Below are 288,358 nucleotides of genomic sequence, written 5' to 3'. Positions count from 1 at the left end.
GATGACACTCAGCTGCTATTTCCCTTCCAGACTCTCACTCCGGCAATTAAAAACTCTTTTGCCGAGGGCATGAGAGCAGTGTCCAATTGGATGGCCTCTAATTGCCTACAGTGCAATGTGGGCAAGACTGAGGTCATGCTTTTTGGAAAACCTAATCTCCTCTGGTCACTAGATTGGTGGCCACTGGACCTTGGACCCGTCCCATGCCCCAAGCCATCAGTGAAGAATCTTGGAGTGCGATTGGATCAGGGACTACTATTAAAATAACATGCGAACTTGGTGGCCGGATCCTACTTTCGGACAATCGGACTTCTGAGACGAGTGTTTCCATTTCTATCAGACGTCTACAGAAAGACCCTTGTCCAGGCCCTTGTAATTAGCCGGCTAGATTACTGCAATGGCCTTTTTATATCAGCCAATGAAGGTGTGCTTAGCCGACTGCAAGTGGCACAAAACACCACGGCAAGACTGGTCCTCAATGTTCCGCCAAAAACCCCATCTCATCCACTACTGGAAGCACTTCATTGGCTGCCCATTCGACAACGAATTAAGTTTAAGATCTGCTGTATCATACATAAAAGTATCTTCGGCACAAGTCCCCAATACCTGACCGAAAAATTCACGACCTATATTCCTGAACGCCTTCTACGTTCTAGCAGCCAACTCCTGCTAAAAATTCCTTCAATTAGGAAGGCTAGGCAGGGTGGTCGAGCACTTTCATACATAGGGCCTACTCTCTGGAACAAACTCCCTTTTAATCTGAGACTTAACTCCAACTATCTCTCCTTCAGGAAAACACTGAAGACACACCTATTCTCGACAGCATAGTCTCTGGCACCTTCAAATGCTCGGTTTTTGTACCAATGGTGGACTAAGCGCGGAGATACCCCTCTGGGGGTCGAGTCCTGCGCTATATAAGCACCTAAATAAATAAATTAAAATAAAAGCAGGACAAAACGAAGCATTGGCCATATGACCGAACTACCACATCTAAAACAAACTGGTCTATTACCTTGAACAGCTGCACTTGTGTTTCCAAATATAGTATTACCTTTACATACTACCTCTTCAACTTTAGATTCTACTTTAGTTTCTGAGTTGCTCGTTTTCTCTTTCTCTCCTTTAAGTTCATCTACACACTTCATCATATGTTCTACTTGTTTAGCAATGACTAAGACTTCTTCTAGTGGAGGTTCATCCTTCAGCCATAGTTCCTTCCTTATGTTATCGTGCGCACCCTTTAAAACGAACTGATCTCTAATTCTCTCTTCCAACGCTTGTCCAAACTTGCACGAAGAAGCCAATTTCCTTAAGGCAGAAACAAATTCTTCAACTGATTCATCTTTCTTTTGTTTACGCAACCCAAATTGGTATCTTTCCATTATGGTACTTACCCTTGGAAGATAATGACGATCAAGCTGAAGAATACATACCTCATACTCATTTAAGTTTCTTTGTTCTGCAGCACTGAGTTCTGGTAGATGTTCTAACACATGCTGTCCCTCCCTTTCAAGACAATGAAGCAATAAAGAATGTTTCCGCTCTGCACTTAGATTAGTGCCACATACTCTTGCATAATTTGCAAAAATCTTCTTCCATTTTTGCCACTTACATTTGGTTCTCCAGGGCTTGTCAAAAAGAAGGGAGGTTGTGTTACATTTTGCATGGTGACCAATACGAAACTAAAATAATTTAGAAACTAAAATATTTTATAAATTAATATCTAACAACTACCACTTTATCTAACATAGAATAAAACACAATGTGTACTCTATTCCTAATCCCTGATTGTAAATAAAGTTAATAACATACAAATCAATGTTAACACTGAATAAAAACACCATTAAATATGGTGTAAGTTAAATCTTTCATTACACATTATCATTATATTTTTAAAATGTACCTTGACCTTTAAAATTTTCCTCACAAAGTACGTTTTTATCTAAAAAAAATGATTAATAAATAATATGCAGACAGTTACTGTGCTTCTTGTTTCCTTATACCACAGACTTCTCCTCTTCTCATTGCGCTGCTCAACTGGTACGCACACCTCGAATCACATCGTGCGCAGATCCAGACTCAAACGCGCATAAGGAAGCAAAGTTGCGTGTCACTGGAACGCAAACGGAATGACTTATCACCGGAACACCAGTGAAATAACGTTGCTCCGCAAACACGTAATGCGCCGACAGCAACACGTTACGTTACTAAACTTCGTGCCCAACAAACCGTCACGATTCCTCCAATTTAACCCACAGCACGGAAGGTCTTAGTGAGAGTTACTTAAAGCCTCCCTCCGTACTCCTCACCATGAAACCATGGCAATACAAATAAACTCTGTATTCCGATCTGCCGCTGTGAAGACCACACTTCCCTTCTCCAGTAAAAACAGCCGCTGGAGGAGACGTTACCGGCTTTTAGGCTTGTGTTGAGGTAATCCTCTTCTCGATCGTCGCCAAATAAATGTGGTGTTTTCCACATTTAAATAAATTAACAGGATGCTGTATGAAGTAGGCACGCTGGATTTATTAAACCTCATCCACAAACTGCCTGAAATCAACTGACACTTTGGAGCCTTACAATTACAATTCTAAAAGGAACTCTTAGAACTGGAACTCCATGTAAGTATGTTCTCAGTTCTCTTATTACTATTTGCATGAGACCAATGATTTTAAGAAATATCTTATCACACCTTCCACTGCTTATTTCAAGAAACAGGCACAATAGATTTTCCTGAATGATCATTAACTGCATAATCGTGTTCTCTTTTACATGTCCCGTTGTTGACAGACCTGACAGTTATCCCAACATAGCGTTCTCCATTTATTTTATGTTTGGGTGTTAAATGTTATTTTACCTGAGGGCCCTCACCCTACAGTTTTGTCAATTATTTTATTATGTTGTGTCAAGCTCACCTTTGCTTGTTTTACTGAACATTACAGGAAATATTTTACACCCCAGGAGAAATGGATCTAGTGGGGCTTACTACCAGGTCCCTGATCTTGATTGTGTGCTCCTTGTGGGGTCACTGTGCTGACCTCTATTGTACGGAGTTATGTCATGCATTTGCTCTGTGTACAGCGCTCTGATACCTCACAATCTGTATGTGGCAATCAGCCTGCATACAGAATGACAATAGGTGGGGTGGGGCTGCTCTTGTGCTCCAAGGATGAGTGCAGGCGGCCGCATCAGGGACCTGAGGCCTCTCGCAGGGGAACAGCTCTGCTTCCTGCAAGGCCAAAAAATACAGACAAAAGGCGTCCGTAAAAAGGATCCTCATGGACAACGGACGTGAGGTCCAAATTACGGACAGTCCATGAAATTTACAGAAGGTTGGTCACCCTAAAGCTGTGGGTCGAAGATACTATTTGCTGCTGCTCGAGTGTGCCGTGGAGGATGCTGCACTCGCCTGAGTGGGCCGTTGGAGCAGGCAAGCGGCCAGCAACCAGAGCGGACATGAATGGGCAGAATGGGCGGCCTCCATCAGTCTTGGGGTCTGCGAGCCGGGTCCTGAGCCCACAGCCTTGAACCCTTGAAGTTGAGGTGTCCAGAGGAGGCTGACTAATCAATTGGAGCTGACCGGAGCCAAACGGGGGCCAAAATCAGGTCAGTGTTACAGCATCAGGGGTAGATGTGGAGGGGAGAGTCTTCTTTATTAGGCCAAGTCCACCCCGATCTCCCCACCCCTAAAAAAAAAAACAGTGTGAAAGTGGCAAAGATTGGGAAACAAAAGCAGCCAAAAGTGACAGAAAAAGTGCATTTCCTCGAGCCTTCAACTTCAGGAGCCTAATCAAACTAAATTGAGCTTGTTTCTCTATTCACTGCACCTCACCCTTCCCAAAGGAGCAAAATGTGGGCATGGAGTTGGTGAGATGGTGGTGTGATGTGATGAAAGTCACTGAATCTATTGGCAGCAGATCCTAAAGAGGCTGGGGGGGGACACTAGGTGATTACAGTGCAGGAAGTCCTGTGTGCCGAGGTGGCCACTCTAGTGAGCTGGTGCGGCTTGTGCCCTGTGGCTCTGCCTGTCTTACCCTTTGACTCCCACAGTCTGCCCGTGCTCTCCTAGGGAGTATATTCAAGACCAATTAACCCTGGTTGCTGTGATGACACAATCACCTGGGACTACTGCCTCTGTGTTTTAATTGGGCTTACAAAAAAGAGACAGAGGAAAGCAAGAAAACAGAGAAGAGAAGAACGTGGTGCTTGCCATACAATATCATATAATTGTCATTAAAATCAACAAAATCTGTGGAAAAAAAGAAGGTTCACCAAGGCGGAGCTAGCACTGAGGTCTAAAGGGAAAGGAAACGGTAATGGGAGTACAAGCATGGCAGATGGTTCCAAGAGAAGGGGGGGAAAGCACAGCTAGAGAGAGGATGGGAACTGTGAGGAAAAACTCCAATCATCACAAGGGAACCTGGTGTCATAGAAGTTACTTCCTCTTCCCTTTCTGGCCAAGGAGGCATCTAGAAGTTGGACTTCCCTAAGGAAGTTGCGGGAGAGGTGAATGCTTCTAGTCTATGTCTTCAATCTGCCTCCCGTAATAGTGGTGGTATACTGGAATGCTCCATCACAATTGGTGATACCTGAACGGAGTGGTTGCTCATATCGTTGCGGCCCGGTTATCTCCTCAAGATGGTTTTTCTTCTTCGGAAACCCATCACCATCTGGACAGGTTATCTGTTCTGTAATGGATTCAGGGTTGAAAATTACTCAGGGTTCATCATCAAGTTCTCCATCGTCTGAACCTGAAACTACTACATTTACTACTATTTTTGATATCCACTCTTAGGAATCAAAGAAGACTTAGGTCTCAAGGAAAAGGCAGAACTCTGGCCTACCATCTTCATTATGAGACTTTGGGCCTCATTATGATGGCGGTTGGACTTTCGTCCGACCAGCATCCTGTCAGGAACGGGAACGCACAACTAGCGGTTGGCGGTCCCGCCATTGGAATTAGGATGGACAGACGTCTAGGAAGTTGCAATGTGTATCTATAGCATTGCGGCGTATACTGCGGGGTGCAGCACACGCCACAATACAATTTTTTCCCCAAAAACATCCCTGCACCATGTGGCAGGCACCATACAGTGCCTGCCACATGTGCAGGGATGTTTAGGGGGGCAAAGCAAACACAAGGAGAAGATGGACGGAGCTCTGAAACTTTTCAAACACACCCCCAGTCACAGATCTGGGTTGAACTATATTTGTTCTTTAGCTCACGTTGCCACCCCAGTTCAGACCACGTCATATGCAAATCAGTCTTGACCCTGGTCCTCAAGGGAAAAGTCCAGCCCGAACTGGCAACCCAGATCTTCCTTGGACCAGAAACAAGCATCCTGGAACTGGTTTCGGGGTATAACCCCTCATGAGCCAGGCTAGCTTGAATCCAGTGGCAAAGTGAGCAAAAGACCCACATCTGGGCATACCCTGCCAACTTAAGGCGAACAAAGCAAACACAAGGAGATTACGGAAGGAGCACTGAAACTTTTCAGACACTCGCCCCAGTTACAGATCTGGGTTGAGTCCATCATTGTTCTTCAGCTCACTTTGCCACCCCAGTTCAGACCAAGCCATAAGCAAATCAGTCTTGACAATGTTCCTCATGGGAAACGTCCAGCCTGAACTGCCAAGCCTGGTCTTCCTTGGACCACAAAAAGCATCCTGGAACCGGTTTCGGGGTAACACCCCTCATCTGCCAGGCTTGCTTGAATCCAGATGGCAAAGTAAGCAAGAGACCCACCTCTGGGCATACCCTGCCAACTTCGGGCAAACAAAGCAAACACAAGGAGATGATGGAGGGAGCATTGAAACTTTTCAGACACTCACCCCAGTCACAGATCTGGGTTGAATCCATCATTGTTCTTTAGCTCACTTTGCCACCCCAGTTCAGACCTAGCCATGTGCAAATCAGTCTTGACCCTGGTCCTCATGGGAACAGTCAATCTGATCCGCCAAGCCAGGTCTTCCATGGACTGGAAAGAAGCATCCTAGGACCGGTTTCGGGATAACACCCCTCATCAGCTAGGCTAGCTTAAATCTAGTGGTAAAGTGAACAAGAGACCCACGTCTGGGCATACCCTGCCAACTTAGGGCAAACAAAGCAAACAAAAGGAAATGCTGGACGGAGCACTGAAACTTTTCAGACACTCACCCCAGTCACTGATCTGGGTTGAATCCATCATCATTCTTTAGCTCACTTCGACACCCCAGTTCAGAATCAGCCATATGCAAATCAGTCTTTACCCTGTTCCTCATGGGAACAGTCCACTCTGAAATGCCAAGCCAGGTCTTCCATGGACCGGAAACAAGCATCCTGGCACCAGTTTTAGGGTAACACCCCTCATCAGCCATGCTAGCTTGTATCCAGTGGCAAAGTGAGCAAGGGGCCCCTGTCTGGGCCTGCCCTGACAACTAAGGGCGCACAAGGAGATAATAGATGGAGCACTAAAACGTTTAAGACACTCACCCCAGTCACAGACCTGGGTTGAATCTATCATCAGTCTTTAGCTCACTTCGCCACCCCAGTTCAGACCAAGCCATATGCAAATCCGTCTTGACACTGTTCGTCATGGGAAAAGTCCAGCCTGAACTGCCAAGCCTGGTCTTCCTTGGACCACAAAAAGCATCCTGGGACCGGTTTCGGGGTGCCACCCCTCATCCGCCAGGCTAGCTTGACTCCAGTGGCAAAGTGAGCAAAGGACTCACGTCTGGACATACATACCCTGCCAACTTAGGGCAAACAAAGCAAGCATAAGGAGATGGTGGACAGAGCACTGAAACTTTTCAGACACTCACCCCAGTCACAGACCTGGGTTGAATCCATCATCGTTCTTTAGCTCACTTTGGCACCCCAGTTCAGACCAAGCCATATGCAAATCAGTCTTGACCCTGTTCCTCATCTGAACAGTCCAGCCCGAACTGCCAAACCAGGGATTCCCTGGACTGGAAAGAAGCATCCTGGGACCGGTTTGGGGGCAACACGCCTCATCAGCCAGGCTAGCTTGAATCCAGCGGCAACGCGAGCAAGGGACCCACGTCTGGATTTACCCTGCCAACTTAGAGCGAACAAAGCAACCACAAGGAGATGATAGAAGGAGCACTGAAACTTTTAAGACACTCAGGCCATTCACAGATCTGGGTTGAATCCATCATGGTTCTTTAGCTCACTTTGCCACCCCAATTTAGACAAAGCCATATGCAGATCAGTCTTGACACTGTTCCTCATGGGAAAAGTCCAGCCTGAACTGTCAAGCCTGGTCTTCCCTGAACCACTAAAAGCATCCTGGGACCGGTTTTGGGGTGACACACCTCATGCACCAGGCTAGCTTGAATCCAGTGGCAAAGTGAGCAAAGGACCCACATCTTGGCATACCCTGCCAACTTAGTGCAAACAAAGCAAACACAAGGAAATGATGGACAGAGCACTGAAACATTTGAGACACTCACCTCAGTCACAGATCTGGATTGAATCCATCATCATTCTTTAGCTCTCTTCGCCACCCCAGTCCAGACCTAGCCACATGCAGATCAGTCTTGACCCTGTTCGTCATGGGAACAGTCCACTCTGAATTGCCAAACCAGGTCTTCCCTAGACTGGAAACAAGCGTCATGGCACCAGTTTTGGGGTAACACTCCTCATCATGCAGACTAGCTTGAATCCAGTGGCAAAGTGAGCAAGGGACCCACGTCTGAGCATACCCTGCCAACTAAAGGCTCACAAAGCAAGCACAAGGAGATGATGGACGGAGAGGTGGAACTTTTCAGACACTCACCCCCAGTCACAGATCTGGGTTGAATCCATCATCCTTCTTTAGCTCACTTCGCCACCTCAGTTCAGACCAAGCCATATGTAAATCAGTCTTGACACTGTTGGTCAAAGGAAAAGTCCAGCCTGAACTACGAAGCCTGGTCTTCCCTGCACCACAAAAAGCATCCTGGGACCGGTTTCGGGGTAACAACCCTCATCCGCCAGGCTAGCTTGAATCCAGTGGCAAAGTGAGCAAGGAACCCACATCTGGGCATACCCTGCCAACTTAGGGCAAACAAAGCAAACACAAGGAGATGATGGACGGAGCACTAAAACTTTTCAAATGCTCACCCCAGTCACAGATCTGGGTTGAATTAATCATCGTTTTTTACATCACTTCGCCACTCAAGTTCAGACAAAACCATATGCAAATCAGTCTTGACCCTGTTCCTCAAGGGAAAAGTCAAGCCCGAGCTGCCAAGCCAGTTCTTCCCTGGACCAGAAACAAACATCCTGCGACAGGTTTCGGGGTAACACCCCTCATCAGCTAGGCTAGCTTGAATCCAGTGGCAAAGTTAGCAAGAGACCCACGTCTGGGCATGCCCAGCCAACTTGGGGCAAACAAAGCAAACACAAGGATATGATGGACGGAGCGCGGAAACTTTTCAGACACTCACCCCAGTCACAGATCTGGGTTGAACCCATCATCATTCTTTAGCTCACTTCGCCACCCCAGTTCAGAATCAGCCATATGCAAATCAGTCTTTACCCTGTTCCTCATGGGAGCAGTCCAGCCCGTACTGCAAAACCAGGGCTTCCCTGGACTGGAAACAAGCATCCTGGGACTGGTTTGGGGGTAACACCCCTCATCAGCCAGGCTAGCTTGAATCAAGTGGCAAAGCGAGCAAGGGACCCACGTCTGGGCATACCCTGCCAATTAAGGGTGCACAAAGCAAGCACAAGGAGATGATGGACGGAGAGTTGGAACTTTTCAGACACTCACCCCAGTCACAGATCTGGGTTGAACCCATCATCATTCTTTAGCTCACTTCGCCACCCCAGTTCAGAATCAGCCATATGCAAATCAGTCTTTACCCTGTTCCTCATGGGAGCAGTCCAGCCCGTACTGCAAAACCAGGGCTTCCCTGGACTGGAAACAAGCATCCTGTGACTGGTTTGGGGGTAACAGCCCTCGTCAGCCAGGCTAGCTTCAAACCAGTGGCAAAGCGAGCAAGGGACCCACGTCTGGGCATACCCTGTCAACTTAGTGCAAACAAAGCAAGCACAAGGAGATAATGGACGGAGCACTGAAACTTTTCAGACACTCAGCCCAGTCACAGATCTGGGTTGAATCCATCATTGTTCTTTAGCTTACTTCGCCACCCCAGTTTAGACCAAGCCATATGCAAATTAGTCTTGACCCTGTTGGTCAAGGGAAAAGTCCAGCCTGAATTGCAAAGCCTGGTCTTCACTGGACCACAAAAAGCATCCTGTGACCAGATCCGGGGTGACACCCCTCATCCGCCAGGCTAGCTTGAATTCAGTGGCAAAGTGAGCTAGGGAGCCATGTCTGGGCATACCCTGCCAACGTACGGCAAACAAAGCAAACACAAGGAGATGATGGATGGAGCACTGAATCTTTTCAAATGCTCACCCCAGTCACAGATCTGGGTTGAATACATCATCGTTCTTTAGCTCACTTTGCCACCCCAGTTCAGACCCAGCCATGTGCAAATCAGTCTTATTATTAATTGAATTTATAACACGCACAGCTACCCTAGACAGAGTTTCTCGGCGCGGACATGTCTACTACTGCAGACTGAGTGGACAGCAAGCTTGTCACTGAGAGAAAAGCCAGGTCTTAAGATCTCGCCGAAAATTACGGTAGAGAGATTCTTGTTTCATGAAACTAGGAAGAGAATTCCATAATTTAGGGCCCAGAAATGAAAAGGAGCGACCTCCCATTCTGGTAAGTCTACAACTAGGTGTTACGAGATTGCCTTGGGTGGCTGAGCGTAAAGACCGGGAAGGGACATATGGATGGACAAGCTCCTGAAGATAAGCTGGAGCGGTCCCTTGCTTGATTTTAAAGACCAAACACAGGGTCATGAATTTAATACGACTGTCAATGCGGAGCCAATGTAAGTCCCGAAGGAAGGGAGAGATGGATACGTTCCTTGGGATATGACATAGGAGACGAGCTGCAGAGTTGTGGACCACCTGGAGTTTCCTCAGCACCTCCTGACTTCCACCTAAGTACAGAATGTTACCGTAGTCCAGGCGAGAGGTGACCAGTGCCTGGACTACCGTTCTTTTAGTGGAGTCTGGAAGCATCCAGATGATCTTCCGCAGCCATCTTAGAATGGTAAAACAAGTGGCGGCGACACTAACCGCCTGTTGCCGCATTGAAAGGTTGTTATCAATAATAAACCCAGGATTACGAACTTGGGTAACAGGTTGGGGAAGAATACCCATTTCCAGTGGCCAATGTTGGAGGCCCCAAAGATGCTTGTGTTTGCCTAGAATAACAACCTCGGTCTTGTCTCCGTTTAGTTTCAATAGGTTAGCACACATCCACTCCGACACCCGCCGTAGCCCCACCTGAAGGGAGGAAAAGGAACCTTCCTTCGTAGAGGACAAAGAGAAAATAATTTACGTGTCATCGGCGTACGAGTAAAGGGATAAACCCGCCTCCTCCACAATAGACGCCAGGGGTCTCACATAGATATTAAAGAGCATAGGGCTCAAAGTGGACCCCTGGAGAACTCCGTACGCAGATGACCGGACAGTAGATGAAAATTTAGAGGAGAAAACTTGGAATGTACGGTCACTAAGAAAGGAGGACAGACAGGTTAGGCTGGGCCCTTCGACTCCTGCCGACCGGAGAGACTTTAGAAGGATGGTATGAGACACAGTATCGAATGCGGCGCTCAAATCAAGTAGAATGAGCGCCATCGTCTCCCCCAATCTAGGCAGGAGTGCAATTTCTCAGTGACCCCCAGCAAAGTGGTTTCTGCAGAAAAATTAGTTCGGAATCCTGATTGGGACGGATGTAAGAGATCCGAGCTTTCCACGTGAGCTGAGAGCTGGCAGTTGACGTGTTTTTCCAGAATTTTGGAAAAGACCGGCAACAGCGAAATAGGGCAGAAATTATACATAATCGAAGGATCAGCTCTGGGCTTTTTTAGCAAAGGAATAAACATTGCATGCTTCCAATCTAGGGGAACGTAAGATTCACCTAAGGATGTGTTTAGAAGTGCTTTAAGAACTCCAAGAGCCTCTGGCGAAAGCTGTTGCAAGATGTTAACAGGGAGAGGGTCTAGAGGAGAGCCAGATTTTACCCTAGGTAGGCAATCTAAGAAAGATCTATCCTCGAAGGGAGACCATATGGAAATCTTGGCAGCTGAGGAATGGTAGCTCCCGCAAGGAATGTCAGGCCGGGGACTCACTAAATTCGCAGGACTGGGGTTTTTTAATGAGCTGTGTATTGTCTCAACCTTAGAGATGAAGTAGTTTGCAATGTTGTTACATTGAGTTTCGTCTAGGGCAGGCGGCATCGGAACAGTGTTCGATCCCGCCAGCTTTTTGACCATGGAGAATAAAGCCCGTGGATGGTTCGATGAATTGGCGATGGTATTCGAGACAAAGGAAATTTTTGCCGCTTTACAGGCCCGATGGTAAATATTTAAGGCAGTCTTATAATCAGACTTACCGCTGAGGGTGACGGTGCTCGGTCTCCAAGACGATGCACTCGCTTCATTGGCTCCCTGTAACTCAGAGGATTAAATTCAAGGTTCTCTGCCTGGCATTTAAAATCCTCAAAGGTATGTCTCCCCAAATTCTGGCGAATCTTCTAATTCCTTATGTCCCTTTGCGGACTCTGAGATCTTTGGGCCAGAACTTGGCAGTGGTTCCACGCTTCAGGCTGAGTAGAACTGGCGGCCGCTCCTTTCGAGTACTGGCAGCGAAGTGGTGGAACCTCCTCCCTTCTGAGACTCGGGCAATTGATGACCTTCTCCAGTTTAGACGCGCTATCAAAACCTTATTGTTTGTCTAAATTTAGGTTCTTCTCTGCGCCAGACTGATGTTGTGTTGTGTTTGCCTTCTCATAGCGCCAGGACGCCCCTTTGCTGAGCCAGCTGGTGCGCTGTACAAATAATAATAACATAACATAACATAACATAATAGGGTATAGGTCTTTCGCCATCTTCTTTCCAAGTGCTTGCACTTGGATTTCTTGGCCTTTAGCTCATTATTGAACCATAAGGCAGGAGGGTGGTAAGTAGAACTACTTTTTAATACCAAGGGCAGACAGGTATCAATAGACTTAGCTAACCAGTAAGACACGCAGGATTTAGAGAACAACAAGGTAAATTGATATCCGGAGGATTCGCTATTAAAAGGTTATTAAGAGAATCTAAGTCTAGCTTCTTCCAGGGCCTCGTTCTGACTGAGCCATCTCTGCGAACAGGCGCAGTGTCCTCCGAGGATACTAATCTGAATCGGACAGCATGGTGGTCTGACCAACATAAGGGAAGCGCAGGTAGACTGCAGTCCCACACAATGCTGGACAGAACAGGATCCAAGAGGTGACCCGCCTGATGAGTGGGACCCTGATTATATAACAGCAGATTGAGAGCTTCAAGATCAGCTAGAAAAGTTGAGCTCCCAATATCCAGGGGGTCCTCTAAGTGAAGATTAAGGTCCCCCAGAATGGTAAAATTGTCAGCCTTCATGACGAGCGGGGCCACTAGGTCAGGGAATGTAGACAACCAATTCTTAGGGTTTCCCGGGGGACGGTAGATAAGCATACCAGATAGGGTCATTTGGGGAGAGACCGCCAATTTGAACAGCGCGGCTTCACAATCTGGAAAGGGTTGGGGCTCAAATTTACAGGAATAGGTATCTTTAAAAATTACAGCAAATCCCACCTCCTTTCTTAATTCCTCTATCCCTTCTAGAATTACCGTAGCCAGGGGGAAGGGAGCTAGAGACATCTAGGCCTGAACTGGCATGCTGCCAGGTTTCAGTTAGGAACAAAGCATCAGGAGTCTCTGAGATCAGAAAATCAAATATGTGTCCTTTGTTCTTGGAAAGGGAGCGACAATTGAAGCTCCAGAAATGTAGGTGTTTGCCTGCCTTTTGATAGGAAATTCTTGATCCTGTTCCTCATGGGAACAGTCCAGCCCGAACTGCCAAGCCAGGTCTTCCCTGGACTGGAAACAAGCATCCTGGGACCGGTTTCGGAGTAACACCCCTCATCAGCCAGGCTAGCCTAAATCTAGTGGCAAAGTGAGCAAGGGACCCACGTCTGGGCACACACTGCCAACTTAGGGCAAACAAAGCACAAGGAGATGATGGACGGAGCGCAGAAACTTTTCAGACACTCACCCCAGTCACAGATCTGGGTTGAATCCATCATCATTCTTCTTTAGCTCACTTCGACACCCCAGTTCAGACCTAGCCATATGCATATCAGTCTTGACCCTGTTCTTCATGGGAACAGTCCACTCTGACCTGCCAAGCCAGGTCTTTATTGGACCGGCAAAAAGCGTCCTGGCACCAGTTTTGGGCTAACACCCCTCATCAGGCAGACTACCTTGAATCCCGTGGCAAAGTGAGCAAGGGACCCATGTCTGGGCCTACCCTGCCAACTAAGAGCGCACAAAGCAAGCACAAGTAGATGATGGACGAAGCACTGGGACTTTTCAGACACTCACCCCCAGTCACAGATCTGGGTTGAATCTATCATCGTTCTTTAGCTCACTTTGCCACCCCAGATCAGATCCAGTCATAGGTAAATAAGTCTTGACCCTGTTCCTCATGGGAAATGTCCAGCCCAACCTGCTAAGCCTGGTCTTCCCTGGACCACAAAAAGTTTCCTGGGACCGGTTTCGGGGTAACACACCTCATCCTCCAGGCTAGCTTGAATCTAGTGGCAAAGTGAGCAAGGGACCCATGTCTGGGCATACCCTGCCAACTTAGGGCAAACAAAGCAAACACAAGGAGATGATGGACAGAGCACTGAAACATTTGAGATACTCACCCCAGTCACAGATCTGGGTTGAATCCATCATCATTCTTTAGCTCTCTTTGCCACCCCAGTCCAGACCTAGCCACATGCAGATCAGTCTTGACCCTGTTCGTCATGGGAACAGTCCACTCTGAATTGCCAAACCAGGTCTTCCCTAGACTGGAAACAAGCGTCATGGCACCAGTTTTGGGGTAACACTCCTCATCATGCAGACTAGCTTGAATCCAGTGGCAAAGTGAGCAAGGGACCCACGTCTGAGCATACCCTGCCAACTAAAGGCTCACAAAGCAAGCACAAGGAGATGATGGACGGAGAGGTGGAACTCACCACAGTCACAGATCTGGGTTGAATCCATCATCGTTCTTTAGCTCACTTCGCCACCCAAATTCAGACCAAGCCATATGCAAATCAGTCTTGACCCCGTTCTTCATGGGAAAAGTCCAGCCTGAACTGTCAAGCCAGGTCTTTCCTGGACAAGAAACAAGCATCCTGGAACCGGTTTCGGGGTAAAACCCCTCATCAGCTAGGCTAGCTTGAATCCAGTGGCAAAGTTAGCAAGGGACCCACGTCTGGCCATGCCCAGCCAACTTGGAACAAACAAAGCGGACACAAGGAGATGATGTACGGTGCTCTGAAACTTTTTAAACACTCACCCCCAGTCACAGATCTGGGTTAAATCCATCATTATTCTTTAGCTCACTTCGCCACCCCAGTCCAGACCCAGCAATATGCAAATCAGTCTTAAGCCTGTTCCTACTGGGAGCAGTCCAGGACGAACTGCAAAATCAGGGCTTCCCTGGACCAGAGAAAAGCATCCTGGGATTGGTTTGGGGGTAACACTCCTCCTCAGCTAGGCTAGCTTGAATTCACTGCCAAAGTGAGCAAGGGACCCATGTCTGGACAAACACGGCCAACTTAGGGCAAACAAAGCAAACAAGATGACGGAAGGAGCACGGAAGCTTTTCATGCACTCACCCCCAGTCACAGATCTTGGTTGAATCAATCATCATTCTTTAGTTCACTTCGACATCCCAGTTCAGGCCCAGCCATATGCAAATCAGTCTTGACCCTGTTCTTCATGGGAACAGTCCCGCCTGAACTGCCAAGCCAGGTCTTCCCTGGACTGGAAACAAGCATCCTGGCACCAGTTTTGGGGTAACACTCCATATCAGCCAGGCTAGCCTAATTCTAGTGGCTAAGTGAGCAAGGGACCCACGTCTGGGCATACCCTGCGAACTACGGACATACAAAGCAAGCACAAGATGATGGACTAAGCGTTGGAACTTTTCAGACACTCACCCCCAGTCACAGGTCTGGGTAGAATCCATCATCGTCCTTTAGCTCACTTTGCCACCCCAGTTCAGACCCAGAAGTATAATCCGTCATCACCCTGTTCCTCATGGGAACAGTCCAGCCTGAACTGCCAAGCCAGGTCTTCCCTGGACTGGAAATAAGCATCCTGGGACTGGTTTCAGGGTAACGCCCCTTATCAGCCAGGCTAGCTTGAATCCAGTTGCAAAGTAAGCAAGGGACCCATGTCTGGGCATGCCCTGCCAGCTTAGGGTGAACAAAGCAAACACAAGGAGATGACGGAAGGAGCACTTAAACTTTTCAGACACTCGCCCCAGTCACAGATCTGGGTTGAATCCATCATTGTTCTTTAGCTCACTTTACCACCCCAGTTTAGACCAAGCCATAAGCAAATCAGTCTTGACAATGTTCCTCATGGGATACGTCCTTCCTGAACTGCCAAGCCTGGTCTTCCTTGGACCACAAAAAGCATCCTGGAACCGGTTTCGGGGTAACACCCCTAATCAGCCAGGCTTGCTTGAATCCAGATGGCAAAATAGGCAAGGGACCCACCTCTGGGCATACCCTGCCAACTTCGGGCAAACAAAGCAAACACAAGGAGCTGATGGACGGAGCACTGAAACTTTTAAGATATTCAGCCCAGTCACAGATCTGGGTTGAATCCATCATCGTTTTTTAGCTCACTTTGCCACCCCAGTTCAGACCAAGCCATTTGCAAATCAGTCTTGACCCTGTTCCTCATGGGGAAAGTCTAGCCTGAACTGCCAAGCCTGGTCTTCCCTGGACCACAAAAAGCATCCTGGGACCGGTTTTGGGGTAACACCCCTCATCAGCCAGGCTAGCTTGAATTCAGTGGCAAAGTGCGCAAGGGAGCCATATCTGGGCATACCCTTCCAACTTAGGGCAAACAAACCAAACCCAAGGAGATGATGGTCGGAGCACTGGAACTTTTCAGACACTCACTCCAGTCACAGAACTAGGCTGAATCCATCATTGTTCTTTAGTTTACTCAGCTACCGCAGTTAAGACCAAACCATGTGCAAATCAGTCTTGACCCTGTCCTTCATGGGAAAAGTTAGGCCGAACTGCCAAGCCAGGTCTTGCCTGGACTGGAAAGCAGCATCCTGGGACTGGTTTGGGATTACACCCCTCTTCAGACAGACTAGCTTGAATTCAGTGGCAAAGTGAGCAAGGGACCCATGTGTGGACATACACGGCGAACTTAGGGCAAACAAAAGGAGATGATGGACGGAGCGCGGAAACTTTTAAGTCACTCACCCCAGTCACAGATCTGGGTTGAATACATCATCATTCTTTAGCTCACTTCAGCACCCCAGTTCAGACCGAGCCATATGCAAATCAGTCTTGACCCTGTTCTTCATGGGAACAGTCCACTCTGAACTGCCAAGCCAGGTCTTCCCTGGACCGGAAACAAGCTTCCTGGCACCAGTTTTGGGGTAACACCCCTCATCAGCCAGACTAGCTTGAATCCAGTGGCAAAGTGAGCAAGGGACCCATGTCTGGGCATGCCCAGCCAACTTGGGACAAACAAAGCGAACAGAAGGAGATGATGTACGAAGCGCTGAAACTTTTCAGACACTCACCCCGACTCACAGATCTGGGTTGAATCCATCTTCATTCTTTAGCTCACTTCGTCAGCCCAGTTCAGACCCAGCCAAATGCAAGTCAGTCTTGACCCTGTTCCTCATGGGAGCAGTCCAGCCCGAACTGCAAAACCAGGGCTTCCCTGGACTGGAAACAAGCATCCTGGGACCGGTTTAGGGGTAACACCCCTCATCAGCCAGGCTAGCTTGAATTCAGTGAGCATGGGACCCATGTCTGGACAAACACGGCCAACTTAGGGTAAACAAAGCAAACAAAAGGAGATGATGGAAGGAGCACGTAAACTTTTCAGACACTCACCCCCAGTACCAGATCTTCGTTGAATCCATCATCATTCTTTAGCTCACTTCGACACCCCAGTTTAGACCCAGCCATATGCAAATCAGTCTTGAACCTGTTCTTCATGGGAACAGTCCACTCTGACCTGCCAAGCCTGGTCTTCCCTGGACTGGAAACAAGCATCCTGGCACCAGTTTTGGGGTAACACCCCTCAAGCCAGACTAGCTTGAATCCAGTGACAAAGAGAGCAAGGGACCCACCTCTGGGCATACACTGCCAACTACGGGTGTACCAAGCAAGCACAAGATGATGGACGGAGAGCTGGAACTTTTCAGACACTTACCCCCAGTAACAGGACTGGGTAGAATCCATCATCAACCTTTAGCTCACTTTGCCACCCCAGTTCAGTCCCAGAGATATACAAATCCGTCATCACCCTGTTCCTCATGGGAACAGTCCAGCCCGAACTGGCAAGCCAGGTCTTCCCTGGACTGGAAACAAGCATCCTGGGACCGGTTTCAGGGTAACACCCCTTATCAGCCAGGCTAGCTTGAATCCAGTTGCAAAGTGAGCATGGGACCCATGTCTGGGCATACCCTGTCAACTTAGTGTGAACAAAGCAAACAGAAGGAAATGATGGGCGGGGCAGTGAAACTTTTCAGACAATCACCCCCAGTCACAGAGCTTCGTAGAATGCATCATCATTCTTTAGCTCACTTCGCCACACCAGTTCAGACCCAGCCATATGCAAATCAGTCTTGACCCTGTTCCACATGGTAAAAGTCCCTCTCAAACTGCCAATCCTGGTCTTCCATGGACCACAAAAAGCATCTGAGACCTGTTACAGGGTAACACCCCTCATCAGCCAGGCTAGCTTAAATCCAGTGGCAAAATGAGCAAGGGGCCCATGTCTGGACATACACGGCCAACTTAGGGCAAAAAAAGCAAACCCAAGGAGATGATGGACGGAGCATTGAAACTTTACAGACACTCACCACAGTCACAGATCTGGGTTGAATCCGTCATCATTCTTTAGCTCACTTTAGCACCCCAGTTAAGAACAAGCCATATGCAAATCAGTTTTGACCCTTTCCTCATGGGAAAGTTCAGCCCGAACTGCCAAGCCAGGTCTTCCCTGAACCAGAATCAAGCAAGCTGGGACCGGTTTCAGAGTAACACCCCTCATCAGCCAGGCTAGCTTGAATCTCATGGCAAAGTGGGCAAGGGACCCAAGTCTGGGCATGCCCTGCCAACTTGGGTCAAACAAACCAAACACAAGGAGATGATGGACGGAGCGCTGTAACTTTTCAGACACTCATTCCCAGGCACAGATCTGGGTGGAATCCATCATCATTCTTTAGCTCACTTCGCCACCCCAGTTCAGACCCAGCCATATGCAAATCAGCCTTGAACCTGTTCCTCATGGGGAACAGTCCAGCCCGAACTGCCAAGCCAGGTCTTGCCTTAACTGGAAAGAAGCATCCTGGGACTTGTTTGGGGGTTACACCCCTCATCAGCCAGACTAGCTTGAATTCAGTGGCAAAGTGAGCAACAGACCCATGTGCGGACAAACACGGCCAACTACGGGCAAACAAAGCAAATAAAAGGAGCTCTTTAGCTCAATTCAGCACCCCAGTTCAGACCGAGCCATATGCAAATCAGTCTTGACCCTGTTCTTCATGGGAACAGACCACTTTGAACTGCCAAGCCAGGTCTTCCCTGGACCGGAAACAAGCATCCTGGCACCAGTTTTGGGGTAACACCCCTTATCAGCCAGACTAGCTTGAATCCAGTGGCAAAGTGAGCTGGGGACCCAAGTCTGGGCATACCCTGCCAAATACGGGCGCACAATGCAAGCACAAGGAGCAGATGGACGGAGCGCTGGAACTTTTCAGACACTCACCCCCAGTCCCAGATCTGGGTTGAATCCATCATCGTTCTTTAGCTCCCTTCGCCACCCCAGTTCAGACCAAGCCATATGCAAATCAGTCTTGACACTGTTCGTCATGGGAAACGTCCAGACAGAACTGCCAATCCTGGTCTTCCCTGGATCACAAAAAGCATCCTGGGACCGGTTTCGGGGTAACATGCGTCATCCGTCAGGCTAGCGTGAATCCAGTAGCAAAGTGAGTAAGGGACCCACGTCTGGGCATACCCTGCCAACTATGGGCGCACAATGCAAGCACAAGGAGCTGATGGACGGAGCGCTGGAACTCTTCAGACACTCATCCCCAGTCACAGATCTGGGTTGAATCCATCATCATTCTTTAGCTCACTTTGCCACCCCAGTTCAGACCAAGTCATATGCAAATCAGTCTTGACACTGTTCCTCATGGGAAAAGTCCAGCCTGAACTGCCAAGCCTGGTCTTCCCTGAACCGCAAAAAGCATCCTGGTACCGGTTGCGGGGTAACACCCCTCATCCGCCAAGCTAGCTTGAATACAGTGGCAAAGTGAGCAAAGGACCCACGTCTGGGCATACCCTGTCAACTTAGTGCAAACAAAGCAAACACAAGGAGATGATGGACGGAGCACTGAAACTTTTCAGACAGTCACCCCAGTCACAGATCTCTGTTGAATCCATCATCGTTCTTTAGCTCACTTTGCCACCCTAGTTCAGACCCAGCCACATGCAAATCATTCTTGACCCTGTTCCTCATGGGAACTGTCCAGCCCGAAAAGCCAAGCCAGGTCTTGCCTGGACTGGAAAGAAGCATCCTGGGACTGGTTTGGGGGTTACATGCCTCATCAGCTAGACTAGCTTGAATTCAGTGGCAAAGTGAGCAAGGGACCCATGTGTGGACATACACTGTGAACTTAGGGCAAACAAAGCAAACAAAAGGAGATGATGGACGGAGCGCGGAAACGTTTCAGTCACTCACCCCCAGTCACAGATCTTGGTTGAATCCATCATCATTCTTTAGCTCACTTCGACACCCCAGTTCAGACCCAGCCATATGCAAATCAGTCTCGACCCTGATCTTCATGGGAACAGTCCAGTCTGACCTGCCAAGCCAGGTCTTCCCTGGACTGGAAACACGCATCCTGGCACCAGTTTTGGGGTAACACCCCATATCAGCCAGACTAGCTTGAACCCACGCCTGGGCATACCCTGCCAACTACAGACGTAGAAAGCAAGCACAAGATGATGGACGGAGGGCTGGAACTATTCACACACTCAGCCCCAGTCACAGGTCTGGGTAGAATCCATCATCGTCCTTTAGCTCATTTTGCTATCCAAGTTCAGACCCAGAGATATACAAATCCGTCACCAACCGGTTCCTCGTGGGAACAGTCCAGCCCGAACTGGCAAGCCAGGTCTTCCCTGGACTGGAAACAAGCATCCTGGGACCGGTTTCAGGGTAACACCCCTTATCAGCCAAGCTCGCTTGAATCCAGTCGCAAAGTGAGCAAGGGACCCATGTCTGGGCATACCCTGCCAACTTAGGGTGACCAAAGCAAACACAAGGAGCTGATGGGCGGAGCACTGAAACTTTTCAGACACTCACTCCGGTCACAGATCTGGGTTGAATCCATCATCATTCTTTAGCTCACCTTGCCACTCCAGTACAGACCAAGCCATTTGTAAATCAGTCTTGACCCTGTTCATCATGGTAAAAGTCCAGCCCGAACTGCCAATCCTGGTCTTCCCTGGGCCACAAAAAGCATCATGGGACCGGTTTTGGGGTAACGCCCCTTATCAGCCAGGCTTGCTTGAATCTCGTGGCAAAGTGGGCAACGTCTGAGCATGCCCTGCCAACTTGGGACAAACAAACCAAACACAAGGAGATGATGGATGGAGCGCTGAAACTTTTCAGACACTCATCCCCAGGCAAAGATCTGGGTTGAATCCTTCATCATTCGTTAGCTCACGTTGCCACCCCAGTTCAGACCCAACCATATGCAAATCAGTCTTGAACCTGTTCCTCATGGGAACTGTCCAGCCCGAAAAGCCAAGCCAGGTCTTGCCTGGACTGGAAAGAAGCATCCTCGGACTGGTTTGGGGGTTACACGCCTCATCAGCTAGACTAGCTTGAATTCAGTGGCAAAGTGAGCAAGGGACCCATGTGTGGACATACACTGTGAACTTAGGGCAAACAAAGCAAACAAAAAGGAGATGATGGACGGAGCGCGGAAACGTTTCAGTCACTCACCCCCAGTCACAGATCTGGGTTGAATCCATCATCATTCTTTAGCTCTCTTCAACACCCCAGTTCAGACCAAGTCATATGCAAATCAGTCTTGACCCTGTTCTTCATGGGAACAGTCTACTCTGAACTGCGAAGCCAGGTCTTCCCTGAGCCGGAAACAAGCATCCTAGCACCAGTTTGGGGGTAACACCCCTCATCAGCCAGACTAGCTTGAATCCAGTGGCAAAGTGAGCAAGGGACCCACGTCCGGCATACCCTGCCAACTTAGGGCAAACAAAGCAAACACAAGGAGATGATGGACGGAGCACTAAAGCTTTTCAGACACTCACCGCAGTCACAGATCTGGGTTGAATCCAACATCGTTCTTTAGCTCACTTCGCCACCCCAGTTCAGACCAAGCCATATGCAAATCAGTCTTGACACTGTTCCTCATGGGAAAGTCCAGCCCGAACTGCCAAGCCAGGTCATCCCTGGACCAGAAAAAAGCATCCTGGGACCGGTTTCAGAGTAACACCCCTCATCAGCCAGGCTAGCTTGAATCCTGTGGCAAAGTGAGCATATAAGGAGCAACTATGGCTTGTATATAATATTGAAAAAACTTCCACTTTAAGCACTGGTGACACCACAACAATGGTGCTGCTCCTGAGTTTCAAAAAGAGAAGGGAAATCCAGAGAGACAGTAACTCTCTTTAAAGGATTTCCCTTCCACTACAACGCTCACCACGTGCACATCCATGTGCCTGTTGTCACTGCAGTCTGGGGGGGAAAAACGGACCGCCTGTGTCATGGCACAAAACAGTGCCTGATAGAGACCCGTTTCGAGGCCCCCTGAAAAAAACTGCTGGTGCTCTGACCCGGTGAGACCTGGTCCACTTAAAGCCCTGCCGATGTCTCTTTGCCTAGCGTAACAAAATGCAATTTGTTTATTCAAATATTTCAGAGTTGTAAATGGTGCTGCTGCGCAGAAATTTGTAACATAATGAGTGCTGGTGTCCCAAAGCACTGCTCAAAAGACAGCGGCCGGTGCTATTAAATGCCCCTGACGAATACGAAGGCTGCGTGATTCTGAATCGACCTCATGCCTCTTTAATCCACTGCCTGTTTCTTTACCTCACTTTTGCAGGCTCCTGCTTTCTCCCTTGTTTACTTTTTTCCGTCTTCTCTACCTTCTTCTTTCCCATTTGTGTGTCTTCCCCTTTCTTGCTCTCGGCAACCATGTATAAGAAGGAAAAATAAGTGCCGGTGGGACCCACTGGGCCCAAAAATGATTGACGGTGGGCCCCCACCGCCTCAAATTAAGCACTGCTGTGTTTTTTCGGTTACTTTATACAGCTAGAAGCTTTGAAAAAGTCAGGTTTCGTCACTTGTATTGGTGGTTAAGAGTCAGATGGCGCTGGCATCCACAATGACCTAAGGGTCATGAAATTAAATCTTGGCAAGGTTATCTCAGTCTTCTGTCCTTCCGAAGTCGGTGAATCGAGAGTAATAGTGACGTCTGTTTATCATAGTGCTTAGAAACTGGATATATGAGCAGTGAGCTGCTATAACAAAGAACAAACTAATATTTTCGGCAATATATCGTAACTGACAGATTGGTCTGCGCACTCGGCCCAAGGGCTTAAACGTCAGGCTAGCACCGTGTTTAAAGAAAAGTTGACAGGATTTAAGCTAGAAAACGTGTAATTCTAGGTTTGCCAAAGCTGGCAGTGCACAGCCCCTCTCAGAGACGGTTAAATTGCAGACATATGTATGGTGAGTTTCAAGTAATAGGAAGCAGATTCCTTAATTAGGGTAGGGGAACGACACAGTGAAAAAAACGCAGAAAAAGGAAAACTATCACCAGAGCAAAGACAACCTGGCACAGGGCAGGAAGGTTGGACAGTGTCAAAGTGCGGGCTTGCAGGGAGGCCCAAGCTGCCCCTCATCAGTGGTACAACTAAACCTAAGCATGGAGTGGGTCAGTGGAGTGGGTGGGGGGAGGTGAAGCTAACAAGTACACCAACGAAGGCAGGTCTAATACATGAAACAGTGGGGTGGAGCTATCCTAAGAGCCAATGAAAGAAAGTAGAGTGATAAATTGTGCATTTTAAATAGATTGGTCACACCAGATACAATTATAACAAACACGTTTAAGTGGATTTGACAATATTTCTAGGCTACTGACACAGATCTGTAAAAATGTGAATGCCAGTAGTTAATTTGTAAAATAATGGATGTCAGTGGCCAAAGCTGTGCTCAGAACACAACGGCCTGTGCTATTAAATGTCTACACGCCAAATGCCAAGGCTGCATAATCTTGAATGCACCTCAGGCAGGACCGGACTATCTGTACCGGGCATCAGGTGTTTCCTCAAGAGGCTGGAAGGGTGGGGGTTGGTTTTGCAGCGGTGGGGTCCAGTTTTGTTTCTGGGGAATGGTTTTGCAGTAATGCTGCAATATCGGTCCCCAGTAACAAGGGCAGCAAGCAAGAGTTTCCAGCCTCCCAGGGGCTAGTCGGAGAAAATTGCCTGGGATGCTTAGGGTTCTCAGCCCGGCCTTGACCTCAGGCCTCTTTAATCCACTGACATTCCCTGCTTCTTTATCTTACCCTTGCAGATCCCTGCTTTCTCCCTTCGTGAACTTTTTTTCTGTCTTTCTCTTCATCCTCCTTTCCCGTTTGTGTATTTTTCCCTCTGGCTCTTGGTGCATGTTTGATGAGATAATTTAAGCGTCGGTCCCAAAAAATGAGTGCTCATGGCCCCCACCTGCTGAAAGTAAGCCCTTGGGAATCAGTGGGATAATGCTAAAGCAGTTTCTACAGATTTTAATCCACAGCACTTTAGAACCAGTTTTCCAAAGTTACATCAAGACAATAACCCTTTTGACAATTCTCTGACAAATTCCTTCTGTGAAATAATGAGCAAATTAAATATTTTTATTCCATTTTCCGAAAGACGATCCTGTCTGACTTTTGGTCAAAGGTACGTTTGCAGTCTGCTCATCGGGACATTGTTACATATTCTGGTTTGAGGTCACACACAAGTATGGGTCTTGGAACATCGAGACTGGTGGTTGAATGTGCCTAAATTCAGGGTATGTGACTGGCACGTCATTGGTTTAATTCCTAATGCCTCTTCCATCTTCCTGAGATTAAATAAGTGATTGCCAAACAGTAGGCATTGTTATCACCTGTTAATTGCTCTGTAAGGAATCTGCACTATTCTAAATCAAAACAAAATAAGTTGTTGTAGCACCTCACATTGAGCAGTTCTCATATGAGATGATGGAGCTACATCCACAGAGGAAACCAGAAGGCCTAACAAACTGGTAAAAACTGTAGTTACCTTGAAATAACTTTGCAGCAAAAGATGTTCTAGCATTCAAAGGACACAATTATTCCTTCATGCTCCAGAGCACATAGAACGTGTAGCTGATGGCCAATGTCCTGCTGAGAGGTAACTTCAACAGCACAAAAATAATGCCACTTAATAGCATATGTTATCATAACAACACACGTGCTTTCAAATTTGTTCTGAAGTCCCATCTCATAAAGTGTGAAATCAACTAAAATATCAACATTGTTTTAAATCCTGCAGGGGCAATGTGCATTATAAAATGCAACATTGTGACCATTGTCTCTATAACGGTTGTCTCTAAATTGCTATACTAATTTTATCAATTAGCCTGGCCAGGTCAGACAAAATGGACAACTTTGAATAGGCCGTAAGAGAGATATAAGTAAGTGAGTAAGTAATACTTTATTGTACAGTTAATAAAAACCATTACAAAAACCATCGGCAATAAAAAAGAAACTATTATAAAAATTTATAGCAGCATAGGTGATGGTGTTATTCGGTTTAAACTATGTTACAAAATGCAGTTAAAAAGATGTTTAAAAAAAGAAGGGAGTGACCATCCGCCGTTAAGTGCTCATGTCTTTCTTCGCAGAGGGTGTCTTTTCTCTATCCTGGCCCTCATTCCTACACGGTATCTATTCCTTTTTTTTTGGAAGGCGGGCTGGCCTTTGCCCTAAGTGTTCATAACTTTTGGTGATAGTATGTCAGTGTTTTGATCCGATTTAAGTCTCTGAGCAGACTCGCAGTATTGAGGGTGTACTGTCCATGTCCGTTTGTTCTTTCATTATATTGATTCTGCTTTCTACGGCTCCGAGGTATTTTACCAATCGGCAAGCCATTTGAACTTTGTCACCTCTAAAGCAGGCCAGAGTTGCTTGTCTGCATGGCCTGATTCCTTTTTTTATGAATAGGGGTCTCAGTAGATTCCTGCGATCTTGCTGCAACCCTTTACAGGTGGTAATGAGATGTACGATGTTTTCCTCACGAGTTCCACACAGGCGGCAATTATCTGGTTTTGAGGGCCGCAGCCAAGGGATGATTCTTTTGTTTTTTTGGTGAAGCTGGACAAAAGGTATGCCTATGGTGTGAGTTTGTTGTAAGTTTGTACTGTCAGCCAGCCATGTGCTCGCTCCGTTAGTGAGGCTTTGTTTTGTAGGAGGGATTCTTTCCTAACGGTATTGTTTACAGCTTTTTTGAAACCTGCCAGGCTCCCTTGCAGATCCCATAGTTGACTCGCCCCCAGTTGTTTTATTGCTTCCTCCAGGAAGAGTCTTGCTGGGCAGTTGTCTTTGCTTTGTAGGTCTTTCCAGAGGAGCGCATTATGGGTAGTTGCTTCCCCTCTGCTTATTTTGTACCAGGTCTTAAGGTATGCTCCCTTGCAAGCAAGCTCTTCCTTAACCTGCCCAAATTCGAGTTGGATCTGCGCCGGAGAAGTGTATCTCGTGAGGCCAAACATCATCCGCATTGCTCTTGTAATTACTCCTTCTAAGGTTCTGGTGTCTCTGCCTCTCAGTGCTTCGCTACCATATGTGATGGATTGTATCAGTTTAGCTTGGATCAGTTTTAGGAGTGGGGTGAAGCTTGGGCCGATGATCTTGTTTTTCAAGTTCCTGAGGGATACAGCTGTCATTAAGCCTCTCTTTTTTATCTCCTCACATTGCGGTATGAAGCTCCCCTCTGGTCGATAGTCACTCCCAAGTAACAATATTTATTTGTAACTTCCAGTTTATTTTTATCCAAGTTCCAGCTGAATGTTGATTTCTTCTTGCGGTAGTTGAGGCGCATAACTTTTGTTTTACTGTAATTAATACTGAGTTTGTTTGTTTTGGAGTATTGGGCGGTGATGTCGAGGAGCCGCTGTAGGCCGATCGGAGTCCGACTGATTAGCACCAAGTTGTCGGCATAAAATAGGTTGGACAACTGACTGCCCCCTAGCTTTGGCGCCTGTGAATTATTTTCGTTGAGTGTTGTGGATAGTTCGGCCATAAAGAGATTGAATAAGGTTGGTGCTAGCACACATCCTTGCTTTACTCCTGTGCTAGTTGGAATTTTCTTAGTTAAATAGTCTCCGGTACCTAGTTTGACCTGGACCCATGTATCGCTGTGCAGGAGGATTAGTTGGTTTAGCAGTGTTGCTGGAATTTTCATTCTCTTCAGTTTTTGCCACAGCAGATTTCTGTTTACACGGTCAATGGCGGAGCTGTAGTCAATAAAACACAGGTACAAGGGTTGTTTTCCTTCTAGAGCTGCATCGATCAGGAGTGACAAGGCAAGGATGTTTGTGGTTGTCCCCATGTTTTTCCTAAAGCCTGTTTGATTAAGTGGGATTACTGATGATTCTTCCGCCTACGATGTTAATTCCTGAAGCAAGAGGCCTGCATAGTATTTTGCTTCGTTGTCTAATAGGGCAATTAACCGATAGCTTCTTGGATCTTTTCTGCCGCCTTTTTTGTATATCGGTGAGATTATTGCCCCCCTCCATGATCGTGGAATTGTCGCAGTCTGCCGTATTTTTTCAAACATTGTTTAAGAGAGATATAAGGTAGACAACATGGTTACCATTTTGTCATTGTAACACTGGAACACCTAGCGCACAAAGCAGCATTTTCATTGTGCAATGTTTTTGATTGGTGAACTATTATCAGGGTCAGACTGGCCTATAGAGCAAGCAGACAATGCCAGAGGTGCTGATCTGACAGGTTAGTATGTGGGGGTGTTTTTTTGTCTATTTGTGGTCCTGTTTTATGGTCTGATGGGCCAGTTAAAAATGTTGATTTCGCTGATATTACCACAAACATTGCAAGCAGAAAAACAGATGAATGCAGTTTGCCATACCCTGCAGTACACCTATACAGGGTTTCTTTACAAGCTGAAAACTGCCCTAATTTGCAAACGAGGGCCACTTTTTTAGCTATCTAATTCGCTAATAGGGGCCACTTTTATTTTGGTGCCCTTCCCTATTTTCTGTCCCAGACCAACCCTAACTATTATAAGCAACAAGAATTATGCTACTTTTGAAAGACTCAGACTTAGTTTGACAACAGAATAATGTTTCACCCGCATTTTGTTGTCACACTACACTAGTTTGATGCGGAAGGACACAGCGATGCCAAGGCTACATAAGGGGGTACTGGTCTACTACATCTGCATAGGCACCATCCTGGAGATAAACCAAGAGACCACGCAAGGCATGCATTAAAGCAAATTATACATCTGTCTTACAATGCACTTCGAGAAACTGATTATACAGGTGTTTGCTCTAGGTGGGAGAAGTGTGTCTCTGGTTAGACATACATTATATGTTTATGCTTCACATAGCTGAGCATTAACTACACCAGCTTTCAGTGGCACAGAAAAACAAAGGTTTTTCTTCAAGATCCTCTATATTACATTCTGATGTTGGAGTGTGATGACGTTCCCTTCTGTGTATTTGTAGATGTAGTGGAATGTAATAACTAGCACTTTCATCCTTATTGATCTGTTCCCAGGCACTTTAAATAGCCCACCATTGCCCCAATTACAAGTTGCTAAGTACTGGTGGGTGCAAACTCTGTGTCAGGAATTACCAGTACCATGCGGTAACAATCCACTCATACCGTGCAATTACAAGTTACGAGGAAGACTGCACAAACCTAGATTTACCTGGTGGAACTCAGCATTATTTTCCCTTTTCTGTGGAATTAAATGCTCTGAGCAAGTGGGAAACGTGTGCACAGGGTTGTGGTAAAAGTGTGCAGTGGCTGTTTTAAGGCAGGGTTGAGGAGAGTGATGGATGGTGTGGAGAATGATGGCTGCGAGGGGAAGCTTGTAATCTACTCCCCGTACCTTGTCTCAGATTTAGGCAGGAGTCATAGAAGGGGTCTGGGCTACAATGCAGCCTTTTCACATAGTGACTTTACCTGATGGATTTTCTGGTTGGTAAACTCAGGTTTGTACTCGCACCGAGTAGATATGGGTGCAGGAGCACTGGACCTTTTATAACTGTGCAAAATGGATTTCCACTTCGGAATTCCGCTCTGCACAGATCCCTTCAGGAGTCGTGTCTTTTATAGGAACCTTGCAGGTGGGATGATTAGGAAGAGAGTGCTACATCATGAGGTGTTAGAAGCAATGAAAAACAAACAAAGCCTTCTCTACCAGAAAATGGCTTTGTATGACCTCAGTGGTTAAAGTGGGAACAACATTTAATGTTTACAATTACAGGTTTTATACTTTCTTTTTCAAAAAAGAAAAACAGAAAAAAACAACCATTTCAGCAGGAATGTGACCTACGGATGCCTCTAGCTGAAAGAAAGGGAGGGAGAGTCTCATGTTTTGTAAAGTCAATCATGGTGACAGAGGTTTATTCTTTTTGAGAGACATTGTAAGAGTGTTTTCAGCTGTGTTCTGTGGTGCATCCTTCTAATGAAAACTTATTAAGAAATGTTTGCCCTAAGTACAATCTGATTGCATATTACTAAACATGTATCTATATTTAATATTTGTTTTTACCTTAAACATGTAGGGGCAGATTTACAAAAATGTTTGCACAGGACTTGTGTCACAAAAGTTACGCAAACAGTTGATTTGAGATTTACTTTCCAGCACAAATCGTTATTTGCGCTGGAAAATAGCCCTATAGTAATGCAAAGTAACACTGCTTTGCTTCAAGGGGGCATAGCATGGGTGGTACATGGCGATCCTATGCAACCACACATGGTTTTTTACACAAAGCCTTATCTACTAACATTTATAGACAGGTTTTGCACAGACAATAGCACCACTTTGAGACTGGCTTTAATCTGATGAAATGTTTTTATTTCTCTGCATTTTTACCCACTTTGCACGAGTGTTGCATTGCACAGCACACATACAAAGTGAGAAAAGTGTTAAACTATGTTTAGCATATCACTTTTTATTGGAAAGTTACCTTTCGGCACAAAACATATGCTTTCCAGCACACCCCTGCAGCTTGGTGGTGGCGCGTGCATGTTGACACATTAGCCAAGGGTGTGTGCGTCAACATGTGTACCTAAAGTGTGCCAGCACAAACAGAGAAGAAAAAAGGGCCATATCTTAGTAGATATGGTGCTGTTCTACGCTCTCCCTTTCAAGCAACGCTCCACAGCAACGTTGGTTGCTGAACTGTGGTGCATGAAAAGTTAGTAAATCAATCCCTCAATCTCTCTGTACATTTTGCAGCAGCCCTTCTTCCACTGTATCTAATGCAATGTTAAAACAATGAGTTGCATATTCACAGTGCTTTCAGTTGCAGGCTGAAACCTTGTGGCACTATAAATAAATGTCACTATTCTACCAGTGCCTCAAACAGGATTAAGTTGTGTGACTTTGACAGCATTAACCAATTGGGCTTTTATCACATAAAAGAATGCATTTTTCACCATGTTTAAAACTTTTCTTTTTAGATGTGTGAGTGTTATTATATTTTCCATGTATTTACCTGAAGGCCAACTAAACAGTTTCTGAATATTTTGTTCTTTTTTAGTCCGTTTCACTGTTTTTTATTAACATCAAATACTTTGGAACTTTTAGAAGGCTTTCATTGCGCTCCAGCTCCAACACAGACCAACACACATCAGCCAAAGAATTGTGCGTGTCCTGGAAGTTGCAGCAGCCCTGGGTCAGACACATGACGTGGGGGATGGGGCCTGACGTGGATGAGCCCTCCCGCAGTCAAAGGACATTTCAACGGTACCGAGTTGTGAGAGAACGTCCAACTGTGAGAAACATGCTGCACCGTATCACGATAGACACATTCAGGCATTATTATTTTTTTAGCGAATTGTTTTCGCCGACAACTCTTTACGATCCACTGTGAAACTTTTTACGACTAAAGGTATAAGGGAAAGAAACGTTAAGCCGCGGAACAACAGAAATATAAGGTAATGGCAGAATTCTGTTCTTGTGACAACTTCTCCCGGAAACACCTGCTCCGGGGGCGGTGCGATGCAGAACACACGCCGCCAATCTCTCAAAGATTGAGAGTGTGAGGGCTGCAGCGAGCTCGTCAGCCGGAGACACACACCCATGCAGTCCGAAGCGGAAGCACCATTAAGGTTCAGTGGAGATCCTTTTCCAGATGCCTTTGTGCTGCATTTGACACTGGCGTTGTCCCTATGCCACCCGTCTTGCCTCCGTACGTACATAGATAGATAAAGTCACTGTCGGGAAATGGAAGCAATGTCGGCCCTCCAGACCACACGAACACCTTCACAAGGGAGGGCGTTTCACACAGACTGCGGACTCTCCCCGAAACTCTTCTCCGCGAATTTATTGTGCCTGATTTCTGGCCAATGCGTTCGAAGTTTTAAATTGGATTTTGCACACACGGGATTCGTCACGTGTAGTCATTTCATGACAAGAAAACTGACCAGCTTACTTTTTTTCTGACCAGAACGCAACAAATTCCATCTTTTTTTTCAACTGAGGAAGGACGAGGTTCAAGGTGGAGTGGAGCCGTCCCCTGTCATGGAGCTGCCTGCCGAAGACCAACGAATGCTGGTCAGGTCCCAGGACCACAGAGCTTCAACTTGTCGAAGTGAAATAGTAAACAGTGAGAGGCACATCGCTCGGTGTATGGTGGTTTAAGATTCACTCTGATACCACCAACACAGTCCAAGAAGAAATGGACTACACAAACAAATGCACATATAAGTACAGGGTCAATACATAAAACACAGCTTTCTTTTTGTCTCTCATTTTATCTATCTATAATTTTGAATGTTTGCAAATAGATAGATGGTGACACAGTCGAGCTATAGCGGCACAATAAAATTACACGAGAGAAATGGCACAGGTGCGTGCACAGCGAACAGGCAGGTGAAGCGATATCGGACTCATATGCAGAAATATTAGGTTACACGTGAATGCAGATAAACGGACTGTCACACTGATTAATGTACGTTAGACAAGCAGTTACACGTGTAGCCAGTACAATTCACTGGAACGGCAGACACGTATACATGGGTTGACAAACATAACTGGGTAGAGGAACAGACAGACCGACGGACAGTTGGATGACGGGCAGGCAAACAATTAGACGGATAACATAGTAAACAGTCAGACAAGTAAACACCCATACAGATAAGCATGCAAACGGTGAGATACCGGCAGGTAAACAGACACTTGAGAGGAAAAAAAAAACAACAAACAAATAAACGACAGACAGGTACATGAAAAGACCGGTAGTTAAAAGATTGAACAAACTGAAAGGCAGGATAAACAACAGGGAGCTAAAGGGATAGACACAAAAGAAGCAGAAAAACAGAAAAACGCTATAGCAAGCGTCAGTCAGAAAACACACGTCAGAGAGACAGTAACAGATAAAACGGATAGACAGGAAGCAGAAGTGATGGACAGATCGACAGATACGTGTATAGAAATACCCTTCCGTTCTCTCCAGGGGCTGCTGAGGGTGCAGCGTCACGTGTCTTAGAACTTCAGACAGCTCAGGGCACAGTGCTGCCGCACACAAGGGCAAGTCTGGGTAACTGGTTATCTCCGCACTGAAGAGGTGGAGAAAACTGAAAACTGTCTCAAACACACTCGAGACAACAGGACACGGAAGGCTCTAAATGATAGCCCAGACGAGCGCAGGCGAAAGAAACAGTAATAAGCACAAGAATATATATAAATTAAAGGAGTAGGTAAGAATGTAAAAAGAGTGGAGGCATTGTGCAAAGAAAAAAGAAAGGAAACAAATTAAAAAGGTTGAGTTAAAATCATAAGAGGAAAAAACGTCAGGCTGCAAAAATATGAACAACATAATGAGAAGAAAACAAGAAATTAATTGCTGATGGGAGAATGGAAACAATCATGGGAAGATAGCATACTGGAAGAAATGGAAAGAAGGACGTGTTGAATGGAGGGGAAATAAAGGAAGGAAAGGCGGTAGAAAGAAACTCGAAAAAAGAATAACGGAAGGTGGTCGGGAAAGAGAAATTAACGGGAGGTGGGAAGGAGTGCGGAGAGAAAAGAATTGGGGAAGGCAAATGAGGAATGAAAGAAAGCAGAAAAGGAAGAAGGAAGGGAACTGACAAAAGAAAAAATAAAGGTTCAGAAAAGATGAGAGAAATAGCAAAAGGCATGTACCTAGAGATTATGAAAGTGGAATATAAAAGAGTCAAAGGAATGAAGGTAAACATAAGATGTAAGATGATGAAACGGAATAACAGAAATACCAAGAACGTCAATTGAAAGACGGACGCAAATCAATGAATGGAAACAATCTAAGAGAAAAAAAAACCAAGAAAGGAGAACTAAAGAAGAAAAGAAGAGTACAATTAAGGCAAATAAAAAGAAATAGCTAAATAAGTAAAGAGGGAGAGAATACAATGTAAAAGACGGGATAATAATGCAAGAAGAGAAAGGGGACATAATGCAATAGAGGGAAGTTTGAAAAATAAATGAAGAACGAAAAAAAAGTCGGGAGAGAAAAAAACAAAGTGCTTCCCTTCCAATTCCGGGGTGGGGAGAGAAAGGGCAGCACGCCCAAAGAAGGCTATTAAAGTAATTACCTTAACGCCGCGCGAGCCTTACATAAACATGAAGATCTTCAAAAGAGACAGGGCGGCAGAGGCGCGGGCCGCTCAATGGGAGGCGTTTTATGTGCTCAATAAACGAGTCCTAAACTGAGCGCCCCACAGACATGGCGGTCGCACAGGCTGTGGGCGCGTGGAGCTCCCTTCACCACAAACCTCAGCTCCGCAGCCCTCCTCCTGCGGACAGACGCTCGTGGCCACCGCAGTCTGTTTTATTTCTAATGCTGGGAATCTTGGAAAGTGTTTCAACCTAAATGGAAACACGTGTTTTTCTGCCTCTGCCGGGCTATGTGTTCACGTGGAAAGCCATTTTCTTGTTCTAGAAGCCTATGACCTCCTGACTGACAAGTCGCGGTATTGTGCGGAAACGTTTACAGATATAGTCCCATACATACACTCCCAAATCTAACTACAATACATGCTCTCGTCTAGCTGCCTATCTATCTAGCACACATCCCTGTCAACCTACCAACCGTCTACTTATTTCTTCAACCTACTGCCTATCTGGTACCATTCCAGCAAATCAATCTGTCTGCCTACCTACTAACTAGGACGGACGAATCCACTCAGCCTTATCTGTAGGCATGTAGATACCTCCGGCTCCGTGAACAGTGCGTTCGTCGCATAAACCAAAATGAACAAGCTTTCATATGCAATAATAGTGAAAGACTAAGGCAGGACCTAATAATGCCACGACATAAGCGCTGCTCTCATTCCCGCCGCTGCCTCTTATCATGTTGCGGTGCCTTTCCGTCCATGCCTCGCTAGTGCAGTGGGTGTATATACCTAGGTTCCCTGGTACCGATGGCTATAGGACCCGGATCCCCCAGCATGCTCCCCGCTCCCACCCGATACCTGAGACCCCCATTAAATCATCACAGAGATTTGCCTGGGTGTAAAACGGCCATGTTTATTCTTTGACACTTCATAAACATGACGATGCATTTCAAATTCATTATTCACAGTTATATCAACATAATTTTATTATTTATCAACATAATTTTATTCTTGACTTTTTCTCTCTTCTTCAGCAAGATTCTCATCCTCCAGCACTAAGGGGCCATCCAGCTCGCATCTTCCCTGCCGAGCATCCACGCAGGTGCATCCACGCACCTGCGCCCATGAGGATTGGGCCCCAAACCTCTGATCCTTGTCCGTTCTCACCAGGGGCCCGCCCTCCGACCACCAGGCTGCCCAGGGACCCAGGAGGCTCGTAACCTGTCGCCCTAGCCTCCCCAGCCGGGGTCATATTTTCCACCGGGGAGCTTACCGTCTCCCCCCCTCAGTGCTGACCTAGGGAGTACGCAAGGCGGACTTCCGTCCATTCCGTCGGTCAATTTTACTGTTACAAGGTCTTTCTACCGTAACACGCCCTCTAACTACTGAGCTGAAGGGACGGGTGGGTGGGAGTTAAATTAGAAAAGGCGGGAAGTGGGAGAGGACGCTTCCGCGACCAGCAACCGGTCCGGTGGAACAGAGGGCTAAGAGACAGAGGTCACTGCCCCCGGGCCCTAAATAGGTCCCCTGTCCCCGCCCTCTGTCCCACCGGAAACGCGTCACAGGATGCACCGGAAGGGCTTACGCGGCCGTCCACCCCATTGGGTGGACCAGCCGCCAGGAACTCTAGCCGAGGTAGGAGCGGGGGCCGGGGGGCCGGGTCCTAAGTGCGCGCTCGTTTAGGCTTGCGCTTGTCATAGGACCCGGATCCCCCAGCATGCTCCCCGCTCCCACCCGATACCTGAGACCCCCATTAAATCATCACAGAGATTTGCCTGGGTGTAAAACGGCCATGTTTATTCTTTGACACTTCATAAACATGACGATGCATTTCAAATTCATTATTCAAAGTTATATCAACATAATTTTATTATTTATCAACATAATTTTATTCTTGACTTTTTCTCTCTTCTTCAGCAAGATTCTCATCCTCCAGCACTAAGGGGCCATCCAGCTCGCATCTTCCCTGCCGAGCATCCACGCAGGTGCATCCACGCACCTGCGCCCATGAGGATTGGGCCCCAAACCTCTGATCCTTGTCCGTTCTCACCAGGGGCCCGCCCTCCGACCACCAGGCTGCCCAGGGACCCAGGAGGCTCGTAACCTGTCGCCCTAGCCTCCCCAGCCGGGGTCATATTTTCCACCGGGGAGCTTACCGTCTCCCCCCCTCAGTGCTGACCTAGGGAGTACGCAAGGCGGACTTCCGTCCATTCCGTCGGTCAATTTTACTGTTACAAGGTCTTTCTACCGCCACAAAGGTGACCAGGGCCCACAGGTCCGTCACCTTCCCCACCAGCGCTCCATGAAAGACCTACAGTCTCTAATCCCAGTATCCGTAGCAGTGTGTGCTAACTGTACTCCCTCTTTATGATACATCACCTCACCGTAAACCATTAGGTGTGGAATGTGCCGCGGGCGGCCCTTCACTGAGCACAACCCGGCCCATTCCCCCATTGAGCCGCCTCCCTCGAGACATTCCAGGCTCTTGGCCGCGCTCCGTGCCTTTCCTTGAGATCTCTCAACTCACCAAATTTCATCAATGTGACGCAAGTGGCCCTTCACTGAGCTCGACTTGGCCCATTGCAAGTGGGTCGGTTCACCGAAACCCTCCCGGCTCCTGGCTGCACCTGGGGCCCTCTGCCCTGCGTGGTGTCGCCCGACAGGCATACTCATTCAGCAGCGCCTCATTGGCCGCCAGGCTCTCCAGTGACTCTCCCCTCTCGACAGGGCACACTAATGCACAGGAGAAAAACAGCAAATTCAGACATAGTCATGACGAAATCGTAACCCTTGTGCACCCGTCACTCATGCTCGATATGTGGCAAAACAAACTGACCACCCGCATGGCCCTAAATAGGTCCCCTGTCCCCGCCCTCTGTCCCACCGGAAACGCGTCACAGGATGCACCGGAAGGGCTTACGCGGCCGTCCACCCCATTGGGTGGACCAGCCGCCAGGAACTCTAGCCGAGGTAGGAGCGGGGGCCGGGGGGCCGGGTCCTAAGTGCGCGCTCGTTTAGGCTTGCGCTTGTCATTTCCTGCAGTGCTGCCGCCAGTGCAGCCGGCCTGGAGTCTGATGCGAGACAGTGACCGGTTGCAGCAGCCTCGGTGCAAGGCTCTCGCCTAAGCTCCTTTTCCAGGCTCAGCGACATGGAGAAGCCTTTGCCATCCCTCGCCCACCCTCATGGTTGGAGGGGTGAGGCCGGGTGGTGCTGGTAGCTGAGGTCTCTAGGGGGTGCCTCGGAGTAAGCAGTGTACCCTTAGCTCCCCCTCGTTTTCTCGTAGACGGAGTGGCACGAACAGTGCCGAGCAGGTTGCCCTGAGATGTCCCCAATTTCACCCTTGTCCTCCTCTGTCGTTTCTCCGTGGCAAAGTAACGCAGCCAGAGACAGGCTCCGCGGTGTCCTCCCCCTATACCCCTTGCCACGCCCTGTCTGTGTTCCCTGCGTAAAGGGGAGAGGTGGGTGTTGTGGGCCAGGACAGGGCCTGCCACGTGTGACCTGGGCGGTGGAAATAAAGGCACACGGACACCGGGTTTGTGCTCTGCCAGAAAGACCCCGAGCGGTCTTCCGCTCTGTTTATTTATACCCCGGAGCGAGCCCGCCCCGGGGTTGTGGGGATGCGTGTAGGGACTGTTACAATGTATAGAGGAGCCCGGGAGGCTCTCTACATCCCTCCTTCAATTTAGTCCGCTTCTTCAGGCATTCATGCCATCAGGGTGATGTCCATGCAAAGTCTCTTAGTCTCTGACTTGGACCCGGATTGGGTCGCAGGTTGTACCGCTGACTCCGGACCACTGGGGATGCCACATCCCCTGCCGGAGTTGCCTCCGCACTCTCACCACTCAAAGCTGGGCTCGGACGGCTGGAGCTGACGCCGGTGTTGTGATTGGCCGCCCCGGGTGAGCTTCCTCCGTGCTGTCCTGACGGTGGTGATCTTGAGAACGACTCCCCAAAGTCCAGACCGTAGTCCTCCGTACTCTCCGGGTCCCTCACCACTGGTGGGGGTCTGTCCTGCCCGACCGTTTTCTTGAAGCATGACACGTTGCGGGTTACCACCTGGCTACCTCGCCTGACGGTGACCATGGTCCCGTGAATCTTGTCTACTGTCCATGTCTCCGACTCATAGGGTGTTCGAAATTTCCACCCTGGGTGTCGATCCCGAATCACCACAATGTCTCCTTCTCGTAGCGTCGGCTGTTGGGCGTGCCGTGCTTCACTCGCTTTTTGATTTGTGGCTCTCCTCCGAGCTTGAATAGCCTCTCCGTTCCTTGCCTCAGGGGCCCATGTGGGGTCAGTCGGGATGCTATCCCGAGGTGCTCTCTTGAACAACACATGCGCGGGCGCACATTTGGTGGTGCTATGTGGCGTCTGACGATAGGCGCCTAGGAACTGGTCAAGGGCTACTTCAGGGTCCTCCCCGCTGTCCACGGCAATCCACAGAGCTCTGTTGAGTGTCCTCATTAGTCTTTCTACTTCCCCATTTGCCTGGGGCCAAAGCGGAATGATCTTCCGGTGTGTGATCCGGAGGTTCTCAAGGTAGCTTTGAAACTCTCTTCCTTGGAAAGGTGGTCCATTGTCTGACTTGATCTCCTCTGGGAGCCCCATGGTGGCGAAGATGCGGTTCAGAGCCTTCTTGACTTGGGGGAACGCAATTGAGGGTATCACCTCCACCACTGGGAATTTGGAAAAATGAATCAACTAGAACGTGCGTGTGCCGGCCGTCCGGAAGCTCCAAAAGTCGATACTAAGATGTGTCCACGGTGTCTAGGGGGGCCTCCTATGTTATCACCGGTGCCGGCGCGGGGTCCCCGCCGGTTATGGTGCAGGCGTGACAGGAGAGTACCATCTCGTCCACCATGCTGTCCATGGCTGGGAACCAGACCTTGCTTCTCAGACGGGCCTTGGTTTTGGCCATCCCTTGATGGCCGACATGTGCTATTGCCAGCATCTGACGCTGAAGACTCTCCGGCACTACAATCAAGTGCCCTCTGAGGATGACCCCTTCATCACCCATACTCAGCTCGCTCCTGACTTGCCATAGTTGCTGCCGCGAATGGCTGACTTCCGATCGAAGGCTCTGGGCCCCATCCAGAAAATGAGCCCAGCGATTCCCTTCTAGAGCGTGTCTGACGCGAGATAATGTTTCGTCCTTCGCTGTCGCCTCTCCTATCTCCTTCAGCATCATTGTGTCAGGGCACGCGGCTTGCGAGATCATGTGAACAAACTCTTCTGCTCCCGGCCCGTCATCTAGGGGGTGGGCCGGCTTAGTGACATCCGGATGTCGGGACAGGTAGTCGGCGGGGTTGTGCGCCCCTGGTCTGAACAGAATCTTGAAGTTATACCCCTGAACTGGACGGCCCAGCGTTCTATCCGTGGGGGTGCTAGTCTGGATGATCCTGTAAACAGAGGTAGCAGAGGCTTGTGGTCCGTCACCACGCTGAACTCTTGACCACACAAATAGAGGTGGAAGTGTTGGCACGCCCACTTTATCGCCAGTGCCTCGCGCTCAATCTGGGCGTACCGGGTTTCTGTATCAGGTGTCTGGGTCCATGAGCTGCGCGGGACCTGGGGGCATTCGGCCTGTATCTTACTCCCCGGCATACTGCTGCAAAGTGGTTTAGTCGGCCACACTTCAGGCACGTTTTTCCTTTTGCCCCGCATGTCGCCGTCGCCGGGTGATCCTCTCCACAGTAGGCACACTGCGTTCCCCGGGTGGGCATGTGTTATTGGCGACTTGACGGGGGCCTCCTTTGGATCGCATCAACTCTTTCTTCCTTGATCGGTGTTGTCTTGGCTGCTGCGGGCGTGGCTATCGGTGAGCGCAAAGCAATCTCCATTTCCTCCGCATTTGCGCCAGACAATTCGTGTGAACGGGCTAGCACCAGGATTTCATCCAGCGATATTCCAGGTTGCCGGAGAATGAGTTTCCTCAGTAGTTTGGATCGACACCCCACTATGATCTGATCTCTAATCTCTTCTCTTGGGTTAGTGAAAGGGCAGGTGCTGGCCAGCCGGCGCAGTCGTGCATAGTACATGTCTACTGATTCTGACTCTGTTTGCCACGCCCTTTTTCAAATTTGAACTTCTCGAAGTCATTGTTGAGTTGGGGGTCGGAATGAGTGTTAAGCGCGGTGACCGCAGCGTCGTAGTTGTCATCCGGCCCAGTGTTTGGGAGTGTTTCGAAGAGGTCGTAGATCTCAGGTCCACCATACAGGATGAGGAGGGACCTCTTGACTGTTCCGTCGGTCTCCCGAGTGCCTTTGAAATAGAGGTTAAGCCTCCTGAGCCAGGCCTTCCACCTCGGCGCCGCCGTTGCGGGATCTGTTGCTTCACTGAACTAGGGAATGGGCGCCACGCCCGCGTGGCCATGTGGCTGTGGTGTGATCACCGCGGCTTGATTCTGGCCTTCTCCTGCTTGGCCGGGTGGCAGAGGTGCGGCCACCACAGCTTGATTTTGGGCTTCGCCTGCCTGGCCTGCCCCCGGCGCTGCGTTCGACATGCCTCAGCTCTTCTTGGTGCTGTCCCTCGACCCGCCTGACCAAAGGCCTTGCTGCGTCAGGCTTACCACCACCACGTGGTCGTTGATTTGCTCTGCTGTTCTTTTGAGTGCGCCTCCACGCTCTCCCCTCGAACGTCGCACGAGCCGTCAGTGTTCGCAGGGTGGGTGACGGGGCCACTGCCCTCCCTGCGCGTTTCTGTGCCCTGGGCCGGGAGTGGAGCGAAGCCGCAATGTGCCTGCGGGCAGAGGAGCTAGAATGCCTAAAAGCCTTTGCCAATGCTTGTTGGTGTTGGATTGTGGCCAGGGATGTCCGATGCATTCACTGGAGACGCTGCTGCTTGGTGCCGCGTGGGGTGAAGCAGTCACTCTCGCCTCCGGGGCCGAGCCGCCCAGCGCACTCCTCGAGCGTTCTCTACGCCCCTCCCCCTCGGGCCTAGTGCGCGCGGCCTGCCACCGCCGGCGGCCGCTGTTGCGGGGGGGGGGGTGGTGCACTTGCAGGGCCACACAGGCCGTGGGACAGTGCACGGGCAGTTGGGCCGTGAGAACTCACCCTCAACGAAGGACACGCCCGGCGAGGCTCGCCAGCTGAAAGCGCTCCCGACGGGGAGACGCGTGGGCGGGCCTCGAGCCTGGGTGCTGGCGGGGAGAAGACTGCAGATTTGCTCCGGAGCGACGCAGGTGGGCACTGAGGCTCCGACGCTGTGTACTCACTCCGTGAGTAGGGGGCGCGATCAGGCACGCGTGTGCTCAGACCGGCCTCGTCGCCAATGTTGTGGGCCAGGACAGGGCCTGCCACGTGTGACCTGGGTGGTGGAAATAAAGGCACACGGACACCGGGTTTGTGCTCTGCCGGAAAGACCCCAAGCGGTCTTCCGCTCTGTTTATTTATACCCCGGAGCGAGCCCGACCCGGAGGTGTGGAGATGCGTGTAGGGACTGTTACAATGTATAGAGGAGCCCGGGTGGCTCTCTACAGTGGGGCTCCGCAAGATCTCCCGTGTACCTTCTTGCCAAATCCTGTATGTTCTCCGTGGGTAAAAGAGAGGAGCAGGGATCCCGCGAGATCTCCTGCTCCCCTTGCCATGCCATTTCTGTACTCCGCGGGTAAAAGAGCGGAGAGGCCTCACCAGATCTCTCGCTCGCCCTTGCCATGCATAGAGCAGGTTACATCTTTTCTTGACACCTCCCTTCGACTACACCCTCTTGCTGAGAACCGCCCAACCACGCCACGGCATATTCCACAGATCCCCATTACCATCATGCCCTGTCTGGGCTGCCATATTTGGGTTGTCAGGACTGCCAGATACACCCTCTACCACCCTGCCCTCTCTGGGCTCCATAAGAGTTGCCGGCTGTTTCTCTCCTATAGACCTAATCTACCATCCTGCCCAATCTGAGTGCAGGCTATAGCTATCCCAGAGCTCCCTGCCTCTATAATCCGACCCTGTCTGGCCCTCATGGTAAAAAAAAAGGGCAGACTACTTCCCTCTTAAGGACCTCCTCTTCCACCCTACCCTGTCTGGACCCGATGGTGAAACAAAAGGGCAGACTACTTCCCTCTTAAGGACCTCCTCTTCCACCCTACCCTGTCTGGGCCCCGTGGTGAAAGAAAGGGGCAGACTACTTCCATCTTAAGGACCTCCTCTTCCACCCTACCTTGTCTGGACCCCATAGTAAGAGAGTGCAGACTCCTGCTCTGCTAGGGACCTCCTCTAACCTCCTGCCATATCTATCAAGTTATGCTAAGACTATTTGTGTAGCGCTTTATCATGCAGGAGGGTATCTGGCACTAAGCACATGAGAGTATAGCCAAGACTAGGGCTTAGTGAGGTTACTTGAAGTGCCAGGTAGTCAGTTTCTTGTGGAAATCAAGAAGTGATGAGAAGGCTGGGGTGTTTAATGGCAGGTCATTCCAAACTTTCCGTGCAATGAAATAGAAGGCTCGGCCACCTGCTCTGGATTTCCGAATGTGTGGGCTGTGTGCAAGTACGAGTCCAGCTGAGCAGAGGTGTCTGGGATATGTGAAACTGGATGCGCTTGTTACAGTATGTAGGTCCTAAGTTATGTAGTGCCTTGAAAGCTAGGGTCAGGAGTTTGAAATGTGTTTGCTTGTGTATTGGTAGCCATTGAAGGTCTTTGAGGTAAGTTATGAGTGTGATGTGTAACGTGGTAACTTGAGAGTGACTCGGGTCACCAAGTTATTAATGGTCTGCAGTCTCATGACGAGTTGCTTGTTGACCGTAGAGGGTGCTACGGTAGTACAGCAAGGCATGTGTGACAGTCTTCCGTAGGATCTTCAGGGTGTGTAATCACGATTCAATGGCGGCATTGACTTGGGTTGACACGTCAAGTTTGGAGTCAATAATGATTCTGAGGTTCTTAGGTAGCGCAGTGTGGGTGGGAGTGAGTCTTAGTTTTGTCGGCCATCAGGTGGAGACACACAGTCAGGGACTTTCCCCGAAGATCATGACTTCCATCTTGTCGCTACTCAGCCTCAGACAGTTGGATTTCATCCAGTCAGCGATTGTGGTCATGCTTGTCGTGAACTTGTTCCTGGTGCTAAGCTTCTTGTCTGTAAGGAACAGGATGAGTTAACAGAGGACATTAATGTTGTTAGAGCTTATGATGCTAGCCAGTGGGATCATGAAAGCATTGAAAAGGGCCAGGCTCAGGGAGAAGCCTTGCAAGACGTGGTAGATGACATCATGAGATGAAAGGAGCTAGGCTGACTGACTGGGTCCCACCCATCAGAAAAGAGCAGATCCAGCGGATCGCGGGCCATTGAATTCATATGTGGAGCAAGTGTTAAATCAGGATAGGGTGGGAGACTGTGTCAAACGCTGCGGATAGGTCAAAGAAGATGAGCGCAGCCGTGTCTCCTCTGTCGAGGAATATGAGGATGTCATCTTTGGCTTTGATGAGCATGGTTTTGGTGCTCTGGTTGGATATGAATTCCGATTGGCGATGGTGGTATTGAGGAGTTGGTGGTTGTTGATCTATTTGGTGAGGTCCCCGTTGCTGATTTTCTCTGTGGTCCATGGTAGTAGAGTGCAGACTACGTCTCTCCTACTAACCATCCTGCCCTATCTGGGCTCCATGGGTAAGAGAGTGCAGATACTGTTCTCTCAGAGAACTTCACTGTCATCCTCCCCTATCTGGGCTCCATGGGTAAAAGAGTGCAGATACTGTTCTCTCAGAGACCTTCACTGTCATCCTGCCCTATCTGGGATCCATGGGTAAGAGAATGCAGACTACTGATCTCTCAGGACCCCCCCTCCTCCCCTTAATCATCCTGCCCTGTCTGGGTTCCATGGTTTAGACTGGGCAGACTATTTGTCTCCTAGAGACCATATATGCGCTCAATGCACGGGTAAGAGAGAACACACTGCTGCTCTTTGAGAGACTTCCCTTACCATCCTGCCTTATGTGGGCTCTGTGATAAGAGATAGCAGACTACTTGATTCCAGAGACCACTCTATCATCCTGCCCTATCTGGACTCCATTGGGAAGAGGCTGCAGATTACTGCTATCCCAGAATACTCTACGACCCTGCCTCGTCCAGGCTCCGTGGATAAGACAGTGTACATGTCTGCTATCCCAGAATACTCTACGACCCTGCCTCGCCAGGGCTCCATGGAGTGTACATTTCTGCTTTCCCAGAATACTCTACGACCCTGCCTCGTCCAGGCTCCATGAAGTGTACATTACTGCTATCCCATAATACCCCGTCCACGCTCCATGGATAAGACAATGTACATTTCTGCTATCCAGAATACTCTACGACCATGCCTTGTCCAGGCTCCATGGATAAGACAGTGTACATTTCTACTCTCCCAGAATACTCTACAACCCTGCCACGTCCAGGCTCCGTTGAGTGTACATTGCTGCTTTCTCAGAATACTCTCGGACCCTGCCTCGCCTGGGCTCCATGGAGTGTACGTTTCTGCTATCCCAGAATACTCTACGACCATGCCCTGTCCAGGCTCCATGGATAAGACAGTGTACATTTCTACTCTCCCAGAATACTCTACGACCCTGCCTCATCCAGGCTCCCTTGAGTGTACATTGCTGCTTTCTCAGAATACTCTCTGACCCTGCCTTGCCTGGGCTCCATGGAGTGTACGTTTCTGCTATCCCAGAATACTCTCTGACCCTGCCTCGCCTGGGATCCATGGAGTGTACGTTTCTGCTATCCCAGAATACTCTCTGACCCTGCCTCACCTGGGCTCCATGGAGAGTATGTTTCTGCTATCCCAGAATACTCTATGACCATGCCTCGTCCAGGCTCCATGGATAAGAGAGTGTACATTTCTGCTTTCCCAGACCAGTTTACGACCCTGCCTCATCCAGGCTCCCAGGAGTGTTCATTTCTGCTTTCCCAGACTACTTTACGACCCTGCCTTACCTGGGCTCCATGGAGTGTACATTTCTGCTTTCTCAGGATACTTACTCTACGACCCTGTCTCGTCCAGGGTCCATGAAGTGTACATTTCTGCTTTCTCAAAATCAGAGACAAGTCCTAAAAAAAGAAGTGGGGGGACGCTGTCACAGGAAGTGACGTACATGACAGGAAGTGACGTCACGAAACGTGGCTCCGATCTCGTCCCAGAGAGGCTAAAAAGGTGAAGTCCAGCTGTTTGGCAGGGGGGACGGCGTCCACGATGTAAAATAAGTGGGGGGACGCCATCCACCAGCGTGGTACCCCGACTCAAGCCCTGCTCTGAATACTCTACGACCCTGCCTTGCCTGGGCTCCCTGGAGTGTACATTTCTGCTATCCCAGAATACTCTATGCCCCTGCCTGGTATAGGCTCCATGGAGTGTACATTTCTGCTACCCCAGAATACTCTATGACCCTGCCTTGTTCAGGCTCCATGGATAAGACAGTGTACATTTCTACTCTCCCAGAATACTCTATGATCCTGCCTCGTCTGGACTCCATGACGTGTACATTTCTACTCTCACAGAATACTCTACGACCCTGCCTCGCCTGGGCTCCATGGAGTATACATTTCTGCTTTCCCAGAATACTCCATGCCCCTGCCTCGTATAGGCTCCATGACGTGTACATTTCTACTCTCACAGAATACTCTACGACCCTGCCTCGCCTGGGCTCCATGGAGTATACATTTCTGCTTTCCCAGACTACTCTACGACCCTGCCTCGCCTGGGCTCTATGGAGTATAAATTTTCGCTATCCCAGAATACTCTATGACCCTGCCTCGTCCAGGCTCCATGAAGTGTACATTCCTACTCTCCCAGAATACTCCTATGACCCTGCCTCGCATGGACTCCATGGAGTGTACATTTCTGCTATCCCAGAATATTCTACGAACCTGCCTCGTCCAGGCTCCATGAAGTGTACATTTCTCCTTTCCCGGAATACTCTACGACCCTGCCTCGCCTGGGCTCCATGGAGTGTATGTTTCTGCTATCCCAGAATACTCTATGACCCTGCCTTGTCCAGGCTCCATGGATAAGACAGTGTACATTTCTGCTTTCTCAGAATACTCTATGACCCTGCCTCGTCTGGACTCCATTGAGTGTACATTTCTGCTATCCCAGAATATTCTACGACCCTGCCTCGTCCAGGCTCCATGAAGTGTACATTTCTACTCTCCCAGAATACTCCTATGACCCTGCCTCGCATGGACTCCATGGAGTGTACATTTCTGCTATCCCAGAATATTCTACGAACCTGCCTCGTCCAGGCTCCATGAAGTGTACATTTCTGCTTTCCCGGAATACTCTACGACCCTGCCTCGCCTGGGCTCCATGGAGTGTATGTTTCTGCTATCCCAGAATACTCTATGACCCTGCCTTGTCCAGGCTCCATGGATAAGACAGTGTACATTTCTGCTTTCTCAGAATACTCTATGACCCTGCCTCGCCTGGGCTCCATGACGTGTACATTTCTACTCTCACAGAATACTCTACGACCCTGCCTCGCCTGGGCCCCATGGAGTATACATTTCTGCTTTCCCAGACTACTCTACGACCCTGCCTCGCCTGGGCTCCATGGAGTATACATTTCCGCTATCCCAGAATACTCTATGACCCTGCCTCGTCCAGGCTCCATGAAGTGTACATTCCTACTCTCCCAGAATACTCTACGACCCTGCCTCGCCTGGGCTCCATGGAGTGTTCATTCTACGGCCCTGCCTTGTACAGGCTCCCTGGAGTGTACATTTCTGCTTTCTGAGAATACTCTAAGACCCTACCTCGCCTGGGCTCCATGGAGTGTACATTTCTGCTATCCCAGAATACTCTATGACCCTGCCTCGTCCAGGCTCCATGGATAAGAGAGTGTACATTTCTACTGTCCCAAAATACTCTACGACCCTGCCTCAAATGCTCTCCATGGGTAAAGAGAGTGTACATTTTTTCTCTCCCGGAATTCTCTGCGATCCTGACTCCCCTGAGCTCCATGGCTCAGAGAATGTACACTTCTGCTCTCCCAGAATACTCTACGATCCTGCTTCGGCAGATCGCTTCTCTCCTGTGTGTGTAGCGTGTTGCGGATGTGCAAAGGAGCTCTCGCTGAGAACGTTCTTTAAACGTATTCTTTCTGTGATTCAATGACAGGGTGAATGAAGCACGCTGAAGATCTGCTGAGAACTCCCCGAAGCCCGTCTATGATCCACATGCGTACAGGACGAGAGCAGCTGCAGCTCTGTCTGTGAACTGCCGTGGCTCAGCTCCAAGCGGCTGCAGATGTCTGGTGATATTCCCGTGCTAGACACTGTGCCACAGGCAAAAGAATGGTGCGAACACCTCTACACCACATCGCATACCGTATGGGGCGGGCGAAGGGGGCAGTCCACAACTCTCCTGAAATCTCACCTTAACCACCCTCTGGGCCCTGTAAGTGCTCCACGAGTAAAACAAGGGGCAGTTTACAATCTTCCGTGTTCTCACCCAGACCCTTTGCCACGCCCTCTGTGCTGCTTGGGCAAAAGATGGGAACAGTCAAATCTCCTGGGATGTCACCGTATAATCCTAGGCCCTATCTGCACTCCATGGACAAAGATGGAAGGGCAGGCTGCAGTCCCCACGAGTAGTCTTCCGAGCACCGTCTTCTGAGCGCGACTGCTGGGGTAGGCAGAAGGTAAGGTCAAGCTGGGGATCTCACGGTGCTCCCATACATTGTCATCACTTATAAAGACACTGGCCCAGCCCCTTTCTTTATAATATGTTCGTGGTCTGTATAAATTCACAGATTGTCACACATTTCACCGATCTCCTTACCGCTCGCGGTTCTAAAAAAAAAGTACCTTTCGATGCCTTTTTTTAGGTCCCCTCGCTCGCAAGTAGTGTAGTATTACACCCCGGACCATGCTGGCCTTACTTCTTGAAGAGAGTGGATTGAGCGTGTAGAGCACAAACTCGATTCCAGAAAATAACTGACCATCGCTGGCGTGTTCTCTTCTGCGAGGGGGCGTGCAGGCACTTTTACTAGCACTGGAGGGTGAGGAGAGGCGGTGAGAAGGAAATTAGGGCTTCCCAAAGAGAGGGAACCATGTTATTGCGACGTAACCCCCAACACATGCATGGTACAAAAGAGGGCTCTTCGGCCCGCACTGCCCGCATGTCAGGCAAATATAAGTGAAGCCAAACACACCGATCAGAGGCGGCTCGCTCTTTTCACTTTCGGGCAAACGTTTCGGGGTTTCCCAACTTATAAAATATCCCTTACTTAAGTGATGTGGAAAATAAAGATCCTAAGCCTTCTAGAGCGCTCTGTTCTCTAATGTTGACATTCTTTTCTAATGACGAACAACTTCACATCAACTCGTACCCCACGAGGAATATTGCTGACACTGAACGAGCGTAACATTCATGGATAACACAGGGATGCGCTCGTTCAGAGTTTAAAATGTCGAAATATTTATGCTAACATGTCGAGAAAATTAGGAGGATTCGTGACTACTCCGTCTAAAGGAAGGCTACATGTCCATATGCCTTAGGGTTAGGAACATTCGTTGGCATAAATGGTGGAAATTCATTGTAATACTTGAACAAACGTTTTCGGGTACCGCTGGGACCTTGAGAAAACGTCACTGTCATGTGACTTAGGCAGTCGGGAGGCACACCTCTAACAGCGGTCGTTTACTACAGCGACCTTTTAAGTGCACATAATACATCTTTAAAATGTAACGTTTTAACAATGGACGCTTTAAGTAAATAATGCAACTTTCTGAAGCTAAATTAAGCGTGTTTTCGTAATTAATAAAGAGTGCTTTGGCACACCTGTGCTTTTACTGGTATAAGCCCTTTTACCGGATGAGACAGAAAAGAATGAGGTAAATCGGAGGTACACGTGAAACATTCTGTACATAAAGGTAATTACCAATTGCACGCACACGGGTCCCCTTCAAACTTGACATGCAGCATCGGGGGGGGGGGGGGGGTTTAGGTTGAGTGCAGGTGCGAGGAGTAATATCGAGTGTTGGAAAAAATGTGCTGGTAAGAGATACTCTTTTGGGAACTATACGTAGATTTCACTTGTCGAGGCGGAGCTCCCGACGGGGCATGCCTTGGTGGCAATGACGGACATTGCAGAGTGCACTATGGAACATATAGGATATAGGGTCTTTTCGAGGGGCTTAGAGTGCATTATGAGATAGGGCATTTATAAGAGACGTTATACCGTGCATTAGTCATCATTAGGGAAAGTATGGAGGACATTCTGGATAGGTAAGACGTACGAGCCAGATAAAACACCGCAGGATATTTGATGTATAATGAAGGCAATTATGGTATAGTAGTAGTGTACCTGGTTAACACTTCATTTTGTTTTTTAAAGGGATATTATAGGGCAGTCGTCTACCAATGAGGGATGCCATGAATCACTCGACTTTAGTAGGTGGGGTGTTTACGAGAATTTTTGGTCAAAGTGTAGAATATGCCAGAAATAATACAGGGACATTTGGTGCATAAGTCATTATGGTGGAGAATGTAGTTGTATATGAGGGCTTACATGGTAGAATGGGGTGTACTTCTGTTGTGGTAAGTAAACTTATTATGAGACCTATGTATGTATGGTGGGGAATGTTGAAATATAAGTGTTGCATAAGATGGCTGTTTCAGACTGTTGTGATGTGCAAATGGGTTGCAAAGAAACCAATAGGTACATCCGGGGTATGCTGATACAGGCGGTGTGTATATGGGTCATGGACAAGTTTGGGTATATGTACAACACTGTGGGACAGGTGTAGGGGCGATTATAAAACACATGGGGTGCAGAGTGTTAATATGTTGGGACAGTTAGTGTGAGAAGACATGTTTGTTGGACAATAGACATATGTTTGAGGGGTGTTTGGTTAAGTAAATGTTTATGTGATTGAAATATTTGAATTGTAATATAATTGTGTCATTCTTATTGTGCAATTCAAATGTGTAAAATACCCACTTCGTGCACATGATCGTGACCGTCTGACAACCGCCCGTTAATATTCAGCGTTCCGTTCCTCTTTAGCTTGGTTACCCCTACACCAACACCGACGTATACAAACATAGGTGAAGAATATTACAGAGAAGTTGAGGAATATATGCGGGCTCCTACGGAATAGTTATGAATATGGCAGTATTACGGGCAGTTGGATCTTGAAGAGACAGCTGATTTATGAAAGTGTTATACTATTTGCAGCTGCGATAAATCGGGGCTAGCTGGGTGTATAATGGCTCAACTATGACACACTCGTGATGCATTATCGGACTCTTACGTTATGATTAAATTATTTTATAGGATGCTGGAATATATATGAGATGTTTTGTGGGACAGTATGAGTGCATGGTAGAGAAGATTGACTTGCATAACTTAAGTCTATATGAGGCATGTAGGGTATATAAAGTTGATGTATATTATACGGTTGTGATGTAAAAGATGAAGAGTATTTTGGAACAGCCAGGCTGGTTGAGGTGTATGTGGCGGCGGTGTGCTTTTTGAGGGGCATAATAGGCACGTTAGGGCATTAATGAGGCGTGAACCTCCTATTCATCGGTATTTGGCGGCAGTCTCTGAGCTACATAACGAACTTTGCAATTAAACATGACAACTGTTGATAGCTGAGGTGTAGGAAGCACGACTGGAAAGAAGCAACCAATGAATACATGACGTGTATAATGGGAATCAAAGTAACCATAGGTGTATTTAGCAAATTTGGGGTATGTAGGCGGCGATTAAAACATTAAGTGTGGTGTACTGAGCAGTCGGGGTATATCACATACATAGTGTAACTGGCAGATATTGTGGTTGCCTAACGTATACATTAGGTGTACAGTGAGCAGCTGATGTGCATGGACTGTATCTGGGTTATGGCCAGTCAAGACTGTGGTATTCCATATCTCTGACAAAGACCTTCACTGGATTGTTAATTGGTTAACTAAGAAGTGCACTGGCTGCACTGTAGGAGTATCCATTCAATGAGCTGACTCTATGTTTCAATCTGCAACAAATATTTTTACAGTGGTTCAAACATGAGAAAAAATAACTAGATGTAGTATGCGCTTGCTTAATGTGTGTGAACTTAGAATGCCTTAGATCTTATGGGCAACTAAGATATAGTGGATATGCACTGTACAGCAGTCGAGTATAACACAAATTAAGCTCGATTTTAGCCTCCAATTTACCCTCCCTGCAGGCTCGTTGACAGACGAGGATTTGCTGTTCAGTGAGCCCCTGGTAAGTCCTTCTTCTACTTCTCCTGTATGAGTCGTTCGGCTACGTCACTTCCGGCTTGAGGCCCGGTCCACGAAGTCCAACTACCACGCCCCCTCAGAGAAAGCTTATTGGTAGGCAGGTCACGTAGCAACACTCTGGGGCAGGGGAGGGGCGGTACTGGCGTTCCAGCCAATGGAGGTGCAGCGGAATATTCCACGGAGCTCAGCCCTTAGCAACGGCGCTGACAACGACAGTTACGTCACGAGAGTATTATGGGCTGCCTGGGCCACTGACGGGTGTAGGGAACGGGGCGGACATGGAGCTCTCGGCTGTAGGAGAGCGAGTGTTTGCTGCGGAGGCACTACTCAAGCGTCGGGTGCGGAAGGTGAGGGAAGGGTATATGGGTATTAGGAGAGGACCCGTAAGGTAAGGCCAGTGTATACTAGGTCTGTCAGTGGGCGTACAAGGTGGTCTTAATACCGAAGTGTCAGTAAGAGGTGGTTCTGGGGGAGGGACATGCTGCAAAACTGTCAGACGCGTATGCATGTATGAGCGATGGTGGTTGCACACACATGCGATGTATTGAGATATTGGGGTGCATGTGCGTGTACGGAGGGTATGGTCTTCACGGTCTGGAGACGGAACTTATTGGTTGCATGCGCTGGAGGTACGGACGGTGTAGGGCTGTGGTACGGAGGTATTTGGTACAAGGAAATAATGCTGTTCGCATTAAGTTCTTGAGGTTCACGATCTTTAAGTGTCGTGAGGATTATGGACCAAAGGTGTCGCTGAGATGAATGGAAAGGACTTGTGCTTGCACAGGGCAGGACTGGCCTTTTATCCCACAGAGCATTTCGCCGGTGGACCGGGGCGCTGTTTGTGCCTCTGCCACTTTCCCCCAATCCCCGATATAATTCTCAAGAGCCACATAGGGTTCAAGGGAGAGAGAATAAGAGACCAGAGAAAGAGGATGGATGGGCGAAATCGATAACTTGAGGAGAAGAATGGAGAGTTGATAGTTTGAGCATTTTTGTCAGGTTTATTTCTGGTTCCTTCGCATGCACTGGCGGTGTCATGGTGATGCATTCAGAGATGGGGCTTTGGGGGCTAGTGCATTGAGTCGAACATGCATGCAGTGGTAAGGGCTGGTCCGGTCAAACCACTGGACTGCGAATTGGGACTGTTTGGGTCATGTGGCTATTGAAGAGGGTTCTAGTATGCAGGTTGGGTAGCATGAACTGGGAAAGTTAAGATCAGTGAACTTAGATTAGCAAGAAGCGTAACGAAGAGGCGAAATTGGTTCTATTTACCGAGGGCCAACGTTGGGAGCTGAGAACAAGGCAGAGAGCAAACAGCGAGGTGACAGGGTTGGCACACGCTAAGGCAGCGCGAGACTGCGTGCATTCACTGAATTTCTCTGAGAGCGAAATTGATTTCGTGCACTGGCGATTGTGCAGTTGAGGTGTTATGGTGAACATGGATATGATATACAGCTATATAGTGTGGGAGAAGATTGATCCAGCCCTTGGATGTGTCGGGAGGATGCATTTACTGAATAGGAGATATTGGCGGTATGGCCTAGAAAACTTGAATGGGAGGCTATACTGTATACATTGTTACGTCGTATATACAAACACCAGAGAACCGAACTTTAATGCATGCCTTGAAGTTGGTTGTATGTGCTGGGGTTTTCTGGGTGGGTCATTGCATTAAGGAACCAGCTTGCGTGCATGCTCTAAGGGATTATGTGTTGCACGTTATGCATCCTGTACTCTTGTTATCCTTTTCTAGGGGCGAATGGAGTACCTGGTGAAGTGGAAGGGCTGGTCTCAGAAGTAAGTAACCAATATGACTCGTTTAACGCCACTTACTCACTCGCCACTCTGTGAAGGAAATCTCAGAACCATTTGAAAAGTTAGTGCCTTCGACCAAATATTAACACCCCCCCCCCCCCCACACACACACACAAATCGTCCTTTCTTCCGACAGTGTGTGGGACCGGTGGATGAATCATGTCTTCTCACGTTCCAGCTGAGAATGCCCCATTTGCTGGGCCTGTTTGCTGAGAGGCACACTGGTAGTGTGTTGTACCTTCCACCACCCAGACCTTTAAGCCAACAACATATTCAGTAATTTGAAGTGGGTATTGACAGCTGGGGAAAAGACAATTACATGATTGTTTGATAGACTGCAAAGGCACAGTGGGGATCCTGCGTAGGTTTTTTTTTTAACTTGGATTATACCCGCCTAGACGTTGTGCTCTAGATCTTATTATCTTGTACTCCACCTTGCTGTTCTTCCCCGTAGTTTTTTTCCCGCCTTTTATGCTTGTGAAACTGGTATACAAGACTATATATTTACTGTTTTCTTTTCGCTCTATTATTGCATTGCACCACACTGTCTATGTGATTATGATTTGTCACTGACTCAGTGTTGCACCATATAAACTTGCAATATATACTACGATGTCCACTGGTGACAGCAACCAGGCGTTTATCAAACAACATGTAATTTAGTAGATCTGTGTATCTGACTGGGAGTTGGGATACTTTGTGTTTTGTAATACTGCTCATTGGAATGATCATAATCTTTTTCCACATCCGGGTACACCCATAATCACGCAACCTGCTGCATATCTTTTGTACCTTTTCCCTTCTTTCACTAAAAAATTAAAAAAAACATCTTTAGAATGCAAACCGCTGAGCCTGCTTCAGGCGAGGTCGCCCCCACACACCGCTGCTCCTGCCCGCTGACTGCCGGTGCTCTGCTCTGCTGCCTTCGTTTTGCCTCATGTGCCCCTGTGCTAATCCCTCCTCCCCCATCTGCTGCCTTCGTTTTATCCCTCTGTGTATCCCTCTCCCCATCTGCTGCCTTCGTTTTTTTCCTTCTGGGTATTCCTTTCCCCCCATCTGCTGCCTTCGTTTTTTTCCTTCTGGGTATTCCTTTCCCCCCATCTGCTGCCTTCGTTTTTTTCTCTGTGCTTTCCTTTCCCCCTTCTGCTGCCCTCCCCCTACCTGTGTGCTGCTCTCCTCAGCCGGACGACCCACCCGCGGACCTCCTTCCCGCCACAGACCCCGGCGACTCCGCGCCCTCTTGCCCATTGGCCGCCCCGCTCCCGCCACCCAGCTGACCCGCCCTCCCGGTTCCTTACTTATGACGCCCCCTGAGCGACCGCGCAGCGGACGCGCGCAGCGGGAGCACCGAATGAGCGCCGAAGGTGCGCCAAAGGTAAGCCCGTCCGCGCCCGTCCGCACCTGTACCGCGCCCAGTGCCAGGACCCCTGGCCCCCGCAGACACCAGCCCACCCGCCGGACCTACGACGCCACCGAACTCAACGCACTCAACACTGGCCGATCCCCGGGATGCTACTGAGCCACCCCAAGACGCACCCACAGACCCTTCAGCTGCCACTCGTGCAAGTTCACCTGCAACCGGACCTGCACCACACCACCACCCAACAAGCCGAACACCAGCAGCAACCACCTAAAGTGCATCCTGCTCAACACCCGCTCCGTCCACAGACACACCATCGAACTCTGGAACCTCCTCGACACTACATCTCCAGACGGTGCCTTCCTCACGGAAACCTGGATGAACGCCTCCTCAGCACCCGACATCGCCATCCCGGACGGATACAAGATCATCAGGAGGGACCGCGCCAACCAGACGGGAGGAGGCATCGCCATCATCCACAAGAACACCATCCGCATCACAACCAACACCGACGACACCCTCACATCCGCCGAACACCTGCACTTCCAGATCCACAACGACCCCAAGACCACCCTCAAAGGCACCCTCATCTACAGACCCCCGGGACCTCTAACACAATTCAGCGAGGACATCGCCGACTTCATCAGCCCGCACGCCCTCCCCTCCGCTGACTACATCCTCCTCGGGGACCTCAACTTCCACTTGGAGAACAACAACGACCGCAACACCGCCATCCTGCTGGGCAACCTCGCCAACCTCGGGCTCAAGCAGCTGGTGACCACCCCCACCCACCACGCCGGACACACACTTGACGCCGTCTTCTCATCCAGCAAGGACATCGTCTTCAGCCACGCCACCGGACTCCACTGGACGGACCACAGTTGCGTCCACTTCAGCTTCAGAAGAACCACGATCCACCACCACCAGCAACAGGTTGCACGCAGAAGCTGGAACAAGATCACAGCCGACCAGCTCACCGCATCCCTGAGCCAGCACCCACCCACCAGCTCAGCGAACCCCAGCCAGGCCGCCAACAACCTCACGAAGTGGATCAGCAACTGCGCAGACGACCTCGCCCCACTGAGGACCCCTCCCAGCAGACCCAGCAGCAAGAAAGCATCCTGGTTCACCGACGAACTAAAGAGCTCCAAGAAGAACTGCCGTGCCCTCGAGAAAGCATGGCGCAAAGACCCGACACCAGTCAACATGACCACCCTCAAGCTCGCCACCCGAAAACACCACCATCTGATCCACGCCACCAAGAAAACTGCATTCAAGGCAAGACTGGACAACAACGCACACAACAGCAAGGAACTCTTCAACATCGTCAAAGAGCTCTCCAACCCCAACGCCGGAAACAACAACATCACCCCATCTCAAGACCTCTGCAACTCCCTCGCCTCCTTCTTCCACAACAAGATCGCAGACATACATAACAGCTTCAGCACTCAACCGACGCTCCCCACGACCGCACCAACACCCCCCACCACCACCGTCTGCGCCTGGACCCCGATCAGCACCGAAGACACCATCCGCATGATGAACTCCATCCACTCCGGATCTCCAACCGACCCCTGCCCTCACCACGTCTTCAACAAAGCTGACGCTGTCATTGCACCCCATCTACGGGACATCATCAACACCTCCTTTGACACCGCCACCTTCCCAGAGAGCTGGAAGCACGCCGAACTCAGCGCTCTACTGAAGAAACCATCAGCGGACCCCACCAAACTCAAAAACTACCGCCCCATCTCGCTCCTCCCGTTTCCGGCCAAAGTCATCGAGAAGACCGTCAACAAGCAGCTGGCCGCCTTTCTCGAGACGAACGGATCCCTCGACCTCTCGCAGTCTGGCTTCCGGGCCAACCACAGCACCGAGACCGCCCTCATCGCAGCCACGGACGACATCCGAGCCCTACTGGACAACGGGGAAACAGTGGCCCTCATCCTCCTGGACCTCTCCGCGGCATTCGACACCGTCTGCCACCGCACCCTAGTGCAGCGCCTCAGCAACGTCGGAATCCAGGAGAAGGCACTAGAATGGATCATCTCCTTCCTTGCCGGAAGGACACAGAGAGTCGCCTACCCCTGTTCAGATCAGAAGCCACCGAAATCATCTGCGGCGTTCCTCAAGGCTCATCGCTCAGCCCCACCCTCTTCAATGTCTACATGAGCCCCCTGGCGGCCATCGCACGACAACACAACCTCAACATCATCTCCTACGCCAACGACACCCAGCTGATCCTCTCCCTCACCAACGACCCCGCCACCGCCAGAACCAACCTACACGAAGGGATGAAAGACGTAGCCGAGTGGATGATGAACAGCCGCCTGAAACTGAACTCAGACAAGACGGAAGTTCTCATCCTGGGCTCCTCGCCCTCCGCCTGGGACGAATCCTGGTGGCCCCCCGCCCTGGGCTGCGCGCCCAAACCAACAGACCACGCACGCAACCTGGGATTCATCCTGGACTCCTCCCTCTCCATGACCAGACTAGTCAACGCCGTCTCCTCGTCTTGCTTCAACATCCTACGCATGCTACGTAAGATCTTCCGGTGGATCCCCACCGAGACCAGGAAGACGGTCACCCAAGCCCTCGTCACCAGCCGACTGGACTACGGCAACGCCCTCTACGCCGGAACCACCGCCAAGCTCCAGAAGAGACTCCAACGGATCCAGAACGCCTCAGCAAGACTCATCCTCGACATCCCCCGACAGTCACATCTCCGGACACCTGAGAGACCTGCACTGGCTCCCGGTCAACAAGAGAATCACCTTCCGTCTCCTCGCCCACGCACACAAAGCCCTGCACAACCAAGGCCCAAGATACCTCAACAGCCGCCTCAACTTCTACACTCCCACTCGCCAGCTTCGATCGACCAGCCTCGCCCTCGCCGCCGTCCCCCGCATCCGAAGAGCCACCACAGGACGAAGATCCTTCTCCTTCCTGGCCGCCAAGACCTGGAACTCCCTCCCGACCCACCTCCGCCTGACCCAAGACCACCTCGCCTTCAGGAAGCAGCTCAAGACCTGGCTGTTCGAGCAGTAGCAGACCCCCCTCCCCCAAGCGCCTTGAGACCCTCCGGGTGAGTAGTGCGCTATATAAATGTTGTTGATTGATTGATTGATTGAATCTAAATATATTTCTATTGGTAATAACAGTAAGCCTAATAATGATATGTTTTGCTGATGGAATCCTTGAATTCTTATGATTTTCAGCATTGACCAATTTATATATTTTTCCTTTTCTGTGTATATAACCAAAATACTTAATCTGAATTTGTATTTGCTGTTTTTTCTTTCCCTGCAAATAAAAAAAAAAAAAAAAAAAAATAACAGTAAGCCTAAATATATAGGAAACCTGGCAAAGTTGGGCATCTCGAAACGTTTAGGTATTTCCTTACTATTCTGGCTATACAATAAAGAATATATACCAATCTTATGCCCATCTTAAATTCAGACTTTAACATTTAGAATGTTATAGTTTTCTAAACGTGATTATTACAAAAAATCAACATGTCAGATACTCAAGACTTTATGTCGCTTCTGTGTAGCTATCATGTAGCCAATTGTATCTCCAGAATCTATTGTTTTCTTCTTCTTTTTTTTTTTTCCAGCAAATTTTATTACCTTTGATCACAAAAGGCAGGTTCAGTCATATCGATATTTCAGGTCCCAGCAACGCAGGCTGGGAAATAATGATTTGGTCAATCATGTGACGGACAGGTTACAACCGGATCCACTACACAGCACCAATCACACTCGCACCCCAAAACAATGCTGTTGCTCAACTATAGTTGCACATTCCAGCCATGAAGTCCAGCCCAAAATTCGGAAAGTGAAGGACAATTCCGTACCATATGATACATTTATGCACCCAGCTCGCCACATTTATTGCATGTTGCCCTGACAGTCCTGTAGTATCTATTTAACCTGCCGGGATGTAAAATAGCCTCTTTGGAGGAAAAAAGAGTTAATTAGCTTGAACATGGCAATTCTAGACACTTTTGGAACATGTTCTAGAATTTTCGACCAGTCAGCCTCTGGGATTGAAGCTCCCAAATCCTCCCCCCTACTTCTTCTGGAGGTCTGTCGGAGGAATGACAATATCTGCTCTAAGAGCCCAATAGAAGCATGTAACCACCCTTTGACGCCCTGTGGCGGAGCAAATAAGCTGACAGCTCTTATGAGTAAGGGGCTCAGTCGTCCTAGCTCCTCAATGTCTCTTAGCCGTTGTAACTACAACCCTATGCAATAAGAAATGCACCCCAGCGAGTCCTAACTCCTGGTATAGGTCCTCAAGCTGGAGTAACTCCCCGGTACCAAAAAGATTTCCTACCTGGGTGAGACGAACAGCTGCCCACTAGGGACCCCCTGCCATTCGCCACCCCGTACACCAGCCCCAGCCATTGCAACGGTATGTCAGTAGAGTACGGGCATTGTGTATGGCTCGGCCCCTGTGTCTCCAGAGCGGCGCGGCTCGGTCCCTGTGTAGGGTGACCAACCGTCCGTAAATTTCACGGACAGTCCGTAATTTTGGCTGTCTGTCCGTTGTCCGTGAAGGATTCTTTAACGGACGCCATTTGTCCGTAATTTTAACCCGGCACAGCTTCCACCCACCTCCCTTCTTGACTCTGATGCTGTTCCAAAGCTCAGACACCCGGCAGCATTGGAGCGTCACAGCGGGATGGCAACCCTCACACCTTCAGCCCGTGATGAGCTGTTAGGAGGTGCTTCGAAGGTGATTGAGAGGGAGGGGCTGCAACTTCAGGAGCAGTGACATCTATTCAGATCCAAACAGCCCTGAATGTGTCATGTCTCGGCAATTTAGAGGGGCTTCACACATTCCATTTCTACCCAGGGCCCCAAACATCCTAGAACCGCCCCGATTACACCAAGGCAGAGCTTAATTACTGTCACTAAATTGTAAGCAAACCTTGGTTCTTCAAACATGCAGTCTATAATGTAATAAAATAAAGAAATGGCACAATCGCACCCACACTGATTAACAAAATATGGAGGACAATCAGTTAAACCAGTTCTCTTAGAGTATCTCCTGTAAGTACTGTACATCACAGTGGGGGATGGCATTTTGGACAGAGAGCCTGTCTTCGTTGTCTTGTGCAGGAGGGGGCAAGGAGCCCAAGATGATACTAGAATACTGCATGCCCACCCCTGTGCCCACCCTGGTGGATCCTGTTCCCTCTCCTGTGATGGCTCCTGCAATCCCCTCAGTGATGGCTCCTGTCCCCCCATGTGGTGGCTCCAGTCCACCCCCCCTGCCTGTGATGGCTCCTGTCCCCTCATGTTGTGGCTCCAGTCCACCCCCGCCTGTGATGGCTCTTGTCCCCCCCTGTGGTGGATCCTGTCTCCGCCCTGGGTGGCTTCTGTCCCAGTCCTGGAACGGCCCCTGCAGCAAGGGTGGAGTTCTTGATGGGCCTCTTCTCAAAAGGGCTCAGCTCAAAATAATATGGAAAGGTGGGCAAGTAAGTAAGTGAATGGGATGGGTGGATGGCTTGATGAATTAGTGAAAGGGTTAATGGATGAATGAAAAATTGAATAAATGGATAATGAGAGAGGATGGATGGATTGATGAGTGAGGGGAAGGATGGATGAGAGAAAATGTAAATAGCTGGATGTATGGGTGAAAGGGTAGCTGGATGATGGATGAGGGGAAGGATGGATGGATGGATTATGAGTGGGTGGGTGAAAGGATGGATGAGTGGGTGGGTGGATGGTGGGTGGGTGAAAGGATGGATGAGTGGATTGGATGGTGGGTGGGTGAAAAGATGGATGGGTGGGTGGATGGTGGGTGGGTGGATGGTTGGGTGGATGGTGGGTGGGTGGGTGGATGAGTGAAATGATGGATGGATTGATGGATTGATAAGTGCAAGGGTGAATGAATGAACGTATGAGTGAAAGGGTGGATGTAAGGATGGATGTGTGAGTAAAAGGGAGGGTAGATGGACAAAAGGATGAATAGATGTGTGAAGGAGTGAAATGATAGATGGATGAGTGATTGGGTCAATGGATGGATTCATGAGTGAATGAGTAGATGGATGGGTGGGTGGGTGGATGGATGGATGGATGGAAGGAAGGATGGCTAAGTGAAAGGGTCGATGGAGCGAGAAAGGGAGGATGGATGATGACTAAAAAGAGTGGATGGGTGGAAGGATTAGTAAGTGAAAGGATGGCTGGGTTGGTGAAAGGGTAAATGGCTGGATGGATGAGTGAATGGATGGATGGGATGAAGAGTGGATGGATAAGTGTACAGATGGATTGGGTGAAAGGGTGGATGGATGGATAATGGATGGATGAGTGAAAGGATGGATGAAGGGATGGATGAGTGAAATGATAGATGGAAGGATACATGATGGATAGGTTTGCAAATGGTTGAATATGTTTGGAAATGGCTGGGCTTAATTTTATACTATTGCGCGACCTCTGATGTGTCTGTAAAACGTACCTATTGTCCTGAAGGTTTGTCCTGAATTTTGACCTCCTGTCCTGAATTTGTGTCCTGAATTTTGACCCTTTGTCCTGAATTGTTACCCTCACCGTCCTGAATTTGCACCAATGCCAGTTGCTCACCCTATCCCTGTGTCTCCAGAGCTGGGCAGCTCGGCCCCTGCGTCGCGGTCACGGCCTGCCCACGGAGCCTTCGAGACCCGAATTCGGGCCCCCGGGGCTGGGACAGCCGCTAGTTTGAGGTCCACAGCGAGGTCCACAGCGTCAGCGACGCACCCAGGCCAACTAGTAAGCACACCGCTCGCGCTGAGGGGGCAAACTCTCCCTGTGCCACCTCTGAGGCATTCGCGCGGGTTGGGAGTGATCACCCTGCTCCTCCCCGCGATGTGTTTGCCGGTCTGCTGGCTACGCGGCTGAATCCTTCACACCCGGGCGACACAACATGAACAACGGAGCCACCGTGCAGGAGCCTCGCAGATGGGAGACAACTTGGACTGACCCGGCACAAATGATCGTTGGGGGCGACCCGCCCCCCTGTGGAGAGACTCTTAATAACGCGGAAAACTCCTTTTGTGTGAGCCGGATGTCCCACCGCAAAGGAATAGTGAGAATAGGGAAAGCATGGTGAATCGGCATCCTCGATCCCACGAAAACAGTGCCCCGCACGCCTCAAGGGGTCCTGACGCTATAACTCAAACAAATGAGCCTGCTCCAGAAGCAGCCTCAGCCATTTCCTCAGGATCGAGGTATTTGTAAATACGTGCAATTGACTTTAATTATTTTGACTTTGAATATCTTGCTTTCATTTCTCTGTTTATATCTGCTCGTTTTTGACCCTCCCCTACATCTCCACCTCCAGACTACTTCTCCACTAGCAGACTAGTGTTTTTCTCACTTCCCCAAAATGGACGATGGCTTTTAATGCTGGGCCTGGTTGCTGAGAGGCACACTGGTAATGTCTTGTACCTTCCACTACCCAGACCTTTAAGCCAACAACATATTCAGTAATTTGAAGTGGGTATTGACAACTGGGGAAAAGACAACTACATGATTGTTTGATAGACTGCAAAGGCACAGTGGAGATCCTGCGTAGGTTTTTTTTTACTGAACACTCCTATAATATTCAGAAAAAGGACACTGCCGGCCTGAAACACACCAATCGCTGGGGAAAATAACTTTGCCATATGATTTAAATATGTTTCTCACAGAGTGTTGAATAATGAGTTTTGTAAAATAAGCTATGCATTTTAAGAATTTTATGCCAGCTAGCTTGTGAGCCTAATTTTTAGGTCTCGCGACCTATCGATGCGATGCGCGCATCGAGCGGAGCGAGAATTCAAGTGGCGAAAACATCATGAAACCACCAGCTTTTTGCTGGCGTTTTCATAGCGTTTTCTTGCCGTTCATGTGAACCACGTGAGCAACATGCACGCGCATTCACGGCCAGGGCTTCTCCTCCCCTAATTATTCATGGCCGGCCGCAGGCCGGCCGTACTTTCACTTTCCCGCTTCTCCTCCCCTAATCATTCATTCCCGGCCGCTCACAGCACATCAAAGGGCTTCGCCCAGCGTGCGCTCTGCATTCTCTCCCCAGCCAGCTTCCCCCATCCCTCGCACCCCCTCCTCCTTCAGGCCCCCACCATTTGCTTCCTGCCTCAGCAGTCGGTAAGCCAGCTGGCGCTTCATGTGCGCTCTGCATTCTCTCCCCAGCCAGCTTCCCCCATCCCTCGCACCCCCTCCTCCTTCAGGCCCCCACCATTTGCTTCCTGCCTCAGCAGTCGGTAAGCCAGCTGGCGCTTCATGCTTTTACTGTAATTTGCTACATTAGTATTTTAGAGATCAAGGTTTTTCTTTCCTTAGGGGCCCGCCACTACCAAGGCTACCCTTTCTTTATTCTACCTTTTGTCACTTTCTTTCAACATACTACACTTCTTGATTTAGCATACTTTTGCAGGTTATTTTTCAATCCCTGCTTTCACCTGCCATCATATTTCTCCCTTCATTTTCTCTTCCTACTTCTTTCTGCCTTTTCAGACTCTCTCCCTCTTACTCAAAGTCTGACTTTGAAAAATAATTTCAGGACCCAACAGATGAGTGCCTGTGTGCACCAACTTCAATCACCGGCATAAAGCAAAAACTAATGGCAATAGTCAATGCATAAAATGAGCAAATAATACAGAAGACTGTCCAGCGCATATACAATATGCTGTAAAACGAAGGAACAGAACCGAAGAATACATTCGTAAAATTAAAGGAAATCTCGGAAGACTCCCCTCAATCAAGTCTTTTGGTCTGCACCCCTGCTGACTGACAGTCTTGCTCTAGAGACCCTCTTGTAGTAATCTAATTCTGTCTCAGCTGATTGTTTCAGACCTCCATTCCCCCCAGCCAGGTTTGCACTTTATAAGTACATTCTTTTACCCACTTACGGAAAGCCAACTTTATCACATCGTTATCAAGCGACTCGCGATTTAATAAAAAAACAATAAATCCTTTGCACTGTTCTCTTGGTTCGCAGAGCATGCAGTTAAAGTAAATGTGTGTGAAATTAAAATAGAACGCAAAAGGCATGCGCCAGCCTGAAGAAAACAAGCATTGGCATAGCCAATAGGTCTCGCTTGTGGCACCTTATAAGTATTTTGTTTTGCAGCACAATATCCTTGTAACTAAATACTTATAAGGTCCCCAAGCGAGACCTATTGGCTATGCCAATGCTTGTTCTCCTGTGTGGTGTAACTCTGTAAACCAACAACAAAAACTGTTGGTTTGTTTCCAGGTTTCATGCATGTCACGGGGTAACTTCAAAAGGTCTGGCTGCAAACTGCCTTACCTCTGAGTCCATGTGTTCCCCCGCACACCATGTAGGAGCTCTGCCTTTGGGCTCCCCCACTCAACCCCCTACCCCAAGCTCCCTTCCAGGCTCCCTTCCAGGCTTGTTTATTTCCCATCTTGGAGTCTTCTCAGGGGGTTCTTACTCCCCTTTTCTCCACTAGCTCCAATTTTGATTAAACATTGTCTCAGTGATCAGAAAGCCATCCAAACCCTTCATAGTTTATTTTATTTAGCTGTATATTTTGATGGTTTCACAGCCCTTTGATAGTAGACCCTCGTCTTCATAGATCCTGGCAAGCAGTAAAAACAAGCATTTGCAATGCAATAGGTCTCGCATTAGGAAAAGTTTGAGCCATTGGTATTGTAAATGACAAATTTTTTATTTATGTGTTGGTTTTGAAAATAGCGAAATTAATAGCTTTGTCATTTACAATGCCAATAGTTTTAACTTTCGCAAATGTGACACCTATAGCATTTGTAATGCAATATGTGTTGTATTTACAGTGCTTGGGACCTCAAGCCAAACCTAAAAACAGAAGGGGCAAGTGAGTGAAAGGCATTGTGTAAAAAGTGAAAGGCATTAACCTTTAAACAGATAGGTAACGCAGATACATCAGAAAAGATATCTTCTCTTCCACCGTTATATTCTCTCTCGAGCAGAAAGGAAACCTTTACCTGCAAACACACGAGCCTTTTCAATCTACCAACTGAGTCAGAAATAGAAGCCATTAATACTGGACGTGGTACCTGCTGCTGAGGTCACAGGTCCCCTGGTGGCATATTTCACCACATTATTTCAGATCGGAAATGCTGCAGTAAAAGGTTATCCAGGGATGCAAGGAGCGACAGTGAAGACTGAGCAGGCCTCTAAGCAGGGGTCTGGCAGGAGGTTGTTTTGCACAGCTAGCAGCAGCCATCGTCCCCTGACCCCTAGAACTGAACATACAATGGCAGAGCCAGCTTATAGTCATCCACGCCCAGAGCTTCAACAAGAGGAGTTATCAGAGTAGTAGCACAAAAACACCAGAGTTCCATGCAACTGTTCTTTCTACTCATGAACTTTTTAAAGGGCACTTTAGGGCTTTTTGGAAAGTACTTCGGCTTTAGGAGGATTACCCTGGAAAGGAAGCAGGATAACGTTTTAAAAATGAGCTCATGCCAGTAGTGGAGAACGCATTGCAGCAAGCACTAAGGTTATGTGTGGCTACACTCCAGCCCCACAGCCGGCCCCTCAAAGGGGCCAACGACGACAAAACCCATATTTAAAGACATTTGCATATGTGCAAGAGCAAAGTGACCTCAATAACGGTGAAGAGAGCCAGTAGCTGAAGCTAGGCTATAGGCTGTGTGGCAAACGAAAGCAAAATGTGAGTGCCTCGAGAACAGACAAAAAAGGAAGAAGGTTGACAGACTATACGTGTACATAAATTATGTATTTTTATTATGTTTTTTAAAAGAACATATGAGGCTTGTGATAAAGTTAAACTGTGTTTAGGACAGACCCAATTACCTAATACTTAAAGCCTTTCTCTATATAGGACACATCTAAAACAGCAAGAGAAAAATCTAGAACTGCACGCCAATATTAATATTTCTATGCTCCTTGACTTTCACATGTCATGACAATTGTTTTTAACTTTTGCACTGCTTTTAGCGCTGTGCAAAAGTAAATAATAATAATACATCTTTTAAAAACAGATATAATTAAACTAATCACTTGGGTTTTGATAGTGCTCCATGCCATACCTCTGACGTTTCTTAACAGTGCGAATAACTGATGTTTTTATTACCCAATGCAATGTTATACAATGTACTGACCTCTGAAGGATGGAAGGCTGAGTCGGCCTTGGTGGGATTCGACTTTGTGACCTGCAGATCTCAGCATGACCTAGTGGCGAGCATTCAACTGAGCCCCTGACATGACTACGTTTGAATGCACTTCAATTATGAGGCAGAAGACCAGACACAAACTGTGCGCCAAGATTTTTAAGCAGCGAAGTAGCAAAAATGCATTGCTATCCTGCCTAATGTACTTTGCCAACACCAGGATGAAACCAAGGTTTGGGCATCCATAGGCCTTACAGGTGGGGTACATAATATACTACTGTCCCTGTGATTTCGAACGCGATGGGCCACTTACGAGTCCAAAAACCGCTTCCTGCAAATTTTTTTGAAAGGATATTATCAAGGCAACTTTTATCCTGTCCCTTGTGAAATGCAATATACCCCCACAGAGAACCGCATTCCACACAGCCTGGGGGTTTAGTGGTCGGCATCCACCAGGATCCCACGCTCGGCAATAATTATTTTTAGTCACCGAGTAGGGGCGGGAAACATCCTTTACTCACAGTGAAAATAGAAGTGTTTGGCTTTCACGTAAATATCACGAAACAAAGGTATTAAAGAACAAGATCCGCAGCCCGGCTTGAACAGGAAGCCAGGCAACCTGTGTTGGGACAGGGGCGGGCCGCAAAAAGACAGGAAGCAGACGGGAGCCTACCCCGCGCTCCTGTGCTGAAGCACTCCTGTGCCCGTCAGCCGGAAGATTTGCGTGTCAGCTAGCAGGGCTCCCGTGCTCGTGGAGAGCCCCGCCTGCTGCTGAGGATGACCCGCTGCCTGCCGAGGGAGAGAGGGACACAAGAAAAGAACTCGGTGAGTGGGGTGTGAGGGGGGATGTGTGCGCGCGCGCGTGTGTGCGAGTGTGTCTGTGTGTGTGTTTGTGCCTGTGTGTGCGCGTGTGTCTGTGTGCGTGTATGTATGCATGCATGCATGCGTGCGTGTGTAAAAAGAGCCGATGACTGGTGGGGGGATGGAAAGTGAAAGTAACCAGCGCGCATGTGTTTCAGTCTGTGTGGTGGCTGGCTGTGTGCGCACGCGTGGACGGAGCCGACGTGCGCGTTCACGCACCCAAATCCTGGAGAAAAGCTCGTAACACCCTCTTGTCCCTCATTCCCCCCAGACTGATCACTAAAGATGTCGAACCTGGACGCATCCTTCGGATGCTAACTCCAGCTCGACCTAAAAAGTGGATTCTTTAGCTATAAAACCACTACTTAACGCATGCAATAGGAAACACCAGCCTGTAGGAAATACAAATGTAACCGCTGGCAAATTATTTGATATACAAACATGTTAAAGTGAAAAGTGCATTCCAATCTGACACAAACCTACTTGTGTCTAAAGATAGTAACATGACTGAGGTGATGAAAACTTTCTATAAAAACTGCCTATCTAGAAGATCGTTTTGATGCTATTGAGAACAAAAGGTAATACATCTATCAATCAACTCGCCGTAGATTGATGATTAAGATTCTACATCTCCCTAAGGAAGCTGTAGACTCTTAGATGTGTCCATGCAATATGTTTCTAGGTCCAGATGGCCTCAAGCACATTTTATGAACCACTGAGTTCTATTCTAGCATCAAAACCCTTACCACTCTTAAAGTATTTTCAAACTGATGGGGCAGTGAAAGGCACAGTGTTCGTAAAAAAGGGAAAGATCCCACTAAAGCAGCAAATTGTTGCCCAATTTCCTTATTACGTTTGGTCGGTAATATTTACGTAAATATTTGAGCAAATTAAGTTAGCTAGGTTTGTCCCTAATCATATTTACACACAATATTCTTGAAGATTAGATTGTTAACTGCTCTAGACGTTTGTGCCACCTGTTAGAATAAGCAAACAAACAAGATGTTCTGCAGTAGCCATACACTTTAGCACTCAAAAGTTGTTTTATAGGGTCTTCAGGTCATTTCTGACAACCTGTTGGTGTGTTCCTAACTTGATTAACTGGGGCTTGTTTTCACCAACCATAGGTGATAGTCAGTGTAAATGATATGACTTCTGATTATTTTCAACTTTATTTTGGAACGAGACAGTGACCATTATCACCCTGCTGTATGTATTATTGCTCGGACCCATTTTTAAGTAATATCAGTCAAAAACAGCATTCTAATAATAGAGATGTTTCAAAGCAAAGACTTACATTGATTATATAATGTTTTTTAAAAAATCTCAAATGTGGAGTAGGATTTGTTTTGTAGTCCATTCAGGATTAGGCTGTAGTTTTGGGATACTTCTTAAATGCCTAGAAATTCTAAAGCAAATGTACACTGCACAAACTCTGATTTTTCCCCGATTTCCTTTGGAAAACATCAAATTTCAATTACTTTGGTTTTACCGTACACACCTGAATGATACTAGCTCATTAATGAGAAGAATGAACACCACAGAAAACAAAAAAGACCACTAAACTTTGGGCCCTGAATTTCCAGTCCTGGTGCGTTAGGACAGACGCAATGGAAATATTGTAGTCCCTACAGTAAAGTATCTTTTGCAAATGCTTCTCGTACCACTTTCAGAAAAAGCATTCCAAAATCTGTATAACTATCCTATCCTAAAAAAAACATAGGAAACCCCAGGAAAAACTACAACAGTGCAAATTTATATTCCATCTTCCTGGTAATATCAAACCGCTTTTCTACGTTTCCAACCACACAATGGTCAAAGGTTACAATGGGTAGAGGTTTAACACTCAATTCAGCAATTTGCAAAAATCCAAATCTACCATAATCTGATATGTAGTTAAGAGTGTTCAAAGCATACTAAAGCATATTTAGAGACCATGGGACATTCATGACTCTCCCATCTTTACATACTTGAATCATTGGGCTCTTGTCAAAGGAGTGGTCTCTGGCTTTACAACCTGATAGTCAACCACCTGTACTCCCAACCCCTCCTGACTCACCTATGCACAAAGTGGCCTTATATAGTGCAGACGGACAATTCTGAGGAGGAGATGTTATCAGGGACCTGGATAGGGAGTTCCAGAATCAAGGCTGAAACCCAACCTCTTCAGCACACTACAAGGCTGGAATTAGACACCAAAGATATTTTGCACCGCAGGTCTTTTACACCATAAAAACGGCTGGAGATGCTGCAATTAAGATTGCGATTTGCTCCACATTTTTCTTACCTGTACCCAGCCCTGGGGTTTACTGGTATTTGATTCATGTCTTTCTGGCTTGCCTTGGACACGCCCACTCCCTGCCCACTCCCTGTCTGGAAAACTGGGCATCCTTTATGAACACGTCCTATCTGCCCACATTGACCAACCCTGCAAGGCACTTGTTGTTTACAGCTCTCACAGCCCAAAAATATGCGTCCTGCTCTATCAGCGCTCCCCCAGATACTGACCCACTCTAGCTGATGAAAATGTACAAAAATATGACTTATGAGTGACACACATATATATATATATATATATATATATATATATATATATATATATATATATATATATGTCACTCATAAGTCATATTTTTGTACATATTTTTGCACTCTGCACATGGTGTCTTATAAAATAAAATAATAATTTACTTGAATCTACTGCTGTGGTGCCGTGACTTCCGTCAAGAGTAAGGAGACGAGAGGAATCCAAGAAATATATATACGATGTGTGTGTGAGTGCTTCTGGAATTGTTTTAATGCTCTGTGTTTGAAATTGCCTATTTGCACCAGTTTTTAGAAAGAACGCTGATTTGCACATTGGCTGTGTAAAACTTTATTTAAAATTGCCTATCTTCACCAGTCTTTGAGAAATACGCTGTCCTGCACTTTAGCTTTGGAAACCTCATGTACCTACCCTCATTTCCCACCAGACTTGATCTCGCACTGTTGAGCTCCCCGCCCGACCCCAGCGGTACCCGGAAGTTAGACGGGACCGGACTGCACTTGGGGTTGGCGGTCTAGTCATTTCTTTGCCGACACCATTTAAACACACGCTGGGGCGACCGCGCAGCGGGCCCGCGGAAGACGCGCCTAAGGCAAGCCTGTCTGCGCCCATCCCTGCCTGGCCCGTGCCTAGGGCCAGGAACCATGGTGGTATTATGTTCTATAAGTATAGTCGTGCCCAGCTCCTTGCTCTTCGGAGCAGTGTCTGCATGTCTCAGAGCTTTCAAGAGGGTCAGGATGCCGACCACTGTTCCCATCCCCTGTCAGACAGCATAATTATGCCTGACCATAGTAACAAGATAGGGATACAGGATGTGAGCGAATCAGTGGAACGGAACAATAAGGAAGCAGGGGATAGAAAGGGAAAGGCTACCAAAGGAGGGGGATTGTGTAAGGATCGACAAGGGACAACTCAATGTAATGTCAAGTGCACTTTACTAAATGTTCGCTCAATGGGAAAACATAAATATGAAATAGAGGAACTGATTCAGACATCTTCCCCAGATATACTTTTCCTGACAGAAACATGGACGGATAACACTGCTGCTCCCGATTGGAACATTGCGGCGCCTGAGGGATATGCTATCCTGTCGCAGGATAGAGAAAAGGGCCGAGGCGGGGGAATAGCCATCATATACCGAGCACCTGAAGACACGGACAGAATCCATATCAATGCTGCCAGCAGAAGCATTACGCTTCTCCATTAAATTAAATAATGTTACTTTATTTCAGGGCATCCTTCTTTATCGCCCGCCAGGGGTAAGGCTAGCTTTCACCCAAGCCTTGCAAACATTGTTGGAGTCCTGTACCGACTCTCTGCCTCTCACTATTCTGGGTGATTTTAACTATCACTTAGAGTTGCTAAATAACCCAGAGTCTGCTAAATTGCTAGACATTTTGGAGGCCTATGGTTTTGGACAACGAGTGACCGGACCGACCCATAAAGCTGGCCATACCTTAGACGGCATCTTCACAAACAATCCTGACATTGAGATGGAGGACATAACTACCTTGGCATGGATGGACCATAGGGCTGTACATTTCACTATCAGAGCCGCACAGTCCATTCGAGAACCCATCACTAAGCCTGGCAAAATGAGGGTCCGGGGCTGGAATAAGGTTCAGGGCAGGGATTTTGTGGCGGCCCTGGATGCCGGCCCTGAAGTGCCGTCTCTGGACAATAATGCTGCTGCACTCCAGTTTAAGGAGTGGATTGAGGGGGCGGCCAGGCTGGTAGCCCCAGAGAAAGTGCTGACTGTAAGAAGGTCTAGAATATCTTCCCCTTGGTATTGCCCCTAGCTTAAAGCTCTTAATGTGGAATGCAGGAGAGCAGAAAGTCTGTGGAATCTCAACTATATTGAGAGCAGGAAAGGAACCTATAATCAAGCGCTGCAGCGATATAAGATTGCAATAACTGTGGCTAAAGAGCAATATTTCACTACCAAAATTAGAGATGCGGCCAACTCTAATAAGGAGCTTTTTAGAGTAGTTAACCTATTGGCAAAACCACAGCAGGAAACCGCTTTTAAGGCAGATCAGGAGATATGCAATAACTTGGCCTTATTCTTTCAAAATAAGGTCCAAGTAATACATGATGACCTTTTAAATATGCAGGGATCCGGTGACGCCAATGGATATCCAGAGGAGGATCTGCCGCCTATGCAGTGCAGGTTATCCTGTTTTCCACAAATGACAAATGAGGAGGTGCAGAATTTACTCCTTTCTATAAAATCTGGTTCTCCTAGGGACCCATGCCCCCCTGCTATTATGCATCTAGCTTCTAAGAAGATCTGTGAGAGGCTGACGCCTCTCATCAATCAAGTTTTGGAGACTGGATCATATCCTGCACTATGGAAACAAGTGGCTATCAGACCCTTGTTAAAAAAAAACAACCTTGATCCTCTAGTGCTAAAGAACTATCGTCCGATTGTGGGACTGCCTATGGTAGCGAAGGTCATTTAAAAATCAATGAACAAGGTGTTGAGTGACTATCTAAATTTTCATAACTTACTAGACCCGACACAACATGGCTTTCGGGCCTGTCACTCTACCGAATCGACCTTGATCGTTGCATCTGAGGAAATACGGAGGGTTGTCGATGAGGGGGGCAGGGCGGTCCTTATTCTCCTGGACCTATCCGCAGCATTTGACACCGTGAATCACACGCTGTTGGTGCAGCGGCTGAAGGATCTAGGGGTTGAGGATACCGCCCTTGCCCTGCTCTCCTCCTTTTTGGAGGATAGGGAACAAAAATTGGTTTGGGATGGACTGGTATCTAAGAGCTTTTATCTTCCATGTGGGGTTCCGCAGGGATCTGCTTTATCCCCCACACTCTTTAATATTTATGTCACCCCGTTAGCAAGGCTCATCAGAAGGTACGGCTTTGCGTTGGTATCCTACGCAGACGACTCACAGCTTGTTATTTCCATCTGCAAGCAGCCTGAGGTCACAGCTGCAAAATTCCATGCTTGCCTATCTGAGACCATTACCTGGATGAACCACGATTTTTTGAAGATCAATACAGATAAAACGGAGGTGATGGAATTTGGAGGGGGACCCCCTGTATGGAATGTTTCATGGTGGCCAACTGAGGCTGGGAAGTGTCCAGTTCCCGTCTCTAAGGTTAGGAACCTGGGGGTCATCTTTGATGACAAGCTAAATTTCTCTGCCCAGGTCAATAGCCTGACCTCTTCTTGCTTCTTTCTTTTAAAAACACTAAGAAAGATTTTTCCATTTATCTCACGTGAGCTTCAGAAGACAGTAATGGTGAGTCTTTTTCTATCTAAATTAGATTACTGTAATGCCCTTTTTCTGGGCATAGATAAAGCACAGTTGGGAAAGATCCAATCTCTCCAGAATGCAGCAGCAAGGCTGCTCTTGGGCATACCTAGGGGCTGCTCAACATCGGCGGGTATTAAATCACTGCATTGGCTTCCAGTACAGCAGCGTGTGGAGTTTAAGGCCTCGTGTTTGGTTCATAAGGCGCTGTATGGAGGTGGCGCAGACGAGATCTCTAAATTATTTACGCCTTACACCCCCACACGCCTTCTAAGATCGACTAATCTAGGTCTGCTTAAGATGTCTAGGGTCAAGCGGGCCAGATAGGGAGGTAGGACACTATCCAATGGGGCAGCCCACCCATGGAATAGATTACCTCTGGACTTGAGATTTCAAGCTAATAGGAAGCTGTTCAGGAAGAACCTGAAGACGCTTCTTTTTGTTACTTAAACTGCCGATGAATCAATCTCTGGACTCCTCACACACATCAGCGCCAAGACGCCACGGCAATCGAGCGCTTTATAAACTCTTATCCTATCCTATAAAGAAAATACGCTGTCTTAGCACTTCCTTTCGACGAAGCAAGGGCAACACGAATCCCAAATTCAGGCACAGATATTTTATTTGCTGCAAAATCTGACTCGTTTCGGGCAGTTGCCCTTGCTCACAGATTGCCAGTTCATGGCCCGCCACTTTTTAAAATATGCTTTACAAACACCACATGTGTTTGTAAAGTCTTTCTTCTATCTAGTCAAATCTCATCGGACATTTGGATGTAAATAGATTTTGTTTTCTTTGATAAAAACAAACTTGATATTTAAACTGCATAAATGCACAATGTTTTCCTCCATTGAGTCACAAGCAATTTTTATCCAAGATCATAGCAATATCTTTATACTGACATGATATTAATTCACTCACAATATCACGAGAGAAACAAAACCAAACCAATCCATGAGCGTAATAATAGCCTATATTACCATAAATATGCAAATATATCACAGTTGTTTGTGCAAATATCGCAATAAATATGTGCAAAATTTTACGCCAACTTTTCTCTCTTCACAGTATGTGCAAAATACGCAATTACTATATTTAATTATTGTACATATAATTCTATTTTTTTATATATACATGTGTAAAAATACGCAAAATTTGTAAACAATTAGTTTTGTACCTGTGCAAATAGCACTTTTTTATGAGGCAGTTATTATTTATTACGTCATGGTGGTTCAAGACAATAAAACGCAAAACAAACAGGAAATAACTGTGTGCTAATTGAAATAAAAAATGCCTTTTCTTTGTGACAAACATCCCTTGAACAAGCCTTATGTGAAGGCGAAACGCGTTGGGCATGGCGAGGCCTTGACAATAAAGCCGCTTTAATTCCTGCTTACAAGTGAGTGCGTTTCACATTCTTTGCCACGAGGCAGAACACAGTTATGATTGATATATAGATATATATATATATCTCAATCTATCAACTCGTTTCTCTCCTCCCATCAAAGAGACTTCAAGAGACACAGTAGGTTCATTTGCAGGTAATTTATTCAAGATTTTCGGCGTAACTAGTTTCGGTCAGTGCCTTTCTCAAACGCCGTTCTCTTTATGCTGTGTAAGCCCCATTTCCAAATTTCATTTTAAGCTCCTCCTTGCCCTGTGGTGGAAGGCTCACCTGGAGCGGATTACTTCGACTCGCAACTGTGTTGGGGACTCCTGGTCCCAGAGTGCAGCGGGCTTGTAGTCAGTTCCAGGGCGATGGGGTTTCACTAATTAAAATGCCATGTGGCACCTACAAAGTCCTTTACCCACAGCCACTGCCTCAGGCGTTGCACAGCTTCTTTTGGGCACAAATCAGCAACAGCGTCTTTCTGTGCTGTTCGCGCCCTGATGTCTCCAGCTGCTAGTTGTTATTCTGAGGCTTTTTTGGCGGGCCGTGCAAACCTCCGACCCCTCGGCAACAATTCAAACTTCCAAATGTTGTCACGGCCACTTACTGAGGGGGTCTCTTGTTCGCGTTATTGGATCCGCGTAGACATCAACTCGTTTCTCTCCTCCCATCAAAGAGACTTCAAGAGACACAGTAGGTTCATTTGCAGGTAATTTATTCAAGATTTTCGGCGTAACTAGTTTCGGTCAGTGCCTTTCTCAAACGCCGTTCTTTTTATGCTGTGTAAGCCCCATTTCCAAATTTCATTTTAAGCTCCTCTTTGCCCTGTGGTGGAAGGCTCACCTGGAGCGGATTACTTCGACTCGCAACTGTGTTGGGGACTCCTGGTCCCAGAGTGCAGCGGGCTTGTAGTCAGTTCCAGGGCGATGGGGTTTCACTAATTAAAATGCCATGTGGCACCTACAAAGTCCTTTACCCACAGCCACTGCCTCAGGCGTTGCACAGCTTCTTTTGGGCACAAATCAGCAACAGCGTCTTTCCGTGCTGTTCGCGCCCTGATGTCTCCAGCTGCTAGTTGTTATTCTGAGGCTTTTGTGGCGGGCCGTGCAAACCTCCGACCCCTCGGCAACAATTCAAACTTCCAAATTTTGTCACGGCCACTTACTGAGGGGGTCTCTTGTTCGCGTTATTGGATCCGCGTAGACATCAACTCGTTTCTCTCCTCCCATCAAAGAGACTTCAAGAGACACAGTAGGTTCATTTGCAGGTAATTTATTCAAGATTTTCGGCGTAACTAGTTTCGGTCAGTGCCTTTCTCAAACGCCGTTCTCTTTATGCTGTGTAAGCCCCATTTCCAAATTTCATTTTAAGCTCCTCCTTGCCCTGTGGTGGAAGGCTCACCTGGAGCGGATTACTTCGACTCGCAACTGTGTTGGGGACTCCTGGTCCCAGAGTGCAGCGGGCTTGTAGTCAGTTCCAGGGCGATGGGGTTTCACTAATTAAAATGCCATGTGGCACCTACAAAGTCCTTTACCCACAGCCACTGCCTCAGGCGTTGCACAGCTTCTTTTGGGCACAAATCAGCAACAGCGTCTTTCCGTGCTGTTCGCGCCCTGATGTCTCCAGCTGCTAGTTGTTATTCTGAGGCTTTTGTGGCGGGCCGTGCAAACCTCCGACCCCTCGGCAACAATTCAAACTTCCAAATTTTGTCACGGCCACTTACTGAGGGGGTCTCTTGTTCGCGTTATTGGATCCGCGTAGACATCAACTCGTTTCTCTCCTCCCATCAAAGAGACTTCAAGAGACACAGTAGGTTCATTTGCAGGTAATTTATTCAAGATTTTCGGCGTAACTAGTTTCGGTCAGTGCCTTTCTCAAACGCCGTTCTTTTTATGCTGTGTAAGCCCCATTTCCAAATTTCATTTTAAGCTCCTCTTTGCCCTGTGGTGGAAGGCTCACCTGGAGCGGATTACTTCGACTCGCAACTGTGTTGGGGACTCCTGGTCCCAGAGTGCAGCGGGCTTGTAGTCAGTTCCAGGGCGATGGGGTTTCACTAATTAAAATGCCATGTGGCACCTACAAAGTCCTTTACCCACAGCCACTGCCTCAGGCGTTGCACAGCTTCTTTTGGGCACAAATCAGCAACAGCGTCTTTCCGTGCTGTTCGCGCCCTGATGTCTCCAGCTGCTAGTTGTTATTCTGAGGCTTTTGTGGCGGGCCGTGCAAACCTCCGACCCCTCGGCAACAATTCAAACTTCCAAATTTTGTCACGGCCACTTACTGAGGGGGTCTCTTGTTCGCGTTATTGGATCCGCGTAGACATCAACTCGTTTCTCTCCTCCCATCAAAGAGACTTCAAGAGACACAGTAGGTTCATTTGCAGGTAATTTATTCAAGATTTTCGGCGTAACTAGTTTCGGTCAGTGCCTTTCTCAAACGCCGTTCTCTTTATGCTGTGTAAGCCCCATTTCCAAATTTCATTTTAAGCTCCTCCTTGCCCTGTGGTGGAAGGCTCACCTGGAGCGGATTACTTCGACTCGCAACTGTGTTGGGGACTCCTGGTCCCAGAGTGCAGCGGGCTTGTAGTCAGTTCCAGGGCGATGGGGTTTCACTAATTAAAATGCCATGTGGCACCTACAAAGTCCTTTACCCACAGCCACTGCCTCAGGCGTTGCACAGCTTCTTTTGGGCACAAATCAGCAACAGCGTCTTTCCGTGCTGTTCGCGCCCTGATGTCTCCAGCTGCTAGTTGTTATTCTGAGGCTTTTGTGGCGGGCCGTGCAAACCTCCGACCCCTCGGCAACAATTCAAACTTCCAAATTTTGTCACGGCCACTTACTGAGGGGGTCTCTTGTTCGCGTTATTGGATCCGCGTAGACATCAACTCGTTTCTCTCCTCCCATCAAAGAGACTTCAAGAGACACAGTAGGTTCATTTGCAGGTAATTTATTCAAGATTTTCGGCGTAACTAGTTTCGGTCAGTGCCTTTCTCAAACGCCGTTCTCTTTATGCTGTGTAAGCCCCATTTCCAAATTTCATTTTAAGCTCCTCCTTGCCCTGTGGTGGAAGGCTCACCTGGAGCAGATTACTTCGACTCGCAACTGTGTTGGGGACTCCTGGTCCCAGAGTGCAGCGGGCTTGTAGTCAGTTCCAGGGCGATGGGGTTTCACTAATTAAAATGCCATGTGGCACCTACAAAGTCCTTTACCCACAGCCACTGCCTCAGGCGTTGCACAGCTTCTTTTGGGCACAAATCAGCAACAGCGTCTTTCCGTGCTGTTCGCGCCCTGATGTCTCCAGCTGCTAGTTGTTATTCTGAGGCTTTTGTAGCGGGCCGTGCAAACCTCCGACCCCTCGGCAACAATTCAAACTTCCACATTTTGTCACGCCCACTTACTGAGGGGGTCTCTTGTTCGCGTTATTGGATCCGCGTAGACATCAACTCGTTTCTCTCCTCCCATCAAAGAGACTTCAAGAGACACAGTAGGTTCATTTGCAGGTAATTTATTCAAGATTTTCGGCGTAACTAGTTTCGGTCAGTGCCTTTCTCAAACGCCGTTCTCTTTATGCTGTGTAAGACCCATTTCCAAATTTCATTTTAAGCTCCTCCTTGCCCTGTGGTGGAAGGCTCACCTGGAGCGGATTACTTCGACTCGCAACTGTGTATATGAAAAAAAGAAGGAGAGAACTCTGGGTAGGTCTCAGTTTAGGTGGAAAGCAGCTCCTGTTAGAACACTCTCAACACCAGCGACACTCTAGATCTGCTCACCTCAAATGTCTGTTTTTCTATTAAAGTTTTTAAGCATAGGATTAGCACAGTGCTATCCACGCCGAGATAGAAAATGACAGTCTTTTGCCATTTAAACAGCAAAGTCTTTAAGCATAGGACTAGTACAGTGCAGTACTTGCCGAGCTGTAAAATAACAAAAGCCATTTATCACTCGGGCACCATATTACAGCTTTGAATTGGTAAAATACCAACTCAAGCCAACCTGAAATGAGTAAAAGCAACCCCTGACACAGATATTTCGCGGCAGTACCGCCGCGAGAGATGCACCACCCCATGAGGACTGGGGGCCACGTGCTTGCCATCCTGACAAGCTCACATGTGGGAAAAGGACTAAGGATATGGAACTGAGCAGTACGCGAGAAGGAATAGCGTGGAATGCCAGGTCTTTTATTTATCCAACAGCATTATATGACGCGTTTCGGTTAACAACGTAACCTTGCTCACATGCTATATATATATATATATATATATATATATATATATATACACACACACACTGCAAAATAGAATTGAGGCATTCATACTGGTATGGTTTGTTCCTTGGACGCCCCTGAGACCGAAGACGGCCAAGAGGAAGAACCGGTGTGACTGCGGACATGACATGGACCCCCTCCCATTATCGTACATTCCCACCCCCCCTTCACTGTTAACGCACAATGACAAAGGGTCTCTGCACATATCAAACTTGGATTATACTCGCCTTGACGTTGTGCTTCTAGATCTTATTATCTTGTACTCCACCTTGCTGTTCTTCCCCATAGTTTTTTCCCGCCTTTTATGCTTGTGAAACTGGTATACAGGACTATATATTTACAGTTTTCTTGTCGCTCTATTATTGCATTGCACCACACTGTCTATGTGATTATGATTTGTCACTGACTCCGTGTTGCACCATATAAACTGGCAATATATACTACGAAGTCCACTGGTGACAGCAACCAGGCGTTTATCAAACAACATGTAATTTAGTAGATCTATGTATCTGACTGGGGTTTGGGATACTTTGTGTTTTGTAATACTTCTCATTGGAATGATTATAATATTCTTTTTCCACATCCGGGTACACCCATAATCACGCAACCTGCTGCATATCTTTTGTACCTTTTCCCTTCTTTCACTAAAAAATTTAAAAAACATCTTTAGAATGCAATCTAAATATATTTCTATTGGTAATAACAGTAAGCCTAAATTTATAGGAAACCTGGCAAAGTTGGGCATCTCGAAACGTTTAGGTATTTCCTTACTATTCTGGCTATACAATAAAGAATATGAACAATTGTTACTTACCTGTAAGCAGGTGGTTCTCCAGTATTGGTGTCTTTCATAGATTCACATGCTTGAATATTCCCCGTCGTCGGAGTGGGAGTCCCACGGTAAATAAAATAGCAATAACATACCAATAATATGTATATGTAAAACATAACAGATGAAATACGCATTAGAAAACGGGCAGTAAATGCCTAGACATAATTTCTCAAAGGAATACATGAATAGAGAAAAAACACTTGTAGCCTATTCCTGTCATTATGTTGGTCCAAACTGTAGCCAATCAGGCGCCAGCAGCCCTCCAGAACCTTCTCCTCAGAGCTCAACACCTCAGATTTTCGTAGCACAAGAGTGACCACAGAGTCTATGAGGAAAAGAGAGCCTCTGAGGGGAGGAGGGTGGGTCGCATGTGAATCTATGAAAGACACCAATACTGGAGAACCACCTGTTTACAGGTAAGTTATAATTGTTCTACTCCATTATTAGGGTGTCTTTCATAGATTCACATGCTTGAATATAGAATAGAAAGCAGTAAAATCGGAAGAAGCTTCCCAGTCATGATACACATGCTTAGACTTATGAAACCAAAATGCGTATAGTCATGCAAAACATACAGTAATAAGGTAAACCATAATGGAGGAGGGAAGACAGAGGCTCACCTTATTGAAAAAGATTGCGAAGCACAGCCTGTCTCACTGCAGTGTCTTCTTCGTTGATGGCACCCAGGCAGTAGTGTTTCGTGAACGTATGCCTGCTTGACCACGTGGCTGCTCTGCTGATCTGATGCAACGGCACACCTGCAAACGGATGTATGACGTTACAACGCATACTTTTACAACGCCTACCTTTACAACGCATATTTTACACCGCAACATCCATTACAACGCATACCATTACAACGAATTCTTTGAAACTACCTTTACAACGCATTCCACTACAACGCATACTACATTTACAACGCATACCATTACAACGCATTACATTACATTGCATGTAAGGTAAGTGTTGGATAGTGTAGGGGTAAAAATTACTATTCTAACTCCAGGGGGTGCAACAGTAGGGTAAGTGTTGGATGGTAAGTTATGCGTTGTAATGGTATGCGTTGTAATGACTGAGTTGTAATGGCATGCGTTGTAGTGGTGTGCGTTGTAGTGTCATGCGTTGTAATGACTGCGTTGTAAAAACATGCGTTGTAATGGATGTTGCGTTGTAAAAGTTTCGTTGTAATGGTAGTGCGTTGTAAAATTTGCGTTGTAAAGGTTGTTTCCCCCTGCAAACAGGGCAGGTGAAGACGACATCGCCCTGGTCGAATGGGCCCTCACTGAAGACTGAATAGGTTTGCCTGCCTGTTGATGGCAGAAAGCGATGGCCGAGGAAACCCAACGAGCAATTGTAGCTTTAGTAACTGGATGCTCTTTGTGGAAATGTCCATAAGCTATGAACAGTTGATCAGCTTTACGAAAAGGGGCTGTTCTGCTGATGTAAAACTTTAAGCACCTTTTAATGTCCAAGGAGTGCAAACGCTGCTCCGCTGGAGACTGTGGATTAGCAAAGAAAGTCTTCAAGAAAACAGGTTCGTTGATGTGGAAATCTGAAGGCTCCTTAGGCAGGAAGGTGGGATTAGTACGAAGCACTACACAGTCAGGTTGAAACTGCAGAAATGGAGGATTTATAGTGAAGGCATGGATATCACTAACGCAACGAGAAGATGTCAGCGCAAGGGGAAGAGCAACCTTCCAAGTGAGAAACTTCAAGTCTGCCTTGTGTATAGGTTCGAAAGGTGCTTTCATAAGTTGTGACAACACAATGTTAAGGTGCCAAGTAGGAGGAGGGTGCCGAATTGGTGGGAACTTGCGAAATAATCCTTTGAAAAATTGGCGTATTATCCTGGAAGAACAAAGGGAAGTGACGCCATCCTGACGGAAGTGGGAAATTGCCGCCAGAAAAACTTTCAAAGTTGAATGCGAAAGTCCAGACTGAGCAAGTTGCAAAAAGAATGGAAGGAGCTGCGCAGGCGTGGAACGAATGGGGTGGATCCCAGCAGCTGCGCACCAATGGCAGAATCTCTTCCATTTAAGTTTATAGGTTTTAACAGTTGACGGAGCTCTAGCCTGAGCGAGGATGTTTCTACAGTCTGGTGGGATGGCTAGGTGAGCAAATTCAAGGTGCTCAGGTTCCAAGCTGACAAATTCAGAGAGGAGGGGTCTGGATGGCAAATCTGACCCCTGTCCATCGTGAGAAGGTCCACCCGAGGATGAAGACGGATGGTCTCGCACTGGGACAGAAGGAGTAGCTCTGAAAACCACACCTGACGAGCCATCTGGGGGTGATCAGAAGAATGTGGCAAGGCTGTCTCCGCATTTTCCACAATACCGAGGCACCAGAGGGATTGGAGGAAAAGCGTAAGCAAACAGATTGCACCAATTCATCAAAAGGGCATTGCCCTGTGACCCTCGGTGGGGATGCCAGCTTGCATAAGATGGGCATTTCCGGTTCTGTGGTGTGGCAAAGAGATCCAGCGGTGGATGCCCCCATCTCCGAAAAATCAGCTCGAGTGATTGTTGGTGCAACTCCCACTCGTGGGTCGATGACTTGAACCTGCTGAGGGAATCCGGTAGGATGTTGGAAACTCCTGGTAGATGGACTGCAGTGAGAGTGACTTGATGACTTATAGCCCAGTCCCAGATCGACTGCGCCAGATGCGACAAGATTGGAGACTTTGTTCCGCCCTGCTTGTTTATATAATGCATGCTGGTTGTGTTGTCCGTCTGAATGAGGACTGACTCTCCTTGGATCAAGAGATGAAAGGACTTGAGCGCCAGAAAGATGGCCATCAGCTCCAGACTGTTGATGTGCCAGGCTCTCTGAGGCAAGGTCCACTTGCCCTTTATGGACAGGCCTTGAAGATGAGCACCCCATCCCTCCAACGAGGCGTCCGTCGTCAGAGTAAGTTCCAGAGTGATGGAAAGGAACGATGACCCTGTCGAAAGATTGGATGGCTGCGTCCACCATTTGAGGGCCACTCTCATGCGGGCGGTGACACAGACTATGTCGTTAAAGGAACCGGTGACCTAGCGCCACTGTCCATCCAGTTCCTCTTGAATGGGACGTGTCCGTAATCTGCAATTTGGGATCAATGCAATGCACGATGACGCCATTCCTAGAAATGATTTTAATAGTCAGACAGAAACGGACTGTCTTGCGCGCAAAAGAGGCACCAATTGAAAAATCTTTTGTTGGCGCTCCTGAGACACAAATGCTTTTGCAAGAGTCGTATTTAACGTGGCACCTAGAAAGTTCTTGCAGGTTGCTGGATGCAATTGGGACTTGGCCATGTTGATGGATAGACCGAGGGAGCGAAACACCTCCTGACAAAGGCGAGTGTCCTGAAGCAGCTGAGTACGAGACTGAGATTTTAGGAGACAGTCGTCCAGGTAAGGAAAAATCTGTACACCCTGAAGACGTAGATAAGCTACCACAGGAGCCAGCACCTTCGTAAAGACGCGAGGGGCTGAACGTAGGCCGAAAGGCAGTACTTTGAACTGGAAATCCCTCCGTCCCACGCGGAAACGCAAATACTTCCGATGTCGCAGTAGAATAGGGACATGGAAGTAGGCGTCCTGGAGGTCGATAGTCGCCATGAAATCCCCCACTGAGAGTAGTAGTAAGATCTCCACCAGCGTTAACATGCGGAAGGACTGGCACTTGAGATATTTGTTGAGTGCTCGTAAATCCAGTATCGGCCTCCAATCCAGCGTCTTCTTTATGACAAGGAAAAAAACGGGAATAAAATCCCATTCCCCGTTGAGACGTTGGTACCACTTCGACGGCACCCTTCTGTATCATAAGGCGAACTTGATGTAATAGTTCCCTGATGTGTGTTGGTGGCGGGCCGGAAGGTGGAGTGGGCGGAGGAAGTTTGACGAACTCCAGAACATGGCCTTTCTCTACGATGTCCAGAACCCAACGGTCCGAAGTGATGGAGGACCATTGAGAATAAAACAGGGAGATTCGACCTCCAACTTTTTGGGGTAAAGGCAAGTCATTGTCGTTTGGGAGCAGATCCTCTGTAAGAAGATCTTCCTCTATAGGTTTTAGAAGACTGCTGTCGGGAAGACTGCTGCTGGGTGTTTGAATAGCGTTGGTTGCCTTGGTTTTAGGAACGGTATTGAGTGTTTCCTCCTCGAAAAGTAGTCGAGGTGCCGCGTCCACGTGCACCCCGAAAGGGCTGTTTCCGAAACTGCAAAGTTCCTAGAGAGCGAGCAGTGTCAGTGTCTTTTTTAATGAACTGTAAAGCTTCATCAACATGAGCCCCAAACAAAGACTCGCCGTCATAAGGCATATCCAGGATCTTTGTCTGTACCTCTTGTCGGAAAGATGTGGAACGCAACCAACCTTGTCTACGTAGCACCGCCGCTCCAGCGAGTTGCCGAAAACCAGTACAGGCGATGTCAACGGCACAATCAATTATCTCCTCAGATGTTCTCTCTTCTTCTTGGAGATGTTGCAAGGCCTCCGCCTTTGAAGCATCCGGAATTAAGGCCACATAAGCTGTCATGTCCGCCCACATTTGGCGGTCGTAACGCCCCAGAATGGCCAAAGCATTGGCCGCTCTCACTGTGGTGGAAGCCATCGTATAAAATTTGCGGCGTATGGCATCCATGCGATGACCTTCGCGATCTGGTGGGGCAGTAACAGCAGATGCAGAATTCCGCGACTGACGCTGAGCTGCTTGTGTAACCACTGAATCAGGTTTTGGCTGTCCAATGAGGCACGCTGGAGTGCCGACGGGTGCCTTGTATTTCTTTTCCAACCTGGGCATCTGAGCCGGAAGTGTATTTGGGGTCTGCATCAAATTTACTCCTTCGGCCCAAATAAAGTCAATTATGGGCACAGAATGGACTTGTTTGAATGGCTGGTTTTTAAAGTCAGAGAAAACAATCCTCCTCTCTCTGGACTCTGGGCAACTTGAAGCGTTGGGCTGCCCTATCCATCAGCTGATGGAAACTCGCAATATCTACAGGAGGAGAATCGCCTGGTGTGACCGGAGATGGGGACGGTGTTTGGACTTGGTAATTATCCCACTCCGCCATATCTTCATCTTCATCATCATCACGAACCTCACCATCTTCCCGGTCAGGAGAAACCTCATCCTCATCGTCGGCATACACAGTCGTGTGTATCCGGACAGATGTTTGAACTTGAGGAGCAGAAGTAGGCAGAGGTGCCAGAGGAGCCGGAGCCGGCACAGTAACCGGTGGCAGAATAGCAGGGGCTGCAGGCACTTGTGGAGATGACGAAAAACATCTGTTATAGTCGTCCAACATATGTTGAAGATTAGAGATGAGCGACAAGGGTAGCGTTGCCGTAGGAGCTTGAACCGGCGTAGTTTCCTGTTGGTAATATTGGTCCTCATCATCGTTACTATAATCTTGGCACTTGATGACCAAATCAGATGGACTACGTGCTGCTCTAAATGACTCGTGAACGTCTTCTTCTGAATCCTGCTCCGAATCCGTGACAAACAAGGGCGAGGGAGGATGTGGATCACTGGTGATGGAAATCTGGTCCACAGGCACCTTGCGGCGTTGGTGAAGAGGTTCAACATCGGCAGATCCAGTGTACTACAAAGCCAACATTGGCAGTGAGGCAAACGTAGAAGAAGTCGTGGATGGAGCCACACTGGCAGAATCCGGCACAGTCGACAGTGCAGTCGTCGACGGTGTGGACGTCGACGAGGCTGTCGACGAGTGTGATTTCTTCATACCCTTCGTCGACGATGACTTGGTCGTCGACGGGGGAGGCTTCTTCGTCGACGACGATGCAATTGGAAAGACAGACGGTACAGTCTTGAAGCTAAGTGTTACCTTCGATCTAGAAGCAAACGTCGTCGTTGTCAATGATCCGGAGACGGCAGATTTCGTCGTCGGAACGACTGTCGACGCTCCCGTCGACGCTGAAGCATGTTTTTTAACAAAAACATGCGCAGAAGATGCAGTAGACACCTGAGAGCCAGGTCTTGTGGGCGTGGACGTAGTAGGTAATGGTGAAGACACCACAGGGGCCTAAGAGAGGGACATCCTCCTCTTGATGAAAGGGGAGGGCAACTCCTGCACACTACTACGCTTTGACACTGCTTGGGAACGACCAGAAGTGAAACTTTCGGCATCAGAAAGTACACCATCCTTGTCTTTAAGTCTCTGAAGCCATAAGAGAAGACGGCCTTCCCTGTCCTTTAGAGTTTTTGTGGAGAAAGTTCTACAGAACTTACACTTTTCCACTTCATGGTCGGGGTAAAGACAGTAAATACACTTACTGTGTGGATCCTCTGAATAAAGACGCAGCTTTCCACAAGAAGAGCAAGGTCTGAAGAGAGATTTCTTACTTGTAGACATTCTGAAAAGCACAGGAAAACCTGAAGAAACTGAGAAAACTGAGCAGAGTTCAGGGAGACTCCCTTACTCACGACGTGCGGTAGAAAATCTCAGGTGTTGAGCTCTGAGGAGAAGGTTCTGGAGGGCTGCTGGCGCCTGATTGGCTACAGTTTGGACCAACATAATGACAGGAATAGGCTACAAGTGTTTTTTCTCTATTCATGTATTCCTATGAGGAATTATGTCTAGGCATTTACTGCCTGTTTTCTAATGTGTATTTCATCTGTAATGTTTTACATTTACATATTATTGGTATGTTAATGCTATTTTATTTACCGTGGGACTCCCACTCCGACGGCGGGGAATATTCAAGCATGTGAATCTATGAAAGACACCCTAATACTGGAGAAATACCAATCTTATGCCCAACTTAAATTCAGACTTTAACATTTAGAATTTTATAGTTTTCTAAACGTGATTATTACAAAAAATCAACATGTCAGATACTCAAGACTTTATGTCGCTTCTGTGTAGCTATCATGTAGCCAAATGTATCTCCAGAATCTATTGTTTTCTTCTTCTTTTTTTTTGTTGCAGCAAATTTTATTACCTTTAATCACAAAAGGTAGGTTCAGTCATATCTATATTACAGGTCCCAGCAACGCAGGCTGGGGAATAATCATTTGGTCAATCATGTGAAGGTCAGGTTACAACTGGATCCACTACACAGCACCAATCACACTCCCACCCCAAAACAATGCTGTGTCGCTCAACTATAGTTGTACATTCCAGCCATGAAGTCCAGCCCAAAATTCGGAAAGTGAAGGACAATTCCGTACCATATGATACATTTCTGCACCCAGCTCGCCACATTTATTGCATGTTGCCCTGACAGTCCTGTAGTATCTATTTAACCTGCCGGGTGTAAAATAGCCTCTTTGGAGGAAAAAAGAGTTAATTAGCTTGAACATGGCAATTCTAGACATTTTTGGAACATGTTCTAGAATTTTCGACCAGTCAGCCTCTGGGATTGAAGCTCCCAAATCCTCCTCCTACTTCTTCTGGAGGTCTGTCGGAGGAATGACAATATCTGCTCTAAGAGCCCAATAGAAGCATTTAACCACCCTTTGACGCCCTGTGGCGGTGCAAATAATCTGACAGCTCTTATGAGTATGGGGCTCAGTCGTCCTAGCTCCCCAATGTCTCTTAACCGTTGTAACTATAACCCTATGCAATAAGAAATGCACCCCAGCGAGTCCTAACTCCTGGCATAGGTCCTCAAGCTGGAGTAACTCCCCAGTACCAAAAAGATTTCCTACCTGGGTGAGACGAACAGCTGCCCACTAGGGACCCCCTGCCATTCGCCACCCTGTACACCAGCCCCAGCCATTGCAACAGTATGTCAGTAGAGTACGGGCATTGTGTATGGCTCGGCCCCTCTGTCTCCAGAGCGGGGCGGCTCGGCCCCTGTGTCTCCAGAGCGGGGCGGCTCGGCCCCTGTGTCTCCAGAGCGGGGTGGCTCGGCCCCTGTGTCTCCAGAGCTGGGCGTCTCGGCCCCTGCGTCGCGGTCACGGCCTGCCCAAGCAGCCTTCGAGACCCGAATTCGGGCCCCCTGAGCTGGGGCAGCCGCTAGTTTGAGGTCCACAGCGTCAGCAACGCACCCAGGCCAACTAGTAAGCACACCGCTCGCGCTGAGGTGGCGAACTCTCCCTGCGCCACCACTGAGGCATTCACGCGGGTTGGGAGGGATCACCCTGCTCCTCCCCGCGATTTGTTTGCCGGTCTGCTGGCTATGGGGCTGAATCCTCCACACCCCGGCGACACAACATGAACAACGGAGCCACCGTGCAGGAGCCTCGCAGATGGGAGACAACTTGGACTGACCCGGCACAAATGATCGTTGGGGGCGACCCGCCCCCCTGTGGAGAGACTCTTAATAACGCGGAAAACTCGTTTTGTGTGAGCTGGATGTCCCACCCCTAAGGAAAAGTGAGAATAGGGAAAGCATGGTGAATCGGCCCCCTCGATCACACGAAAACAGTGCCCCTCATGCCTCAAGAGGTCCTGACGCTATAACTCAAACAAATGAGCCTGCTCCAGAAACCGCCTCAGCCATTTCCTCAGGATCGAGGTATTTGTAAATACGTGCAATTGACTTTAATTATTTTGACTTTGAATATCTTGCTTTCGTTTCTCAGTTTATTTCTGCCAGTTTTTGACCCTCCTCTACATCTCCACCTCCAGACTAGTGTTTTTATCACTTCCCCAAAATTAAATGGACGAAGGCTCATAATGCAGGGGATTTCCCCTACCATCCCTCTGCTCACTCTCCTTTACAACAATCACTTCCTGTGAACTTCATCACAACTGAAATAGGACCATAAACCTTGTCTTGGTTCATGAACAGGAAAATAGGACTTCGCCCCCCCCCCCTTAGCCCTCCCTACAATAGAATGAACAGCAAAGTAGGACTACACTAATTTTTTCTCATCAAAAGAAACTAACCGAGGACTACCTACCTGCTTAAGAATTTTCCTACTTACGAGTCGGCCATCTTTACTTATGAGTCGGCCATCTTAGACTGACCTCCCCTCATTGCTCTAGCCTCTGGATACCTTAACTCCTAATTGACTACCGTCCCCCTTCCCATCTATTCTGACTTCCCAAACTTTCACCTCATTCGGCCACCTACCCTACACATTTCCCTCCTCTCTTTTCTCGGCCATGCTCCTTCTTTTCTTCACCCTTTGTTTATTATCTTCTTACCTGAGTTTATTATCTTCTTACCTTGGTTTATTATATTCTTACCTGAGACCCCTCTACCATCCCAACACTCCGACCCCCCCACCTACCCGACGCCATTGGTGCATATTTCATGTCATCTTAGATCCTACCCCTGTTTCCCCTTCGCCCATTAGAAATTGTTCTCATTCGTAGTATCTGACTTCTACCCACCTAACATACCGCTTCCCCCTATCCCTCTATCTGGACTCCTCCTGTACCAGCCATCCTTTCTCTCTCTGCGCCCTCTCATCTGCACCGATCTGCCCACACATACAATGGAACTCACAGGCACTCACACATACAAATTCATCTATCCCCCTGGCCTCACAAAAAATTGGCCAAATGGTTCAAACACAATTTTATCAAATCAGACCCTGAAACCCTCTTCGCTGATCCCTACTTCTCCCCACGCATCGGGCACACAACCATTGACATCATCTTCCACACGAAAAGGAGAGCACAATGGAGGAAAGTATTTCTAGCCACATTTACGATTTCTTCCACGAGAAAATCGGCACATGGTCTAGCTATTTACATTGCCCCTTCCCAACTCCTCCGAGCAAAAGCAACAATCACTATCTATAACAACGGTACTATCCTCATCCAAGCCACGGACCGTCGTTTAAATCTCCTGGATAACATCTTCCCCATCATTGAAGATCAAGTGGACAATCCCCAAGCTGCCTCCCAATCCACCCCCACCACCATTACTCGAGATGCTACCGCCCTACCCCCCACGTCGTCTCCCCTAAGCCACTCCCCCGACCTTCATGGGCATCGCATCCAACCGCTTCTTCTACCCCTACCACCCTAACGACTACTCCCACTAATACACCTGGAAGCACTTCACCGAAACATTGCATGCTTCCTCTGTCCATCATGGCTGAGACTACACCCATACCCCCCACAGCAACTGAAACCACTCAAGGCATGACCATAGCTCCTCACCCCCCCTACACAACCCCTTCCCTCATCATCTCTCCCCCTACCCTAGCCACCCCTCACAATACCACACCCAACACTGACTCCTCCCAGTTCAACCTATCACCCCTAGCATGACCAAAACTACTTACGCACCCCCTTTAGCAACTGAACCCACTCCAGGAACGACCATAACTCCTCACTCTGCCCACTTAACCCCTTCCTTAACCATCTCTCCCCCCACCCCCTCCTCTCAATAACACCCCAACCCGAACTCCCCCCAGACTAATCAATCCTCATATAGCAAGACCCATTCTACATCTGCACCTCCGTTAGCAATTGAATCCACTATGGGAACCACCATAGCTTCCCACCCCTCTAACATACCCCCCACCTAATCCACTCTCCCCCTACCTCTTCCCCCACTCGCCATAACACACCTATCAAGGACTCCACCCATACTAACCAATCCCCCACAGCTCAGTCACTCGCACTTTACGGGTCACCCCTTAATCTCTCAGACATCAGTCCACCCTCTGAACACCCACCGCTTCCTATTTCACCTCACACTTCCGCTCACCGGCATGCCAAACCCACTACTCAGCCACCAACATCAACACCCCCCCACTCACACACACTTCTGCACATACTAACCCACACACCCCTGCACCAGCCCATACACCCAACCAGCCCACACCGCAGACACACACACTCATTTCACCACCTCCAACCCTAATCATAACCACACCAGACACTAGATTAGATGAGATCATGTCCACACTTCACTTAATCAAAGAAGATCTCCACGCTTGTAAAGTGATGCTATCGAGACAATCAGGGCTCTCCAGATCCTACAGAACCAGTATACCTAGAAGCCCCCAACTCACCCCCCAAGCACCCCCAAGCACAATGCTCCCAGCTGGAAATCAGTACCCTCCAGTAATCTATCCTCCCGCCCAACGCGAACCAACAACCCTTTTTCGGAGATTGATCTTTGCTCTCTCCTGCTCTCCTATGAACCCTTCTTTGTGACCCCGTTTCACTCCCACACATGCCCATCCCTCCTATCCTCTCCAACCCTCATAGGCCCTCTACTCGCAACAATAGAGGAATCATCAACCACAATCTAAAGTCCCAATCATGCAGGAACACACCACTTCCCTCGCTACACCCCGGCTTAAATGCACACTCCTGAATTGCAGTTCGGCCTCTAAACCCGCCACTGACATAGCGGACCTCATTATCTCTACTGATCTAGACCTGATGATTCTCACTGAAACATAGCTTACAGAATCCTCCTCGCTTCTCATCGACATCCTAGTACCCCCTAACTATGACATCATCAGACTAGACAGGACTGGTAAGATAGGAGGAGGTATTGCATGCATACACCGGAGCAACATCACCATAAACAGAGCCATATCCTCGCTACTCCCTTCTTGTGAATACATAGGCCTCGACATCAACAGTAATGGCACATCTGTCTGTTCGCTACACATCATCTATCACCCACCTGGTGACAACCTCCTGTTCACAGAACACCTCATGGACATGATCACAACATACACAGGTCGACAAAACACCCACATTTTCCTTGGGGACTTTAACCTCCACTGGGACAACCCCAACGATACAGTGGTCAACAGTCTCAAAAACATCCTCAACGCCTTAGACCTCAACCAAATTTGCAACAGCCCTACACACGATAAAGGCGCAACTCTGGACTTAATAATCTCTAAGAGCGATTCCACTCACTTGGAGTCGATCCTCCCCTGTGATTGGTCAGACCATCACATCATCACCTTCTTTATCAAGGATACAGTCAAACTTAACTCGGTCCAATCCACAAAACCTAAAGTATGGGAAAGAGACTGGAAAAAACTCAACCCTAACACGCTACCTGCTTCAAGCCACAATCTACTTCTCCCCCTGTTGGGTCTTCCAACGTACATGATCTCACCAACCACTACCTCAACTCTATGACCTCGATAATTAACGAATTTGCTCCCCTGCAACTAAAGAGAGTTTCCACAAAAGACTCTAAACCCTGGTTCAATGGCCCTCTTAACGAGGATTGACGTTCTCTCAGAACTGCTGAACGCAACTGGAGATCGGTCCCATCTGCCAAGCTTCTCATGACTGTAAAAAGAAAGAGAAATGCTTACTATCGAAAGGTTAAGCACACCAAAGCAGACTTCTTCAGCCACCAACTTGATCAGGTAAGAAATCGACCCCAAAAACTTTTTGAATTGATCAAAACTCAATCTAAGGACCCCCGTCAATGTCCACAAGAACTAACTCAACCACAACCCACGTGTGAAATTGTTTCTAACTACTTTCATCTACATGCGGAGAACATCAAGAAAGATCTCCTCAATGATCACATTTCTCACTTTTGCCCTCTCACCAAATCCCCCCCTGTACCCCCATGTGCAACACAACAAATCCCATCAAAGTTCGTTTTAAAAAACGATGCCGCATGGTCATTCTTTTACACCTATCCTGAAGACGCTATAGGCAAATTTCTTAATGCCCTGAAGCTTGCCAACCACCTCACCGACCCTCTCCCCGCAAATGCGGTTAAAGAAATTACCCCATTGCTTCTACCTCTCTGGACCAAAATCATCAACAAGGTTGCATCTCTGACTCCCTAAAGGTGGGGCAGGTGTACCCCATCCTTAAGAAACTCACAGCTGACCCCACGGACCTAAACAACTACCTCCCTATCTCCAATATTCCCACCCTGGCCAAACTTCTGGAAAAAATGTGTTCACCACCAACTGACAAAACATATTGATCACTTTAACCTTCTTAACAAACACCAATCCGGCTTCCGTGCAAATCACAGCACGGAATCAGCCATGACACACATCATTGATGATGCATTACAAATACTTGATCAAAACGAAACATGCCTTCTTATCCTACTAGACCTCTCCTCAGCATTCGATACGGTCAAACACGTGAACTTTATAGATCTGCTGAATCGCAGAATGGGTCTATCAGGATTAGTGTTTAACTGGTTTACCTCTTTTCTGCAAAACCGGACTCAAAAATTCAAGATCAACAACACCCTGTCCAAACCTGTTCCAGTTACGCTAGGAGTCCCACAAGGTTCCTCGCTATCCCCAACACGTTTTAACTTATTCATGGAGCCACTCACCGATCTGCTACAAGCGTCCAACGTGCAATTTCACATGTACGCTGACGTAACCCAACTGTACCTTAAGATCAACACCCTTGACGACATTAATTTGCTTAACACTACTCTTAAGACCACCCAAACATGGCTGGCAGAGAATCACCTCAAATTGAATGCTTTAAAAACTGAATTCCTCCTACTTGCTACTATTGCCCCTAATGCATGATTGGATCAAACACCTTACAGCACTCCGCGTTCAACCAACCATTGTGGACTCAGCGAAATCATTGGGTATAACTCTGGATTGCAACCTCAATATGCAGAAACACATTAGTAACGCAACAAAGGGAGCAAACTTTAAGATTAATACACTAAGGAAGCTGAAACCCTTCCTACCAATGACTTCAAGATGGGGGTTCAAGCTCTAGTCCTACCTCGGTTGGACTATGGTAGTGTCTTGCAATGCGGTCTCCCCAAAGCCAATACAGCTCCCCTAAGAGCCTCTACCAATGCGGCAGCGAGACTCATCACTGGCTCTAAAAGAAGGACCCACATCTCCCTTGACCTAAATTCTCTAAACTGGCTGCCCTTTGGAGCCAGAATTCACCTGAAAATAGCATGCATGACGCATAAGGCCTTACATCACAATGCACCCAGCTATCTCACACAAAAACTCACAATATCCGGTTGGATAAGGTCCACAAGAAGTGCGGAAAACCTCCTTCTGAAGCCTCAAAAATTCAAAAAGAGAAAAACTTATAAACGATACTTCTCAGGAATGGCACCCAGGATTTGGAATGCCCTTCCCCCGGAAACAAGACTGAACCCCTCCACCTCATCCTTCAAATTGGAAGTAAAAGGCATCCTTATGGCAAAATTCACTTAAAGTCCCATATTTCTGCGAGAACTTCCATACCCTTTAGCAAACTTGTCAACCTAACCAATATACTGGCCATTACCATGCTTCAGCAGTCCTCCCTTGCTATGCACCTTATTGCTTTGCTTTTTGTCTGCTCAGTTGATGTTTTATATATTTGACTTACTTATCCTTATTGTACTATCATGACTCACCAGGCCTCTCCTGCTCTGCATCCTCTTTGATTTGCTTTTTGTTTTCTCTATGCTGTTATGTATTTTGGTCCTGCATATCTTTAATGTATGATACAACTAAACTCATTTACTGTAAAGCGCTCTGATACCCGCAAGGGTCTTGTCCGCGCTCTATAAAACTTTCAAATAAATAAATAATAAAATAAATAAATTGCAACCAACAGTGTCGCATGACCAGTAACTCTTTAGAGCCATCCCGGAGAAGCCGTCGGAAGTTCAAAAGTATTTGACACTGTTCCCGGGTCTCAGGTACCGGCTGGTCCTGTTCTCCCTCTGGATTCTTTCGTTGATATACCCACTGGGGGAACCACTGCAGCTGTGCTGCCACCTAATAAGATTCAAAATCTGGTGTTGCCAGTCCTCCCTACACCACCGGGCACTGCAACTTAGTCCTCACTACCCTTCACTTGCCAGATTCCCAAACTAAATCAACAGCGAGTCAAGGTCCCGGAACATACGGCAAGGGACAAATAGTGGCAACATTGAAAAAAAGGTAAAGCAGCCGGGAAGAGCAACCATGTTAACAAGAGCGACTCATTTGGCCACAGACAGCAGCAACAATTTCCAAAAGTCCATGCTTGACAGCAGAGCCCGGACAGCAACTCCCACATTACTCTCCAAGAGGTCCCGAGGGTCATGGTGAATCTTGATACTGCAGGCAAGTAGTCTCCCACCGCAGTCCTCGCCGGTCTGGGGATGACCACAAATCCCCAGATAGAGGGAATAGGTGGTATTTCTGTCAATTTATGCTAAGCCCCATACTCTCACAAACCAATCCAGCAATCCGATGGCCCCCTTTGGCTCTGGATCCCTATCCTGTAAAAACACCAGCATATCATCGTCATATAAGGCAATGTGGTGAAAATACCCCCGGACCTCCAATCCTGGTAATAGTTGTTAACAAGATTTAGGTAGTAGTGTTCCCAAAGGAAACGTCCGCACTATTCTTTATAGTACTGTTGATATCTGCATGTAGTACACGATATGTAAGAAACAACAAGTGAATAGATAAGTCATATAACGGGTGCTAAAGAAGCTCAAGACACCTACTACCTCAAGGTGTTATATACATACACAAAAAGTGAATGCCACAAAATCAATTGAAAATTTGAGATTCTAGTTAAAGCACTCCAGACAGTCACCCAATATTCAGTCCGGGCCTAAGTGTAGAGCCCTCAGCATGAAAGTTCTGCCTATTGTGGATATTAAAGTAAAAAAAACAGACAATATTCCAATCTGTAACAAGGATCCAGACAATCCAAGATGAATTCAAGTAAAGTCCACAGCAATTATCTTCAAAAAAAGTTTTTTTCTTTTATTGATATTCAGATTTCATAAAAAGGATTTTCCCAGCATATACAGCGCCAACACGTGTTTCGTCCCACACAGGGACTTCATCAAGGCACGAATGTCGTGGAAAGATATCTTGTTAATTCACCGAATTAGCCGAAAATAAGTTGAAATCTATATAAAGCAAAACACTGATTTGTATAGAAAAATGAAGATCAGCGTGCAAAACATCCGAGTTCTAATGCAATAAATTGATGGCGTCACAGGCTGTTCAAATATGGTTATTCCTATCTACCCATAATATTTATGATGAGTGTAGATCAATGTGTATATCACGTCGGTTCTCAGCGTAGGGGCACCCGACAAAACAGGATAAGTGCGGTGTCGTGATCAGCCAGTCAACGAGAAACGGACTCAACGATATAAGTCCAAAGTGCGAACTCGTCAGTTATGTCAATATCAGAAGTCAAATGCTATTCAATGGAAGGTGGTTTGCACAACCTTAATAAGTTGTCATCCAGAGATTATTTTATAACGCTGGTTCAAGCATGGTGGTCCTAAGTAGTGAGATTCGAGTTATTCTATATAAAGTTACCAGCGAACAACCACCATTCACTGGAGATTCATTTTCGCAACCCTGATAAGTTGCTATCAGCACATCGGCAGGACCGCTGTAAAAACACTCAGGAGCCCGAAGTGACAGGTAATAGTTGTTGGTTCCTGTACAACAGGCTATGGGTTCAACCACCAGTGCGAAGAACAATGGGTAGAGTGGGTATCCCTGCCTAGTCTCAGTCCCACATCGTACATCTCCGAGATCACTCTGCCAATCATCACGTGTGCCGTGGGACTAGAGTATTGTAGCCCAGTCCATCTCACAAAGCCAGGGCCCAACCCCATCTTATCCATCACTCGATAAAGAAACCTCCAATCTAGACTGTTAGATGCCTTCTCTATATCTATCACCATGACCACTGCCTTTTCCTTATCATAGGTGTCATCCACTAGTAGACTCTGAATATTGAGTGCAGTATTGCGCTTCACGATAAAGCCTGCTTGATCTGCGTGGATCAACCATGTTATACAGTGCAGCACTCAAGTTGCTTGTATCTGATTAAGAATCTTATAATCTACGTTGAGCATCGATAATGGCCTATAGGCCCGCACTTCATGGGGGGAGTGACCAGGCTTTAACAGTGGTATCACAAATGCCTCACAGGTAGAGACCTGATGCCAACCCAAGTTCTGTACCGCCATGTATAGATCTGCCAATTTTGCAGCACGGGCATCTTCCCCCTGGCAGTATTCTTCACCATGGCTTTAACCTCCTGAAGCTTAAAGTCCTCAAAGTAACGCCTCAACTCCTCACCAATTGATTGACAGAACACTGGATCCTCCAGCCCCTCAACCTTTAAACACCAATCCGGGATGTGGGGCACGCCTACTCCGATTTCAGGGAGAGCAACACCGTATTATGATCTGAAAGTGTTGTAGCCAAACGTTCAACATTCTCTATGGCCCCATGCAACCCTGGTGAGCATAGGAATGTTTGGAGGTAGACATGCAACTCATGTATACCGTAATAGAAAATGTAGTCCCTGTCTAGTTTTTGAGTGCATTTCCATGTTCCAATAGGAAAATGTTTGCGCCAGACAGACAACCAGGAAATCAGCTAAAGGGGGTGGGATCGATCTAGCGTGAGGGTCAGCCACACTATTGTAGCCCCCTCCCGAAGCACATCATTCATCATGTATGGAGCCAGGACCCAAGACAGCTCATCTAAAAACCCCACCGGTCCGTGTTGGGGGCACAGATACGGACCTCAGCCAGCCAATCTGCCCATAACCAGTATATATCTCCCAGCTGAGTATACTAGCTCCCCAGTCTTCTGGAAAGGGACCCCAGAACATTACTCGCAAAAACAGAGTACGCAGTAGGGCAGGACTGACACCCACCAGTGTTTATGAAGCACCAGTCTCTCAGCTGCAGTCAAATGGGTCTCCTGCAGGAGGGTGCTATTAAACCCCGATAGTTGTAAACCTTGTATCATGTAGACATGGTACTAAGCCCTCGGGCATTCCCGGATATAAACATATATGTCTTGGGAGCTCTCTCCCATTGCTCATACACTCAAGACCATGGCTCTTTGAGCTTTGGCATACTTTACTCCCCAACCCCAGTACAAGAAGGAAACATCCCCCCATCCAAACCAGTAGTATAACCATCAGCACACATGCGGACAACACACGCATAACGGCAATAGACGGGTACGCCAACAGAAGCACCTACCAGCATCAGAACACCATCCAGAGGAAGCAAGTAAGTCAGTCATATACCAGATCAATCCAATTCAAGTGCAACGGTAAAGTATGTGTCATCCATTTCTCAGGCCCCCACCACACCCCCATACATTACAGTAGAAACCAGTCACCTTTAGAGTAGACCATCAGCAATGTGGGGTGCAACCTGGGGTAAGGTTTCATCCGAGCAATGCAGAGTGACCAAGCCCTTGGCAGAGCCTGTGTCCTTCGTTCCTCCGTCTCCTGCAGTTGACTGATGACTTTCCCTCGCCACATTCATTGTCGCTGCCACCACCACTGCTCTCAGTTGTTCATGGTCAGCCTTGATTTTAGAAGCAATCGCTCTACTGCTTTTCAGCCCCCTAGTTCTGGGTGGTCTCCAAGAGGACCTATGACCGGTAGTACAGGGGATATTGGTGTGGATGCTGGTCAATCCAGTCCGATAGTTCCTGTGGTGACATAAAGAACTGTACCCCCTCTCCAGTGACAACTCTAAATTTAACTAGGGAAAGCATTGAAAATTGGATCCCCAGCTGGCGGAGGCGCTTCTTGGCGTTCCAAAAAGTGGCCCCCTGCTTGAGTACATCCCATGTAAAGTTTGGGAATATCATCACTCTGTGGTTGTCTACCGTCATATCTCACCCTAATCTGGCTTTTCTCTAGATATGATCCCTGTCTTCGTAATGCAACAATTTGGCCAATACGGGTCTGGGAGCTCCCTAGGCATTGGAGTTCGTTCCGGGACTCATTATGCTCGATCTAGTTAAAAGAATGGGAAAGACCCTTTGGCGCTACCTCTGCTTTCAACCACAACTCCAAAAGATAGTCCTATTGAGGGTCTCGGCTTGATCCACAGGACTATCACCATGATTTTGTAACTCCTTCCCAGTTTTCCACATCCTCCCTCCTAAATTCTTGGGGCTTAACTCTCCCTTCCATGTCGATAGGGGCCCTTTTATGACTCCTTCTCCGATGACCAGTCCCCCAAGGCAGCGCTTGAAATGCAAAAATAGAAGTGCAGGTACTCTGTAGCAGAGTACTGTCTTGTTTCTGAGAAATGCCGGTACTCTCCAATTAAAAGTATTACTTCTCTCTTGAGAAATGCAGGTACTCTCTCTCCCTCTCAAAATAAAAAAGGGCCTGTGCTAAGTACCGGGCAGTAATATAAAGGAAAGGTTGCCTAAGGCAAGGCGATCACCAGAGCTACTATCGACAAAGAAACCACGAACAAACAAATTATTGTGCACATACAGTAAAACATGGCATACAAAGATGTGATGTTCAATCATTTAATTTGTAAAAAATTAATCATACATATTTTATATAAACAATTTTCTGTATATATTTAAAATACATTGCTTAGCATAAATTTATGATCATGAATAAAGTTTATATAACAATGCTAACCAAGTAATGCAGACTTCGTTGTTGTACTTTTTTTTCTCTATAATACAATGTTTTACACTGAGTTGATCTAAGCGTAGTTTACAATAGAGTTTTGATCGAAAGTAAATGACACACAGAAACATAAACATGAACTGGCGGGCAGTACCAGCCCATTTAAAGCACTGTCCCAAGGTACATTCCGTGGTTGTGACTCGCTCCACTAGTCATTGCTGTGCTGGTCATCACGCCAAATCTCGAAGTCTGCCACCATGGTATAAATTTTTAGCTTGAGGGCCTTTCGGGAGTTTTCAGTTGCTTTAAAGATCGCATCCAGCGTGGCCCCAGGGTGCTCCCTAGTCAGGCCGACAAAACTGGATCGCCCTCATCACTGGTCACCAGTGTGGCAGGATCCACCAAGTAATTGTTTTTAGAGTATTTGCCCATGGTAGCGATCCTCAGGGACACCAGCAAGCACTTCTCAGTGCCCTTACAGGTAATCCTAGGTGCTACCTCTACCAGATGGCAGGCTACACAATCCTCTCCCTGGTATCGGAAACGCAGGATCCTTCCGCGCCCTCCAATCTAGGCCACTTCACATTGGGGCCCATGCAGCAAAGTTAGGGGGTGGGGTCCCCTGAGGTAAGTCCCCATAGCTTTCTGCATAGATCCTGCCTACGGGGGACATTAGACCAGTGCCCATCTCTCTACAGCTCAGTTCAGGGAGGACTAAAGCTTGGGCCAGCCACTGATTTTCACCATTCTCAAGGAAACCCAACTTTTTTAAATGCTCCACAGTCAAAGTCACTACTGATGGGGCCCGCCTCTCTCGGGGATCAGCACTCACTTTAGCAGCAGCAATCTAGCTCTGCAATCGTTGACGGCACCCACTGCTGCTCTCGAGACACCCGCCTCAGTCTGCAGCAGCCCTGTCACTCCATCTCCACGCCTCCGGCATAGCAGGACCGACGAAGGAGCTCACTGCACCCCTCCAGAATCCAGGTCAGGCCCAAGGATACAGGCTCCCACAAGTTTACAGCCCAGCAGCTCCGCACAGGCCCCTTCCCACACCACCAAGTACTCCTGTCAAGGCCGCGGTACCTCGCCATCCCGTGAGGCAAGCGCGCAGTCCCACAGGTCACAATTGTCTGGCTTGCCTCTCTGCCTGGCGGGTGGAGGGCAGGAAAGGGAAGGAGGACTCAAAATGTGAGAGTTCTGGGCAGTAAGTTGGGGGGGAGGATTGTCCGCCTCACCCTGCCGAAGTCCATGTTAAGTGTGTAACAGAAACAACGGTTCCAGCGGAAAGTTAGGCTAATCTTTAATAATAGCCAAATGCAATCACAAATATGGGTTAAGGTAATGTCAGAAAGAAAGAGAGCCTTGCAGACTTTATGTTCACATTAATTCTTTTTATCAGATTTGTAAAATTCAAAATTATATATACACAGACCAAGAAAAAACAATAGTGCTTTTGTGTCTCCAAGTGAAATGGAACATAAAACAAACAGTGAAAAACATGTAATGTGTACAGCTTGGTTTCCACAATTTTAAAAAAAGGCGACCAAAGAATAACTTAGTAATGATTCCAGCTTCTGTGTACAATAGTCAGAGCTGTTAAGCTGGTTCGCTTTCAAATACAGTCAAAGTCCACATTAAGGGGCCGATTAGGATGGCGGACGGACGCATCCCAGAGGTGGAGGGACCGTCCGCATGGGCTGCGGCGGTCCCTCCGTGCAAATTAGGATGTGACCGCCACCCTGGCGGTCACATCCTGGATATTTAACATTGCGGCGGGTGCTGCTTCAAGCAGCACCCGCCACAATGTTAAAAGTGCATGTTTAACATTTACATGCACAAAGCGGCAGGCTCCGCGCGGTGCCTGCCGCTTTGTGCATGTAAATACTGGGGGGTACCATAGGTACCCACCATGTGCACCCGCCTACACCCTGGGGGCCCGCAACGGGCCCCCAAATTCAAAAGTACACATGCTTTTCCACGGCGGAAAAACCGCAGCGGAAAAGCATGTTTACAAATGCATCCTAATTTGGCTGGCGGTGTCTGATAGACACTGCCAGCCAAATGAGAGCTTTTCCGCCGCGGCGGAAAAACAGCGGACAGAAACCAAGACCCACCAGCCATCGTAATGCGGCGGTGGGTCTTTGGTGACTCCGCAGAGGATTTTCCGCCTCCTCCGTGCCGGAGGTGGCTTCCGCCGGCCCGGAGGAGGCGGAAAATCCTCCATCCTACTCGGCCCCTAAGTGCAGGGATGTGCACGCTCACAAGCCCACGGCTCCAGCATTTTCAGTTTGTGCAGTCTGTGGTGCCACAATAATAGTGCTTTAAATGGGCAGGTAATATCCGGTAAGGAGTACTGGCACTTTTTTATGTTGCGAGGGAGAGTACCGGTACTTCTCAAGAGAAACGCAATACTTTTAAATGGAGAGTACTGGCACTTCTCAGAAACAAGCAGGTACTCTGGTTCAGAGTACCTGCACTTCTATTTTTCCATTTCAAGCACCGAGTATCGTCCTTCAGATCTGCGGAGCCGCTACCAGTCCCCGCCCTTAGGGCCCTTTGCACTGCTGGGGGACACATAGGGCATCAGGATTAGACGGCAGGTGCGGGGAAGAACTCCCTCTTGCTCATGAATTGCACACGGGAGTGGATGGTCGCACGAAGCCCCTGGATGGTGGTGTTCGGCCAGGAGCACTGCAGCCCCGTCCTAATCCATTGGCGTTGCACCCTGCCCCCTGCAGAATCGACTGTTTTCTTAAAATACATACTTCTGGATAAAATCTGTTCATGGAGAAATGGGACAAACCCCTAATAGAGCTAAACCAATATCCTGTCCCTGAGAAGAAATGACTATGCATCTGGTAATCACCTTTCACAGTTAACATAACATCAGTGCTTGCTCAGGCTCCTAATATAGTCCTACATAACGTGCCTTGGACTGAATAAGCACACCTCTTATCGACATCATCTCGGTGCCACTATCGGTAAGAAAAAGGCAATGTGTTACTTATGCTGTACTATTGTACCAATATTCAAACATTGTGGAGGGAACTATAGCAATCCTTGCTATGTATTTTCAGGTTCCCATCTTGCCTGGTTCAACAAGTGTTTTTTTGGCACACTTTGTTCTCCAACACACACTCCTCTCAATAAATAAAATACTTTCCATCTTGACATGCCTCTAGCGGTAGCAGTGGAACACATTATATCTTACAGGAAACAGGCAAACCACTTTCAAGACCTACCTGGTGGACTTAGGTCACACATCTGTAAATGTGATAATATTGTCCGAGTCAAAATATATAAAAATATGTATAACTCCAAATCTCTTTCCTGTCGCTGATATAAATACCTACAGATCCCAGCAAACCTTATATTATCACACTGAAATTGCCTACGTGCAATGTAGGTGTGTATCATCAATATAGGTTTCATAGAACAAAATACATATCCCCACTAATTCGGCCAATACACACAGTATCCTTATTCTCAAGTCCTCCTTTCAACTGATTCCTGTAGTTCTTGATGTATCCTGTTTCTATACTTTTTCGCTTCACATCTTGCAAGAAATTATAGCATTGAAATTGTATGACTCAGCTCGTAGACTTAATCGAAAAAAAGCCTGATTTCTCATTAGATTTAATTTCGCTGCTCCTAAGTTCCCAGAATCATTTAGTTCTAACTTTCTTCATTGAATGCAAGTATATTTTGAATATATTGTCAACGCTTTCCAGCGATGTAGTTACTGTTATTGTGTTTCAAGAGCTAAAAAAACTCCCCCAAAAATTGTCATTTAATTTCAGTTCAGATAAGCAGTCAATTAAGTGACCAATCCAAATGCTGAAGCTGTAGAAAGCGGGCAGACACCAAATGTAATGCAATTTCCTTGAGAGTAAATCTACTATAAAAACAAGTTATTAATATTCTGTAGCGTCTTATCTGGTAGAGACACTATCTAGCCGCAGATTCCTTACCTTGAAATATTCTCCAGGTGTCAGACTGGAATTGGAAGTATTCGAGCAGCAGCTCTGTCCTCGGGTAGGTGGTGCTGATCTAATCGGCATTGGCAGTGATGTCAGCATGCTGGAGTGGCGCCTATATGGACACTGTGCAAATCAGTGCTTGCTCACACTCCTTTTATGGTCCTACATAGCGTGCTTTGGACACTGGACTGCATAAGCACAACTCTTATGGACATCATCTTGGTGGCATGGTCTGTAACAAAAAGGCAACTTGTTACTTGTCTTGTACTATTGTACCAATATTCAAACATAGTGGAGGGAACCATAGCACACTTTGCTATGTATCTTCATGTTCCAATCTTGCCTGGTTGAAAAAAGTTTTTTTAGGCACGCTTTGTTCTCCAACACACATTCCACTCAGTAAATACAATAATTTCCATGTTGACCTGCTTCTAGCAATAGCAGTGGAAAACATTATATCTAACTAGAAGCGGGCAAAAAAATGTCAAGACATACCTGGTGGGCTTAGTTCACACATATCCATAAATGTGATAATATTGTACTAAGCATTAAAGAGCTTATGTCTAGCACTAAACCTCTTCCCAGTCGTTGTTATAAATTCCAACAGATCTCTGTAAACCTTACATTATCACACTGAAACTGCCTATATGCAGTGTAGGTGTGTATCATCAATATGTTTCATAGTGCAAAAGACACACATCCCCCAACTAATTCGGCCAATACGTGTGATATCCTTATCCTCAAGTCCTTCTTGCAACTGATCCCTGTAGTTCTTGATGTATCCTGCCTCTATTTCTTTTTGCTTCACATCTTGTAAGAAAGTGAGCATTAACATTGTATAACTCAACATGTTGATTTCATGACAAGCAAACCACTATTTCTCATTACATTTAATTTCACTGCTCATAAGTTTTCAGAATCATTTAGTCCCATCTTTCCCCATTGAATGTATGTATATCTTGCATATATTGTCAACTCTTGGACATTTTTTTAACCTTATTTTCTTTACTGTGAATTAGGGAATGTTATTGTATTTAAAGAGCTCAATAAAAAGCTCAGGAAAAAAATAGTAATCTAATTTCCATTCAGATAAGCAGTACATGAAGTGGCCAATCAGAATGCTCACAGTAGGAGCACTAACATCTAATAATGGTCTGTCTTTACATCTCTGAAGCTGCGGAAGGCAGGCAGACACCAAAATTCTGACTGTGTAATGCAATTGCCTTGAGAGTAAATCTACTACATGAACAACTTACTTATCTTCTCTAGCGTCTTATCTGGCAGAAACTCTATCTAGCCGCATACTCCTTATCTTTGAATATTCCCCAGGTGTCAGACTGGATCCAGAATGTTTTGAGCAGTACCCCTGTGCCGGTGTAGGTGGTGCCGATCAACTCTGCATCGGCAGCGATATCCGGGCACTGGGTGGCACCTAGAGAGACACTGCTCTCATTAGTTTCTTTAAGTGACATTTCCATGCCAGAGCATGCCGCCATGACAGAATGCAGATGGCCCAGTATGCAAACCCCAAGGACCTCCAGGGGCCACACTAGTTAGAAAAGTCGGTTCGCAGAAGAAGGGAGGGTCAATAAGAAATCTGTGGCTAGATAGATTCTCTACCAGATAAGACATTATAAAAGGTAAGTGTCTGTCATGATGGACATGACTGTCCAGGCAGTAGTGCTTGGTAAATATGTGCAGAGTGGCACCCTGACAGATGTCCAGGATGGGGACTCCACTAGCTAAAGCGGGGTCGCAATCTTGGTTCTGGTGGAGTGAGCCCTCAGAGGCTTGCTCATTTAGTCAGTGCATAGCAGATATTAATGCAGAGAACTGGAGCTACTGGTGATCTTTGGCATGATCTATGTAGAACGTTAACGCTCTTTTTGGGTCCAGGTGATGGAGTCACTCCTCTTATTTAGATGGCTGAGGCAGAGCAAAGAAGTTCGGCCACTCTGGACGGGTGTTGCTCCTGTCGGGTGCTACAAAGCATGTTTTTTTGGGGGGGAAAAAAGTTGCCGTATGGAGGGTTAACTGAGCGTGCTTGTAGCTTGCTGACCCTTCTGGCCAATGTAATGGCCTATAGAAAGGCTATTTTGATGGTCAAGACCCGCAGATCGCAGCTATGCGTAGGCAAGGGCGAGCACATAAAAAATGTTGAAACTAAGTTTAGGTCCCATTTGGGGGATGATGAAAGGTTTTGGAGGAAACTTGTTGGAGTCCTTTGAGAAAATGAGTCACAATAAGGGACTGGATCAAGAAGGGTTGATCCGGCAACTGCAAGAAAGCCGATATGGCCGAAAGATCCACTTGAACTGTGCCCAAAGCAAAGCCTTACTGGACTAACGAGAAAAAAAACAACAGCACAGACAAAGGTCCAGAGAGGGTATAAACATTTTTGGATGTACACCAAGCCAAAAACTTGTCCCAGTGGCAGGAGTATACTATATTTGTTGAGGGCCTATCAGAATGACATTGTAGACTTCTGAAAAGAGGTCAAAGACTGTCTGTTGCCGCTGCTCAATCTCCATGCATGAAGGCAGGTTCGGGTGCAGGACCCTGCCATGTTGCTGTGACAGGACATCTCCCCAAATGGGCAGCCTGATCGGAGGACCGATGTACAGGAGTTCAGGATACCATACTCTCCTTGCCAATCCAGAGCCACAAGAATTACTTTGACCCAGTTGTTCCTGATCTTTGTTGGGACTCTGGGCAGGAGTATCCTCAGTAGGAAGGCGTACAGGTGGGATGTAGTCCACTCGAGACGAAATGCATCTCCAAGCGAGAAAAGCCTTGGAAATTCCAGAACACAGAAGTGCTGACATTGCGAGTTCTTGGCAGTGGCAAATAGATTAAGTCAAGATTCTCCCCATACGCAGAAGAGACCTTGCACTATCTCTGGGTGGAGATGCCATTTGTGATCCGTGAGGCATCGATGGCTGAGTTTGTCCTCTCTGACATTCAAAGATCCCACCAGATGTTGTACAATCAGTAATATGTTCTGAGGTACCAGCCATGTCCTGAGATGCAGAGCCTCTTGACACAGGGTCTAGGGCTCCACCCCGCCCTGCTTGTTATAATACCACATGGCAGTGGTGTCATCCGTGAACACCTGAACTAGCCTTCCCTCGATGGAAGGAAGAAATACTTTCAATGCAAGGCGAATCACTCTCAACTTTAACAGATTGATGTTTACCTGAGTCTCTGGCAGCCACCAGAGTCCTCTGAATTCCAGCTGGCTGCCTCAACCCAGGAGTGACCCCACTGTCACCATAGTCCGCTCTGGGTGGGGGAGGGTGAGGGGTCTGCCGCTGACCCAGTTGCTGTTCGTCAGCCATCACTGCAAAGCTTTAACAACTTCCTCCAATATCTGGATCAGGTTGGAGAGATTCTCCTGCTCCCACTGGGACATCCGGTCACACTGCAGAGCTGCATATACTAGCGGGTATGTGTTACCAGCAGGAGGTCATGAGGCCCAGCAGATTCTGAGTCAGTCTCACCAAAATCCAGGATAGAGACTGAAACATTGGAATTATAATCTGAATATACTGGACTCGCTACTCCGGAGTATAGGCCTGAAACTGCACTCTGTCCAGAACTACTCCAATGAAGAGAAGCGTGTGAGAGGGGGTCAGGTGTGACTTCGACACATTGATAGTGAACCTCAGAGATGCATGAGGCCTGCGGTAGTGTAGAGGTGGGAGGTGGGAGATGACTGCCTGGAATAAGCCCGTTATTAACAGCCAGTCGTCGACGTAGGGAAAGACTAATCCCTGATCTCTGTAGATGAGCTGCGACCACCGCCATCACCTTTGTGAACACCTGAGGGGTGCTGGTAAGGCTGAAAGGGAGCACAATGAACTAAAAGTGCTGGTGGTCCACCATGAATCGCAGGTAACGCCTTTGGGCAGGCAGTAGGTGTATGTGAAAATTGGCGTCCTGCAAGTCCAATGCTACCATCCAGTCTCCAGGGCAGATGGGACTGGAGTTAACATGAGCATTTTGAATTTTTCCTTCTTCAGAAAAAAGTTGAGACCACATGTCTAGTATAGGGTAAAGGACAGTCGGACTCTGTCCTTTTTGTGCACCAGTGTCCTTTTTGTGCACCAGAAAGTAGCAGGAATAGCAACCATGACCTACTTCCGGCACCCTTATAGTAGCTCCTTTGGCAAAAATAGGTTGCACTTCCTGCCTGAGCAGGAAGAGGTGGTCCTCCGTCAGCTGATCTTAGGATGGTGGTATGGACGTTGGGGTTTCAGTGTATGGGAGGGTGTAACCCAGCCTAACAATTTGGAGCACCCATTTCTTCAATATTATGAACTTCCAGTGGGGCAGGTGGTGCCTGATCCTGCTGCCGACTGGTTGCCTGTGATGGCGAGAAGGCAAACTAAAGGGATTTGGAGTCTGCATCTGTCGAGGTATGGCGGACTGAGCAGACCCCTGGCTTGGGGGAGCCGCTGCCATGCAAGGACTAGGGAGCCTGTTGGCCTTGGTGGCTGGGCGGGAATGGACGCAGCTGGCAGCCCCTACTGTAGCCAAGGAAGGGACGAAAAGCAGCCTGGGGCTTGTGTGGGGCCGTGGAGAGTCGCAACGACTGGGTAGTTGCCCTGTTGTCTTAAAGTGCTTTAGCCTAGTCACCAAAGAGGCGGGTCCCCTGGACATCCCTCAAAGTCAGCAAATCTCAGCTGGCCATGGTGTTGGAGTGCCACTGTGGAGGCATTCACCCTGCGTAGTGACTCAGTTATAGCCAGTCTGCAGCGTATGATGAACTGCCTGCCAACAGCAATAGCCTGGGCCAGGATGACTGGGGCCTCCTCCAAGACCAAGGGCAGCACTTGCGTAACCGAATCCCAAACTGTGTGGAAATACTTTCCCAGAGCAAGACTGGCAGGAGAGAACATTCTCTTGCTGAAGGTGTCCATCCTCTTGGATACTCTATCCATTGGTGTGGTAGGGAACGCACCAAGGTTGACTTTGGTTGTGGAGGCCTTTCCGGGGTGGGGTGCTGGGTGAGAAAAACGAGGAAACAGTAGCGCTGGGGTGGCGGCAAAGCAGCTGTCCTCGGCACAGGAGCCCCTCTGCAGGGCTTGGACCATGCCACAAGCAGGATATCCGCGAGGGTTTCGCTGAACACCCAGCTGAAGCACCTCTGTCAAGACGTGTCTTGACTGCCACATAGGGCAGCATTAGGTCCAGGACCTCAACTGCCCTCCTCACCACAATGGCAAATGTGGTCTCCTCCTCCCTAGCCACACTATGAGGAGAGATAAAGCATGTGTCAGGGGAGGTGTCCAAACCACTGGCATCCACCAGTGCCTCGTACCAGTTATCTTCTGGCTCCTGCATGGGATTGGGCAAGCCATATAAATCCTCAGATCCCTCCCAAGCGTACTCCCTATAGGGCCTATCAAAAATAGTAGGCCCTGGCTCTGATGGTTGATTTTCCGGCCTGCACCGAAGTTGACATTGGGTGACGCTCTCCCAGCTCTATATTGGAGCCGAGCATAATGATGGGGTCGGTGGTGCCCGGAATGATGTCACTGGAATGGACTCCGGGTAAGGTTGCTGTCCCGCGTTCTGAGACAATCCGGATCTAAGGACTGGATTGGCTCTGAGGGCCGACCAGCCTGGGGGAATTCAGTAGAGGCACCTGTTTAACCTGTGGTGCCTGAAGGCCCTCCACAGGAGTCAGCCATCCCAAATAGGAGGTGCATGGCTTCATAAAACTCTTAATTGGGCTGAGGACGCGCCGGTATATTCTGGAAGGCGGGAACAGACTCAGGCTCTGTGGCTTACGCGTTGTAGTGGGGCCTAGAACGGTTTTATCTATCCTGTGCCTCGTCCAAAGACTGGTGTGGTGGAGTCAAAGCACTCTTTGACTTCTTTGATTTTTTTACGACTATGACTTCAAGCTCGATAGCGAGCGCCGGGAACTGCTGATGGCTTGGAAAGAAAAGAACTTTCAGCGTGCTGGGGTGGCACCTGTACAGGCATTGCTTACATCACTTCTGACGTCGATGACGCTGACTTGAAGCCGATTGACGTCACCTACCGGTGGTCAGAGATACTACTCGAAAACGTCAAGATCTAGTCCGACATCTGGGGAATATTCTAAGATGAGAGATCTGTGGCTAGACGTGTTTTTCAGATAGGTCAGGTTTGTGGGTGTCGCTGGATGAGGGTCACCCATAAATTTGAACACCCACAAACTCGTATGTTTGTGGACCTTCACCAACATTTCACGGTCAGTTCTCACCCCGTATGAAAATACCTGTAACTTCTGTCGAGGGTAGATGTAAAAATGTTGTCGGAGTGTAGCGAGGCACAAATCCCTATTCTTTCTATGTTCCAAAGAAGTCAGAAACTCACCTAAAATGTATAGGTACCCTTATGCAGTAAAGTTGGAACTTATTTTGTTAATTGAGCTCCAAGATATCGCACACCAATGTGTATCAGCTGTTTTAAGCGAAAGTATATACAGTTTACACAAACTTTATTTTAAGCTCTACACTCAGTAGGAGTTTTCAAAAACACTGGTGCTCTCCATGAGCATCTTCTAATAATAGAGAGAGTTATCATTGGCATAACTCCGGTTATGTTCCTTAGGATTAGTGTAAATTGGGTGGCAGAAAATTACTTCCCGATAGCGCCTTCTAGAGCTGTGGTTAATGTTATAACGGGACCCCATACTCTTATCTTAGAGAAATGAAAAGAAGAACGAACCAAAAATAAACTGGGTTTAGAGGTTAACTGGATGTCCTCAATATAGTTCCACGCACTTCTTGCTTACTCCGTGGGCTACTGCAGAGAAATTAGGAGCAAATCGCCCAGCATGCATTTGGGGTACTGCAGAGAAATTAGGAGCAAATCGCCCAGCATGCATTTGGGGTACTGCAGAGAAATTAGGAGCAAATCGCCCAGCATGCATTTGAAAATATGAACTTGGGTCTGTGACTGCTGTTTGAATCAACCAATTCAAGCAAACATTACAAAATATCATTCTCCGCTTGTACAGTAATAATCCACATTTGTAAGGGTCTCTAGGCGCTGGGGGCCGTCGGGAAGATTAAGCAAGCTAACCTGCCGCCGGAGCCGGGGATCGAACCCTGATCCCCAGATTCCAGCGTCAGTCGCCCTGGCCGCGGCGCCACACCTCTCCCCGTGAATGCTTTGGAGATTATAGAGGTGTAATGCCTTGTAGGGATCAGTTGTAGAGCACTGTGATAGGCTCTAGGAGCAAATAGTATGACATGCATTATAAAAATACTGGTATGTGTAACACTACCCTGGCCCCAGGTGCGGTGCTCAGCCATCTCAGCTACTGCTTACATAGATCTTTGCCCTGGGAGACACAAGCTTAAATGTCCCACCCAATAGCCTTTTATGTATAGAAATGGATGCACAATGATTCTCCACATCTCTCTTTGGAAGCACTCTGCCTGTAATTCCTTACTGCGCTTGAACTTGTGAACTTTACTCTTCTAGGTACAGTACTTGGGAACCTGAAGAAAACATCCTGGATGGCAGACTGGTGGCTGCTTTTGAAGAAAGGTAAGGTGGCCTGTGTACTAAAGAAGGAAGTGACAGATTAGGTATGTGCTTTTTAAAGCATGACATCATGACACTGAAGTGAGGTCTTTTTTCTCTCTTGTGTTTTAACTCTTTTCTTCAGGGAACGAGAGAGAGAGCTTTTTGGGCCAAAAAAGCGAGGTCCCAAACCCAAAACGTTCCTGTTAAAGGTGAGGATGAGGAAACTGAGCGAATCTGTGAGCCATTGTTGATATTGTGTGCTTAAAGATAAAACAAACCTTAAAAACTCTCTCCATGTCTGTTTAGATTATCTTGCTCATTTATTAAAGCCTTTAGCTATTGTGACAACCATTTATGCAGTGTGCACCAGACTGGCTATTTTTTAAATTAGCTTTTCCTGTTATTATTGAAGAGGTGCTCATGGTGACAAAATGATCTACTACTTGTAATTTCGGTTATGTTGCACTTGCCTGACATTTTGTGACGCTGCTTTTAAAATGGATGCCATATTGAGGAGAGCCTCAGATGCGAAAGTTTGAGGAGCTTGGAAAAGAGCTACGGAGGGTTGAGATTAGATAAGATTTAAATACTTGAAAAGTGTTTTGTGCAAGGTTGGCATCCACTTTCAAGGACTTACTAAATGACCCGGCACAAAAAGAAATCTTGCCATGGGATAAATATAGATACTTTGGTGTGAGAGTATGCTATTGCATCTAATTTGCAACTGTCCCCATTTAATCCTGCGTATACATTCCTTGCCTGTATTTAAGTGCATTACTGTCTAGATGTAGGGGTACAAAAGGGGGGTGGTGATGGACGGAGCATCTGAATCAATCAAACACTCACACCCAGTCAAAAGATCTGGGTTTAATCCATCACCGTTCTTTAGCCCACTCCGCCACCCCAGTTCAGACATGGCTATACGCAAATCAGTCTGACCCTGTGCCTCATGGGAACAGTCCAGCCCGAACTGCCAAGCCATGTCTTCCCTGGACCGGAAACAAGCTTCCGTGTGGTGTGAGAGTATGCCATTGCATCTAATTTGCAACTGTCTGGATTTAATCCTGCGTATACATTCCTTGCCTGTATTTAAGTGCATTACTGTCTAGATGTATACTAAAAGAGGCCATTAGGCCCATATTTACATCTTCATTTAACACGTTATCACACAGTTGTAAAACAGACCATGGCCATAGTTTCATTCTAACGGGTCATAAAAGTGGGGGCCGCCCGGCATACTGCAGGAGGTGTATATTATTCTATTTCTCCTGTAATGTATAATGAGTCATTCCATATACATCATTTTTCATTTACATACAATACATGGAGGATTAATCTAATACTTCAGGGCTATATTTCTGAAATAGGGGCGATACAACATGATTTAGGTAGCAGTTCCAAGGGATTCCTCTCTGTATGTCTTGACTTACTACCCTTCCCTTCAGTTAGTTATAGACAATTTACTAGCATTAAGCTTAATCCTGTGAGTGTCTTTCATTAATTAACATCTACTTAAGACTTTCTTTTGAGAGCACATCTTTTTCATTGCCGACCAGATGCTAAAATGTGGTATGCCACAACAAAATCATTTTGCATTACCACAAGGTGCCTTAAACTATCAAATAACTTTTTACAGTCCATAAATTATTATGTAGTGTTAGACTACATACCCACATTATTCAACATTGTCTAGGCAGAAATTGTCTGATTAAATAAAGATGCATTGTTGCTTGGCAATCCCTCTTTAAAGCTGGCATAATTGAGTTACATGGGAATAATAGGTGTGTACATAGAAGATAGAATTGAATGTAAAACATAATCTCCCTCTGGGGAGACTATGCAGGTTACTATTAGGCAACCTTTACTTAATAGCAAAAGAGAACGCATACCTGATATTTTTGTACATTCATGCATGCTCACAGGAGAACCAAGCTTGTTTTATGTTTCTGTTGTGCTCTAAAGTACAAAGGGCTAAAGTACACAGGCCTGCAGTATCCCTGTTGGGGAGAGACTCCGTTTTAATTTGTGGCGACTAAGATTATTAACTGTGTATGTGTTAAATTTCCTTAAATTTAAAGTGGTGTTGAGCGAGCTATGCTGCATGTTGTATATTGCACTAAAACGAAGGAACACATTTGAAAAACTGATGGGAATTATACTGGAGGATTTCAAGAATCGCATGCCAAGTTGAACGAGAGTGAAGTAATTGTTAATCATATATTTGGAGGGACAAAGTGGTCCTATTGTATAGCTCAAACAAATACAAATGGGAGAAGTTACGTACCTAATAGCACACCAAAACCGTACATTAACACTCTAGAATCTGTGGTTTAAACTTCAATTCAACCATGTCTGGGCTAGACAGGCACCATATTGGGCGCATAAACTTTGATAGTGATTTAAAGTAACATTTCTTTAATTAAAAAACAAGAAAGAAAATTGACTCATGTATCCTAAAGACTTATATAGCCTAAGGATCCTTAAGTGGCAGTCTTGCGCCACCGTACCGAGTTGTGACGATGTCTTTTTACATTACAAGATGAGCCATAAAATACATACTTATTCATATGTTGGCACGATACCCAAGCCTCAATTGTTGTCCTTCCCAATCCTTAGAGCCACAACCCAATTTTTAGAACGGCTAACTGTTGCAACCCACTTAGCTTTAATAGACATGAGGTGGGAGAATGTTTTTACTGTAACTAAAGCATCGTGGGGTAGTGCTCTGTCCTTTACAGACATCCCATTTTTCATTGAAATGACCTCTATATTTAAACAGACGGACCATTTTATTGATCAAAATATATTGCACAAAAATGATAATGTGTGTAAAATCTGTTTTCAGTGAATATTTATCATTTGGGCTTCACCAAGTAAAGTAACTTAATTTGTTTTGATTCTATTTAAATCTTTGTTTTTGTGCTTCATTTTTGCTTTCCTAACTGCTAGATGTGTACAGTTCATTTACAGATATTTACATTGTTGTGTGTTACCAAAAATGTTATACTACAGGCATTCCCTTTAACTCACCCTATACCCCAGCCTGACGTTTGACCTTTGTCTTTGAAGTACAACAAATGTGACAATACAAACACAGAATTTAAAAGCATCTTTATTTATTGCTTCGACTTTGGCGACTCACTCAAAAATCGGCTCGCCACTTACCAGTCGGTAGTGCCCCACAATTTGGGAAATAATGCTCTATTGCAAGATAGATTTATGCCAAAATGAGTGACCATTAATGCCTACTTTTAGCATTCTTATTCCCACAAAGTTTGTGTACGAATTAACCATCTTTTGGGTGCTCTCCCCCAAATTTGTACTCTATCTCTGTTTGGGCTTCGGTGTTTGCATCACCACATGGGGGGACCTATTCACTGACTCAACGCCATCCACGTTCAATGTCCTGATGGATGACAATGTGATACTACCGGGCTCTTTCCTGTTGTATGCCTTTCTCACATTTCATCTTTTTAAAACATGGGCCACTACACATGAAGAACCTGTAGTATCCAGAATACTTCAAACCCTCCTAACACATGGCATGGCAAATGGGCCATCACTATGTTATATAACTCCATGCAGCTTGATACAGCGTCGCCCTTACTAGCACTTAGACGATATTCGGGCGGAGCTCTCTCTATGTCGCGGAAGAATGAGCAATGGGAACAGGGCCTGGGGTTCTGAAGATCTCATCGAATGCTTGGCTAAAATGCATGCAATTGAATTACCTTCACCATGCATACCTTACCCCACACAGGCTTGCGTGAATGTACCCAAATTCTCTTGATATTTGCCCATGTTGCTGCAATCCATAGCCACATTCATTCATATGGTATGGGACTGCCCCCTACTTGCTTCATATTTGGATGTAGTGACCACTACACTCACTGAGGCCACTGGCATTTGAATACCAGCACATGGTTCCCATTCGATGCTGAGGATCGCTAAGCTCACTGCACGAGGTAAGACTCTCAATAAAGTTTTGGACTTAACACTATGCTTAGCTAAACAGAGATTGGCTATGGCGTGGAAGTCTATTTTGGCCCCCCACATACTGGAGTGGCTTACTGATCTCCACAAAGCGCTAGTGGCAGAACACAATTTAACTTGCAATGCTATAACAGGCCACTGCGCCCCTCCCACCAATCCCCCAGACTGGATGAAATACCTTGCGGTCATTGACGTAAAATTAAAACTGCCCCGCTCTGAAGGCCGACCATCGACTCCCATGGGCCATTGCACAATTTTCAATGCACATGCGGAGATCTTGGCATCCTCTTTTTGTGTAGACGCCCCCCCCCCCATGGTCCTCCTACTTTATATGCATGTGCTCAAGTGCATTATAGCCCGGCAATTCCCCCCTGCGCACACTCACAATCAACATGCTTTCTTCCATCACTATACTACAGGTGAGACATTGTATATCTGCATCAAAACCTACACACTCATTGATATAGTGTTATCGGATTGAAATGTGGACATGTTTGTATGTTCTTGTTCTATTCATGTGCACCGAAGTACGGTGGAGGCGATATTTATACTGTTCCCCTTATTATCAATGTAGATATACTTGCCAAGGAACTGATTGCATACCAATATGTTGGTGAAAATCACACTGTCATTGAATGTCACATTTATAATGTTGAAATGCAATACAGACATTTTTTTTTTTTAAATCTCTGTTTCGGATTTTAGAACTCCGTACAGTTTGCTCCTGCTAACTAGCAATAAAGTGTTTTTGCTCTCCCTTTAAACACGGTCGAGTTGGCATAATTAAATTGCTTATACGTCTCTAGTATGTGGTATAGTAGGGTAACAAGGAAAAATGGCGTCAGGCCTACCTACCATAGTAGCCCGACTGCTGCAATTTATATTTGCAGCACAATCTATTAAAATAACATTTTTGACAGATAAAACCCTCTCTTTTAAATATAAGTAAGTCACCCCTTTGTGAGCTTTGTAGCACACAAGGTAGGGTGCATGGTATTTAGAAGTCGGACATGTAGAAAATTAATTTAACTATGTCCCTCCAGTAACAGAACTATAAAAGACTATTCTCACTGCGGCAAGTCTAGCTGTCCTATGTAGAAAACCATAGTACAGATTAAAATACATATACTCGGGGCCTCTGGAATTATGCAATTTTGTGATGTTTTCCACATAATAATGTATTTGCCAAATAATCTTCTCTGCTGCATAGACTGCAGTTTTTAACAAAAAATTTTTCTGGGTTAGATTGATTAAAAGTTAAGAAAAACACAGCAACATGTGTTGCTGCTGACCCTGGGCGGTGAACTCTGCTCCGCTTGCGGAGTTCCGAAAAACTCCGCTTCACACAGTGGAGCGGAGTTTTTTACCTTGTTCGCATTCACCAACGCCAAATTGACTAGCGCGAGCGAGGAAAATCCACCTCCCTGTAAGATTTTTCCTCGTTCGCGATCGTCAATTTCAAGTTGGCGAGCGTGGAAAATAAACCTAAACGCGAGATTCCTCAACACGGGGGGGTTCATAGGTTTCTCATTGCATGTGGTCGCGTATGCTCGAGACCACTCACGTTGAGAAACTGCCCGTTAGCATTGAGAAAGCTGCCACTCAAGTAAAAATTTTCTCGAGCGGCAGAAAGGAAATCAGCGCTCACTTGCGCTGGGGCATGGTGACGTTTGCGATGATTGCACAGTGCGGACAAGCATCTGGCACTGAAAATCATAGCGAATGGCGGAGCTTTACGTAGCGCGGCGGAGTTTTTTTTACCACTTCGCAGAGTTTTGTGTAGCGCTACTCCACCCAGGGTTAGTTGCTGCACAGTGGAAAGCCGTTTGCAAAGGTAGTCTGGTCATCTTTTTTTTTTTACTTATTGCTGTATTTGGGTGGCAGACAGGCCCTAAAGTGGTGAAATAACAAGGTAACACACAAAGTCTGCAGCATAATTTGCCTTTTCTTAACGCATAATTCAGTATTCCCTGTTGCATAATTTGGTCATCCCCTGATGCATAAATCGGCCCTGATAATACTGTATCTCTGGAAAGTGACCAGCTAGAAAAATAATTCAACAACTGTCTTTAATAGTTGTAAAAAATCCAGTTCAATGGTGGCCGTATTTTATTAAGTATTAAAGAAAAGTAACTTTTAAAAAGGTACCATTTACCTACCTCGAGTGTCAGAAGGCTAATTAGCATGTCTCAGCCTGTGCTTTGCCTTCTGTAGGTATGAAATACCTCTGAGAAGTAAACAATAGGCTCAATTGAATAGGCACGTAAACAGCAACAACACTATACATGTAGATGCAAAATAACTAATAGGAGAGAAGAATGGGCGATATTAATATAATAAGTTGTACGAGAGCTAAATGCACCGTGGCAGGTGTCAATTTAATATGCCAATTAATTTTAAAATATATTTTTCCTACGATCAGATTTTGGACTATCGGATCGAAGAGGGTTCTCTGTCTTTTATGACAGCTGGAAAGGATTTTATCTCTTCCATCAAAAGTAATTCTTCCAAACTAAGAAACTCTAATTTCTCCTCCTTTCCACTGGAAAATAATCACTATGTTTCTGGGAGGCTGCCAGTCAATAGCACCGCCATGTTGATAAGGCTACACAGTGAGAGTAACCTAAGTTTTCTGTTCTTGTTTTTAATTTGCATTGATCGTTAAGTTTTACAATGGTTGTAGAGTTAATGAAACAAGCATTGGTAAATCCAATAGCTTGGCTTTAATGTTGCAAGCTGCAAACACAGGCATGCACAAGTGCACATTTGTATATTTCTGTGTTTGTGGGCATTAGCATAAAAAAGCAACAACTGGTGACGTGACTTCTGGATCTTACTTTTGCATAGAAAGGAAACCAAACACTACCTTTCACACATTAGAAAAGTCAATAGGTCTGGCCTTGTCATGGTGGCCAGCAGTTGACTCTTTTTTAAAAATATTTTTAGGTCTCGGCCTGACATAAGCAGTCCTTACACATTTCTCTAGACTACTGCTCAAAATTAGGAGAGTTTTTATAGCTTTATAACAGTTTTACCGATTTGCTCTCTGCCTCTTACTTGAAAGAGTGATTACACGTCTATCTTAGCTGTCCAAAGCAATGTATGTTCCTACTTGTCTAAGTGCCTACCAATTTAATACAGAACATGCATTGAGAAATGTCAGCAATTTATAACGTACTGCATAATACTGAATCTCTTGGACTGGGGGTGATAAGAGGAGATTCCCACTCTATTCTTGACAATGGTACCGCCTCCTCACTCTCCCGTTTCTCAGCAGACAAACATACTGCTTCCGCCTACCGTAGCGCCATTGCCAGTCAAGGTGAGAGGTGACGTCATGATATGGGTGAGCCCTTAACCAGCATTAGATGTTTATTTAAGCAAGAGCACTTTGCATGCTGGATTTATAAACTCATGTTTGCAATGAAAACCAAAACAGAACTGCGAGTCACAGAATGCAAAGTGCTGTTGGCTCAAAAATGGCATGGAGGTGGAAGACGTCGCACAGGATATTCAGTCGCTTTCCAGGCATGTGCACATAAGACCCTCAAGCCATAAATACCAACGGGATCCTAACTAGAATTATTTAGCATTAATTTTTAGGTCACAAAAAAGATAAACATCTGGCGCTATTACCCACAACTTACCGCCACCTGTAGTCAAGTAATCACACACATCTGTGGACTGCTCTCTCTTTCAAGTGAGGCTCTCACGGAGGGTTCCCTGTTTGAAAAAGCATTAAAAATGCAATATGTCTCGCCTTCTATTAAGTTAAAGCCATTTGCTTTGCTATACAATACCAGTAGCAAAGCAAATGACTTTAACTTAATCGAAGGCGAGACCTATTGCATTTTCAATGCTTGTTTACATTACAGTGTCAAAAACTGCTTGAGAGCCATGCTGAGTCGCATGTGACATACTGGAAAGGGAGAGAATAGGATGCCAAACCAGTTCTTGTGAATCTCCTATCTGGTTGCCGAAGGACTCGGGTTATGTAATGCCAGACTTCTGCCTCTGGGTTTGTTGTGGGGTCAGTGCCTGCCTCAAATTGGATTTTAGTGTTGGATGTGGGGGGGAAACTAGGATTACCATAGTGCACTCCCCACACAAACCCCCCGTGCTCAAGTTTACTGCGGCCAAAGAATTTCACCATCTCGCAAATTTTCTAAGCATATTGGGCCTGTTTGCAGTAAGGCGAACAGGAACTACTGTAAAAGTGGGTATGGTTGACCTGAGAATGTGCACCACATCAGTTAGGGAGCGATCAGGAGTCGTCCCCACATAGTAGCTCGTGCCAGGCATAAATGTCGTTTCTTCAGGCATCCTCATTAGAACGCTTTCTGTATCTGCCAAACATTATAAGAGGACTTGGCCTACTGTCTGTGACCTGAGAGGAACCCTGAAGACTTGATGTGCTCCCTCTTGTACTGGGGGATAAAGAAGTGGACGTCAAGGCAGTCACAGCCGGCTTTGTTCGCCGCTGGGGGGTGGGAGGGGGGGGGTTATGGAGGGGGAAGGGGCCCGCGGGGGGGAAGGGGGGCCCGCGGGGGGAAATAAAAAATAAGAATCATTGAAACTTACCTTGCGGCTCCTGCCTCCGACAGGAACAGGAAGCAGGAAGCCAGGCTCTCTCCTCCAAGACAATCACAACGAGTGGTCGGGATGGCGCCCAGCCGCAGCTTATGGGGTGGGCATGTTCTCCATGCAGGCTGCAATTCACCCTGCATGGAGAAGGGTAGAGTGTGCTTGAGTGGTTTGGGCGGCCTGAGAAGGCTGACCAAACAGTCTTTGTGCACTCAGGAGTGGGCACACCACACCACTCTTCCCCTGCCCGGAGAGCAGAGCAGCCTCGTCCACCCGCAACACAAACATAAAATGGTAATAACCAAAAGTTATTACCATTTTATGTTTCTGCTTCTCGCACTGCGAGAAAGCAGTGGGGCGACGCCCCTCCGCCATAGCGTAGGAGCCACCCCTGCTCCAAGGGTCGAATCCTTCCTCTGTGATAGATACTTTAAAGTATTTGAAGGAGATTGCCACTCTTCGCCACTTCCCCTTCAGTGTGGGGTTCCACTGGGCTCCTCCCTTAGCCTCACACTTTTTAATGTGTACATGTCCCCCCTGGCTAAGATAGTGGCCCCTTACGGTATTGAACTAATCAGCTACGCTGATGATACTCAGCTAGTGGTCTCTCTTAATCAGGCTGATTTGTCCCACCCGAGTCTGAGCAACTGTCTTGAAGAGGTAGCAAAGTGGATGGGCTTGTCCCAGCTAAAACTTAATAATCAAAAAACTGAATTGATGTTACTGGGCAGGAAGGCATCATTCAATTCCCCCACCCTATGGCCCCCCTCTATGGGTGCCAGCCCGACCCCTAAAAACGTGATTAAGAGCCTTGGCTTCTGGCTTGATGATGATCTTACATTTAAAGTACAAGCCAGAAAAACCGCTGCCACCTACTTTGGTTTACTTAAATCCATACGAAAAATCCTCCCTCAACTTCCTGACAAAGCCAAAAAAATCTTGATACAAGCCATGATCCTGTCGAGGCTGGATTACGGTAACGCGCTCTATTTGGGAGCCCCGATCTCTGTAATCCAGAAACTTCAGGTGGTGCAGAACTCCACCGCTAGATTGCTGACGAGCACTAACCACCGCTCCTCAGCTAAGCCAGCGCTGAGATCACTCCACTGGTTACCCATAAAAGAACGGGTACACTTCAAAGCCCTCTGCATTGCCCATAAAAATCTTCAGGGCAAAGGCCCCCCCCTCCTGGCCAATGTGATTAAAACACATAAAGCCTCCAGAAACCTTCGTTCTAATGACCAGAACCTGGCACAAGTCAGCAGAATTAACAAGGTTCGCACGGGTGGTCGTCTCTTTTCTTATAACACCTCAAGGTTGTGGAACTCTCTGCCCCCCCTCTTCGACAGGAGCCCAATCATCTTCCTTTCCGTATGAAAATAAAAACTTGGCTCTTTCCTTCAAACTAAACTTCCACTTCTGACCTTTCCGGTTGTAGCTGCAAGCGCTGGGATGCCTCCGGGTAGCCATGCGCTATAAAATAATTATTTTCATTTCATTTCATTTCATTTCAAGGGTCAGTTGGCTGATATCCTGTGTGGCTATAGGGAGACAGCAAGCTACAAGAGGTCTTTTCTTGCAAGTACCCAGCTAAACAGTGGCCATTAGACCTAGACTGACCCTGCTGTTGGCCTTTGCTTGACCCCCTGTCAGTCTCTAAGTGCCTCCGCTGAGGTCCCGGCAGGGTTTTGCAGTGTACCCCTGTGGGGTATTTGGACTTAAAGGACTAAAGTCAGAAGGTAAAATCTTTGACCAGGACAAACCTCCCAGGAACCAGGTACCCGAACCGCACTCCATCGCTGTCAGTCTCAAATTGCATCTACCTAACTACCTCAACCATTGACTATTGTTAGAAATGGGGGTCTATAGCTGGCAGTGGTATGCACCCTGTCCAGGTAGGTACCCTTCCTTCTAGTCGGGGTAAGGTTACACACCCAGGATAACCCCTGCCCACCCCGTTGGTAGCTTGGCACGAGCAGTCAGGTCTATCCCAGTATTTGTACGTAACACATACAGTAACACAGTGAAAATGCTACAAAGGGACACCAAACCCGATTAGAACAATAAAGAATCTTTATCTAAACCAAACAAGACCAAAAGCCAGTAATTTGGGATACTCTCTTTCAGTGAATTAATCTCAAAGTGTATTGGCATATCAAAGAAGCTGCCCCTAAGGAAGGTTCTCTTTTGATGTTCAAAGATGGACACTCTCAGAATTTGAAAGAGTGTTCAAATCTGTAGGTTTCACGTACAGGATTGTTGTATATAATCGTGTTGTCTATTGTAAATACCAACAGGTATAGGAAATGTATCTGACATAATGAACTTCAAATCGTGTGATTTTCAGACGTGGCCCAAGTTAGTCACCAAGTGATAGTCATTTTCTAGCCATAAAGGTCAATTTGAGCAGCACACTATGCTAAGTTCATGTAAGTGCCAGGAAAGTCTGGTGGCTTAGAGCAGTCTTACCCAACCTAGAAGAGGCGGAGATTTCAGGGAAGATCGGGGCACATCTTCTCATGCTCTGGCCTCACGATGCAGAAGGCCTCTAGCATGTTGCCTTGTCCTCTGTATGATGCTCCTGGCCACCACGCTATCCAGATGGCCAGTGGTTATGTTTAACATCTCCTTGTGGCTTCCTTGGCATTCGGAAAGTGTTACCACGGATGGTGGTCTCTAGGTCGGGTCTCTTTTGGTTGATCCTTTGTCTGGGATCCTCTTAGCAGGATGATACCATGGTGACGAACCTAAACTTCACAGTGGCCCCATATTGGCATACAGGGGTAGCCGGCTTAATCAAGCACGTCACCACTTCACATAATGGGGTCATCCTCTTTCCACAAGAGGGCTGGGTAGCCTGCACTCTCAGTACGGTCCTGGCTAGACATCTCATACTTTGCTTACTGGGATCCACTCAACATGAGGGCTGCGGCTCACTCCCTTCTGGGGCTCACTTCCTCCAGGCACTTTCCTTCTTCTCACAGGGTCTGCCGGTTTTGGCAGGTAGGCAGAAGGCTGGTGCTCGGGCAAGTGGTTTTGATTTCCTGAATGATCGCCCCTCTCCCATCAAAGAGACTGGTTGACCATGGTCCGCAGTCCTGTTTGCAAAAGCTTGAAGACTTTGTGATCTTTGTTCTACGCTGATGAACGGCTTGTGGGACTTCTGCATCCTTTTTTATAGCCCATATCCAAACACAGATGTGATTTATTGTCTGGTCCTTTAAAATGTGTGTTGTGGATGTGTCCACACCTCTGTCCTGTTCGTTATCAAAAGGGAAATATGCTACAACAGGAGTGTCTACAATTCCAACTGATCCATAACACAGGCCGAGGGAGTAACCAGGGATCAAACAGGCTGACCGCCTCTACTGAAAAAATGTCTAAGGTTCAAAGGCATAAGCCTTCCCCCTGGATGTATGACATTACAACGCATGCATTTACATCGCATGCCTTTACAACGTAAGTATTACAACGCAGTCCATTACAACGCATAGTGCTTTAAGGGTGCTGGATATTGAATAGTTTAATTTACTATTCCAACTCCAGTCCCCGTGGACACTAAGGAAGGTTATTGGATAGTAAATTAAACTATTCACTATCCTAGAGCGCCCCCCAGAGCAATGCGTTGTAATAGTTTGCGTTGTAATGGTTGCGTTGTAAAGGCTCTGTGATGTAAAAGTTGCGTTGTAAGTGTTGTTCACCCTTCCCCCTCTATAAGGATTACTTGGTCCTACAGTGCCAGCCTTATCATACCCACCATCTGGCCTGACAATTAGCAGTAACTTTCTAGAATTAAAGAGGCCTTTGATGTCCACTGAGAATGCTTGGCTCACCTTCCTCCAATGTGGATGTTTCCAACCCAGCTTCAGGAGTGCCCAAAATTCACATCTCCTGTCTGAGGTTACACTCATCACTTCCAACTAGCTTTTCAGACCCCTGGCTTCCAAAATAGGACCCACAGGCATCCATTTTATGTACCATACACAGGCACACACAGGCCAGCATGCACATGCAATTATCACACTCTACCTGGTGCTATAAACAATCATCATGTAGGCCAAGTGTGAGTTAAGTACACAGCAGAGGAACTTTACATGAGTGGGCCAGTAGGTACCACTTTAGTGACGCAGATAAAAAAGGTCTGTACACACTATTGATTCTTACCAAACACAAAACTGGTACACTCCGAGCTCATATCACTTTCTACCACTAGGAGAGTAGCGCTTGGTTCGCCCCTCCCTGTCTAACTAGACAAGATTACCATGAGACAGGTGTAGTTATAGCACACATGTATGATTCGTGTTTGCTCATGTCCAAAAATCAGTACCAAGGGTCTGGATAGCCATGCAGCTGAGGCACTCAGGGTAGGGGTAAACGTCCAATACCATACAGTGGACTTTCCGTCCCAACAGAGAAAGAGAAATCTGTGTTGAGCAACTAACTTACTTTTGTTCCAAGCTGTTCCTGCAATCCTACTGTAACCAAGAGAAAATTTTCCAGTTTCTGAGGAAGGTTAGATTAGACTTTTCTTTTGTAACGAGGGACATCCTAACACTGATAATACAGGCCATGGAAATGGGTCTACATTTCTTTACCCAGTCTAATGCTATGCCACCTGAAATTACTTCTTTTGAAAATGTTATCCTGAAAACTGTAGACCGGATTGTCAAAGGAAGTCGCATATCAAACCAAACTTAACAAAGCTAATAATTCCTAAGATAAAAATCAATCTTTAGTTCTAAAACCTGCAGTCAAACTGGGGGAATAGTCCTAATCATTATAGTAGACTAAAAGGAGGAAGCTATGGGGCAGCTTGACATGCCTGAACTTTATAGAAAGTTACAGTGTGATCCAGTTATAAAGATCTGAGCAGATCAAAGAATAGCTTGAGAAAGGCTGGATTTTTAAAAAAAAAGTTTGATTTTCTAAATAAAAAAGGGGCACTAGACTATGAAAGATACACAAAAGAATCGATAAACCATCAGGCCACCTGATAGTTTCGGTACGTGGCTCATTGTTAGAATCTTTGTCTCACTATATAGACTTCTTTCTCAAACTATTTGACCACAAGACATGATTGTGTGTTATCAGGCTAACCTTTTGGTCCTAGTACAGATTGGTTGGCCATTTTTGATGTTGAGGTTACATACACTAAAATTCCCAAGGGGAAGCAATAGAGGTGATCAGATATCCTTTAGACGAACATTGTCTCAATAGAGTTTATAGTATGGCTATCCCAAAATGCCCCATGAAGAAATTCCTTATATTTCATCAGCATTACTCTTTGCAGACGAAAGGTAAAATGTGCACATTCACCCCCAGAAATTGACAACCTATTTGTCTTGTTTTGAGGAAAAGTTTATCTATAACAAAATGTCATCCTCCCCATGGGTCCATTAAATAGGTGACATTTTTGATTTGGAAAGAGATGGAGATGGATATGGAGATGGATATGGGAATGGAACTGCTGGACTTCAAAATGTGGTTAAACTATAGATCGCATGATTCGAAGTTCAGTATGTCAAAGAGCCAGCAACAGATCAGTTTCCTAGATCTGTTGGTATTTACAATTAACATGATTACAACAAGCCAATTAATTAAAATAACCTTTCTCATGGGCAGTTCCTTTGGATCAGAGGAAATTCTTCCAGGAAAGAAGAATATCACAAATGTCGATACACTACCAAATAAACTCATTGACAAAGGATATCCCAACAAACTGGTTAGGCATACCTTAAAGTATGTTACACTTAAGAAAAAATCACACAACACTACAACAACAGTAAACACATTTAGTCCCATCTCCAACCAAATTCACAGCTCTGTCAAACATCTAGGTGCATTCTAACACTACTAGGTGTTACTGAACCCTGTTTTCCTTTACAAAAGTCAGGAATCTGAGGGACCTGTAAATTTGGGCAGTAATCATTCGTATGAAACGGACACTGACTTTCCAGTGGCATCTGAACAGTTAAAGGTGGTTGAAGTTGTGGAAACTGTTCGGTTTGCCCTTTCATCTGATTATAAAGAAATTAATATGCAGGGCAAAGAAGTACAAAAAATATTTTTCACAAATCGAGTGAAAGACACCAAATTAAAAATTCAATACAAAACTAGAATGAATTCACTGTAGGATTATGTCCCCCCCTCTACTAAGCTACTTTAAGGAAATGCCAGGCTGGCTAAGATAAAAGATGGGCTATTCTCACTTTGGTAGAGAGAGACCAAAGCGGTGGTGACATAGATAGTTTAAAAACTTTAGAGTCAAACGATATACAACTTTAGGTGTGGCCAACAAGATGACCGATCAACAGTGAGGTGTGTCAACTCAGTCTACCCAGCACAAAACCTGTGTTAATCCTGACCCATCTGAGAACTAGGAAAATACACACCCCTGCAAGTTCATTATGCATGGGACTGCCATGAATGCTCTAGTGTGTGCAACAGAGGCGACTGTCAGTCCTCACAGTGGTGTGGCCAGCTTTGCTGACTTCCAACTAACCAAGATGACGGCATCCACGTTGTAATGGGCACAGGGCTGCTGCAGTAAGCCTAAAGTGTGTCGGAAGAGAAAACTGGCCGCCAAGTCCAGTTCCTGAAGAGAGGAGGACTGAAGAGCGGCCCTTGGCTCTGAAACACTCCTCCTCTCAGTGGCTGTGCTTGGACTCGGCTGCTGACTCTTGCGGTGATAGGACCTCCGGGAGGAGGAGAGGAGCGTCAAGGGTGGGCATGACTGGGGCGGTGAGCTGAGCCGGCTGCCTGAGGAAGTGGGGGGTCGGGAGTGGGTGTTGGAGGTCAGCAGCCAAGAACAGTGGATGTGGAGCCGCTAGAGTGGACATGGCAGAAATCACTGCTGGACACCTGAAACATTGACACAAGCAGGACGGTGGCACAAGGTGAGTGGAGCATGGAGAGGGACCACACCTGCGACAACCATATGGATGTCGGGGTTGGGGGCTGGGGATTTGGGGGATAGCAGCGGGCCTCCTCCTTCTATCTGAAGGGCCTCTGGCCCTCCTTGCCCCTCATCTAACTCACCTCCCTTCGATACGAAATGATGAAGGACTACTCCCTGTAGCTCAAACACATAAGGAGCAGGACATTGCACATCAAGGTGACGGCAGACCAGATCAGTTATAAAAGTCGCCTTGCTCTCCTTAAGGGCCTAAAGTCACTCTATGAGATCACGGCAAAGAATAAACTGTAAAAACTCCCTGCACATGAAGAGAGAAGAGGACATGGTGAACCTGGACCAGAGAGAAGCCCTGAATACCAGTGCAAAAACCTCTATTTATGGAGATCATAGTAGCCACAGGAGTCTCTGAAAACAAATGGAATACCATGAGCCTAATGGGCAAAGACAATGGCAACCGAGCCCCCGAGCAGGGAAAGATCGATAAGTATACTAAAGTGATTCCCCAAGAGGGAGCAAGCAATCTCGGAGGGGATAGGAATCAGGAGATACAACTGCCGACCACATAAACAATTCTGCAGACTTTTTGGCGCTCAAGGGTGGCAAGGTGGGTCAGCTGAAATGCTCCTTCACCAGGATCTCAGGAATGTATCATAGAGAGTTGTGGGATAGAAGGTGGAATTTGGGAACTGGAGACCATAGTTAAAGAACTCAAGAACACTGCTCATTAGCTTTCTCCTTGGAGTACACCGGTTGGAGCTTCCCTGCTATCCTGTCTCCAACCTCATCTCTCCTCACTTGATTTTCTCTTAGAGGGTTGGTCACGGGTCATATGCTGCACATTCACCTTTTACCCTTAGAGCTGCCTCCCAGGAACCAGGGCACACACTGTTCCCAATAATTGTACTTATCGTGATGTTCTTACAAGATGGTGGCTGATTAATTGAATAGTTGTATATATATATATATATGTATGTGTGTGTGTGTGTGTGGTGTGTGTGTGTATATACATATATATATATATACACAAATCAAACTGGAGCCCATTTGAAGTGAGGCCACACAAATCTAGTAAGGCTTACTTTTCTTTATTGAGTGCTTGCCAGCAGGCACCCTTATCAGGGAACAAACATCATAAAATCTTCCGCCAGACGCGTTTCAGGAATAATCTTTCTTCAGTGGCATGGTAAGGATGAAAAGCGCTGCAGTGCACAGTCAATTTAAACACCTGCTGCAGTGGGCGTGGTTCAAAGGCCTTCTGGGTGTTGTAGTGCGCACAGTATTCGCCAAGTGGATGCGCTTTCTTCATTCAATAAAACCCTTGTGCTGATGTAAAAGTCCTGAAGGGGGACTGCCCCGCTTTATAGCAAACAATAGGAGTTGAGGCGTTCACCAACCTGCACTGGTGTCAGCTTCACATCGTCCCGCTGCTACCGCACCCAGTGGTGCAGTGACGGATCTGCTGTCGGGTGGTGGGCCTCTCCTCAAGACCGAGACCGGCCGTTATCAAATCCAAAACAAACCGGAGCCTTTTTGAGGTGAGGCCACACAAATCTAGTAAGGCTCACTTTTCTTTATTGAGTGCTTGCCAGCAGGCATCCTAATCAGGGAACAAACATCATAAAATCTTCTGCCAGACGCATTTCAGGAATAACCTTTCTTCAGTGACGGAGTAAGGATGAAAAGCGCTGCAGCGCACAGTCAATTTAAACACCTGCCGCAGTGGGCGTGGTTCAATGGCCTTCTGGGTGTTGTAGTGCGCACAGTATTCGCCAAGTGGATGTGCTTTCATCATTCAATAAAACCCCATGTGCTGATGTAAAAGTCCTGAAGGGGGCTTGCCCCGCTTTATAGCTAACAATGGGAGCTGAGGCGCACACCAACCTGCACTGGTATCAGCTTCACATCGTCCTGCTGCTACCGCACCCAGTGGTGTAGTGACGGATCCGCTGTTGGTGCGGTGGGCCTCTCCTCACGACCAGGACCCTGCTTTGTGACTCCCCTGGCTGGTATGTATGTACTCCGTTAAAATTGAATAAACAGATTTTGAGTAAAAAAGAAAACAGTGCTGACATTGGGGAAAACCTCTACTGAATTGGCAATGAGGAAAGATGTTGAAAGCCGTTTTCATAGCAAATCCTAGTTTAAATTTTTTTGCGGAAAATTTAGAGGGAAAATCTCCAGAGGAGTCCCTAAGGAACCGGCTGCTTTCAATTAAACAAGCGAAAGCCCTGGCGAGGAGACCACTGCCACAATAGCCCAGTCTTTAAATTAATGTAACAGAGATAGTATCCTAAGAGAAGTGTGGCTCATGTGAGAAGAAAACAAGTTACTTACCTGTAACTTTGGTTCCCCAGTATTGGTAACTTTCATAGATTCCCATTGCTTGTATCATTCCCCGTCGTCAGAATGGGAGCCTCGGTAAATAATAAATACCATAGCAGTAGGTACAAAAGAGAAAGAAAGGCCTCATCTAATTTTGTAGCATATCCACCTCTTTTTGTAAAACAGACCAAAAACTTGCAACATCCAATCGGATTAGCCTCACCCCATAGAACCTTCCTGAGAGAACCTCAGAGCCTCAGATTTTTGTAGCCGTTGTGTAACAGTAACCACATCTGCTGAAGGTTGAGCTTTCCCAGGGGAGGAGGGTGGGCGCATGGGAATCTGTGAAAGTTACCAATACTGGGGAACCAAAGTTACAGGTAAGTAACTTGTTTTCTTGCCTCAGTATTGGAACTTTCATAGATTCCCATTGCTTGTATCAGAATAGCTAGCAGTAAGTAATAACAAAGCACATTTTGTGATATAAGCATCAAATATATTAGTAACCATACTGTCATAAGAAGCAAAAGCCATTGAAACAGTAATCAGTAAACATTCTCAGATACAAAATGTGCAATCATGGGAAGGAGGGATAGAAGGGACAGCTCACCGCTCATTGGAAGGGATTCCTCAGGACCGCATGTCCAACTGCCTCTTCATCGCTTGTGGAAGAGTCCAAGCAGTAATGATTTGTGAACGTGTGGGCACTGCTCCATGTAGCTGCCCTACAAATGTCTTTCATAGGAACTCCAGTGAAGAGAGCTGTAGAGGATGAGACTGACCTTGTAGAGTGAGCTCATACATGTCTTTCTAGCAGCTTACCTACCGACAGGTGGTAATAATGAATTGCACTGGGAATCCAACTTGAGATTCCTTGTTTTGAAAGAGGAAAACCTTTTCGAGGAGCACTATAAGCCACAAAGAGCTGTGAAGATTTCCTGAAAGCTTTTGTCCGTTCAAGATAACATTTTAGACATCTTTGGACATCCAAGGAATGCAGAGACCTTTCTGCTGGAGAAGTTTGTCGAGGGAAAAACGATTTCAGAACCACAGGTTTGTTCAAATGGAAATCCGAAGGGACCTTTGGAATGGATTTAGGATTTGTCCGTAGGATTAGAGTATCTTTTTTGAACTGTAAAAAAGGTTCCATTTAAGAGCTTGCAGTTCCCCAACCCTTCTAGCCGACGTCAAGGCTAAAAGGAGAGCCACTTTCCATGATAGAAACTTTAGATCCGCTCTGTGAATAGGCTCAAATGGAGGTCTCATGAAATGAGCCAGAACCAGATTGAGCTGCCAGATTGGAGGCGGAAGCCGAACTGGAGGAAAGCCCTGAAAAGACCTTTAAGGAATTGCTTGACAATCCTCACGGACCAGAGAGAAGGACCTGAAGCTGTCCGCCTGAATCTAGATAGCCGCCAAGTGTACCTTGATGGAGGAGTGTGCAAGGCCTGACTTAGCCAGAGAAAGAATGTAAGGCAATATCTGGTGAGGAGCAGCAGAGAGCGGTTGGAGATTCTGTCTGTGGCACCATAAGCAGAAACGTTTCCATTTCGTGCGATGGGTCTTATTCGTACTAGGTGCACGGGCTTGAGATAATATTTCTTTACGCTCCTGAGGTATATTTAATCTCTGGAATTCCAGGTGCTCAGGTGCCACGCTGTCAATTGGAGAGAGCTCAGGTCTGGATGCAACACTTGACCCTGGGACATTGTTGAAATGGGCCGCAAGTAAATTGGCTGATCCTGAGAGAGCAGGAGAAGCTCCGTGAACTAGAATTGGTGGGGCCACGCTGGTGCGATCAAAATCATTCTGCAAGGTTCCGTCTTGAGCTTCCTGATTAGCCCCCGGAATCAGGGGAATTGGAGGAAAGGCGTTAACAAATGCGCCTGACCAAGCTATGGAAAGAGCATTCCCCACTGAGCCGCGATGGTGATCCCTGCTTGCATAGAACCAGCATTTCCTGTTGTATGGGGTTGCGAATAGGTCTATGGACAGAGTGCCCCAACATGTGAAGACTTCATCGAGAGTGTCTTGATCCAGTTCCCACTCGTGACAGACTGATTTCAGACGACTCAGGGTATCCGCTGTTGTGGTGAGTGTACCTGGGAGATGTTCTGCTGAGAGAGAAACTCGGTTGAGAATTGCCCATCCCCATATCTCTTGGGCCTCCCTTGAGGGAATTCCAGATCGTGTTCCGCCTTGTTTGTTCACATAATGCATGGCCATTGTGTTGTCAGTACAAACCAGTACTGTGGAATTCAGAATTCTCGGAAGGAAAGCTTGCAAAGCTAAATGAATTGCCTTGAGCTCCAGAAGATTGATGTAGAAAGTACGGTGCTCGGGCGTCCAATGACCTCTCACTTTTAGGTCTTGTAAAACAGCTCCCCAGCCTTCCAGCGAGGCATCTGTGGTCAGAACCAAGGGAGATGGAGCTGTCTTGAAAGTGAGACACTTTGAGATATTGTCTTTGTCTGTCCACCAATCGGCCGCCTTCCTCATGAGAGGTGTGACAATTATCTTGTCGTTGAATGAACCTTCCGCCATTGTCTGTCTTGCTGCTCCTGCAACGGGCACATACGTAGTCGCCAATGTGGAATTAAAGGTATGCAGGATTAAATCGATCCTAGGAGCGATTTGTACAGACGGACCGATAGAGACCATCTCTTTTGCAATTGACGAGCCGAGAGAATGAGCTTTCTTTGTCTTTCCACTGATGGGAAAGCCTTGCAGCATCTTGTATCCAGAATGGAACCTAGGAATTTGGCCGACCTGGATGGGAGAAGGACTGATTTGTTCTTGTTGAGTTGTAGACCCAGATGCTCGAAAAGTTGAATGTAACTTGTGACTGATCCTGTAGTTGCTTGAGAAGATGGAGCTTTTATCAACCAATCGTCTAGGTAGGGAAAAACTTTGAGATTCTTTTCTGAGAAACGCTGCCACCGGGGCTAAAACCTTCGTGAAAATCCAAGGAGCGGATCTGAGACCGAAAGGCAGGACTTTGAATTGAAAATGGCTCTTGGCTACTGTGAAGCGTAAGAACCGTCTGTGAGCTGGGTGGATCGGTACGTGAAAATATGCGTTCTCGAGATCCAGAGTTGCCATGTAATCTCCTGGATGGAGAAGGCGCAAAATATCATGAAGGGATACCATCCTGAATGATAGTTTTATGAGATAGGTGTTGAGCTCCCTCAGGTATAAAATTGGGTACCATTTCTCCTCCGTCTTGCGAACCAGGAAAAACCTGGAATAGAACCCTTCTCCTCTCTGAGATAGAGGCACAGGCTCTATTGCTCCCTTGATGAGCAGTTGGTGGGCTTTGAGACGTAGAAGCTGTAGATGTTTTGATTCGGTTGCGTGAGGGGCTCTGGAAGGTGAGAGGTCTTGGAATTCCAACGTGTGGCCAAATTGTACGATATTGAGGACCCACCGATCCGATGTTATGATTTTCCAGCTGCGCAGACAGTGTGAAACCCTGCCCCCTACTGATGTTACCAGGGGTGGAGAAACAGCAGACAGAGCCGAGAGGCCGCTATTGACGTTTAGAAGAATCTCTCCCTTGACGCCCCTGTCGACCTCTTGCAGGTTGGCGAGAGAAAGACGCCGACTGGCCCTGGCGTTGAGAGTATTGAGGCTCGTAAGTCTGTGAAGATTGTGAATAGGAGGAGTATCGTTGTTGGTATCCTCCTCTATAATTTGAAAAACCTTTACCTTTTGCCCCTCGGAAAGGTACCTTGCGATATTGCAATGTGCCTAAGGACCTAGCTGTTTCTGTGTCCTTCTTGATGTCCTGTAAGGCATTGTCTATATGCTTACGAAAAAGCATGTCACCATCAAATGGCAAATCTAAAATCTTATTCTGTACCTCAGGGCGAAACCTGGTAGCTCGAAGCCAGCCTTGCCTCCTCAGGACAGCTGAGCCTGCCAAGGCACGAAAAGCAGTTGTGGCGATATCCATGGCACAATCAATAATCTCTGAGGAAGATCGCTCCCCCCTCCTCCAGGATTTTCTTTGCATCCGCTTTTGAAGTATCTGGTAGCTGGTCAACGAAAGGAGACAAATCGCACCACATTTGGCGATCATATCGTGCCAAAATTGCTAGTGCATTGGAGGCTTGAACCAGGAGGCTGGACATAGAAGAGAATCTCTTGCCCATGTTGTCAAGGTGCCTTCCTTCTCTATCCGGCGATGAGACAAGAGGAGCCAAGGGGTTCTTTGACTTTCTCTGAGCCGCCTGGGAGATTACCAGGCAAGCAGGACTAACATCAGGAGCCTTATATTTTTTCTCCAGCCACGGTAGAACAGGGATAGCAGTAGCTGGAGACTGCATAACCTTCATACCGTCACTCCATATATGCTCTATGATGGGAATAGAGCGAATGGATTTCCTATAATGCTCTTCAAAATCATAGAGAAAGCAGTCCGATTGAACAACCGGCACAGGAAGACCAAATCTTTTTGAAGCTCTCTCCATAAGATTATGGAAACCTCCGATGTCTGCTGGAGGAGAATCCACCGGACCAGGTACAGGTGAAGCGGGATCTGGTATAATATAGTTGTCCCATTCTCTATCCGGGTTTGGGACCTCTCTTACATTCCGGTCATCCCCCGAGGAATCATCGTCATCATTATCATCCACATTAGCCTGTCCCGGCGCAATATTTTGTCGTTCCTCCAAAGGTTCCGGCTCTGGTGGTTGAACCGTAGAAGTCGAAGGAGGTGGTGGTGGCGGTGGCGGCGGAGGTGGTTGCATGGATTCAGAGGGTTGGGATGGAAATCTCCTCCTATAATCCATCAACATGATCTGTAAGTCACTTATTAGGGACGAAGGCATAGAAACCATACCCTGCTGACAAAGTGTTCTTGAGGCCTTTCCCGAGAAGGGGGTTGCCGCTGTTCCTCATAATAGTCATCAGAATCTGAGTCCTGGTATTTCAACTGGAGCTGAGAAGGACTATCTTCCTCATCAGAATAGTCTTCATCTAAAAGAAATGCCGTAGGCAAAGGCGTACCCCTTCGCGTAGATGTCATCTCCGGTGTAATTTGGCGTTTCCTAATTGAAATCTTAACTTTTTGCACTGTCGATGGAGTTGTCATCGATGGGATCGTCATCGACGAAGGCATCGTCGACGGAGAAAGGATCATCGTCGACGGTGGAGAAATCGGCGACGAGCTCGTCGTCAGTATCATGGTAGCCGTCATCTTCGTTGACGTCGAGGTTATTAATATCGCCAACGTCACTGAAACAGGAGCCTGCGTCGTCGACGAAGTCGTCGTCGAAGCTGTAGTCGTCGAAGCCCTCGACGACGGGACCGTCGACGGAGCCATAATCGACGCCTGATACCCTTTAGAAACCGCCGTCGACGTACCTGATGAAGTCGTTATCGACGAACGGGTTTTCTTGTCTGATTTTCCTTCCTGTGGTAAAGATGCTGGCTTTTTAAAAACTTTGGTCTTCTCAGATAGTGGAGAGACAACAGAAGTTACTTGAGTCACCTTCTGTGTAGAAATTACCTCAGTCACAAGTCCCTCCTTCTCCTTTGCACCTCGGTGAGGGGATTTTCCTGGACTGGGCCTATCAGAGGTCTTTTGAGAGGCCTTAGCAGGAGGTTCAGTTGATGTTGAAGGGGAAGACCTACCCCTCTTCTTAGATCTTCTTGATGAAGAAGCTGAGGAGGAATCCTCGCTGTTACTAGAAATCACCTCCTTCCGTGACTTAATCTTCTGTAGCCAAGTCAAAAGTCTTCCTTCCCTGTCTCTCAGCGTCTTGGTGGAGAAGGTTCTGCAGATTTTACAATCAGTGGCTTTGTGGTCCGGGTACAAGCAATAAATACAATCCTTATGCTTGTCCTCCACATAAAGCCGTTTCTTAGAACAGGTAGAACAAGCCTTAAATAAAGCCGCCTTCTCTTTATCTGACATCTTGAAGAAAAAACTGAGCAGAGCTCAGAGGAGACTCCCTTAGCACAACGTGTGGTAGAAAATCTGAGGCTCCGAGGTTCTCTCAGGAAGGTTCTATGGGGTGAGGCTAATCTGATTGGTTGTTTCAATTTTTTGGTCTCTTTTACAAAAAGAGGTGGATATGCTACAAAATGAGATGAGGCCTAGGCCTTTCTTTCTCTTTTGTACCTACTGCTATGGTATTTTTTATTTACAGAGGCCATTCCGACGACGGGGAATGATGCAAGCAACGGGAATTTATGAAAGTTCCAATACTGGGGCAAGTATAGTGCTAGTCACACAAAATACTAATCTGCCCAGACTATCATATGTAGGCGATCCAACGACAGCAGAAAACCAGTGACCAAGTGAAACAGAAGCTGAGAACCTTGGAATTTAAATATGTTGTTCTTTCCGGCCAACCCAATGGCTGGATGCATGACGATTATGAATAACTAGTTCCTAATTAAATTTTTTTGAGAATCACTATATGGAAATCTCTATTCCTAATATATGACGCTCATTGAGTTTCATTCGGGATTTGTAGTGAGTTGCAAATATACCTACCCCATGAATATCAATGAGGTGGGTTGCAATTTGTGACCCACTCCATCGGACCACTGCCTGCTCTTAAAAAGTCCATTGACCACCGCTTGCTCTTAAAAACGTTTTTTCAACCATTCTCAAAGGAGAAAGGGTCTAGGGGCCCCTTCTCATTTGTGAATGGGTTGCCACCAACTTTGAGTTGGCAGTAAAGTGCAAATGTTTTGGAATCATATTTCGAATCACTATTTGGAAGGGACGCCCTTCCATATATTGTTTCCAAACCTAAATTACCGAATTGCAATTTGGAGTTTGTACATTTAGTAATGCTTTTTTGTGTTTGCAAGTGGCCCAATTCTGCAAATTGGGCCGTTTGTGACCTCAAAACGGCTTCATACATCTAGCCCCAGAGTACTCTTTCCAGGAAAGTCACATTTCTTTCTTATGCTGAAAGAGGCTTGGACCTGGCTGGAAGAGAGAACCCCCTCTGGCCATAACTAACCGAGATACCCACACAATAATCTGGATATAAGCAGTGATGAGGAGGCCTAAAGACAGATGGCATGAAAATTAGCTTTGAAGAAGGACTGAAAGCTGGCAGGTGAGACCACGACAGGTAAATTACTAGATTGGGTGGTAATAAACTTGACAGAATATGAGGGGGAAACAAGTCAGCAGTCAATAATGGAACATGAGATGGAACCCGGAGAGACACTCGAGGTATAGATAAAGACCGAAATACTATTACAGAGGAGCTATAGACTAGCAAGTATGAACAACTGTTTGCTGGAGGTCAAATTGGTAATGGGCACGGGTTTAACAATATGGAAGGACACAGAGAAAAGCTGGGGATGTTATGGATTGAGTTGAAATGGATTTTCTTGACTAGACCTGGTTGGGACACATACTCATTACCCCACATAAAGACATTTATGAAGAAATGAGATATAGACTTGACACAAGTTAAAAGTTCAGACAAGGGCGTCAGTATAGGGAAGGCTGACGGCTAACACCTCTTAATTTTGTTTACCTTTGTTTGCCAAACTCTTCTTCTAGTTTACTCTAGAATTTAGTGAGTGGTACGTCTGGAAACTGAAGAGTTGAATGCAAATGTTGAGAGCAGGACATACCCATACCATGTATTGGGTAGACTTTCATGTGGCAAGGTAGGGAGGGGAGAGTTTGGGTAAAGTTAGTAAGTTTGAAACGGAAAGAAAAATTGACGATGCATCCTGCAAGGTGAGGCCATCCATCCCTCAGTTGAAAAATTTAGGACTGAGTGGGGTATAGGACACATAACAAAATGACATTCACATTACTGACGTGGAATGTCAATGGGCTGGGGAACAAAATAAAACGGGGACCATATTCCAAGATACTGATGCATCATAAAGCTGATTTAGTGTCCCTGCAGGAGATATACCTGAAAGGCGCATGTTGCCAGTTTATAGGACAAGGGAAGTATACAGTGCAGGGTCACTCTAAATTCATAAGTGGATCCAGGGGGGTGGAGAAATTACTTAAGATACATAGCTGTGTTGGGGGACTTGGAGGGAGAAACCTTACTGTTGATAAATATTTATGTACCTCTGCGCCTGCAGAATGACACTTTGCAACTACTTACCCATTTATTAACCAACTGCAGGCACAGACAATAGTTGAGAATGACTTAAACATGATCATGCACCCACTATTAGATCGGATCAGCACCGGACAAACATTGAGAGTTCTCACCGGGAGAGCACTGCACACCAGGATAAATGCTTTTCCTATTACTCAGGCACATATCATTCCCACTTGTGCATTGACTATCTCTGCAGACATACTTAAAGTTGACTCTTTGATAAATGGCGTATGTGGAGTTACCTACTAGATGTTTAATGTATGAAGAACGTTTTATACTGCATTAGACCTTAAAAATGTTGCATTTTAATTTGACACAATCCTTACCGTCATGCTAAAATATGAACAGTATTTGGGGGTTGTTGGAGTATGTGTGGTAAAGGGACGCATTGTCAATGATTTTGGAAAATACCAATGCTGTACTGCAGGATTTGCTATCAGACCAACATTTGAATGGGCATATATCTTTATGGCGTATCTTGTTATTTATTAAGTAAAAGGACAGAATCACACAATTAAACCTCCTAGTGAAGCCCATTGGCGCTTTATACACCGATAACAGTATCAAAGATTCCTCAATATGCTGACCTACAATTCTACCTGAAAGCCTCCTCTTCTCCAGACATCCAATGTCTCAAACACTGCAAGACCCAGCCCAAGATGCCCAGCTCATACCTGAAGCTCAAAGCAACCAAGATCGAATCTATTTGTCAAGAAGAACAAGCAAGAAATAGTAGAAACCTGGCTCAATGACACAAACCTTGGCGGCTTTGAACCCCAACTTTCACCAAATGCCAAGGCACTTGGATTCAAGCCACCCTCTACAATAACCCCATCCCCAGGGAAAACATTGCCAAAAAAAACTCTATGGTAAAAACTTGGCCTTCAAAATAAATGCAAACCATTTTTTCTAGAAAGCAACTACAGAACTTCAGTTAATACCCTCACATTCTGGCAACTGGATGGTGATAATGCTCTGCTCCATGGCCTCCCAGACTCCATACAGGCAAACCTGAAGGACATTACTACACACTACAACACATAGCATCCAGGGCTGGTAGAAATATGATCATGTGACTCCCTGTTCTAATGGAACTCCATTGGTGCCACTTGCCATCCAGCAGCACTTCCAAAACTAGCTGCATTTACAAAATTATCATGTCTAGCAACCTTGATTATCTTGTGGACAAGCTCTCAATCTCTGATGGCTCTTGGTACACTCGTTGCCAGGCAACCATCAGGCTGGAGTCTAAGAAGTGTTAAGCAACATTTAAAAAAGGCAGCATGTCTTTTCTATTCACCCTCCCCAGTATGGAACAACATCCCCATATTCATAAGGGCTAGCCAAATGCTGATCCAGGTTAGGAAAGGGTTAAACATCTGCTTCTTTGAGGAACGCTGCATCACAATGCAGTAGCAATCCATTAATCAGCTACCTCTCTGTTACTTGTTGAATGCATATTTGCCTTTGGACCTGTACAGCATTTTTTAGCGTTTTTGGCTAGCTTTAGTTTCTACAAATACCACATGCTTATTGGGATATCTTGCAGTTACGTTGGTCCTTCTATTCTTTTAGAACACAAGAGACCTAAAACAAGCTCAGTTCCCTTGTGGTTGTGAATGGCTGTACTATAAATATTGGGTCTCTGTTGCTATCAAGAACCAGGGGAATGTCACGGGGTGTGGCTATGACGCCGGAGAGTAGTGACAGCAGGCACCGGCATTTTCCTTGCAGTTTCCCTGGGTGGATCACGTGTGCCCTAGTGGCGGAGGGGCGCTTGGACTCCTGGAGCGGCCGCAGGTAGACAATGCAATCCTCTGCCAGCTGTGTGGCTCAAATTGCCTTTGATGTGGCTACATTTCAAGATGGCAGGTGGAATGTAGCTCTGACGCTGACTGACTAAGGAGGACAAGGCCACACGCACATAATAAAGCCCTCAAATCATGCGGGAACTATCAGCAGTGCCTAGGTAGGTGCTTGGGGGAGGGGGAATGGCCACAAACAGCTCTCCAATATGCACAGAATACTCCGATAGACACAAATTGCTGGAGTGGGATATAGAGCCTGCCACTGCAATTTTTTGGGGCCCCCTCCCTACTGCTTTCTTTCTCCATTGGCGCATATTCCCAGAGAGATGCTGTGGAAGTCCCACAAAAAGGAAACCATGCAAAATGCAGAAAGGATAAATACCAACAAGCAAGAAGAGGGAGGAGTGCAGGGCCCTGTTGTACAGTGCTTGGCTTCTCTCCCGAGCCAGCACTCTAGATCTCACCATGTGTTCTAGGTTCTGGAGCTCTTCCCTGCCCTGTTGGCAGTTGGAGCTCTGGTCAGACAGGGAACTGATCTACTTTCTCTGTGCTGCAATAAAGCTTTACATTAAGCTTACCTCCATTTGTGGTCTTCAATTCGTTTACAACATTTGGCGACTTGGTCTGGAGAAGCGTCTGACCACTGTCCTCTCCTGGAAGCTGCAGCCTGAATCGTTTACCAGAGAAGTAGTGACTCATCAACTCCCTAAAGAACCCCATAGAACTTGCAGCGTGAACACGGAGTATCGCCTCCGTTTCTTCAGCGACGGCAACTACCTGGTGAGAATTTGCGGACATTTGAGTTGATTTCCAACTCGTGGCACATCGTCCATCCAACGTAGAAAACTACGTCTCCTAGCAACTTGCCACAGACTATCACATCATCAGCCTACGTCCTTCAGCAGCGTCATCAGAACCAGCGTTCATTGCCGGTGAGTCTCCTAGCGACGCAGTATCACAGAACTTTGAGCGCGTCTTCCCTTGCACGCAAGCTCACGCTGCAATCCACGTGAAACGTCTGACGTATCACGCACACGCACAACGCTGTCGGCCATCTTGGTCCCATTACCATAGTTACACGATAACAAAAACTGGAGCGCAGCGCACTCGCCCAGCGCACATCAATGAAATAAAAGAAAATTAACGGAAAAACGTCATTTCCGTTGCCAGAGTGCAACGCTTGTGTAGTAACGCACAGTTCAGCCTGGAAATACACAGTTACACAGATCTTTGTGATGACATCGTTGGATACGCCTATTATAAATCAGTAAGCTTCAATATTATACCACATTTCACTCGTAATAACAATAACTTTATAACTGATATTGCCCTGCTGTACAGTTTACGTGTTTTGTGATTTTTATTAATAACTCTTCAAAAAGATGGCTCAATCCATCAATGTTGCTCTCCCTCCTCAATTTCTCTCGGAACCAGGGAATCCCCCCATACCTTGGGAGGATTGGATAGTTATGTTCCATAACTATATTGAAGCCCTGGATGGGGAAGACTATTCACCCAAGCGAAAGAAAGCACTGTTAATGACCACGTTGGGCAAAGAGGGGCAACGTTTGTTCAGATACCTTCCACAAGTTCTACCTGCAGGGTCTCAAGCTGATTTTGATGAATTCAAAGAGGCGATATCAAGACTTGAAACTCGCTTTGGTAAAGAAGAGAATCTCATTTTACAGAGATATAAGTTTTATAAGAACAAACAGTTAACTGAAGAGAGTATTGACGAGTTTGTGGCAAGACTACGAGAGTTGTCGATCAAGTGTAACTTTGGCCAGATGGCAGACGAACTAATAAGAGATCAATTGGTTGTTCAAGCCAACAACAGAAAAGTGCAAGAACGTTTGTGGGCGGCTAAGAACCCGTCATTAAAAGACGCTATAGAGTTGGCCAAAGTAGTAGAAGAGAGTGAAAAATGTATGAGGGAACTGCAAAAAAGTGGATTAGAATCCAAAGTGGCTGAAATCTCTCACAAGAATCCTATTAGCGATAATAGCGATGATGAATCTGCTGCCATTGCAATTGTCAGGAAGAAAGGCTACATTCTTCAGAAAAAAAATATGCCACAGACACCATTCATCAAGAACAATCAAAAAACATGTTCAAGATGTGGTAGCTTTTCTCATCCTTCAGATGGGAAATTTTGTTTTGCTAACAACAAAGAGTGCCTACGGTGTGGCAAAACAGGACATTTTGCTAAGATGTGTAGGAATAAGAATAACTCTAAAGTTACGGTTGTTGATGAGTGTAATTCTCTGAGACGTGATATTAACAAAATCTTAGTCTTAACTGACACAGTGTGTGCATGTGACAGCCAGAGGGGTAATCCTTTTAAAGATGATTTTGTTATTGACGGGGAAATTGTCACACTCATGGTAGATACCGGTTCAAAGTGGACCATAATTCCCACTGCTTTGATGGAAAAAGTATGGGGGAAAAAGTCTCTGAAAGCGTGTGATATTTTCCCGTCAGGCTATCAAGGAGAGAGAATTAACATGCTGGGTTTCTTCGAAGCAGAAATTGCTTTCAAAGGCAGATCAGCTTATGGGAAGATATATATATCAACAGATGGCCCTGCTATTCTAGGCCGTCATCACCAATACGATCTCCACATAGTAGTTGATCCCAGGTCCAATAACCCTGTTTCAATTGTCGAGAACTCATCTGTGGAGGATATTTTGGTTAACTTTAAAAATGTGTTTAGGGACCAGCTAGGTGAGCTTATTGGATACTCTCATCGCATAATTCTTAAGGAGGGCAGCTCACCTGTACAACACAAAGTAAGAAGAGTGCCCTTTGCCCTACGCAACGAAGTTAAGGCTACTCTTGAGGAGATGCTCCAAGGAGGCATCATCGAACCCATCGAGGCGTCTCCTTGGATTTCGCCTGTTGTGATCTCGCAGAAACCAGACAACAAGATCAGGTTCTGTGTGGATCTTCGCTCCCTTAACAAGTGCGTTGTGGCCGATGTGTTTCCCCTCCCAAACATAGGCGAACTAGTGTCAACTCTTAGAGGAGCAAGGTTTTTTAGTAAGTTGGACCTTAAACACGCCTACCACCAAATATGTCTTGATGATGGCTCAAAGCACCTAACCGCTTTTATTACCAGCGAAGGCACATTCCAGTTCAACAGACTACCTTTTGGACTAGTCTCAGCCGCTAGCGTGTTCCAAAGGCTAGTCTCTGAAGTTTTTAAGGGTCTTGACAAAGTTTTGTTTTTTCAAGACGACATTTTGATTTATGGTAGTTCATTACAGGAACACAACAAAATTTTGCACGATGTGTTACTCAGGGTAGATGAGGCTGGTTTGACCTTAAGAAAAGAGAAGTGTGCCTTCCTATTGAGAGAGATAGAATATTTAGGTTTTTGTTTGTCTGAAGAGGGCATTAAACCCAAAAAGAATCTTATCGAAGCAATTGAACTAGCGCCCTCCCCAGTTGATAAGGATCAACTTCGATCCTTTATGGGCTTGATCGAGTTCTACTCGAAATTTGTAAGGGATTTTTCTTCCAAGACGGCTTCCCTTAGATCTCTTCTAAAAAAGGGTGTCAAGTTCTGCTGGACCACAGAACATGAGTCCTGTTTCCAACTGATCAAAAAGGAACTCAGATCCGCAAATGTTCTCACCCCTTTTGACACTACTCGCTCCTCCATCTTGATGGTGGACGCTAGTGCCATTGGCCTGGGAGCAGTTCTTTTACAGAAACATGGTGGTGTTGAAAAAACAATTGCGTTCGCATCTAGGCCCTTGTCCTCTTCTGAGTCAAACTACTCAGTGATAGAACGTGAGGCTCTTGCCGCGGTCTGGGGTACGAGCTACTTCCGAACCTATTTGTGGGGCTACAAGTTTGTATTACGTACCGATCACAAACCCCTCGTAAATGTTCTAGCCCCTGGTGGTGCTGGTAAGGGTTCTCCGAGGTTGGCGAGACTAGCTTCTCGTTTGCAAGACTTTCAGTGCGAGATTGAATTCATTCATGGGTGGAAAAACATCCAGGCGGATTGTCTTTCTAGGCTACCCATGCCTTGCACTGATCGCAGTTCTGATATCAAGTCAGATGACCTCGCAGTTGCTGTTATGGAAGATGTCTTGTCAGTAAGTGGTGGTACTTTTTCCCGTGATGAATGGTCCAAAGGCATGGAGGAGGACCTCACTTTGAAGGCTGTTATCAGTCTAGTGTCAAGTGGTGCTAGGAGGGAAAGTACTGTCAGTCCTTCCGTTAGACCCTTCCTGAAAATTTTGGATGAACTTTCCTTAGAGGGAAAAGATGTTCTAATGCGGGGTGATCGCTTTGTTCCCCCTAGTTCGTTAAGAAAGAGAATTCTGGACTTGGCCCACGAGGGTCATCTAGGTCAAAGCCTTACACAACGCCGCGTCAAGCAGAACTTTTGGTGGCCCTCTGTTGATAATGAGGCTGTAGAATGCGTGTTAAAGTGTAGCTTCTGCAAAGAAGGTGAGAAGCGGCTCAAGATTTTAGGCTCCCAGTCCACTCACAAGATCCACTTTGAGAATACTCCCTGGCATAGTGTCTGCATTGACTTCATAGGCCCCATGAACGAACTTCCCACTGATCACCGCTTCGCAATTGTTCTTATTGACTGTTTTTCAAAGTGGTTGTGTGTACAGTTCGTAAGGGAGATTACCACCGATGCTACCATTAAGTTTTTGAAGGGCGTTTTCATCAATGAAGGGTACCCCTCTGTCCTCATTTCAGACAATGGTACTCAGCTCACCTCCTCAAAGATGGTTTCCTTTGTTAATAATTGTGGTATCAAACATCAGAAGACGAGTCTTTATAATCCCCAAGGCAACGGACTCTGTGAGAGGGTGAATCGCCTCGTTAAGGGCGTGATCCAAATGTTTGTGGAGTCTGGTTGTTTCTCTGATGAGCGTGTCCAGGATCTGGTCTGGGCTTATCGCTCCACACCCCACAAGTCTGGGGATAAGTCTCCCTTTGAGCTTATGCGTGGTCGCACACCAGTGAGTAAATTGACCCCTTCTTGGCTGATTTCTAGTAGTGACGTTCCCTCTACTCATGACAGTCTTTCCTTGCCCATCTCTGTGGGTGACTTGGTCAAGGTTAAGCCTGGTAGATTTACCAAGGGTCTTGGCAAATTTAGAGGTCCCTACAAAGTCAAGAAAGTTTTTCCCCACTTCATTTTACTGGCCAATGGTGAAAGTTGGAATTACCGGAGGGTAGCTCTCTATCAGAAATGTAAAGACTCCTCTTCTGTTGACCTCTCACCTGTCAAAGGGGACGGTTGTAATGGCTATTTATTGTCTTCTGGTGGTTCTTCATCTCCCATTCCCTTGTCTACCGGTCGGGGGGAGGTGGGTGGTGGTGATGCCTCCACTTCCTTGTGTACTCGTCATAGTAGTTCCCTGATGGATTCTGATTCTACTTCTCTTACTTCATCATCTGTACCTCGAACTCCTACTCTTTCTTCCTCTTCCCTACCTGATGTCCGTTCAAGGAGCTCTCGCTCCCGCCACCCTCCTGTGTATTTGAATGACTATGTTCATTAATACTTCCTACTTCATTGTTCCTGTGTTTTTCTTCCCTTGCAAGGAAGGGAGATATGTTGTACAGTGCTTGGCTTCTCTCCCGAGCCAGCACTCTAGATCTCACCATGTGTTCTAGGTTCTGGAGCTCTTCCCTGCCCTGTTGGCAGTTGGAGCTCTGGTCAGACAGGGAACTGATCTACTTTCTCTGTGCTGCAATAAAGCTTTACATTAAGCTTACCTCCATTTGTGGTCTTCAATTCGTTTACAACAGGCCCCCTCATCAAATGATCTGCTGGCAACAATCAATGATATCAGAGCTGCCTTAGAAAGTTAAATTGGCACAGTGACGGTCGAACCATGCCACTCTGTACTTAAGGTGAATGGCACGTCACTGTACCGAGCAGAGTGATTAACCCTCGTTTGCTCTGCATTAACCCGGGAGAAGACACATCTACATCCAGTATACGCTAGACACTATTGAAGATAACTAACGCTACAGAGGCGGTGTTACTCCTGGCTACTCTTCGCTTACATGCACCCATCGGGCGCCCTCTTCTGAATCAGTACCACAACAGATTTACTCAAGACGTGCCATTCACCTTAAGTACTGTCGACCTCTACCCTCATATGGGGTGCCCGGTTGGGTCACTCTGTGAGTAATCCTTTCCTTTTCCTTCACTTCAATGGACGGTGACACTTCACACACCAGACAGTGCCTAACATCATTCAGATGAGCCTACCATTGTAGGACCTGAAGAGACCCTTCATTGCGCAACAGGGTCGGAACGCCGTCGACTATTATAAAAGCGAATCAACACTCAGCACTTTTTATTGTATAAAGTGTGGATTACGAAATGTATAATTGTTAATGGTCGCTTTTGTTCTTTAAGGAAACCATGTAAATATGTCACGTAATATGTCACTTCAGCTAAAGGTTCCTTACACTTTCACGGTTACACCCTTTACCAATTTTTTGTCCAGTATTATTCTTGTTATTTCATTTTATTATATGAACAAAATTGGTTACCACTTTCCATGCGTGTTTGGCCGCTCCATCTCAGATATCAACACATAACTCTAACCATTGCCATTGCGCAGACCTTCTTATAATTATCAAGAGGTTATTTTTACACAGGAGCCATTGTTTCTCTGTTAAATAATTCACTCACCCTAGGCTCCATATGAGTAGGGTTCCCTTGTTTCTTGTTATAAACCCCAGTGATTACCAGCAGCTGAGATTATTTCAAATGTTCCATCCATCACCTTGTAGTTGTCGCAATTTACACCAACAGAACAGATATCAACACAAAACTCTAATCATTGCGCAGACCTTCTTATTATTATCAAGAGGTTATTTTTCCACAGGAGCCATTGTTTCTCTGTTAAATAGGTAATCACTGGGGGCCACATTTCAGTCCATCGTTTTTCACTCACCATGCCACTCTGTACAAAGGCCCGCCGTATGCAACTCATTTTCGACCCAGCTCCTCTTGGGAACAGTCTGTCCTGAACTGCCAGGCAAGGCCCCCTCCAGAAAGGACCACTAGCAACCCCAGAACGGTAAACATAGCATGAATCCTATGACACAGTGGGCACGGGACCCATGTCTGGGCATACCCGTTGCACTTAGGGCGTAAACTGCAACAACATGGTGCTGAATAGAATGGTTGAATTAATATCAGCCGTTAGCAATCGCTCTGGGCTGCATTCGAGTACATAGTTTTTCATCCTCCATGCCACTCTAGACAAGGCCCGTCTTATTCAAATAAGTACTGTAAGCAATTCTGCAGGCATCCCAATTCTACGGCCATCTACTCTTCAAGAATTGCACGATAATGGTCTTCCCCGGCTATGTTCAGAAAGTGCAGGTAAGACGAAGATCCTTTGATAAAGTGACATTAAAACTTGGGAGAATAACACACAATACATGATGATCTTTGTTGCTAAACTTAAAATTGTTACAAAGTGGAAATCCTGCAGTTTTTTTGGGGGAGGGGCGTGGGGGGGGATCGTCTGATGAAGCCTGGGAGTGGTTGGAGGGTTGGCGCACAATGAACAACAGAAGGAGAGGCAGTCTACTAACATCACCGAAGAGACCAAGGGCCACATTTACAAAACATTTTTGCGGTCTCAAATGGCTTGATTCACAAAATTGGGCCTTTTGGAACTGCCAAAATGCAAAGCCTTGCAAAAAGACTTCTTGTGGGCATTCTGTAAGCTTCCCTGGGAATACATTCTGCCCATTGGTTACCATTAGCTTTGTGGTTTGTAATTCACATTTTCTGGCATTCTATTTGCTGGCTTTTTTTTCTTCTAGGCTGTCCAGCATGTCTTCATCCCTCCCGTGGAGCAAAGCTTGTTCACCATTGCTCCACAAATTTAAACAGGACTTTACATTTTGTTCTTATATTGTCACATTTGCTGTGCATTCAAAACAGATGTCATGTCAGGCTCTGTCTTCGGAGGGAGCTTAGGGCCAGATGTAGGAAGCCTAATACCGGTCGGTAACGGCCGAAATTACCGAATTTCGGCCGTTACCGACCGGTATTAGGCTTTCCAGATGTAGGAGGCCAAAATGAAGGATTCGGTAATTTACCGAATCAGTAATTTAAGGAATCAGTAAATTACCGAATTCTTAAAATACCGATTTGGTAAATTACCGAATCCTTAATATAGGGAGCACTCAAATGAGTGCTTTTCCCATTTCAGGATTCGTTATTTACCACCAATTACAAGTTGGTGGTAAATATCGAAAACCCTAAAAAAAGCAATTTTGTGCTTTTTTCAACTGTGCCATGTTGCAGACATACATGCCCTTAGGGCATGTATGTGTGCCACATGTGCACCCATGCACTATACAGGGGTGCAACAGGGTGTCAATGTGACACCCTGCCACCCTTGTAAGTTTACCCCCTATTACCGAATCGGTATTTACCGCATCGGTAATTCTCATTCATTCCTATGGGCCTCCAAGCCCATAGGAATGAATGGGGAATACCGAATCGGTAAATACCGATTCGGTATTTACTGAATTTTACCGATTCGGTAAAATTTACCGAATCATTAGCTACATGTCATTTACCGATTCTAAAATACCGAATCGGTAAAATTCAGTATTTTAGAATCGGTAAATGATATTTACCTACATCTGCCCCTTAGTGTTTACTTTTCTTTTTCTGACTTCAAAGTGAGAGGATTTATGGGACTATCTTGCCGGGTACTTGGGGAAAAAATCTTTTTTTTGCTAGTACACAACAAAATTAAAATGTCTCTAAATGAAATGTGGAAATATTTCAAAATATATCACAATTGGGAAAACACAAATGAAGCACTCAATCTGTAAATCGGAAGTGTGGTGGAAACAAATATTTTTAAACGATCAAAACAAATCAGTACACTAGATTATGCCATTTCCTCACATTATAGTTTGTGCGCTGTATAGTTTTATTAGTAAAACTATGTGCAAATGTAGTGGTCATTTCAGTTGAAAATGTGTTGTCTGTAATGGCAGTGCACTACCACACCATGCAAACTCCACACTACAACACTCTTCTGTACAACACCAAAATCTATGTTCCTCCACTCTAAGCCACTCCACTCTACAACATGACACTTCACTCCACCTCACTCTATTCTATTCAGTATTACACATTGGCAAATTACAGAATTGAGGCAAAGGAAAACTTAAGAACTCAGATCTGATACTTACAAGGCTGAACATTAAGCCACCAGACCACTACTCTGTGGGGTAGTTTACAATGGCCATGCATGCTCTGCTCAGCCGCTCGGTGTCAAAAATGAGTTACCAGTGCAGGAGACTCAATTGATTAACTGAAGCACCGCTCATTGCCCTCCGCTCTTTCGCCATGGAAGCTGCGCTCGTGCCCTCTTGGCCAAACTCTAGGCGCTTGTGCTATTAAGCCAGCAGGGGTGTTGGTTTACCTTGCCCGAGAGAAGGCTGTACCAGTGCGGCTTGCAGTTGGGTAGACGCCAGGACTGTTGCACCTGCGCACCATGCTGCACTGCATAGGGGTTATCCCCACTTTGTGAGGTGCAGAATTCAGCAGATCCTTGAACCAGACATCCGCCCAAGCACCACCTTTGGAGGTCAGCCGCCCGTAGCTATGCAGGGCATGGTTCTTGGTATGCTAATCATTGGATGCAACAGTACTTGCATTCTACGTGCACCTTGGATTTCCATGCTCTACCTAAGTATCTTTCTTCTCCTTTGTGGTACCCGACACTGACTTACCTAGTGGTGATGTATATACGCCATACCATACTGTCGTTTGTACCTTTTGTGAGAAGTTGGCCTGGTATATGATGTTCACTATTCTAGTGAGCACCTTGCACCAGTCCAAACAACCCGTATGGTGATGGTTGTAAAGTCAACCTTATAGACCAGCTATCCTAGTGGTAGCATGGACAAAGCAGTCTTAGGCTAAACTCAAGAGGGCATGTGAAGCCAGCTGTTTTACCATATGTAACCCCCTTAATACCAAGTGAAAGGACACCACACAGGTTGTATATCAAAATATATATGTATTTATTTCTAACACAATCCTCTGAACTCTTTATGAGGTCAGAAGCACCAGCACATAACAAGATACTTAATTAAAATACAATAAGTTGCACAAAATACAGTAATGCCCTAGGGGCACTTCGAACCATATACTAAAATAGTGGTATAAGAACCACGTCACGAACAAAGGAAAGGCCTAGGGCCTGGAGAATCGCTGGGGCTATGCTGTACTACCAAACGTTAGGGAGCAGGAGGCCCAAGGGATGCGCATGCAGTGTCTTTACACGCACGCAAGTACCATAGAGTTAGAATGGGAATGAAAGAATTGGAAACTAGTTCTTTTAGGACACTTCCGGATGGACTAGGGAAAAGCTACTTGAAATTAGGACACTAGGATAGTCAATACCCACAGGAGTACCGAAATACTCGCGTTACCTCACCCACAGGAAGCGGGTGCATAGGTGTCAAAGTGTGTCGGGTTTCGTCGCTGATTCCTATGGAGCCTTGGAGAAAGGTGCTGCAGGCGACCAGGAGAGAAGTGTCCGGGTGGATCGAGGATGAAGAGTACCTGAAAGCAGAGGGGACAGAGTCTGGTTCACTAGCCAGTGACCAGGATGGAACCAGGAAGGAACCAGGCGATGTCGCGAAGCAATCAGGTGATGTCGTGAAGCTGGTCTCTGCAGCCACGTGGACCAGGAGGTGTCGACGACGGCCAGGAGCTGGGCACGGACTGTCCCACGAAGGATCTCGCTGTCGGCGGTGTCGGCTTCCAGATTGGAGTCAACAAGCCTTGGCAAAGGCAACCCACGCAGAAAAGGAAGATGGCTTCTTAATCAGACCAGCAAGGTCTGATGGGCTGCTCCTTTTCAGGGGAGCAAGGGCCAGTCTGGAGCAACCAGACCAGCGGTGTAAATCAAAGGTTTTGTCGTCACAGAGGACACTAGCCAAAAGGCAAGTGACCGGACAGACGCGTCGAGCTGGAAAATGCAGAAGGGCCCCACGCAGAACTCGTGGAGTGTGGAGGGCTGATCTTCGGTGCAGTTGGTGCTCGGGGCCGGGGCTTCTCAATCTCCACTGCACAACTTCGAGGGTGCCTCAGAAGTTGCACGGAAAGCAATTCGCTGGCTTTCCAAGATGGCCGGTCCCACGTCTCTCGTCGCCTCCATGGGTCTCAGCTCTGCTGTGACTGTGGATCGGGCTGTTGGATGTCTGGAAGTCCGGGTCTTGTCATGCTCTGTGCTCAGGCTCCGGCGGGAGCGTCGACAAAGCAAACTGTTGATCGCTTGATGGTGCCTGCTTGTGCAGGGTGGTCACTCCTTGACCACAAGGGAGATTCTTCAGTCGTCTTCTTGCAAAGTAGATTGTCGAAGGTCCAGAGTTTCGTTTCAGAGTTTCAGTCAGGATAAATCTAAAGTCTTGGGACTCAGCTCCTACCTGTATACCAAATTTAGAGGCTGGATTACCTGCTAGGTCCCTCCTATGGGTGGGACCCAGGAAGGGGGTGGTTACACCCCTTTCCCTTTGTCCAGTTTTGCGCCAGAGCTGGGGCTGGAGTGCCCCAGCACCGGTTTGAACTGGACTATGCATGGGACACCTTGTGTGCCCCAGGCAGTGTCTCATTTCATTCAGCCCTCCCTGCCCCAATACACTATAGCCTGTCTGGGGTGGTGCTAGCACCTCCCAAGACAGGAAACCTATTGTCCAAGCCTCCCTCGCTGGAAGGACTCCCAGCAGCAGGAGGTCAGACTTGTGTCTGTGGCAGCAGCATCCATTTTGTGATGCTGAGGCTCTGGTTAACTTTAACCGGGATTAATAGGAACAACATGTCTTCTCCCTCTCGAAGGGTGGAATGCTACCCCCGTCACCAGAACTGGCGAGGGGGTAGTATTCCAAAGCGTATGACACCTTACACGACATATTTTGATAAAGCCAAACCAAAGTTATCATTTAACCGCGAGGTTCATAATGCACTTAAGAGTATATGGTATGGCTATATCCTAGAACAGCTATAAGGACAAGGTTCCGAAAGCTGCAGACAGGCTCAGCTCATGCTAGAGCACCATCTCACATAAAACCAAGCACTCTGCCTTCAGGATTGTTAAGGCCTGCCATAGGAATGACTTATAGGTGTATATGTGTCTAGATATAAAGTTAGATATAGGAATACTATATCTAAGCAAGGGGTGATTACACGACCTTGCCCCAGCTGAGTGAATTGCCAGTTGTGTGAGTTTGGATGGCCAGCCAGGGGTGGCAAAAGATGTGCTGCAGCCCCTGGTAGGCCTTGGGTGCACCTATGCCCTGGGTACCTATGGTACACTGTACAGGGACTCATAAGAGTGACCTAAATCCCAATTGGTGATGTACCTAAAGTACATGGTGTGAAATTTAGAGAGAGAACAGCAGGGCTGTGGGTCTGATTAGCAGGCCCACAGCCACATTAAGTCGAAAACCAGTGAAGCAAAAAGCAAAAAAATGGGGTGACCATAGGAAAGCAGTCCCTACTCTCCCACACCTTTCCTTTAAAATTAATTAAAAAACACATTGGACGCAACAGCATTTATCTCCGTGGAGGGGATAAGACTTTTAAGGACTACAGTTGTGTGAAACTGATTTCATTACAAGACCGGAGGCTACCATTATGCAAATACTTTTATTTGCTGCCCAACATGCAGCCCTTTAAAGAATGTTAATACATAGAACATTAACAATATCATAAGAAGACAGTGTACACTCCCATCTTCCTCTTTTGTTCCCTGCTCCTGACACAGCTAAGTACACTTTTTCATTTGTGGCATTATTGCCTTTTAATTGTTTCTATTAATATTGCTTATGTTTATGTATTCTTATTACTATGATGAGCTTTTATTTAGGTTAACTTAACCCCTTCGACGCTCATGACGAGCTGGGCTCGTCATGAGGTAGCCTCCTCGCACGCTCATGACGAGCCCAGCTCGTCATGTAAAGTGCGCTTTCGCAAAATCCAGCGTACGGGGGGGAATCATGCCGCACGCATGCGGTTAATTAGTGGCTTTTTTGCCCACCATGCTTCGTTAATTTCTGTATTAACCTTCTTCCCTTTCGGTTCGCTATCCTTCCCTGTCCAATTTATGGCAGGGAATGGCTTGTACTTTGTTTATTCAGCTGATCGATTTCTCCAACGTCGGAAGCTTCAGGTAAGCGTTTTCTTATGTTTTCACCCATATACCGCTCAGCCGCTTACCATCACGACATGCGATCTCGCTGTTTTTTAAACTCTAAGCCCCTTTTTGGGGCTTTGTGACTGCTTAATTGTTTTTTTTAACCGAAACCCTCATTGTAAATGTAAAAAATAAAAAAAATGACACAGGAGCCACGCTTGCGTCTTTTGACTCCCCAGCGTCTCCTAGCAACCTGCTGGGGACACGGAAGAGAGCCATTATTCCCTCACACGCGCCCTTGGTGACGCAAGGCTCCCTTTAGCTTGGCGGCACGTTACCTTGGTTACAGCTCCTTTGCACGAGCGCGTAACGGTGCCTGATTGAGCCGGATTCTCTGTTTTTGTCTGATTTCCTGATTTGATCAATTTTAAACACAGAATCACCACTCGGTGGCCGTTTAAGTGCACTGCAACTTGGCCCATAAACTATCATTACTACAAGTAATGACAATACAAGTAAAGACAGCGCCTTGAGACCCGCACAGGTGTGTAGCGCGCTTACAATTCCCTGATTGATTGATTGACAAGGAATCTGTCAATTCAAGGAGGTGTGAAGATTCAAAGGTGTGAAACCTGCACAAACTCTAAGTAGGCCTTATATAATGGCTATATATATATATACATATATATATAGACATCCTATTGAAAAAGAGATGGATGCTACCGCTAATAACCCTCAACAGCCCCCTAAGGAGCTTTTGGGTGATAGCTTGAAGAGGTTTATTGGAGAATAAATCAAATCATCCATTAAGGAAGCGGTTGACGCCGATTTAACTAAAAGGTAGAGGATGTCCCCTGTTGAGGAGATTTACTATTCTCTCTCTGACGAAGACTCTCCTTCTACCTCAGGACCTCAAAAAAGGGGAAAGGTCTCCCAAAAAAGGGAACACTTGAAGGAGGCATTTACCCATGCGAATGACTTTGGTAGCCCTCGCGCTACACTAGATGTTGGTACTCATAGCAGCACAAAAGAGAAATCCCAATACCTTGGGATAGAGAGAAGAGAGGCCGTAGCGGCATGATAGAAGGAGATAACCTTTACGGTACAAATGATTTTGACTATTCCTTATATACCCATCGTAAATCCTTGGATTATGATGATTTGGGAGATGGATGAGGTTATTTTTGATCCTCAGGATACATTGGAGGATCTTGATGAAGATCTGGATGAGCCTTCCACTTCTATTGTTAAGGGCCCCCTCCGTGGGGAGATATTTAACCCTACTTCTATTCGTCACCCCCGCAGTTCCGAATGTTGGCCAATCGACCACGTTGGAAAATATCTATCACAGTGGGTGAAAAAGTCTTTAGAGAGGGAAACCTGCAACCTTCTACGCAATGAGTGTTCTCGTCCCTTCCCTGAGGACAAGGTTTGCAACACCCCCAATTTTGACCCCGAATTGATCACCTTCCTCTTCAAATCTGGGAAGGACCCCAGGAAGGGAATCAAGAAGTGTTTGAAGCAGTGCCAAGACAAACTGCTTGATGTACTTGGACCCTTGTCCAAGATCCTTGATATGACCGAAGAGGCAAAGATTAATCATATCCCGGTCAACATCGACGTTTTAAGGAGCTGGTCACAACAAGCAATTTGCTTTGTTGGTAACACTAATGCCAGTCTCCTTACAGAGCGCAGGAAAGCGGTTTTGCTAAGAAGGAACACAAAGCTTGCCGACCTGTCCGCTAAGGAGGACATGTGTGACACCAAGGAACTCCTATTTGGAGACAATTTTGATAAATCACTGGGCAAATATGTGTCCACCTTTAACGCGTTCAGCAAGGCTCAGTCAAGCATGCGCAGAGTCTTTGGGGGTCGCCCACTTTTTGGAAGGGCTGACAGGAGGGGACAGCTTGTCAGCCGCAACACCTACAGGTCCCAATTTTACCCCCACGACAAAAGAGTCTCCACTCGCTTCAATAGAGGCTACTGATCCAGCTCCAATTCCTACCTCCAAAGAAAGAGGAGCTCAAGATCCTGTGGCGGCAGACCTAGATCCTCCAATCAATCTTACCAAGGTAAGCCCCAAGTCTTCTTTCCCTTCAAGGGTGGCAGGAAGACTGAAACACTTTTCACACAATTGGTTAAAGATTATTTAAGACCCCTGGGTTTGAGAAACTATAATGGGGTTCAAGATAGATTTTTGCGAACAACCATTCCAAAGAAAGATTCCAAGGGAGATGATTCTAGATGCAGAAAATTCAAAGCTAATAGAATTGGAGATTTCCAAATTGTTGGAAAAGGGAGCCATTATAAAGATGCCCTTATCAGAGATTTCAATGTTTTGTTTTTTTATAAGTACTATCTATCTAGTCAAAAAGAAGGACAAGGGTTGGCGTCCCGTCATAAACCTAAAATATCTGAAAAGTTTCTAACTTACAGACATTTCAAGATGGAGGGTATCCATCTTTTGAGAGACATTTTGCAGGCCAAGGATTGGCTGGTAAAATTGGATCTCAATGATGCCTATTTTACGATACCCATGGATGAGAACTGTCAAAAGTACATTCATTTTACTTGTAAATGAACTCTTTATCAGTTGCAATGTCTCCCCTTCGGCCTGTCCTCATCACCTTGGTGTTTCACCAAAGTCCTTCGCCCAGTAGTAAGCTACCTCAGGGAGAGAGGGGTTCATCTAATTATTTATCTAGACCATATTCTCTTTATGTCTCAAAACAAATTGGAAATTCAGAAACACATACAAATGACTGTAGACCTTCTTCAGAATCTGGGATTCATCGTTAATATAGAGCAATCTATCATGGTCCCGACACAGGAGTTGGAATTCCTCGGTTTCCAGGTAAACACTGTTCTCTCCAATCTAATTCTGCCTCACAAGAAGGTTACCAAGATAAAGAAACATGTCTCTCTTATCTTATCGAAATAATTAATTTGTCTAAAAGACCTAGCCAGGGTTCTCGATCTCTTGTCACCCTCTATCCAGGCTATTTCTCCCGGCCCTCTTCATTACGGGGGTCTTCAAAGACTAAAAGCTCAAGGCCTGAGTAAAGGTTTGTGGTACGAAGATCCAGTTCCCCTATCGGAAGACACTCAATAGGATCTTCACTGGTGGTTGAAAAACCTTCAAGCATGAAACGGGAAAGCTATTTTCGGAAATGTTCCAGATTTTACTCTAGAATCAGATACGAGCAACCGCAGCTGGGGAGCCTGCCTAAACAATTTAGAAACAGGGGGGAGGTGTTCTTTGGAAGAACAATCCCTACACATAAACTCGCTGGAGATGTTATCAGCTCTAAATGCCCTTATGAGCTTCAAGGAGTATCTAAAGAACGCTAATACCTTAATCCGCTTGGACAATTTCTCTGCTGCCTCATATATAAACCACCTCGGGCGCCAGATCCAGGAATCTTTCAGATGTTGCCAAACGGATCTGGTATTTTTGTTGGGATCAAAAGATCACACTCAGAGCGGAATTCATTCCGGGAATTCAAAACCTAAGGGCAGACAGGAATTCACGTTTTTCCACGATTCCAGCAATTGGTAGTTGAATCCCGAGGCCTTTTCCCTAATCCAGGAGTTATGGGGCCCAGTTCAAATAGACCTGTTCGCCAGCAGACTCATTCACCAAGATCAGAAATATTTCAGCTGGAGACCGGATCCCAATGCGTCTGGGGTAGATGCCTTTCTCCAATCTTGGGAGGGGATTAAGGGTTACGCCTTTCCTCCCTTCACAATGATTCATAGACTGTTATGGAAAGTGAGACTGGAGTCATGCTCCATCATTCTTGTAACTCCCTTTTGGAAATCCCAGGTTTGATTTCCTGGGGTAATGGAACTAACAGTGGTCTTCCCTTGGCTAGTCCCGTCATCCTTAGGTCTAATCCAGGGTAAGGACCGAGAAGAACATCCTTTAGTTTTAGAAGGGAGGATGAACCTTCTTGTCTGGAGGATTTCAGGGGTTCTGGCAGATATTCTGACCTTTCGGGAGAGGCTAAGAGCCTTTTGGAAGAATCATGGGCACCAGAAACCAGGAAAAGGTACAGGGGCGTTTGGAGAAAGTGGTCTTGTTGTTGCATAGAAAGGGATCTGGATCCCGTTCAGAGCTCTCTACAACCCGTAGCCAATTATCTAGCCCATCTCTTTGAGTCAGGTCTTTCCTATAGAACTATCAATTGTTACAGATCGGCAATCTCCTCAGGTCATGCCTTGATTAATAATCGTGCTATTGGTAGCAACCCTTTAATCAAGAGGGTTATGAAAGGTGTTAGACCTAGGAGACCCTCTAAGACTCGTTACGAATCCTGTTGGGATGTTAACCTAATTTGTAATATCTTCCTGTCTTGGCCTGTAAACAATTTACTCTCCCTTAAACGAATCTCCATGAAATTGGCGACTCTTTTGTGTCTGATTTCTTTCTGAAGGGTCTCAGACGTTAAAGCCTTAGAACTTTCTAATAGATTCTACTCCTTTGAAGGTGTTCACTTCAATATTTGGAAAAGAACTAAAACAATCTCGGAATCTATTTTCTATCCCCTTTTTCATGAGTATGAAAAATTGTGTGTTGTACATTGTATGAAGTGCTAGGAAAATACAATTTTAACATTTAAACCTGTTGGAGCTGATCAGCTACTCCTGTCATATGTTAGTCCTTTTAGACCTGTTTCTTCAGCCACCCTAGACAGATGGGTCCGCGTGATTATGCATGAAGCTGGCGTAGATCTCCCTAGATTTGGAGCTCACTCTTCTAGGGGAGCAATGGCTTTCAAAGTATTTTGGGTAGGAGGATCCCTGCCCGAAATACTTAAAGCTGCTGATTGGTCTACTGCAAGTACCTTCTCCAAGTTCTGTTTGAGACCAATAGAGCATGTTAGCAGTGTAGCTTAACATGCATAATAGTAGCCTCCGGTCTTGTAATGAAATGACGATTCTCCAATTATTATGCAGAGAGAATTTTGATTTCATTAAAGACAAACGGAGGCTAACATTATCCCACCCTGCTCTCCCTGAGAGGTTTGGGTTCGGTACTGTTTAATTTTGATATGTTTATATATATATTTCTATTGTGCATCTTTATTATTATCTATTCGGTATAGACCCTCCTTATACCTCTTCACTATACAGTGTTTTTTTTAAACTTTATCTTCAGATAACAATGTTTAGAAGCAACCGGAATGCCACGTTATCCGCCTGTGTCATCGCAGCCTAAGAGGAAGATGGGAGTGTGCACTGTCTTCTTATGATATTGTTAATGTTCTGTGTATTGTAATGTATTAACATTCGTTAAAGGGCTAAATGTTGGGCAGCAAATAAAAGAATTTGCATAATGTTAGCCTCCGTTTGTCTTTAATGAAATCAAGATTCTCTCTGCATTATAATTGGAGAATCATCATTCCCCTCCCCTGTGATAGGAGTACATAAAACACTTTTGAAATTCAAAGAAACCCAAGGACACAACCCTCACCCCTAATTCTCAAGCAGGTGAAGAAAACTAGCCATACATATTAAATATTACCTGTTTCCGCCTGTGACAGTGCGCAATAGTCTCATCCTGGCCGAGAGGATCGTAGAACAGCTTGATACTTAAAAAGAGCAAAAGTCACAGAAGAAAAATCATTATTCAATTGGGCCTGAGGGAGCACCAACAAAATACAATTGAAGTCCTTTAGTTGTTACTAGCTGACTTTATCCACTTTTCTCTTATCAAACCAATTATGAGGTATGGCCACCTAAGAACCGCAGTCATCTCACTGAGCAAAGAAGGAAATATGTGTCAAAGACAAATTACCTGGTCCCTTTGAGATGTACAAATATCACATACTTCAAAGTAAATACCTTTTCAGTTTCCAAAGCATTGGTAAATTATTTGCAAAAAACATCACCCCCTACCGGGGAAACTGAAATAATTCAAAATAATGGTGATTCAAAATGGTGTCTAATGGTGGACAACTCTTGTATGAAGATTACTCTGCGGAGTTCTGGAGATTCAGCGCTGAAAGACCAATCCTCTACATCGTATTCCCTTCTGCGTACACTTGGCACTTTAATAAAAGCCATAAACCTCAAATTAGACAAACTGGAAGTGCAAATAGATCTTTTACACACACTTCCCATGTATGTTGCTGGAATCGACACCAAATTAGAACACCTCGACAAACGTATACATTGCATAACAACATAATTAGTCCCTTTTACTAAGACCTGTGAATGCTTCTCTATTATTTATAAACTGGCAAGGATTCTAGATGTTCTGGTGCAAAAAATAAAAACCAAAAATAGTGTTCACAGAACAACTCACACCCATACATGTGAGGATCATCTTAATGATATGGGTCCTCAACTATAGGAAGCAAAGTCTGAGTAGTCCTAAATTATCAATGGCATTACAAACTGGTAAGAGCCAGTGAAGTATAACCTTTCAAAAACAAATACAGCATCTAGCTCGTGCCCATAATCCTCCAGAAATAGAAACAATTTCATTTCTAAAATCACCATCATAGTTCCTTTTCAAAATATTGCAAAGAAACAGTGTAAGTGCAGCCTGTTTACCACAAAGTGACTATCTTAATCTAAAGACAAAAAGAGAACTAAAACGACTGAAAATGGCCCATAATAACAAGCATTGGCACAGCCAATATGTCCTGCCAATGGGTGGGAATGGACAAAGAGACTAAAAGAAAGTAATGCTGGGACCTGCTGACCAAAAAGAAGCAAGGAAATGAGTGAGGATGAAGCTAACTAATGGTAAGCAGTGGGTAGGCTCTAGCTCCTTATAAGTAAACAAAATGTCTTGCAAGCAACAGTGCATGCGCGGTCTTAGCTGCGACCTAACATATAAGGGGGGAGAGAGAAGGTGCCCGACAAACATACTATAGGCATAAAACAACCAACAAAGTCCCCTAAACATTTAAGGGTGCTTTGGTGAAGACAGAAGAGTTTTTAAGTTAGGGGATGGGATCTGTCCTGCCTGAGTGAAACTTTACCATGCAGGACCTATACCACACAGTCTTTACCATGCAGATAAAATTATCTGTAACTTCACCCCGAACTAGTTTACCTCGCAGGTACTTTATTTTTATTTTTGGGGTAAATCTCATATTTTTCATGTTATTTTGAAAAAAGTGATTTTAAGTCTTAGGGATGGGTATAGGTAAAAGGAGGTAAGGGTGACTTGACGTTTCATGGGGTAGAGAGTGGAAGGAGATATGGGTGTTTTAAGGGTTCTGTGTTTGGTAGAGATAAGGAAAGTACATGTAATTTTAGGGTTTGTGGTGGGTAGAGGTAAAAATAGGTAAGACTATATTTATGGTTCAGGGGGTAGGTAGAGGGAAAGGAATTTTAGAAGTGGGTAAAGGTAAAGGTGAAACATAAACCTATTTAAATCACTTCATGTTTGATAAATAAAACATCCAGGGAAGACATGGCTTGGCAGTTCGGGCTGGACTGTTCCCATAAGGCACGGGGTCACACTGATATGCATATGGCCATGTCTGAACTGGGGTGGCGGAGTGAGCTAAAGAATGATGATGGATTAAACCCAGATCAGTTGACTGGGGGTGAGTGCTTGCAATGTTCAACACTCCGTCCATCATTCCCTTTGATTTTGCATCATATAACAGGCATTGAAAACAGACTAAATACATTTAAAAACATCTACTCTTGTTTGGCCATAATAAAATTACTTTCCGGACAGAAAGTTAGTCCCAATGATAGTAATGTGTATGATACATTGAGAACAGTGTTGTCCTGCAACCTTAGTTCCTCCACCATTGCTGAATTCGGACAAGACAGAGGTCCTCATCCTCGGCTCCACTCCCTCGGCCTGGGACGACTCCTGGTGGCCGACCGCACAGGGAGCAGCACCGACACCCGCCGACCACGCACGTAACCTGGGGTTCATCCTCGACTCAATACTCTCCATGACGAAGCAAGTCAACGCCGTCTCGTCCTCCTGCTTCAACACCCTCTGCATGCTCTGCAAGATCTACAGGTGGATCCCCACCGAAACAAGAAGAACGGTCACCCAGGCCCTTGTCAGCAGCACAAAAAAGGAGTTGTATCCTGATCAAATTCTTCAAAGTACAGTTCATAATAAACGTTGATGCCATTAATCTTTTTATTTCTTTTGTGATTCTTCACAAAAAAGGAAAGGTCCTAGCCGCCAACACGTGTTTCGTCTCTATGTGGTGTAAGCCACAGACTTCCTCAGGGCCAGTGTCTCACAATAGTCCAAGGTAAATATCAATATTCAAATTTAAAAGAAAAATCAAGTATCGTTTTTCAAAATACTATTAGCATCACGGTCCACAAGATAGTAGTGAAGTAAATCCAGCTTCTATATAATTTCATCTAATAACCATATTAGAAAACCATATTAGAAAAGCAGCGTGTTAGAAAAGCAGTGTGTTCCCTGTGTAGGACGGTGTCTAGCAGCAGGCTGGACTACGGTAACGCCCTCTACGCAGGAGCCTCGGCCAAACTCCTGAAACGACTACAACGCATACAGAACGCCTCTGCACGCGTGATCCTCGGCATCCCCTGCCACAGCCACATCACACCCCACCTGAGAGACCTGCACTGTCTCCTCATCAACAAGAGGATCACCTTCAAGCTCCTCACCCACGCCCACAAGGCACTCCACAACACCGAACCGGCATACCTCAACAGAAGACTCACCTTCTAAACCCTGAACCGCCAGCTCCGCTCCTCAAACCTCGCCACCGTCCTCCGCATCAGTAGAACGACCTCCGGCGGCAGATTGTTCTCCCACTTCGCCGGCAAAACCTGGAACACCATCCCCATCCTCCTACGGCAGACCCAGGACCTACTAACCTTCAGGAGGCTTATCAAGACCTGGCTATTCGAGCAGTAGCAGCAGCCCTTCCCACCCCCAGCGCCTTGAGACCCTCACGGATAAGTAGTGCGCTTTACAAATGGTCTGATTGATTGATTGTTTGCCCTGTTTCTTGTTTTTTATGTTTCCTAAGTCTCCTCCTTGCCCGTCGTCTTTGGTTTCTCCTTTGTCTGGTATACTTTTGGGATTTTGCGGTCTTAATGTTTCTCATCTGTCCAGACTTAAAAAAATCAAGGTCTTCTGCCAATGTTAACTTTCCTAAATCACTTCCCCCATTTTTAGAGGTCACTTCTCCGTCCTCAGATTCCATTTCACTGATTTTTGAACTGAGGTCTGAAGTAGAAGCTACTGTTGTATTGTCTCTGTGGTTATTGATTTTCTCATTTTGCCCTCCTATATTTGCACTTGTGAGTCGCTGACGTTTAACCGTATCAAATTTTCTCGAAAACTTAAAGATTTGTCCATTTTCATAGTCTGCTTTATCTCTGGCAAACTTGTAGGCTTCTAGTTTTAACGGTATCTTCTTGTTTTTTTAGTCTTTTTTTTAAATTTCATTGTGTGATTTCATAATGAAATCTTTCGAATCCATTTCATCCAATTCAGTGGCACCTCGCGATCCGTTTGAGCATATTTGATAAGGATTTAACCTAATCTCATAGAAGCTTCCAGGTTGCTTTCAGCCCACTCATTAAGCATCATTGGGTTCTCAAAGCTTGGGGCTTCCATTATGCGCAGACCGCGCGGAACGCGACCTGCCTCCTTAAATTTTTGCAGCGATTTTTAACCTACCATTTGGTTATTTCACTTTGCATGTGTTTCTCCAAAGTCTTAAGTAATGTTTTTATGTCATTCTTCTTGGGCGGGTTGGTTAACCCCCTTTGTCGTCTTTCATCCAGGGCTGCCGGTAAATTACCAAACATTTCCTCTGCCGTTGCCTCCCTCTCCTGCAGCGTGTTTTCCGACATTTTGTTAAATTAACGAGTCCTATGGCTATATTATCTTTATTATCCCTAGGTATTTATATTAGCACACCTCCCCACCTGTCAAAATGCTGTATGACTCACCGCCGGCCTTGCTGTGATGTACAGGTCCTCCGACTCGTGTCCCTTCACTACCTGGTATGGATTCGCCCTCCTTGCTGCGACAGGGATTACCGCGGCTCACTCCTTACAGAGTTCTCTACAAAGCTTGGCTGAACGCCGCTCGACCTCTTCCGCGGTGGGGGTCCATTTATTGGAGGCAGCCGTCTTCCGCATTCTGTTTATATTATCACTTCCCAATGCAATCCCCCACTTGAGGATACAAACGGGCACTGACTCGGAAGTTGCTGGAGCTGTATAATATTTATTTTGCGTTACATGTCATGACGCGTTTTGGTTACCTCACGTTACCTTGATCACATGGAAAACGCTTTGTGGCAGTGGTAATTTTTAAAGGAAACCCTTGTGTTATCACGTGGTACATCATAGAACAGGCATTGAAAACAGTCTATTGTCAGACCCAATTGAATTAGTAGGTCATTCCTTTGCTAACCTTAGCTAAAATGTGTTACCTATGGGATTAACCTTAATTTAATTTCAATTACCATAAGCAGATCTCATTGCTTCACTAAATATCGACTGTACCAAATAATACATTTGCATTCTATAATAAATGCAGGAGAGCCCATATCATCAATGCCATTATGTGTACCTGAAATGCAAATATATACATATAGCCTATTTCAGTAATGCACTTAATCCTGTGATTCCACACCTCATTACCCCCACCTTTCAATGCTCTTCTCAATCACCCAGCAGCCGATAACAAGTGTAGAATAAGCTGACAATATTCAGTAAAACTTCTATTGGCCTACAGAGGCGAATCACAGCCTTTCCAGCCTTTATCAAAGCAAATGGGCTGGAAATAAACATCAGAAAGACAAAAGTTGTGTATTTTGCCTCCCGTTTTAAAAGAGTTGGCAGGTGGTATTTTGACGACAAATTTGCCACCACTCTGACATGCACCTATCTTGGCATGAGCTTTGATAACTGAGCTGTTTTTAAAGCCAATTTTCTATCTTTAAGGACGAGGGCACGATCCCTAACATTTGCAGGTGGATTACTGCATAGTAAACTTGAAAGCCCTTCACTGGAGTTTTAAAGAGTACATTTATACCCATGATAATTTATGGATTGGTAATATTCTATAGGAGAGTCTCTAAAATGCTGGATACCCCACAAAGAAACTTGTATAAGTGTCTAGTTATGCTTAAAAACCACATCAAAAGCCCAGATTTGACTATAGTTTGGTCCATTTATCAGAATCTGTTCTAAACTACACGAGGCTCCAAAAATCATTTTGTAACCAAATGTGGGCTGAAATTTGGGGCACTAAACCACACAACCCGTGGGAATCATTTCTGATTTTCAGCTTTGGATATGTTGAAACTTAACAAACTGTGGGAAACACCAATTGCCCAGACCAACCTGAACGCCACCCTCTGCAGCAACCTCGTCTGCAGACTTCCTAGACCCTGCCCCCCCCCCCCTCCGATTCCCCCTTAACTGAGCTATAGCCGACTTCATCGCTCACTGTGCTCTCGCCTCAATGGACAACATCCTCCTCGGCAACCTCCATTTCCACCTGGACAACCTCGACGACCACAAAACCTCTTCCCTAATGGAGAACTCACCACCATCAGACTCAAACAACTGGTCACACTGCCAACCCACTCAGCAGGACACACGATTGACCCCATCTTCTCCGCAAGCAACATCATCTTCGTCAGACACACCTCTGAACCACACTGGACCGACCACGACTGCGTCCACTTCGCCTGCACCAAACCCACTCTACGGCACAACGATCCTCACAGAAGCTGGAACAAGGTTGCCAAAGACCAGCTCACCACCCCCCCCAGCAAAATCCCACAACCGACATCCATGGACGCCAACACCTCAGCACGCATCCACCACTGCTGGATCTCCAACCGTGCCAACACACTGGCTCTGTTCAGGAAACCCTAAGTCAAACAGCCCTCCAAGAAAGCCAGCTAGTTCTCCCCTGAAGGAGTCCAGGCACACCTGTAGAAGGCTCGAGAAAAGACGGAAGAGCAGCAAGATCATGGCAGACCATGTAGCCTTCGAAACCGCTGTCACCGCACACCACCACCTTATCAGAATAACAAAGAAAGCAGCCACACAGGAACGCATTAACGCTTACACCCGCAACATCAAAGAACTCTTCGCCGTCATCAAAGAATTTGCTAAACCCAGCACAGAGAAGACAGACATTCCTCCCTCATGGACCTGTACGACAACCTCGCCACCTTCTTCCACTTCAAGATCAAGAAGATCTATGACCGCTTTGCAACCCAAGACCAGCCCACCCCACCCACAAGCACCACACCCAATGGCTCCAGATCCCAGCTGAACTTGCCCAATTGGACCACCATCATCTCTCACAACAACCTCAGGATCATGAAGAGCATCCACTCCGGAGTCCCCTCCCCACACCACAACTTTTAAAGAACCTTGACGTCCATTGCAACCAAACTCTGCCGCACCATCAACTGCTCTATCGAGTCGGCCACCTTTCTGGAAGCATGCAGAGATCAACCCCCTACTGAAGGAACCCTCTGCCGACCAGATGGACCTCAAGAACAAAAACCCGTCTCTCTGCTCCCCCTTTCCAGCAAAAGTCATCAAGAAAGCCATCAACGCTCCACTCACCGAGTTCATCGAAACAAACCACATCCTCGACCTTTCCCAATCGGGTTTCAGAAGCAACCACAGCACTGAGACTGCTGTCTTCACCGCTACAGAAGAAATCTACACACTCCTCTACTGAGGGAAAACTGCTGCACTCATCCTTCTGGACCTCTCAGCCACCTTCGCCACCGTCTCCCATGACACACTCTGCAAGACTCCACGACGATGGCATCCGTGACAAAGCCTTAGAATGGATCTGCTCCTTCCTCACTGGCTGAACACAGAGTCAGACTTCCACCGTTCAACCTGGAACCCACAGAGATCAGCTGCAGAGTGCTTCAGGGATCCTTCCTGAACCCACCCTCTTCAACATCTACATGGCCCTGCTTGCAGCCTTTGTCAGAAGCCACAGACTCAACCATCTTCTACGCCGACGACACCCAGATGATTCTCTCCTTCACAGACGAACCCACAGCCGCCAAGTGCAACTTCTACAACGGGATGAAGGCAGTCACCACCTGGATGAAGGACAGCTGCCTCGAGCTTAACTCAGACAAGACCGAAGTAATCATTCAGGGCTCCACCCCCTCTGCCTGGTGGCCTGCAGCGCTCGGAACCCCCCGCTCTAGACCACGCACAAAATCTCTGCATCATCCATAAACTGCCAAATCAACACTGTTTCGTCCTCCTGCTTCCACACACTCCGCCTACTTCGTAAGATGTTCACGCGGATCCCAACCACCTCTAGGAAAACGGTCACCCATGCGCTCGTCAGCAGCAGATTTGACGACAGCAATGCACTGTTCGAGGCATATGGGCTGCAGATGGTACATTTATGAATAGATCGCCATCTGGTGTTGGGCTCGGATGATTGCACTTTGTTTTTCTTCTGGAGAAGTCTTTGTCGTCATAGGTGACTCCTCCTCTCGGTGTTAGTGCGCATGGGCATCGGCTCCATCCTTAGATTGTTTTTTTCCGCCATCGGGTTCGGATGAGGATCGAAGCGCTCCGGACCGACTTCAACAAAGAAGGTTATAACCGGCGCGTATTCCTTTCCAAATCGACGGTATCGTTATCGAACGCGACTTCACTCCATACCGACGCGGTTCGAAGGACGACGACTACGAGAAACTCGACGTAGTCCAGCCCGGGGTCCATGGAAAGGACTCCATTCAAAAAATGTCCAACGTGTGGTGCTAAGTTCCCACACAAGGACCTACACGAGGTGTGCAACCTCTGCTTGTCCCCTGAACACGAATCCAGGGACTGTGAGGCCTGTGCAGCGTTCTCGTCAAAATCGACGATTAGAAACCGTCGAGCCCGAAGACACGAGGTATCGAGAATGCAGTCACAAGCAATCCCGGAGCTGTTCGAGGACCAGCACCCAGAAGAGGAGGAAGAAGAGGCCGACGAGGCGGGGTCAGAAGCGGACGAGTCCGACGTCGAGGAAATCGACGTCCAACAAACCGTGAGTGACGACGTCCCTTTACCGAAAAACAGACCCCGCACGGTGTCGACCCCGCCCTCGAGCCCGGTCAGACAACCGAAAAAAGTTTCCAACGCCCCGCCTTCGAGCCCGGCAACGAAACAGAAACCGAAACACTCGGTCCCACATCATAGTGGTTCCGGTTCCGAAAAACCGACCACATCGACACCGAAGCACCAGGTCAAGGAAAGCTCGAAGTCGAAGCAGTCCATGTCGACACCGAAGCACGCTTCGGCGCCGAAAACACCCCCGACACCGGGGACATCTTCGATACCGAAGAAGTCGGATCCGAACAAAACTTCGGCACCGAAAATACAAATGGACAGTTCAAAGAAAAAACACCTTTCGGAACCGAAAACTGCGGTACCGACACAGGAACACGGAACGGATCCTAAACAAAAGACTTTGTTTATTGACCCAAAGACTGGCAAGGTAGCCACAGAACTACCTAAAAAGAGGAAACATGAACATTTGGACGACAAGGCTCATCCAAAGAAGAGAACAATGGGGACGAATACAACTCCTCCCCCTTCTCCCAAACCTCACACACCATCTTCACCTCTTCCTCACAATAGGCCAGATATCCCTCCCACACGTCCATCTACACCTACAACAGATGGAGAGAGTGACACAGGGGAGGGGGGACACCCTGGGGATGATGAGGACACAATCCCAGAGGAGGCAGACCCATGGGAGGAGTATAATGTGGGATCAGGTAATGATACCGACCTTGAGTCATATCCCTCAAAACCTTCACCTCCTGATGACAATACTGGGTTTGCACAACTCATTACTAGAGCAGCAACATTTCATAAGGTAGACCTACATACAGAACCTCTAGTACAGGACTTCTTATTAGAAACACTACCTACTGCACAAAGAACATCAGGAACACTACCAATGCTAAAGGGCCTTCTCAGTCATACATCAGAGATATTCAAAGACCCAGTGAGGGCTAGGGTATTGAACCCAAGAATTGATAAAAAATATAGGGCAGCTCCAAAAGACCCAATTTACATTAAGGGACAAATTCCTCTAGACTCACTAGTGGTCACAAACGCTCGCAAGAGAGCTAACTCTTTATCTACAGGAGAAGCTCCACCTCCTGACAAAGAGTCCAAACTAATAGATGCCTCTGGCAAGAGAGTAGCATCTCAAGCGGCAAACAGTTGGCGCATAGCTAATACGCAAGCACTACTTGCAAGGTATGACAGAGCGCATTATGATGAGTTAGAAACACTCATCAAACATCTCCCTAAAGAACATCAAAAAAAGCAGATCAACTTATACAAGAAGGGAAGTTAATTACTAACACTTCAATAAAGTGCGCCCTAGACGCGGCAGAAACTGCGGCAAGGTCGACAAATACAAGCATCATGTTAAGGAGACATGCATGGCTCAGAGTATCAGGGTTCAAACAAGAGGTACAAACATCGTTACTGAACCAACCTTTTGATGGGAAAACACTTTTCGGCACAGGGACAGATGAGGCCCTAGAAAAGATGAAAAAGGATACAGAAACGGCTAAATCAATGGGAGCATTGCAACAGCCGACACAAAGAGGTTCCTTTCGTAGATCCACCTATAGAGGAGGATCCAAAAGTACAGGCACAAACCAACAGCAAACCTCTTTTACACCTACATCACCCAGAGGTAATTCTAGAGGTGGATACAGGGGTAACAACAACAAGGGTAGAGGTCGCGGAAACAACAACAACCGCAACTCTCCAACCCCAAAACAGTGACTTCATAGAGCTTCCCCCAGACCATATAACACCGGTAGGGGGACGCCTATCACAGTTCCTACCTGTCTGGGAAAACATCACATCAGACAAGTGGGTAAGACAAATTATCCAACATGGTTATTGCCTAGAACTCACAGCTACCCCACCAAACATCCCCCCCAAACAGCGTCCAATGAAACAAGATCACCTGACACTATTAAAACAGGAAGTAATATCACTGCTAGAAAAGCATGCCATAGAGAAGGTTCCACAGCACCAACAGGGAACAGGAGTATACTCCCTATACTTCCTAATCCCCAAAAAGGACGGGTCTCTAAGGCCAATACTGGACCTAAGACCCCTCAACGCATACATAAATTCGGAACATTTCCACATGGTCACGCTCCAACAAGTACTTCCTTTACTGAAGAAAGGGGACTTTCTTTCTACACTGGATCTAAAAGACGCTTACTTTCATATCCCTATTCACAAAGCCCACAGGAAATACCTCAGGTTTGTGGTAGAAGGACAACATTATTAGTTCAAAGTCCTTCCATTTGGTGTCACAACGGCACCAAGGGTGTTCACAAAATGCCTGGCAGTGGTAGCAGCTCACCTAAGAAGACAACAAATTCATGTCTTCCCATACTTGGACGACTGGCTAATAAAAGCCAGGTCGCAAGAGGAGTGTCTGCAACACACACAAAAGACAATTCAGCTACTACACCAGCTAGGGTTCACGGTGAACTACACAAAGTCACACCTACAACCAAACAAGGTTCAACAATATCTGGGGGCTACTATAGACACAGAAAAAGCCAAAGTGTACCCCAACCCAGTCAGGGTCCAAGCAATGCTTACAATCATTCAGAGATTTCAGCCACAACACTCACTAACAGCAAGAGTGTTCATGCAGCTATTAGGCATGATGTCATCCTGCATACTGCTAATACCATATGCAAAACTACAAATGCGTCCGCTACAAGAATGCTTAGCGACACAGTGGAATCAGGCTCAAGGGCAGATTACGGATCTGGTGTTGGTAGACGACCGCACACACCGCTCTCTGAAGTGGTGGAACAGAACAAACATTACCAAGGGGCGGTCGTTCCTAGAGCCAATTCCACAGGTGACAATAACAGCAGACGCATCGCTCACCGGATGGGGAGCACATATGGACAAGTACACAGTACAAGGAAGGTGGAGTGTGCAGGAAAGAACACTACACATCAACTACCTAGAACTACTGGCAGTGTTTCTAGCATTGAAAGCCTTTCAGATACATGTTATCCACAAAGCAGTCCTGATCAGAACAGACAACATGACAGCAATGTATTATATTCAAAAACAGGGGGGGACGCACTCTCTCCAATTATCCAGACTAGCGCAGGAAATTTGGAGATGGGCCATTCCTCAAAACATCTATCTGTTAGCCGAACACCTACCAGGAGTTCAAAACCAGATAGCAGACATCTTAAGCAGACAGTCGGAACAAATACACGAATGGGAACTGCACCAACAAATACTGCAGCCATTCTTCCAAAGATGGGGACAACCAGAGATAGACCTATTTGCCACTCATCAGAACGCAAAATGCCAAAGCTTCGCGTCCAGGTACCCACATCACCTGTCGCAGGGCAATGCGTTATGGATAAATTGGTCCAACAAATTTGCATACGCTTTTCCCCCTCTCCCACTAATCCCATTAGTGGTCAGGAAACTGCAACAACATTCAATGACCATGATACTAGTAGCACCCACGTGGGCAAGACAGCCGTGGTTCACCACGCTCTTGCAACTCTCACAAGTGCCACATCAAAAGCTACGAATTCTACCCATGCACCTTACACAGAACCATGGAGAAATAATGCACCCAGATCCAACTCAGTTGAACTTAGCGATCTGGCTCCTGAAATCCTAGAATTTGGGTACTTAGATCTCCCCCCAAATTGCATGGAAATAATTAAACAAGCGAGACGTCCAACCACCAGAGCATGCTATGCAGCTAAGTGGAAGAGGTTTGCTATACACTGTACTAATAACAATATCAACCCTCTAGACGTATCAACAAGGGAGATTATTTGCTACTTATTACACTTACAGCAATGTAATCTAGCGTACACATCTATCAGAGTACATCTAGCAGCTATAGCAGCATACCTGCAAAACAGGCAGCGCACATCACTGTTCAGAGTACCAGCGATAAAAGCATTCATGGAAGGTCTTAAAAGAGTCATTCCACCAAGATTACCACCTTCCCCAGTCTGGAACCTCAACGTAGTACTCACCAGACTAATGGGGCCACCCTTCGAACCTATGCATAGGTGCGAAATACAATTCCTTACATGGAAGGTGGCATTCCTTATAGCTATTACCTCACTCAGAAGAGTAAGCGAATTACAGGCATTAACAATACAAGAACCATTCCTACAGTTACACCAGAATAAAGTGGTTCTTAGAACAAATCCAAAGTTCTTGCCTAAAGTAATTTCAGCATTCCACATCAATCAGCCAGTGGAATTACCAGTCTTCTTTCCAAAGCCACAGACGGTGGCAGAAAGGGCTCTACATACACTAGATGTTAAAAGAGCCATTTTGTACTACATAGAAAGAACACAAGACTTCAGGAAAACTAAACAACTATTTGTAGCATTTTCCCCAACACATAAGGGCAATCCTATCTCTAAAGCAGGCATCGCAAGATGGATTGTAAGATGTATACAAATATGTTACATTAAAGCAAAGAGAACATTAACTGTTCCTCCTAGAGCTCATTCCACAAGAAAACTAGGAGCATCTATGGCATTCTTAGGGAACATTCCCCTAGATGACATATGTAGAGCAGCAACTTGGTCTACACCACATACATTCACAAAGCACTACTGTGTTGATGTACAGGCTGCACAACAAGCCAGAGTGGGCCAAGCTGTATTAAAAACTCTATTTCAGACAGTTGCGACAGACACTGGTGACCACCGCTAGGGAGGTAACTGCTGTACAATCTATTCATAAATGTACCATCTGCAGCCCATATGCCTCGAACGGAATATGCTACTTACCAGTATGCATCTGTTCTTGGCATAGAGGGCTGCAGAGTGGTACATGCCCTCTCTGCCTCCCCGGAAACCTGTGTCTGTCCCAACATTATCTTATTTAGATACATTTACATGGGCATATCTTTATGTACTATACTACACTACTCCATCTAACCCTACTATGGCAAAACAATCTAAGGATGGAGCCGATGCCCATGCGCACTAACACCGAGAGGAGGAGTCACCTATGACGACAAAGACTTCTCCAGAAGAAAAACAAAGTGCAATCATCCGAGCCCAACACCAGATGGCGATCTATTCATAAATGTACCACTCTGCAGCCCTCTATGCCAAGAACAGATGCATACTGGTAAGTAGCATATTCCTTATGCCGCACCACCCAGTAACTCCTAAAGAAACTGAAGAACATCCAGTACACCTCAGCAAGACTCATTCTGAACATCCCATGCCGCAGCCACTTCACCGGCCACCTGAGAGACCTTCACTGGCTACCTGTCAACAAAAAAATTGCCTTCAAGCTCCTCTCACATGGCTACAAAGCCCTCCACAACGCCGGACCTGCATTCCTTTATCACCGCCTCCCAGACACTCGGCTCTGTCCAACTGTCCTTGGCCACATCCCACGGATCTGCAAAACCACGGCTGGAGGAAGATCCTTCTTCTAACTCGCTGCAAAGACCTGAAACTCCCTGCCTCTGCACCTGCGGCAATCCTCATCCCCATCACTGCCGCAATTCAGGAAGAACCTCAACGTCCTGACATTTTAGATACCAGACTCTCCGTGCCCAATCTGGAGCCACAAGGTTGACTTGGGGCAGGAGTGGTATAGGGAGAAAGGGGTTCCATTAGGGATGAAAAGCTTCTCCAAGCAACAGCCACCTTGGAAACTCCAGTGCTCTTGGCAGTGGCAAATAGATCTAACCAAGTTTCTCCCTAATCGTGGAAGAGACCTTGCACCACATCCGTATTGCGACACCATTCCTAATCCGCAAGGCATCGCTGGCAAAGTTCATCCAACCTGCTGTTTAAGGAGCCAACCACATGCTGTTCAACCAGGAAGATGTCCTAACTTTCCAGCCATGTCCAGAGATGCAGAGCCTCCTGACAAAGGGTCTAGGACCCCACTCCACCCTGTTTTTGGCAGTACTATATGGCAGTGATATTGTCCGCGAACACCTGAACCAGCCTTCCCCGTGCACAGTCTTAGTTTAGCAGCCAGGAGCTTCATGGCTTCAGTTGCATAGTCCTGTACTCCAAGCAGGACTTTGAGTCATAGTCCGGCTCCCGGCAACAAACTCATACCAAGTGGGATTCTGATATAGACATTTGCTTGTGACAGTCACCACAAAGTTTATAACTTGGTTTTTTTTCAATCCAAAAAGATGTGAAAAAGGCTCACTGGTGACAGATGACCAAAAATCCCAAGAATTCAATCAAAAATGAGTGAGGGGAGCTCGGTCCGGATCTGCACTGATGGTGCGGAAAATAAGGAACTGAGGTCAGTGCCCTAGGGTAGCACCTGTATAAGCAACTCTGCATGTCTTTTTCGGCCCAGAAGCCATGCTGAGCCCAACAACGCCACCTACTGGTGCGCAAGGGGATGCTCAGCAAAATGTCCAGCTTCAATCTGACGCATGGGGAATATTCTAAGGTTAGGAATCTTTGGCTAGCAGTCTCTATCAGATAAAGATTTTGTGAAGTAACCACAGCATGGCAGAGTGTCATAAATGGAGCAGGTTAGGACTGGCAGAACTCAATGAGTGGGCAACAGGAATACATTGTAGGACAAATATTAAACATTGACTAGGCTGCAAGATGAAATCGCTTTGCAGTGCAAAATCTGCTCATTTGTAAAATAGGGGAAGGAATTAAACATACCAGAAGCAATGGATGTAGAAGAACAATTGTTACTTACCTGTAAACAGGTGGTTCTCCAGTATTGGTGTCTTTCATAGATTCACATGCTTGAATATTCCCCGTTGTCGAAGTGGGAGTCCCACGGTAAATAAAATAGCAATAATGCTAAAGATATATATATATATATATATATGAAAAACATAATACATAATAAAAGAGAGGAAATACAACTGAAAACCTCTAAAACAATTCCTACATAGGAATGCATGGTAAAGAGAAAAAACTATTTGTAACACATTAGTGTCATTATGTTAGTCCAAATTACAGCCAATCAGGCGCTAGCACCCTCTAGAACCTCCTCCTCAGAAGCTCAAGCCCTCAGATTTTCGTAGCACCAAAGTGACCAAGAGTGCATGAGGAGAAGAGAGCCTCTGAGGGGAGGAGGGTGGGTCGCATGTGAATCTATGAAAGACACCAATACTGGAGAACCACCTGTTTACAGGTAAGTAACAATTGTTCTTCTCCAGTATTAGGGGTGTCTTTCATAGATTCACATGCTTGAATAGAATAGAAAGCAGTAACCTCCGAGAGCTGAGATTGCTAAGCACATATGGCAAGCAAGACAGTAATAATAATACAGTCATGTAAAACATCATAGCAATCACAGCAAAAAGAGCAAGTAGGGGGGAACAGAGGCTCACCTTAATGGAAAAGATGGCGAAGCACTGCCTGTCCCACAGCGGTATCCGCTTCATTGATGGCATCCAAACAGTAATGCTTGGTGAAGGTGTGCCTGCTGGACCATGTCGCTGCACGGCAGATCTGATGAAGAGGCACACCAGCAAACAAGGCGGTGGATGAAGACATCGCCCTCGTAGAATGAGCCCTCACTGAAGACTGCAATGGTTTGCCAGCTTGTAAATGGCAGAAGGTAATGGCTGAAGAAAGCCAACGGGCAATTGTTGGTTTGGAAACTGGATGCCCCTTACGCAGTCGTCCGTAAGCAATGAACAGTTGATCGGACTTGCGGAAGGAGGCAGTTCTGGCAATGTAGAATTTAAGGCATCGTTTGATGTCCAAAGAATGTAAGCGCTGTTCCGCCGGAGAGCTTGGGTCCGGAAAGAAAGTTCGTAGGAACACAGGCTCATTTAGATGAAAATCCGTAGGCACTTTAGGTAGGAACGAGGGGTTGGTGCGAAGTGCCACTCCGTTAGGTTTGAACTGTAGATAAGGCGGCTTGACAGTAAAAGCGTGAAGGTCGCTCACGCGACGAGAAGAAGTCAAAGCTAAAAGAAGCGCAACTTTCCAGGTGAGGAATTTGATACCCGCCTTATGGATAGGCTCAAATGGTGACTTCATAAGTTGAGATAAGACAATATTGAGGTGCCAAGATGGAGGAGAGCGCCGAACAGGTGGGAACTTCCGGAAGAGTCCTTTGAAGAATTGCCTTATGATTCTGGATGAACAGAGGGAAGAAGAACCATCATGTCGAAAACGAGAGATTGCAGCTAGGAAAACTCTCAGGGTAGCATGTGAAAGTCCTGACTGGGCGAGACTCAAGAAGAACGGAAGAAGCTGCTCCGGAGTGGAATGGATGGGGTGGACATTCGCTGCCACGCACCAATGACAAAATCTCTTCCACTTGAGTTTGTAAGTTTTGATGGTAGACGGAGCCCTAGCCTGAGCAAGGATGTCTCTGCACTCCTGAGATATGTTCAAGTTTGCGTATTCAAAGTGCTCAGGTTCCATGCCGACAACTGTAGCGTGGAGGGGTCCGGATGGCACACCTGGCCCCTGTCCATCGTTAGGAGGTCTGGACGGGGTCGCAGAGGGATGTGTTTGCACTGGGACAGCAGAAGCAGTTCCGAAAACCATGCCTGTCTGGGCCAGCGAGGTGCGATCAATATGATGTGGCAAGGCTGTCTCCGCATCTTCCACAGCACCCGCGGTACTAGCGGAATCGGCGGAAAAGCTTAAGCGAATAGATCGCACCAATCGATCAAAAGGGCATTCCCGCACGACCCGGGGTGAGGATGCCAACTTGCGTAAGACGGGCATTTCCGATTCCCTGGTGTCGCAAAGAGGTCTAGAGCTGGGTGACCCCATCGGTGGAACACAAGATCCAGTGTCGCCTGGTGCAGTTCCCATTCGTGCGTTGAGGAAGTGGACCTGCTCAGAGAGTCCGCCAGGATGTTGGACACGCCCGGCAGATGGACAGCTGTCAAGGTGATCTGATGTTGGAGAGCCCAATCCCAGATCGACTGGGCCAAGCGAGACAGATGTGGAGACTTGGTTCCTCCTTGTTTGTTCACGTAGTGCATGCTGGTGGTGTTGTCTGTTTGGATAAGCACTGACTCCCCGTGAACTACAGGTAGGAACGATTTGAGCGCAAGGAAGATCGCTAACAACTCTAGCCTGTTGATATGCCCCTTGCGTTGGGGCGGAGTCCACTTGCCTTTGATGGATAGGCCTTGGAGATGAGCGCCCCACCCCTCCAGAGAGGCGTCCGTCGTGAGCGTGAGATCTGGTGCATGAACGAGGAACGAAGTTCCCGTCTCCAAATTGGTTGGCTGCGCCCACCAAAGCAAGCTTTTTCTCATGCGGGCGGTGACCGCGACTAGGTCGTTGAAAGACCCGGAGACCTGACGCCGCTGTAAGTCCAGTTCCTCCTGAATAGGACTGGTTCGCAATCTGCAATTTGGGATCAGTGCGATACAAGATGATGCCATTCCCAAAAATGACTTTAACGTCCGAACAGAAACGGACTGTTTTCTTCGAATGAGGGAGACCAGACGAAGGATCTTCTGTAGCCGCTCCTGAGAGACAAACGCTTTTGAAAGTCTCGTGTCAAGGATCGCTCCCAAGATGTTTCTCGTTTGCAGAGGCGCAAACTGTGACTTTTCGACGTTGATGGTCAACCCCAGGGATTGAAACACCTGCTGGCAAAGACGAGTGTCCTGACATAGTTGATGGTGAGATTGAGACTTGAGGAGGCAATCGTCCAAATATGGAAAGATTTGAACACCCTGGAGACGCAGGTGAGCCACCACGGGGGCCAGTACTTTCGTGAATACACGAGGAGCTGACCGCAGCCCGAAGGGCAGGACCTTGAACTGATAGTGCATTTGTCCCACTTTGAAACGCAGGTACTGGCGATGTTGTTGGATAATTGGGACATGAAAGTACGCGTCTTGAAGGTCTATGGTGGTCATGAAATCCTCGCTGGATAGAAGACGCAGGATTTCCAGTAATGTCAGCATGCGGAAAGATTGGCACTTTAGGAACTGGTTGAGAGCCCTCAAATCCAGAATGGGTCGCCAATCTCCGGTCTTCTTGAGTATGAGTAAGAATCGAGAGTAAAACCCTTCTCCCCTCTGATGTTTCGGGACCACTTGATGGTAAAGCTCCTCGAGGTGTGGAGGAGGTGGGCCAAAAGGTGGAGTACGAGGTGGAATCTCGACGAATTCCAGGGTATGACCCCACCGTACAATGTCCAAAACCCAGCAGTCTGAGGTGATGGAGGACCACTGAGAATAAAACAGAGAGATTCGACCTCCAACACTTTGGGGATTGCAAAAGTCATTGGAGCTTAGGAGTGGAGCCACGATAGGAGGACTTTCCCCTATAGGGTCTGGAGGGCTGCTGACGAGTCTGCTGAGTGGAAGTGTAACGCTGGTTTCCCTGATTGTAGGAGCGGTATTGTTGCCCTCCTCGAAAATTGGAAGAAGTGCCTCGTCCGCGCGCACCTCGAAAGGACTGCTTCCGGAATTGCAACGTGCCCAAAGACTTTGCCGTATCAGTGTCTTTCTTAATGGACTCCAGGGCATCATCGATGTGAGAACCGAAGAGCGATTCACCATCATACGGCATATCCAGTATCTTGGATTGGACTTCCTGCCGGAAAGAGGTGGATTTTAACCAACCCTGGCGTCGGAGGGCAGCAGCACTTGCAAGCAGACGGAAACCTGTATTCGCAATATCGACTGCACAGTCGATCATTTCTTCCGAAGCTCTCTGCCCATCATGAAGAATCTGCTGAGCGTCCGCCCTGGAAGCTTCCGGTATAAGATCCATTAATGCAGATATGTCTGACCACATCTGCCGGTCATAGCGTCCCAAAATGGCCAAGGCATTGGCCGCACGGACAGAAGTAGAAGCCATGGTTGAAAACTTGCGGCCAATAGCGTCTAGGCGTCGACCCTCTTTATCTGGAGGTGCGGAGATTTGAGACGCTGGGTTCCGGGCTCGACGCTGTGCAGCTTGAGTGACTACTGAGTCCGGCTTAAGGTGAGAAATCAAGCATGCCGGAGAACCAGTCGGGCCTTGTATTTTTTCTCAAGGCGCGGTATTTGAGCAGGTAACGAGTTTGGAGCTTGCATGGGTTTAATTCCCTCCTTCCAAACAAAATCGAGGATTGGGATCGTGTGGTCCTGCTTATAAGGTTTATCCTTAAAATCGTAGAGGAAACAGTCCTCCTCACGTTGCGATCTAGGCAACTTGAAACGCTGAGCCGCTTTGTCCATTAGTAGATGAAAACTGGCGATATCTACAGGAGGTGATTCACCAGAGTTTCCTGGCTGAGGAGAGGGAGTCTGTGCTCTATAATCGTCCCACTCTGCCATATCCTGGTCGCCTGCATCTTCGTCCGAATTGTCAGAGACCTCTCCGTCTTCACGTTCTGGGACCGCCTCATCATCTGCATCGTGCGGATAAACCGTAGTATGGATCCTGATAGACGTCTGAACCTGAGACGAAGTTGTAGGTGGCAACGTTGGCGGAAGAGACGGTGGTGGCAGTGCAACAGCAGCAGGAGATGGTACGGGAGTACCTTGTGGCGTTGCTGTAAAGCGACGGTTGTAATCGTCCAACATATGTTGGAGATTTGAGATTAATGTCAATGGTATCGTAGCCATAGGCACTTGGACCAACTGCTCCTCAGGTTGAGACTCTTGGTCTCCGCCATCTTCGTCAGTGTCCGAGTCCTGACATTTTATAATCAAGTCAGAGGGGCTATGGGCTGCCCCAAACATGTCACCTTCATTTTCAGAGTCACTCCCCATGCTTGGAGGTAGTGGCGAAGATTGGAGAAGGTGGTTGCGGCTCTGGAGCCGGGATCTGTTGGCACGGAGCCTTATTGCGACGATGGGTGGAATCAGCAGAGGATCCTGAAGTCTTCAAAGGCACCAAAGGCAATGAGGAAAATGAAACCGGTGCCACCGTCGACGGAACTGATGTTGCTGTCGACGAGGATGATTTTGAAGAACTCATCGTCGACTGAGCCGTCGACGGAGTCGTCGACGGGCGATCCATTGTAGACGGAGTCGTCGACGGAGCAGTCGTCGGCGGTGTAGTCGTCGACGGTACGGGCGTCGGCGGTGCAGTCGTCGACGCAGGCTGAACCTCCGTAGACGGAGTCCTCGTCTCGTCGACGGGGCTTTGGTCGACGGAGTCTTGGTCGACGAGACCTTGGTCGACGGAGTCGTCGGCGACGACGAAGATTTCTTGGAGACTTTCGTTGACGAGGATTCTTTCTTCTTTGTCGACGAGGTGATGGGAATCGTCGACGGGACAGGCTTGGAAGGCAGAGAAACTCTCGTCGACGTGTATGCTGTCGACGAGACCGTCGTCGACGAAGTGAAAGCTGACGCCGTAGTCAGCGTCGTCGTCGAGGATGCAGTCAGTGCGGTTCTCGTCGTCGGGACGCTCGTAGACTGTCCCGTCGACGACGGAACTCTGAGAGGCATGGAAACACCCTGAGAGGCAGAAGAAGACGCCTGAGAGCCAGATCTCGTGGGCGTAGTGGTAGTAGGAGTGGTAGGAGACACCACAGAAGCCAAAGGCAGGGCCACTTTCTTCTTATTGAGGAAAGGAGATGGAAAGTCCTGAACACTACCACGCTTAGAGGCAGAAGAAGGAACAGATTGAAAACTTTCTGCATCTGACAGGGCAGAATCGTTGTCCTTTAGACGTTGAAGCCAAAGGAGAAGACGGCCTTCTCTGTCCTTAAGAGTCTTAGTAGAAAAAGTTCTACAGAACTTGCAGCTGCCAGCCTCATGATCTGAGTGTAAACAATAAATACACTTCTGGTGGGGGTCCTTTTCAAAAAAGGCGCAGCTTCCCACAAGAAGAGCAAGGTCTGAACAAAGACTTCTTACTTGACATGTTGAGAAAAGTCTGGAACTAGAAGTTTTGAGGTGAAAAACTGAGCAGAGCTCAGGGAGACTCCCTTCACACGACGTGCGGTAGAAAATCTGAGGGCTTGAGCTTCTGAGAAGGTTCTAGAGGGTGCTAGCGCCTGATTAGCTGTAATTTGGACTAACATAATGACACTAATGTGTTACAAATAGTTTTTTCTCTTTACCATGCATTCCTATGTAGGAATTGTTTTAGAGGTTCAGTTGTATTTCCTCTCTTTTATTATGTATTATGTTTTTCACATATATATATATCTTTAGCATTATTGCTATTTTATTTACTGTGGGACTCCCACTTCGACGACGGGGAATATTCAAGCATGTGAATCTATGAAAGACACCCCTAATACTGGAGAACTACAGCAGGGCTGACCAGTGGTATATGTGGTTCTGCTACATTAGTAAAGCAGTGACACGCATGCTACAAGAATAGTCAGGCCATGGAGTGAGAGGATGGGGAATTGTGTGCTCTGCAGTAGTTTCTTGCATCACATCTAGGTTGGACTTACAACTACTCAATGAGGTTGGTTTGCAAATTCAAGACAGATGACTGGTTTCAGCTGCAGGTAGAAACCTTCACTGGCCACACATATATCAGCAGATAAAGTTTAAGAACACATGTCTGATTCAAACTGGTTTACAATGATTCTCCTCCGGGTGTCGTTTGCCACATGCAGCTCTACTGCCCGCATAGATCGCGTACATCCTCCAAAGCTTGAAGCGAAGGACATTTTTTCTCCTGTTAAGCTGCAACCTGCGGAACAGCCTATCTGTTTCTCTGGGGTCTTTCAGGAAAGCACTCAAAACCTCTCTGTGTAAATAACTGAGGCTTTGGTCATTCTCCTGGTCTCTCTTATGAATACTGTATGACTTGCCTCCAGAAACAACTCATACTGTCCTCTGTCTTTTAAATTCTTTATTGTTTTATCTGGGACAGTTTTTCAGACTGAACCATGGGATTAAAGTCAGAGCAAGGCGATGTGCTTTTTTCCTTCCATTGGTGAAGCTGTAACAGTAGAAATTTATGTTTTTGGGCTGACCAATGACTCAAATCCTCCCAGCTCCTAGCACTGCCTAGCCTAAAAAAATAAGTACACTGAGAAGTGCTTGACTTTAGAAGAAACTATAGTTGATGTTATTTAAGATCATTATGTAAAAACATAAAAATTAAAATGTGAAGGTGTGAATGTTAGTAATTATTTTCAAAATGGGGAGCAGCCGCATGAGTTGGGATGAACTGCCCCCCTACTCCCCCAATGTGGCATGCCCTTAGCACTTATCACAGCATTTCTAGCTGCTGTGAGACATTTATTGAGCTTCTGTTTCTCAGAGGTAGCAGCAACCAAGAGCAGATCAATTTTGGAAGGTTGTTCTTTGGCCATTGTAGTGCAAGGTATACATCTTACATACCGGAAGGTTGAAACTCACAAAGCCTTCTGACAGTTATTTATAATGGTGATATGCCCTCACTTTACAAGGGTCCCTTTGAGGCCAAATCGTCGACCATTCTTCTTCTGTCTGTGCCCGAACCCCTTTCAGAGAGCCCTGGGGCACACGGGCTACTGAGCCCCAAAGTGGCAGTTGAGGCCATTTACTGCTCATGTCCCAGCCCTCAACCTACTATAGATCCTGCTCAACTGGGCCAAGTACCCCTTCTGCATTTGACTGTCAGGTAGTTGTGGTTGAGCAGCCCTCATGAAGAGTGGGGGATGTAGGGTACAGGTCAGTGAACAGGACTCCTACCTCAAAGCACAAACAGTATGAACCATAAATCTGTGTCCAGCTTTTATAAGAAAAAGTTGTATTTCATTTCTAAACCTACACAGGCGAATTAATATGACATTCACAAGCAATAACACAATTGAGACTCTAGTAGTTGCCAGGCAAATACATGTCCCTCATGTGTGTAACTTGTGGTTATTCCACATTAACCAGATGCCACATCCAGGGAATGCTCACTATTAGGGCGGACTCAAGAGTTCCTCTTTGACTCTTCAGGTTTTTAGTCAAAAGTGTATATGGTGTCGCAGCACCATTAGCAGCAAGTCCCACTTGGCCCAGCTGGCCCAATTTACATCTTTGCTGCTCTCGCAGCATTGAAGAGTTAGCGGTGCAGCGGGTGCTCCTGCTCAGTTCATAGAAGTCAGGCTGCTTGCGGCCCACGCTGAAGCATCTGGCTGTGCAGGTCACTCTCCTGAGTGGTGCTGCCAGGGGTCTGTCAGTTGCCAGAGCAGATTCCAGCTAGAAAAAAATGCAGTAAGTTTGCCTTTACCCAAGGGGGTTTGAGATGGAGGGATGGGATATTTTCTTCAGCTTCTTACTGGAGCCAGTAAGGGTGTGACATTATCCATGGAGTCTTCGTCGGTCCTCAGTGGTGTGTCGGGGGCAGTTCCCTCGCAGTGCTGGTGTGGCAATGTTGGGACCGGCAGCCCATCCGTGCATACGGGATTGCCGTGGTACGTGGTAATGCAGGCGAAGGCTTTTCTAGGGGAAGCGCCCCATCCCAGACAGTCACAAGTCCTAGCACTCCTTGAAGTAGTAACTTTTACTAGTGGCCCCTTCTGGCATATGTTGACACTGCAGCACAATGGTATGGGCTTATTGGGACCCGCACGGTTCTCAACACACAGCTCAGTCTACAATGGTCCTCTTCTGGCATATGGGGGTTGCCGCAAACAATCCTGCACGCAGGCTATTGCCCGATCGGTGCTCAGCCGAATCCTCACACATTGCACAGCGAGTCCTCACGGTAGGGCTCCCCACTGGACCTTCCTCCCTCCAACACTCTCCTCTTTCTTACAAGGCACACTGGTCTTAGCAAACAGGCAGTCACTGGTGTTCCAGGGCAGGCGATCCTGGTTTCTCTGGGTGATGTCCCCTCACCCAGCAGGAAGACCTGCAGGCCTTTGCCCCTAGTCCAGGTCAAAGGCAGAAGTCTCACACAGCCCGTCTGGCTGCTTGGCAGATGACAGATTTCTTGGGACTCTGCTTCCCTTTCTTATAGTCCTTTTCCAAACACCAAATGTGATTGATCACATTGATCTGAGTCTTTGAAGTTTTATGTTGGGGTTGTGCTTCTTTTATAGTGTGCTCTTCTCTCTTTCTTGTTTCCTCATGAAAGGTGTCTGTCACAGCAGGCAAGACTCTGAAGCTGATTGTCTCACAACACAATTCATGGGATTGACCAGAGTCACACCTGGATATCAGCCACAGTGATATGTGCATCAAAAAGCTAATCCCAACCCACAGTCCTACTCTTTGATTCCCTTATCAGCCCCATCTCTCTTCCTGAGATGTGTCCAGGACCTTTCCTTGTGATCTATAACTGAATCACAGAGTAGTCTTTTGAAGTGTAAAGGGAGTCTCTTCCCTTTCCCTCCAGTGTGTGGGACACAAGAATACAGCAATGCAAAAATCTGTCTGGGGGGTAAGGTCTTATGTCTTCACCAGGCAGGCCTGGGCTTCCCAAATGGAACCTAGGGTCCGGTTCTATGTCAATACAACGCGGTGTTTACACCGCACTACCATTACAATGCTGGTTTTACAACGCAAGGCGTTACCGCGACTTGCGATATAGGGTGCTGGATTTAGGAATAGTAAGATTTACTATTCCAACACCAGCCTACGTACAGTAGGGATGGTGTTGGAATAGTAAATCTACTATTCCTTAGCCTAGCGCGCCCTCCAGCGCAAGTCGTGGTAACGACTTGCGTTGTAAAACCATAGTTGTAATGGTAGTGCGGTGTAAACACCGCGTCGTAATGGATGTTCCCCTAGGGTCCTCCATGTTATGTACCATAACAGGCACATGTACTCAGTAAATATCCGCAGAACACTTGTTGTCCAGCACTAGTACCTCGATGCATTGTACACTTACATGTTCAAATGCATTCAGCACACACAGAGTCTGTGTGCACTTTTCAGCACTGAAACTCTCTATTTAATAATGGTGTGTCATTTACAAATGCACACATTGCCAGCACACACACTTAACCACGTGTGTGCTGCATAACACGTCACCTTTCACGTATTGTATTTCACGCAAGCACAGAAACACCCAGCACATGTTCTCACTACGTTTGCCCTTCACAGCACTACATCTTTCATGTCATGTATTCCTCCCAGGCATACATACACCCAGTGCATGCACTGTACAGGACTGGTCTATCCCTGTACTGTACCCTTCCTAGACACTCCTACAACCTGGGCATATTCACCACTCCTGCGCTGTGCAGCACTCCACATCAACTTGCTGTAGTCCACGAGTGATTTAAGCATGCAGCAGCTGAACTTTTAGAAGGTGAGTAAGCCTGTAGGCCTCACTCCATGGATACAGGGTAAAAAAGGTCCTGTTCACTACTACCGATCCCACACAGTATGCTGCCACAACCTCCCTTGTGCTGCCTAACTACTGGTAGAGGCAGTAGCCTTCCACCACTATGAAGGTAGCGCTTTGGGCGCCCCTCCGTGTCCAACAGGACCGCGATCCATGTGACAGGCCTGCGTTCTTGTTTGTGGATGACAAAAAATTCAGTGTTATGGATCCCGACAACAGTAGGGTTGGACACTCAGATCAGGGGTCCACGTCTTTACTATGCAGAGGACTTTTCAGTCGCAACGATCTATTTACGAATGATATTCTCACAGATTAAATAAAAAAGGCAGATCTTGCACTTTATGCAAAGGACATTGCTGTCATCTCCCTGTCTTTCAGCATAATGGAAGTGGCTAGGAACCCTCAAACATCTTTCAGTAGACTCCTGCTTGCACAGTGAATGGCAGATAGACAAGCACGTCTTGCCCAGTGAATGACAGATAGACAAGCATGTCTATGGCAGTCTTATTCACTTGGAAGAAAATTAAAGAACACACTCAATTCTGCCTCACTGAAGATGTATTAAGGTTGAAAAACAGTAGTTCCTGTCATGGGACAGTAATTTACTCCCAACGCTCCTGGAGAAACCACTTAGAGAAGATTTAGCCCAAGGCATCCAGCAAACTGCCAGTATTATACCTGTTCATAAAGACGAAGTGACTATTATGAACAGTGTCAGTAATCAATGTGAATATCCGATCCACACTGTCATACACCTCCCTGGTATGGCGTGACTGCCATGAGCCATACCGAAAATCTCTGCAAAAATGCCAAAACAGGTCTCCACGGATAGCACATGATCCTTACGTCACAAGAATTGCAGACCTCCACAGAGGTGTTTTTACAAAAAATGTCACTTGTATTTGTCAGCCACCATTATGAAGTCATAAAACCAACTCATAAAGTCAACTTATAAGACATCTCCTGTTCGGTTACCTATCCCAGTTATTTTACATCATGACAGCAAACGGAGCGCTAACAACAATATATCACGTGTCTTGTCCTCAGAGGTTTCCCCACATAATGCTTTGCTCGCCATGTTCTTGTGAATCACCACTAGTAGAATCGGTTTCGCTGGAGCGCACATACTCGGTTTGGTTCACAAGTCTTTTGGGTAGCATTTTGGGGCATCAGATAACAATAATCTTCCATCCTCTCACTGTAATTCGCTGTGTTCTATGCCAATACTCTACTTTGGCAGTTGGGATTATATCTAATTCTACCATCTGCCAAAAACACCGATTTCCAATACTGCGCTATTTCTGAGCAGTTCCCTGCGATATGCAGAAACGCCACAATTATACCTTTACAGTTGTTTGCACTTAAATATACTACCAGGTATGAATTTAGCAATGTGCACTGGTGTGTAGTAGAAACAATAGCCAACCTTTGTGAGGTATGGGCTTACCCATTTCAATATCCCAGGCGTGTCTGTCAGCTTGCTTTTAATGCATGGACGATATTGTCTCTCCCCTCCCCCACCCACCTTTTGTATCCGTTTGGCCAGTACTTCAATTTACAATGGGGAATAGGCAGTGCTTTAAATGGAATAAAATAAGTGCAGGTACTCACCAAAAGGAGCAGTGGGCGGAGTTAAGGGAGGTGCTATGGTGGGACAAGGCGTGGGGTTAGCTTTTTGATTTTGCCAAGGTTGTATGGGCAAAATCTGAACGCATTTTAGAATGTCAGATGTATCTGTCCATTAGTTATCTCACTAATAACTATATATATGGCACTTACTGATAAGTGTTAATTACTACCCAAAGTAGTCATTTTTAGCGTCTTTAAAATAAGAAAAGATTGAGGAAATAACAGCAATGTTCTAAACATATGCCTTCTTGTTTGAAGGGAGGTCCTTGCTGCAGGGTCATAACTCACTGAGCTACATTACAAGGATCTTAACTTTTGCCCTGCAGGTAACGCAAGGCTCTATGCAACACAAACAGTAATGTTTTGATTTGTTCTGCATTTCGTCCATCAATTATGTGTGTTTTGCTCAGTTTGTACAGCACACACTATAGGTGGTAGTTATTTATCAAGATAACCATAAAGGAAATGTGACGTCATCAAATGTTATGCGGTGAAGAAAAGCGCAGCAAGATACTGCAAGGTGACCAGTAGAAGCTCCATAGTTTCTTTTGTGAGTTGCGTTTGGTATGTGTTTAATTGTATGTGTGCATGTTGTATGTGTGTGTCTACCGATGGAATGTGTGTGCTGTGTGTCCGTGCTTGAGTTTTTCGCAAGTGTTTGTGTGTGCGTGCTTCGGCATGAATCTTTGGTGCCTGTACATCTGTGCAGTATGTACTCTTCTATGTCTGTGCATTATCGTTTGTGTGCATGTATCCATTACTGTGTTGTGAGCGTCACCCCCCCCCCCCCCATGGATCATACACCCAGGGCAGGCCAGCGAGGCCTGTACCCGAGAGGAGCAGGCCAGCTGGCGCCTGTCCCCAGGTGCGCTTCATGTGCCGCTGTTAGATAACACTCAGTGGATAAACCCACTTTTAAATCTGTTTTGTCCACGGAACAGTGCGTTCCACCGCCACTCATTTGATTTTACAGCCCCCTCTCAGCCCCATTGTGAAAGAACAATGGATCCGATAACCACTCTGCAGACCCGTCCCCCCCTGATGACTTCCAAAGCAGCTCTTGCTGGTTCCTGGTGACAAGAGCTCCCGTGCTTAATTCCCTGCAGTGCTTGTTAAAGGAGCTGCAGAGGTAGAGGACGGATGAAGGAAGCACTGCCTGGGTTGAAGTCAGGTCCTGGTACTCTCTTCGTTCTAGGAATAGTGCCGGTACTCAAGGGGAGAAAAGGAAAAAGTGCCGGTACTCAGTACCGGTGAGTACCGGCCCATTTAAAGCGCTGGGTATAGGAATACATGACAATGCCAAGCGTGCAGGGCGTCCTATACGATGATAAAGCCAATTTCTAGCGGTGTATTCCCACTTCTTTCCCTGAATTTCTGCAAATCAATAAAATTATTTCCAGAAAACAAGTACCTCAATGATTCAATTGTGAACGTTTTTAACAGGCTCACTCAGTTCTTTTTTTTAGCAATGGTGAGAGCAGTGGATTATTAGTTGCAATTAGGACGAGTAAGGCAGGGCTTTAAGTGGGATGAAAAAACTGAAAGGGGGTCTCAAAGGGGCGCTGCTTAAAAACCACAGAAACTGAAAATCTGTGTTTAGCATAGTGTACTGCCGGACTGGCATTTTGCTGCTCCTGTCACTGCATCCAGATATACAATTCAACAAGTAGCATTACACCTACAACAAGTCAGGGCTACTTTTGTCAATGGCTGTTAGTTGCATAAGATAAATAATCAATAGCTATGGCTTTTTTGTATAAAATACTGATAATGCTTCAGTTCTGAAATGATGTGACTGTGAAAGTACTATAACGTGTCTCTTTGAAGTTACACCAAAGGCAGTGAAGGGTGGCACTGCTGCAGAGTTAAGATTTATATTTTTTCATCCTGAGGGTGATGGCAAAAACGGAGAGCGCGATAGGGACCCGTCTCAACACCTGCTGTTAAGAACCGGACGGATCCGGCCCACTTAGAGCCCTGGAGTTAGCTATATGTGTGCTTGCCATTTTCGCGATCTCCCACCAAGCCCACTTAGTGATAGCTATCGCATAAATCTTGTCCTGCTGCAACGTTGATTTTTCCATTAGTATTTCCGGGAGTGTATGTGGTTTAGCAAATGTCCTTTCTATGTGTGTCAGTGTTGCTGCTTCTGTAAACTAGTATTTAGCATGGTGTGCCTGCCCAAATACATGATAGCGATAACTGTCTAGTACTCCTAATCCCTCTTTTTAGGGCTCGGGCCTGCCGTACACTGCGCATGCAGTGTTGCGCATCGAGAGTCCTTTTCCCGGGGATTTGAAAATGGACCTGGAAATTCCACGCAGTTCGTGCGTGTTATTTCCAAGGTCCATTTCCATTGGCCTTCACGCGCGTGCTGTTTTTTAACAGAACACGCAATAGGCCATGGGCGGTCGCGTAGCTCCACCCATGGCCTATTGGTGTCTGTTGCGCACACCAGAGGCCATACGTTTTGAATTATCGCGGCTTGACAGCCGCGATAATTCAAAACATATGCTTACAGTGGCGCGCGCGCACCACTCGCGGGCTTTTTTTTTTGTAGTTCGCGATCGCTTTCGATCGCTTTAATTTCTCATCTCCTTGCTGTCTGAAGTGGTGTTCATCACGTTTTTAGTGCCTCGAAGATCAGCTATTGCTATTCATATCTGATAACCATGAGTGTACCAGGATTCCTTTTGAAGCCTTCCTTCAACACCCATGTTTCGCTACTGGTATATTTTCGCTTCCATTCGTCAGTGTATATGTTCTCGGCTGGCCTTGGGGTTTTGCAGCACTGGCTAATTATGCCCTTCTTACAAAATTATTCAGCATTCCTTTGTCTGGTGGTAGGCCTAGGCTGAATTTGCTGATAAGACCAGCTGGTAATCCGGCATCTGTGCTGCAGTGCGATTTGGGCAGGGTGTTCTTGTGAGATAAATTGTATCTAGGAGGAGACCATTGGTTCAGTCCCATCGCTGCAGTACTGCCTATTAACATATTGTGACTTATGCAGAATCGGTGGAATGCGGCTCTGCTTGTGGAGGACGGAGAGATTAATGCATTCCAGTCTGCTTTCCTTACGTTGCATGTTATGAAACCACTGGTGCTTGTATATCATAGCCGTGAACTCTGTAATCCAGCTTCTCAATGTAAGTGTGCCTATTAAAATTGTGCAAGAAACGACGAATGGCCACTGTTCGCCCTCTAGCACCTTTGCGTTGTCTGATATGCATGGACATATATTGAAGTGCCGGAATTGCCTCGCTGACTGTGGAAGGGCCCATCTGGAACGCAGAATCATAGGATGCTGCGACCAGACTCATTATATTGTGACAGTTTAATTGTCTATTGAAGATTAAACCTTTGTTTTTGTCTTTTGTTAGTGCTTGATAAATTGTTTAGCTGACAAACACATTACAAAGAGTACCATAACATCACATTTAAAATAAAACGAACACACTCATACTGCACATGACTGTATGATGTTCTGTTACAGTTTATAGCCCTTCCATCATTTGAGTGGCCTGCAGTTGGAGGATTTGTGCATACGTGTTTTTAAAAAGCTAAGATTTCTGAACAACCCGCAATTGAGCTCGTGTACATTTACACTAATACGTTGAATAATTCTCTTCAAGTTCTTTGTATTTCTTGGTATTTTTAAGTTGATGTGCAGAATTTGACAAATGCGTCCTTGAAAGGAGCTTTTTTAAAATGCAAACAAAGTAAACAACGCCCCCCCTCCATGGGTCGTGTGCATGCTTGTACCAAGGTATCTTGTATAGTAAGTCATCAGCTGGTGGGTGACAATGTGACAGGTGTGGTGATGTTTGGCAGTAGAGACGAAGGCGTCTCGTCCCCGAGGGTCAGTCGTGTCGGAGTGCGTCATGTGACTCCACAGGCACCTTGTCTGTTCTGGCCGTTCCATTCTGGTGTGTGGGACAAAGTCCGCGTTGTGTCCGGTCTGAGTGCATTACGCCTGGTACGAGGATTCACATGTGTGAATGAGGCTTAGAGGGATCAGTGGGTCGTCTGGGTATCCAGTGTAGGCGTATCAACTGCCCCTTCCAGTCCCGTGTCCTCAGCTGCTTGCTGTTTGAGAAGGTAGGTTGTGAGGGGTCCCCAGATATCTTTAGGGCGTGCCTTGTGTGGCAGCAGCTCTGCATAGTTATGTAATTGGTCTTGCCATGTAGTCATGGTAGATATCCATACCTTGAATTTGGGGGCACGGCCTCGACCCCACCTGCACGCTACCTGGCGTTTGGCCAAGAGCAGGCTAATCGCCAGGAACTTTTTGTGTGTGGTCGAGATGGTGTTCACCAGGCCTAGCAGCGCCACCAGCGGGCACGGTGCAAGCACCACACCTAGCATGTCAGATAAGCCTGTAAAGACCTCAGTCCAATATTTGGCAACCGCAGGGCAAGTCCAGGCCAGATGAAAAAAATCCGCTCCCTCCCTCCCACAGCGATAGCAACAGTCATTATCTCGTAAGCGCAATCAATATAACTTAGCCGGAGTGTAATACAGACGGTGTAGGAACTTAAAATGAACTAAGCGTAGTCGAGCGTTGCCTGTCACTGTGTTTGTCTGAGTGCAGCTAATCTCCCATTGCTCGTCAGTCAGAGGCTCGCCGAGGTCTCCATCCCAGTCTGTGCGCGCTCGTAGTGTAGTAGTCGGCTTCGCATTCTGTACGTGTTTGTAAAGGAGTGATACAGGTGTTGCGGGGCGTCTTTCTGTAAGAGAGCATGTAGGGGTGCGAATGTGTCTGGCTCATCGGGGAAGTCGGGGGTGGCGGCTCGTATGCTCTGGCGGAGTCGGGTGTACAAGAAAGTATCCAATATGGTGGGTGTTTGTTCCCCAAAGAATTGGTTAGCCGTGCGGAACTGGCCCTGGACATACAGATCCCCCCAGGTGTGATATGCTAGCTTAGTTAACATCTTGCGCCCAATCTCCTCATGGGTGATCTGCAATCAGGGGTCTTTTGTCAGTGCCATGAGGGGTGAGTATAGAAACGATGCGCCCATGGCGCTGGCTAGGCACTTCCACGCCAACACCGTACAGTCCACCGTGGACGGGTCACGTTCTCTCTCCCGTACTTTTGTGTGGACATATCCGGAAGTTATCTCAGGTCTCATATAACCATCTTCAACCGCTAGGTGCGCCATATACGGTGGCGGGTGGAACCAGTAGGTGGCAAAGTGACCCTGAGCACAGTCATAATAATGTTCAAAGTTAGGGACCTCAAACCCCCCCTGATGGTACGGAAGCAACAGTGTAGCCAGGCTAATTCTGGCCTGCTTTCCTCCCCATATGAGCCTCGTTAGATGAGCTCTCAGGGCGCGAAAAAAGTGCTGCCCCGGGTTATATGAGATATTAGTAAATAAGTATGGAAACTTAGGTAACACCACCATCTTAATGAGGGAGATGCGGCCGGCCATTGAGAGCGGGAGGCGTATCCACCTGGTGATATTATCCGTGATTTTGTCGAGGGCCGTTCCGTAGTTGGCCCTGATCAAAGTGTCTCTTTGTCTGGTAATTCGGATGCCGAGATATTTTAGCTCATCGGTTTCCCAAACCAGGGGGTAGTCCAGCGGATACGGTTGTGTTTTGTCCGTGAGGGGAAATACCGCCAACTTGGACCAGTTTATTTGTACCCCCGCTACGCCTCCAAATCTCGTGATTTCGCGCAGTATTGGGTTAAGGTTATCTTGAGGCCTCTTAACGTAAAGCGTAATGTCATCCGCGTATAGTGAGATGAGTAACTGCCTTTCCGGGTAGATGAGTGCCCGGTGGTTATGGTGCTGGCGGAGTTTGGCAGCTAATGGTTCTATTGCCAGTGCAAAGAGGGCTGGGGATAATGGGCATCCCTGCCGGGTGCCTCTGCAAATGTTAAATGGGGTAGATCGTGTCCCATTCAATAACACGGTAGCAGTGGGTTGGTAATACAGTAGTCGAACCCAGTCTAGAAAGCTAAAGGGCATCCCCATACGCTCCATCAAGACCAACAAGTAATCCCACTCAAGCTAATCGAACGCCTTGGTGGCGTCCAGGAATATGGCGGCAGCTTCGCAGTTGGGGTCAATATCTTGTAAGACTGCGTGGAACGTACGTAGGTTGTGGGATGTTGCGCGATTAGGGACGAATCCTGCCTGGTCCGGCAGTACAAGCCTTTCCATCAATAAATTAAGGCCTGTAGCGAGGAATTTGGCGAGAATTTTGATATCGGAGTTCAGTAAGGACAAGGAGTCGCACTGTTCAGGGGGCTTACCAGGTTTGAGTAGGGATGTGATCAGGGCTTCCCGCATGGTGCTGGGTAGCCTGCCCTCCTCAAGAGCTGCATAGTAGACTTGTTTTAGAATGGGGGCAAGTATATGGGCGTACGTTTTATAAAAGTCAATCGGAAGGCCATCCAATCCAGGGGCCCGCCCGGACTTTGTCGCCATGAGAGCGTCGGTAATCTCATCGAGCTCTAGTGCCAGATTGAGAAATTTCTGTTGGGTCGGACCCAGCCAGGCAATAGCGGTGTCGTCTAGGTAAGTGTCTAAGTCGAGTGGCATGTTCCTATGTGAGGTGTAGAGAGCAGTATAGTACTCTTTGAAAACTCGAAGCTGATCCACTAAGTTCCTATACACGGTACCCTGCTCGTCGTGTATTACAGTGACATAGTTGGCAAACCAAGGGGGTCTAACTGAGGATGCTAAGGCTTTTCCCGGGCGGTCCCCTTCTCCATATATGCGAGCAGTATGCGGCTTCCCCCGGAATTTACACTCCCTATCAGCCACAGTTTCGTACTCAGTTAACCTGTCCCTCATATGGGCTTTGATGTCGTGGCTACGTGAGTCATGTCCAAGTGCATGTTCCAGGTCACGTAGTTCAGTTTCCAGCTTCCTAAGGTCCCCCCTAAGGGATTTGAGAATTCCCCCCCTTTTGCAATGCACCAGCCCCGCACGGTGACCTTGAATGCCTACCACACCGGTGTGATGCTAGCCACTGAAGTTAAATTGCGTTCAAAGAATTCCTGAATGTCTTGTTCTAGTTCGACCCTAAAAGCCGAGTCGTGGAGGTGTGAGGGGTTGAGTCGCCAGTTCAGATAGGGGGAACAGTTCACAGGGATTTGGAGTTCCACGCGCACTGGAGAGTGATCTGAGAACGTGCGGGCCAGATGTGCTGCCTGTGCTAGCAAATTAGTTAGCCCAGCTGTCAAGAAAACATAGTTTAAGCGTGCCCAGGTGGAGTGCACCGCTGAGTGGTGAGTGCCCTGTCTGACTGCGGGGTGTTTGTGCCTCCATGTGTCCAGTAGGTAGTGTTCTTCCACGATGTCCCTAAGCGTTCTTTGTGTGGTCGTGCAGTGCGCCGGGAGGGGGTGGGACCTGTCTGCAGAAGGGTACAGCGCTTTGCTAAAATCTCCCCCAAGTATGACATGTGTAATGTCTAGTGCTTGAATTTTTCCCCATAAGACCATGAGGGCGTTGGGATTGTCAACATTAGGCTTGTAATAACATGCAAAGAGAACAGTATGTGATAAGTCTCCCCCAAACCATGCAGAATCTGCCATCCGTGTCTGTGTCTGTTCCCAATGGCGTAAACGCCACTCCCTTTTTGATTAAAATAGTCCCCCATCTGGAATAAGTGGAGTAGGAGGCAAACACGCGGCAAGAGGCCCAGCGTGTTGCGAATTGGGGGGTATCCCCTGGCGCTAGGTGTGTTTCTTGCAGCATGGCAACGGTTATCTCATGTCTGTCCAGGTATCCCAATATTTGTCTCTTCTTCCTGGGATCATTGAGCCCTCGGACATTCCACGAGACCACCCCAATGCGTCGGAGTGCCTGTGCGTCACCTGTCATCCCTATGGTAATGTGTAGCGGTCAGTATATCATAACAGCTGTGAGTCTTATCCTTGGTTTCTAGCAATGCAATACGGAAGGCTAAGTATCCCCCCACCCACTCCGGCGTCCCCAACTTGCCGGGTACATAATGCCCACCCAACATAAGTGACAACTTTGCAAAAAAACAGATATCCCCTGCCCAAAAGGGGGAGGGGTACCAGGGGTTTGCCCTTGGCGCCGCGGCCAGGGCGACTGACGCTGGAATCTGGGGACCACGGTTCGATCCCCGGCTCCGGCGGCAGGTTAGCCCAGCACCATGTGACTCTGGGCAATAGCTCGCTTAATCTTCCCGACGGCCCCCCAGCGCCTAGAGACCCTTACGGGTGATTGTGCGCTTTACAAATGTGGACTTTACCTTTAGGGGGATCAAGTCTCTAGGGGCGCCTGACCTGCTCTTCCACCTCCCTACTTGCACCCACAGGCACCTGCGCAAGGAGCTAGGTAGCCCAATCGTGCAACGGAGGTGGGCGGCCGAGCGACATGTAGTTTATAGATCATAGACCTGATGCCACTTGTATACATCACCAGTAATGGAGTAGTCCGTCACCGCCTGAGTGTTCGTGAGAATGTTCTAGCTTGTAATTTGCGAACTTGTAAGTCAATCCTGCTGGGACATGGGCGACTGTGATCTGGAGCGGCGTTGGTCTGCCTGGTCCCTGGACGCCGCTTTTCTGTGTCGTTTAAGGTAGTCTTCTGCCTGCTGCGGAGTGGTAAAGGAAAACTGTTTCCCCTGGTGGCTAATTTTTAGCTTGGCAGGAAAGAGCATTGCATAAGGGATTTCCTGGGTCTGGAGTTCCTTTTTGACGCCTGTGAACTTGCGTCTCGCTTCCTGCACCAACGGTGTGAAGTCCGGGAAGAAGGACAGCATTGTGTTTTCATGTTGGACTTGGCCTCTTTCACGTGCCAGGCGCAGGACGGTGTCACGGTCGTGGTAGTTGAGGAATCGGGCTATAATGGGCCTCGGAGTTGCTCCAGGGGGAGGGCGGGCCGCAAGGGACCTATGTGCGCGTTCCACGATGAAGTGGGGCGAGAAGGATTCTCTCCCGAAGATTCCCGCTACTAGGTTTTCCACTAAGTCCTCCATTTTGCCAGTATTGGTGGATTCCGCCAGGCCCAAAATGCGCACGTTATTTCTTCGAGACCTGGCTTCCAAGTCCTCATTTTTGTCTGCTATAACTTTGAGCAGTTTGTCCATTTGCGTAACATGTTGTCCGTTGGTAGTGGCGCCATCTTCTAGGTCCGAAATCCTGCTTTCCGCTTCTTTAATGCGTGTCTCGTGTTGTCCGAGCTTTGAGACCACAGTGTCCATTCTCATGTTGAGAGTGTCTATCTTCGAGTCTATAGATGTTAGGCTCTGCTTCATGCTGAGCAGAAGCGCTTTCCAATCTTCCTCCGGGGTGCGCCTGCCGCGGATTCCCCATTTTCCACAGATTGGGATCTGAGGGTCTTCCGGGCCTCAAAGGGGATTTTTGATTGTTTGGTCTCGTTCCGGCCCATCACTAGGTGCATTGGAGGGATCATAGTGCAGAAGATTTTCCGGGGCACAAGGAGAGTGGCAAGCTTGTGATGGCGTGGCTGGAATGGGTGTCGTTTATCTCTCCGCAGCCGGGTTTCGGCGCACAGTCACTGATGGGGTTGAAGGGCAGTGATGGCAACGTCTGTGGGAGCACGGGCAGCCTCACCTCCGGAAGGTGGTGGAGATACGAAGGATTTTGATCGCAGCAGCCCGCTGCTGGTTAGAAATGCGCCCGCTGAGGCAAGGGGTGGCTCGCCAGTAGGCAGCTGATGGGTAGGCGCCTGGGTTCTTGGCAGCGGGCAGTACGTTGTTTCTGGGGTCACCCGCAGCCAGCCCTCCTCGGGAGACGTACTTCTGGGGTGCAACTGATTGTGCCTTGCGACACGTGGGCCACATCGGTGCTTAGTAGGCAATGGGGGGGAGGGGAGGGGCGACTTGGCGAATCCCTGAGTCAGAACCTGCACGTCCCCCTAGTTCTTATAGAGCGAGTCGCAAAGAGTGTGTCATGAGGTACAGCAGCATCACCGGCGGTCCGGCCGAGCAAGGGGCAAGATGGCGGCCGTCCCTAATCCCGTCCTCTGCAATGGCGGACCCGTTGCAGCTCTCCCCGTGCAGGCCGCAGATCCACGGTCTCTCCCAGCGCGTCCCCACCGGCAGGCAGTCACCTCAGCTCTGCACCAGGGTCCGCGGGCAGGATTTGGTGTCAGCGACGTGGAGTCAGAACACAGCAGGCAGGCGAGTTTGGCATCGCTGTGTGCCTCGCAGCTTTGCGGTGACAGCTAGGTCGTTTTGGAGGGGTTTTATCGGGTCAGGATGTCACTTAAGGATGATGAAGATCTCGGCCAGGCGAGAGCTTTGCTAAAGGTCGGCCATCTTGGTCTGGCGCCACCTAGCCCCCCCCTTGAAAGGAGCTTTTCATAGAACACTCCTACAGTTTGATTTCTCTCGGCCCCTTTGTCCTTGAAAGGAGCTTTTCATAGAACACTCTTACAGTTTGATTTCTCTCGCCCCCTTTCACATAGGGCTGACAGATATCCATTGTACGAAGGCGGCAAATAAATCAAGTGCCCTCCAAGGCCTAATTGTAGCCGCAGTAGACATTCAATACATTTATAAAGCCTAAACAATCTCCGTCTAAAGAAATTTTTTAATGCTGACCTTTGTGAAGTCTTGATCTGTTAACGTATTGTGAGTGGGATTTTTTTCCTTTCAGTTTTTCTGTGATGAGAGGTAGATGGGGGAGGGAGAAGAGTTGAAACGCCGGACAAAGAAAAGCAGTGCGTGTCAACAGTGTTTCATAGTAAGATGCAGCAAGATGAGATTAAACGCTTGAATTCCCTTATTTCAGCCCTTCAATTGCGATCATTTGTGATATAGAAATAGATACACGGAGAGGCTATTCCAACTTGTCACTGCAATGCTGGGGGTTTGGAAGGTTGATTTGAATGTCATTGCTGACACAATAGGCCTCCATGTTTATGCAGCAGCCCTACTGAAGGGCAGCTGTTTTACTTTCTAAACCTTGTCTGGGTTGGGAAGAATATTACTAGTCGTGCCAAATATTTTGTCGAGAGTGACTGCAGAGTGAGAGTGACTGCAGAGTGAGAGTGACTGCAGAGTGAGAGTGACTGCAGAGTGAGAGTGACTGCATGAGTGACTGCAGAGTGAGAGTGACTGCAGAGTGAGAGTGACTGCAGAGTGAGAGTGACTGCATGAGTGACTGCAGAGTGAGTGATTGCAGAGTGAGAGACTGCAGAGTGAGAGACTGCAGAGTGAGGGTGACTGCAGAGTCAGGGTGACTGCAGAGTGAGAGTGACTGCAGAGGGAGGGTGACTGCAGAGGGAGGGTGACTGCAGAGTGAGGGTGACTGCAGAGTGAGAGTGACTGCAGAGTGAGAGTGACTGCAGAGTGAGAGTGACTGCAGAGTGAGAGTGACTGCAGAGTGTGAGTGACTGCAGAGTGTGAGTGACTGCAGAGTGAGAGTGACTGCAGAGTGAGAGTGACTGCATGAGTGACTGCAGAGTGAGAGTGACTGCAGAGTGAGAGTGACTGCAGAGTGAGAGTGACTGCAGAGTGAGAGTGACTGCATGAGTGACTGCAGAGTGAGAGTGACTGCAGAGTGAGAGTGACTGCATGAGTGACTGCAGAGTGAGAGTGACTGCATGAGTGACTGCAGAGTGAGAGTGACTGCAGAGTGAGAGTGACTGCAGAGTGAGAGTGACTGCAGAGTGAGAGAGACTGCATAGTGAGAGAGACTGCATGAGTGACTGCAGAGTGAGAGTGACTGCAGAGTGAGAATGACTGCAGAGTGAGAGTGACTGCAGAGCGAGTGACTGCAGAGCGAGTGACTGCAGAGCGAGTGACTGCAGAGCGAGTGTGACTGGAGAGCGAGAGTGACTGGAGAGCGAGAGTGACTGGAGAGCGGGAGTGACTGCAGAGCGAGAGTGACTGCAGAGTGAGAGTGACTGCATGAGTGACTGCAGAGTGAGAGTGACTGCAGAGTGAGAGTGACTGCATGAGTGACTGCAGAGTGAGAGTGATTGCAGAGTGAGAGTGATTGCAGAGTGAGAGTGACTGCAGAGTGAGAGTGACTGCAGAGTGAGAGTGACTGCAGAGTGAGAGTGACTGCAGAGTGAGAGTGACTGCAGAGTGAGAGTGACTGCAGAGTGAGAGTGACTGCAGAGCGAGTGACTGCAGAGTGAGAGTGACTGCAGAGTGAGAGTGACTGCAGAGTGAGAGTGACTGCAGAGTGAGAGTGACTGCAGAGTGAGAGTGACTGCAGAGCGAGTGACTGCAGAGTGAGAGTGACTGAAGAGTGAGAGTGACTGAAGAGTGAGAGTGACTGCAGAGTGAGGGTGACTGCAGAGTGAGAGTGACTGCAGAGTGACTGCAGAGTAAGAGTGACTGCAGAGTGAGAGTGACTGCAGAGTGAGAGTGACTGCAGAGTGAGAGTGACTGTAGAGTGAGAATGACTGCATGAGTGAGAATGACTGCATGAGTGACTGCAGAGTGAGAGTGACTGCAGAGTGAGAGTGACTGCAGAGTGAGAGTGACTGCAGAGTGAGAGTGACTGCAGGGTGAGAGTGACTGCAGGGTGAGAGTGACTGCAGGGTGAGAGTGACTGCAAAGTGAGGGTGACTGCAGAGTGAGGGTGACTGCAGAGTGAGGGTGACTGCAGAGTGAGGGTGACTGCAGAGTGAGGGTGACTGCAGAGTGAGAGTGACGTGAGAGTGACTGCAGAGTGAGAGTGACTGCAGAGTGAGGGTGACTGCAGAGTGAGAGTGACTGCAGAGTGAGAGTGACTGCAGAGTGAGAGTGACTGCAGAGTGAGAGTGACTGCAGAGTGAGAGTGACTGCAGAGTGAGAGTGACTGCAGAGTGAGAATGACTGCATGAGTTAGAATGACTGCATGAGTGACTGCAGAGTGAGAGTGACTGCAGAGTGAGAGTGACTGCAGAGTGAGAGTGACTGCAGAGTGAGAGTGACTGCAGAGTGAGAGTGACTGCATGAGTGACTGCAGGGTGAGAGTGACTGCAGAGTGAGGGTGACTGCAGAGTGAGGGTGACTGCAGAGTGAGGGTGACTGCAGAGTGAGAGTGACTGCAGAGTGAGAGTGACTGCAGAGTGAGAGTGACTGCAGAGTGAGAGTGACTGCAGAGTGAGAGTGACTGCAGAGTGAGAGTGACTGCAGAGTGAGAGTGACTGCAGAGTGAGAGTGACTGCAGAGTGAGAGTGACTGCAGAGTGAGAGTGACTGCAGAGTGAGAGTGACTGCAGAGTGAGAGTGACTGCAGAGTGAGAGTGACTGCAGAGTGAGAGTGACTGCAGAGTGAGGGTGACTGCAGAGTGGGAGTGACTGCAGAGTGAGAGTGACTGCATGAGTGACTGCAGAGTGGGAGTGACTGCAGAGTGAGAGTGACTGCAGAGTGAGAGTGACTGCATGAGTGACAGTAGAGTGAGAGTGACTGCAGAGTGAGAGTGACTGCAGAGTGAGAGTGACTGCAGAGTGAGAGTGACTGCAGAGTGAGAGTGACTGCAGAGTGAGTGACTGCAGAGTGAGAGTGACTGCATGAGTGACAGCATGAGTGAGAGTGACTGCAGAGTGAGGGTGACTGCAGAGTGAGGGTGACTGCAGAGTGAGTGACTGCAGAGTGAGTGACTGCAGAGTGAGAGTGACTGCATGAGTGACTGCAGAGTGACTGTGACTGCAGAGTGAGAGTGACTGCAGAGTGAGAGTGACTGCATGAGTGACTGCAGAGTGAGAGTGACTGCAGAGTGAGAGTGACTGCATGAGTGACTGCAGAGTGAGTGACTGCAGAGTGAGTGTGACTGCAGAGTGAGTGTGACTGCAGAGTGAGTGTGACTGCAGAGTGAGTGTGACTGCAGAGTGAGTGACTGCAGAGTGAGTGACTGCAGAGTGAGTGACTGCAGAGTGAGTGTGACTGCAGAGTGAGAGTGACTGCAGAGTGAGAGTGACTGCAGAGTGAGAGTGACTGCATGAGTGACTGCAGAGTGAGTGACTGCAGAGTGAGTGTGACTGCAGAGTGAGTGTGACTGCAGAGTGAGTGTGACTGCAGAGTGAGTGTGACTGCAGAGTGAGTGACTGCAGAGTGAGTGACTGCAGAGTGAGTGACTGCAGAGTGAGTGTGACTGCAGAGTGAGAGTGACTGCAGAGTGAGAGTGACCGCAGAGCGAGTGTGACTGAAGAGTGTGAGTGACTGCAGAGTAAGGGAGACTGCAGAGTGGGAGTGACTGCAGAGTGGGAGTGACTGCAGAGTGGGAGTGACTGCAGAGTGGGAGTGACTGCAGAGTGGGAGTGACTGCAGAGTGAGAGTGACGGCAGAGTGAGAGTGACTGCATGAGTGACTGCAGAGTGAGAGTGACTGCAGAGTGAGGGTGACTGCAGAGTGAGGGTGACTGCAGAGTGAGGGTGACTGCAGAGTGAGGGTGACTGCAGAGTGAGGGTGACTGCAGAGTGAGGGTGACTGCAGAGTGAGAGTGACTGCAGAGTGAGAGTGACTGCAGAGTGAGAGTGACTGCAGAGTGAGGGTGACTGCAGAGTGGGAGTGACTGCAGAGTGAGAGTGACTGCATGAGTGACTGCAGAGTGAGAGTGACTGCAGAGTGAGAGTGACTGCAGAGTGAGAGTGACTGCAGAGTGAGAGTGACTGCATGAGTGACAGTAGAGTGAGAGTGACTGCAGAGTGAGAGTGACTGCATGAGTGACTGCAGAGTGAGAGTGACTGCAGAGTGAGAGTGACTGCATGTGTGACTGCAGAGTGAGAGTGACTGCAGAGTGAGAGTGACTGCAGAGTGAGAGTGACTGCATGAGTGAGAGTGACTGCATGAGTGACAGCATGAGTGAGAGTGACTGCAGAGTGAGGGTGACTGCAGAGTGAGAGTGACTGCAGAGTGAGAGTGACTGCAGAGTGAGAGTGACTGCATGAGTGAGAGTGACTGCATGAGTGACAGCATGAGTGAGAGTGACTGCAGAGTGAGGGTGACTGCAGAGTGAGGGTGACTGCAGAGTGAGGGTGACTGCAGAGTGAGGGTGACTGCAGAGTGAGGGTGACTGCAGAGTGAGGGTGACTGCAGAGTGAGAGTGACTGCAGAGTGAGAGTGACTGCAGAGTGAGAGTGACTGCAGAGTGAGAGTGACTGCAGAGTGAGGGTGACTGCAGAGTGAGGGTGACTGCAGAGCGAGGGGGACTACAGAGCGAGGGGGACTACAGAGTGAGGGTGACTTGAGAGTGGGAGTGACTGCAGAGTGAGAGTGACTGCAGAGTGAGAGTGACTGCATGAGTGACTGCAGAGTGAGAGTGACTGCAGAGTGAGAGTGACTGCAGAGTGAGAGTGACTGCAGAGTGAGAGTGACTGCAGAGTTAGAGTGACTGCATGAGTGAGAGTGACTGCATGAGTGACTGCAGAGTGAGAGTGACTGCAGAGTGAGAGTGACTGCAGAGTGAGAGTGACTGCAGAGTGAGAGTGACTGACTGCAGAGTGAGAGTGACTGTGACTGCAGAGTGAGAGTGACTGCAGAGTGAGAGTGACTGCATGAGTGACTGCAGAGTGAGAGTGACTGCATGAGTGACTGCAGAGTGAGTGATTGCAGAGTGAGTGATTGCAGAGTGAGTGTGACTGCAGAGTGAGAGTGACTGCAGAGTGAGAGTGACTGCAGAGCGAGTGATTGCAGAGTGAGAGTGACTGAAGAGTGAGAGTGACTGCAGAGTAAGGGTGACTGCAGAGTAAGGGTGACTGCAGAGTGAGGGTGACTGCAGAGTGAGAGTGACGGCAGAGTGAGAGTGACGGCAGAGTGAGAGTGACGGCAGAGTGAGAGTGACGGCAGAGTGAGAGTGACTGCATGAGTGACGGCAGAGTGAGAGTGACTGCAGAGTGAGAGTGACTGCAGAGTGAGAGTGACTGCAGAGTGAGAGTGACTGCATGAGTGACTGCAGAGTGAGAGTGACTGCAGAGTGAGAGTGACTGCATGAGTGACTGCAGAGTGGGAGTGACTGCAGAGTGGGAGTGACTGCAGAGTGGGAGTGACTGCAGAGTGAGAGTGACTGCAGAGTGAGGGTGACTGCATGAGTGACAGTAGAGTGAGGGTGACTGCAGAGTGAGGGTGACTGCAGAGTGAGGGTGACTGCAGAGTGAGGGTGACTGCAGAGTGAGAGTGACTGCAGAGTGAGAGTGACTGCAAAGTGAGAGTGACTGCAGAGTGAGAGTGACTGCAGAGTGAGAGTGACTGCATGAGTGACGGCAGAGTGAGAGTGACGGCAGAGTGAGAGTGACGGCAGAGTGAGAGTGACGGCAGAGTGAGAGTGACGGCAGAGTGAGAGTGACGGCAGAGTGAGAGTGACTGCATGAGTGACGGCAGAGTGAGAGTGACTGCAGAGTGAGAGTGACTGCAGAGTGAGAGTGACTGCAGAGTGAGAGTGACTGCATGAGTGACTGCAGAGTGAGAGTGACTGCAGAGTGAGAGTGACTGCATGAGTGACTGCAGAGTGGGAGTGACTGCAGAGTGGGAGTGACTGCAGAGTGGGAGTGACTGCAGAGTGAGAGTGACTGCAGAGTGAGGGTGACTGCATGAGTGACAGTAGAGTGAGGGTGACTGCAGAGTGAGGGTGACTGCAGAGTGAGGGTGACTGCAGAGTGAGGGTGACTGCAGAGTGAGAGTGACTGCAGAGTGAGAGTGACTGCAGAGTGAGAGTGACTGCAGAGTGAGAGTGACTGCAGAGTGAGAGTGACTGCATGAGTGACTGCAGAGTGAGAGTGACTGCAGAGTGAGAGTGACTGCATGAGTGACTGCAGAGTGGGAGTGACTGCAGAGTGGGAGTGACTGCAGAGTGGGAGTGACTGCAGAGTGAGAGTGACTGCATGAGTGACAGTAGAGTGAGAGTGACTGCAGAGTGGGAGTGACTGCAGAGTGGGAGTGACTGCAGAGTGGGAGTGACTGCAGAGTGGGAGTGACTGCAGAGTGGGAGTGACTGCAGAGTGAGAGTGACTGAAGAGTGAGAGTGACTGCAGAGTAAGGGTGACTGCAGAGTAAGGGTGACTGCAGAGTGAGGGTGACGGCAGAGTGAGAGTGACGGCAGAGTGAGAGTGACGGCAGAGTGAGAGTGACGGCAGAGTGAGAGTGACGGCAGAGTGAGAGTGACGGCAGAGTGAGAGTGACTGCAGAGTGAGAGTGACTGCATGAGTGACTGCAGAGTGAGAGTGACTGCAGAGTGAGAGTGACTGCAGAGTGGGAGTGACTGCAGAGTGGGAGTGACTGCAGAGTGGGAGTGACTGCAGAGTGGGAGTGACTGCAGAGTGAGAGTGACTGAAGAGTGAGAGTGACTGCAGAGTAAGGGTGACTGCAGAGTAAGGGTGACTGCAGAGTGAGGGTGACTGCAGAGTGAGAGTGACGGCAGAGTGAGAGTGACGGCAGAGTGAGAGTGACGGCAGAGTGAGAGTGACTGCATGAGTGACTGCAGAGTGAGAGTGACTGCATGAGTGACTGCAGAGTGAGAGTGACTGCAGAGTGAGAGTGACTGCAGAGTGAGAGTGATTGCAGAGTGAGAGTGACTGCAGAGTGAGAGTGACTGCAGAGTGAGAGTGACTGCAGAGTGAGAGTGACTGCAGAGTGAGAGTGACGGCAGAGTGAGAGTGACTGCATGAGTGACTGCAGAGTGAGAGTGACTGCATGAGTGACTGCAGAGTGAGAGTGACTGCAGAGTGAGAGTGACTGCAGAGTGAGAGTGACTGCAGAGTGAGAGTGACTGCATGAGTGAATGCAGAGTGAGAGTGACTGCATGAGTGAATGCAGAGTGAGAGTGACTGCAGAGTGAGAGTGACTGCATGAGTGACTGTAGAGTGAGAGTGACTGCAGAGTGAGAGTGACTGCAGAGTGAGAGTGACTGCAGAGTGAGAGTGACTGCAGAGTGAGAGTGACTGCAGAGTGAGAGTGACTGCATGAGTGACTGCAGAGTGAGAGTGACTGCAGAGTGAGAGTGACTGCAGAGTGAGAGACTGCAGAGTGAGAGTGACTGGAGAGTGAGAGTGACTGCAGAGTGAGAGTGACTGCAGAGTGAGAGTGACTGCATGAGTGACTGCAGAGTGAGTGATTGCAGAGTGAGAGTGACTACAGAGTGAGAGTGACTGCAGAGTGAGAGTGACTGCAGAGCGAGTGACTGCAGAGCGAGAGTGACTGCAGAGCGAGAGTGACTGCAGAGCGAGAGTGACTGCAGAGTGAGAGTGACTGAAGAGTGAGGGTGACTGCAGAGTGAGGGTGACTGCAGAGTGAGAGTGACTGCAGAGTGACTGCAGAGTGAGAGTGACTGCAGAGTGAGAGTGACTGCAGAGCGAGTGACTGCAGAGCGAGTGACTGCAGAGTGAGAGTGACTGCAGAGTGAGAGTGATAGCATGAGTGACTGCAGAGTGAGAGTAACTGCAGAGTGAGAGTGACTGCAGAGTGAGAGTGACTGCAGAGTGAGAATGACTGCATGAGTGAGAATGACTGCATGAGTGACTGCAGAGTGAGAGTGACTGCAGAGTGAGTGACTGCAGAGTGAGTGACTGCATGAGTGACTGCGGAGTGAGAGTGACTGCTGAGTGAGAGTGACTGCAGAGTGAGAGTGACTGCAGGGTGAGAGTGACTGCAGGGTGAGGGTGACTGCAGAGTGAGGGTGACTGCAGAGTGAGGGTGACTGCAGAGTGAGGGTGACTGCAGAGTGAGAGTGACTGCAGAGTGAGAGTGACTGCAGAGTGAGAGTGACTGCAGGGTGAGAGTGACTGCAGGGTGAGAGTGACTGCAGAGCGAGAGTGACTGCAGAGCGAGAGTGACTGCAGAGCGAGAGTGACTGCAGAGCGAGTGACTGCAGAGCGAGTGACTGCAGAGTGAGAGTGACAGCATGAGTGACTGCAGAGTGAGAGTGACTGCAGAGTGAGAGTGACTGCAGAGTGAGAGTGACTGCAGAGTGAGAGTGACTGCAGAGTGAGAATGACTGCATGAGTGAGAGTGACTGCATGAGTGAGAATGACTGCATGAGTGAGAATTACTGCATGAGTGACTGCAGAGTGAGAGTGACTGCAGAGTGAGAGTGACTGCAGAGTGAGAGTGACTGCAGAGTGAGAGTGACTGCAGAGCGAGTGACTGCAGAGTGAGAGTGACTGCAGAGTGAGAGTGACTGCAGAGTGAGAGTGACTGCAGAGCGAGTGACTGCAGAGTGAGAGTGACTGCAGAGTGAGAGTGACTGCAGAGTGAGAGTGACTGCAGAGTGAGAGTGACTGCATGAGTGACTGCATGAGTGACTGCAGAGTGAGGGTGACTGCAGAGTGAGGGTGACTGCAGAGTGAGGGTGACTGCAGAGTGAGGGTGACTGCAGAGTGAGGGTGACTGCAGAGTGAGAGTGACTGCAGAGTGAGGGTGACTGCAGGGTGACTGCAGAGTGGGAGTGACTGCAGAGTGAGAGTGACTGCAGTGACTGCATGAGTGAGAATGACTGCATGAGTGACTGCAGAGTGAGAGTGACTGCAGAGTGAGAGTGACTGCAGAGTGAGAGTGACTGCATGAGTGACTGCAGAGTGAGAGTGACTGCAGAGTGAGAGTGACTGCATGAGTGACTGCAGAGTGAGAGTGACTGCATGGGTGACTGCAGAGTGAGAGTGACTGCATGAGTGACTGCAGAGTGAGGGTGACTGCAGAGTGACTGCAGAGTGAGAGTGACTGCATGAGTGAGAGTGACTGCATGAGTGAGAGTGACTGCAGAGTGAGAGTGACTGCAGAGTGAGAGTGACTCAGCAATGTGAGTGTTCCAGAGAGAGCAGGATATGCTTGTGCGCTTACACGGTGCACTGACACACAGGAGCCAAAACAAAGAACAGCTGAACACGTGTCTTGGGAGCTTCATGGAGGCAGCCAGTCCTCTGTGAGGGGAGCAGTAAGGAGGGGACGCCCCAACCAATCAAGCGCAACTACTCCCAACCTACTGTACGATATCAACACAGGCCAAAGGGCAGAGCTAGGTCTTTTCGCATTACGTAGTGTGAGCAGTGTGTGAGTGTGTAGGGTGAGCAGTGTGTGAGCGTGCAGGGTGAGCAGTGTGTGAGCGTGCAGGTTGAGCAGTGTGTGAGCATGCAGGGTCAGCAGTGTGAGAGTATGCAGGGTTAACAGTGTGTGAGTGTCCAGGGTGAACATTGCGTGAGTGTGTAGGGTGAGCAGTGTGTGCGTGTGCAGGGTGAACATTGTGTGAGTGTGTAGGGTGAGCAGTGTGTGAGTGTGTAGGGTGAGCAGTGTGTGAGTGTGTAGGGTGAGCAGTGTGTGAGTGTGCAGGGTGAGCAGTGTGTGAGTGTGCAGGGTGAGCAGTGTGTGTGAGTGTGCAGGGTGAGGAGTGTGTGAATGTGTAGGGTGAGGAGTGTGTGTGTGCAGGGTGAGCAGTGTGTGCAGTGTGTGTGTGTGCAGGGTGAGCAGTGTGTGAGTGTGCAGGGTGAGCAGCGTGTTAGTGTGCAGGGTGAACATTGTGTGAGTGTGTAGGGTGAGCAGTGTGTGAGTGTGTAGGGGCAGTGTGAGAGTGTGCAGGGTATGAAAACTCGAACTAAGTCCACCACACACACACATAACCGCCCACACACAACACAACACCACACACATAAGACCACACACGCACTCTCACCACCACACTCTCACCACCACGCACTCGCCACCACACACTCACAACCACACACTCACAACCACACACGCAACCACACACACCCACACACAAACCACCAGCCGTCAGTGCACGCTTTCACCGGGCACAAACACCCCCAGCCGTCAGTGCACGCTTTCACCGGGCACAAACACCCCCAGCTGTCAGTGCACGCTTTCACCGGGCACAAACACCACCAGCCGTCAGTGCACGCTTTCACCGGGTACAAACACCACCAGCTGTCAGTGCAGGCTTCCACCAGGCACACACCACCAGACATCAGTACACGCTTTCACCAAACACATACACACCACCAGCCATCAGTGCACGCTTTCACCAGGCACACACAACACCAGCCGTCAGTGCACGCTTTCACCAGGCACACACACCACCAGCCGTCAGTGCACGCATCCACCAGGCACAAACACCTCCAGCCGGCAGTGCTCTCTTTTACCAGGCACACACACCACCAGACATCAGTGCAAAATTTCTACAGGCACACACACCACCAGCCGTCAGTGCAGGCTTCAACCAGGCACACACCAAAAGACGTCAGTGCACGCTTTCATCAAACACATACACACACACACACACACACACACACACACCACCAGCATCAGTGCACACTTTCGCCAGGCACACACACCACCAGCCGTCAGTGCACGCTTTCACCAGCCACACACACCATCAGCAGTCTGTGCACGCTTTTACCAGGCACACACACCACCAGCCGTCTGTGCACGCTTTTAACAGGCACACACACACCACCAGCCGTCAGTGCACGCTTCCACCAGGCACACACACCTCCAGCCGGCAGTGCACGCTTCCACCAGGCCCACACACCACCAGCCATCAGTGCAAAATTTATACAGGCACACACACCACCAGCCATCAGTGCACACATCAATTGTTAACGCATCCACAAATTAACTATTGTAGCAATCGCATTATGGTGCACTTTACTTTTAAACATATTCATCTAAAGCGCAGCATGCCACCATTGCTACAATTCCAATCCAACCCACATAATTCCACTACACACCACATGCATACACTCCATAACACATGGCTAAAAGACATTGCCATTTACAATGCCATTAGCTATAACTCAAATAAATCCGAGACCTATTGCATTTCCAATGCTTGTTTCATAACTTGTGGGAGGGCTTCCCATTTCATGCAAAGCTGTTTATCTCCAAACATCAAGCCTGTTAAGTTATGGAAAAAACACTCTTTCGAAATTAGTAGGGCAATATTAACAACTAAATGAAAAAAAAATTGGCAATACCACGATTTTCATTAGTGATGTTTGACCCGCAGCTGAAAGTTGAAGTCGTATCCCACATTCAGGATTCGGTTTTAACTTTTCCAACTTCACCCCACAATTACTTCTTACTAGTTCTATTGTATCACTGGAAACCAATACCAAGATAGTTTACTCCGTCGGGGCTTCAATGGAGAGAGTATTCACCTTTCCACATCTTTGCATTGCCAGTTAACGGTAATATTTCAGACACTTCAATTTATGTGCAAGCCTCCAAATACCTCTAATGATAGTTGCCCCATTCGTTACAGGTTTGGGGCTATATAATATAATATCTGTATATGGTGACACAAATAAGGACCCTTATCTGCCAGTAATGTAAATAGGGACTTATAACGCGCACGGCTACTCCACAGTGTCCCGGCGCTACAAGACCACGAAACAGGTGTCTGTACTCCTGCCAGGATACAGGGCGGCCTACCGTGCTATTGCAGGAAAAGCTGGGGTTTCAACTGTTTCCTAAAAGTCAAAAGATCTTTCACCTGCCTACGGGCAAATAGAAGTCCATTCCATACCCGGGAGGCCAGGACTTGAAAGGAGCGACCACCCAGACGAGAGCGGGAAAACATTGGGGTAGGCAGCAGAAGCTGTGAAGAAGATCTAGGGGCCCTCTGTAGGACGTAGTGCTGGATCCTTTTCCTAATGTGAACGGCACCCGTATCATGTAGGCTCCTATACGCTAAAACTAAAGCTTTGAACTGGATCCGCTTCTGGACCGGCAGCCAGTGCAAAGACTTCAGATGGCTAGACATGCGCTCTCTGGGACCTACCATGAGAATTGCTCTGGCTGCTGCGTTCTGCACTACCTGCAGGTGGTTCAGCAGATAGTCCGGTAGGCCTAAATACAGGACATTGACGTAGTCCAGCCTTGATACAATCAAAGCTTGGACCACAGTCTCCCTGTACTTAACTGGAAGCAAAGGAAGGACGTTTTTCAAAATTCTTACCAGGCCAAAGCAGGTGCCGGCTACTGTTTGGATCTGGGCCTGCATGGACAGGTTAGCATCTAACTTGACTCCTAGGTTCTTCACAGTGCTTACTGGGGTAGTAGGTGGAGACATATCCTGAGGCCAACACTGACACCATGCTTCGCAAGGTGAAGGCCCAAAGAAAAAAGCCTTGTTAAACTTTCTAATCTGTTTTGAAACTTAAACACTGAATCTTCTTAGATATTTATGCTGTTTTAAAAATGCCGTATAAACCTGCATCCCGACGGACAGTATTGAGTGACTGTTTTTTTCCCCTCTGTACATTCAAGTCAAAATTTTGACTTGAGTTTAAGGACACCCAATCACCCTGGCCCTTCAAACAAAAACCAAGAGGTCTATCACAGTGCTGAAAAGATCTAGTCAAAGTTCTCCCCACTGTTGAAGGACGCCCTATGCCACCTCAGGATGCAGACGTGACTTGTAATTTGCCAGATGACTTCTGCTCAGTTCGTACACTGGTTTTCAGGGACCCTGCAAGGTGATTCAAGATCAGGAAGATGCCCAGATGCTCAAATCACCTCAAGTTACTCAGACTCCTGGCACATGACCAAGAACACCACTCCTCTGGGCTTGTTGCAGTACCACATGACGGTGGTGTTGTCCGTGACAACCAGCCTTCCCTTGATAATATGGCAGGAAAGCCTACAGAGCTAGAGACACAATCCACTGCTCTAGTCATCTCATTTCCACCTCTCCCAGATGACCTCTACAGCTCAGCAGTGGCACATTCGTCACCACTGTCTGCTCTGGGTCGGGAAGGGAAGAGGGACCTGCCGCTGGACCAATTGCAAGCAGCTTCAGAACCCTTCTCACTGTGTTAGAGGACAGTGCCTGAAACATCCGGGTCATAGCCCGAATGTCCTGGACTCAGTTCTACAGGGATCAGCATACCTGGATTTTGTGATCAGGATCACCTCAATGAATGAAAGCCTCTGCACAGTAGACAAATAGGACTTCGTCCTGGTTATAATGAACCCCAATGATGTCTAGAGTTCTGTTTTCATCTGGAGGTGGTCTACAAGTGACTGCGGCAACCTCTCCTTCAGCAGCAAGTTGTTGAGGTACGGAATACAAATACTCCCAACCTCCAAAGATGATCAGCAACCACTGCCATTACTTTCATGAACACCCAAGGGGCGCTGGTGAATCAGAGAAGAGCACTGGAAATGCCCCTGGTCCATCTTGAACCACAGAAACTTTCTGTGGGACTGCAGGATAGGTTTATGAAAATACACATCCTGCAAGTCCAAGGACCCCATCCTGTCCCCTGGGTCCAGAACAGACAGTATTTGTTCGGAGAGAAAAGGCAGGGAATAGCCATTCTGGACAATCAGTAAAACACCCATCTGTCGAATGTCATGGATCTCCAACCTGGGAAGAAAGGAGGAATAATGCCACTAACTGCACTCTATAGTCGTTTATTGGCAGTTGTAGCAGGGGAGAAGTCGTTGATGCCCTGTTTGGCAAGGGTCAAGAACCCCAAAATACACACTGTAGCTCTGATGTCTTTAAAACATTCCTATTTCTATATGGAGACCACCTTTTGTCCAAAGAGACTGGAACCATCGAAGTGCACAGGGAGTACTGTACATCACTGAAGAATCCACTGGATCTCATCTATGTGTGTGTATCAAGGACCACACTGGTTCCAACCACACTTTCTAGACCTGTGCGGATAACATCCTTGGCCATGTCATGCCCATCATGTATCGTCTGGGCCAAAGAGCCCATAAGATCGGCATTGATGGATTGCAGTGCCAAATTTGTTGAAAAAAACACAAGCTTGCCAAATGAATCAATTCTCTTCAATTACCTATCTGGAGGAGTGGTTGGAAATGAGTTTATTTTCACTTTACTGGGGGAGGCCTGCACAATAAGGCTGCCTGGAGTCAAATGCCTGACGAGAAAATCTGGGTCACCAATTGCTGGTCTGTGGTGGCTTTGCCACCTACCAATTCACATGCAGGCAAGAACATGGTTTTGACAGGGCAGCCCAAAAAAATAATGTTTGAGTATTGTATTGTATTGTATTGTAAGGGGTGCTTATAGAGCGCACTGACACCATGGGTTTCCTGGCGCTGGATGGACATAGAGGGTACAGAGGGACTAGCCAGATTGAGGGAAGAGCCAGGTTTTTAAAGACTTACGAAAAAGAGTCAGAGAATTAGAGACTTTAAGAGAAGAAGGAAAAGAATTCCAAAGCTTGGGGGCCAGGTATGCAAATCGCCGGCCTCCAGATCTACAGAGCTTGTAAGAGGGGACAGTGAGAAGGTGAAGATGGGAGGATCTCAGTGTGCTTCATTAAAAGGAAGTAAGGGCTTCGATGTTGCTGGACCAGGCTGCAGATGTTTTGTCACAAATCACAATATTGGTTTAGGCCTCAGTGGACGGTAGCTTTAAATGTAGTGCCTCAGCTACCTTGCTAACTACCACTGCAAATTACGCACTCCCTTCCGTTGGTGGCCCATGTGGCAAGTTGTGGTATCGAGCCCACTGGCATTCTGTAGCTCAAGGTATAAGGCATCATCGGTATAATGAGGTGGGAGCAAGCCACCTTCATCACCAACATCATGGGATGCATCCTGCTCTGGCATAGGATCAGAATCTCTACTAAAACAATAATGGGGCTTCTGCTTGTAACTGTGACGTGGCAGAGGCACGGGGTTAGAGTCAGGGTGCACAACAGCTGTTTATTGTAATTTGTAGCACATCATCGGTTTAGCTCAGGCCAACACCAGAACATCCTCTTGCACTGGTGGCATGGGCAGGGGTATTGGTGTGTCAGGAACAGGCATAAATCTCGGGGCTAGAGTAGAAATTAGTCCCGGCATTGCTGCCATTGTATAGACAGTGCAGAGTGAGGACCTGCAGGCCCGACTGAAGGTCCCTGTGGTTCCTTAGGGCCTGAAGGCATGGCAAAAGGATCTGGAAGCGCACTGAACAAATTGGCTTCTTTTAAGGCATTGATTTGCTGCCGTGCCAACAGCGGCCAGGAAAACTCGGACTGCGTCAAGACCAACTGAGGAATCTGTTCTGTGGCCGCACACCTTGAAGGAGTGTGACTGACATAGTCATGACCTCATGTTTTCTCTCTGGAGCCAGAGTATCGGACTGGGATCAAGTCCTGCTGCACTTTCTTATGCTTGCATTTGGACTTGGACTCACCAGAAGACTTTGAATATGAAGTTAAACTGTCATGGGAGCAACCCTCTGACCAAAACCAAGTTGAATCCCACGACTTGGAGCAGTACCTATGCTAAGGCCACAACTTCTTCTTGTGTTCAGCGACATACAGCTTCGCCTCTCATTCTAAATGGGTGCATGAGGACACACTTATCACACGACTTAGTGTTGTGTCCTGAGCCAAGACACAAAGGCATCCCTTGTGCAGGTCCATAACTGGCATCTGCTATCTGAAGTCGTAGCATGGCTGGAAACCTGTTCTTTTCAGTGGGGAAATCATTCACAGACTATGAAGCAGTTCAGAAACTGTCAAAATGGGTGTGGAGCTCTGGACCCGCATTAGAAGGAAAGGAACTGGCATCAGCTCTTAGGGGTGGTGCCCATGTGCTGCTCTGCTCCATTACCTCTGGGGTGGTATGGAACCAGCACAGAGCCATACAACGCCACACAGAGGCGCACCGGATCATTGCTAGAAAAAAATCTCCAAATTCAGTCTAGTACCTCCGAGATATGCCAAGGTGAGAAATCCGTTATTAGGAGAATTCATCAGAATATCTTTGCGAGTCATTAGGAAATTGATTCTGCACCACTACTGAATCATCATCATCCGCTAATCTAGGAGACAGGAATAAAAAGAATCCCTTGGCTATCCTGGTTTCTCTGTTATCCTAGCACATTTGGATTGCAGTGGTTGATGCACCACATCAGGGGGCGTCTTAGAACATTAGTATAGTGATTTTTGCGTCCTCTGTAAGGTAATCAAGGTTAGTGAACCAGCGTCTACTTGTAGTCTCTTATGTGATATTCCTCTCAAAGTGAAAAAGACAGCTTATTTTTATTTTATTTTTAAACTTTTCTATAGCACGAACATGACCACCGGGGGTATCGGAGCAATTTACAGTTAATAAGTCAAGAAAGGATACAAGGGGTAAAAACAGAACAACCAAACAAAACACAATCTTAACAGTCTCATAGAACTGGTCGCCCTAAGGAGCATTGGAAGCTAGGAATCCAAGGCAAAAGTTTCTTCATCCGTATTGTTTTTGCTTCCTTGCTCAAGGTAGTATAGGGACTCAGTCAATGTTGCGAACATGGACACATGGGGTATCATAGCACTTTACAGTATATCTGTTGCGAACTAAGTAAGCGGAGGTAACACAGGACCAACAGATCCGCAAAACAATCTTCACAGTCTCAAATCAACTAGGATGTCCTCTAGCGCATTGGAAGATCTATTTCTATGGCAAAAATGTCTTCATCAGTATCACTTTAACTTCTTTTCTTAAAAGGGCAATAGAGGGATTCAACATCACTTCAGGGGGTAGGAGTTCCATATCCTCTGGGCGATACCCGAGAAGGCTCTATTGTGGGTGTTAAAATGAATGGCTTTATATGCCATTCATGCAATTTTTAGTTGTATCCTAGCTTCATATGGGAGCTAATTTAGGGATATTAGCTCTGGTGTGATTTGATTGTTTCTTTTAGTGCATGTTATGTGCCTTGCAGCGGAATTGAGGGCAGCCCTGAGAGGGGCCGTCTTCGATCTAGGAAGGCCACAAAGGGTTGCACTTCCATAATCCAGCTTAGAGATCACTCGGGCTTGCACCGCAACCTTCAAATCATGTGAAGGGAGGAAAGGTTTTATTTTCCTTAAGATGCCGAGTTGGAAGTTCGCTCCTTTGGTGACTGTACTAATGTGCTTCTGCATGTTCCGACTCTTGTCTAGCATTATCCCCAATGAGCTTGTGGAATCAATGATGTGTGGCGTGCAATTAGGAGCTGTTAGTTGATTAATCCATTCTTTGATGACTGGAGACTACTTTGGTGGTGCAATTAAAAGGAATTCCGTTTTAAGAGCGTTTAGCTTCAGGTGTACGTGTCAACCAGCTTTGTGTGTCCAGTTAGACTGAGTTGATGGACCTGATGTCCTCAGGGGAGGTGACCTTCAGGTAAAGTTTGGTATCAGCTTTCATATGATAGTGAATGCTGGATAATTACAGAATTTCAGGCTCCATGAACAAGTTGAAGAGAGTGGGTGAAAACGTGGATCCCTGTTCAACCCCCAGAGTGACCGGTGAAGGATGAGAAAGGGACTGGTTCACCTCGAAGCTTTGGATTCTATTGTGGAGAAATGAGGGGAACCAGTTTAGTACAGGCCCAGAAAACCCCATCCGGTGCTCCAAGAGGTCGATTAAGTTGTCCTGCTTAACAGTATCAAAAGCTGACGAAAGGTCTAGGAGGATCAGCTGGCAAGATTCGTTTTGATCTAGCAATCTTAGTGCATCATCTACAATGTGAGTGAAGGCGGATTCTGTGCTATGACCCTGGCGGAAACCGGATTGAAATTGGTCCAGGAGTCGGAAATTGCTCTATGTGGTTGCAAAGCTGGACGTGCACACATTTCTCCAGGAGCTTTGCCAATATGGGGATGTTAGAGATTTTGTGGACGTTGTGTAGGTCAGAGGGATCTGCGCATGGTTTCTTTAGAATTGGGGTAACCTGCCCAGACTAGGCAGTCTGGAATAGCACCTTGAAAAAGTGAAGCATAGACAATCTTAGTCTAGAGTGGGAGTATGATATCAGAGTACCCAGTTTTGCATTTAGTACTTTCATCCAAAGTTTTGAATATGCTCCAAGAGGCGTTGTTTTGGGGGGGGGGGGCAGAGCAGAGCGGGTAGGACAACATATGACCAAGGAGAAAGGATATTGTTAGGCGGGGTGATCGAAAGGTGCTCCCAGGCTGACCGTAGTTCAGCTTCGATCTTAGTAGTCTTATCAGAGAAGAAGTCAGCAAATTCTTTGCAGTTAGGCTGTGGACCTAGACCCAATGAGGAAAGGTTAGGTTGACTGTTTGATTGAAGCTTGATAACCTCGAACAGTTTTTTGGGAAGGTTTTCTGCTTGCTCTAATTGGTTTCTGAATAAGGTGGCTTTAGAGCATCTGATGCGTTTGTTATAGATATTTCTTAAAGATATCAGCTGGTTGAGATGTTCAAGGGAGGGAGAGGATCTCCACAGTCCTTCTGCTAGTCTCAGATTCTGTCTTTCAGTATTTAGACTATTGTTGTACCAAGGTTTGGAGTCTTTGGAGGGCAATCTTTTTAGCTGTAGAGGTGCCATTGAGTCTAGAACACTTGTCATGGAGTGCTTATAGTGGTCCGTAAGGTCATGAACATCAGACATGTCCACAGGAGGGCGCAGGATGTTATCACAGAGAGCAGTCAGTTCACGCAAGTTGATGTTTTGTAGACCTCTTTTCCAGTGTCTGGGGTTCTTATGCTGAACTCTGTTAACTCTCACAGAATCTGAGATGAAGAAGGTGATGCAGTGGTGGTCTGTCCAGTAACACTGGACGAAAGATTCAAGGTGAATGGAGTTGAGCTTACGGATGACTAGATTTAAGGTAGCTCCTTTAATGTGAGTAGGGCTGTCGCAGATTTGGATTAGGTTAAGATCTACCAGGAAGGATTTTAGGCTATTGACTGCCACATCATTCATGTTGTTCCAGTGGAGGTTGAAATCACCCAGGAAAATCTGAGTGCCATGAAGATCTGTGTTGGATGAGATTAAATTCATGATTTCTTCTATGACGGGAAGGTTGTCAGGTGGAGGGTGTAAGAACGTGTGCAATTTACATAGATGTTTGTTACTACAAGTAACCTCAATGCATAGGTATTCGCAAGACGGCAGGAGAGCCAATTGTGATTGTTTGACTTATAGACTGCTATGATGTATACAAGCGAGGTCGCCACCTTGTCCGCTAGATCTATCTAACCTAATGATGTCGTAGTTAGGAAGCACTAGTATGTCCATGATTATTGCAGATGAGTCATTTAGCCAGGTTTCAGTCAACATTATAAGGTCATGTGCAAGAATTAGGGCAGCAATGTCAGCAGCATATCTTACTGCCTATCTGCAGTTGAGAAGCAAGCATTTAAGTTTTGGATTGGTGTCCACTGTGGTAGAAAGTGTGGTGGTGACTCTTTTAAGGTTGTTCTCATTTAGGCTCTGGCGTTTACCCTAGGTTCCCACAAAGGGTCCATAAGGATTGCTTCTATTTGGTGCAAGTTTTTTGTGGTGGCGGAGTCTGTATGATCATATGAGAGTAGGAGGGAGTGAATATCCTTGTCAGACAGTGGATATTTAAATCTAGAGGGCCAAGAGGGGTCATTAGTGTGGGGTGTGGTTTTCCAACTTTGGGACGGGATACCATGTTAGGGGATGACCTGGTTGGTGGGGGGGGGGGGGGACAGGAAGCATGGTGCCCGAATTAGACGGGAGCGCGTGGTTAAGGCGGTTAGTCTTTGTGGACCAGGTTAACCTCTGAATAATGGACAACTTCGAGTTGATATGTAATAGACTTCGAACCTCTGCCTTAAGTTGTTGGAGGCAAAGTGTGATCTCATCGAGTCTGGCTTCCAATGAAGTGTGGGAGTGGGATTCTGAGGCTTGGGGCAGGGGACCCTGCTCGCAGGCAGGTCGCTCCCCACGCTGCTGCATGGTTCTGCCTGCATTTTCTTTGCCTAATCTTGTATTTTTCCCCCGGCCCAACTTGCTTTCTTGCCCAGACTTGTTTTTAATCCTCTGTGCCTGTACTTGTTTTCTTGCCCAGACTTGTTTTATTCCTCTGTGCCTGTACTTGCTTTCTTGCCCAGACTTGTTTTTATTCCTCTGTGCCTGTCCTTGCTTTCTTGCCCAGACTTGTTTTTATTCCTCTGTGCCTGTACTTGCTTTCTTGCCTAGACTTGTTTTTATTCCTCTGTGCCTATACTTGATTTCTTGCCCAGACTTGTTTTTATTCCTCTGTGCCTGTACTTGTTTTCTTGCCTAAACTTGTTTTTCCTTCCTGTGCCCAGTTCTCCCGTGGCCCCTGCCCGTTTTCTCATCGCTGCGTCACTGCGGCCCGCCCCCCTGCAATACCATTCGCCGCCCCGCTCCAGCTTCCCAGCTTCTCCTCCCTCCCACATCCCCTCATATGGAGGCCACGCAGCAGACGCGCCGCTGGCGCGCCAAAGCGCCCGGTGCCAGGACCCCACGAACACCACGACGCCGACACCGCTACGATGCCAGAACCGTCCACGCACTCAACACCGGACGATCACACACCTGCTTCCTGGCCGCCCCAAAGCCCACCCACGGAGCTTTCACCTGCCGGAACTGCAGCTTCGCAAGCATCCGCCCCACCATGCTGCCGACCAGGAAAGAACCCAACCACCTCAGATGCATCCTTCTCAACACCCGCTCCGCCCGCAAACATGCCGTTGAACTCTGGGACCTACTCGACTCAACCTCCCCAGACGCCGCCTTCCTGACAGAAACCTGGCTGAACCCCGCCTCGGCACCCAATATAGCCATAGCTGTCCCGGAAGGCTACAAGATCACCCGCAGCTGGAGAAGATCTGGCTCCATGAACGAACACCGGACAGAAACGCAGCCCACAAGAACGCCACCCGCAGACACCATCACCTCATCAGATCAGCCAAAAGGGCCTCCTTCAAAGACCGCCTAGACAACAACGCGCAAAACATCAAGGAGCACTTCAACATTGTGAAGGAACTCTCCAACACCAACGACGTCCCACCCTCGCAAGACCTGTGCGACTCGCTGGCCATGTTCTTCCACCGCAAGATCGCAGACATCCACAACAGCTTCAACACCACGATGGCCCCGACAACCACTGATCCCACCCCCCCCACGACCACCATCCGCACCAACCACCTGCTCTCCTGGACCAACATCAACAACGACGACACCATCAAGATCATGAACACCATCCACTCCGGATCTCCGTCAGACCCTTGCCCACACCACATCTTCAACAAATCCAGCACAGCCATCGCACCCCATCTCCAGAAAGTCATCAACACCTCCTTCGAGACAGCAACCTTCCCGGTGAGCTGAAAGCAGGCTGAGATCAACGCCTTACTCAAGAAACCCAAGGCGGACCCCAAGGACCTCAAGAACTTCCGGCCAATCTCCCTGCTTCCGTTCCCGGTAAAGGTCATCGAGAAGACTGTCAACGAACAACTGAACCGCTACCTGGAGGAGAACAACATCCTGGACCGTTCCCAGTCCGGGTTCCGCAGCAACTACAGCACCGAGACTGCCCTCATTGCCGCCACCGATGACACCAAGTCCCTGCTGGACAACAGAGAAATGGCGGCCCTCGTCCTCCTTGACCTGTCAGCCGCCTTCGACACGGTCTGCCACCACACACTACGAACACGCCTCCACAACATCTACATGGCACCGCTCGCCCACGTCGCCCGTCGGCACGACCTCAACATCATCTCCTACGCGGATGACACCCAGCTGATCCTCTCCTCACCAAGGACCCCCACACCGCCAAAACCAACCTTCACGAAGGAATTAAGGCCGTCGCTGAATGGATGAGAACCAGCCGACTGAAGCTGAACTCGGACAAGACGGAGGTCCTCATCCTCAGATCCACCCCTTCGGCCTGGAACGACTCCTGGTGGCCGACCGCACTGGGTCCGCCCCAACACCCACCGACCGCGCTCACAACCTAGGGGTCATCCTTGACCATGAATAAACAGGTCAACGCCGTCTCCTCCTCCTGCTTCAACACCCTCCGCATGCTCCGCAGGATCTACAAGTGGATCCCCACTGAAACAAGTAGAACGGTCACCCAGGCCCACCCAGGCCCTTGTCAGCAGCAGGTTGGACTACGGAAACGCCCTCTATGCAGGAGCCTCCGCCAAACTCCTGAAACGGCCACAAAGCATCCAGAACGCCTTTGCACACCTGATCCTCGACATACCTCGCCGCAGCCACATCACACTCCACCTGAGAGACCTGCACTGGCTCCCGGTCAACAAGAGGATAACCTTCAAGCTCCTCACCCATGCACACAAGGCACTCCACAACACCGGACCAACGTACCTCAACAGACGACCCAGCTTCTACAACCCCAACTCTGCTCCACTGACCTCACCACAGTCCCCCGCTTCCGAAGAGCGACCTCCGGTGGTAGATCGTTCTCCCACCTCGCCGCCAAGACCTGGAACACCCTCCCCATCCTCCTACGGCAGACCCAAGACCTGCTGACACTCAGAAAACTCCTCAAGACCTGGCTTTTCGAGCAGTAGCAGCATTCCCCACCCGAGCGCCTTGAGACTCTCACAGGTGAGTAGTGCGCTTTACAAATGATATGATTAATTGATTGATTGACCCTGCAAGGGGAGAACTAGTGGATGATGGGATCGAAAGGCCTGAAAGAAAGAGCCTGCAGATGCAAGGTGGGGTGGGACTCACAGGCTGGGGGCTAGGAGGGGAGGGTGAGTTAGGGGAAGAAGGGTTAGACGGATATTGACCCAAAATAACCTGCAGAAGCGGGAGAGGATTGTGGAATCAGTTAGAGGATGGGAGGTGCAGCCCTTGGCCAAGAGGCAGTAGTGGGGTTGTAGGAGACATGTTCTTAGCCCAGTTCTGATAAACAAACACCGGAGGTGTGACCGATTTAGATATAGGGAGAGTCTTGGGTACACTCACAATATCTAAAGTAGTGGGCTTGGGGGTCAAGGGAATATCCGGGGTGATGGTGTGACATATGGAGCTGCGCAAGTCGGAGCTAGCTGTTCTAGAGGAGTGGTGAACATGCATACTAGTATGGTGGATGCACTGGAGGGTCTCAGGACCCCCTGGAATAGAAGGAGAGTTGCTATTATGTGTGGTGGTCACTAAGTGGGAGCTACAAGGGGTCAAGGTAGGGTCAAAAGAGGAGTCAAGTATGAGAGATGATACACTTTGAGGAGTCTGCTGGACCTCTGAGCTACTTCCGGCTGATAGGGAGGGGGAGGATTTAATGCTAGCTACAGTGTTCTTAATGATGGGGAATATATTGTCAAACATAGCTAGGTTGCGGTCTGAGGCTTGGATTAGGATAGTTCCATTTTTGTAAAGGGAGATGGTAGCTTCTACTCTATATACCGGAGAGGGAGCAACTGTCACTAAGACCATGTGGAGTCTTCATGGAAGTGGAGATCTGGAGCAGTGAGTAGAGGCACGTCCTCCATTGAACATATCGTTTTGTATAAAAGATGAGTTCACTTATATTAGCGCCTTTTTTAATGGAGATGTAGGAATCTGAGGTAAGGGTTTCAGGGTGGGATTTAAGTAGTCTATTTGAAAGCTTTTTGCTGCATTTTTTGATAGGTTAGGGGGATACTTGATTATGGAAGTGTTCTGGCCGAACGGCTCCAGATTAGGAAAGATGGAACTTTAGGGCTTTGGATCCATGTCAAAGCTTAACCCAGCTAGTGGCGTAGGAAGAGTAAACAACTAGGGTTAAGGATCCTGATAGTAATAGGAGAGGTGTCATATATTCAATGTACCAGCCAGAGGAGCGCCTCTGAAGGGTGTGGCCATGGTGGCAAGCATGGGTTCGAGGAGCAGGCTACAATCTGGTCGGGCCAACCTCAACCGGGTTCAAGGAGCAGGGAAGTTGTTAGGGCATCCCACAAGGCTGTATAGTAGAGTTAGAGATTGGTGAGTAGAAGAAATATTAACGGACCATGTATCTTAGAGGCCACATAGTGACCAATAAAGCCAGACTGGCAATTGGATCCGAGTGGTCTGTGTGGGGGCGACTCAGGACATAGTAGAGGGGTAGGCGAGGCGAATGATCAATCGGTCCCTATTGTCCACCTCAGAGGGTCCATATTCAATTTTGCTGACTAACCCAATGTGAAACTATTTATCTTGGGCTATTATGATAGGAGGATAAGACGCATCAGCAGACTTTAAGCGTTTCCAATAGGTAATTTTATTCTATTTTGCTATTGGCATTGCACGCAAGTCATTAAAGGTAAACCTCAGTAGTCAAGTATGTATGATTAAAATGAACTGACAAACCCAAAATGGCCGCCATACGTGGAGGATAGAGCCTTCCTCTTTCTATTTTCATGGCCAATAGTGTAAAGATCAGGGGAAGAGAGCACACCTCTTCTAATTCTGTTAGCTGCATTAGGAGCACAAAATGGGTGCCAGATGCTGCGAGACTTAAAATGGGTGCCTCTCACAAATGGAGATCATGCAGATGAAATCAAAACATTTAAAGTCCTGAATGCTCTTCAGTCTACTCCCTTTTTCATCAGACTCTGCTCTTCCATCAGCCCTTTTGAAAATTCAAGCATAGAACTTGGCACTGATGAACAATGCCCAGAGATTGTAATTTTCCTTGTATGTATGTATATTTTATTTCCATCACGTGAACCTGGCCTTAAGATCATAAGACAAGTGTAAGGTTGTGGAAATGCACCTTTTTTAGGGGTACACTGGTGCAGGGTCACCCTTTTGTCCACGGGCTCAAAGACCAACAAAATAGAGATCAGCACTAGTGTTGGAAATACATAATAAGTTTATTAATCACTCATGAGTGGGACTATGTCCACACAACACTCTCTCAAGTGCTGCAAGGAGAACACAGGTCTTTTATACAGGTTTTCTGCAGTGTAAGCATGTGAACAGAAATAGTTTTAGAAATAGCTTTCAGCAAGCAAGGGCAGATGAATAACTACATGGCCAGCAGAGTGGGAGTGGGAGCAGGAGTGCTTATGGCAGCAGGAAATGGTTGCCAGTTAACATCTGAGACCAGGTGCTCTGGCAACTACACACCCTCAGCACATACATTGCTTTTAGCTGAGTCAGGAAGTCAAGAAAAATAGAAAACACAAGCAGAGTGAAAAGATGAACAGCAGAAGACGGGAGAATTATTAAGGAAACTAAATAGACACACAGCCAAAATGGCTGTCACTTGTACCAAGTAAAATATTACACGTTTTCCACAGACGGCCCTTTTGGCATAAGCTAAGACATTTTCTTATGCTTTAAAAGGGGTACGATAAATGTGATGTATATCAATTAGCATCATGTTGCTGACTTCTTGATCTATTGCTAAACGGGCATTTACATTTTGGACATTCGTTTTAGTTGGTAGACTGGTAGCACAAGTGGAAATACAGAGGGAACAAAGAATCGGCCCGCATTGGATACATAAACAACTAGAGAAGAGAATTGCAATAATTATGAACAAGGCCGATAATATTTTTAAGCCCCATACAGAAAATATGTTCTAGAACCATCCAGCCCAAGTCCATGTTCCTGAGTCTTGATGTATATTAGTAGCTATTTTGTGTAGTGTAGAGATGACCGCAAATACAGAAGGTGAATTGTCCAGTGTGAAGACACAACAGCTGGATCCAATGATACAGCATGCTCCAGTCTATATTGTTCCCATGTGGTCTCTGTCTGGTCGACTACAGAGACATCGATTGCACGTTTCCCCCCTACTACCAGCATAGTGATTGAACAATTTTAAATCTTGATGGTAGGTTGGGGGAGCTAAAAACACTGGTGGAAGAAGGAAGGCTATGTAAAAGGTATCAGACCAGCCTGGAGGTAGGAAGTAATATGCCTTAGTTCCACAAACACAATAAGTGTGATGTGATGCAAGGAAGCTGCTTCAGCCTCTCGTAGACATTTGCAACACTGCAGTACAGTTATTGTGGCCCACTAGCACATCGCCTGTACTTTGTACACAAAGGGGGCCTGTGGTCATGGCAACAGAGATAACAAGGGTTCCATTTCCTTTAGTCGACCTAGATTTTGGGTACACATAGTTTGTTGCTGCACTTCCTTTACTATATTCTTCCATTTCTAAAGCAGTCCCTTTTGCTTATGGGTCCCCCTCTTGTTGGGGTAACAGACTTTGCTCATTAAAGGCATATAAAAGTTAGAGAATGGCAGCGGTGACAACGGAATTCCTTTTATGTTCTGATGAGGAATCTTGCCACAAACCCAACAATTAGTAGCATTGCTTAGCTAGTGTGTCTGATGCAACATTTGAAGAAATGAATTGATTCTCAGATTTTGCCGGTATCCCTGTTCATGTTGCGGTAAATCAAAATGATGGTGCGCTTTTGCAGCAAGTGATGTAACAGTAATGTTAGGTAAGGAGGCTCCAGGCATTACTTCATCCACTACCCACATTACAGTAGCGATATTGGCAACAGTCAAAGTCAGACAAAGGATGCAGATTGTACAGCCGTTGCACATTGTTGCAGCGATCTCCTTCTTCTTAGGCAAGCTCATTTCCATCGGCAAACAACAAAATAGATGATGCCCTAAGGTCCTGGGCAGGTGTTGGTTCCTTCACTAAAGTTGAGACGAGTAGTCACTAATAGGCTACCCCCCTTTGTAGTCAGTCTTTAACCACCCAGGACAGTGGCCCAAACAGTCTCTTTCTGCGATGAAATGTCTTTCTTCCTGGATCAAAGCAGATATCTAGATGTACCAGGGATCGTGTGGTCCGAGAAGACTTCCTCAGGTCCTTCAGGTGACGCCGCTCGTCCTCTCTCGGTGACCAAAATGTTGCGATGATTTGTCAGCACACCAGGGATCACGAAGGAAGAGCTTCCCATACCTGCTGATAAATAGAAGCCACGCTGTCAGTTAACTGGGACAAATAGTCACTCCTCAATATGTCAGGGGTACCTAATACTGGTGCAGAACAAAGGGCTTGGCGTAACTGTTGGAAGGTGCTCTGGCACTCCGTAGGCCAACAAAGTTTTACTAATGTGTGAAAAACAGCCTCCAAAAAGAAGTGAGGCCAATCAGTGCACGAACATCCTTCTGAGTGCGGGGTGCAGGAGTTTTTAGAATGGTCTGAATGTGGTTTGGTGTGAGTGCACATCCCCCCTTAGACAGGAGGTGACCTAAATAGGTAACCTGCTGTCTACGATATTGCAATTTCTTTCACAAGACTTTGTGAAGATGGAAGGCAAGAAATAATAACAGTGTTCCTTCTTCACATTAGCTAAAGGACGCCAAAGCGGCATCCTCATTGACAAGACAAGATCTCTCAACCATTATATAATTGTTTTTAAAATAACACGCACACCTTCCGCAGAACAAAGTATTGTGGCATGAAAATATTTAAGCATATCGATACCCACAATGTTGTCCGGCGTGTTAGGGGAAAAAAAATGGACATGCTGCAGTGAATTTGTCAAGTCCGAATTCAAGTGACTGTGAAAGTGGGCTAAGTGTAGGTGTCCCATTGAATCCTATCAATGTTATCATTGTGCCGGACAGGAGAGCCCTAGGAACCAATTTTTTAGATAGAGCACTACGGGAAGCCCCTGTATCAACCAGAACCCGATCAGTAGATCCTAAGACATTTGCATCAACACAAGGACCCATTTGATCTACTGGCACCTCAACCGGTTCCTTACCCCATCCTAGGCATCCCTATACATAATCGGAATCTGCAAGGGCAACAGCAGAATAATCAGACATTTGATATTGATTTTGTTTATCATTAGTATTAGAGTAATTTGGTCCTTGTTCAACCGCTTCAAATCTGGGGCGAGCTCCTGCACCTCCCCAGTTTCCTAAATTCCCTGTGCGTTTTCTCATACTACCCCTTCCCCCTTGGTACTGCTTACTTTGCACAAGAGGGCACTCAGAACACCAATGCCCAGTCTCTTACAATAAGCACACTTATCAGGGGACAAATTTGCTCAAGGGAGAGGGGGCACCCCAGGTTTATACATTGCAAGTCCACCTCTTTCAACTCCCTTAAATGGTGGACCATATACTTGAGCCAACATAATTTTTGTTTTTAATTCTTTAACCTTATTATCCTCCCTTCCTTTCGCTTCCTGTTCCTGTTGCTCATAATATTGGGCCATAGTCAAAAGGGAAACTCTCGCTGGCCTTTAAGCGACTAGCCAATGACTGACCACTAAAATCATGGAATGTTTCCTCAAACCTTGAAAAGAAGTCAGAAACTAATTCATCCTTTTTCTGTTTACAGGAGGCTAACGTAGTCCAATCTATTTTCTAAGGGGGTATAAGAATCTTTAACTTAGTCACAATAGCTTTAGAAAGATCTAATATCTCCATCTGAGGTTTCTGCGCAGGCTCCCTTTCCGCATGTGTTTGTTCTAAATGTTCCCAAGTATCACCATATGCTACATTGTCATCTATTTTACGTACTGTTCCCCACATATCAGGAGGCAAAATAAGCCCAAATAACATATCGATATCTGGCAAGGTCATAGTGCAGGATCTAATGACTCCTCCCACCTCCTCATAGAAGGCGGCAGGTTTTTCCCGGGGGTCAGGCAAAGCAGCTTTAAGAGCCATTACATCAGCTCTACTCCAAGGAGTGTAAACCCAATTATATATAAAATATCCCTTTGCATTGTTCGAAGTTTTATCATCTTTGTTCCCGCTGCCTTATGAGGAACATAAAGGGGTGCAGCTTCACGCATAGGTTTTATAGCAACTGTACTACTAACAGGTGCAACCTCATCCACCGGAGCATCTACTTTCTGTGCTGGGGATTGAACTGTTTCTACACCTTTCTGTTTTCTAGCTAATACTTGCTCCTTTCGTAAACGTAATGTTGCGTCTCATATTTTAACCATTCGTCTAATCATATCAGATAAGGCCGAAAATCTAATGCTAATCGTTTATAATCCGTATTTATATCCTTTGGCTCTAATTATTGAGAACTTTTTCTATCACCAAATTTTACCTCCCAAACAAATTTTTCTACAAAACAAAATTGCTTTGTATTTTTTCCACTGTTGAATCATTGTTACGATGAGCGATGCAGCGTGAGGCCGGCGAGCCTCCTCCCTAGCAGCAGTTTTTAATTGATCTTTTTCTGCTCTAGTCAAAGTAGAGTGAGTCTGTCACCCATCTTGCTTATCTTGTTATTTGTCGTCTGAAGACAAATACTCGTCGTCAGAAACCTCATCATGGGCACTTGGAGTGGGAAATTTATACAGGGGTGGGGGGCGTTCTAATAGGATGGAGTCATCCTGACGTTTATTAAGTATGGGATAAATAGGGCGCCTAATAGGGTACTGGCCATTGACCTCTAATCAACGTTCCCTATCATTTTATTTTTTCTATTTTTACCTTCTTTTCTTTATTTTTTAATTCTAGCGCTTTTTTTATATATATCGTTTTACGTTGTACTTTTTCTGCTATAGCTTCTGCTCTCTTCATTCTCTTACTTCTTTCTCCCACATATGCACACAATAAAACTTATCCTGTCTACTTTTTCTTTTAAATAAACACTGCTCTACATATTGAACCTCTTTTTTTTTTTTTTTTTTTTAAATCAAGTGACCCATTTACTGGCTATTACAGATCAGAATCTTTTTGTTTGTGTATTTGTTCCACAGTGGACCGTACATTATAGAAGAAGAACAATAGTTACTTACCTGTAAACAGGTGGTTCTCCAGTATTGGTGTCTTTCATAGATTCACATGCCTGAATCATTCCCCGTCGTCGGAGTAGGAGTCCCACGGTATATAAAAAAGCAATAAAATGCCATAAAATATATAGCAAATATCAGAAATACCAAACCAGGAAGTAAGTAGCCCCAGTTACAGCAGAAAAAACTTCCATACTCGTGACTATCCAAGTCATTATGTGTTAGTCCAAACTGCAGCCAATCAGGCGACAGCACCCACCAGAATGTTCTCCCCAGAGGCTCAGGCTCTCAGATTTTCTCGCACAGGAGTGAAGTCCCATGCTATCCGAGAGAGTCTCTGGGGGAAGGCGGGCGGGTTGCATGTGAATCTATGAAAGACACCAATACTGGAGAACCACCTGTTTACAGGTAAGTAACTATTGTTCTTCTCCAGTATTAGGGGTGTCTTTCATAGATTCACATGCCTGAATCAGAATAGTAAGCAGTACTCACATCATAACGCTCGTAGACGTCAGAATATCAGGTATGTATAGAAATATATACAGTAGACATGCATAACAGTAATCATCATTTTCTGAACAAACGTCTAAAGAGCATAAATGAGGAGGTGGAACAGAGGCTCACCTTATTTGAAAAGATTGCGAAGCACTGCTCTTCCAACCGAAGCATCTGCATCGTCTGCTGAATCTAGACAGTAGTGTCTAGTAAAGGTGTGCCTGCTAGACCACGTGGCAGCTCTGCAGATCTGTCGAAGTGGCACACCAGCAAAAAGGGCAGTGGAAGAGCTAACTGCCCTAGTTGAATGTGCTCTTGGCAATGCTTGTAAGGGTCTACCAGCCTGTTGATGACAAAGTCCAATCGTAGAGGAGACCCATCTAGCAATGGTCTGTTTTGAAACTGCACAACCCCGGCGTTGCCGCCCATAAGCCACGGACAGTTGGTCTGTCTTGCGGATGGCAGAAGTTCTGGAGAGATAGAATTTAAGACATCTTCTAATGTCTAAAGAATGTAGCGCCTTCTCAGCCGCAGACTGTGGGTCTGGAAAGAATGTTTTTAGGACAACCGGTTCATTCAAATGAAAGTCCAGAGGCACTTTAGGCATGTACGTAGGATTAGTTCTCAATACCACTGAGTCCGTGGTGAACTGAATGAAAGGTGCTTTAGATGTAAAAGCCTGAATATCGCTGACTCTCCTAGCCGATGTTAAGGCTAGTAATAACGATACTTTCCATGTCAGAAATTTTAGGTCCACCTTATGGATTGGTTCAAAAGGGTGACGCATGAGCTGAGATAGTACGATATTCAGATGCCATGCCGGAGGAGGTTTCCAGACCGGCGGAAACATGCGAAATAACCCCTTGAAAAATTGTTGTATGATTCTTACAGAGAATAAAGAGTTTGATCCATCTTGGCGAAACCTAGAGATGGCTGCTAAGAAGACTTTCAGCGTAGAATGTGCCAAACCTAATCTGGCCAGATGTAGAAAGAAAGGAACGATCTGCTCTGGCGTTGCATGAATGGGATGCAGATCATTAGATTGGCACCATGTACAGAAACGTTTCCATTTAAGTTGGTAAGTTTTGATTGTGGATGGAGCCCTGGCTTTCGCTAGCACCTCCTGGCAATCTTGTGGAATATTTAGGTGTGCAAACTCCATGTGCTGAGGAGCCAAGCTGACAATTTGAGCGAGTTCGGGTCCGGATGGTAAACCTTGCCCTGCTGGGTGGATAGAAGATTCGGGATGCGTGGAAGTTGGATTGGGTTGCATTCCGAGAGCAGGAGTAGTTCGGTGAACCAGTATTGTCTGGGCCATCGAGGAGCGATCAGGATCAACCGGCATGGCTGCTTCTTCATCTTCCTGATTACTTTCGGGATCAGAGGTATCGGTGGAAAGGCGTACGCGAATATTTGATTCCAATTCAGCGAAAGGGCATCCCCACACGAGTCCTTGTGGGGAACCCAACTTGCAAAGTATGGGCATTTCCGGTTCTGGTAGGTCGCAAACAAATCCAAGTCCGGATGCCCCCACTTCTGAAAGATGCGACGTAGAGATGGTAGATGTAGTTCCCACTCGTGAGTGCAGCCCCCGGATCTGCTGAGAGAGTCCGCCAACACATTGGAGATTCCCGTAACATGGACCGCAGACAGATGGATATTGTGAGTCAGGGCCCAACTCCATATCTCTTGTGCTTGTTGCGACAACCGAGCTGATTTTGTGCCGCCCTGCTTGTTCAGATAATGCATGCAGGTGGTGTTGTCTGTCCGTATTAAGACTGAGGCCCCTTGTAGAGTTGCTCGAAAGGACTTCAGGGCTAGAAATATGGCCTGTAACTCTAGCCTGTTTATGTGCCATCTCATTTGGAGCTGGTTCCATTTCCCGCTGACCGTCATTCCTTGGAGGTGTGCACCCCAGCCTGTCATTGATGCATCGGTCGTTACTATGAACCTGGGCACTTCCGCGAGGAAGGAGCATCCTATTTGTAAGTTGGATCGGTGGGTCCACCATTGTATCGCTCGTCGCATTCGTGGAGTAATCAGAATGATATCCTCGAAGGATCCTGATATTTGGAGCCACTGGCGACTGAGCTCTTCTTGTAAGGGCCTCATCCGAAGACGACAGTTGGGGGTGAGAAGAATGCAGGAAGAAAGCATCCCGAGGAAGGACTTGAACATGCGTACTGAAACGCACTTTTTTAGTAACAGTGCCGCAGCGAGTCGGTGGATCTTGTCCTGTCTGTCCTCTGAAATGAATACTTGGGCGAGGTTGGTGTCTAGTGTCGCTCCCAAGAAATTCTTTCTTGCTGCTGGCGTGAGGTGAGATTTTTCGAAGTTTATTGAGAAACCTAGGTTCTGCATCAGCGACAGAGTTCTTTGAATGTGATCTTGTGCCGTGTCGAAAGAACTGGCCTTGATAAGGCAATCGTCCAGGTATGGATATATTTGAATCGATTGCAACCGAAGATGGGCCGCTACTGGAGCCAACATCTTCGTAAACACTCTGGGAGCTGACCGCAGTCCGAATGGAAGGACTTTGAACTGGAAGTCCCTGCCAGCCACTCTGAACCTCAGAAACTTCCGATGTCGTGGAAAAATCGGTATGTGGAAGTATGCATCCTGGAGGTCGAGTGTTGCCATAAACTCTCCCGCCGAAAGAAATTGGAGGATTTCCTGAAGTGTGAGCATCCTGAATGTAAGTTTCTTTAGGTATTTGTTTAAAGCTCGCAGGTCGAGGATGGGGCGCCATTCTCCCGACTTCTTGCGAATAAGGAAAAACCTCGAGTAGAAGCCTTTTCCTTTCTGATGAGGAGGTACTCTTTCGATTGCTCCTTTCCTGATCATTGTATTGATCTGGGTGAATAGCTCCTTGAGGTGGGCTGGTGGGGGTCCTTTTGGGGGGCAATTTGGGGGAGGTTTCACAAATTCCAAAATGTGACCTCTGGCTACTACATCCAGGACCCATTTGTCTGTAGTAATTTTGGACCAATTTAAATAATTTTGGGATATTCGTCCTCCAATTTTGTTCGGGTTGGCAAAAAGTGGTGGCAGGAAGCGTACCTCATTTCTTATTGTCTCTCCCTCGATAGTTAGATTTTCCTCGAGGTTGAGAGAAGTTGCCTCTTCTCTGCCCATAAGTTTGCTGCCGATATGGCTGGAATCGTTGGTTTCCCTGGGCGGAAGAGTAGGAGCGCTGTTGATTGTACCCTCCTCTATTGGAGAAATTCCCCCTTCCTTTTGCTCCACGAAAGGAAGACTTCCGGTATTGTAGAGTACCCAGCGAACGTGCCGTTTCGGTATCTTTTTTTATAGCCTCCAGCGACTCATCAACATGTTTTCCAAATAAGAATTCCCCATCAAATGGCATGTCCATAATTCTTGATTGGACCTCCTGCCGGAAGGATGTTGCCTTTAGCCATCCTTGCCTCCTGAGAACAGCTGCACCCGCTAGCTGTCGGAATCCAGTGGCAGCAACGTCCACTGCAGCGTCAATCATTTCCGAGGAGACACACTCTCCTTCTTGAAGGATTTTCTTTGCTTCCGTTCGATCAGGCTCAGGCAGCTTGTCCATGTACGGCGAGATGTCCGACCACATCTGCCTATCGTATCGCCCTAGAATGGCTAGGGAGTTTGCGGCTCTGATGGTTGTCGCTGCAATAGTAGAAACCTTCTTCCCGATAGAATCAAGGCGTCTCCCATCCTTGTCTGGAGGAACAGAAACTTGTGACGTAGGATTAGAGGATCTCTTCTGCGCTGCCTGTGCTACCACAGAGTCCGCCTTAGCCTGTCCGATGAGGCATGCTGGAGAAGTATTTGGCGCCCTATATTTCTTATCTACTCTTGGGAGGACTGCTGGTAAAGAATTTGGCTTGGACATGATCTTTAGTCCTTCCTTCCAGATAAATTCTATAATTGGAATGGTCCAACTTTGTTTCTGTGGTGTAGTCTTGAAATCGTACAAGAAGCAATCTTCTTGCTTGGACTCCATGGTAATCATGAACCTTCTCGTTGCTCTATCCATGATTTTATGGAATGAGGCAATGTCCACAGGTGGCGACTCAGATGTAGTAGGTTCTGCCGGAGAGGGCGTGTTCGCATTATAATCCTCATACTCCGACGATTCTGACTCATTATCCAGCTCTCCTTCCTCTTGTTCTTCATGTTCGGAGGACTCTTCCTCCCGTGGCTGAGGAGCTGAACCTTCCGACGCAGGGAACGCTGGACGTTCCTCCACCAACGGCACAGCAGTCAATGGTTGTGTCCGCTTAGAAAGCGGAGGCACTGTCTGAGGTCTTGGTGTAGATACTGCAGATTCACCAGACTCTGAAGGTGGGAAACGTCTGTAGTAGTCACTGAGCATGTACTGCAGATTGCGAAACAATTCATCAGGCAACTGCCTATCCGGAGCCGGCCTGTCAGCATGTGAAGTGGGCTCAGTGTCCTCCATCTCCTCCTCTACATCCTCCTGTACCTTAATCCGGAGGTCAGATGAACTTCTAGCTGCCCCGAAATTCTCATCCTCATAGGACCCTTCCTCATCGGAATCCAAGAGTTTGTCTGGGACCACAAGCGTTGAAGCAATAGTTTCCGTAGTAGCTCTCTTCTGTAAGAGTGTAGCTGTAGTTGCAGGTGATGGTAATGTAATCCCTGCTGTATGCGCTGACCAAACTTGTAAAGTGGTGCAGCTTGATAGAGGCGGCGTCGACGGGACATCTGTATGCAGTTGAATCTGTTTTCTCGTTGACGGTATCGTCGTCGACGGGGTCGTCGACGGGGTCGACGACGGTAGCTTCGTCGACGGTGTCTTCGTCGTCGACGAGGATCTCTTCGTCGACGAGGTCGTCGACGGTAGCATCGTCGACGGGGTCGTCGTCGAGGTCGTCGACGATGGCTTCGTCGACGTGGACTTCGCCGTCGACGGAGATTTGATCGTCGACGGTAGGGCCGTCGACGCCGAGGGCTTCGTCGACGGTACCATTTTCATCGTCGACGGGGATCCAACCGTCAACATCATAGACGTCGACGAGAAACTCGTCGACGGTATCTTGGCCGTCGTCGACGGGACAATAGTCGACGACGAGATAGGCCTGATCTGGACATGAACCAGTGTAGGCGATGAAGCTGAAGACATGACAAGAGTAGGCTTTGGCGAAGAGAAAGTCATGGTGCAGGTAGTCGAAATGGCCACCTGAGAGGAAACACAGTCCTTTTTTGACGTTGAAATAGTCAATGGTGGCATTTGAGGAGGCGTTATTTTTGAAGATTTCTTGGGAACAGATTTTGTCCCAGACTTCTTAGAGGGCGTTGAATCCCCTTTAGTAGGTGGTAGAGTTTTACTCGAAGTACTAGGCCCAGGAGCATCCTGAGAGGATTTAGACTTCTTAGCCACCTTAGCCCTTAGAGACGAAACTTCAGTTTCAGCCTTCCTCTTAGTAGAAAGATATGAAGAGCCAGAGGCACAGCTTCCTACCTCAGACACGGGGTCGTCCTTATCCTTGAGTCTGTTGAGCCACAATAACAGTCGTCCTTCTCTATCCTTGATGGTTTTAGGAGGGAAGGTCCGGCAGATCTTGCACTCCTTGACCTTATGGTCAGGATAAAGGCAATAAAGACATTTCTTGTGGGGATCTTCCTTGAAAAGTCTTGGCTTCCCACAAGAATCACAGGCCCTGAACAGGGATTTAGAAGTAGACATCTGAAAAACTTGAAGAAACAATGATGTTGAAGAAAAAACTGAGCAGAGCTCAGGGAGACTCCCTTCACACGACGTGCGGTAGAAAATCTGAGAGCCTGAGCCTCTGGGGAGAACATTCTGGTGGGTGCTGTCGCCTGATTGGCTGCAGTTTGGACTAACACATAATGACTTGGATAGTCACGAGTATGGACGTTTTTTCTGCTGTAACTGGGGCTACTTACTTCCTGGTTTGGTATTTCTGATATTTGCTATATATTTTATGGCATTTTATTGCTTTTTTATATACCGTGGGACTCCTACTCCGACGACGGGGAATGATTCAGGCATGTGAATCTATGAAAGACACCCCTAATACTGGAGAAATACCATATTTGACATACATATCTCTATTAGGTGTCCTCTCTGTGGGAGCCTTCTGACTTTTTTTAAGTTGACTTTGGTACCAACAGAGCAGCAACACCACCTACGGAGTGTGCTGAAAACAGGCATGCTTTATCAATATGTGTAAAATATTACTACTCCAAAATATTTCAAAAGGAGAAAAATCTGCACATTACCTGCCTTCAAACTTTGCAAAGATTGAATAAGAAATCCAAACAAAAAGCCCAGGCTTAAGAAATCAAGAGTGACACTTTAGCGACCTTACCAAACAGAAGACTCCAACTCCCACCTGCTGATCTCTGGTCGACCTAATGGTCAATTCAAAATTGTGCCAAAGAAAAACCCAGTTGAGCCCAGCTACCACCTGGGGGGGAAATCGGGAAAACCGGAAAATTCACGTCAGCCTGCAAAGGCAAAGGTGTTCTCGTGCAGTGCTCTTCCTCAGCAAAATTCCAATCCGTCAGGACCACTCCTTTGGACGGCCGCGTCTCCAGTGGGCCCCCACAAGTCGGGCACCAACTGTGGAAATGTACCTTTTTTAGGGGTACACTGGTGTGCAGGGTCACCCTTTTGTCCATGGGTTCAAAGACCAACAAAATAGAGATCAGCACTAGAGTTGGAAATAAATAACAAGTTTATTAATCACTCATGAGTAGGACTACGTCCACACAACACTCTCTCAAGTGCTGCAAGGAGGCAGTACACTTAAGTCACAGTGCACAGGTCTTTTATACAGGTTTTCTGCAGTGTAAGCATGTGAAGAGAAATAGGGAGAACACGTTTTAGAAATAGTTTTCAGCAAGCAAGGGCAGATGAATAACTACGTGGCCAGCAAAGTGGGAGGGGGAGCAGGAGTGCGTACGGCAGCAGGAAATGGATGACAGTTAACATCTGAGACCAGGTGCTCTAGCAGCTACACACCCTCAGCACGTACATTGCTTTTAGCTGAGTCAGAAAGTCAAGAAAAATAGATAACACAAGCAGAGTGAAAAGACGAACAGCATAGGACAGGAGGATTATGAAGGAAACTAAATGGACACCACAGCCAAAATGGCTGTCGCTTATGCCAAGTAAAATATTACACGTTTTCCACAGGGTCAACAAGTGTTAGGAGATGTAGCTAAGTACTGGACGGTTAATGTGTTGTGAGATAGTGTTCTTTAGAGTGAGTTTCAACTCTCTCCTTAATTGAAGTAGCGTTGAGATAGTCCTGATGGATACGGGGATGTTCATCTAGATTATGGGAGCATAGATGGAAAGGACCTGCTGCCTTGGTTTTTTTCCCCCTCTTCTTAGTCTGCAGTGTGATGGTGCCCTGGCTGTGAATGTGCTGAGAACTACCAGAGATGATGAGCTTGTCTGCAAGATAAATGGAACTGTTAGTTGCGATAAACAGCATTTTAAATGATGAGGCTAATTTTGAAGATGGTGCGAGTTGACAACAAATGGAGTTTTGTTAGCATAGGGTGATGTAATCCTATTTCTTTACATCCTAAATGAGACTTGCTGCATCATGCAGGATGCCCTTCAGGGGTATCAGTGTGGAGTCTGAAAGGCCATTACCACTATTCAAATGCTAGATTATGAGGTCTTGAACAGCAGTTCTGAAGTCACTTTCTTAATGAAACTGTTTCACTTTCTTTAGATTACAGAGCTGGTACCAGGCTGTCTTTGTGTTTTTTGGCAATGTGCATTTTCAGTGTGAGGTTGATGTCCAAGGTGAATCCAGGAGACTTGGTATTCAGTGACAGCTGAGGTTTGAAACTTTTAGTTTGTCATTGAGCCAGGATTATACTGTTTATTTTTTGTTCTTGGCTAATAGTTGGAATTCTGTCTTGGTTGTGCTGAGAGTCAGGCGCAGAACATCCAGATCTGGATGATGTAGATCCAGTGTTTTAGGCACTGGATGTCTGAAGCAGAAGTGACTTTTAAGTAGAGGTGTGTATCATCCGCATATTGGTGAACCTGGATCTTCCGCAAATCCTGGCAGGAATACTCAGAACGGCAGAGCACCTCATCAGAGCTAGAGAAAACACAAGAACTAGCGACCAGTACACAGTAGGGAAGTAGTTGGGGTGAACATGGAGATTGGGGGGACGGTGGGGGTGTGACCGGACCCAGATACTGTGTACCCCTCACATATATCCAAGCTGGAACCGAATTATTCAAGAGATAAAGAAGGCGTCATACGTATAATGATTAATAAGGATGAGGCGGGGAAGGCGAAATGGAGTAGTGATATATAAAGGTTGGCAAGAGTTGTCTCACTTAGTGGAAACAATGTGATTATATATACCTATGTTATGTTGCATAATGTTACAGTTCTGTTTATCTAGGCATTTCAAATATCCTAAGCACACAAACTATCAGTCTGCAAAGTTTAGCAGATGTATGGAAGGTGAACCTGGATACTGTTATCTGTGGGTAGCGCACCAAGCAGGCTGAGGGGGAAGATGAATGGATACCCTATGGAACCCTGGGAGACACCACAGGTAACAAGATCTTTTGGGAGCTGGAGGCGCCCATATAAAGAAACCGATGTCCATTGTAAAGGTAGGAGGCGAACCCATGAAGGACACGGTCACTGAATCCTTTTTGTAACCCCATGGGGTACATGAGTGTGATAGTGAACTGTGTCACAGGAACGGTCCAACCATTATCAGGAGGCAGAGGTCATCTTTATCTCTGGTCAAGAGGGCATGGTCTATGATGTGTAATGTAGCAGTCTGTATTGTGCAGCGTGATCTAAAGGCAGACTGGTAGTCATGCAGAAGATAGTTAGCATTGATGTAATCTTGGCTTGAACATAGACTGCGTTTTCTTGCTTTATTTTGCTTATGAGTGGTAAGTGAATGATGGGCTGGTAGTTGGCATGGTCATCAGGGTCTAGTGAAGGTAGGGGCATATGGCCTATGTTCACAGTTTCTGGAAAAATCCTTTCAGTGAGAGAGGCATGGATGAGTAGGAGTGAGAGAGCCCCCAAGAGAGAGCTTTGATGAAGGACAAGGGTAGGCCATCATGTTCATAAAAAGTGAGGGGAGTTGAGTATGTTTTTGCGATCTAAAGAGTTAGGGATATGAAGGATTACTGTTGCAGGATTCTATGGCAGGCGGTGGTTGTAGGAGGTTAAGTCAGCTTGGTGATGTCAAAGAGTTTTTGAATCATCTGTATTTTTTCACTGAAGAAGAGGTTGATTACATTGCACTTTTCTGTGGAGTGAGGAATATATGGAGCTGGCTGAGGGTTGATGCAGTTCTTCATTGTCTTGTAAAGCATTCTGCTTTTGTTGGTGGTTCCATTGATTGTGTTGGTATAGTACTTTTACTTGGTTGATATGATGAGTTGTCTGCCTGGGGCTGAAGGAGATCAGTATCATGAGGAAAACAAGAGCTCTGTTTTTCTTCTATTTTCTTTTCTGCCTGCAGGTGGATCGTATATGTTTTTTTTAGTAAAGTCTTTTTAGTACAAGGGTCCTGAAAGCTTTGACTTGCACATTTAACTCTATGTAAGCGTTTACTTAATAGCTCACAGTATTCTGGATTGGCAGAGGGGAGTTAGTACATAGTTTTTGCAAAGGGTTAGAGAGACCCAGCTGGTTCTAGTACAATAGTATATCAATGGTTCCTGCACTATAGTTAAGCACAGTATTTAGTGGCATCCTTGTACTTTACTTCATCATTGGGTGCACATGCTGCGCTATATGGATTGGCCTTATTTAAAAGGGCCCTGTTAGATTAGTAGAGTAACTATTTCTGCATTGTATAATGCATTGGACTTGGTTTATGAGACATTTTTACTTCTTCATGATTCTGTAGTGTTCTGTTTCAGGAAGAGAGTTTTATTCATAAGATGCTACTTTGTTTTGCTTTACTAATACACAGATGTTTCTTTCTTGCAGGCACAAGCGAAAGCTAAAGCTAAAATCTATGAATTCCGAAGTGATGCCGCAAGAGGTGTCCGGGTGCCTTTCCCTGGCAGATCCTCCCAGGAGATAGGTTCCACCTCCAGATCCCGGGAAGGTTTGAGAACAATAGTCATGACACCACAGGGGCCAACCAGCTCAACCCGAGCAGAAAGTGTCAGGGAGAGGGTGACACAGCCTGAGGACAACCCTGATTCATACCAGCAGAAACCATCGAAAAAGAAAAGGGGCCCCAAACCTGGACGAGCACTGTACAAGAGCAGCCCTGAAGTCATGGAGCCCACTGCTAGGAAACCGGGAGAGCAGGGTGGAAAAGTTCTAGACTACCTTAAGTCTCGGAGGATGGAGGAATTAGCAACAGGAGCAGGCACATTTCGATCGGGTCACAGTGTCATCCAGCTAGCGAGGAGGCAAGAGACTAACTTCACTGGTCCTAAACCTATTCCTGCAGGGCTTGGGTACCAACAACGAGATTTTGAGGTGTCAAAATCGCCATTCGATACTCGTGGAAAGTATGGCATGGACCCGTACCCTCCCAGGACTAAACATAAGGTGGGGGACCAAACCCACCTAGATCTTGGTGACCGTAAGGCCAGGCTTAATTCGGAAAGTGATGCAGCTGTGAACAATTTGTACAGGGACAACACGGGGGCTCATAGCATCAAACCTTCTCTGATTGCCAGGATACCAGTCTCTCGGATCCTTGGGGACCCAGAGGAAGAGACTTGGACCCCCCCTTTGAGTAACTTGGAGAAGGTGGTTGTGACCGACGTGACTTCAAACTTCCTGACAGTAACCATTAAAGAAAGCAGCACGGACCAAGGCTTTTTTAAAGAAAAAAGATGAGCTGTGACCTCTTTCAGTTCTCTGATAACCGCCTCTCTTATTCGGACAGGATCAAGCCACTGTCACATCACTAAGCCTTTCCCCTATTCGCTTGTATCTCTTTCAGTTGAAACGGTTTTCAAAAAATATATTTTCAGATGTGTATATATGTTATTTAAGAAAGCAAATATTCATATATATATATATATAGTATATATATTTCAAGTCTAACTTGCTTTATTTAAATATAAGACCTTGAACAATTGATTAATTTGCCTCCAGTGCAGTTCAGGTTGAAACTTTTTTTCTCACATTTCAGCACTTGCATCAAATGACTGCTTTGGAGGTTTGGGGTTATTCATTATTAAATGTTATTGTTGCTAGCTACGCAGGCGTAATGTCTAAGGAGTCGCCTAACCCATTGATCTATCTATCAACATGAATGCTGATCTAAAATTTTCGCTTATTTAAGTCGGAAATCCTTGGCCTTCTTTATTGTATTCATAACCCACAACTAAGCAGCAGAGCAGTGTGTGTATTTTAAAGTCACAGCATCCTGTGCAATTTCATGTTGATATGTTTACTCGGATGTGACTACGCCAGTACACCGAAAGGTACGCTGTGAAATACAAATGCGCAACTTTTCTTCTGAAAACTCAGCTTTGATAGTTCAGGATTCGATACTTTTTAGACAGTTGTAATACAGCATTAGAGTGACCTCACAGCAAGTGACCACTACCCATGTGCTCAACCGTAATCTGTGATCAGGGAGAATAGAAATGTTAATGTGTGAACATAAACACTTACCATAAACAGAATTGTCTTTTGAAGCTTGCATAATTGATGGTGTTCTTACCCACCTCAATAATATTAAAATTGAGACCTCAAGGTTCTGTCATGACCCGCAAGTTACACATACACAAAAAATATATTATGGCAATCTTTTATCGGCTTTGCAAGTCTAGCAAGCAAGTTGCATGTGAATGTTGTGGTCCTTAAGGGTAGAATTTCAGAAGTTCTAAAATACTCTAAACCAGTTACATTTCTGGTTACACATTTCTAATCTAAGAAGATGTAGTTGGTTCTAGGAGAAAACTGCAGGCCAGGTGACCCTATGAGCTCATTTTTTAAAAATGTTACTGCTATTACGTTAAGAGCGGGCAAGCCATCACATTTGTAAGGTAAACGGAGCCAGGGGTTAAGCTTTGCTCTAAGAGCCAAAGCACGAGCCATAAAAATATTTGACATGTAAATAACATAGCAAACATCATGTAAAAAAGACTTGTCCAAGTTAGAAATATATTTTTCTTTAATGCTTGTATTTCACTTTTGTACATTCGATTATATGACTGCATTGACATCTATTAAAATTAATAGTTTTAAACCATACACGTCCTCTTTGCCCTGACATCACTGCCATGAGGGAAACGAGAGCTGCCACTTTTGTCATGTGCCCTGTATATCGCCAATATTGTTAGATGGGGAACAACATTCTTGTCTAGTAAATAAACCATACTAATATATAGTGCGTACTCTGAAGTGAATTCCTTCAAAGTGCTTTCTCATTTGACAGTCAAAATGAGAGGTGGAATTTAAGTGATTTGTATAGGATAATACAGTGAGTTCTAGTGGGGTAGCTGGGATTTGAACCCATGATTTCTGCAGTTCAGCAATTTAATTAATCTCATGCCCTCTCCAACAAAAGGCAGTGCTTTTAGTTCAGTCGTTCTATCACCTAATTTAGTACACTTCGTTTAACAAATGCAAGCATTACCTGTTAATTCATATGATACATGTCGTAACTGTGTAACCTGGTCCAATATTACCATCAAGAAGAGGTCCTTGTTGACAGAATCAACTACGAGGCCGAATGCATTCTTTTGTATTTGCCACCATAACCTCAAGATGGCAATATAGTACCATATTATACATGTTACCCATTATGCATTTTTAGGTCTCGCCATTATGCATTTTTAGGTCTCTGCATGTGCTGCTCTAGGAGACGGCCTCTTGGAATCACTCCTGATTACCAAGAGACTTCCCCGTGTGGATCAGCCCCCTCCCACACATTCCATTGGCCTTTCCGTGTGGCTTTCAATAATGACAGCACGCAAATGGTCAAAAGCAGGTTCATGTCCTGCCTTCTTAGTAAAGGTTCCCTCCCATGGCGTTTGAGTCTAGGGAGCGAGCAGAGGCGAGCATTGTGCCAGCTGCATTCCTCCCTTATAGTGGCTTATATTACTAAATAAACACAGCGTGGTCACTTTCACTCCGGTGCCGCGCTTGTGACATGTTTTTTTAGTAGTTCAGCCCCCCCCACCCGCTTTTACCAAGCCTTCACCAGGTTTCTTATGATGTTGACTCAGAAATTATTTTTGTTAAATAAATACTCTCAGACCCGCCCTGTAAAGCAGTTGTAGAAGAAAAGTAGTAAACACGGTTCTTCCACACGCGCCAGCCGAGCAGCTGTCGTTTGCTTAATTCACAGATTCATACAACAGAAAAATATACAATTATCTTAACATGTAGGTTCCCTCTTCTACGTTGTAATTCTTTACACAATCCATGTCCAGATTTAGGAGGCACCTGTGTGAGCATTTGGTGATTTCACAGCCTGTCCTCCCGGCTATACTATTTGTTTGCGACCGATTTGTAATGTGATGTGTTCTAGGGCGAAGGTCCTTATTTCATAATTACACTATTCAATGCAACATAAATACACTCCACATACCACTCAGTACCACATAATTACACTCCACTCAATGCTACATAAATACACTCCACATAATACCATTCAGTGCCACATAATTATATGCTATATAATTACACAGCACTCAATGCAGCATACACTCCAAATAATACCACTCAGTGCTACATAATTACACGACACATAATTACACTCTACTGAATGCAACATACATTCTTCATAATACCACTCAGTGCCACATAATTACACGCCACATAATTACACTCTACTCAATGCTACATAAGCACACTCCATATAATACCACTCAGTGCCACATGATTACAAGCCACATATTTACACTCTACCAAAGCAACATAAATACACTCAACATAATACCAGAAAAAAAGTACAAACAGAATTCAAGGAGAGACTGAATAAGATTAGGTCAGCCGAGATGAACTTGATGACGGCATGTAAAGATAATGTTGGCATAGAAGATGCACAATTACGTCTTGTAATCGAACGCTCTGGGTTACGGACTCATATTGCGGATAAAGTAGCATCAGATTTCATGCTGTTTAAAACTGAACGCTATGAATATAGCGAGCGTACAGGTAAAATCTTAGCACAACGTTTACGACAGAAATCCTCTTTTAATGAAATCAAGGGTATTAACGACATTGATGGCAATTACCATGAATGTAGGGAAGGAATTCTAGAGTCATTTTTGGGATTTTATAAAACACTGTATAATGATCTAAACAATGAAGTGGATAAGACCCTGAATCCTGTAGATTATCTTACTGGTACTAATCAATTAGCATTGGGAAGTGAAAAGATTGACTCATTTGGATTTTCAATAAGCTGGGATGAGATCGAGCGAGCTATTCTGAGTCTGGCTGCAGGTAAAGCGATGGGATTTGATCAGATACCTCTGGAATTTTATCGCACATTTCGACATATGTTGAAGCCAGAATTGGTAAAGATCTTTAACTGTGCATTTTCAGGGAAACCACCCGATTCTTGGTCTACTGCTATCATAGTGGTGTTCGTGAAGAAGAACAAGGATCCGAAAGAATTAGGCTCATACCGACCTATATCTCTCATTACGGCGGATAGCAAAATCTATTCTAAAATTCTTGCAAATAGGCTTAACCAGGTAATGCCTAGTCTAGTCTCTAATATTCAACATGGTTTCATTAGAGGGAGAGATACTACTGACCATGTGAGTCGTGTTGTCACACTTCTGGATTGGGCTCAGGCAAAGGAGTCCCCAGTCGGGGTGGTCTTACTCGATGCTGAAAAAGCATTTGATAGAGTAGACTGGGGATTCCTCTGGGCTGTGCTAGAAGAGAAGGCGTTCCCTCTACAGTTTATTCAGGCGGTTCGGTCAATGTATTCGGGTCCTAAAGGCATTATAAGGCTGGGCACTAATTATTCTAAATCTTTTCCAATAACGAGAGGGACGAGACAGGGATGTCCCTGCTCCCCGCTTTTATTTGCACTATATTTGGAACCTTATTTAAGTAGGCTTATTCTCGAACCGAATATTCCACCAGTTCATCTTTTTGGAGTAGACCATAAAGTTTTAGCATATGCGGATGACGTCGCAATTGTTACGTCTGACGTCTCCTCTGCGCTACCCTCAATAATTAATTTAGCCAATGAATTTGGAAAGGTCTCTGGCTATAAGTTGAATATTACTAAAACCCAGATTATTCATTCAGAGAAGGATAAGCCTATGGATATTTCATTAAATACTACTGGCTCTTATCTTGGTGTCACGCTATCCTCCAAGGTTGAGGATATTGTGGCACTAAATGTAGATCCTTTGCTCATATCCTCTAATAGATTGCTAGAAAGATTTAATAACTTACATTTGTCATTATATGGCCGCACTAATGTTATCAAGATGACGATTTTTCCTAAATTTTTGTATTTCTTTCGAACCATTCCTCTATTTTTTCCAATGTCTCTCTTTAATAGAATAGACAGAATGGTGTCTAGGTTCCTGTGGGGATATCATCGTGCTAGAAGATCGTTAAAATGGTGTACTTTATCATTAGAGTCTGCTGGTCTGGGGCTCCCGAATTTTAGATTATACTATTGGGCTATTGCTTTGAAAACTTTTCGGGTGCTGCTTTTTCATGATTATGCTCTAGATCCAGCGATGAGACCTTCTATTTTCGAAATGCTTCTAGGCGCTGATGCAAGGCAATGTTTGGTGAAAATTATTGAACCTAGCTACTACAAAAAAACCAAATTTAAGATAGTCTTCTCGGCAGGCTTAATATGGAAGCAAATGAATAAAACTCTATGTTTAGTTTCTAAATTGAATTACTATACACCTCTGTCTGACAATAAGTCATTACCTGTTATTTTTCAAGATATGGTGATTCAACGATGGTACTCGAGACAGATCTATTCATTCGGTCAATTGTATCAAAATGGGTGTCTCCTGCCTTTTGATAAATTACAAGAGTCTTTTGATTTATCTAGGAATGATTTTTTTAAATATCTACAGATTCGTAGCTTTTTGGGGGGGAAAAATGTGTTGAGTACGGGTACTATGGAAACTGTTGATATTTTAGAAAGCTCCAGGAAAAACAGTCGCATTGGTATTATCTATCAACTAATGATTGGTAGGATGCAGAACGATCTGGATCATCATATTCAGAAATGGGAGAGGAAGCTCGGTGTCGTAGGGATTGATTTGGTAAAAACATTCGAGTTGAGTAAAAAAACGTTAATTAATAGCTCCCTCAAGAGTCAACATTTTATGTCTACCCTTGATCTTTATTATACACCTGCAAAATTGGCAAAGTGGAATGCTGTAAAGGGTATTAATTGTAGTCGCTGCGGCACTCTAGCAGCCGACTCAATTCACATGTTTTATAGTTGCTCTAAACTTGCTGACTATATTATGAAGATTGAAAAGTTTCTATCCAATCTGTTACAGGTCCGGATTACACTGCACCCTACTGTCATTATTCTCGGTGTATATTTCCCTCCTCAGGATTTCACAATAGATCAAGAATACTTTCTGTTTATTGGAATGTCTATTTTTCGAGCCTGTATTACATCCAGATGGTTGGATGTAGATTCTCCAACGTTTGAGTTATGGTTGGGAAAATTATTAAATGTTTACAGAATGGATAATGCAGTTTATAAATTGAAAGGACTCAGAAAGCAGACTTTTGGCCGGAAGCTATGGTCACCAATTGACAATTGGATTTGAATTGTTTCATTGTCTCTCCATGTAAAGAATTTTGTTTGATTTTGTATTTTCTTCTTTCTATATTTTCTATTTTTGGTTATGTCCTTGTATGTTTTACCTCTGCTAAAAATAAAAATAAAAAAAAAAAAAAAAAAAGAAAAATATACAATTATCTTAACATGTAGGTTCCCTCTTCTACGTTGTAATTCTTTACACAATCCATGTCCAGATTTAGGAGGCACCTGTGTGAGCATTTGGTGATTTCACAGCCTGTCCTCCCGGCTATACTATTTGTTTGCGACCGATTTGTAATGTGATGTGTTCTAGGGCGAAGGTCCTTATTTCATAATTACACTATTCAATGCAACATAAATACACTCCACATACCACTCAGTACCACATAATTACACTCCACTCAATGCTACATAAATACACTCCACATAATACCATTCAGTGCCACATAATTATATGCTATATAATTACACAGCACTCAATGCAGCATACACTCCAAATAATACCACTCAGTGCTACATAATTACACGACACATAATTACACTCTACTGAATGCAACATACATTCTTCATAATACCACTCAGTGCCACATAATTACACGCCACATAATTACACTCTACTCAATGCTACATAAGCACACTCCATATAATACCACTCAGTGCCACATGATTACAAGCCACATATTTACACTCTACCAAAGCAACATAAATACACTCAACATAATACCAGTCAGTACCACATAATTACACGTCACATACTTAAACTATTCGATGCAACATAAATACATTCCACATAATACCACTGTGCCACATGATTACACACCACCTAATTACACTCTACTCAGTGCAACATAAATACACTACACAAAATACCACTCAGTGCGAAATAGTTACACACCACATAATTACACTCTACTCAATGCAACATAAATACACTCCACATAATACCACTCAGTACCACATAATTACACTCTATTCGATGCAACATAAATACACTCTACATAACACTGTGCCATATAATTACATGCCACATAATTACTCTACTCAATTCAACATAAATACACTCAACATAATACCACTCAGTACCACATAATTACACGTCACAATTACACTGTTCAATGCAACATAAATTCATTCCACACAATCTCACTCGTGCCACATAATTATACGCCACATAATTACATTCTACTCAATGCAACCTAAATACACTCCATATAATACCACTCAGTGCAACATAATTACACACCACATATTTACACTCTACTCAATGCAACATAAATACACTCAACATAATACTACTCAGTACCACATAATTACACGTCACATAATTACACTCTATTCAATGCAACATACACTCCACATAATACCACTGTGCCACAAAATTACACATCCCATAATTACACTCTACTCAATGCAAAATAAATATACTCCACAAAATACCACTCAGTGTTACATAGTTATACACCACATAATTACACCCTACTCAGAGCAACATTAATACACTCCACATACCACTCAGTACCACATAATTACATGCCACATAATTACACTCTACTCAGAGCAACATAAATACACACCACATAATACCACTCAGTGCCACATAATTATATGTTACATAATTACACTGCTCTCAATGCAACATACACTCCAAATAATACCACTCAGTGCAACATAATTAAACGCCACATAATTACGGCCGGTCCAGCACACTGCGATGATGACGCGCGCTGCAGGCTTAGCCTGGCAGCAACTTCAGGATACCACAGGTGAGTCCAGCACAGCTGATAAGGATTAGTTACTTACCTGTAATCCTAGTTCTCTTCCAGGGGTATCCTCATCAAAGTCATAAGCATTAGAATAGTCCCGCCCATGTGCGGGACCCCGGAAACACTATATTATATGTGCCCCACATATATATACTCATATATATATAAATACATAGATATATATATAAAAACATGCAATAGCAGCCAAATAAAATCAGAGCTGAAATATGCTGTGTAGAATTTCCACCATACATGAATAATAAGCATTAGAAACATGAGAAACAACAACAAAGTTTGTTTAGAAACTGTTTTAATGCTCAGAAAGCAGTAGAAATTCTCATAACTCACTGGAAGCATAGAAAGCTCCCAGGCTGCATTGCAAACACACAGTCTAAAAAAACTGAAGAGCTAACCTGTAGCTGCATAGCAATAAACTGACACCGTGCCTTTAAGGCACCCATGACCCCTAGTATCCCATCATGCCTCAGGGGTGACAGTTAGGTCAGTTGTTCTTTTCGGAGACTAAAAACAAACCCAGTAACAAATAGGTTAACAATATCTCCTTATTAAAGAATGTTCTTTGCCCGGGGAGGCGGGAGGGTTGCTTATGACTTTGATGAGGATACCCCTGGAAGAGAACTAGGATTACAGGTAAGTAACTAATCCTTCTCTTCCAGGGGATCCTCATCAATAGTCATAAGCATTAGAATAGAATAGCAAGCCTCACCTCATCTCCCTGTGGGCAAAGGAGTAACAATACAGTAATACCCATACTAAGCCTAGTAACAACTAAGCTCGTACAGGCCGCAGGCTACCCAAATAGATTCCTCAAAGAGGCTTGTCCTACTTGAGTATCGGCCCTGGAATCAGATTCTAGGCAGTAATGCCTCGTAAAGGTATGAACTGATTTCCATGTCGCAGCCTTGCATATTTCTGACATTGGAATGTCGTGCAAGAAAGCTACTGTGGCCGCTTTCCCTCTAGTAGAATGCGCTTTGGGTGACACCAACAACGGCTTGCCTGCAAGCGGGTAGGCCAATTTAATGCAAGAGACAATCCATCTAGAGATGGACCTCTTGGCCGCCGGAAACCCTGTTCTCATCGAACCATAGTTCACGAACAGCTGATCCGACTTCCTGATTCCCTTGGTTTTTTCCAAATAGAACTTGAGCACTCTCTTTAAATCTAATGAGTGCAACGACCGCTCTGCTGGGGTCGCTGGATTTGGGGGAAAAAGAACGGAGGGAAATGGACTGATTTATATGAAAATCAGAACCCACCTTAGGTAAGAAGGATGGGTGACCCTCAGGACAACCCTATTGTGATGGAAAACAGTATATGGATCCTTCGCACAGAGAGCTTGTATCTCGCTTACTCTGCGCGCTGATGTGATTGCCACTAAAAAGGCTGCTTTCCAAGATAGATGTTGCAAAGAAGCCTTGTGGATAGGTTCAAAAGGAGGTGACATTAACCTGGACAGAACCAGGTTCAATTCCCAAGGAGGAGAAGGATTTCGCACAGGGAGATAGACTTTCTTCAACCCCTGGAGGAAGTCCTTAACCACCGGAACCTGAAAGAAAGAAATCTGATGAGGCGATTTCCTGTACGCCACTATGGCTGACAGATGCACTCTAATGGAAACATATTTCAATCCAGAAGTTGCCAAGGAAAGGAGGTATGGCAGGATTACCTCCTCCTGCCCTTTAGTAGGATCCAGATGATGATCCCCACACCATAAGTAAAACCTCTTCCACTTGAACGCATAGGACGCTCTCGTGGAAGGCCTCTTAGCCTCCTTTAAAATGTTCATGCATTCGGGAGGCAAGTTCAGATGTCCATATTGCAGGACTTCAGGTGCCATGCTGTTAGGTTCAGCGATGGGAGGTTGGGATGCAGTATCCTCCTGTCCATCTTGCTCAACAGGTCCGGCCTGCAAGGAAGTCGTCTGCGTGGACACACAGAGAAATGTAGAAGGTCCGGGTACCACCACTGCCGTGGCCAATCCGGAGCTATTAAGATCATCTCCATGTCCGACCTGAGGAGCTTGGACACTACCTTCGGAATCAGAGCCAGGGGAGGAAACGCGTAAGCGAATGTTCCTGACCAATCCATCAGAAGAGCATTCCCCTGCGTCCCTGGTCGGTGGAATCTGGACGCGAAGGCGTGGCATTTGGCGTTTTCGTCGTCTGCAAACAAGTCTATGGCTGGACGACCCCAGCAACGAAAAAGCTCTTCTACCACCTCGTCGTTTAGCACCCAGTCTGGCTGATCTTCGAAGTGCCTGCTGAGTGCGTCTGCTTTTACGTTCAACTCGCCTGGAAGGTGCACCGCCACTACTGTGAGGCCTCGAGAGAGAAGCCAGTGCCAGATTGTTTGAGCCTCTCGGGAGAGCGGGCGAGATCGTGTGCCTCCTTGTTTGTTCAGATAGAACATGGTGGTTGTATTGTCAGTCTGAACTAGGACTGAGTTGCACTCGATCGCTGAAAAGAAAGCTTTGAGAGCTAGAAAAACCACTCTGAGCTCCAGCATGTTGATGTGGTATGTCTGCTCCTGCGCAGACCACTGACCTTGTATCTGAAGAGGACCCATGTGCGCTCCCCAGCCTTGCAGAGAGTCATCCGTCACTATAGACTGGGATGGAAGAGGTTGGTGAAAAAGCACTCCGACCCGCACATTCTTTCTCCGAGTCCACCATTTGATGGCATCCTTCGTCGCTTGGGAAAGAGTAATACAATCTTCCCAATGCCCTGTCGCTTGGTCCCACTGGTCCTCTAGAGCTTGTTGCAGAGGACGCATTCTCAGCCTGGCGTTTGGAATGAGGAAAATGCAGGACGCCATGGAACCCAGCAGAGATGCTACTTGTCGGGCTGTTGGAAACCGAGACTCTAGCAGAATCTCGCATTTCTGACTCATGGAAAAAAGTCTCTCCTCCGAAGGAAACGCTTTTCCCAATCTTGTGTCCAGAACGGAGCCTAGGTAGTGGATGGACTGTGTCGGCCGCTGGACTGACTTCTCCAGGTTGACATGGAGACCGAGTCTGTGCAACAGGTGTAGGCAAAGTTGCAGATCGTGCGTTACCTGTATCGGAGACGAGCCCTTTAGGAGCCAGTCGTCCAGGTAGGGGTAGATGAAGAGACCCTTTTTGTGAAGAAAAGCCGCCACAACTGCCATGCATTTGGTGAAGACTTGTGGTGCGGACTTGAGACCGAAGGGTAGCACCTTGTACTGGTAGTGTTTGCTTCCCACTACAAACCTCAAGTACTTGCGATGCTGTAGAGCAATCGGAATGTGAAAGTATGCATCCTGCAGATCCACCGAACATATCCAATCTCCGGTTTGAAGATGTGGGCATATTTGGTGAAGAGCTAACATGCGGAACTTTTCTCTGACGATGACTTTGTTCAAGAGACGCAGATCGAGTATTGGTCTGAACTTGTCTCCCTGATCTTTTTTGGGGACAAGAAAGTACCTGGAGTAGACTCCCTTTCCTTTTTGAGAGGGGGGAACCTCCTCTATAGCTCTTTTTTGTAGTAGAACTTTCACCTCTCTTCGGAGCGAGCTTAGCTGGTGAGGGCAAGAGTTTTTAGGAGGAATGCTCTTTGGAAGCGCACGGAAACGAAGCTTGTATCCATTGCGCAGTATATTCAGCACCCACTGATCTTTTGTGATGCTGACCCACTCTGCCAGGTGTTGTGAAGCACTTTCCCCCACTGGAGTGGGCAACGGCGCCAGAGGAAGCCACTGCTCAGGCCTTTTCTCCTCTCGTGGTGTTAGAGGATTGTTGGTGACCTCCTCTACCTCTGTTGGCTTTGCCTCGAAACTGGGTCTTTTTCCTGGTTCTTACTTTGGGACCACTGAGGGGTTTGAACCCTCTGTTGAGCCCCTCTCCCCCTGTTGGTCTTAAAGCGGCGTTTGAATTATTTTTTCTTTTCCAAACCCACCGCTTTTACTGTGTCCAGTTCTGTCTTCATACGGGTCCTCTCTTCGTCAGCATGTTCCCCGAAGAGAGAAGAACCCGAAAAGGGAAGATTGAGGATGCGATGCTGCGCATCCGGCTTCAGCCCTGTAAGGCGCAACCAAGCCGATCTCCTGGCACAAGCCCCATGTGAGTAGGAATGTGCCGCTAGCACTGCACCATCCGCAGCTGTGCTTATTAACTGGTTGGCCACCAGACATCCTTCTGTCATAGTCTCTTCATAGTCCTTCTGGTCTTCCTTTGGCAGTTTGGACTTGAACCTTTCCATGGAGTCCCATAAGGCTCTGTCGTATCTACCCAGCAGCGCAGCCGCACTGGAGACCTCCAGCGTGGAGGCAGCTGAATTGCAAACCTTGCGACCCCAGGAGTCTTGAGATTTGCTGTCCTTGTCTGGTGGGACTGAAGAGGTAGCGGCCACTGCATGTGTCTTTCTCGCCGCTGCCACTATCACAGAGTCTGCTGGAGGGTCAGATTTTACAAAAACTGGGTCAGAAGAAGCCGGTTTGTATATTTTCTGTATGCGGGCTGGAACCGCTCTGATAGCCGCTGGGGTTAGGAAAACGTCCTTGACAGGATCCATAATCCCCGGGACTAAAGGCAGCAGTGGACGAGAGATAGATTTTTTGTGCAAAGTTTCAAAAATTACTGTTGTAGTAACTTGAGGGACAGACATTTCAATGCTCAGCTTCTGAGCTCCTCTTTGTAGGACATCCAGATAAGTGCTGATGTCATCCACTGGAGAGGATCTAGAGGTAGGACTACCCATCAGCGTAGGAGAGTAATCTCTTTTGGAAGACCTGGTCGAAGAGGTAGATGAAGTAGACGGAGTCCTTCGACGTTTACAGTGAGCACTGTGCCTCCTCTCACGCGATCTTCTTGAATGCTCTTCCCTTCTAGGAGAGCGAGATCTGACCCGATCTTCCCCTCTGGGCGAGCGAGGCCTGACCGGACTGTCTTTTCTGAGAGATCGGGGTCTAACCGGAAGTTCCCTTCTGGGAGATTTGGTTGGTATTCTCACTGGTGATTTGCGCCTGGGAGGACTACGCTTGTCCATCTCCTCCACCAGATTCTGAAGAGGAGACCCGTGTTGAGAGCTGGCATACTCATACATACGTTTGGCAGCTCCTGAATTTCGCCAATGGTCCAATGATCTGTACCATCTAGGTGACAGTCTAATCTCCGCAGCCGAAGGGTCTGGCTGACGCACAGATCTGCGGACAGGGCTTCTGGACCTCGAGGATGCTGTTGAGGAACCAGAAGACTGTGAAGTGGAATGACAAGAAGCTTACTCCGTAACCATGATAACAGAGTTTCTTTCTAAATGTCTCGACGTCGAGCGTTCTTTTCTCGACGCCGAATGTCTCTGGGGGGGTCGGCGGGTCGAACAATCTCGACTTCGAATGCCTAGACGGCGACCGATGCGAGGATCTATAGTCTCTCGACGTCGACCGGCTTTGACCAGCCGTCGACGGAGCCCTCTGCCTCGACGTCGAACGGTGATGACCAGCCGTCGACGGAGTCTTCTGTCTCGACGTCGACCGGTGATGACCAGCCGTCGATGGAGTCCTCTGTCTCGACGTCGAACGGCGATGACCAGCCGTCGACGGAGCCCTCTGTCTCGACGTCGAATGTCTATGCGACGACGGCAGAGGGGTATTGGACACCCTCGACGCCGAGAGTCGACGAGACGACGAGACGACGACGGAGACTGCGTCCTCGACGCCGATCGACGTTTCCCTGTCGACGGCGGAGGGGTCTTGGTCCTCGACGCCGAACGTCGTTTCTTAGACGACGGCGGAGGGGTCACACTTCTTGACGCCGGACGTCGCTTGGATGACGACGGCGGAGGAGTGACCTCCCTCGACGCCGATCGTCGCCTGGTTGACGACGGCGGAGGGGCCTTTGATCTCGACGCCGACCGTCGCCCGGTTGACGGCGGCGGAGTCACATTCCTTGACGCCGATCGTCGCCCGGTTGACGACGGCGGAGGGGATTTCGACGACGGGACTGGATCCTTCGACGTCGTCGACGTACCTGGTCTTCTCTTCGACGGCGAGCCCGCCGTCGACGGTAATTTAGACGAGAGCTGATCCACCGGTGGTTCTTTTCTCAGCGCCGAGCCCGACGCTGATGTTGAAGGATGTGAAGACTTCTTTTTTGAAGATGTTTGAGTCTTCTTGGAACCCTTCTTCACCGGAGATCTTCCTCTGGATAACCTGTGAGCCAGGCCATAAATGAGAATCCTCTCCCTGTCTTCCTGACAGGTGTTCACAGTGAGGACAGGTGTCTGGATCATGATCTTCAGGCAGACACAAGATACAGACGTCGTGATTGTCTGATTTTGCCTTCTTGTTGCCACAAGATAGACATTTGTCAAAAAGTGAAGGCATTCTCAGAAGAAAATGTTCACTAAACTGACTAAAAAAGACAGTATCTTACTTGACTAGTTGTTAAATGTCAAAGTAAGTGTAAAAATAGACAAAAGTGAAGTATTTTTCTGTCAGAAAACAGAAAACTAGTGGAGCTGTGTAACCAGGATCCTTCCTGAAGGAGCCGGAAAGAACAACTGACCTAACTGTCACCCCTGAGGCATGATGGGATACTGGGGGTCATGGGTGCCTTAAAGGCACGGTGTCAGTTTATTGCTATGCAGCTACAGGTTAGCTCTTCAGTCTTTTTAGACTGTGTGTTTGCAATGCAGCCTGGGAGCTTTCTATGCTTCCAGTGAGTTATGAGAATTTCTACTGCTTTCTGAGCATTAAAACAGTTTCTAAACAAACGTTGTTGTTGTTTCTCATGTTTCTAATGCTTATTATTCATGTATGGTGGAAATTCTACACAGCATATTACAGCTCTGATTTTATTTGGCTGCTATTGCATGTTTTTATATATATATATATATTTATATATATATGTATTTATATATATATGAGTATATATATGTGGGGCACATATAATATAGTGTTTCCGGGGTCCCGCACATGGGTGGGAATATTCTAATGCTTATGACTATTGATGAGGATCCCCTGGAAGAGAACTTGACAAACTTGAGTGCTGTAATAGAGGCAGTAGCAGGCAGGGGGAGGGGAGTTTGGGGAGACAGTGAGTCAAAGGCATAGCTGAAAGGACAATAGTTTTATTCTATCACAATTTTTGATTGTCTTCACCTTCAGGTAACAGCTTATAAAAGTAAAGGTGGACTGCACATTTAAAATGTACAATAAATGCAAGTTAAAGTAATCGGCAGGAAATGCATTTGTTTACATTATGAAACCTTATTGATTAATCCAACCACTGCAGATGTCTGAGTGTAATCAGGCAGTAAAGGAATAGAATCCTGGTTGGCAGTGGGCATAAGGGGTGGTGGTTAACAACTTGTGTATTTATAGTGCTATGAGGTCCCAGCCTACGACTTATAGGACTGTGACTATGCAATCATTATTTTAACAACATATAAGATGTCATTCAAAGTGTTGCACATCTTGCTGTGGAATGTCACTCATAAGTACACTGATACAATCGAAATGTCAACCATTAGCAATCTGAATACTTGCCAGCTATGCAATCATCCAGATATGGATAGATAAAGATTTTCATTTATCTGAGGTGGGCTGCTAGAACCGCAATATATTGGGCAAAGTCTGCGGAGCAGACTTGAGGCCAAAGTTAAGGACCTTGTATTGAAAGTAGTCTTTTCCTACAATGAACCTCAGGAATTTTCAATGTTTTTTGGCTATCAAGATGTGAAAATATACTTCTTGCAGGTCTGTCGGGCATAGCCAGTTCCTTTGATGAAGATGAGGGAAGATCTGATGAAGAACCAACATCCTGAATTTTTCTTTCCAAACCATTTGTTCCCTTTCTTTAGGTATAAAATGGGTCTGTACTCATTTTTGGGGCCTTTCTCATTCACCAGAAAATACAAAAATATATTCCCATTCCACTCAGGGGAGAGGGGACCATCTCTGCTGCGAATTTCTGCAAGAGAATGGATCCTCCTTGCATTTTTTTTCTGCTGGTAAAGGGAACGTTTCTTCAGTGAAATAGATTGTGGAGGACACTTGAATCTGAGAGAGTATGTATTTTGTACAATATTCAGAACCCATTTGTCAGTGGTTATTCTTTGCCACTATTGCAGGAAAGATGGTATACTTCCCCCTACCGGAGTAGAGAACGAAGGAGGGGGAAGGGACGGCTCATAATTTGCCACCAGTTGTTTTAGTGGCGTGAGCAGATGATTAATGACCTTCTGTGCCTTTAGACTGACTGCGCCGTTGTCGATGTCTATGTGGCTGAGATGATTATTACTGCTGTTGTCCTGTAGTCCAATGATGGGTTTGTAACCTCCAATGGAAGAGGCGGAGGTCATAAGGCCTACAAGAATGTCTCCTATATAAACACCTTTTCTCTAATCGGACAGCTTTGAGTGTTGAGCTCGGACTTCATTCTAGACATCTCATAGTCCGCATGAGAGCCAAATACCGTGCTACCTAAAAAGGGCAGTTTAAGTATTCAGTGTTGGGCTTCCGGTTTCAAACCTGAGTCTCTCCCAAGATAAACGCTGAAGCGCTAGTCCATGACAATGACAACGCGCTCCTAAAGTTAAGTAATTGCGTTGATAATTTGGTTGACACCATCATTCCAGAATTAACGATCTGGAAATCCTGACAGCTGTCTCTAGGAAGATCTTCTATGAACTGTTGAATGAAGTCCCAAAGAGACTCGTCATGACTTGGGAGAGCAGTTGCACTAGCAGCTTTCATGGAAACTGCAAAGGTTCCGCAGACTTTGCTGCCCACTGAATCCTATTTCTTGCTTTCCTTATCAGTAGGTACTGTAGAAGGTGGAGTAGTGGCATGAAGTTTCCAAGCTGCTGAACAATGGCAGAGTCTGGTACTAGATCTGTGCGAAGAAAAGACTGATCTTGATATGCAGGCATGGTGGCGCAGCCTTTGCAGCAGCCAGAGTCAGAAAAAGTTCAGTCGCTGGTTTTAAGTGGCCTGGAACCAAAGGAAGGAGTGGTTTAGCTATGGATATTTGATGAAGTGCTTCAAAAATTACCAATGTAGTAGTAGTCGGTAAATCAATATGCAGTTTGTTAGCACCAGTGGTTAGTATTCCCTGGGAGGTGTTTATGTCATTTATAGGAGAATCCGTTAAGGTAGGCGAATACAATCCTGAGGAAGATGTATGTCGAGATTGTCAGGATCTCAACCTAATTGTAGAGTATCTATTCAGTCATGAGTGTGAGCATCTGTGAGACCTTGAACAATTGCAACGGTGGGATCTCAATCTTGACCTCGTCCTATAGCGGCGAGGTTTGGTGTGACAGAAGAGAGATCTAGGTTGCCTTGGTGTACGTGCCACTAGTACAAAAGACTGTGCTGGCTAAGAAGGGGTGAGTAGCGGTATTGGCAGCGCAGGTACTGCTGGAATCACTGGTTGAGGAGGAGAAGGCTGTGAAAGAGGAGTGGATTCCTTTGGAGCCCAAGAAAGTCTTGTAAATTCGGAATGGTCACTGAAAAGGTCGGCATGGATGGTGAATAGGCCCAGGAGTACTCGGAATCAGACTTTGGAGGAAGTCTGCACACTTTCATCCACGAAAGCCACTCTCCGGTCTGGGTCAGTGAGGTTGAATGATGTTTTGACGTCTAGTCATGTCTCAACGTCAAAGTTCTCAACGTTTTATGGTATCCCGCCAGCAATGGCGCTCTCCTTCTCAACGTCGAAATTGTTCTCAACGTCATACCAGGCCTTGACGGCGAACAAGTAGGTGCTATACCTCTTGGTGTCGATGTCCTCGACATCGAACAGGAAATTGTTTTCACTATATCTTCTAATTTTGTATTTCCTCCAGTGAAAGTCCTGAATGCATGACATAAGGGCACTGTAGAGGGAACAGTCTCTCCTCGTCCTTCTGAAGTCCCTCCAGCAAAGGAATCTTATTTTCTGTGGTGCTTCACTTTGCCATGGAGGTGACACTTCTTAGGGTTAGAAGATTCTGGCAAACATGAGATACAGATCCTGTGCATGTCTGTTTTTGTAATTTTTCTGTCACACTCTGGGCAGTTCGCAAAAAGATGTCCTTTCATCAAAAATCGGATATATTTCTTGTCAGGAAATGATCTAAAAATGTTGTACGCCCTAAAGAACGACGAGTGAATCAGTTTTAAAAAGCCTGAGATAAAAACTTCTGAAGACTAAAGCCTTAAAAGCCCTGCTCCAGGATCCTGTGAGCAGGAAAAAAAAGAACTGAATAAACTGCCACATAGCATGGTGGGGCACTGGAAGTCAAGAGGCCCTTAGAGGCGCAGTGTCGTATTTGCATTGTTTCAATGTTGCAGTCTAGGCAGGCCACCTTGTTATGTAGTATTCCTTCTCTTCCTTTGAAAAGAAATAAAAAGCATTTGCGAAGATGTTTTTTAAAGGTCACTTTTAGTTTTACTTAAGTGACTTTTTAGGGTATGACCCTTCTTTCCTTCTAAGTTTTAAATTCTAAATATAGCCTGATTTTAAGGCTGCAAAATTTAACAATTCTGTCACATATTTTTCCTGGCCTTTCTGAAGTAAGACGAGACTGAAAGAACTGCCCTGTGGTCCCCACGTGTGGGCAGGGACAAGTCAGTGCTTTTGATTATCATTGGAGATCCCCTTAGAGAGAAACTAGGATTACCATTGTACTCTTCCCCCCACACACAGACACACCCAGACCCAGCCCTCAGAGCTCAAATTTAGTAAGGATGAAAACTTCAGCTGTCTCGAAAATGTCCAAGGTGAAGTAGGGTTACCCTCAGTAACTTTTACCCCATTGGTTATGGCACCCCCCAGGGATCATTGTCTCTCACTAACTCATGCCAGGCATAAATCTGATACCTCCAAGCACCTGCTTGAGACACCCCTTCACCTGTGGAAGATCAGAAGAGGACTGAACCTGCTGGCTGAGGCCTGAGAAGAACCTAGAAGATTAGACCTGCTTTCTCCTTCGTATCCAGGACCAAGAAGTAGAACCCAAGGGTCATAAGGCTGACCTCTTGTTCATGATACAGGGATACAAGTTTCAAGAGGTCTTTCCTGCCACTGCCCATCTGGATCAGTGGCAGAGGGACCTGTATTGGACTCTCCTGTTGGCCTCTGCCTGCCACCCTGTGAGTCTCTATGTGCCTCCTCTGACAGACGTATACTCCTGTGGTGATCAGGACTTCAAGGACTAAAGTCAAAAGGTAAAATCTATGAATAGTACGAAACTTGTTTGTGCATTTCACCCGTGCTCCATCATGATCAGCATCCAATTGCGCATAGGTCCTGTTCTACCACGACCATTAACTGTCATTAGCACTTTGCATTTTTTGGCTCTATTTCTACTTAAAACATTTAAAATGCATGTCTCCCGGTTTCCTCTATTAAATGCTTTTAGTTTTTGGTGTCATTTTGTTTAGTAAATATTACTCTATAGTTCTAATTCACTTTGGGATTTGTAATATTTTGTATTTCTACTTCATTACTGTTTTAGTGTTGCATAAATACTTTATCCATTGCCTCTAGATTAGATTTGCATGCTCTGTGCCATAGCTACCAATTGGTTGAGCTCAGATTTATTTATTGACTTTAGTGGTTTACCCTGAAAAGTATTGCGATTATTATTTGAGGTGAGTACCTCAAAAAGATATTACGTTAGGATAAAAAAAACAAAGAAATTCACAGAAATATCAAAGGTTAAAGTGGAGTTATACATTTAACAAATGTAAAATAAGTCTTTAAAATTCACTGAAAAAAGGTTAAAGTGGAATTTCTAGGTAGGTCTTCTAACAATAAAAAAAATTGGGTAAAAAAGTGGAAATCTCCCATTCATACGTAACTAACAAAAGTATAACTTGCATCGCTATGATGCATTCTTATGACCTCACATATTACACCATTGGATGACATCTGAAATCTACAGCGGTACAAGTTATACTTCTGTCTGGAGGATCTGAGAATCTGCGGCAAAATAAATTAAAAAAGCATGGGCTCCACTAGCTTTGCCCAGCGCAGATATAGTAGTTAGGAGGGGTGGGATATGATCCCCTTCCCCGAGTAAAAAGGCCCCGGGGACTGATCCTCCGGGGCTGAGTAATAAACGTGTGGCCCCCCTCCATGAGCCTAATTTGGACCCGGGGGCGAAATGTATAAAAAAGGCGAGGAGAGCCACACAACCCCCTCCCTGTACCTTTATTGGCCCTAGGGACCCCATTCCTTAGTCTGGCTCAGTGACTGCATCTCAGGGAGCCCACCCTGAGCACAGTAGCTTCCCTGCCCCCATTAACATACAAGTCTGCTCCCAGGCAGTTGGAGATTTAAAAATGCTCCAGTTGGCTGGGTGCAGACTTGTGTTCTGTTTCACTGCCTGCAATCCTGCGGACAAGGAATAAAAACACATCTTGGCCCCACCCGGAGGGAGCAAGTAGAAAACAGCAGCTCCATCCGGGGCGTGTCCTCCCTCCCCCTTTTATAATGTCATGCAGTCCCAGGGAAGGGCGACACTGGGGCCTAATAAGGCTTTGGAAGATGGGGTCCCTGAGGCCTGATAAGGCTTGGGAGGGTGAGGGGGCGCACAGCCCCGTCCCCTTTTCTTTTGTTATATTCGGCTCCGGGGATAGGGTCCCTCAGGCCTGATAAGGCAAGGGAAGCAGGGCCTCCTGCCTGCCTCCCCTTAGAATCCGGCCCCAGGGGATGGGTTCCCGGGACCCATTAAGACTCAGTGAGGGGTAAAGCACGGCCCTCTTGCCCTTTTTGTTAAACATGGGTCCGGAAATGGGGTCCCTGGTGTAGGAAGGTGGATACCTGACTATGGTTACCCCAGATTTTTTTGCCTAGTGTTTAGCTGGTTTTCGACTTAGTTGGCCTGGGATCCTGCTAATCAGGGCCCCAGGCTATCTGCTCTCTCTGTAAAATGGACTCCATGTACTCTAGGTACATCTCCAATTGGATATTGGGTCACCCTTGTGAGTCCCTGTATAGTGTACCATAGGTACCCAGGGCATAGGTGCACCCAAGACCTACCAGGGGCTGCAGCATATATTATTCCACCACTGGCTGGCCACCTAAATTGACACAACTGGCTGATCACTCAGCTGGGGCAAGGTCGTGCAATCACCCCTTGCTTAGGTATAGTATCCCTATACCTACCTTATATATAGACACATAGTAACCTATAAGTCACTCCTATGGCAGGCCTTAACAATCCTGGAGGCAGAGTGCTTGGTTATGTGTGAGATGGTGCTCTAGCATGAGCTGAGCCTGTTTGCAGCTTTCGGAACCATGCCCTTATAGCTGTTCTATGATATTGCCATACCATATACTCTTGCATTATAATCCTCGCGGTTGTATGCTAACTTTGGTTTGGCTTTATCGAAACATGTCATGTAAGGTGTCATACGCTTTGGAATACTACCCCCTCGCCAATTCTGACGACGGGGGTAGCATTCCACCCTTCTAGAGGGAGAAGACATGTTGTTGCTGACTATCCCGGTTTAAGTTAACCAGAGCCCCAGCGTCACAAAATGGATGCTGTTGCCACAGACACAAGTCTGACCTCCTGCTGCTGGGAGTCCTTCCAGCAAGGGAGGCCTGGACAATAGGTTTCCTGCCTGGAGAGGTGCGAGCACCACCCCAGACAGGATTTTGTGTATTGGGACAGGGAGGGCTGCATAGACTGAGACATACCTGGGGCACACTAGTTGCTCCATGCATACCCCAGTTCAAACCGGTTGCTGGGGCACTCCAGCCCCAGCTCTGGCGAGAAACTGCACAAAGGAAAGGGGGTGTAACCACCCCCCTTCCTGGTCCCACCCATAGCAGGGACCTAGTGAGTAAACCAGCCCCCTTTAGTAGTATAAAGATAGGAGCAGACCCAGGAGACTTTAGATTTGATCCTGAACTGAAACTTGAAATGAAACTCTGGAACATTCGACATTCAACCGACTTGAAGACTGAAGAATCTCCCTTGTGGCCAAGGAGTGACCACCCTGGGAAACCAGGCACCATCCAGCAACTCGACGGCTTGCTTTGTCCCCGTTCCCGCCGGAACTCGAGCGCAGAACTTGACAAGACCGTGACTCCAGGACTCCTCTGACCCCACTGCACGACTCCAGCACCGCTGAGCCCTGTGGAAGGCATCGGAATACGTGGAACCAGGCAACTTGGAAAGTCTTCAACTTGCTAACAGCGCAGCTCCTGAGGCATCCTCGAAGCTGTGCACTGGGAACTGAGACACCCCGACACTGAGCTCCACCTGCACCGAAGACCGCCCTCCACACTCCACGAGATCTGCGTGGGGCCCTTCTGCTTGTGTTCTGCTAGACGCGTTGTCCCTTTTGCTGGCCAGTTGGCTACTAGCCCTGTGACGATGATTCCTTTGAAAATCCAATGCTGGTCTGGTTGCTCCAGACTGGCACTTGCTTCCCTGAAAAGGTGAATTACCTCAGACCCTCCTGGTCTGCACCAGAAGCTCTTTGTGTATCCTGCGTGGGTTGCCTTTGCTTAGGCTTGTTGGCTCCAATCTTGAAGTCGACCCCTCCATCTGCGAGAACCTTCGTGGGAAAGCTCCTCTCCAGCACCTGGTCGTCCTCTACGCCTCCTGGTCCGCGTGGCTGCAACGACAAGCTTCACATCTGCACCTGATTGCTCCTCGACGACGTCTGGTTCCTCCCTGGTTCCACCCGGTCACTGGCTAGTGACCTAGACTCTGTCCCCTCTGCTTTCAGGTCCTCTTCATCCTAGATCCAGTCTTGGATCCACCCGGACATCTTCCTCCTGGTCGCCTACAGCATCTTCTTCCAAGGCTCCATAGGAATCAACAAGAAAAACCCGACACACATTGACACCTATGCACCCGCAGCCCGTGGGTGAGGTAACGCGAGTACTTCGGTGCTCCTGTACGGATTGACTATCCTAGTGTCTAGTTTTGTTAGTTGTACATTCCTAGTTAGACCGGAAGTGTCCTAAATCTTCGATTGCTTACCATTTAAGATCCCATTGACTTTCTATTGACTCTCGCGTGAGTGTACTGACACTGCACGCGCCGCCTGTGGGCCTCCTACTCCTAACCTAAGGGTCAGATAGTGTAGCCCCAGCAATTCCCTAGGCCTTGCACACCCTGACTACAACTCCTAGATAGGTTCTGTAGAAAAACACATTGTGTAGGTAGGTGCAACACCCCACCTCACTAGAAACCATGTCTCATCCTGTGAACCCCAGTGGTTCTCTGCCTGAAGAAGTAGATCCCTTGAGGACTGCTTCAAGATATGAAGCCTTAGCCTTCCAAGAATTGAGACAATTGTGTACTTCTAGAAGGCTAAAACAGGGTTCACACCCTACCCTCAAATTCCTAGTTGAACACTTAGAAGAGTATGATGCTCAAAAGACACCTGACTCAGGTGCTTCAGGTAGATCAGATGAAGTCCTTGTGAGAAGTTGGCCTGATATATAATGTTCACTATTCTAGTGAGCACTTTGTATCAGTCCAAACAACCCTTATTGATGATTGGTTGTAAGTCAACCTTATAGACCAGCTATCCTAGTAGCATGGATACGAGCAGTCTAAGGCTAAGACTCTAGAGGGCGTGTTAAGCCAGCTGTTTTACCATCACATTACCCCTTGAACACCAAGTGAAAGGACACCACACAAGTTGTTATGAAAATAAACAGATATTTATTTATAACAAGACTACCCTGAACTCTTTATGAGTCAGGGAGCTAAGCACATAACAAAACTCTTAAGAAAATACTTTAAGTCGCACAATTTACACAAATGCCCTAGGGGCACGAAAAACCATATACACAGTAAGTGGAATGCGAACTTGCTAGCAGGTAAGTAGTACTTTTCTAGACTCAGGAATCGCTAGGCCTACAATTCTAAACACTGGGATTAGATGCAGGAGGCCTGTGGACGTCGTGTGCAGAGTGGGAACTCTCACGCGTAAGGCGGGAAAAAGTCTATGGAGGCTAGCAGTTGCAAAGTTACTGTTCTCGGGCGAACCCCACTAGGTGGGTCGAAAACAAGAGTGGATCCGAACACTTAGGGTGTTGGACTATGCTGGAGCACCGGAGTACTCGGTTTACCTAGCCCAGGGGCTGCGGCTGCATAGGGTTGAAGTTGCGTCGGAAACCCACGTTGAAGAACCAGGAGCCTGAAGAAAGAGTTGCTGGCTGGCGGCCAGTGAAGAGAGTTCGTGGAGATCCAAGCCTGGATCAGGAAAGAAGAAGACCTGAAAGCAGAGGGGACCAAGTTCTGAATCACTAGCCAGTGATTAGATGGGCACCAGGGTGGCACCGGACGAAGTCACCTCGACCAGGTGAGTGGGCGCTGCTGGGCTCTGCAGTCTCTCAGACCAGGAGGCGTTGTCGGCGACCAGGATGGAGGTGCGAGCTGTCCCACGAAGGTCTCTGCTGTCGACGTCGCTGGACCCAGGATTGGGGCAACAAGTCTTGGCAAATGCAAGGCCCACCCGGTGGACCTAAAATGGCGTCTTGAGTGGACCAGGAGGGTCCAGGGTGCTCCTCTGTTGGAGGGGAGCAAGGGCTAGTCTGGAGCAAACAGACCAGCAGTAGTTGTCGTCGTGGAGCGTCGTGAAGGGGTCACTAGCCAAACGGGCAAGCGACCTGGACAACGCGGTTGGCAGCAAAGAGCAGAAGGGCCCCACGCAGATCTCGTGGATGCAGGGGGGCTGAACTTCGGTGCTGGAGCTGCTCAGGGTCGGGGCTTCTCTTACCCCAAAGCACTCAGTCGAGGGTCACTCGGGAGTCGTGCTGGACAAGCGTCGTGCAGTTCTGAAGATGGCCGGTCCCTCGAGGTCTCGTCGCACCCACGGATCACAGCTGGGCTGATGATGTAGGTTGAGGTCAGAGGTGCCAGGGAAGCCGGTTCTCGTCGTGCTGGAGCAGTCTTGATCCGAAGGAGAGACTGGCAACAAACCGCGATGCTTGGTTGGTGCCTGCTGCTGCAGGGTGACTACTCCTTAGTCACAAGGGAGAATCTTGGGAAGAAGTCTTGAGTTCCTTTCGTGGAAAGTAGTTTCAGGATTCAAAGATGATCTGATTTGGAAGGGGGCCAGTTCCTACCTTTATCCTGCAAAAAGGGGCTGGCACGCGACTAAGTCCTGCCCTATTGGTGGGAGTAGGAGGGGGGTGGTTACACCCCTCTCCTTTGGCGGGCTTTCCCCAGGCCAGGGGCTGGAGTGCCCCTGGAACTGGTTTCAGCCGGCCTATGCACAGTGAGCACCGGGGTGCCACTTGCAGTCACCTTCCTCTAAAGCCCTGCCTACCTAGGATACACAAAATCCTGTCTGGGACGGTGCTGGCACCGCCCCTGACAGGAAACCCTTTGTCCTTGCCTCCTGCTCTGGGAGGACTCCCAGCAGCAGGAAGGCAGACTTGTGTCTCGGTGGCAGCATCCATTTTGTGGAGCTAAGGCTATGTCTGACTTTAACCGGGGTTACAGGTTACATACATGTCGTGTCCCTCTAGAAGGGTGGAATGCTAACCTCGTCGCCAGAATTGGCGAGGGGTTAGTATTCCAATTCGTATGACACCTTACTCGACATGTTTTGATAAAGCGATACCAGAGTTGGCATATAACCGCGAGGATTATAATGCACTTAAGAGTATATGGTATGCGACATCATGGAAACGGCTAAGGGATGGATCCCGAAAGCCGCAGACAGGCTCAGCTCATGCCAGAGCACTATCTCACACGATTCCAAGCACTCTGCCTTCAGGATTGTTAAGGCCTGCCATAGGAGTGACTGATAGGAGATCTGTGTGTCCATTTAGGTTTAGATATAGGGATACTATATCTAAAGCAAAGGGTGAGTACACCACCTTGCCCCCAGCTGTCAAGCAGCCAGTTGTGTCCGTTTGGTTAGTCAGTCCAGGGGTGGCATAATACATGCTGCAGCCCCTGGGAGACTTCTGGGTACACCTCAGCCCTGGGTACAGGGACTTGGAAAGGGCCCAGTGCCAATTCAGTACCTGGGTACAATTTGGAATAGAGAGAACAGCTAGGCTGTGGGTCTGATTAGCAGGCCCACAGCCAGGGAAAGTCGTAAACCAGTGAAGCAAAAAGCAAAAATCTGGGTGATCATAGGATTGCAGACCCTACTCTCCTACAGTCCTGCCCTCCACAGAGGATACCACTGATACTATAGTACCAGATGAGGTAGAAGAGATAGAGGAGGATTCTGATCCTGAGACAAACAGCCAGGTCCCAGTCAGAAGACTTAGCCAGGATAACTTAAGCATACATGGGAGTCAGTATGGGCAGCCCTCATACACACCTCCAGGTGGGCTTAACCAGAGGCAGAGAAGAGGGAGATCCCACTCCAGGGACTCTCTCCACTCTCATGACCCTGCTCACAGAGGGATGACTTCCCCTCAGAGAAGGGAACATAAGGCAACGATGAGAGAGGTTGCTCTTAGGATTGAGAGGCAGGAACTTGAAGTTGCCTTGGCCAAAGAGAAGCCTGCTTGTGCTAGAGAGCATAGAGAGAGTGGGTTAGAACCCACTGGTGGCTGCAATATCCCTAAGGATAAAGACAGGTCCTATGACAATAGACACCTGAGCAAGGTTGTGCACCCCTACAGAGATGGGGATGACATCCACAAATGGATTACTGCTTTGGAGAGGGCCTGCAAAGTGCAGCAGGTACCCCAAAGTCAGTGGGCAGCAATCTTACGGCTCTCCTTTTCTGGAAAAGGTAGAGATAAGCTCCTCACAGTTAGTTATGAGGATGCTAACAATTACACTGTCCCGAAGAGTGCTCTGATTGATGGGTTTGGCTTAACCACTGAACAGTACAGGTTGATGTTCAGGGATACCCAGAAGACACAGACTCAGGACTGGACTGATTTTATAGATTGTGCTACTAAGGCTCTGGAGGGCTGGGTATTGGGCAGCAAAGTACAGGACTTTACAGGATTGTATGATTTGATTATGAGGGAGCAGATCCTTAGTAATTGTCAAAACCAGCTTCTACACCAGCACCTGGTGGACTCAGATCTGACCTCTCCACAAGAATTGGGTAAGAGGGCAGACAAATGGGTCAGAACCAGGATTAGGCCTACGAATCAGGGTGGTGACCAGAAGAAAGTTTCTACCAAGCCTCAAGAGAAAGGTGGGGATAAATCAAAAGACAAGTCCTCCACAGGGCCCTAAAACTCCAATGGTGGGGGTGGGTCCCAAAACACTTCCTCTAACCAAAAGAAACATTATTGCCATGTCTGTAAACAGCCTGACCACTGGAAGACTGACAGCAGTTGCCCAAGGGCCAACAATAAGGAGAACATTCCCCCAAGTAATACTCCCAGACCTTCTGCTACTATTAGTAGTAGTCCCCCAGGTGGTGGGAGTGCCCCCAAGAATTTGGCTGGGTTTACTTTGGGAACTCAGGTGGACTCTGGCCTAACCAGGTCCCCTAACATAGCTACTCTTGTCTGTGAAGATGTCATGGGGTTTGCCAACTTCACTGCTTGTCCCAACACTTTGAGCAAGTACAGACAGGAGCCCCTCATCAATGGTCAGAAAGTTGAGGCCTATAAAGACACAGGGGCTAGCATCACTATGGTGACTGAGAGTCTAGTCCCCTTAAGGCAACTTTTACCTGGAGCCACATACCAGGTGACCAACATTGATGGAGTACAGAAAGATCATCCCATGGCAGTAGTTAATCTCAGCTGGGGAGTTGTCACTGGCCCCAAGAGAGTGGCAGTGTCTACAAACTTGCCTGTAGATTGTCTACTGGGAAATTATCTGGAAATCTCAGCCTGGGCTGAGGTAGAACAAGAAACCCATTCTAAAATGGTAAATCTCAATGGAAAGGTTAGTGGGGCTGTGATGGCCACAGCCCCAGCTCAAGATATCCTCCCTGAAAAGGTTGGTAGGGCTGTGCTAGTCTCAGCCCAATCTCAAGCAGACTCCTTCCCTAGACAGATTGACAGGGCTGTGATGGTAACAGCCCAAACCCAAACTGAGTCCCTTCCTAAAAAGGTTGGTGGGGCTGTGATGGCCACAGCCCAAACTCAGATAGATTTCAGTGTTGTGAAGCCTGAAACTATGGATCACTCCACTCAGACAGAGAGCATTGGGGAGGAAGACACGTCTTTCCCCCCCCCACCAGACAGTAGGTGAGAGTCAGCCTCCTCAGGGAACTGACCCTACCCCTTGTGAAGGAACTGCCCCAGAGGTAGTCAGGCCTAGCCTGGCAGAGCCCCTGATGTCAGTGGACCCTTCCAAGGTGGGAACCAGTCTGGAGCAGGTAAACTGCCCCTCTCTACCCTGCCTCAGTCAGCCCAGGGCTGTAGAGGTCAGGGAGGCCAGTGGACCCCAAAGGGCCCACTGTCCACAGGAACACCCCCATCAGCAGATTAGGGGCACCAAAGCTAGAAACCCTAGCCAGGTGAAAATTCCATACACTCCTGAAGGATCTCCTTTACTCCTAGGTAGGAACCTCCCCCAGATGGACTCTGTTGGGCACAGCCAAACCTGGGATCAAAGGGCCCCAAACCTGACCTGTCCCTCCAGTGAGCCAACAGAAGGGACCCAGCCTCCAGCTGTAGGTACACAGAGGTTGACCCTGAGAGCACAGTGCAACTCAGTCATGGAAAGAAAGGCATATGTGGTGGATAGTGATTGGAGGAAGCTGAGCCCAACATTAGTGGAGCCTCACTTCAATACTCCATTCCCACACCAGCCTTTTACTTTGCCAAAACACACCACAGGTAGAGATTCCTTATGGTGGAGACCCTCTGATACCCTTAGGGTGAGGGATCGCTTAGTGGACCATGAGACAGGGGGTAACCATGCCAGTGCAGGTACTTCCTTATATGGCCACTTAGGCAATATAGGCTTACCTGGTCAAGGATAGCCTTATCTCCTTTCGTTTGGGGGGTGGGGGGGGTTGTGTAGGAAGGTGGATACCTGACTATGGTTACCCCAGATTTTTTTGGCTAGTATTTAGCTGGTTTTCGACTTAGTTGGCCTGGGATCCTGCTAATCAGGGCCCCAGGCTATCTGCTCTCTCTGTAAAATGGACACCATGTACTCTAGGTACAACTCCAATTGGATATTGGGTCACCCTTGTGAGTCCCTGTATAGTGTACCATAGGCACCCAGGGCATAGGGGCACCCAAGGCCTACCAGGGGCTGCAGCATATATTATGCCACTCCTGGCTGGCCACCTAAATTGACACAACTGGCTGATCACTCAGCTGGGGCAAGGTCGTGTAATCACCCTTTGCTTAGGTATAGTATCCCTATACCTACCTTATATATAGACACATAGTAACCTATAAGTCACTCCTATGGCAGGCCTTAACAATCCTGGAGGCAGAGTGCTTGGTTATGTGTGAGATGGTGCTCTAGCATGAGCTGAGCCTGTTTGCAGCTTTCGGAACCATGTCCTTATAGCTGTTCTATGATATTGCCATACCATATAATCTTAAATGCATTATAATCCTCGCGGTTGTATGCTAACTTTGGTTTGGCTTTATCTAAACATGTCGTGTAAGGTGTCATACACTTTGGAATACTACCCCCTCGCCAAATCTGGCGACGGGGGTAGCATTCTACTCTTCTAGAGGGAGAAGACATGTTGTTGCTGACTATCCCGGTTAAAGTTAACCAGAGCCCCAGCATCACAAAATGGATGCTGCTGCCACAGACACAAGTCTGACCTCCTGCTGCTGAGAGTCCTTCCAGCGAGGTAGGCCTGGACAATAGGTTTCCTGCCTGGAGAGGTGCGAGCACCACCCCAGACAGGATTTTGTGTATTGGGACAGGGAGGGATGAATAGAATGAGACATGCCTGGGGCACACTAGGTGCTCCATGCATACCCTAGTTCAACCCAGTTGCTGGGGCACTCCAGCCCCAGCTCTGGCGCGAAACTGCACAAAGGAAAGGGGGTGTAACCACCCCCCTTCCTGGTCCCACCCATAGGAGGAACCTAGTGAGTAAACCAGCCCCCTTTAGTAGTATAAAGGTAGGAGCTGACCCAGGAGACTTTAGATTTGATCCTGAACTGAAACTTGAAACGAAACTCTGGACCCTTCGACATTCAACCGACTTGAAGACTGAAGAATCTCCCTTGTGGCCAAGGAGTGACCACCCTGGGAAACCAGGCACCATCTAGCAACTCGACGGCTTGCTTTGTTCCCGTTCCCGCCGGAACTCGAGTGCAGAGCATGACAAGACCTCGACTCCAGGACTCTTCTGACCCCACTGCACGACTCCAGCACCGGTGAGCCCCGTGGAAGGCGTCGGAATCCATGGAACCAGGCAACTTGGAAAGTCTTCAACTTGCTAACAGCGCAGCTCCTGAGGCATCCTCGAAGCTGTGCACTGGGGACTGAGACACCCCGACACCGAGCTCCACCTGCACCGAAGACCAGCACTCCACGAGATCTGCGTGGGGCCCCTCTACTTGTGTTCTGCTCCACGCATTGTCCCGGCTGCTGGCCAGTTGGCTAGTAGCCCTGTGACGAAGATTCCTTTAAAAATCCAACGCTGGTCTGATTGCTCCAGACTGGCACTTGCTTCCCTGAAAAGGTGAAGTACCTCAGACCCTCCTGGTCTGCACCAGAAGCTCTTTGTGTATCCTGCGTGGGTTGCCTTTGCTTAGGCTTGTTGGCTCCAATCTTGAAGTCGACCCCTCCATCTGCGAGAACCTTCGTGGGACAGCTCCTCTCCAGCACCTGGTCGTCCTCTACGCCTCCTGGTCCGCGTGGCTGCAACGACAAGCTTCACATCCGCGCCTAATTGCTCCTCGACGACGTCTGGTTCCTCCCTGGTTCCACCCGGTCACTGGGTAGTGACCTAGACTCTGTCCCCTCTGCTTTCAGGTACTCTTCATCCTAGATCCAGTCTTGGATCCACCCGGACATCTTCCTCCTGGTCGCCTACAGCATCTTCTTCCAAGGCTCCATAGGAATCAACAAGAAAACCCGACACACTTTGACACCTATGCACCCGCAGACCGTGGGTGAGGTAACGCGAGTACTTCGGTGCTCCTGTAGGGATTGATTATCCTAGTGTCTAGTTTTGTTAGTTGTACATTCCTAGTTAGTCCGGAAGTGTCCTAAATCTTCGATTGCTTACCTTTTAAGTTCCCATTGACTTTCTATTGACTCTCGCGTGAGTGTACTGACACTGCACGCGCCGCCTGTGGGCCTCCTACTCCTAACCTAAGGGTCAGATAGTATAGCCCCAGCGATTCCCTAGGCCTTGCACACCCTGACTACAACTCCTAGATAGGTTCTGTAGAAAAACACATTGTGTAGGTAGGTGCAACACCCCACCTCACTAGAAACCATGTCTCATCCTGTGAACCCCAGTGGTTCTCTGCCTGAAAAAGTAGATCCCTTGAGGACTGCTTCAAGATATGAAGCCTTAGCCTTCCAAGAATTGAGACAATTGTGTACTTCTAGAAGGCTAAAACAGGGTTTAAACCCTACCCTCAAATTCCTAGTTGAACACTTAGAAGAGTATGATGCTCAAAAGACACCTGACTAAGGTGCTTCGGGTAGATCAGATGAAGTCCTGCCCTCCACAGAGGATACCACTGATACTATAGTACCAGATGAGGTAGAAGAGGTAGAGGAGGATGATTCTGATCCTGAGACAAACAGCCAGGTCCCAGTCAGAAGACTTAGCCAGGCTAACTTAAGCATACATGGGAGTCAGTATGGGCAGCCCTCATACACACCTCCAGGTGGGCTTAACCAGAGGCAGAGAAGAGGGAGATCCCACTCCAGGGACTCTCTCCACTCTCATGCTTCAAACAGCTCTCATGACCCTGCTCACAGAGGGATGACTTCCCCTCAGAGAAGGGAACATGAGGCAAAGATGAGAGAGGTTGCTCTTAGGATTGAGAGGCAGAAACTTGAAGTTGCCTTGGCCAAAGAGAAGCCTGCTCGTGCTAGAGAGCATAGAGAGAGTGGGTTAGAACCCACTGGTGGCTGCAATATCCCTAAGGATAAAGACAGGTCCTATGACAATAGACACCTGAGCAAGGTTGTGCCCCCCTACAGAGATGGGGATGACATCCACAAATGGATTACTGCTTTGGAGAGGGCCTGCAAAGTGCAGCAGGTACCCCAAAGTCAGTGGGCAGCAATCTTATGGCTCTCCTTTTCTGAAAAAGGTAGAGATAAGCTCCTCACAGTTAGTTATGAGGATGCTAACAATTACACTGTCCCGAAGAGTGCTCTGATTGATGGGTTTGGCTTAACCACTGAACAGTACAGGTTGATGTTCAGGGATACCCAGAAGACACAGACTCAGGACTGGACTGATTTTATAAATTGTGCTACTAAGGCTCTGGAGGGCTGGATATTGGGCAGCAAAGTACAGGACTTTACAGGATTGTATAATTTGATTATGAGGGAGCAGATCCTTAGTAATTGTCAAATCCAGCTTCTACACCAGCACCTGGTGGACTCAGATCTGACCTCTCCACAAGAATTGGGTAAGAGGGCAGACAAATGGGTCAGAACCAGGATTAGGCCTACGAATCAGGGTGGTGACCAGAAGAAAGATTCTACCAAGCCTCAAGAGAAAGGTGGAGATAAATCAAAATACAAGTCCTCCACAGGGCCCCAAAACTCCAATGGTGGGGGTGGGTCCCAAAACACTTCCTCTAACCAAAAGAAACCTTATTGCCATGTCTGTAAACAGCCTGGCCACTGGAAGACTGACAGCAGTTGCCCAAGGGCCAACAATAAGGAGAACATTCCCCCAAGTAATACTCCCAGACCTCCTGCTACTACTAGTAGTAGTCCCCAGGTGGTGGGAGTTCCCCCAAGAATTTGGCTGGGTTTACTTTGGGCACTCAGGTGGACTCTGGCCTAACCAGGTCCCCTAACATAGCTACTCTTGTCTGTGAAGATGTCATGGGGTTTGCCAACTTCACTGCTTGTCCCAACACTTTGAGCAAGTACAGACAGGAGCCCCTCATCAATGGTCAGAAAGTTGAGGCCTATAGAGACACAGGGGCTAGCATCACTATGGTGACTGAGAGTCTAGTCCCCTCAAGGCAACTTTTACCTGGAGCCACATACCAGGTGACCAACATTGATGGAGTACAGAAAGATCATCCCATGGCAGTAGTTAATCTCAGCTGGGGAGGTGTCACTGGCCCCAAGAGAGTGGCAGTGTCTACAAACTTGCCTGTAGATTGTCTACTGGGAAATGATCTGGAAATCTCAGCCTGGGCTGAGGCAGAACAAGAAACCCATTCTAAAATGGTAAATCTCAATGGAAAGGTTAGTGGGGCTGTGATGGCCACAGCCCCAGCTCAAGATATCCTCCCTGAAAAGGTTGGTAGGGCTGTGCTAGTCTCAGCCCAATCTCAAGCAGACTCCTTCCCTAGACAGATTGACAGGGCTGTGGTGGTAACAGCCCACACCCAAACTGAGTCCCTTCCTAAAAAGGTTGGTGGGGCTGTGATGGCCACAGCCCAAACTCAGACAGATTTCAGTGTTGTGAAGCCTGAAACTATGGATCACTCCACTCAGAGAGCATTGAGGAGGAAGACACGTCTCCCCCCCCCCCACCAGACAGTAGGTGAGAGTCAGCCTCCTCAGGGAACTGACCCTACCCCTTGTGAAGGAACTGCCCCAGAGGTAGTCAGGCCTAGCCTGGCAGAGCCCCTGATGTCAGTGGACCCTTCCAAGGTGGGACCCAGTCTGGAGCAGGTAAACTGCCCCTCTCTACCCTGCCTCAGTCAGCCCAGGGCTGTAGAGGTCAGGGAGGCCTGTGGACCCCAAAGGGCCCACTGTCCACAGGAACACCCCCATCAGCAGATTAGGGGCACCAAAGCTAGAAACCCTAGCCAGGTGAAAATTCCATACACTCCTGAGGGATCTCCCTTACTCCTAGGTAGGAACCTCCCCCAGATGGACTCTGTTGGGCACAGCCAAACCTGGGATCAAAGGGCCCCAAACCTGACCGGTCCCTCCAGTGAGCCAACAGAAGGGACCCAGCCTCCAGCTGTAGGTACACAGAGGTTGACCCTGAGAGCACAGTGCAACTCAGTCATGGAAAGAAAGGCATATATGGTGGATAGTGATTGGAGGAAGCTGAGCCCAACATTAGTGGAGCCTCACTTCAATACTCCATTCCCACACCAGCCTTTTACTTTGCCAAAACACACCACAGGTAGAGATTCCTTATGGTGGAGACCCTCTGATACCCTTAGGGTAGGGATCGCTTAGTGGACCATGAGACAGGGGGCAACCATGCCAGTGCAGGTACTTCCTTATATGGCCACTTAGGCAATATAGGCTTACCTGGTCAAGGATAGCCTTATCTCCTTTAGTTTGGGGGGGGAGGGGAGTTGTGTAGGAAGGAAGATAGATACCTGACTATGGTTACCCCAGATTTTTTTGGCTAGTATTTAGCTGGTTTTCGACTTAGTTGGCCTGGGATCCTGCTAATCAGGGGATCCTGCTAATCAGGGCCCCTGGCTATCTGCTCTCTCTGTAAAATGGACTCCATGTACTCTAGGTACATCTCCAATTGGATATTGGGTCACCCTTGTGAGTCCCTGTATAGTGTACCATAGGTACCCCAGGGCATAGGTGCACCCAAGGCCTACCAGGGGCTGCAGCATATATTATGCCACCCCTGGCTGGCCACCTAAATTGACACAACTGGCTTATCACTCAGCTGGGGCAAGGTCGTGTAATCACCCCTTGCTTAGGTATAGTATCCCTATACCTACCTTATATATAGACACATAGTAACCTATAAGTCACTCCTATGGCAGGCCTTAACAATCCTGGGGGCAGAGTGCTTGGTTATGTGTGAGATGGTGCTCTAGCATGATCTGAGCCTGTTTGCAGCTTTCGGAACCATGTCCTTATAGCTGTTCTATGATATTGCCATACCATATAATCTTAAGTGCATTATAATCCTCGCGGTTGTATGCTAACTTTGGTTTGGCTTTATCTAAACATGTCGCGTAAGGTGTCATACGCTTTGGAATACTACCCCCTCGCCAAATCTGGCTACGGGGGTAGCATTCTACCCTTCTAGAGGGAGAAGACATGTTGTTGCTGACTATCCCGGTTAAATTTAACCAGAGCCCCAGCATCACAAAATGGATGCTGCTGCCAAGACACAAGTCTGACCTCCTGCTGCTGGGAGTCCTTCCAGCGAGGGAGGCCTGGACAATAGGTTTCCTGCCTGGAGAGGTGCGAGCACCACCCCAGACAGGATTTTGTGTATTGGGACAGGGAGGGATGAATAGAATGAGACATGCCTGGGGCACACTAGGTGCTCCATGCATACCCTAGTTCGAACCGGTTGCTGGGGCGCTCCAGCCCCAGCTCTGGCGCGAAACTGCACAAAGGAAAGGGGGTGTAACCACCCCCCTTCCTGGTCCCACCCATAGTAGGGACCTAGTGAGTAAACCAGCCCCCTTTAGTAGTATAAAGGTAGGAGCTGACCCAGGAGACTTTAGATTTGATCCTGAACTGAAACTTGAAATGAAACTCTAGACCCTTCGACATTCAACCGACTTGAAGACTGAAGAATCTCCCTTGTGGCCAAGGAGTGACCACCCTGGGGAAACCAGGCACCATCTAGCAACTCGACGGCTTGCTTTGTTCCCGTTCCCGCCGGAACTCGAGTGCAGAGCTTGACAAGACCTCGACTCCAGGACTCCTCTGACCCCACTGCACGACTCCAGCACCGGTGAGCCCCGTGAAAGGCGTCGGAATCCATGGAACCAGATAACTTGGAAAGTCTTCAACTTGCTAACAGCGCAGCTCCTGAGGCATCCTCGAAGCTGTGCACTGGGGACTGAGACACCCCGACACCGAGCTCCACCTGCACCGAAGACCAGCACTCCACGAGATCTGCGTGGGGCCCTTCTGCTTGTGTTCTGCTCGACGCGTAGTCCCGGCTGCTGGCCAGTTGGCTAGTAGCCCTGTGACGAAGATTCCTTTGAAAATCCAACACTGGTCTGATTGCTCCAGACTGGCACTTGCTTCCCTGAAAAGGTGAAGTACCTCAGACCCTCCTGGTCTACACCAGAAGCTCTTTGTGTATCCTGCGTGGGTTGCCTTTGCTTAGGCTTGTTGGCTCCAATCTTGAAGTCGACCCCTCTATCTGCGAGAACCTTCGTGGGACAGCTCCTCTCCAGCACCTGGTCGTCCTCTATGCCTCCTGGTCCGCGTGGCTGCAACGACAAGCTTCACATCTGCGCCTAATTGCTCCTCGACGACGTCTGGTTCCTCCCTGGTTCCACCCGGTCACTGGCTAGTGACCTAGACTTTGTCCCCTCTGCTTTCAGGTCCTCTTCATCCTAGATCCACCCTTGGATCCACCCGGACATCTTCCTCCTGGTCGCCTGCAGCATGTTCTTCCAAGGCTCCATAGAAATCAACGAGAAAACCCGACACACTTTGACACCTATGCACCCGCAGCCCGTGGGTGAGGTAACGCGAGTACTTCGGTGCTCCTGTAGGGATTGACTATCCTAGTGTCTAGTTTTGTTAGTTGTACATTCCTAGTTAGACCGGAAGTGTCCTAAATCTTCGATTACTTACCTTTTAAGTTTCCATTGACTTTCTATTGACTCTCGCGTGAGTGTACTGACACTGCACGCGCCGCCTGTGGGCCTCTTACTCCTAACCTAAGGGTCAGATAGTGTAGCCCCAGCGATTCCCTAGGCCCTAGGCCTTCTCCTTTCCCAAGTCGTGGTTCTTATACCACTTACTCAGTATATGGTTTTATGCGCCCCTAGGGCCTAACTGTAAATTGTGCTATTTAAAGTATTTCTAAGTGTAACTTGTTATGTGCTTTTGCCTCTGACCTCATAAAGAGTTCAGAGGAGTGTGTTAGTAAATAAATAGATATATATTTTATATATATCCTGTGTGGTGTCCTTTCATTTGGTATTCAAGGGGTTACATATGGTAAAACAGCTGGCTTTACACGCCCTCAAGAGTCTTTTAGCCTTAGACTGTTCTGTCCACACTACCACTAGGATAGCTGGTCTATAAGGTTGACTTAAAACCATCATCATAAGGGTTGTTTGGACTGGTGCAAGGTGCTCACTAGAATAGTGAACATCATATACCAGGCCAACTTCTCACACCTGGGGCCTACTAAGGCTTGAGGAGGGCGCTGCATGCCCCTCCCCTTAATAATTATGTGTTGGCCCCAAGGAATGGGGTCCCTGGGTTTTGAAGACCAACCCTACACCGCATCACCAAAGGCCGTCAGTGGCATAGGGCTGGTAGGTCAGAGGGGTAGGGATTGTCTGCCTTCAGGTGGGTTGATCACACCCTCCGTTGCGTACAGCCAAAGGGCATGTGCAGCGGGGGGTTGGCTGCCTGCTGGATGGGCGGCAAGCTCTATGGCCAACCTCCCTGCTGTTCATGGCTAAAGGCATTACGCAGAGTGGGGTTGGCTGCCTGCCTGTGGGAGGGTTACGGATTGAGGCGTGTGCAGTGTGAGGCTGGATGCCTGCCATGGGTCGGCCACAGACCAGGTACTGCAGCCTACCTTGCAGTGTGGGGTAGGCTGCCATGCACTGCTAATTACCACACACATTACATCACTCATGACATCTTCCTTGACATCATTGATAATATCACTGCAACATTTGCAATGAAGTTATTGATGGGAAAACTGTGCATAGCGGAAGTGTGAGTTATAGTTACCTTAGGGCAGAGCTTTCCAAACTATGTGTCCCGACACAGTAGTGAGTTGCCTGCAAGTGGTGGGAGTGTCGCAGGATGAGGCACTTAGCATATAACTGCTAATTAGGAGGCATTCCTTTGAAAGAGTGTCTCGGAGTCAGCCACAGCAGCGACTCCGAGACACTCTGCTCTAGGGGGGGGGCCCGAGAGAGTCACAACAAAGCCCCATTAACAAGTAAATGGTCCTTTAAAGACGCCTTTAACTCCTCAAAAACGCGAGATCCTTAGATTTTTTTTATTTACCTGTTCCCTCAATGTTTAAATTATAAAGTACTGACATCTGAAAGGAGAGTGCGCAGTAGCCAATCGATGCAAACATGTCCCAAAACGAATTTACTGAAAAGCAAAAACAAAAATAACAATCTCTGTCAATAAATGTGGGCCAATTTAAAAACTGCCTGTCTGTCCTTGGTAAGAGAAATGCATTGCTGGCTCGGCATTTACTCAATTTCCTCAGTCAAATTTCTATGTAAAAATTGCTTCTTTCTATTACGTGCGGCGCATTTAATTCTATGTTCCTCACTGGTCCATTTCGTATTTAAACTAGGAAGAATATTTTTTTTAATTTGATCTTTTGTTCCGTTCCTCCTTTATAAATATAAAGTAAAGCAGTCTGCAGAGGCGAGGCAGCACTGAGGGCTGTGCTCACAGATTGGTGTCACCCCCCACTGATGGTGTCCCCCGCGCCCCCCTAGTGACGCCTAAAAGACCTGCCTGCCGGGAGGCTGGGGTGTGGTGCCAGAGGGTGACAGGCAGAGGGAGGGAGACAGTGAGATAGAGGAAGGAAGACAGGGAGAGAGAGGGAGACAGAGAGGGAGGGAGACAGAGGGACGGATACAGAGGGATTGAGACAGAGGGAAGGATACAGAGAGAAGGATACAGAGGGGGCAGAGAGGGAGACAGAGAGCGGGAGAGAGACAGACAGAGGGAGGGAGATGGAGAGAGACAGGGAGATAGAGAGAGAGCGAGGGAGATAGAGAGAGTGAGGGAGATGGAGAGAGCGAGGGAGATGGAAAGAGCGAGGGAGATGGAGAGAGGGAGATGGAAAGAGAGAGGGAGAGAGAGAGAGGGAGATGGAGAGAGAGAGGGAGATGGAGAGAGAGAGGGAGATGGAGAGAGAGAGGGAGATGAGAGAGATGGAAAGAGAGGGAGATGGAAAGAGAGGGGGAGATGGAAAGAGGGGGAGATGGAATGAGAGAGAGAGAGAGAGAGAGAGGGAGATGGAAAGAGAGGGAGATGGAGGGAGAGAGGGAGATGGAGAGAGAGAGAGGGATGGAGAGGGAGAGAGGGAGATCGATAGAGAGAGGGAAATCGATAGAGGGAGGGAGATGGAGAGGGAGGGAGATGGAGAGGGAGGGAGATAGAGAGGGAGGGAGCTAGAGAGAGGGGGGAAGATAGAGAGAGGGAGGGGAGATAGAGGAGGGAGATAGAGAGGGAGGGAGATAGAGAGGGAGATAGAGAGAGAGGGAGGGAGACAGAGGGAGTGAGACAGAGGGAGGGAGAGAGAGGTAGAGAAAGGGAGAGAGATAGAGAGGGAGGGAGACAGAGAGAGGGAGGGAGACACAGACAGACAGAGATGCAGACAGAGACGGGGACAGATAGAGATGCAGAGACGGGGACAGACAGAGATGCAGACAGAGACGGGGACAGACAGAGACAGACAGACAGGGAGAGAGAGAGACAGACAGAGGGAGATAGACAGACAGAGGGAGAGAGAGAGACATACAGAGAAAGACAGACAGAGGGAGACAGACAGACAGAGGGAGACAGAGGGAGACAGACAGAGGGAGAGAGACAGACAGAGGGAGAAAGAGGGAGAGAGACAGACAGAGGGAGAGAGACAGACAGAGGGAGAGAGTCAGACCGAGGGAGAGAGACAGACAGAGGGAGATAGACAGACAGAGGGAGAGAGACAGACACAGACAGACAGAGACAGAGGGAGATAGACAGACAGACAGAGGGAGACAGACAGACAGAGGGAGGGAGAGGGAGGGAGACAGAGGGAGGGAGACAGAGTGGGAGACAGAGGAAGGGAGACAGAGGGCAACAGACAGAGGGAGGGAGACAGAGGGCAACAGACAGAGGGAGGGAGGGAGACAGAGGAAGTGAGACAGAGGGAGGGAGGGAGACAGAGGAAGCGAGACAGACAGAGGGAGGGAGACAGAGGAAGTGAGACAGACAGAGGGAGGGAGACAGAGGAAGCGAGACAGACAGAGAGAGACAGAGGGAGGTAGACAGACAGAGAAAGACAGACAGAGAAAGACAGAGGGAGAGAGAGGGGGAGGGAGACAGTTACAGAAAGAGAGAGGGCGAGAGAGAGGGAGACAGACAGAGTGAGTGAGAACCCCCCCCCAGCATCACCCTTAGGTAGTTTGGGCTCGCTACGCTACGTTCGCTCGCTACACTGCCTTACTGTGTCCCAAAATGATGCACCTCCAAAAAGTGTGTACCCAACATAAAAAGTTTGGAAAGCTGTGCCTTAGGGCATGACTTATAGCGATAACTATAACTGGTGAATTTCTGTGTTTTTATTTTAATTTTAAAATGTTACTTTAACCTGTTGCAGGGATTCTGCGAGGCGCAGAAGTATGCTTGGGATCATAGAACCGTACTAGGCAGGGACTGAGCCATCCTACCACCTGAATACCCATGAGCCTGGGACCGACTAGCTATAGTGTCTCACTTGCCCTCCTACACACTCACAGAGGAACAAGTGATTAGACATCCAAGAACACAATGCACCCGACCCTCTCAGGAATGGCAGTTGCAGGAAACACCCTTTTGCTCTCACACTCCTATTAGTCCAAAATAAGATCTGACAGAGACACAAGAAAAGTTTAAAATGTTTATTTTAACTATCGTACTGTAGTATGCAGAATACATGCCACAATGAGTAACAAAATGGCTAAAACAAATACGGTCAGACTAGTAAGTATTACATAAATCATAAAAGGATCTGTCTTTATACAAGACAGGGTTGCCTAACCATCCTCCCTTTCTACAGAAGCAAAATGATTATATATCAGAAGATCTCTGGGTGTTGGCAGAAGACCCTGTACCTTAGCACGCACAGATGAAAGTTCTCCATCTCAGGTTCTGTCACAATCTTTTCCGTGGAAAAATCCCTCCCCAAGAGTGTTGTTACCTATTCTGTCCATAGCTATATGACAAAGTACGTGTTTCCAAACAACAGCTGCATTTGTGTGTTTTGTCTAGGTGCTGAATCCTGACCAGAACAAAACAACAAGGGGCATTATTGTTTGGCCTGGTCTACGGTGTGCAGACTAAATCCCATGAAAGAACAGAACGTGAAAACAACAGCAGGTTTTGTGTGAAAGTACATTTTGGCACAAAGCAAAATACGTCTGTATAGTAAGGTGTGCAAAGCAAAGAGCAGTCTGCAACTTGCTTGTGCTAACATATGGAAAACGACAATGGGCCTGCATGAGGCATATGACACCCTCCCCTTGGTCGGGAAGGTAGCACCAAAACACAGAAATCAGGTGCTAAGCAGAAACAAAGCATTCAAAACAGTTTGTAGTCTGTGTATCCTTAAGGGACTATGGTCAAATTGGATAAAAAGAGTTTTTAGTGAAAAATGTATCCAATTACAGCGTATCGCCGGACCCAGGATGGTGGATGCCAAGTGAAAAGACAATGATTCCAATTAGAAATCTGAACCATCCAAATTAGGGATGTCAGCCATCCAGTTGAGCAGGTCACAGGAACAAACCTGCTCCTCGTGTCCAGTTGTTGAGCGGGACCAGAGTGGACTTGGCCGCATTGAGACGAAGTCCGGAGACCTCCTCAAAGGCTGAAAGGACCTGTGCACCTCCTCTTATATTTAAAAACACAACAAAACATCCTGACTAAAATCTTTACCATAAAGATTTTGTACTTTATTGAACATGAGAAGAGGCACGCCTTTACTAACTTTCCCCTTTTGCATCAGGAAGTCTTGGAAATTAATCTATCTGATAGAGACTACTAGCCGCAGATTCCGTAACGTAGAATTATCACCAGGCGTGAGACTGGATCCAGAATTTTTTTTGCCCAGCATCGCTGAGTGCCAGGGTGACGGCATCAGGCGGCTCCGCCCACGTACGTGACGTCAGCGAGGTCACATAAGTCCCACCCCGGCGCGCCTACGTCAGTTTTTTCCTTTTCTGCGTGCAATGCGGATGCGGTTCTTGATCTTGGCCTGTTTAGGCCCCCTTTTTCCTTCGTTCTTTTGTGTATTGTGGGAACAGTGCGTGGATGCCTTCAGGCTTCAAAACGTGTTCGTCTTGTGGGCGCTTGATGTCGGCGATGGACCCTCCCCATATTTGCATGTGGTGCTTGGGGGAGGATCACAGCTCCACGGATTGCGAGGCATGTCAGCAGTTGAAGCTGAAGTCGCGGCAGGAATGCCGCATGAAACTCCTGTTGGCTTGCATGTCCAGATCGGCTTCGTCTCCTCACTCAGCTTCTGCGGAGGGTTTTCGGAGCGTCCGTCATTGTCGCTGTCGTCCTCATCCATCTACTGCACTGCAAGAGTGTCGCTCCCCTGTGGGTAAGTGTCGCAGTTTGTCCCGAGGGCTCGTTTCCGGCCTGTTGGGGGCGTGGGCTCTCCGCGGGTGATGCGGCCCGTGTATCATCCCCTATCCACTGTTCCCCGGTGAGGGGGCTTTGCAGGACTCGCTGGCTTCTCCTTCTCCTCCTTCGCCTCCTGGGACGTCGGCGGATCCCTTGCACCATGCGGGGCCCCTGCGGCGTCCCCGCGCCGACTGGTTCGGCTCCAGGTTTGGAGGATGTGGTGCCGTTGGGGTGCGACCCTTTGGGGGTCCCTCTTTCGGACCACAACGCCTCTGCCTCGCCGCAAACTCCTGCGGGAGTCCCAGTTGTGTCGCGGGAGGTCGCCGGGGCTCAGGTCACATCCCCAACCCCCATCGGCCCTTTCAACAGATTCTGTCTGAGGCCGAGGTGACACCCTTCAGGCACCGGCAGCTGCTGGCCTGGATGGCGCCACAGGGGTTGGTGGACCCGTCTCGTCCCGTCATGGGTCGAGGCTGGAGGGGGATACATCGTCCCTCCCCCGGGCCCGTCTCGTCCCTCCACGCAGGCAGCTGGCTCGTCGGAGGTCAAGTCGGCCTTGGTGGCACCGCAGGGGTCGGCGAGCCCCTCTCGTACCCTTACCGGGCGAGGTTGGCGGGGGGCTCCTTGTTGGTCCCTGGGTCCCTCTCGTCTCTCCATGCAGGCGGCTGCCTCGTCGAAGGTCGTGACGGCCTTGGTGTCGCGGTGGGGGTCAGCGGACCTCTCTCGTCCCACCATGGGTCAAGGCTGGCGGGGGTATTCTTGTCGCTCTCCAGGGTGCTTCTCGTTCCTCCATGCAGGTGGCTGCCTCGTTGAAGGTCAAGTCGGAGCCGTTTTGGCATCGCCCCTTGACCTCCTCGGCTCCAGTCCAGCCCCGGTCCCCTGCGCCGTGTGACGGGACGGAGGCCTGTCCATCTCCTGTGATGTTGGATGACGATGACGCCCTGCTCCAGGGCGCGGACTCTACCGCGCCGGACAGGCGGTAGATTCGTCCTCGGACGTCCCCTCTTTCCCAGAGGTTGGGTGCCGGCTGGTGTTGTCCTCACCGGAGACGGGCAGCCGCATTGTGGCTTTTTCCCAGGCGACATCGAAAGATGGATCCGTGCCGTCGCCGCGGCCGCAGTTTTTGCTGGAGGAACCACAAGTCCTCCACTCTTCGGCACCTCTTTCTCCTTTTCGGGCCTGGCCCTTGCCCACTTCGGTGCACTTCGGAGACAGCCGCCTTAGCCTACAGCCGTTGCCAACGGATGAGCTGCTTTTCCCACCGCTGGGCCATACGGAGGCGGGTGCAGCCTTCGCTCGCCCGGTTTCCACGGCTGCGGGAATTTTGCGCATGGAAGATCCTGCTGCCCATTTCCCCGTGGACCATCTTTTGGAGGTTCTTCACCAGGGCTCTGGTGGGAGGAAGCTGCTGCTCCCCTTTGAAGGTTCGCTCCATTCTTCGCTGACTGGGACTTGGGGGCGTTCCGCCACGGGAGATCCGGTGTCCCAACACCTTCTGCACTGGCACCTTCCAGCACAGTGTGACCCGGCGTGTCTTTCCCTTCGCCCCTCTGCCAGTGGGCCCCTTTTTCGGACTGCGTTCCCTTCCCTGCCGTCGCTCTCGGCTCCACCTTCCTGGGAGGCCCGCTGGCTGGACTCCTGGGGCCGCAATATATTGGGCTCGACCAGTGCGGCTCTGCGGGCCCTTAACACCTTGTGTGTGCTGGCTAGGGCCACGTCTTGCTTGTGGGACTTGGCGGAGTACCTTGGATCAGCAGCTTCGCAGGAGGGTGCAGGAGTTGACTTGCGACACCATACGCTAGATGGCCGGGAGCTGGCAGCGTTTATTCTCTGCTCTGGATATCTCGGAGGTGCTGGGTTGTGCCATAGCCTCTCCAGTTGCCCTTCGCCGCCGTGCTTGGCTTCGGGACAGTGTGTTCCCGGAGAATGTATGGGAGCGGCTGACTCGGCCATTCGGAGGTTCTTGGCTGGGCTCCGTCCTCCTTCTCCTCTTCCTCCTTCTTTCTCCCCCTCAGTGACCTGTGAGTTGGTCTGGATTTTGTGAGCTGTTCTATGGTTGGGGCGAGTCGCCCCCGTTGTGTGCTCTGTGTCTGAGAGTCCTTCTTGCTGGGACTGTGGCTTTGTTGGCTGCTGGACGACCCTTCTGTGTGTGCTTTGTTGAAATCTGTTCATACCAGGTTGGCACTGAGACTAGGCCTCCTGTTCTTCGCTGACTGCTTGATAAGCCTTTGGCGGGTATTTTTCCCCATTGCTCTTTCAGTTCTCCTCTGCTGCGGAAGTTTCTTCCTAAGAGGATTCCCACGTTGGGACGAACATTCTCTATGTGGGGTACTGTTAGCTCTTATATAGCTTGCTATGTGCTGGGGAGTTGTGGTCGCCTTCGGGCCTCTGCCCTCCGTGATGTTCATGTACTCGCAGGTGCAATTCCTTGTGCTGAATGTAATTACCTGGGTGGCACCCGAGGTGTTCTTCTCTGGGGTTGCTGCGCTGTTTGTCAGGTCAGATCAGGCCAGCTGTTTGCGGCCTGGCATCGTGTCTCTGGTCTGCTCCCTTTGGGTCATGTGGGCGTACACCTTTTTGTGGTGTGTCCGAGCATTCTTTCCTCTGCTGAGTGGAATGGGCTTCCTCTTTTCTCTATTTCTTCTTCCCCCGCCCCCGTGGGATCGGCGGCGGTCTGCTATGGGGGTTTCCCCTTGCCTGTGGGGACGGGGCTCCTCGCCTTGTCTGTTGGCCTGGTCCCCTGTGGGGTCCTCCGTTATGTTTAGGCCGGTGGGGCCCTTTCGCAGACCCTCCTTCCCTGTGGGTATGGCTAGAGTATCAGATGTACGAGTTACTTACCTTCGGTAACGGTGTATCTGCTAGAGACGATTCTAGCCGCAGATTCCTTCACGGCCCGCCCTTCCTCCACGTTCTGCGAGGGGCTTTGGCTTGGTCTTCTGCACTCACCTCCCGGTAGGTGGCGGTGTCTTCTGTGAGAGCATTCTTTTGCTCTTTTGACGGGAGGATTTGTTTTGTTTGATTTGTTCTTGTTCCTTCCTCCTCTTGCATCTTTGGAGGATGGAGTTCTATGTTCTCCTGTGCCCCTGTGCTCTGGTCCAGATTAGGAGCTTGTCTTCACTTTCTCCCTCCCCACCCTCTTCCGTTGGTTACTGAGGGTTCTGGTCCCTCTGCTGCCTTCTGGGTTGGGGTCATCTCACCGTGCCCTTGCCCTTCTTCCTTGGTGGGAGTTGTTGCACTCTGTGCTGGGGTTCCCCTGGAGATTAGTCATTCCTGTTTGTCTTGAGACCAGTTTCCCCTTCGTTGTTCCTGGTTGGGGTTGTAGTCCTGCTGTATATTGTTGTGACAATTTTGCATGTGTTCCTTGTCTCCAGAGGGGGCTGTCTACATCTTGGAAGGGTGGCTGTTCAGGGCTGTACTCTGTTCTTTTTCTTTCCCTGCCTTTGGCTGCTGCAGTGTTGACACTGCTTCTTATGGTGTAGTTTGTCACCATTCTGTTTCAACTTTTTATGCTCTTTTGCCCACTGTTCCCATAATCCCACAGTTTTTGTCTGATGGCTCCGCGTTGTGGCGCGGGAAAAGTTATCCGAAGAAAACTGACGTAGGCGCAGCAGGGTGGGACTTATATGACCTCGCTGACGTCACGTACGTGGGCGATGCCTGAGCGGAGCTGCGTGATGCCGTCCCCCCAAGGCGCAGGGATGCTGGGCAAAAAAGTTCTGGATCCAGTCTCACGCCTGGGGATAATTCCACATTAAGGAATCTGGTGTTAGAATCGTCTCTACCAGATACACCGTTACCGACGGTAAGTAACTCGTACACTAATGTGCACACTTGAACTTTCCAGATTAAAATAAATATTAGCCACTTTATCTGCGTTTCTTTGAACACAACAAGCAGCCCTAATGGTTCATTTAGGGGAAATATCAAGTGTGCAAGTGACGAGTTATATAACTGAACAGGATACATACCTATGAAGGATTTATTTTATTATGTGTTGCTGCCAGTCTTAAGGCATCAATAGAAAAGAATGGTGTGTATGCTGTGTGATGTAAATACCCATTTGTGTCTACAGTGCTTCATGCATGCATTTAGACTGTTTCAAAGCGCTTTCAAGATGTTGAGAATCAGGAAGAGAGAGAAGCTGTTTTGTATTTAAGATCTACCAATGTAGCATTGGTGTAACCAGTATAAGATACCAGGACAGGGCGTGGCTTGGCGAGTCAAGATGGCGGTCGCACTATAACAGTGCTCTGGACCCCTCCATCATCTGCACCAAGATCCACTAGCATCGGCAGCCATCCAACTGTGCAATCTGCACCCTGCGCTCTGCCGCAACCTGAGCTACCCGTCGGTGGTGACAAATGCAATGAACTGTGTGCGGTTCTCGAGTGCTGCTCACCTCTTGCTTCACCCTACCTAAAATGGCGGCACCTGCTCCTGGACTCCCGGAGGCCTGACCCCTGCCCATGGTGGTGGGGCCAACAGCGGATCCAGTTCACCCGCGACTTGGGGACCCGTCATGGTGGTCGGCAGGCCGGCAGCTCAACTGGTGGTGGCAAGATCCGGGTCGACTCCTGCAACCCAGAACCAGACAGGCTGCGCGGCCTTGGGTGAGGCACCCTCCCGGGCCATATCCTAGAAGTTGTTGCGGGCACCCAACGTGTCCCACTGTTGCTGGCGACCTCGCTGAGGGTCGGCCGCCGGCTCTGGCAGCGGGACCGTGGTGTCTGGGGGCCACTCCTCCCTTCCGGGGTGTGGTCCTCCTGCAGCCGGGAGCACCCAGGGCCTGTGTTGGCATCTGATGGCGGTGCTCACCTGCGCCTCAGAAGACGGCAGAGCCACATCCCCTCAGGGCCGGGTGAGAGTCGGTTTGGGAGGTCGTATGGTGTGAGATCCCCGGCCTGCTGTGATTCCGAGGCTATTTTACGGCAGGATAGTGACGGAGGGATCGGCTGCCTGTATCGGGCAGTAGGGGAGCTCCATCTCCTTCTCCTCCCCTCTCCACCTTCCCGCTGCCATTGTAGGACTCCGGCGGCCCAGCTGCACAACGGGTCTGATCCTGTGGTGTCTCTGTCATCTGCAGCGGGCTGGGCGGCGCCCAAGGCCCCTACCTGCACCGCCGGATCCTGCCGCAAGAAATCCTGTCCAACAGATCCTGAGAGGGCCGAGGCTGTCAGGGCCTGGACTGTGCGGCCCGGCCCCCAACTGCTCCGTGGGGCGGCCTCCACTAAGGCCTGATGTGACCCCCCTGAGGCCGCCGGTGAGTGACTTCTCCTTACAGCGCCCCACCGGACACCAGTCCGGGGTGAACTTTGCCTCGGTAACGCCTGCAGAAGTGCTGCTGTCTCCGGCTGCATCTGCACTCCCCAGAGGCCCCCCGCTGCCGCTGCTCCTCGGCAGGCAGAGAAAAGAGCAGCCTATTGAGGCCCTTAGAGAACTCACTTCCTGACTTGCGTGGCCTCTTGCCTGGATCCCGCTGCTGCGGGTGATCGCCCCCGCCGGCTCCAGGTGCTTCAGGGTTCCTGCTGTGAGGGTGCGGCCCGTAAGGAAGTTCTGCATCAACCCTGCAATTTCGGCTGCCATCTCGTGCGGCGGAGGCACAATCACTGGCGGGGCGGTCCCTTGCCTCCCCTCCTCTGACTGCATCCCTCTGCAGGCTGGGGTCGGCTGGGCGTGCGGGACATGATGAGGTACTGCCTGCCTGGGGGCCGGGGGGGCGTTGGAGTGAAGGATGGGGCCCCGGTGGCCTGAGCGGGCCTCGGGAGGATCTGCGATGACTCCGGTGAGTGCTACCAGAGGTTGTGCTTGGGCCCAATCTGCACATTTCTCCCCTAAGCACTAAGGCCCAGTACCAGCCATCAGTGGGCCAGTGCAGGTGGGCTCGGCCATGCAAATTGAGCGGCGAGGGGGCTCCGGGAAGGAGCTCTTCCCCCTCCTCAGCTCCCGCATGGACCCTCCTGGACATTGGCAATCCGACCGCCGCCCGAGCTGGGTGGGCACACCTCCTACCCGCGCCTAATCTCCATTGGCCACGCTTCGTCCAGCAGCTGAGAAGCTCTGGGGCCCGGACCTCGGGGAAGACCACTGGGACGTCACTACTCACAGGCTGCCCTTGTGTTGGGGATCCGCAACACAGACTTAAACCAAAATGGACCAATACACTACAACTGAACGGAATCTGGCGGAGGGGATGCCTGGGGGTCCCTCTCTCCCTTGGGGCGTCCTATTGACCCAGGCACTTCCCAGGCCTCCCTGGAGAACAAGATCGGCGAGATCTGGGTGGACATGGCCCTTATCCGCCAGGACCTGCGTAACGCCACAGCATGGATTTCGGAAGCGGAGTCCCGCATTTCCACAGTAGAGGATGAGCTCGGTCAGCTGAAGGAGCAGGTATCCCACCTGCAGGCACGCACTACGGAGCTACACCGTAGGGCCGAGGATGCCAAGAATTGCTCACACCACAACAATTTGCGCCTGGTGGGGTTCACTGAGAGGGGTCAAGCAGGGCCACGCGGCTACCTTCGTGGAACCCTGGCTGAAATCCTTGATGCCCAAGGAAGCTTGTTCGACATGGTTTGCAATTGAACGTGCCCACCGCTCCCTGTCCCCTAAGCCGCCTCCTGGTGCCCAACACCGTACAATCATCGCGAGGATCCTAAAATTTAGGGACAAGGACGCCATCCAGAACGCGGACCGGGCTTAGGGTTCCCTGAAGTTCCAAAACCATACTATAATGCTCTTTCCAGACTACACAAGGAAGATCCAGGAACAGCGTCATTCCTATACAAAGGTCAAACAAAAACTCTGAAACCTGGGCCTGCGATATGGGCTCCTCTTCCCGGCCCGCCTGCGGGTTGTCATCCTGAACAAGATGCTTTTTTCAACACCCCACAGTTTGCATGGACCTGGCTGACTGCAGATTCGCTCAGCCTCCTTCATCGAACTGTCTGGTTCACAGAAGACTGGCCTGCTTCCTCCTTAGCAACAGAGGGGACGCACGCAGTCGCGCAGGGAATGAGGACGGAGTGAGGAGGGGTCCGAGTCGCCTGGCCCAGATACCCGAGGGCCCACTATCACTGCGGCCCCTCCGACCCCCAGGACGGAAGTAGTGAGAGCTCCGAGGATTAACATCCCGGCCCAGCCCCCTTCGGTGCGCTGAACCCCGTGGCTTCGAACTCTGATCTTTTCAGAAATTCCGTGATCTAGGGAGTTAGTAGGGGATGCAGATTCATGTATCGCAGAGATCCTGACTGGTCAGTGAGAGAAGATATACCCCACAGACAGTGCAAATTCAGAGGCATGCTAATGACACTATCATATCCGCTATTGTGGAGGGGGTCCACCATTACCACGCAGTGCCCAGCTAAGTGTTTCAGTTTAGCTTATTTAGCTTATGGTTATTGTTAATTGACTTTCTTTCTTTCAGGGCGACAGATGCTTCGGTTCCAGAAGTTTAGGGGGACGGGGTTGTGGGGGGGGAATGTTGTCCTCTGGGTTGTTCTAGACCTGACCATGTTATGGTCACCTTTCTCGACTGTTCAGAGCACCTTGGAAGTGGGAGGGGAGACAAAGCCAGTGTCAGGTGAGGTATCCAGACCACTGGCGTTCCCTAGCTCTCCTGACCAGTCCTGGTAAGACTGACACTCCCGTGCCAGAGAGTCTTCAGACCCCTCCCAATCCCCCTCACCACCCATCTCCTGATACTCAGGACCAAAGGATGGGGCCGGGTCATAGAAGTAGAAATCTCCCATCGGCGTCGGATATGGCACCGAGCGGCGCCGGTTCGGCGCCGGACCCGAATCGAGGGAGGGATTGGGGACGGCGCCGCTCGAAGGCGACGCCGGGGGAGAAACCCTAGGGGCCGGTGTCGGCGAGGTCGTGAGGTCGACCGGCGATGACCCGGATCCGGAACCGGATCCTGTGGCGCCGGAGCCGAAGCACCCGACCCGCTGGAACTCCCAGTCGGGACCGCAGAGCCCGAAGGCGCCGTGGAGCCCGACGGAGGAGTGAGCGACCTCATGGCCGAGAGGAAGGCCTCGATCTCCTCCGGCGTCACATGCTGCCCAGGGACTGTCGGGTATGGAGCAGGCCGCAAAGCCCGCGGCTCCGGCGGAGCAGCCCGAACCCCTGGCCGTGTCGCGCGAGCGTCGGGGGGAGTCGGAGGAGCGATGACGTCTCTTCGACTTCTTATGCTTAGCTGAGGTGCCTGAATACCGTGGATGACTCCCGGAGCCATTGTGGCTCCGACCCCGCGACCAGTCCGTCGACCTCCTTGCGGACCGGGACCTTGAGCGGCGCGGGGCCGACTGACGGAGCTCGAGCCGCTTGCGGGACCGCTCCCGCTTAGCCTTAGACATCAGGGCTCGACAGTCGGAACAGGCCTTGTCGTCGTGGTCAAGGCCCAGGCAATGAAGACACCGGCGATGGGGGTCGGTGACCGACATCAGTTGGTCGCAGTCGGCGCAGGGTTTGAACCCGGGCATCCCTATCGGCACCGTCGGAGTCGTTCAGACTTCGAAATAGATCAAAAATGAACGAAAAAGTTTAGTCAAAATTGACTAAGGGTACCACTTTTTCCGGATCGGCGCTTGCTGGTGCGGAAAAAAGAAGAACTGACGTCAGTGCACGAGGGCAGCGTCTAAGTACTCCGGCGACGTCATTCCGGCGCCCACGACGCCGACGACGGACGCGGAGCCGCAGACGACGCCTACCGACGCGCAAGGGTACTGCTACGCAAAAATTTCCGGATCCAGTCTGACACCTGGGGATAAGGAATCTAATGTAAGGAATCTAATACTAACCTGTTTCTTTCAGATACTGCAAGACAGTACAGCACACCAGGCGACCCACACCTGCACGTTTATGCTGAAGTGTATCAACCCTCTTGGGGGCCAAAGCCCTTTGGCCCACTCCTTTTACACACCACTCACGACTCAGATGTTCATCAAAGGTAGATCCCTCAATTTTCTTTTCTGGAACGCGAACGGGCTACTAGATTGCATCAAGCGAACGGCCGTCCTCAAGTATGCCCGGGGCTCACGAGGGTTTGCAATCCTAGCATGACGAGGGCTCCCCTTCACCCCTGACCACATCGTGACCAACCGCAGGGTCGGTTTGTGACCGTGTCCAGGAAGCTTGAAGGAAATACCCTGAACCTGGCTTCCGTATACATCACACCTGCAACACTCACCTCGACCCTCCTCCACCTCACTGATATAATTTCCTCCCTGCCCCTGGGTCAGACTATAATCGGGGGGGACTTTAATGCAGTTATGCAACCGGCATTTGACGCGACTGGTACGCCCTCCCTGACAAGACTGGCCCACACTAAGAAATTAACTGACTGGTCGGCCGCCCTTGGCTGATGCGATGTCTGAAGGGTATGGAATCCTCGAGGTACCCAATATACCCATACCTCGGCGGCACCCCACACACACTCCCGCATTGCCCTGCTCCTTCTGCCGGCCCCCGATTACCAGAACGTTTCTAATATTTCCATGAATCCCCGGGGAATCTCGGATCACTCAGCCCTGTCTTTGCACTTGGGCAGAACCTCAGACACGACTCAGACGGCATTGAGGTTGAACGCTTGGTTCTTACAGGACAGAGAGGTCAAGAAAGCGATAGAGGTGGAATTAAGTCACTATTTCCTTACTAATCAGGGCTCGGTCCCCTCCCCTGGTACTCTTTGGGAGCCAGTAAAGCCACTTTCCGGGGATTGGCCAGAGGCCAGGTACACGAGAAGCAGGCAGCACGGAACGATCCCCTGACCCTGCTAGAGGCTCAAGCAACACGGCTGGAAACAGCCCTCTCTGGGGCCTCAGATGTTCGCCAGGAAAGGCAACTCGCGGCTATTCGAGGGGAAATCAGGCAGATCTCCCTTGATTCGGCCATGATGCTATGGCGTTCCTCTGTGGTCCTAGTACATAGATGGGACGATAAAAACCGGAAGTTGTTGTATAATTTAATTTCCTACCCCCTAGCTAACAGGATCATACCTGAAGTCTGAGACGCCTCGGGCAACAGCCAACGCACGTCACCCACAATCGTGCAGGCGTTTGTGGATTACTGTGCCCGGCTATACTCCACCCGTGAACCAGAGGCCACCCTCTCAGACAGGTTAGGCCAGGCGGAGACCCAACTCCCTTGCCTCACCGAGGCAGAAACAGCAGAATTAGACCTCCCCTTTACCCCGGAGGAGATACACGGTGCCATCTCCCTGCTGAATGCCGGGAAAATGCCAGGGCCAGGCGGCTTTCCGCAGGAGTACTATGCGGCTTACAGCGACCTGTTGGTTCCCCACCTCGTAGAGCTTTACCAACATGTCACCGAAGTAGGCTCCTGTCCCCCCGAGACCGATGTGGCAACTATTGTTGTGATTCCCCAAGACCCATCTGCCCTCGTCCGTATGTGCGGACTACTGCCCGATCTCTTTAATCAATAATGAAATGAAAATATACGCCACAGTCCTGGCCCGGCGACTCCGCCCCCTTCTACACAAGCTGGCCCACCCGGACCAATGTGACTTCATGCCAACGCGTGGCTCCAGACACTGCCTAAGGCGCCTTGCCCTAGCCCACCGCCAGCTCCTCACACCGTACCTGACGCTCCTCCTCGTCGATTTAAAAAAAGGTTTTTATAAGGTAGACTGACGGTACTTGGACGATGTCCTTCAGTTGATGGGCTTTGGCCACCAATTCCGACGCCTTGTCCGAGTCCTCTACTCCAATCCCAGAGCCAGGGTACTTACAAATGGAGCCCTCTCGAAGGCATTCCCAGTCCAGAGAGTGCCCCCTCTGACCCCTACTATTTGCGCTGACCATGGTACTTCTTGGACTGCCTCATTCGGGACGATCATCAGGTCAAGGGCTGGGCTTGGGGACACCTCCACGTTGACAAAATCGCCCTGTACGCGAACGATGTCCTGCTTTTCCTGGCGGGCCCAGCCAGCTCTGGCCCTAGATGCCTCAAGTTAATCCAAGCATTCGAAACCGTCCCCGGCCTCCGACTGAACCCGGCTAAATCCACCCTTGTCCCCCTTCATCTCTCTAGGGAGTGCTTCGATTGGCAATCGACCATCCCCATCAGACGACAAATGTTCAAATACCTAGGGATATTGCTATCTCTGCTCCCGGAGCTTGAATGGGAGCTAAACATTACCCCACTGGTCAAGAAAGCAAAGGATGACCTCAAGCGCTGGCAAGCTCTACCACTCAACCCTCTCAGGAAGGTAGCGTTGTTCAAAATTATGATTCTCGGGGGGCGTGGCTAGCGGCCGAGAGTGATGGCCGCAGCCTAAGTGTGCTCTGCTCGACCCGTGGCTTCAGATTAGGACGCAGCCTACAGATCCGGGCAAATCTGGGCAGCGACGGCGAGATCCACTGCTCGATACCCTCTGGAGAGCTCCGGGGGGGGATTCGCGGGGCGGTGGTCCCCGAGAGGCGGTGATCGAGCTCATGGAGGGCCCCGGGGCTGGACTCCACAAAATGGCGACGCTGGCGTAGGCACCGAGCTATGGTGCGGCCTGCTCTGCATGAGACCCCCCTCATCTCCCCTGGCTGCCTGTCTCCACTGGCCCGGCTCACTGATTGCGGGGGAGCGACGCCGAGGGAAGACGGGGGACGGATCCTGCTGCGAATTGCTTGACTTCTTACAGGTGCGGAGGGGCCGGCCTGGGGAGCAACATTAATTTAGACCCCATCTTCGGGGCCTAGTGCTGGCCGACACCGGGAGCGCCGAGTGCAGGTGAGGCTGGACTACTGCGGACCCCCTCCTACCCCTCTCTGACTCCCGACCTGTCTCCGCCTGAACCATCGGGCGTGGGGTGCTGCGAGGGGGAGCTGTGGACGCCGCCCCCCTGCGGAAACTCTCTCCGTCTTGCCGCACATCTAAGGTGGAGACCCGGGGAGCGGTGTTATTCAAGGCCCAGGATTTGCAGCCTGATGATAATTGGCGACCGACGCTGCGGGACTTCTGAGAGTGTGACCGATACAGCGGGGGGGGGCCAGCTTGGGGGCGCTCTGGTGCGGGCATTGTCATACGGGTCTGCCTCCCTCCCCCCTGTGGTTCCTGCAGAGCCCTGGGCGACCTGCCGGTCCTTCGTGCCACCACCGGGGTGCTGCCCTGAGATACCGTTGTGGGCGCCTCATCGGACCCATGGCTCAGCACTGAGTGGACTTATGGGCACTTTCTGGTTATCGACGAAGAGACTGGAGACACGCTTATGGGGCAGACGTGCCATGATACAGCGGCTAGGGGGCAATTGATGTTCACACTTCTCCCCCCCTCCCCCCTCCACACCGGACTTGTTTACAGGGGGGTGCTTCGGGCTTCCCCCTCTTTGGATGGCAGCATTCCCTGGGGATGCTCTCCTACATCTTTGTCAGTGACATTATGTTGATTGATGGCCAGAGTAAGATTTGGCGGCTTGATCTGCGGCGCCAGTGTGCGGGGATACCGGTGTCGGCGGCCGTGTGCTGTTGCCACACCCCCCGGCACCGTTCGCTGCTGGTGAAAGCGACCAGGC

At 47.7% G+C, this 288,358-nt stretch overlaps 1 protein-coding gene across 1 annotated transcript; it reads left to right on the top strand.

Moving 5' to 3' along the window:
- Window positions 1–50,389: 50,389 nt before the first annotated feature.
- On the top strand, window positions 50,390–235,385 carry CBX8 (chromobox 8). The gene is made up of 5 exons (XM_078654022.1): window positions 50,390–50,567; window positions 51,974–52,017; window positions 108,439–108,504; window positions 108,626–108,692; window positions 233,012–235,385. The coding sequence occupies exons 1-5, from the start codon at window positions 50,499–50,501 to the stop codon at window positions 233,879–233,881; spliced, it is 1,116 nt and encodes a 371-aa protein (XP_078510148.1). The 5' UTR covers window positions 50,390–50,498; the 3' UTR covers window positions 233,882–235,385.
- The last annotated feature ends 52,973 nt before the right edge of the window (window positions 235,386–288,358 follow it).

This window comes from Lissotriton helveticus, chromosome 7 (assembly GCF_964261635.1).
Source record: "Lissotriton helveticus chromosome 7, aLisHel1.1, whole genome shotgun sequence".
NCBI lineage: Eukaryota > Metazoa > Chordata > Amphibia > Caudata > Salamandridae > Lissotriton > Lissotriton helveticus.
Note: the sequence above shows the minus strand (reverse complement) of the source record. Positions and strands in the feature narration are given on the sequence as shown.

Coding starts and splice junctions, on each gene's coding strand:
- CBX8 (XM_078654022.1), top strand. CDS start 50,499: ATGGAGCTCTCGGCTGTAGGAGAGCGAGTGTTTGCTGCGGAGGCACTA. Junction 50,568..51,973: donor TCAAGCGTCGGGTGCGGAAG/GTGAGGGAAGGG, acceptor ATCCTTTTCTAG/GGGCGAATGGAGTACCTGGT. Junction 52,018..108,438: donor TGGAAGGGCTGGTCTCAGAA/GTAAGTAACCAA, acceptor TTACTCTTCTAG/GTACAGTACTTGGGAACCTG.